The sequence below is a fragment of the Ahaetulla prasina genome, chromosome 1 (assembly GCF_028640845.1).
Source record: "Ahaetulla prasina isolate Xishuangbanna chromosome 1, ASM2864084v1, whole genome shotgun sequence".
NCBI classification, from domain to species: Eukaryota; Metazoa; Chordata; class Lepidosauria; order Squamata; family Colubridae; genus Ahaetulla; species Ahaetulla prasina.
Window position 1 is genome coordinate 40,855,597 of NC_080539.1, and position 205,917 is coordinate 41,061,513.

The following is a 205,917-nucleotide window of genomic DNA, read 5'->3' on the forward strand; positions in this document are numbered from 1 at the left end:
TGTACTTTTCCACCCCGGACCACCCCAACGAAGCAGTCGAAGTGCTGTCCCGGTGTCTGGAAGCTGTACGGGTCTGGATGGGGAGAAACAGACTCAAGCTCAATCCCTCCAAGACGGAGTGGCTGTGGATGCCGGCATCCCGGTACAGTCAGCTGCATCCACAGCTGACTGTTGGGGGCGAGTTAGTGGCCCCAAAGGAGGTGGTTCGCAACTTGGTCGTCCTCCTGGATGGACGGCTGTCTTTTGATGAACACCTGGCGGCCGTCGCCAGGAGGGCCTTTTACCAAGTTCGTTTGGTTCGCCAGTTGCGTCCCTTCCTTGACCGGGATGCCTTATGCACGGTCACTCACGCTCTGGTTACGTCTAGGCTGGATTATTGCAATGCTCTCTACATGGGGCTGCCCTTGAGGTGCACCCGGAGGCTCCAGTTAGTCCAGAATGCGGCTGCGCGAGTAGTAACGGGAGCCGCTCATGGCTCCCACGTGACATCGCTGCTCCGTAGCTTGCACTGGCTTCCTGTGGTCTTTCGGGTGCGCTTCAAGTTTTTGGTAACTATCTTTAAAGCGCTCCATGGCTTAGGACCTTACGAGACTGCCTGCTGTTACCCTTTGCCTCCCACCGACCCGTACGCTCTCACAGAGAAGGTCTCCTCAGGGTGCCGTCCGCCAAACAGTGTCGGCTGGCGGCCCCCAGGAGTAGGGCCTTCTCTGTGGGGGCAGTGACTTCCCCCTGGCCTGCGTCAAGTGCCTGATCTTCGGACCTTCCATCGTGAGCTCAAAACATATTTATTCATTAAAGCAGGACTGGCATAATTAGTGATGAATTTTAATTGGGTATTCTTAATATTTTAAAATTTTTAAATCTAAATTTTAATAATCAGCCTTTAAAATTTGCTCTTTTTAAATGTTGTTTTAAATTGTATATATTTTGTTTTTATTTCTGGCTGTACACCGCCCTGAGTCCTTTGGGAGAAGGGCGGTATAAAAATTTAATAAATAAATAAAAAATAAATAAAATTTCCAATATAGTACCAAATATACAAAGTGTGAACTTTTTTAATCCAAGAAAGTTAACGTATTACCAGTGACTTGGTTCTTGGGACCAAAAGTTGCCAAGAACCCTGAACATAACCATCATAACTGCAGAAGCATTACCTTTCATGGAGACATGCTTGGGCATGTTCAGTTGATTAACTACAAATTCTTCAGGGGCAATGAAGTTACAATTTGCATGGATCTTATTTTTGAGTAAACAGGTATTTGCGGTGCAATAAGTATATACACATTGTATTTCCAAGTCAACTTTCCAGTTTCAAAATCATTGTCAGTGTATTCAAAAGAAATTTAGTTAGGTTAATGAATTAACTTCAGCACAATTGTATTCAGATGGATGCAGTTTTATATGCTTGTTAGATGAGCCAATATTTTATTACTATAATGATTTGTTGTGATCTGATTTCATAAGACTTTTGGCATGGATATAAGAGGTTCGGAAATTAAATATATAGTTCTGATGAATTTCCACATTAGCCTTCTAAATTAGGAGGTGAATCTGCCAGATTTCTGTAATGTGAGAATTAAAGGCCTGATCTCTCACCCTTTCCCCAATATTAAGGTCCCAATATCTGTGCTGCAAAAATCCAAATGACTAGATTGCAATTCAGAGTTGCTGTATCTTTGCTACATTTAGTGGTGATCAGGAGTTTGCAATCCAGGTATGGGAACCCTGTTCCATACAGATCTTATGGTAAAACCTTTTGAGATTGTTCTTGGTTGCCAAGGTTACATTTTCTATAAACAGCAACAGACCTTTTGAAGCAATGTTGCTTTGTCTTTACAATTTTTTTTCTGTTTTGGTAATGCTCCAGAATAACAGTGGGAGATACACAATACAAAAAGTGTTGCTATTTATTCAGTGTTTATTATTAGTCAATGATTATGGGTAGGAATGTGAAACTGTTACATCTTTTTCTGTGAAAGCAATCAGTAATCTGACAGTTTGTTTATCTAATACTAGCTGATCTGTAAAAATCAAGTAGTTCTTTTACCAGAGAATGAAGTATTTAGTCTCTGTGAGGAGTATTTGGCTTTGAAAAATATTTTTATGGTTCTGTTGGAAGTTAAAACCACCCCTCTCCTAGAAAAGTGAAATATTTTCGGATATACTAAAAAGGCAGAATATTTCCCCTAAAAGAGAAGTAGAAACTCAGTCCCCCAACTTTGTTAATGGGCCATTAAGACCTGGGCCAGTCTATTCTAGGTAACAAAGATTTACCTCCTCCAGGCAGAGCCATTTAATTGCCCTTCATTGCACCACCCACCAAGTTTCAACCAAACGTGGCACACAGACAACATAAAAGAGTAGCTATGACCTCTGGCAGCAACCAATCAGGATACTCTTCCTGTGCTCCAGGAAGTTCAAAACCAGAAAGGGTATAAAATGCTGAGGGACCCTCAGCATCTCATCCCTCCTTTTCTTCACCCAATATCTTCAAGGCATGTGATCCATTAAAACCATCTTTCCAAACAGCCACTATGTTTCCAGTGTTTTTTTCCCCACTTGGAACTGAACCCAGAAGGACATTTTTTCCAACAGTTCCATGAGCACTTCTTTGGGGGCTTTAGGGTTTAATATTGTCATGTGCTAACAAATTTGGCAGAAACTCAAATTCTGCACTGATATAGTTTTGCTGATAGAAGGGGTGAAAAGAGCTGCTGTCAAATCTGTGGCCAAGAAGACCAAAATTAATCGGAGTACCAGATACTCTGTCACAACTCTTTGCTTCTGCACCACTGTAACTTCTAAAAATCTAAATAGGTGTAGGAAGTTAGCACCCACCCCTCTCCTAGAAGTATGAAATATTTTAGGAAATATTAAAATGGCAGCCCGTATTTCCCTGGATGAGAAATGGAGAAACGTGTTTTAAAGACAAAGCAGCTCTCACCTTCCTGCCCCTCCCCACTTTGTTGCTGGACCATCATCTGCAACACAATAGGACCCATCTAGCAACCCATCTAGAAACTACCTGGCACCTGGGAAGATTACATCAGCCAGCAAGGCTAGCTAAGACCCCCTCCCCTGGGAGTCTGACAACCAATCAGGATACTCTTCCTGTGTCCCAGGAAGTTCAAAGCTCAAAGAGGGCATAAAACCAAGGCACACTCAGCATCTCAGCCCGTTTCTACTCAGGAACTCAAACCATGGCCTCCTGTCCACCATTAAACCATCTTTCCAAGCAGTCTCCATGTTTCCAGTGTCTTTTTCTCCACTTGGAACTGAACCCAGATGGACATTTCTTCCAACATAGGAAAAAAGGCATTTCTAATAAATCTAATCAGCCATCACTTCTCCATACCCAGCCTCTATTCCTGCAATGCAGTGTAAATTCCATCACTGCAACTAACTAATATATAAATCTCTGAGAAGAAATCACATTAGTCACCAATAAGGCACACAAAAAAAATCTTTTCCCCATGTCAGATAAACTATATGGTATGTTAAATGTTCAGTATTTTTGGTTAGCCAATGATAACTGCCAACAGGGAAGATGATGAACTAGATCAGAATCATAGTGAATGTGGAAGGATGTTTTATCTCTCTCTTCCTTTTTGGTTCAGACAAATTTTATGTTCCCACTTCCCTACTACTTGCAATCTGTCTCAGAAGGAATTGTTATTGCCTGCAGTATAACATCTGTTCCTTAGAATCTCCAAGTCCAATATGGTCTTGGAGAAAAATAATGGGGCTTCCAAGCACGCTGCTGCAAATATTTGATTTCCCTCCACTCTACTATCAGAAATGGAAGCAGTGACTAAGTTTACACTTCAACATAAGACATATAGTTTCTTTAACCACAAGTTACTAAGTTTCAATTGCCTTTGTTTACCAAAGGCACAAAACACCATCAGTCTACAAACTACAGTGGCTGAATTCACAGTGTTACAGTAGATATTGTATACATGGTATACTAATTTGTTTATACCTTATTTGTAGTTCAGTGTATTGCATGATCTGAGTAGGCTCAGATAACATTTGGAATATAGCAGAATTTTAGACTAGATTGGGAAGTTGGGGAAAAAAAATATTGAAGAAAGCAATGGCAAGCCACTCACTTATGTGGCTATAATGCTTTGAAGTTGATTTAAAAGTCTTCCCTTTATGTTGTGTAAATTATCTTGGCTGAGCTGTATTGATAAAAAGTTTTGATTCCTTAGCAGTTATTATTAAACTTATTATTTTACTAATAATAATAGTGTAAATTTAGACTCCCATACTAAAGTTAGGCTTCTCCAGTGCAGAGTGATAGCTTTAAGCAAGTATATACTCTATTAGTGCAGAGTCCCCCAACCTTTTGAGCACCAGGCACCGGTTCCATGGAGAAAGGTTTTTTCATGGACCAGAAGGGGTGTGGTTTTGTGTGCTACTGCATCCCATGGATGGGGCTTTGTTTGTGTGGTCCGGTTGCTAGCATGTCATGGACTTGTGTCCATCCATCGATTGGGACTTGGGAACCCCTGTGTTAGTGAACACCTGTCATCGTGATATGGCCACTAATCTTGCTGGCAATAGAGGAATTTTACTGCACCTCTTACAAGGAGAAGAGTATTTCCCAATCTTTACAGTGAAATATCAACCTAGCAGATCTCAATGCAGTAAATTCCAGACAGCAGGCTACCCTTCTGTAACATTTTATATAATTCATGTAATGATACAAATGATTTGTCATTTTGTATAATTTTTGTGTCAGTCCTATTTGTATAATGTATCATGGCATTTGTATAATGATATCACACAAATGAAAGAAATTGAGCAATGAGTGTTTGTTTTATGGAGAACTGTGGATACCATACCCATTTCCCCCAATTAGTCAATTAAAATACCTAACTGGAGATGCAAATCCAAAATCAAGTTTGCAGGAAAAGAGGCATGGGTAGCAGCACTTATTCATAATATCCGAGTACCTATAATCAGAAACTAGTTTGCTGGTGACATTGCTTATGAGTGTTTCTCCAACACATGCAGTAGAAAGATGCTTTGGAGGTGAAAGGTACTTTCAAATGTTACTGTACTTGCATAGTAAAGCCTCCAATAGTTACAGCAAGCAGGAAGATCCTTTCAGTTGTCACCTGTAAAACACAGGGGGACTTTGTAGCATGCCAGCAGCAGCTGTGTCCAAAGGCTTTGAATCAGACATAATATACAGTTACACACATCATGGGAAGGGGATGTGTTGGTTAGCAATTCAGTTATGATTAGAGGAATTTTTGTGCAGTTTTCAAGGACATGTATGGAAGCCTTTTGCTGATGCTATCAATCTGCTATTGTTTTTACTGCTCTTCAATAAAACAATCAATGTTTATTTACTGTTGTTGTGTTTTAGTTTAGCAGTTAGGGATCCTTGCCTTGTAGCTGACTTCAACATTAGACTTTCCCGTCGGGAGGGGAAACTAGGAACCTCAATGATAGTACTATCTGTGCAACTTTTTGAGATTTTGGCAACTTAAGCTGTTGGAAAGCCTAAATATAAAATAATAAAAAAATAAAATAAAATATAAAATAAGTAAAAAAGATACCAGGCATTCAGGAAAGTGAGCAAGTGATTCACAAGTCAGAGTGAGTCAACAGCAGCTCAGGACCCTTGCAAAAGGACTAGTGCAAGCAGATATCAAAAAGTTACTTCTTCATTCTGAAGATGGTATTATTGATAGTACAATTTATTTTTCAAAGAACAAGAAAAAAAACCTGCATATATCTGTTAGTTTTAAAAGCATTTAATGACATAGCATATATTTAACAGATAGGGTAAAAGTCTAGAGGTACAGTTCCATATAACCGAAAGCCAGTTCCAGTACTATCCTGTCTACAGGCCCAGTCATTGAGAATTCATTCCTATTAAATGTATTTTTTTCCGATTGTGCAGTAAGATGAAAATTGTTCATTACAATAGTTACAGGTGACAGAGAAATGCACACTATGTATCAAAGAGCAAAGGTAATGGAGCAAAATTATAACACAGTGCAGCAGCTGACAAGCAAGTTAACCATTGGAATAACATTACTTTTCCCAGTAAATGCTTTAATTCCACTTTTACACTTAGTCAATGATTTTAAAAGGGTTTTTTTTAATTATACATCTAGTCTTATTATACTTTTACTAGAATTATCTGAAACGTACAATATAATGTATTTCAGCAAAAAAAAATAAAAAATAAAAATTACAGATTATTTAAAACCATTATCAGTATGCGAAGTCCTTCTGGTTCAACATTCTTAACTGTCATTGCCAGATGCGGGTGGGGAGGTGGGGGGGCAAGGAAGCGTCACAATCGTGTTAATAATAGCCAGATGCCTGTATACAAATGGTATTGTCTGGTAAGTTAATGCCAAGCTGCACTCTATTAGGGTAAAGAGAATACACTACCATTAGATTCGCAGTGGGAAGAATCAAGGAGTGAAGACTCAGCACAACCGTCTCAGATGGAAGTGAAAACTAAAATCGGCAAATTGTCTCCAAGGGGCAAGTGAACTTTATTAGCTCTGCTGCCTTGCATACCAATAACACAAAGTAGGGGTGTTATTTTTTCTGAAGACAGCCTCAAAAAATTGAGGAACAGTTTCAATACTAAAGCCTAATCTATATTAACTTCACCTTTTAAAAAAAAAGGGGGGGGGGGAAATGTGGTTCTCTTTTACTCAACAGTTGCCCAATGCGCCTCAGGTATTTATAACTTTAGAATTTTTTGAGTATGTTTTTTTTAAAAAATGCTGTATAAATAAAAAAAAATTAAATCATATTGAGGAACATTAGGCACGGAGAGTAATGTATTGGTTCTGAGCTTGCATGCTGGAATTCCACTGGAACGATCAGAGAAGTGCAGCGTGGACAAATAAGCAAGGAGTTCACTTCTTTTTTCCAAAAAGGCTGAATCTCTTCTCTTTGTCTTTCTCCCGTTTGCCAGGACTAGACTCACTGGTTACTGTCACGCTGGCTGGCAAGGTCTGGGCACGGTTTGAAGCTGGGGTGCTCTGTGTGCTTGTGGACAACTCAATTTTGTCTGACGAGATGGCAGATGTGATGGCCTGGATCCATGTGTTCATTTCCTCCTTAAAATAAATGTTAAGGTTAACAGGTTTTCTAGGAATCTTAACTCAGCTTGCAGAGCGCTGGCCTTAACTGCTTCCCAGCCCCCATAAGATCCCTGGCCTTTGTTTTTGGTACAACCAGAAATAGCAAACACATCTTTCCTGGTAGCTCTATTGCAGAATTGCATCACTGATGTTACTATGATGCATCCACCTTCTCCTAAATAGTTTTCCTCTTTTGCATCCTGAATCACTGCTTCCTTTCTCCACTACCTTTTGTTCCCAGGCCAGCCTAATGGCTTCCCTCTGGGCTGCTGGCAAGGCAAACTGAAAAACTAATTCTGCTGAGCAAAGCTCAGGCTCAGAAAGAATTCCCCATCTCAGGATCTGAGCTGCAGCCAAGACAGCTTGGTTTGGAGTTCTCCTCTGCCAAGTCAAAGGGAGCCTGGCAGACAGCTGACTTCCCCTCTCAGATGCTACATCTAACTGGCTATAGTTTATTCTCTGAATTCCCACACTGGATTTACTGTATATGCCTCCATTGTTGGTGGAGAAGGAACTGAAGTTAACACCACTCTGAGGTAGTCTCCAGCTTGAGTACAAAGCCTCTCATAATTTCAAAGCTACTAGCACAGCTGGGAGCTTGTTCAATAGAGAATCTGCAATTAACTTGATCATGGGCTTTGCCTTCTGCAGCCATGTGGTACAGTTTTTCACACATGCTCCTTTTTCTAGCTTCTGAACATGTCATGTCAAGCAGATAGCTTATATCTACAACTGGGATGAACTAAAAGCCCAGAGGCACTGCTCAAGATGGCAGAGCAGTCATCCCTAGAGGCTTGTACTTCCTTTAACTTAACACAGGATAGCTTTTGCATGTAGGGACAGCATTGGGATGATCTGATGTATAACTTGCTTACCTTCCTGGACAAGAGCAATTCATGGCTGCTCAGTTCTGTAAAAAGCCCGGGCTCTAACTTGATGAGCACTGTCCATCTTCCTCAGCTAAGGTTCCCAGATTTGTCCAGGCAGAGTAGGACTTATTTCAGGCAATAATTTGGCTTTGCATGTAGGATTGCAAATTTTAAAATGCCTGCATAAACTGAGAGGCTTGCCAATGACCCCAGACTGCTTGAAACTGGTTTGTCTGGGCAGAGCAGGACTAAATTCTCACTAAATCTGGATTTCTCTGGGCTTTCCCATGACAAACTTTGTGTCTTCCTGGTCACAACGCTCAGGAGAAATGAACCAACAGTTTGAGAATACCGGCATAGAGAAACAAAATATTAGCTACACCTTTATTTCAGAACAAAAAGAATGAATGAAAGGAAAATACTTACTTCATCTTTGGCTTGGAAAAGGTACTCATTGCCATCAGTTAACCTGTAATTCAGAATAAATTCACATTTGAATTGAGCAAATGTTTCTGTTACCAAAGCAAAAGTTATATGAGATGTAGACCTTGTTCTTGTTATCAATACAGTCTAGCTTATTGATATGTACCATCTGCAATATTCACAGTCTACACAACATATACAATATATTCTTGCTATTGTATGATGGAGGAATCTCTAGCATCCCGATCTGAGATATACACACTGGATAAGTAGAATTTACTTGAGGAAAGCAACTCTAAAAATATGTAGTGTCAAATGACGTCAACCAGGATTCACAAAATGTTCAATTCATCTTCAGATGATATAATTTCAGTTTCCTCTGAGTAGCTTCATGAAATATTAGCTATGTTAATGGTGGAAAGATGGGAGAAATCCAAAATGCATAATTAGGTAATATCTTTACTTAGGACAGACCTAGTATCACAAAGGGTGTTCAAACTTTCATCTCTTCATTAGGTCAAATAATGTGGGAGGGAAGGTAGCTCTACGGACAAATTATGAGATCCTGTTTTGGAACAATGAATATCATAACGTTCAGTTTAACCAAAGTGCATTAAACTTTGGAAGATAAAAGATTGTTAGACTGAATGTATGAATGTATGCTGGAAGTTACTGCTCCGCCTAATCTTTTGCCATAAAAATAAAGATTTTTACCTTAACTTGAATACATGCTTCTTCTTCTTGTACTCTACTGCCACTTCACATACTGCTTCTTTCAGGCTAACAGGGACCTCACTGTGGTATGGAATGCCTGAGGAAGCTGCCTTTGCATCTTTGTAGAAACCCATTTCTTGGTTGTTAATAACACAGTAAACATTATGCCATGATCTTGAGACACAAAAAAAACAGCAAAACAAGCATTAAAGTCATTGTCACGAGCAAGCCCAACTTTCCTCTGTCTTTCTATAATTAAAGGCATTGAGTTATAGGTGTTTAGCAGAGAAAAAGGTGGTTTCGTGTCTAGAAACTATGGGCAACATAATTGGGACAAATAGTAATTCTACAGTTTTCCAATATTTTGGCAGGCATGCTTTTGGAATGCAATTGTCATGCATCTCAGAATTTAAAACTTTAAAACATGTTTTATTTGAAACACCGAATCTTGGGGTTTGGTCACCCAAGTAAATGTAACAGTACAGTTAAAAAAACTGTCCTATTGAACCTTTCAGATTTTCAGTTCAAATGCTATAAGTGATTAAAAGAGAAAGCATATCAAGAGTTAAAACCCACTTATCATAAGACAGTACATCAGCTGGTTGTCTACCAATTTTAATGAATAAAAAATGCCTTCATTAGTGTAATGGCAAACAGAAAGAGTGGCAGCATATAGGATTGTTTTTTGGGGGCATATGAACATCTGCACAAGAGTGTGTGAAATTATGCTACATGAATGACATCGCACAATAATGAAGGGCTGCAAATAACTAATAACAGCAATTGCATAATACGCACAAGCCATTATTTTGATGTCATTATGGTTTGCCTCAGATAGTGCTGCTTGGACAATGAAAAGGTGCTTCTCCAATATAATGACTTAAAGAGTTCTTAAACCAAATTAATATTTAGAATGTAGATGTTTACTTGCAAGATTGGGGGAACCTTTCTATTCTTTTAATAAGGTCTATGGGATCTGAAATCAGCTATATACAATATATGATCAATGAATAACCTGTGATTTAAGGCCAACATGCAGCCTATTTGGTGATCAGGACAGGGGAAGCAAAAGGACATAAGTAGCAATCATTTTAATAAGCTCTGCATAATTTGCAGAAAACTGATGTTACTGAAAATGATTATAAATTTTTGTTTTGATTGCCTTTTGTTTTAATTCCAGCAATCTTTATTAAAGTTAGTCTACTTTTTATTCTGACCTAAACTTCAATTGAAGGCTCTGTTTGTTATCAGAACCAAGAAAACATGATGTAACAAAGGTTTTTCTCCTGAAAGGAGGGAATTGTTGGCACAGAATCATAAATGATATCACTATATTCCTGAGCAGGTAAGTGAAAAGCTTGGTAAACATCTGAAATTGATAAACTTATTGCCATCAGGAAAATGTATCTTCTCTTCCTCCTGTCCGGCAATTAATCAGGAGATCTAAACAAATTATAAACCAGAATTGCATGTCTTCCTCTTTTATTAACATTCAACCGCTTTCTGAGGAAGTCACAGCAATGTTAGAAATCAACCTGCAACATGCCACCATAAGCCATGTTGGCACTAAATAAGGACCCCACTTGGAGGTCAATGTGGCTCCTTTGACACCCCCCACCCCCATTTCTGCTGCTTTCCGAAAGAAATTATCACGTTCCTGTCTTTTCTTGCCTCATTCTGATACCTTGTCTGCATGACACATATTGTGTGTGTGTGTGTGTGTGTGTGTGTGTTGTGTTATGCTATTTAACAATTTTGCTCACCAAAGTCTTATTATTTTAGAAGAAATATTACCTGAGATATGAAAAAGAGGATCACAAAGCTTGCGCATATATCTTAAAAATAGTTAAATAACCAAATGAACTCTAATAATAATTGCCTTTAATTACATTTTTACATTTTTTACATTCCCCTGTTTAATCTTTTTATGTAGCCATCTCCTTTTACAGTGCAGTCCCAAATGGGTCATTCGAAGGTATAGACTTTAGTCTAACAAAAACTGGGCGTCAATTATGCTGGATTTTACATTGTATTACCAATTTTGACTCGCAATAGTCTAGTTCAGATTTGCTACAACTTTTAAATGTTGACGTCAAGGATTGAAGCTGGCACCTTAGCTATGAAAAGCAAGTGCTCAATGCTGCCATTTTTGAAGTAATTGCACCTGTTGATTCTTTCACATGCTTAACTAGTCAGTTATCAATTTTGTGTCAGGAAAATGCTGTTGTTTCCGTGAAGCTCATGGCAGTTTGACAAACAGTGATCTTGAAGAAGGCTGCTGGGAGGACGACAACAAATACTTTCCTGCTATTAGAAGTGGAAGCAGGATTCCTGGGCGAGAGAGGGAAGCCTTACAGAAAAGGAGTGAATGCATCTATGTCGTATGTGCATATGTGCGAGTGTGCTGTGTGTTGTGCCCAACTCTTGCACCACACAAAATTACAGGGCCAAATAATCTACCTACATATATATTCCCATATGGAGAGTGCCTGATTTGAGATGCTTGGTCAAAATAAAATCCAAGATGTTTAAAATTTTTCTGTTAATTGCAATACAATACCTGTTTGAGGCCTTCTTGCTGTGTGATTCCCATTCATGCTTACGATTTAAGAAGCCCTCCATCTGGGCGGAAGGTATTTCTTGCGTTTTGGCTGGAAGAGTGGCAGCGGTTTGAGCCTGGAGGCTAGTCTTGGCTTTGCGATCGGCTGTTGGTGAAGGAACTGGACTTGTCTCTTTGGAACTTGTCCTCTGGTCTGCTGCCCCATTGACCATTTCATTGGTTTCTCTTGCTTCTCCCATCTAAGAAACAAGAGTGAGACTATAACTGCTGCTCAATAAGAAGATATCACAAAACAGTTTCTTTTTTAAAAAAAGCCTTAAATGTTCAGTTGCAAAACTTGCACACTTGGTGTCCCAAAGCCTAGATTGCTCAATAAAACTGTTCTCACATTCAGCTGGAGCAACAAGAGGCCAAAGGAATTAGAAGGTATCAATAGATTAGTACCCAATTGGTAGAAGTGAAGCAATGAAGAATGAGAGGGGGAGAACCCATCCGTGAGAGTTTTACTGCACTTGGCACTACTGATCAGATCCTTTAGTTTGATCCAGCAAATGTAAACTGTAATCCAACAAGGATTTCTTCACTACTGACTACAGAGAATATTCTTTGCCATCCCCAGCTGGTAATGAGAGATAACTGGTAAATGTGTCATTCCCTGAATTGTTGCCACTTCGTTTAATATTTTTACTTCTTTGAAACAGTAAGAATCTCACTTTTTTGAAGTTGGGAGAGAGCAGAAGAAACAGAAGCTCAAACTGATTTGCATCAGCTGTTTTTCACGCATTAATAAAAGTTCTGTAGCTGAATCTGTGCAGTAACTCTTATATTAAGCCAGTGAAGTAATACAGTCAGCAACATTGATTAAAAAAATACCTTGATTTGGCATTGAACTCTCTCTTAGTTTCTGCATATGAGCCACCCGCTCTCTACTACTATTTCAGTCTTCCCCAAGACAGTATCTGCTATATATATTGGGGTTCCAACTCCCATAGGTCCCAACTATTATTTCTAATCATGTTTAGAAAATCTGGAGACCATCAGTTTAAAGAATGCTGTCCTACCCCATCCCCAAATTGCCAACATAATCAGAAAGCAACATGCAGAAATTGGGAAGAGGATAGCATGCATTTTCATTATGTCCACCATTCTAAGGAACTTGGATTTTCAAAGATAGACAAGCTTAAAGGAAGGAAGGTGGAATGCAATCAGTCAAAAGTTACAATGTTAATTTTTTTCAAAGTCACAATCGCTGGACTTTGGAATTGGGTGGATTGGGTGCTAAAGGAGCCAGAAAAAAACACTACAATCACTCAACATCACACTTCTATTTACCCCCAAACAAAGACAGAACCAAGGCTGTGGCCATCACTCGCTTTGTCGGTCATGTTGCCCGTTGTGTTGCAATTGAGTTGCCTAGGAGGGGCCAGCTCTGACTGGTCACTTCTTGAGGTCTTCATCAGCCATTTCATTCCCCTAAATCATTTATACCGGAATCCTGAAAGCTTTAATCTTTCACAGTGGTGGTTTGGTTCCAGTTGGGATAAATAACATTTATTGAGGTTTAGGGATTTTCAGTTCTGTGCCACAAAAAAGCCATTGGTAGCAGCCCAAAAAGGATTACAATACTGCAATGTGGGGATAATTATTAGCAAGTTAAAGCCTAGCACTGCTCAATGCTCTAGTAGTAGATTATGAACACTCTGTGTCATTTGTATATTGGAAACAAGCAAAGAATCATAAAGGGCATAATTACTACAAACAATTTTGCTGCTTTAGCCAGGCCTGGGATAATACAGAAGCAGTGGAATCATTAGGCAGCAAGCTATACATTTGCCAGTTTAGCTACAATTGTTTGATTAGATTTTTGTAAAAGGTGGTTATCAACCTGTAAATTCTATCATGGTTTATTTTCTAGTTACAAAGATTCACCTAACACAAGAATTGAATGGCTTCAATTCTTTCCTCTCAGCCTTTATCTGTACGGTAAAATTATGTTCTATATAAGGGTGTCTTAGTCTATCTGATCCCCCCTACTACTGGCTTAAGCAAATTAGTTGCTTTTAAAACCCTGTATTTAAACTTAACTTACGACCCTAATTGAGCCCAAAATGTATGTTAAGTGAAAAATTTGTTAAAGTGAGTTTTGATCCATTTTGCAACTTTTTTTTGCCACATTTGTTAATCACTGCAGCTGTTAAATTAATAACATGGTTTTAAGTAAATCTGGTTTTCCCATTGACTTTACTTGTCAGAAGGTTGCAAAAGGAGATCACAAGTCTCTGGGACACTGCAGCCATCATAAATGTGATTAGTTGTCTGGCATCTGAATGTAAATCACGATCATGGGGTTGCTAGAATGGTCATAAGTGTGAAATATGGTCATAAATCACCTTTTTTTTAGTGTTGTTGTAACTTCCAACAGTCACTAAATGAACTGTTGTATGTCAAGGACTACCTGTATTTCTATACTTTTGATCCATTTGGGGGACCCTCTATTTATTTAAATATTGCATCTCTTTTCATCCCAATACCAACATCTACTGTTTTCAATCAGAAAACATACTGGTTCCAATACAGTTTGCAAATTATACTGGGTTGTATTACTTTAGTTTTAGAACTTGGCAACCCATGTGTTCTTTTCAAAAGCCTTGAAACTTTTATGTTAAATACAAACACAAATGGTCTAATTTGAAAAGGCCAACTAGGCTCCCATCTGATTCAGCTGTGCTATCTTAGCTGTAAATTCTCTCTCCATATTTGTACATCTCATAAAGCTCCATTAGAAACAATGGATCCTCGTTTGGAGCATAGATGTATAGAATAATATAAAGTTGTCATTTTCCCAAGATTACATTTACACCCTGTTGGGATAAACACTACTGAATGACATGTTTGTTCAGGATTGCATTGTAAACCGTTTTGAAGCCCTTTACACCTAGCTTTTATCAAAGATCTTTTCCCAAAAGCTTCCAAATTCATAAATAGAGCAACTTATTGGTTTTAAACAGAACTCTCAATTCTGAAACTCAGCCAGGCTCCAATACTGAATTTTATCTCTAAAATATTAAATCTTCCCTTAAAAGAGCTTTTTACATGTAATCTATAATCCATCTATTGAACTAAACAAAAATAAGGATAAATATGAATGCTTTTTAATATATGGTTATTCTCCCATATTTATTTATGTGTATTTCTCAGAATGTGAGAAAGAGGCTTTTTTTTTTTTTGAAGAATTAGGAAAACTTACTATGAATTTTCCTAGCATTAAGGAATGGAACAGATGCTCTCTTGAGAATATGAGACTATTTAATTTACTTGCTTACAGATTTTGAATAAAATTAAGTGTCAATTAAATCAGAGCAGGCAATAAAAGCAGAGAAAATTATAGAAACTATCCCAATTAGATCCCATAAAGTGGTAAAAGTTAAAATGTTTGTAAAAGAAAGAAAAGAAAATGCTTCTTCTTTTATCATAGTACTGTTAGCCTCTTAACCCTGTATCTACATCAAAGGCAGTGAAACTGTATGCAAAACTGGGAGCTGTTGCATGCCTGTTAAATCAACAGCTGCTCCCCAGTTTGTGACAGTTCTGCCATTTAAATGATCATCCCTATAGATCTTACTCTTGAGCTATAGTTGCTGGCAAAGTAGCTTGATTGTCTGGGCAGTCATATCCCAAGGCAGTGAAGAAATCATCTTGGGGTAGATGAGGCTACTGCAGGAATGCCTTGAAGTCTTGAGGCATTGAAAAAGCTTTCTAACTGCTTTTTGATGACAAATATTTTTATGGTCTAATTTTTTTTTATTAAATGCTTTAAAGCAGGGATCTCCAACCTTCGCAACTTTAAGCCTGGCAGACTTCAACTCCCAGAATTCCCCAGCCAGCAAAGCAAAGCTGGCTGGGGAACTCTGGGAGTTAAAGTCCGCCAGGGTTGAAGATCCCTGCTTTAAACCATAAACAGAATACCCCCCTCCCCAAACAAATAAACATGTAGGCAAACTATGGATAACAACAAAAAGGTGGAGGGTAAAGAATGGAGCTAAACAAACTTTTAATTAAAACATGCTCGGAGCATGCAAAGACAATACCATGGGTGCTAAGGGTTAACAACAATGAAACAGATAGGACATAGGCATGTTATGAATACACATTTTCATCACTAGAAGGTTAATCGCAAGTCAATTTAGTGATCAGCTTCTTCTTCAGGTTTGCAAATTCTGACTATAAGATGCAGTGGGAGGGGGAGAGTGATATCCCTCCCTTGCTTTCAAAGTGCATGAATAAATATTGCATTGTCTTTTTCTTCCTGAGCCTGTCTCATTAGATGATGAATAATGAAGAGATTTGTGGTAATGAAAGATAACCCATACATTCTTACAATCAACATAATTTTGAATGTAGTTTTTTTTTAAAAAAAAAACACACCAAATTATAACCCATGATTAATTGAGAGAACTGCAGCATCTCTCGCCGAGATTAAAATCAGATATACTTTGTATTAATTTTCTGTTGAATATATAGCCAATTATTTTGAAGCTAAACGCCTCTTAGACACTTATGACTAGAATGCACTTCTAGTTACTGCATTCTTTAATGCACTTTGAGGGGCAGAGACCGAACAGTAAGTATAACAAAAGACCAAAATATTAAAAAAAACATCAAATTACATAAAAAATTAAGAAACTTTATGCCGATATCCTGATAAGAGAAAAGAAGAGATGTGCATGATAATAAAAACAAAAGTGTATTAAAGTATACATCCAAGCTTTCTTGCTTTTCACAAATTCTGCCAGATATTATTTTAATCCTACCATATGACAAAAGAAAAGCAGATTTACTAACTGTAGTTTTTTAAAGATAATTGTTGGAAACTACTCTATAGTTGTAAAGTTTACAAATTAAATGCTTCCTGAAATAAAGGCGACTGAAAGGGAATACATTATGACAATCTTTCTTAATTTTCCAACTATCATCTATCTATAGAAACCGTTTGTCTACTATGCCATAATCTGGTTTACAAAATGAAATATTTTAATACATAATTTGCACATTATTTAATAAGCATTAACTATCTTTAGCTAATTTTGTTAACTGTTTGCAGCCCTGTCATTAAGGATAGTGGAACAAATACCTCTAAGAGAAGATTTAGAAGTCATCAAAATATAGCAAATTGAAAATCATTCATATTATTATTTTATTTCAATACAGTGGATGGAGAATAGAGTAATTTTTTCAGCCTCACATGCCAAAATAACGTGGTTGGGTTTGGCTACTATATACTTTGAATTGAGAAGGAAGTTGCTCTATCACAGGCAGCAAAATGTTTTTGACTGGCTTTCAGTAAAATCAGTTGTGTTCACTAAGAAAATGAAACACAGTTTAAACAAAATAAATAGATGAATAAAACAAATAGAATTACTTTGCATTTTCAGCATGTGTATGTAGTTTTCTGATGTTAATTTAAAGCAATAATTGGATTCCAGTGGGACCTTCTACTGCAGGTTTCACAAACAAATGGATGGGACTACTATCATTAAGTCCAAGTTTTTGAAGTAGCATTATACAGCAATATAATAGTCATACTGTACACATACATTATTTCATTGCTTCTTTTTAAAATAATTTAGGGACACTTGGAGAGGTTACCTAAAATTTTTGGTTGCTGTTTAAGAACATTGCCTCACTCTCTCTAATGCTGGAGCCAGCTCCAAATTATTTTTTTCTTCCCCAATTTCACCATGGGGGTCTCACATAAATTCAACAGTATAAAATTTCATCCTCTACACATCCTACTTCCTCCCTCTATTCTTCATATTAGTCTTCTTATATGTCACACTTTTTGTGTAGAGGAATATGGATTAAGAGTTAAAGTGTCAATCTTATTCTTGTCTCTTCTCCCTTCCATAAGAATATGACCATGGATATAGCCAAGACCTCCTTCAATTAAAAACCCAAGTTGGGCATCAAGGATTGCTATTTCATATGAACATATGAAAAGAAATGTCATGTTCTTTCCCTTGGCCTAACTTATGTGGCACAAGGAGAAATAAAAACCGAGTGCAGAAATATAAAGATACATGCAGCTAAACATTGAAAAAAGGATAATTTTAAATGTTAAATTTTTATAGTTGCACAAAGCATCAATCTCAAAAGACCAATCGCTATACTTGTTTTCTCAGATAAAGGTCCTGCTTTCACTGAGATTTATTCCTTCATGATGTGTGCTCATGATTTCAGCTTGAAAGACCTCTTGCGGTAAGACTTGATCTGAGTGATAAGGCATAAGCAGCTCTGGTTTTCCTGGTAGTAGTCACTGATCTCAGTCAAAACTTTTGATTTAATCACTTCTGATATACACTAGTGTAACATGATCACCTACATTTTGAGAATGCATAAAAGTTAAGCCATAAACAAAGATAGGTTTAATCACATCCAATCCTGAGATGGTCAGAGAATGCAAACAAGATTTGTAAACCAGCTTTTAATCAGGGATGTTTAGCCAACAAGTCCTAGCTGATGGTGGTATCTAGTTTGGTATAAAACATGTACAAGAAAAGCACCAAGCCCAGGGAACATCAAGGACACCACAAATCCTAGCCTTACAGATGCATATAAGCATGATCTCAGGTTTAGATGTTATAAAACCTTTCTTTCCTGGTCTCTATATGCAGCAGGTCATTCATATGATGGTTCATTAAGCTGGATGTTTGGTCTGAAAATAAAATGTGAAAGTAGCCCCTGGCTGTTACACTGTAATCTGCATGCCCATTTTTTCTTGAATATAGGCCCATATTCAAGTAATGAGAAAGAAATATTTTGTGTAATCTCACTGACTGTAATAAGGACCTAGATGCTAACAGAATTTAGGATCAAGTCTGACATTTCTATAGCTCCAAGCTTAATTCCATTTCTATATAAGGTGAACTGAAGCATTCATATCTCAAGGAATCCTTGCAGAGGTAATGTGAAATCAGAATCAATTCAGTTGTTAGATAATTAGTTAAATTCAGAGCAATCTGTTATTTAGCATGTATTGTTGATTCATAATATCATTTGCTTGGAATGTCAATTGATATTAACCTCTAGACCATGGGTGTCAAACTCGTGGCATCGTGTTGCTCGTCACGTGCTGTTTTGTGATGTTTTTCCCCTTCACGGAGTTGGGGAAGGCGTGGCCTGCATGTGGTGCCAGTTTGCAACCCCTGCTTTAGATAGTATACCCATAACCAGGTGCTTCTACCTTGTTTAATTCCCCCTCTTGTCTCCTCTGCAGTATGTACACTCATATTGTTTGGGGACAATGCTGTTGTTTTGCCAGCATTTGGCTCTCAAATCTGTTAGTATAGCTAGAAGCATCATACCTGTCAGATTCTACTTCTTGTCTTCCATTTTGATGAGATTTCATTACATTTCAATTACTCACATAAAGAAGTGGCTTGAACTGCAAAAATTCTCAAGGCTATTAACAAAGTGAAAATCTCACAATAAGAGATAATGAAACAAAAACAATGAAGCAATGCAACCAAATATCTGACAGCATCTAAAATATTAAATTCAAGGAATGAATGAATATATATGTATGCATATATTCAGTATATATGGTGGCTATTGGTTAAATAAAGCTTGGTAGCTTGAAGATATGGGAGAGAGAGGCAATGAAAGGAACTTGAAAGTAAATAAAACAAGGAGAAACAGAAGAAAAAGCAACCAATGGTCTTTCGCAAACTGCTTTGCACCTCAGAGTCCAGATTGTGGTTGGTCGCTAGCTGTCCATCTACTATTAAAGTTTTTGTACTTTTGGTAGGTTTGGGAACGGTAACTAACCCGGGGAGATTCCTGGTCTGGTGGCAAACCATTCTGGGCAACCTGGTCTCCTTTTGTGCCATCCCTATAGAAAAGATAAAGAAAGCAAGAGCGAAAGGTAATACAAAAGACAAGTTAGTTTCAATTAACCAAGATATCTGCTTAAATCTGTCAAGAGCTCAAAATGTAATGTAACACACTCTGATTACCACTTTATTAAATCTTTGGAAGGTGAATTTTTACTTTGAATTGTCTTTCATCTTGATCTTCCAGACAGATTTTATTTTATTCCCTTTTTTACTTTCCTTTTTCATATACTCATTTGTGCAGTATATAGAAAGCAGAATATAGTATTTTCAGAGAAGAACTTGCCTTCCCGAGAACAACCATTGTGAAGACCTGAATTGTCTTTTCCTGAATGGCTAATGCATCACATACAAACTTCCCGTTTCAATATCTTTCATACACATTCTGTAGTAGTCCTATCAAGTATAAATTTCTAGCACCAAACACAGATTCATCCAAAGGTTTTAACTTTCAATAGATCGATATTATTTCTATGCTAATGCAAGGTAAGAATAGCTATTTACTGTTCCAATGACCTTCAAAAAAGACTGAGAATGAACTACATCTGTACTTAAATTCACCTAAAATTTTTTCCCCCTTCTTTTGGGTTTGTATGGCCTACACTGAAATTAAGCCACCATGGAAACACAAAAGAGAGTGTGCTTCAGTGGTGGGTTGCTACCAGTTCGCCCCAGATCAGGTGAATTGGTAGCGGCAGTGGCGGGAGGCTCCGCCCACCCACCCGGATGTTTCTGCGCATGTACACCCATGAGCAAAGCGGTAGCGATGGGTTTTGAAACCCAACCCCTGGTGTGCTTGCTATATCACACGTGGCTTTTAATTCTTTTTTGTAGCATTCAAAAAGAATGCACTCATTGAACATAATTACTGAGAACCAATATAAGTTTACTTTTATTCTGATATGAGAAGTATATGAAAATTGTAGTGCAGATACTAAAGTAGGTCTTCACTGTGGAAAATAACCCCACAGGGAATTCCCTACTAAGATGTATGATATTGAACCATCAACTTTGTTGCCTTCAGCTCTCCTGATTAGTAGGGCTCTTGGTCACCTGAAGATTGCTTAACTCTGCATCAAAGTATTTTCCTAGTGATTAAACTGCATATAGCTCTAATAAATTAATAAATATATATTAAAAATATTCACTTACAGCTGGCTATCAGAAAAAATCTTAACTGAGCTTTTATATAAGGTTTTAGGTTCACCTTTGTGTTACATCATATCCTTTTCCAGATACTCACCATTGAGACTCCTCCCCAGTTCTGGGGCTTGGCTCTGGAGAAGGAGGCTGTCTCTTCCGCTCCTCTTCCTCTTGCTGTCTACGTACTTCCAACAATTCCAACTGGAGGGGAGAGAAGGGTATGAGATTGCAGGAACAGAGAAGATTCAAGAAAGCAATATATTAGGGTTCTTTCACTGACAAATTTAACTTCTTATCCTATTAAGCCCAGGTAGTGGAGGGAGAGCCTCCTCATCTCCCATATTATACGTAATAGCTAGGCTGTAGTAGGCTATTCCCAGCTGCAAGATAGAAAAAATTCAGTTGTATTCCAAATGAATAATTCAATTTCTGTAACTTTAATCCCCTGGATCAGGGCTGTCAAACTCCTGGCCCATGGACTGGATGCGTCATGCGCTGACCATGCCACGCCAGGTTTAGTGAAGGGGAGAAAAAGTCCCAATATATCATGTGACGCCGCCATGACGTGAATTTGACATCCCTGCCCTAGATACTTCAAGTAGGGGAAACTACACTTCCCACAAACCATTAGACCGTATTTCCTGACATTTAAAGTACCCTAGAGCCTTTTTTTTCTCTTTTCTCCTCAGGAAAAGATCACTGGAAGAAATTGAATGGGATGGAAGAAAGATGAAGCACTCTGCATAGGAAGGACAGCCACTACTATTGCTTTCATACCTCCAGCTGAGGTTTTAATCTGAGGTAGAACAACATTAGAAACCTCATTGCTTTTTTGGCAGTGTGACAAGAGGCAAAGATTATGAGCCACCCAAGCTTATTTACCCAATCTTTGCAATCTATTTGGTCTTGACAGTGCCATCATTCCAACATCAGGTTCAAGCTTATTGATTTAGCAAGACATTTTAAAGTTTCAAAGCTGGTTTAAATCTTAATCTTTTAAAAAAATATGCAATTGATTTGTATTAATGATGAAGTTCCACTGTTTATAGTATTGTATTAATAATGTGTCTCAGTCTTTTCATAACTCTTATATACCCTAGGATGAATTAGGATGAAGGCTATTTATTGCAGTATAAAAGATATACTGTAAAAAGTAAAAATTTACCCACAGTTGTGCTAATTTAAAATCAATGCAATTTCAGTATCTTAATTAATATTTATAAACTTTTTAAAAAGCTGTAATTAGCAAGAATATTTTAAACAGGGTATTACTAATTTTTTATTTTCACACAAGAAGGAATGCTTATTTTAATTTACAGGTGACTTGTAACCTTGACTTACAATAGTTCATTTAGTGACCGTTCAGTTACAGCAGCATTGAAATAAGTGACTTCTGACTGTTTTTCACTTACAACCGTTGTAGCATCCCCATGGTCATGTGATCAAAATTCAGATGCATGGCAACGGACTCATACTTATGACAGTTGCTGTGTCTCAGGGTCATGTGATCCCCTTTTGTAACCTTTTGACAAGCAAAGTCAATGGGGAAGCCAGAGTCACTTAACAACAGTGCTACTAACTTAATTGCAGTGATTCACTTAACAACAGTAGGAAGAAAAGTCATAAAATGGGGCAAAGTTCACATAACAACTGTCTCACTTAACGACAGACATTTTGGGCTCAATTGTGGTTTTAGGTTGAGGACTACCTATAGTCTTCAACTATAGTACTGGCAGAAATCTTAAGTAATTGCCAAATGTCAGGATCTCTTATTTTATTTATTTTATTTATTATATTTACTTTCTCCCGAAGGACTCAGGGCGGTTCACAGCCAGTAAAAAACACAATACATACAATACAAATTAAAAACTATATAAAAAACTGATTCAATAATGGCCTAAAAATTTTAAATACAGTTTAAAACCCCGTTTAAAACCCTGATTAAAACCCTAAATTAAAACTATGTTCAAGCTAGTGCTGCACGTCGAAACAACAGCATCTTCAGCTCGCAGCGGAAGGTCTGGAGGTCGGGGAGTTGACGAAGCCCCGGAGGCAGCTTGTTCCAGAGGTGGCAGCCCCGGAGGCAGCTGCCCTGGAGGCAGCTCGCTCCAGAGCTCTTCCTTAAAACTATTATGAGCTTGCCTGCAATAACACTGCAATAATTACACTACCATTTTGCAAGATTCCAGCCATTTTAACTTGAGTTTATATAAAGATTAGGATTCTATGGGTGCCATTTTGGGGATTTGGGTCTTGTGACCTACCGTAGTAAGTCTTTCAAGTGCTGAAAATCTTTCATCCCAAGTTGCGGCTGATTTTTCAAAGGCTTCGTGCCTCTTGATGAGCTTCTCCACTTCATCCACGCTTTGCCCTATTTCACGACTTGATAAATACGGTTCCTGTCCCAACAACCAGGCCTCGGCAACACTGGCATCCCTTGAAAACTGGTGTACTTCCAGAACTAAGTTAAAGTCAGAAACATATCATCTTCAGAGCTAGCACTTGTTTTATAATTTATACTATTGTATAGGGAAGGGGAAACCTGTTATCTTCCACATACTGCTGAATTATAACCCCCAGCGTTCTTGGACAACACGGTCAATCCCAAGGGTAGATTATTTAAAACAGGGGTCACCAACCTTTTTGACCTCAGGGACCATTAAATTCATAATTTTAAATCCCGCGGACCACTATTATGATCTGCCTAATGACCAACTGGGGGGGTGGGTGACTAGGTGATCATGTGACTGGGTGGGTGGAGCCAACTTATGTCACTCACATCAAGGGGTGCTTCGCCAGCCTCTACTCACCCCTCCCCTCCCAGCCACTCCTCGCCTGCCCACCTGGGCTCCTTAAGGCCCCAACAGGAAGCAGTTGTTGGACCTAAGCATCCACCATGAGAAAGGGTTGGCAAAACAGCTGGCTCAGTTCAAATTGGATGTGACTGAGAAGGAGACTCGGCAGAAGCACCTCACTCAGGACTAGGGGCATAGGCTTTTCAAGCTGAGGGAAGACTTTTAGGAGTGCAAGGCCAGGTACCAGTGCCTGGAAGTTCAGCGGGCTAAGATGGTCAGCCAGTTCCAGGCCAGGATGCAGTCCCACTGGAACAAGGTCCTCTTCTCTTTGCCACTAGCGCCGCTTCCCTCCAGCCCTTGCCCAAAGCCCTGCACCAGGAGGCTGAAGCAGACCCCATCAGAATTTCTCCCCCCTCCCCTGACCTGCACAAAAAAGACCCCAAAGGGGGAGACTCTCTGCAGCAACACAAATGTTCATTGCACATATCTGTCCCAGGGGCTGTAGTTTGAGGACCCGATTTAGTGCAATATAAAAAATGAAAATATTTTTTCTGTGGACCACCAAAATTTTCTTGTGGACCACCAGTGACCACTGATTTAAAACTCTTGCTGTGATATGACATGAGCATATCTCTTTTCTCTTTCAGGACCTTTGGTCTGACTGCCACAAAAATTAAAGCAAACATGAAAATATTTGGACAATCTTTCCTTTGTCCTATATTAATGCTTTTTAGTCTTGTTTTAATATATGTATTTACTTACATATACTATGAATGTTTTTCTACTGTTTATCCTTCAATCTGCTGAAGTAGGCTCTGGCTAACAGGAACATCTGCTACAATACTTTTTTAATCATCAGCTTTCCAACATTAATAAATATTTTTACGGCAGGGAGGGAGGGAAGGAGGGAGGAAGGAAGGAAGGAGGGATTGGAACAAACACTTGTAACCGTGCAATCTGAAATACATTTCAAGGAAACTACAATTCTTTAAAAAAAGAGAGAGATCATGCCATTATAAAAAGGCAGATATGGGATTCTTACTCAATCTCAGCCATTCCCATCTGTCTTCCCACTTGTCAATCATTTCTTTTCTTTTTTCTGTCAATTGCAGTAACTTCTCTTTTATCTAAAAGAAATGTTTAAAATGGAAATCAGTATCACGTACAGGCTTTGTAACTACTTATAACACAGTTCCTAACCACCATAATAAATTAGCCAGCATTACTGCCACAGCACTCTTGTGATAATATTTAGAACCCAGAGCCAAGAATAATGACCAATACATTTAATAAATGAATAAATAAAATAATGAATCAGCCTTTCTTTTAACAGTAGCAAGTGGGAAAATGGTCTTCGACATACATTTGTACATTTTGGAAATATCCTTCCATGTGGAACTTCACTTAACAACCTTCTAGCAATAAAGCTTAAAATGTTTTATTTCACCAGGTTAACTCTGTGGATTGGATTATATTTCAATTCTGTTACATTTTATAACAGCAACAGGGATTGAAATGTTTGTTGCTAAGCAGTGCAGTCATAAATTGTGACCATATTAACTATTGCTGTTAACTGAATCCCATAGCCGTAAGGTGAGACAATTTTTTGCTGGCTTCCAACAACCAAATTCAGTGGGGAAGCTAGCAGAAAATTGCAAGTCCTAGACTGGCAGGCAGGTATGTGGCTGTTGCTAGGTGGGGGAGGAAGCAAAGGGGTGCATGGGATGGGAGGGTCAAGGAGATTGTGCAAGGAAGTGAGGGAAGGTCATGGACAGTATATGAAGTTGCAGAGTGTGAGCAGGTACATGAGAGTATGGAATGAGTTAAGAAGGGTTGACACACAGCCACATAGTCAGAGGGAAGTGTACAGAGGTGGGAGGGTCAAGGAGAGATTTGGCATGGGGAAAGTGTGCCAGGATGCAAGGGTGTGCACTAGAAGAGTGGCACAAGTCACGGAGGGTACATGAGAGGTGTGACATGGGTTGGGGAGCATGCACCAGTGGCTGGTGCAGCACAAACTCGGTGCACAGGTGGGGGAGGACTTGGTTTTGTGGGAAAACTGGGAGGAAAGGTTGAATGGCAATCATATGATCACAGGGCACTGCAACTGGTTGTAGGTGTGACCCAACTCCCAAACACTCAGATCATGATCATATGATTGCAGAGGATGGTGGGATGGGCAGAACTCTGAGGACCTCTCATAACTCTCATTCATTTGGCACGGTCATAGTTTCAAATGGTCACTATAACAGGCTGAGGACTACCTGTATTCTAAAGGTATAGGGACATACTGTATTTTACTTGTACTTCAGCACTAGTTCCTAATTAAGTGTGAGCACAATTCAAACTACAGGTAATCCTTGCTTAAAGAATACCCAGTTAAAGTTACAACAGTGCTGAAAAAGTAACTTTATAAATGGTTCTCCCGTTTACAACGATTGTAGCATCTCTGCAGTCTGTGACTGAGATTTGGAACTTTGCAACCAGCAGGCGTTTGACAGTTGCAGCATCCCAAGTCACAAGAGCACCATTTGCATTCTTCACAGCCAGCTTCTGATAATCAGAGTCAATCAAGAAACAATAAAGAAAAGATCGCAACACACTCGTGAGATGTCTCACTTAATGACTGCATTGCTTAGTGATGGACTTGTCAATCCCAGTTGTTGTTGTTAAGTAAGGGCTACTGGTAATTTAAAAATTCTGCAAGTTTAAAAATTCACCTATTCCTAGATAGATAGATAGATGATAAGATATGGAAGGACGGAAGGACGGATGATAATGTCTTAGCAACTAAACATTATTTTACTTTGGTAAAATCTGGTTTGAAGCACCTTGTGCTGCTGCTGTTGCTAGATTGTTATGTTATTACTGGGTTTGTTATTTTAGATAGTTTTTACTGTTGAGTTTCCATTATTATCTGAAAATATTTTTATTGATGGTTGGGATGAAAACCTCAAAGCTTTTTCCCATAATTTAGTTATTATTTTAAATGTTAATTCTTTGTAAACGAATTTGATAAATTCTGGGAATATGAGATATAAATTCATGGTTAGATGAATTGAGGGACAAATTCAGTACAAGCCTACGTAATGTCAAAGGTGAAGGTGAATGATATAAATAATTAGAGTTTCAATGAGCAAAGGTAGTTCTTGGGTTTGACGTAGCAGTTTTTATGTATTCTTTGCAAAGTTGTCTCTCCGTAGTCAGAAAGAAGACAGTACCTCTTCTGAAGCATAGTGTTTTCTTGCCAGCAATGATTTACCAAGCTCAATGCAGGTTGTAAAGCTATCATTTCGGGCATCTATTTCTGCTTTGATCCCTTGGTGGTTATTCATCAGCAGTTCTACAGAAGAAACATCCCTAAAATAAAATATTGGTAATTTTAAATCCAAATACCAAATTTGTTTAAAAACCTATAAAAAGTCTGTACAGGAGCTAATCCATATAGGAGACCTCATTCTTTCTTTCAGATAACAGCAATCCATTTTCTGAATTATGCGTGCTTGGCTCTATTTAATCCTATTTTGCTTTAACAGCCATATATGTTAAAAGTTAACTAGCTCATCTTAAATGTGGAACTCACTGTTGCACAATTTCGCACCCTCCCTCTACTTTATTCAATATTCATCCAGAACTGGCACAACAATCCTAATGATGTCAACAGGGACTGTCGGAATTGCTGGTGCTAAGCAACGCAATCATTGACATTGTGCTCTATGATTGCATTGCTTAGCGATGAGAAATTCCAGTCCCAACTGCTATCGCTGAGTGAGGATTACCTGCAGTCCTAACTCTGATTCTTTATCCTGCAGTTAAATTAGAAAAACTATGAAAGAACCAAATCTATTCTAGTTTGTCCAAGTCAAATAGAAAAAGAGCAATTATTATTGAAGCAACAGGCAAAATTGTGAACCAAGAAATCTTGTTGGCCTCTTATAGCTGTGAAAGCACTTGTTTGTCTGTGTGAAAAAACTGTACAATCTTTGATTTTATGGCTCACTGTTATCAGAGAGACCAATTTCATCCTGAGGAGGTATATTTTTTGTCTTAATTGTCACTTTACAAATAGAAACCTAGTGCTATGAGCCATGTTTCGCTATCTGACTCTGATCTTGACTTCTACAATGTTGCTTCAGTTGAGCCTGTGGATTGCCAATTTCAGGACTGCCAGCCTCACGAATCATTAAGCCAGAATTAATTTGAGGCTGAGCAGCTACAGCTGGAGTAATTAATGACAAAGCATGACCCCTAAGCCCCAGGTCTAGCGGGGAGCAGAACAACACTCCTCAATGAGGCTCGTTGCTAGTCAAAGGGTGAGGCATAAGTATTTGTAGTTACTTGTCTATGAACAGATTTAGATAGATTTTGCCTTTAATCTTCATTTGTGATTCTTGTTCCTGCTTCTTGTTCATCATTCTATGACTCTTTGATTGGTTTACTACCTAATTTCACATTTTGTGACTCTTGCTTCTTAGGCTGTAATTGGCACTTTTTACCCAAGCGTGCTCTGTAGGGATTTGAATTACAATTCTGACTCCCTAAACTGTGGTAAATACTTCAGTTCTTTAGAACTATGCCGACATGTGCACACCTGCAACCTTAAAACAGAACCCCTAGATCCATGATGGCGAACCTATGGCACGCGTGCCAGAGGTGACATGCAGAGTCCTCTCTGTAGGCACATGCACCTTTGCCAGCTGCTCTTCTGTGCGCGCATGCGCACCAGCCAGCTGGTCTTCTGGTTTCCGTCACTCTGTCTTGCGCATTCCAGTTTGGCCACTCTGTGCAGAAAAGGTTCACCATCACTGCCCTAGATCAATAAGTGCTCCATTATGTTCATTAAATTTGGATTTGAATTTACCTAATTACACCTGACTACTAACGATTTCAGAATGCAAGATAGATGTCATCTATATTGCTATGAAACACCTATGGCCTCTGCATGTTAGTCCTGCTTACCTTGGCTTTTCTTGGGCTTCAATTTGACGAATTACATCTTCCATCCAAAGCATAAGGTCACGGACCATACTGAAGAAACGGAATTTGTCACCAGTATCCACTAGCCTGACCCTGCGTCCTTCGCAGGCATCTAGCAAGGTTTTCCATGCCTCCAAAACCTCATTTTCCCGCTTCTGGATATCATCAGCTTTGTCCCCGGCATAGGCAGACTGAAGGCGGGCAGCATCCTCTTGGAGTTGTCTCACCTGATGTGAAAAAATGGAAACAAATCAGCCAAAACAATTAGGTAGGCAAATACTTAGGATTATTTATACCTCTTTCATCAACATGCTTTGCTGCAATAGATTCATAACTGGGGCATTATTTATGCTGCAACTACTGAGGACACAGGGAAGCTGGAGAATCTATTAATTAAATCTCCTTTTATTTAAAAAAAACAAGACTTGAATCTAAACACCAAGTTTCATTTATATTTTGAAATTACCCAGCCACATTGGCAATATATAAATTAAAACTTGGATGGTACACTGAACTGATGATTTCTAATGCCTGAGTGCAAAGTTGTTATGTCCCCATTCAGCGAAAATAGGTAAATGTGCTAGATTCAACAATTCATGAAATTATATGAGTTGAGTTCCTCTGAGCAGTACAGTAATCCAATTTCCTTGACATTGTGCTTTGGGGTTTAAAGGAATGTTTCCACTATACTGTTTAATTATGTACAAATAAATACATTCTGGTCCCATTTAGAAATTGTACTGACAGAGGCAGAACTAAAAGTCTCCTTCTATAAGTTCTGAAACACCATCATCACTGCCACTATTACCAAACCTTGGTCCCCCATGCCAAACCTGCATCCATGAATGGGAGGATCAAATTTTTAACTTCTTAGATATTTTAGGAAAATGTTTGGAGGAAGATATCGGAGTTCTTCCCTCCCTCCTATCTATAGTTATTGTCTCTTTTTAAAAATTAAAATCCTCAACCAAAAAGCAGCTTAAAATCATATAGGGTTCTTTTATAATTTTTGATAGTCATAACGGTATGTTAAAGAAAATAAGTTTTTTTGAAAAATCAAGGAAAGTTGTAGAGAATGCCCAGCCACTTTATGAAAGTTACAATTGACAATCCCCATTGAAGAATTTCATGGAATTTATTTTCTATAGAAGAGCTTTTTTCACCATCCATCAACAAATCAAGTCCCTATTCTAGCATGAACATTTTCCATGTGCCAAAAAAGATACCAAATAGGTAAATTATGGTGTTTGCTACCATCAAAATAGGCCTAGACCAGGGGTCTGCAAACTTGGCTCTTTTAAGACTTGTGGACTTCAACTCCCAGAGTTCCTCAGCCAGCTTTGGAGGAACTCTGGGAGTTGAAGTCCACAAGTCTTAAAAGAGCCAAGTTTGCAGACCCCTGGCCTAGACAAATGCATGAATTATGGTTCTATCAGTGGCTGCTAGTTTTAATAGCTTTGTATTACCTGCCAAAATGTAAGTAGGATACCTTACATATTAATTGCTGGGAAGCAAAGGTAGAAGTGGCCTAATAATCTTCTTATGTTTGTGAGCCTCCCAAATGCATCCATAGACCACTGAGGGATACAAAATACTTGATAATGTGCGTTTTTGCTCTAATTCAGCAGGGATCCTCTTATGTACTTTAAGCCGCCCAGAGTCACTTTGGATGGAGAGATGGAAGGCATAGAAGATAAATAGATAAATAAATCTAAATATAATAGAAACTAATGCCTCCCCAGTGTGTTTCTTTATTAATATTTTGTAATTCTTATCGTTTCTAATTGCTTGCAAATGTACCAGAGTCATTGAAGAGTGGGTAGCCTTAGGAATCAACCAAATAATATACATAAAATAATAAGACTGAGTCTATCCAAAAGTCCATTGATTCCAAGCATTTATAAAGACTGTTTAAATGAATTCCTTCATGCTGCCACAGAGTTTGAAAATAACTGTTATTTCTAACTATTTCTCTTTAGCAGTTGGTATTTATTTGAATTTTCTAAATGGATCAATTTAAATATTAGGCTGATCAACCTGTCTGTTCTCTGTTACTGATCACTTGATAATCACTGTCATATCCTTTGACAGTGAGTTCTCTGATAATAAATATACAAAGAAACTAAGATTATTTTTATTATTATTATAAGGGTTTGAACTGCAGAAAAACACATGGAGGATGTAAAAATCAAGAATAGAAAATAATGAAGAGAACTTTTGACAAATTTGAAAAACCCAAACTCTCCTTTCCTGAATCCAAAGTCATGCAAGCTACAGGCTCTTCATACCTGCGTTCCTAAGGCCTGAATGTCATGTTCAAATGTTGTATGCATCCTTTGCAAGGTTTCTACTGTGTTTTGATCCCGCCCAAGTTCCTCAGGAAGCTTCTTATGTTTATCCTGTATTCGTCCAAAGATCTCCTTGGCATCATGGTAAAATTTGTGTAGTTCATAAGAGGCTGCAAGGATCTGTGTTCTTGTGTCAATGAGTTCCAAGAGGTCAGCCCAGGCCTCATTGAGACCATCTTTCCATTCAGCAATAGTAGCAGCATCAGAATGTCCAGAATTAATGAGTTCATCAGCCATGCGATTGACGGTATCAACACGTTCCTGTCCAATATTCCCAGTGTCTCGGGCAAATTCACGAAATCTCTCTTGCAACATCTGGGAGAAAAAAGATGCTTATGTAAATAAGCCTTGGATCAAAATGATAAACTGGAGGAAGATGTAGCATGAACACACAAAGCTTACTGCCCAACTAATAATATACTGGATAAAGTTATATTCAAAGGGAAATGGACATCAATAAAGCAAAACTGTTGGCAACACTGAAGCTTCAAAATGGCTCTGGTCAGGTGAGTTGGAACCCTGACAACTGCATCATATGTAATATATATTCTGATTCCTAAATTAATTTCTGTGGCTCAAAAATACCCAGTATATTTTTCTGCTTTTCATTACATATGATATTCAAAGCAATTAACAACAATAGAATGCAAGTTGAAATATACAAATTTATCCTACATATTAGTTAACACATTCTGTTTGCTGTATTGGGCAAGACTGCATCATGCCTAGCTAGTTCCATCTCTGATATTCTTCTTGTGGAAAGCAAATATAGTCTTAGATAGGCTTTGGGCCAGTGGTGAAATCCAATTTTTTTTACTACCGGTTCTGTGAGCATGACTTGGTGGGCGTGGTGTGGCTTGGTGGGCGTGGCGGGGAAGGATACTGCAAAATCTCCATTCCCACCCCACTCCAGGGGAAGGATACTGCCAAATCCCCATTCTCTCCATTCCTGGGGGAAGGATATTGCAAAATCTCCATTCTCATCCCACTCTGGGGCCAGCCAGAGGTGGTATTTGCTGGTTCTCCGAACTACTCAAAATTTCCACTACCAGTTCTCCGAACTGCTCAAAATTTCCACTACTGGTTATCCAGAACCTGTCAGAACCTGCTGGATTTCACCCCTGCTTTGGGCATTAGTGCTGGAAAACTGTTTTCAATTTATCAGAGTGCTTTAATATTTTATATATTTATATATTTAGCATTTTTACTGCATTTATGTTTTGATTACAATTTTTTATTGCATTTATGTTTTGATTACAATTTTGTATATATCAACTATATTTTCCAATCTTGCACATTACCATACAGTGAATAAAAGAAAGGAACTAAGAATCCAGGCTACTTACTGTCACATGCTCATAATCTTGTCCCAGTTCATGAGATCCAGCCACCACTTCCCTTTCTGCTATCCACTGCTCCAAGTCATCCACCTCACGGTTCAACTGGAATAGCCGGTGTCTCTCGTCCAACTTGCCCCTCCTCTCCTCAGAAAGGTCTTTCAGGCCTGCATATAGCTTATCCACTTTCGATTGCCTCATGCTGATACGTTCACTGTGGAGACAAAAGATGAAAAACAAACTCCATCTAGACCTAGTTTAAATAAGTCCATATAAATATAGTTAATTATATAGTAACAACCCCCAAATTCTGCTGGATCAGAATTAACCCCCAAATTCTGCTGGATCAGAATTAAGATCAAATAATAATCTTATAGCCCAAAGCACATATTCCAGTGGAGAGAAATTCCCTGAAGATGGGCTCCATGAGTCCGAAAGCTTGGAAGGGTAAATCTCTGGTCCCAGTGACCAACCCAGATTCGATCTTGCAAGACCAATATAATGTAATACTCTGCTGCCACTGTGACCAACCAAATGCATAATTTTTCTTTTTTATTTAAGAAGATATTTACTTAGCAAAAGGAAAACATCGAAGCCTCTCTTAAAGAGATACGTTTTGCATTGAGAGTTGGGCAACATACGAATTTAATTTATTATTGTTGTTGTTATTGTAGTTGGTTGCAGTCAGCCAGACGTTTAGACTGGACTTGACATTTTTATCCACCCAGCCAGTCCTTGCTAAGAACCTGGGATAGGGAGATATTGTTTAAATGTGTTAAAGATATTATTGCAGCAGGTATTATTATTATATACCAAACAATGAGCAATCACAGCTGCCAGCTCTTCGACTGCTGTTGTTATTATTGTTATTATTATTTCTTCCATTGCTTTTACTTGAGAAATTGAGAGAGTTTTATCTTTTATTATTTTTGTTGAAAATCAGCATCTAAGCATTAATAGCACTTTTTAATGTTCCTGGCAATTCAGGCTGTAGCTTTGTAAAAAAAATATAGTAACAATTGGTATGCATGTATGGATGGGTGATGTACTTAATGGAATTTCTGGGCTGCCCCACTTTACCAATACAACACACCAGCTCTCATTAATGCATCTGGGAGCACCCAGTTCCAATCTCTGCCTCGGGAGCCAAATCAGAATTGCAAGCAATTAATTAACTTATCTCATTAGCTCCAGCAGAATGGGGCGCCTATACTTTTAAGTTAACTTGTAATACAGCTCCTGGCTGTGGAAAAATAGTCACAAATAACACACAGTCTCATAGCTTCATATTCTGTTTTGCTAAAAGACAAGTATGAGAGAGAATGTTAAGATACATTCCAGATCTAGCAATCTAATCCTATGACTTTTCACATGACCTAGAGGAAGGATATGAACTTGGCTTGGACTGCTTGGATTTCTGCCAGTGCTGAATGCTACTGATAAACAAATGGTCCACATTAATAAAAGGCACCTCCCAGCTTGTGACTTTAAAATTTCCAGAGGAAACTAATCAGATTCCATTAGATGGATAATTTCTTTCCCAACCAATGAACAACAATTGGAAGCATATACAGATGGGGAATGTGCCAGAATTCAGACAGTATGAAGAATTACAGAGAAAATTAAAACTGTTCTATTTCTCTGCTAGATTTCTCCACTTTTCTCTGGCCCACTTGTCCTATGTGAATACCAACAAGTTCTGTTAAATATATATACCCATGAATTATACAATACACAATTTCTTTTATTTTATTTGACCTTTCTATTATATACTTGGCATTTGATTTTCCAATTCCAATTGCCTTTTTCAGAAGGAGTAATTTTTGAATGCTGAATAATTCTGCAGTTTGAGATTCTGATAAAGAAAATTGTAGTTTTGAAGAAGAAATCAGTTATTTACATCTTACTCTGCTTGGGAAACTTTAAACATCTACCTGACAGGCCAGTATACAATGTCAAGAAGTAATAATTTATTTTATACATACACACATCTCCAAAAGGAGTTTTGTTGTGGTGCCATTCAATTATAAAATGAGAGTACAATTTTAATAGCATTTAGAAAAAGACAGTAAGTATTGAGCAATTTTTCTCTCTCAGCTATCAACAGCAGCAGATGTTCCATCACATGAAGAGAAATGAAGAAAGCCCATTACATCAGTTCTTCTCTCTCTGATATTATGTATATAAAAAAGTAAGCAATAATGTTTAATTACATCACAGTATGATATCTATAAGGGATGCAGTGGCTTAGTGGGTAAAATGCTGAGCTTGTCGATTGAAAGGTTGGCAGTTCAGCGGTTCGAATCCCTAGTGCTGCATAATGGAATGAGCTCTTGTTGTCCCAGCTTCGAACCTAGCAGTTCGAAAGCATGTAAAAAATGCAAGTAGAAAAATAGGGACCACCTCTGGTGGGAAGGTAACAGCATTCCGTGTGCCTTTAGCGTTTAGTCATGCCAGCCACATGACCACGGAGATGTCTTTGGACAGTGCTGGTTCTTGGGCTTGGAAACGGAGAGGAGTACCACCCCCTAGAGTGGGGAACAACTAGCATGACTAGAGTGTGAGGGGAAACTTTACCTTATGATATCTATATTGCACTGTTAGAGAAACTGTAGATTAAGAATCCATGCCTGATTTTTTTCTTGCTTTCTTTTCTTTCCCCATTCCATCTCCTATTATTATCATCACTTCTTTTTAGAACAAGATTTTTATTTTTTGTTTTTATTGGTCTCTATTCCTGGCAGCCTGTCCTACTGAAGAACGTGATATTTTCTTGAGTGGAGGAATAAATAATTTTGCCAGAAGGATTCAGATGAATGATGTACTGGTAGTCCCTAATTTATGACTATAATTGAGCCTGGAATTATGCTTACAAGTCTTATCAGTTAAGCAGGTTATCATGTGACCATGACCAATTTTACTACCTTGCTTGCAGCAGTCAAGTGAAGCACCATGGTTGTTAAGCAAATATAATATTAAATTAATTCTGGTTTCTGGCAAAATTACAATCACATGACTGTAGAACACTGCAAACGGCTGTAAAGGTGGGATGGTTGCTGAGCACCCAAAATGAGATCACATGATTGGGAAGGGATGGGCAACCAGCACTTTGAATCTGTTCAAGTAACCCTGCGGAGGTCTTTTGTAATTTGAATGGACATAAGTTGAGGACTACATCTAGTAACCTGTGCTAACTTGTTCATAGACAGGAGTAAACAATGAGGGAATTGCTATATAATGAAGAAATAAACATAGTTTCCTGGCTTGTAATAAACTACAGCTCAAAATTCCTTGAATACAGTTATCATGCAACACCATGGTTTATTGAAAACTGAAAGCACAAGCTTTCTAAGTCTCCCTCTGAATCCAAAAAGGAAGGAGCGAGGAAGTAACTAAATGGAATATTTGAGCAGAACAGGAAATCTGCAGCTTGTTAGATCTAAATCAGGCTATGAGCTAATCTTACTGTTTGTTTTTTTACCCAGAATAATTGTAAATTTAGAAGATCTCAGAAACGGAAAGGATGCTAATTTTAATGAACCACTCATCAGATCCAGCACAGCAGTTCTTACAAGGCCTAAGAAAAAAAGCAAATTATAAAGGCAGAACAGTAGGAGCCACCTCTCTGGATGATTATCTGCTACCAAAGTTCTGCTGGTCTTGGAAAGCTGGTGGACTGTCTCAGCATAGTCTTCTACAGCTTGTTCCAAAATCTGGTGTTTTTTCAACATAGAAACCGCACTTTGTTCATCCTAAAGTTTCAAGAGAGAACAAATCATGTTTATTAAATGGCAAATTATCCTAATTTGCGAATATAATAAAGCCTTTTCCTGACCGTTTGGTAAGAGGGTCGTCCACTATTTGTGTTACTTGCAATGATGTAATTCATGACTTGTCATTTGTGTTATTGTGTCATTAAGCAAATTAAGCAAATTATATAATTTGTGGCAATTTTGACATGCATTTTATAATTTGTTCAACTTGCATAATAACTTTGTTATTCAAATTACCTAAGTCATTATGAATTATATAAAATAAATGTAATTGCCTTGCCCACATTACTTGCACTAGACGTGCCTATCATATGAGGATGATGTCAGGACATCTAGAAATATGTTTCTAAAGTCTGCTAAATGGAAAATTGTTAACTCAAGGTTTACAGTTCCCAATGCTGCTACTGTTACCTATGGAAAGTCACATCAAAAGTGCTGGATTATAGAGGACAGAGAATACATTCCCTAATCCTGTTCACATCATTCAATGTCGTTTAGCTGTAAGAAAACTGACTAGTTATCTGTTTTGTAAATGAAAGGAATGACTTAAAATACAGCTGTAGTACACCACAGCATTTCTAATGAAAGTAAGTCAACTGAATGATCTAACTATAATGATGGGTCACAATATGGCACAGGTGTGATGGGGCATAAACTACAAGCCAGTGACATGCCACAATAGGATGTATGTCAGGCCTGTTGCTTTTTACCCCTGTGCTGCTTTTTGATTTCAAGTTCAATGATTTTAAAATATTTTTGTTGCTTTAAATCTGGGTTATTCAAATCCAAATTACAAGAATCCTATCCTGAGTTTATGAAATCTGAAACAGAATAGGTCTTTTCTAGAAACATGTATGTGTCCTTCATCAAAAAAGAAATAAAACACAGTGAACTGAACTCAAGTCAAAAGATAGCAAGGTCAGGACTTCTACCTACCTGTCTTTAATTCTATATTTAACATCCATACAGTCTTTAGGAACGAAAGTAAAGTGTTTATACATTATATGCGTGACAGTTTTAATATCAAGCTGGTTGGGGAATTCTGGGAGTTGAAGTCCACACATCTTAAAAGTTGCTGAGGTGGAAAAACACTGATTTAGCTCAGTGACTGCAGATGAGCTCAGGTTCCTGTATAGCAGGAAGCTGCCTTACCTTGGCCTTCTCTTCTGACATCATGTAGAGCTCCTGTTCACTCATCCAGGCTTCAGCTTCTGCAGCATCAAAATAATATTGTTGGGCTTTGTGGGATTCCTCAAGGCGCTTGTGGCGTTTCTCTGTCTCCTCAATCAGGAGGTTCCACAGCTGCTGCAAATCCGTGAGCCGCTGCTGGATTGCTTCGGCATTAAGGCTGCTGTCTTTAAGGATGTTTTGGCTCCTCTCAAAAATGTCATCGATACGAGGCTGGTGTCCATGGATTTCTTTCTGAAGTGTCTAAAGGGGGTAGGGGGAATTTAATACTCATACTAGGAGTAGTTTAACAAATGCTTAAAAGAAAAGATAATGAGAAGTCCGTTTCTAGGCCAGCATTCTAATCATTACACAAAATTGCTCTCATCTTGAGAACAAGAGATTGGGTAAAGATTAATTCATTGGATAAGTCAACATATACTTATGATTTAAACAAGTAATGCCCAAAGCACCTCTGATATCCATGTCAGAAGATTTTGTTGCAGAAAATCATGATGTGTGCAAAATGGGAGACTCAATCAGACATAAGAAATAAACCAGCTCACTGTGGTAAGTGGAGTAGATTCAAACAACTGTGCCATTTATTATCTCTGCAGTGGTCATAAAATAGCCTTAGTTTCTATCACAGAAACTAAGGTAGATTAGTTTCTATCAGTTGCATATAAAATCTAGGAGCCCCTTAAACTTACACAGATGATTAGAATACCATTGCGTGAATGATGCTTTTCATTCATTAAAAAGTTAATGTAAAAAATATGCCAGTGGAAAGGAAAAGGAAAAAAACAAGAACATTCATCCACAAACTTCATCCATGATATTTGTTAAGGAAAGAATCTAAATTTTGAATATTTTGCCTATCTGAAGGTTGCTAACAGGCTCTAGGCTCTTACCTGATTTTTCTTAATTAACAACTGAACAGTCTGAAGGTTGTGTCCATGATCTGTGGATGTGGCAATAGGCATCCTCTCTCCAACCCACAACTAGACAGATAAAATATACTGATCAATATGGAAAACAGACATGGGAAGGAAGTATAACAAGAATTAAGAGACTGGATAATAGCATTGTGTGCTAGCCAGAAAATTTATAAAATAAGTCAAGCCGTAACTGAGAATAACTTTTAAACTCACAATTTCATCCTCCACATCCCGGTTGAACTGATGGATCTCCTTAGAGGCCAGCAGGTGAGCCTTCCTTTCATTCAAGGGCTCCAGCAATTCTGTGAATTTCTTCTCCACTGTGTAGCGTTTACCATCAACTTCATCAGTACTCTTGCCTTCCTGACTCAGTGCCTGGGCTTGACTCTGCAGCTCCTCAACCTCTTTCTTACGGACATCCATTTGATTCTCAAGCATCTATAATGCAAATGAAAATGTAGATATTCAACCATTACTAAAGTGGTATTACCGTCTAAGGAACATCAGCAAGACCACAAAACAAAAAGATTCAGCCACTAATTGCTACTTATTTTTATATTATCCAGTGAGATTACAGCTCACTTCTATTTGGGTCATTTTACTGTTTTTAAACAACTTCCCTTTTTATATAAGGAATGTATACAGTCCGTTTTTTCATTGCTGTGCATTCTCAAATTTTAGTCTCCCAAACTTGTATTATTGGAAAGGTTTGTCTTTCCCAATGTTGTGTTACATTGGTTCTTGCTGCTGTCAGTCATCTCTTAATAAATTGTGGTACTTTTCATTTATATTCTTTGGGGTCCTGCCCAATACAAATATTTGCAGTTTAAATTCGAGTTTTATTTTCAGAATTTTCTGGATTTTCTGTGTAATTCTTTCCAGTATTTCTTAGACTTTTTGCAAAGGTTCAATCTTTCTGTGACATAGTTTTCTGTGATTCAGAGCAATGTATGAGGTGAGAAATTCATCAATAGCTTGGATGTTCATTTTGTCAAGCTCTTTTAGTCAAATCATTCAAAACACAATTTTGCAAAAAGAAAAGAAAAGAAAAGAAAAGAAAAGAATACACAAGTTTATCAAGGTTAAATATGAACCAGTGCCTATTTCAATTCTTGTTGTGAAAATCAATTCCAATTAATACCTTACATATTTGACAGACAAATCTCTAGAATACGAAGAAAACCTATAGCAATGAATCAGCCAAGGACAACTGTGTTATTTCTGTCCTCATCAAATGGACATGGTGTACAAAAGATATTTTATAGACTTTTAGAGACTGCCATGAACTGTTGACAAATGAACCCTCAGATATTTTTTTTCTCCTTGCTTTACACAGCAGATGAAGAGATTTGTATCCAGATTATATCTGGGAAACAAAGATTGCTAAATGCTATGGCTATGCAGGTTATAGATCTGCAAGCATAAATAATAGTTTGGAACGGGTATGGGTATGTATGTAGCATCTGGCTGCAACTGCAGAGGGCAGCCCAACGAATTCTGGGGAAAAACACAGCCGCTTTAAATTGCCAGATGCATTCATTCGTTGAACATTATGAAGCATTTCTGAATTCAAAGCACTGCACTGCCCCACTAAATACCACTCAGCTTAGTAATATTTGATATATTTCACATGATACATTTGCTTTTCTTAACAGAAGTATCCCAAATACCTAAAAATGATATAATAATGGAACACTGTAGTCAGCTTGAATTCTATCCAACTGGAAAGGCATTCAGATGAATTTTTATCAATAAAAATGAATAAATAGATAAATAAACTCATATATATTTCACCATTTTTGCTCCTCTTTCTGTCCATTACCAAAGTGGCAAAGTTTACTACTCCAAAGGCTTTACCTGCTGTTTTTTCAGCAAAATGTTGACACTTGTGAGGTCTTTGCCATAATCGTCTGATTGTATCTGGCTCTCCAGGCCATTCAGCCATTTATCTAAGTCAGCACAGCTTTGGGTGAACAGCTCAGCCTTATTGGCATCAAAAAGCCGCTGAGCTTTTGTTTGGGTAGTGCTTTCCAGTTCTTGCCACATTTGGTGTAGGCTTGTCAACTTCTCTTTCACAATTGCTTCAGTTTCAGGCTTTTCGGCAATCAACTGCATCCCTTCCTAAAATTAAACAAAATGATCAACCAAGAACAGTTAATTCAGTTTGCCATAACCTGGTAATTCCATATGCGTAGGACTAATTCAGATGATTCTATGCTAGCATGTTCCTGAAGGGACATGACAAGTAAACCCAAATGCCTTTCCCAATCCACCATTCCCGTGCTCCATACCTTTTGGATTTTGTCAAGCCACTCTTTGTTGGAGCCAAGCTCAGCCATGAAAGCTTGGTGTTTCAGCCACTTGCTGTGAAGGTTCCGTGCTTCATCATAAGACATATCTTGTGCTGTAAGCATCTTCTCGTTAATCCAGAGAGATAGCTGAAAAATTATGGAAATGTTTAACTTTAAGTAGGCCGCAGCCATAAAAAACTTTCTGACAATTTCAATCAGCTGACTAAGTCCAGATGCTAGTACTCGCATAATGGAAATACTGGTCTCCAATAGGATCTTTTCTAAACTAGCTCCAGGACCAAAGGACATTATTCTGAGGAAAGCTTATATGTCTCATTTGTTATTATAAACAGATAAAAAACTCCTTCTACTCTGAAATGTCTCTAAGAGTTGATTCTATCCCATCATGCTTTTCTTACCTATTTTAATAGTTTTGTAATGATTATATTTTAGGGGAATTTTTTTATACTTATCATCATAAAAACTGTAAACTATTTTGAAAATTGAAATTATGCCATATGCTTTGCAAAAGAAATGATTCTCTAAAATCCCTTAAATCATAACATTCATAATTCTAGGACTGGAAGGTAAGGAAGAAAGCAAAAGACATTGGTTTTGAAAATGTCCAAAGTGAAGATATTTAAAATACGAGTTCAACGTTAACTTACAGAGATCTATATTTTCAAACACCAATGTGGTCTTAGTTTCAACAGGAAAGCAGAACTGCTTGCTGCTTTCTCCTGCCAAAATTTCTCCCTCAGGCCATTTCACTTATGTATACCTTTATTTCATAACTCATGAAAAATAGTAAGGGGAAGATTTCCAAAAGACAAGATGGAAATGGGAGTGAATTTAGGTCTCCCATTTGTTACTTCTCAGCATGAAGTTACCCTCAGCCACTTTGCAGCTGGCTGGACCCTCTCATATCCAAAGCTGTGCTGGTGCCACAATGTCTAGCTTAGCCTAAAAGCACATTTATAAGATTGAAATATAGTCACACATGGATTAAAAAAAGGCACAGACAGCTTAACTCAGTGTCAGAAACAGAAAAATCCTTGAAGGCCCTATGCAAATTTTTCAGATACAATTCTGGTGGAACAATGTAGCTCAATGATAGAGCATTACCTTTCATATAAAAAATCACAACCTAAATTCCTGATATGCAGTGTGTGTGTGTGTGTGTGTGTGTGTGTGTGTGTGGACACACACACACACACACACACACACACACACACACACACACACGCACGAGTTTAAGACCTTATGTCAACCTGACTAGAAAAAAAAACTTTTGCAAAAATCTTTGTTATGCAGAACTGTGGGGAGGACTGTAATGAGAATGGAACTCTTGCTTATTCAATGGTTGGACAAAAAAGAGTTTGACACGAAAGCCCTTCCTACTGAAATTCCCACCATTAATAACCTGCTTTTCATATGGACATCATTATCAGAAGAGACAACACTGGATAGAGTACAGTGGTCTGTGCACATTCAATTGTCAACACAGTGCCCTTATGCTAGCTGGACTTTAGAATGTTAACAGTGGCACAGCTTTTTTCTCTGTCTGAGACTATAATCAAAGGCTTCATCTAACACTATGGGAATGGAATTCTGTAAATTCCATACAATAGGAAGTTGCCTTGCCTTCTCCTTTCTGAATTCTCTGAACCTCTGGAACAAATTTGGGAGTATATGTAAAAGAGACCTATCACTTCTCTTCTACAGGCAAACAAAGAGGACTGGCTACCAGTTCAACCTCATGTTATTAACAAGAGACTTCTCCCAAGTAACCATATCCAAATCTTGCTAACTCTTTTTCTGTAAGGTTAAGAAAATGTAGTACATTTTGAAGCTGCACATTCTGCATTTTTCCAGCCAACCACCCCCAAGAGGAAAACATGTCAACAGATCTGATTCATAGCTTACAACAAATCTCTCCCACATATAAAGTCTTATCCAAGCAAAGGGAGTGGAGCAGAATGGGACAGCTCGGCCAGCCACCCTCTATTTTTGGTTGACAAAGACCATTTTTCATTCATTCATGAACATTTCCAAAGGTCACTTCATAAAAGGCTCGTTAAAGATGGAAATAAAAGGAAAATCTGCAATTGCGGGAATTAGAAGAATCTGCCTTTCAAAGGGACATAACAAAGAGGTCGTTCATGGCTTTGGGAAGGGTTCTTTTTGAGCCTTCAACTGGACAATAGCTGGTCTGCTCCCAAAGCAGCACCAAGTTCACTTTGAAGCTATATTATCCTGACTTACTGAAAGAGATGTTCTCAGGGTCCAAGAGTGGCAAAACATAGGATGAGATGTGGGGGGAAGAGCAAAACTTTTATAGCAAAGGAAGAGCCAGGAAGGTAGACAGAATGGTTCCTGCTAGAGGCTACTCATATTATGAGAAGCTAGGCTTTGCTGTGCTTGGTGCGAGCATTGTTTACTTCAACCTCACACACTCAATCAAAACACAGAGATATGAGGCACTTCTTTTATGTCCATTGCTTGTGACTATTAAGTTCCATTTTTATCAATAGTTCTTGATCATGAATAATACTCTTGAGCTTTGTTTAGCATGCTCTCTGCCTCAGGTCCTTGGTTCTCAGAAGCTGAAATCTAAAGATTTCATTTAACTCGTTTATATCTCTAACATCTAAATTGAATAAGAGCATACAAAATTCCCTTAAATCTTATCAAGCCACAAGTCCAATAGTCCAGAACTATTTATCTTGACTTGAGGCAGCTCTCTGATGTCCCAAGAAAATGAGTTTTTTTCACAAGAGATTAATGTGTGGAGAGAATGGGTTCTCTTTTACAGGGCTGCCTTCTTTTAATTTTCATTATTATTTTTCTGTAGGAAAAATATTGTGGCTGTATCTGACTGCAAAATGTATGTAATTGTTAAGCAATGGAGACAAGAAGAATCTAGGAACTTATGATTAGGCATTTTAGTTTAAGTGATGTATGTATGTATGTATGTATGTATCTACCTACCTACCTACCTACCTACCTACCTACCTAACTTTTTAACTGCCCATTTCCCCTCACAGAGGGGCTCTAGAGAAAGGAAAACATTGTTGTTACATTAGAACAGACCTTTCTAGAAGGCTTTTGGTTTGTTAAATAAAATGGTACACTATTGCTGGTTTAGCAAAACAAAAACAGGAATAATGAAAGCTATTAAGGACTGTCTGCCATTAATCAATTGGTCTAGAGGTAATAGTTATCATCTGTTATTAATTAATGTGTCGGACCTAAAAGACAAACTGAGATACACACAAACAGAAGTACCTTCTGTTGAAGGGGAACAGAGGAATCATTTTCGCAATGGGTTAAGAAAACATACCTCTTGGCAATCTTGAAGAAACTTTTGAAGATCTCTGTTGTCTTTTAATCTCATCAGAAGTTCACTGGCCACTTCACGATTCTTTTTATGTCTGTATAAAAACAAAGAAGATATTTTTCAGTGCTGGAACTTTTAGCAAATTGAACAGTCAAAATAGAAACGGCACTTTTTGTTATTTTCTAATGTTTAGTTGCTAGACTTTTTCTAAACAAGCCCCAAACCCCTTGAAATACGGGACACAATGACAACCCTTAAAATTTCCCTACACACAAAAGAATAACATGAAACACCTTCATAATCATTTGTACAATCATGATGATGCTGGGGATTTAAAAAGAGAATATGAATAACTTATGAATATTTATGAATAATAAACCACACGTCTGAGATGAGTGGCTTAAAAATATGAAATTTTAACAAACAAACAAATGTATGAATTAATTCAGATATACTGTTGGATCGCAGTTCCCATTATGGGGCTAATCTCACCCAATGGGCCAGTGCCACAGCAGAAAAGGTTTGCCTCCTGGTTCTGTCAGATGGAACTCCCTATCTCCGTGATGGCGAACCTATGGCACATGTGCCACAGGTGGCGTGCAGAGCCCTCTCTGCAGGCACGCGAGCCGTCGACCCAGCTCAGCCACGCATGCGCGTGCATCTTCCACCGGCCATCTGGTTTTTGGGTCTCTGCCGCGCATTCGCGGTGAGTGGGGCGCATCCGGAAGATGGGTGTGCATGCACGGTGGGGTTGGGCACATGCGGGAGGGTCACATGTGCTTGCAGGGGGGCATGCGGGGGGGTCACGCACGCATTGCGTTATGAGTGTGTACGCTTTGTGTGCGCACGCACACACTTTTGGCACTTGGTGCCGAAAAGGTTAGCCATCACTGCCCTAGCTGATGGGACCTATAACATGCCTCTACCGCTGGACTTGATGGGATGGAGAGAGATGGTCTTTCAGATAATCTGATCTCATGCCATATAGGGCTTTAAAGGTAAAATCCAACATCTTGAATTGGATCCAGAATCAAAATGGTAACTATGCAGCATATGGAGCAGAGGTGTAGCCTGCCTCCTTTTAGGGGTACATATAAATTATCCATGCCGCTAAATTTTGCACCAGGTGAAGCTACCAGACACCCATCAAGGACAGGCTACATGGAGCATGTTACAGTAGCACATTCAAGCTGACCAGAAGAGGTGGACAGTTCAAGAAACCCTGGTGAGCTACATGTAATTAGTTTTAAAAAATAATTTTGTATTACACAATTTCTAAAGAATGAGTTTGAATGCACAGGAATACAGACGTTTTACAGAAATGTTTTTTCAGTCTTCACTGGCTTCATAATATTTATTTCATAACAAATTAATATTATGAATATTAATCATTCTTAATTTAGATCTCCCCCCCTCCCCCCATACGTATCAAACAGGCAAGCAGAGGGTGGCTCACTTAAAATCATCTTTTGAATTCAGAAACACTGGGGGGGGGGGCAGGACGACTCTGAACCAGACACATTATATGTTTTAGCTCAGTGTTGGCTAACCTTTACCGGACCGAGTGCCCAAAGCGTGTGTACCTGAAGCCTTAAAATTTAATGCGCACGTGCCCCGCCCATGTGCACATGCCCTGCCATGCGTGCTTCCCCCCACATACACATGTAGCCCCATAAATCCCCCCTCGCATGTGCAGCGGAGACCCGAAGACCAGCTGGCTGGTGGGAGGCTCGCGCGCATGTACAGCAGAGCTGAACTTGGGTGATTGCTCGCGTGCCATCAAAGATGGCACTGCGTGCCACCTCTGGCACACGTGCCATAGGTTCACCATCACGGCTTTATCTGATTATTGTAGCAAATGTATAACGTCAGTATATAACATCAGCTAGGAAAGGAAAAAATATCTTGCCAAAGACTCTTAATGAGAAAGAACCAACTGAAAAGCTATCCAATCTGGATGGCAAAATTCCATTGGGGGCAGCAAACAAAGAAAGGGCCTCTGGTGGCTCAGCAGACTAAGTCTGTCTGTTATTAACACAGCTGCTTGCAATTACTGCAAGTTCAAGTTCCATCAGGCCCAAGGTTGACTCAGCCTTCCATCCTTTATAAGGTAGGTAAAACGAGGACCCAGATTGTTGGGGGCAATAAAGCTGACTTTGTATATAATATACAAATGGATGAAGACTATTGCTTAATACAGTGTAAGCCGCCCTGAGTCTTCGGAGAAGGGTGGGATATAAATTCAAAAAGAAAAGAAAAGAAAGAAAACTACTGCTTTCTAGTGATTATCCAGATTTCTGAAGTGCAAATAATGGTATGGATAGTTTTATGCTGTTCACTGAATAGAGGAGAAATGAAAAAAATATTTAAAATAACATTACCATAGTAGCCTTTGTTTTTTAAAAATAAAATATTTTTGTGGTGGTAGCTCTTAATAGCTTTGACATCAAAACTCATATAGAATGTCAATTTAAAATGATACTGGTTACATTTTTATTTCCTGTAAAAATTAGTAACAGAAAGTGGACCAATTTTTTTCCACTCAGCAATGAGAATTTCTTTGTCACTATAAAGGGCAAAACTTGTCCACTTTTTCCCAAAAAACTGCATGAAAATTAAAATGCTTTGACAAAATGTTCTGTTAATAATTCAATTGCATATTACGAATTTTTCTCACGCAAGGCATAGTTCCTCAAAAGCTCTTTAATAAGCCTTGGCTTTGAGTCAATATTCTATAAACCAACTCTTACAAATCAAGCTGGTGGTTTTCATAATCCTTAAATAAAGTAACAGGCTTAAGATAACTCTGCAAGTGATTGTACCTATGTATTCAAGAAAAAGGAAATTGTGGTATGTACTTCTAAGGGTTCCCTAATTATAAGCAAGTTTTGTTTTTAAAAGAGATGATTGCAGAATTAAACAAAAACAATTCAGATTGCTGAACATTAAAAAGAAATAACGAAGGCATCAAATATCAGTGATTCTTTAAGACTATACTGGATTTAGACTCAAAAGAAAATGAGAAACAGCAACTCAGTTTTTAAAAGGTTTGGTTATTATATCTTGGTTCAATAAATTGAAATATGAACAACATTTTTAAAGCTATAAACACAATCTCTTCATGGTGAACAAGAAAATTAACCAGAACATTTTCACTATGTTTTCTCTATCATGCAAAGTGGGAAACTACTACTAAGTTCCCTAACTGTGCTACAAACATGATGTCTTTTGTATGTTACCCTTTGCTTGTCTGAATTTAGTCAATAGGTTCCATTATTAGGATGTGCAAATTATGGAAACTATAACCATGTAACAACCCAAGATTCAAAAAAGTGTCGATCCAGGCTACAGTTAATACCTTTAAAACATCTAAGATTAAATGGGGGTTGGTTTTAATGTTCCATTTATGCCCTAAAACTCTATACATTCACACATACATATCCGTACATACACATAGACAGATACATACTGTTGTTTATTAATGGCTATTCTTAAATAGCTGAAAGTTTCTAACTGGAGATACAACTGAACCTGGGACTGTCTATATTTAAACTACGTACTATTTTCACCCAGCTATGAGCACTGACAGCTAGCTAGAACTTGGAAAAGCACATTGCCTCAGCCAAAGTGCCAGTACAAAATCTTCAATCTGATGCGCCACTCACTCAGCAGAGTTAACAGTTAGTGAAGTGGCTGGGTGAGTATACATGTAAGTTATAGCTGGCACTTAAGCTTAGACAGACTTGGCAAGGAAGATGATACAAGAAATGTGTTAGGTACCCTTATAAGCTGGTGCTGATAGAGGATGTCGTCACTTTCCTTTATTATTAACAACCTTAAAGCCATATATGAGCTGGGAAGGTCTACTGAACTTGGAATTGTGTGACAGCCCCTCAATAACTACTCTTCTGAAAGCCCATGCAAAGAATTTTTACACCCCTGGCACTGGAGAAGAGATGATGCCATCATCGTGGTGCCTAAATTCCACTACTGAAGTCTATCCTGGATCCCCCTTTCAACTTATTTTTCTAACTTGGTGCTTGCTTCTAATGTAGAACATTATTCTACATCATTGAGGGCAATTAGAAATGCAATTTTGTTGTGGTATTACAGCCTGGTAAGCCCAACATAGGAAGCTAAAAAAGGGAATACCAGCCAGCAAAGTACTAAAGTTAGAGCCAGCCTAAACTGGCATAACTTAAAGTCAAAGTAAATTTACAGGAGGTCCATGTTCAATACAGAGCAAGAACAATAGATTCTGACATTCAACTAAATTTGTTCTGAATACTGGTCAAGTCATAAAAAATGTCAGAAAACAACTTTTGACATGTGAACATTCTCACTTGGAAACAAAGCGCATTTTATGCTCTAATGCCACCTTCCCTAATCTCAACAGGTGTGTTAGACAAATAGTCAGGAACCATCAACCAGCATATTCAGTTCTCAGAAATCCCAGCTACACATCACTTCTACTCTGGTAGCTTCATAATACAATTTATAAACCTGGACAACTTATGGAAAATGCTTAGATGGAAAGAATAGACCTGGTACATTAATTCACATAGCCCTCATAGCATGATTCTAGTCATATGAGGGATCACAGTGCTTGAACTCAATTGCTGTTTTTTTTCTCCTCGTGTGTTGGACCCAGTTATATGAATCTAGCAGCTTACAATAGTCTTACATTACATCCATATAATCACGCTCAGCTTAAAACATTAAATAATTTTCCTTGCTGTCCTCAATTAACATCTTACTCAATGAATATTCTGCTAGAACATCCAAATGTCAAATGTATTTGACTGTAGCTTAATGTATTGTGTGAATCCAGTCAACTGTAACTTATTCATGAAATTGTGCAATTGGCAAGTACACAGCTCTCTCGAATATTATTAATGAATATACCTGTCATCAATGGAGTCCACTTTCTCTTGGATTTTGTCTGAATTGATATTGCCATCACTAACCAGTCTTCTTCCCGTCTCTACAACTGCGTTGATCTTCTCCTCGTTGGCATCCATTGTGTTCATGAAATCCTCCTGTTTTTTGATTGCAGCTTCTGCTCCTTCCAAAGTGGTGGGCATTTCAGTATGTGCCAAAACATATTCCTGTAATTAAAAAAGAGATAGAGTAAGATATAACTTATTCTACAACTCATGGCTGTTTAGTCTACGATTAACATTATCTACGTTAATATAATACATTCAACCAGAGCAGTAGACTGATTTGCATATGTCTGGTGCAAATGGCCTCTGTTGACCCAAACATAATCCCCGTGAATTTTTAAACATGTTTCCATATCTAAACAAACTGATTTCTAGATACTTGTTAATCTTGTTGAGCCAAAAGCGAATCTTCACAAAGGTAGAACTATTGGACCATTTGCAAGACTATGCCACACATTTATAATCACCTTCAATAGATATAGATAAATATAGATCCCAACATCATGATTTGGAGGACTGTGAATGAGTGGCAAGCTCAACAAGATGACTTCCTGATTTCTCTTCAACTGTGGCTTGACGCATTCTTCCAATACAGGATTATAAAGGTTTGAGAAAACCAGAAAGCCTTTTATTCAGGTACCCAATAAATGAGGGAGGGGAGGGGGGAACCAGAGCAAGATATGCAAGATGAACATGAGCTTGTCACTCCTTCTTGATCCATCAGGTATGTGTTACCTGACTACAGTCAATATATCAACTTGGGTAGCTTATTATCATAGCTTCCTTATACAAAAACTTTTTCAAAAGACTTTTTGTCTGTTCAGAAAATGGTTTCTTGAGAATAAGGATCACTACCCCACAGGCAAATATCTCAAATTAATTAATTTGAGATTAATTTGAGATTAATTTGAGATCAAATTAATTTTCTATCAATACAAATATGTGCTTAAATTTTCATGTGGCTGGCTAAAATGCTACCAATGTGTCTCTGAAGTTATCCTCCAAAAAGACAGTCAGTTTAATCTCATTATTTTGGCATTTTTAAAGCAAGAATGGGCATTGTGTGACTCCCCCCCCACCCCGTCCCCGGATGTTGTTGAACTCCAGTTCAACAGAGGGGGATGCTATTCATAACATTTGGAGAATCACAAGTTGCCCGAACCCACTTTCTGAGCATTCAAGCATCCTTGTCATGATAATTGCTCACCTGGTTGTTAAGAAATGCCTCTGCTTGCTTTGTGTCTCTAAGAAATAGCTGGTAGGCATGGGACTGGGAAAGAAGATTCTGCCGATTTTCCCACATTTTGTGAAGCTCATTCCATCCAGTGTCCAAGGCCTGCAGACGCTGGTGCAAGAACATGTACTGAGCATCAGTCTGACCCTGGGTCACCATCTCACCAATATCTCTCATTTTCTGATAGTCTTCCTCATAATTATTGATTTCATTCTTAATATTTTCATGCTGTGTAAGCAGCTTTTCTGCTTCCATCAATGTATTGGGCATGTCTTCTGAGGCAATGGCTGTTTGGGTCCGGGAAAGCCAGGACTGGAAATCATCTAAGTCACGCAAAAACTGCTGCAGTTTGCTTGCCTCTCCCAAGGACTCTTCACGGTTCTTCAAAGTTGTTTTCATTTCTTCCCAAACATCATTGATTTCAGCAAGCCTAGACAGAATGGCTCGAGCCTGGTCAGGATGCTCCGATTCTAACTTTTCAGCCTCTTTCTGGAGATCAGTGAGCTTGGCTTCAATAGCTACCAAGTCACGTTCCATTCCAGTTAGCTTCCTCTGAAGAGCTATAACGCCAGCCAAGTCATTGCCAAGCTCTTGGGTGGATTCAATAACTTTAGTCTTCTCCCTGATCCAAGATTTGGTTTCATTACATTCAAGATGATAGTTCTGGATACTGAGAGCTGAGATAAGAGCATCTTTCTTTATGTCCACCAGTTCCCTGAATTGGCTCCACCTAAAGCAAAGATGCAGAGAGGGGAAAAAAACAGTGAACTTCACCTTTTCATCATTGCTTCTCTATTCCACATTTCAAAACATATGCTTTTTGCCTCTTTATTTGTAATTCTCAATATAATACTTTAAAATTGAACGACTATATTACTCTATTACATTCTATAGTACTTGAGCATTCCAAAAGATCTATAAGAAGCGGGTGCAAATAACATCATTTGTTTAATTGATATTGGCAAATAATTAGAAACTCTGAATAAAGAAAGTAGGCAAACCTAATTAGGGTAGAGAGGCCAGTTTGGCTGACAAAAATAAATTCCAATTGATGATTATTATTTTTCAGGAGCAAATGCATCTATTCTATTTTGAATGGACAATGATACTGTCTGGCCCTAGATAAAAGATGCATTTAAAGCTTAAAAAATTAGACAAAATGAGACCAGATTACCTTGTATTGAGCTTATCTTGCTGTGCCTTGATCTCTTTTTCATTTGGATGGCCATTGTGTATCAGCTGCCTAGCTATCTGATTGACCACAGCAACACGTGATGCTTGACTATTCATTTCTTGTTCTAAACTTTCAAATCTAGAAAAGGGAAAAAGAAAAAAAAGACCCAACACGCATTAATGATTAAGCCCACAGCTCAATGAATATGGAATTGAAAAAAGCTACAAGACCTCTTACCTGTGCTGTATCACTTCCAGATCTTCCAGTTTCTCAGGTATCTCCATGTTATTCAGCCATTGTTCCTTCTCATCAATCCAAAGTTCACAAGCATCTGCTTCACTGAACATCTTATACAAAGCCAAGGTGTCTTGCAATGCCTGCTTACGAAGCCGGGTGAGTTCTGCAACCTCTTTATACCTTTCCTCTATTCCAGACAATCTGCTCTGTACATCTATGGACTCTGCATACTCCTGTGGTAAGGCTTTAGCTTGTTCGTGCAAAGAATCGATTATTGACCTGTAGCTCGCAATCTCTTCAGCCACATCTTTGTGTTTCTTAACCAAGGATTGAGTTGAATATTCATCATGGCCAACATCACTGCTTGAGACAATTTTGAGGATATCCAACATCCATGTGTCAATGTCATCAGCATCAGCCTGAAACTGGTGAAGTAGGGAAGCTTCTTCCAGTCGTTTCTTCCGTATGGAAGAGAGCTGCTCCAAATTAGCCCACTGATTCTGGATATCTGAAATCCTCTCTCTGATCTTCTCAGACCCAAAGTGATTCTCAGCTATCATATCTTCCCCTTCTTTGACTGCTTGTTGGAAGTGACCACTCCGACCACTCATCTCATCTTCAAATGCCTTGTGTTTGCTAAGAAGCCGGACAATGCTGGTTAAGTCTTTTCCATAATCATCTGATGACAAGATCTGTTCTTTTTCTCTCATCCATCCCTCCTCTTCAGCCATTTCCCAGAAGAACTTCCAAAGACGGCGTGACTCTTCCAAGCGAGCACGACGTAGGGCTGACAGCTGACACAGCTCTTGGTAACAGAACTCCATGTGAGCCACACGGTCCCGAATAACTTGTGGATCGCAGGGTTTGTAACCTTTCCACAGGCAGAAAGAGGACATGAAAAATTAATCACAAGAGAATATTACATTATGTACACCAACAGATTTTATAGCCACCTAGTCAATTGTGCTTTAGCAGAGAAGTACAATTCAAAAGAAAAGAAAAAAAGAATCACCCTACACCATTTGTCAGAAATGGTGTAGGGTCTCCTGCTTGAGTAGGGGGTTGGACTAGACGACCTATAAGGTACCTTCCAACTGCTGTTAATCGGTTAGACATAGAGAATGCTAGTTCCTTAAAATCTGGTCATAGATTTTTCAATCTAAATGATTTCAATTTAATACATGCAAACTTCAGAGACATCTCCTAGCATAAGCTAAAGCAACTCTCTGGTGGAACTTCAGACATCACTCTTCATTTCTCCAGCACCACTTCCCAAAATGCAAACAGACAGCCCAAGTTCTATGCATCCAATAGAGGGAGTAAAATAGTCTGTTCTTCTAAAAGGTCCTTTAACATTTCCTTCTGTGATGTGATGAAATAACATGAGCAAACTGTAGGAAATTCTGAAGAAACCCCAGGTAGAGTACATCATTATCCTCAACAGATTTTTCTTATATAAACCCGTCACATCCTGTGGTCAGATTTGGCTGGCTTTTTGTTTTTATTACATCTGGAATAATGGCTAGCTACATTAAGCCAGAAAGAAGGAATGGAAAGGAAAATTTGTGAAAAATGCTGGAACTGGGGCTGCGTCACCATAATTATTAAATCTTTTTTTAACGCATATTTTACTGGCCAAGAAATTAAACGTATACTGCTATATAACCAGTGGTGCCAACTTTGATCAAATACATATGGTTTCATGACTGTACACTTCTTATCTACATGTGTTGTTTCTACAGATGAACATCTTATTTAAATATTGTGCTCGAAGCACAGATATAAGATGGAATAGGCATATCCAGAGAATCTGGGTGTGTATGTTCCCTTCCACTTGACAGTTTACTTTTATGTACTCACTGGTCTAATTTATGTGGCTGCCCAACTCACAAAAGGTAACTTTGGGTGGTTACAATAAAGTAATAATTAGTATCTTCTATCTCTTTGAATACCTAACATACATGGGGTTAGAACTGGCATCTACCAGCAGGTCAAGTACACATCTAAGAATGAACCCAAGTATCTTACCTTCCCCATCTGTAGCAAATTTCTGGGCAGATGCATTGACCCCTCTCACTCGCTCAGCCTGTATGGCAATGTCAGCTTCCACAAGAGCATGTTTCTGCAACAGGTCTTCTACCCCCAAGAGATGTTTGCCATAATCTTGAGACACTAGCAACACCTGTTCGTATATAATCAATTGGGGAAAGCATAAATTCCTAATTGTTTATTTTTTAAAAAATTGAATGATATTTTTCTGACTACTGTTTCATAAATATCCCTTCTTAGATCTTTTGCACTTGCCCATCATTTCCCATAAAACACAAATACTTTTGCAAATACAGAACTCAGCACTTCTTTCTCACCTGTCTGATTTTATACACTAATTCATACTTCACAATTGACTAAGTGTCTATTTTGTACTATTCTGTAAAAGAAAAGTGGGAATAAGTTCTTAACACAATGGACAACACAACACTTTAAAAAACAACAACCCTGAGCAGGTACTGGCAGCAGCTTGGTTCTTGAAAGATCCAAAGCAACAAAATTATTACAATTTGATATACAGCTAGTCCTTGACTTACAACTATTTGTTTAATGACCATTCACAGTGATGAAAGTGCTAAAAAAAAGACTTATGATCAGGCTGTAAAATAGGGCACAAGTCACTTAACAATTTCACTGCTTAGCAATATGAGTTTTGATCCCAATTGAGTACATAAATCAAGGATTAGCTTTAGGCCCAAAGATTTATCCAAATCTACTTTACTTTTTCAGAATATATTCTAGCCTCCTTGTTAACTCAAGAGTTGAAATAAGTCATAATGGGAACAGTTATAACCACAGAATCTGCATATCTTTTGTGTATACTTTTATCTCATTGGAAAATGTGAGCAGCTGCCTAATAAATGTATAATGAAAGCTTGCTTATTTTTCTGAATACAGTTGGCATACAGTTCTGCCATTTACCTTCATCTCATCCATCCAATCCATAATATAGAGCATTTCTTGGAAGATCTTTTGCAGACCAAGGTTCATCTCTAGTCGTTGCCTGCGTGCCCTTAGTAACTCCAGGAGATATTCCCATAGGCGAATCACATTATCCTTCCTTGCAGTGATGCGTTTAATATCATGATAGTTTTCTGCTTCAAGTTCTCTGGCAACAGCAACCACTGCCTGGACTCTTTCTTCATAGGCTGCAATATCTGTTTCAATAGCTTCATGTTTCTTTGTTGCAGCCTCTACAGCTGGAAGATCAAATCCAAAGTTGTCCTACAAGAGGAAGCATTAAGTAGATTAGTACAATGGTATTGAGATTGTTTACCATAAAGCCTCTTATTACACTTCTGCAGTTGTCACAGGTCTACCACTGGCTTAGGATCAAGTGGCTTTGGGAGGTAGAATCTGACCAGCAACTTGTTTAAAAGATTTGGTTGACCTGGGAAGTTTCCCCCCATCTTGCTCCTCCAATTCTCCAATTGTGGCTTATTCAATGAAGCCTTGGTGAGAAAACATGGCTTAGCCATGGTATGAACCCAGTCAGTGCTGTGCCTATATTCTTGACAGACTACTCAATAAAGTTATATCATATTTTGCATTTGAAAAATGCAAACGCACGTATTCTGATCATGTGGAATGGCGGACTTGCACTCATTTTGACTAGTAAACTTTAGTCCAGTTTCTTAGTCATAATTTCTAACAAGGCATTTACATTTACATTTCTGACATGATGATGCCACCATAGGGTTGTCTCTCTAAATGGTCTATGATGAAGAGTTAGAATTCAGTAAGGATTGCTATTTCTGGTAGAATCTTGCATCAACATAAATTTAGAAATTAAAAAAAAATACAGTCTGCAAAAAAACCTGAGCATGACTTAATTTTCTGTAGACAAACTGCATTCTCTGATTGATACTAGTGCAAGGAAGTCGTTCATAAGTAATTCAGTGTAGGTTTGTTTACAATCCTGAAGGAAATGCAGAGAAACAAGTCCACCCCCCTAATGCAAGTGGGAATTATCCCCGAGTTAGAGCATTTATTTGCCTAAATGCTTTAAAAGTGTCACCTGAGAAACCAGTCGTTGATTTTCACTTAGCCAAGTCTCCCGCATAGCTGCCTTACGGTCAAATCTGCGAGCAAGTTGTTCCAGTTTCTCCTGTCGGATGAGCTCATTACGCAATGCCAGTTCTCTTTCATGTTCAGCTTTTTCCAGTCTTTCCCAGGCCTGAGTAAGTAATTAAAAAATGTGCAGTTTACACAAAGAAAAAAAATTGGGAAATGTAAATGTTAATTTCAGCACTTGAAACAATATTACATAATAATTTAATAAGACAGTTTTGGATTGCTGGTATTATTTAGGAAACCTCAGAGGCAAAGCCCTTAATGAGTGACATTAAGGGCTGATCAAAGCATTAGAAGTATTAGTATTTACACTCCTATAAAATAGAATAAAATCTTATTGTTTTACCTGGGAGTTTTCCTCTCTGTGGTTCATTTGAAGGGTTCTAGATTCTGCATAGCAATAGTCAGATGCTGAATGACAAAACCTTATGGCTGACTCAGAAAAGATAGGTTTCACTTTATAAAAGGAAACCTGTCAAGGACTCTGGGCTACAGTGAAAAATCTGAAAAACTGCTAAGGGAGAAAAAATTGGATAGGACTTCCTTTAGTCAGGATGCTATTCTTATCTTAGCAACAAATGTACTTTCCCAAGAAATGAAGAAATGCATCTTGAAAACTTTTGCAAGCACAATTAAAGCAGCAAAAGCCATCATAGCAATACTGCAATAAAGTGAATTAATCTAGCACGGAAAAAACAGGACATCACATCACAAATTCCCTGTGCAGTTAATGCTCAGCACCCTTTAATCCAAAATGTTTGGTCAGATGTCTGTTTGAAGGAAAGGCCATATAATATATTGCATGTTTTAATGTAAACAAGGGAGCCAGTCCATTTATTGGATCTTCCTTATAAAAGAAATAAACAATTCTCAATTCCTAATCGGCCATCTTGTATTCAATCTTCAGATGTCCTGCTGTTTCGAACCTAAGGATATTTAAGAACTTACAAGCAATTTCACACATGAAGAATTTACTGCTGCAATTACGCATGAAAGCAACAGCTGCCCTGAGAATTGCACCCAGGATGAAAAGGAAATTATATAGTGTTATCCTTCTAAAAGTACATTATCTCTACTAGATCTTGTCAAACTAGTTGCTGTTCATCTGGTTGAACCAGTAAAGCGATTGTCTTCTTTTCTAGCATCTTTGTTGCAGGCAATAAGTTTCAGTAGTTTCATTATATACTTCTCTCCCTTTGAACATCCTCTCTTGTTCCTACTTGAATAGGGAGTTTGCCTGGGCAAGGGAAGTTATGTAGCAACATATTCTTTCTATTCATCCCAACACTCTTTTTCTTCCTGAAAACTATTCTCCGTAGCAGGCCTATTTTTATTTTTAGATTATAAATGGCTTCATTTTGGTAAAGCTAAACGCGCATAGACTCAAGGAAACCAAATGATAATTTTAAAATAATGCATATTCAATGTCCTGCTCTTTATAGACTAGAGTACATGATAATATCCAGAAGCAAGGCCAGGACAAGTCACAGAAACACTCCTATAGTGCACAAAAAGTGACTTGCATTTTGTGGTTAGGTTCTTGCATTCTGCATAAAAATCTAAGTCAAAAATTTACTCCCTAGTGGCCTGTGTACCACATACATCTTCTAGGGGACCGTTTTGCAACCTCAGCTGCTTTAAGATGTGTGGACTTCAATTCCTAGAATAGCAATAGCACTTAGACTTATATACCACTTTACAGCCCTCTCTAAGAGGTTTACAGAGTCAGCATATTGCCCCCAGCAATCTGGGTCCTCATTTTACTCATCTTGGAAGCATGGATGGCTGAGTCAACCTTGAGCCAGGTGAGATTTGAACTGTCAAATTGCAGGCAGCTGGCAGTCAGTAAAAACAGCCTGCAGTACTGCACTCTTAACCACTGCACCACTGTGGCTCAATTCCCCAGATAGCATGAGGAATTCTGGGAGTTTAATTCCACATATCTTAAAGCTGCTCAGGTCGAGAACCACTGTTCTAGGGACTATCTTTTCTTTCTTCCATATTTAGTAAGAACACTGGGAAACTCAGTAGGGAGGAATGAGTGAAGAAGCAGAAATTAATCAGGACAGCTAATCCTGATAGTGGTTGCTAGAAAAGTCACTTTGAAAAGAAGAGTCCAGGGTTGGGCTATCTCCTTATATTGATCCCCAAAAAATGTGGAATGAGAACTGAGAGTTTCATGATACCACTCTTCTATTTTTGGTTTTGTTTGCCTACCACTATGTCTGGCTCCATTTTGTCTCAGAAAAAAAATCCTTTCGGCATGCACTTACGCTTGGCTTTGCATTATTTTAAAAAAAACTGCCTTTGCAATTGGATACTTTATTTCTTATTCCTCTTTTAGATAGCTACCAAGATCTCTCTCTTGATCTCTCTCCACCGTATTTTTCGGCGTATAAAACACACTGGAGTATACGATGCGCCTTAGTTTTTGGGGTGAAAAATAAGAAAAAAACTGATTGGCAGGTGGATTAGCCTCCCAGAATACCCTCAATCAGCTGTTCCCAGAGATGAATTTTAGCAACAGGTTCCTTGGTTGTGAGCTCTGTGCCTTGCTTTTTTTTGCTTTTTTTTTTCTGACTCTGAAACTTCTGAAATGGTGCTCTCTAAGGACTTTTGATAGTTTAAGTCCAAACCATTTGGAAGTCACAATGTTGTTGCATTATATACTAGAAATCCTATCCAGGACTATTGTTAAGTCTTCAAAATCCTGATCATCCCACAGTTCAGTTAGTAGCATTGGGTGAACAAATCAATTAGAAATTTATATAGATATTTACCTTGTTGATATCTGAGATGAGTTTTCCTTCTCTGGGCATGTACACTTTTTGATTGTTAGCCCTCATTTTACTCTGGATGGTGAAAAGCAGTACTTCCAGATTTCCCTTTTCTGTGAATCTGAAAAGAAAGCAGTGTGGGTAAAATCCAGAGGCAAATATTAACTTTGCAAAGGAACAATAGGGTATTTCCATCTATATATGTGGATGCTTCAGATGAACACAGTTATTGTAGCCATATTTATCTATGCAGGCAAAATAAATAAACAAGGAATCTGGTAACAAGGCACATGACACATACTAACAGCTAGTTCAAATGACACTTGACACATTTAGCTACCTGCTCTTGAAAGAAGCAAACCAAATTCTTTTTATATTTACTTGCAACACTGCAATTTTTAATATTTTTTCTCTTTGTTTTCTACAGAATCAGGTACTTTAAGCATTTCAAAAAGTGCACAATAGATTATTGATGGCTACAGAGTTTATAAATTATTATTGTCCACAGAAAATGTTCAGCACAAGAGAAATATGTTGCCAAGATGATTTATTGCTACTGTATGAATTATTTTAGATTAGATTACATACATTTTTATATTCCTTCCTACAATTGGCAGTCGCTTTTGGTTGCACATCTGCTTGTAGCCTGTGTTTCTTATACATTACAATAAAGGCAAACACCCTTATGTCTAAAATAAAATCATGCATGCTCATGGCTCAGACCGCTTACAGCCCTGGGGTCTTATCTGCAGCCATACTAAGTGGATAGAGAAGGACTTTTACATTTAGCTAACCACAAAGTGAGCAAAATACTTAGTTTAATGTAATTCTTCCCAAAAGAACACAAAAAAAGACAGTGGTACAGGGTTAAGGCATTGGATTAGAAACCGAGAGACTTAGTTCACCCTTAGCTAGGGAAACTCACTGGGTGACTTTGGCCCAAGTCACTCTCTCTCAGCCCAATCCCACTCATGGGTTGTTGCTGTGGGAAAAATAGGAGGGAGCACTAAGTATATCACCTTGAGTTCCTGGATGAACGGTATAAATCTAGTGTTTTACCAGGAAAACATCACTAGATTCTAATCATCTAAGATTAACACATGCAAATTGCCAGATGATTCCTCTTGTTTATTACACTGGGATTAATTCTTCTCTCCCATCCCAAAAGATAATGATATGATGAATAAATCGTACTTGGGCGGTTTTTCCACTGTGCGGTAGGTATTGAATGCTTGTAGCTGTTGCTGCACACCAATCAGTGAGTTAGCAAACTTGCGATTGTTCAGAATGATAATGGTTTGTTCAATCCACTCAAGGAGATCAGAGGCAAGAGACTCATATTTCTCAATCATCTTCTCGGTTTCAATTGCATTGTCAAGCACCTGTAACAAGCAGTTCAAGGCAGAGTTAAGGGTCAGACTTCTTCAGATAAAAATTGTGGCAATGTGAAGATGGTGTTCATGTCTATGAGTTTGTATGTTCACGCAATGTATTTCATGGCAACCCAAAACAAGTGGGCAAATGAAATTGGGACTGCTGAGATAATGGATTAAAAAAAATGCACATGCCCAAATAAAATATTAGCATTCCTAAGGGTATTTAAAAGGGAATTACTAAATTGTGAATTAATTCACTCTTAATAGTTCATGCCAAATCCACATTGAGATAAAAAAGTGTTATTGCAGTGGCATTAAAATTTGCATATGATGAAAGTGAGTAAGTCTGCAAGAAAAACAGATAAACATGCTACATTCCATATTTAAATGTTTAAGCTGGGTACCTTTCCAATTCGCTTTCCTTCAACAGCTAAGGCTTTCATCTTAGAAAAATAGTGGTAATATGTCACCACATAGGTGATAATAGACTTTTCATCTGGATGGTCAACACTTATATCTGAAAAGAAAACAAGAATCGTTTTAATGCAGAGCTGGATAGTCATAGAATCGTGTTGAAGATTCACTGAAGCAAGGGTCAGGAATTCAATCAGATAAGGCACTGGGAATAAGTCAATACAGAGTTTCATACAACCCATTTTCATACTGCAATGTCACAATTTTAAAACTGATCATATACTGATTTTGCTCCCATGGTTTTCTCACTCATATTTTATATTCACAAGCATATAAGATTGGCGAGACAGAAAAAGTGAGAAGATTCATGACTTGGAATACAAACACCACACTTCCCAATTCAGACTCTTAAGCACCATTAAGTGTGTTTTCATGCCCTTCTCCAAAGTATTAATTGCAGAAGATAAATGTAGGGAAACACAAATTACAGTGTTATCACAAAACAAAATGTATTTTTACAGGTATGATGGGCTGAGAGTTTGAGCTAAACTTAAACTACTGACTTTGGAAGGTGCAACATGTTTGGTATGTTCTGTTTTAGCTTTCATTATAGTGCTTTAAAATTAAATCCAGACTGATTCTCTGGTTTGATATTTACTTGGACTCTATGATTTGCCTGAAAAAGCAGTTGATCATCTTACACACAGATAACAGAATAAAAGGCAGAGACTTCCATTAGGATGTAGGCAATCCTCAACTCACGACCTTTCAGTTAACAGTCAAAATTATAACGCCTTGGAAAAAGGGACTCATGATCTGTACTCACACTATCACACCATTTCTGATCTCACATGATCTCAATTCAGGTACTTGCATTTAGGACTGGTTGCAATGTCCTATGATCACAGGACCACTATTTGCTGCTTTCCAGCAAAAATATGACACCAGGGAAGCTAGATTTGCTAATTAGCTTAATGACTATGGTGATTCACTTAACAACTACCATAAAAATTGTTATATAATCAGATTAGATTCAACATATGATCGCAATGATTTGCAGTGAAAATTCTGGTCCCAGTTGTAGTTATGAAGATTACTAGTAAGGCAATCTGTGTAACTCAGTGAATATAACAGAAAAATGGATTTGTTATCTGCTTCTAAAAATTACATTATCCTCCAATGAGCCTTCCCTCCGATTTTTATCACATTTTGTTTAACACATTGGTTTAAAGATTAAAGAATTTGGAAAGGAGGTTTTGGCTGGCAACAAATGAAGCAGTGGATACAGGAAAACTAACAGAAGAAGAGAAATTTGTGTTACTGTCAAGAGTTCTTACCTTCAGGATCCAGGAGTTTAGTAAGGCCAAGGTGTTGCTCTGCCAGGTTAAAAGCATTCTGTAGATTGTAGTGTGCATTTGATTTCTTCAGCTTATCAAAATCAATTAAATCTGGCCTAAGAATGTAAAATATATTTACCTAAGTTTGTCCTGTATTATGCAGGAATATTAGCAAAGGAATCAGACAGATAAAGAATCAAAGTCAGTAAGAAATGAGACACGGAATGCACTTTTAAACAGAGGCAGACTCATCTATATCAACTCTGTGGCAGAGAAAAGTACCCCAATACATACTAATTAAGGAGAATAATTCCGCAAATGGAGAGGATGGGGGACATGATACTGTGACATGAGACAAAAATGGCTCGTGAAAGATAAAATGCATTCATGTATGGGCTGGAGCATGCATCTGAAGCAAACGAGCAAGAATGAAGTCTAAAATCAATCATTTGCCTCTGAACTGTCTTGGGAGCCGACAGCAAAAGAGTTTTATATATGCAATTTCCCAGACAAATTACTGATTGCAGTGTTTTAGCGTTATTTCAATCATATTGTTTTTGTTTTTAAATAATTACCTTATTATACAGGCCAAAACTGAACACAGCAAATAAGAAATGATGATGTACAGACTGCTATTACATGAGAATCAAAAGCACCAAAAGGGCACCCCTACAACATGCAGTAGATCCTAGAGATGGGTACTGACTCTTTTATGCTTGCATGAACATGTGATCATAAGGGTATCAATCAACTGCTATTACTATTAATATTTTCTGAACGTGTTTCTTTTTGTTGTGATGCTACTTGATAAAAAACAATATTTAAAGAAGTTTTAAAATTATTTCTTATATATGGAAGCAAGTATGAGTTCTTCATTGTTCCAACTACTATTTGCCTAAAGAGACAAATTTCTCTCCAAATAGAATTGTAACTTTTTTGTCAGCAGAAGAAGCTGCTATTAGGGACAATAAATGATATCCTAGGCTAATGCATACATCATTGTAATCTTGCTCAAGCTGTTGCAAGGTTGAAGATCTGGGACCTCATCTATCAAACAGAGTCTGGGTGTACAAAAAATAGCTCTGCTGTTTTTGGGGTAGCAGACTGCTAATTACTGGTGCATCACCTGTTTTCCAGGACGGAATTGCAGCTATTACAGAATTGCTGTTATGTGGAAAAAGGATTCAGACTCCCACAACCCATGTTGTTTTTACTGATAAATTCTGGTAAGAGAGAAAGACTGTAAAAAGTCTATAGCCATCTCCTGGTAAAGTACATATCTATGGGAATTTTTGCTTCTCCCCTTTTGAGAGAGAGAGATCAACATCACAATTAGATAAATAAAATCTAAGTTCATTCTTTTAAAAAGAGAAAAATGTATTTTTAAAAATTAGCCTTATGTAGTCATAAGCTAAACTTTCAATGATAAAGATTTGAAAATATAATGGTTCAAATCTCAAACAGCATCTTAAAAGGCAATCTCCTATGAAAAAAAGTACAGGAGAATATAAGCTTCTGGAGCAGGGGTCCTCAAACTACAGCCTGCCGAATCCATTAATCCGGCCTGTGTGAGACCATGAGGCTGCCCTGCCCATATCGCCCCACCTACCCGCCGGCCCCCACCCGTCTTCTGGAGGCCGAGGCCAAAAACGGGACACACGGAGGCCAAAAATGCACCAGATTTGGGCAGCAGAGTTGTACTGGAGACCAAGGAGGCCAAAAACAGGACGCATTGAGGCCTTGGGAGGTCAAAAATGGGCCCGTTTTTGGCCTCCAGAGGGAGGGAGGAAGACACACACACAATACACACACACAAACAGAAGTCCCTCACACACACCCTAAGGCAGCCATATCCCTTCACTAACCTGCTTTCCATCCCCAGGAGCATAACAAATTAAAGTTTAATTTGTGTGTATTGTTTAATGAACTGCTAAATTGGCCTAGGCCACCCAGCCACATGACCACCTAGCCATGCTCACCCAGCTGGTCCAGCCTCCTCAACAATCTGAGGGACAGTGAATTGGCCCCCTGTTTAAAAAGTTTGAGAACCCCTGCTCTGGAGTAAATGTTGGTCTGCTAGTAATTTAGAGGCAAATTTGTTCTAATCAGGTTTCAAGTTGCAGAAAACAAACAATTCCTGGGCATTTACAGAGAAAATAAATATCAGGATAGAATATTCAACTTTAAAGAAAAAATAAAAATTAATTTTATGAATTATTTTTAGCTAAGGGGTTTTTATCTAAGCTGTCAAAGATGGCAATTTTCCTGAAAAAGATTTTTCTCTATCTCAATTAGTCCTGAAGTTCTTTTTCAACTCCTTGAGGAGTCCACAACTGATTCTGATGTTTTTGGGGAGATATAATGAACCTTATTTCTCTTCTCAGCCTGTTTCCAATTTCTGCCTTTTTTTTTTTAAAAAAAAAGAGAAATCGTTTTTCTCTTCAGCAGAAAGGGAGGTGTGTGTGTGTGTGTGTGTTAATTTCTCTCTATATATGTCTAGCCCTGTCTCCTTCAGACTTCAGTATGCTTAAAGGTATTTCAATACTCAGGGGCTGCTGGCTATCAAAGAATGTAAGGTGAACACTTGCTTACCCATACAATGTATATTGATTTCATATGTTTTACAGAGTAGCTTCATCAAAAACACACAGTGCATCTTCAAATAAGACCAAGGGAAAAGGACAGAAGTGCAAAATTGCAGCAGTGTCGTGTCCCACTCCTCCGCTGACGGCCGGGTCAGGGAAATCCGAATCAGGCTTGCCTCTGCAGCTCTGCCCAAAGTCCTAGCAAAGTCCTCAGAGCAGGCAGGAGACCAGAAAGTGACTTCAGCAAGATAAGTTCGACTTTGCCTGACTCAGAGACTGCCAGAAAGCAGATCCTTTATATAGGCCATGGGGTGTGGCTCCATGACTCAGCACTCATTAAGGCCTGCCCCTCCCTTCCTTCTGTTGCCTCCGCCTATCTAGTCTTCTGATGCGAGGGTCACTCCAATCAGCAGCTGTTGGAAATAAACCCTCCTCAGGCTCACATGCTGTGGAGGAGGGGGAGGGGTCTAGCTGCTCCGTTTGCCTGGGCATGGAGCCAGGGCTGGGGCCGGGGGGTGCTCCCTCCTCTGCAGCCTGCTTGGGCATGGAGCCAGGGCTGGGGCCGGGAGATGCTCCCTCCTCAGCCTGTCTGGGCATGGAGCCAGGGCTGGGGCCGGGAGGACATTCTTCAGCGTTCGGAAGCAGATAAGCAGACCCCGGCTGCGGTGAGAGCGGGCAAGACACAACAGCAGATGTCTCAGAAAGGAGATCTAGAACGTTCAGTTTACATAAAATAGAATTCTGCATCCATTGGTTCAGTGCTTAAAACTCTCACAAACGTTTCATCAAATGCCCACCTGTGTTTATGGATTAGTGCGTTGAAAGCCATGCCGTCCCTCCAGCTGGTGGTGAAGTTGTGAATGTTGACGTTGGGATAGCTGACACAAAAAAGGACCAAAGGAAAAACAAAAGAAAACTCAATCAATATAGGTTTAATGCTTGGAGATATGAAAAATGATAATAACCAGCTGCTTAAGGTACCAGATGTTCTGCTCAAGCACCCCCAAAGTATCTGCAGTCATTTTCAAGTCAAGTCCTAAAAATTTGTCCTCCTGATAATGTCCAAGCCATCCTGTTTAAATATATCAATAAAAGATAGGGAGCTGAATTTATTATGAACTTATTGACCACAAAGAAAATTGGATTATCATGAACCAGGAAATCCTCTGAAGCCCTGATATAGTTGTATATGAAAAGAGGATGAGCAGAGGATTATTGAAGCTTGCAGGAGCATGAGGAACCAGGTGAGAAAGGAGGCCCCACAGATAGGGATGCAAACAAATGCCAGGACTAACACCATAAGTCTTTAGTGAGCTGCCAACTTGTGCAGCCTAGCTAAGATGACTGATTCATGCCAAACTAGAAGCAAGAGGCTGGAACAAGGTTCTAGAAGAAAACCAAGAGAAGTGAGTGCAGTAACTTTTCCTAAAGCTGCCCATGTAGTGATCATCTGAAAACAAAGGTCATCCCGTCCCGTGGTTACCATACTGCAAGCATTGGTCTAATTGGTCCCAATTGCCTTTAATATTGGCCATATTAAAGGCAATTGGAACTACAGAAGACAGGTCTCATTCCAATTAGTGTATCAAGCCCCTCATAAGAAACCTGTGCTTCCAAAATTGCAAAATGTGACAAGCAACTATCTAAATTTTGTACCTCATAATTGTTGCTTGAGCGGTAGCAGTAGCATTAACCACAGTACCTACGAAGTATCGTGGGTCAGTTCATATTGTTGGCAAAACATCACAAGACATGACATTCCATTGGATCATAATGCATTATTATAAAAATATCAGCACATCCTTCACTTTTAAGTGGAGTGCTCTCCTTAATCAGCTCACTCTTTTCCAGCGCGCGCGCGTGCTCGCACACACACACACTCACCCATTCACTCCTCCATTACTACAGAATGCTGTATGGAAAATCTAGATGATCATTCAGTTCAAACTCACCCAGCTGTCTTCATCTGGCACCACAGGAGTAGGGCATCTTTAGCAGATTTCTTTTCTTTGTTATCTTCTGTTTCAACACTGATGTCCTGAATCTGTAAAGTCACAGAACAGTTATGACAGTGATGAAAAAGTAATTTTGCAATAACCAATCTCCACAGGTCTTTAATGAAAAGTAAAGCTGAATTAAGACCATAAGCACAGTTGCAGTTTCATTTAATGACCACATCTCTTAACAACGTTGCCTGCTATGGTAGATAAATGAGGACTACCCCAGGGGGCAACAAGATATATCTTCTTGCAAGCAAGATCTATTAAATATTAAACGCCACGTGTTTATGTTGTTTGGACTGACCTGACAAACTGAGATTTGTCAAAAACTGAAACAACAGTTTCTGAATTCTTCCTCACAGTTGCTGAAGGGAAGGAGTGTTACACAAGAAGGTAGACAACATTAGCTCATTTTTATCACAACTGAAGCAATATTTCATCCAAAGACTTTTGTGAGACTTTTGACTGAGAATGATTCAGTTACCATGGAAATACCATTGATTTCCATGTGGTCTCATTTGATTTAAGATGCTGAATTTTGTTCAGGTGGTACCAATGCATTTCCAACAGGTTTAAACCCTTGACCTGATTTACATAACTCTGAAGTAAAATGGCAAGAATAAACATGCCTGATCTTAATCCAAAAGGAGATGACAAAAATGTTCAAAACAGAAAGGTAAATAACTAAATATAAACACTGTACATTGTAAAAAGTGATACATCAGAGGTTTGTATGTGAAAAAGTAGCTGGAAAAAAAACACAAGCCAAATGCCATTACAGTATAGATGATTCTGCATTTACCTGGAATCTCAATATAATTGTCCAAATAAGTCCAAGGGTTAGCCTGTGATTTCCATCCACAATATCATGAGATCCCATGTTTTCAAGATGCACTCGCTGTTCTTTCAGAAACTGGAGAGCTTTGTCAACGTTTTCCAAGCAATGGATTCGCATCCTTCCCTTTGTTGGTTTGGGCTACATGGGATATTTTTAAATATGAGGAAAAGAAAAAATAATGAAAAGGTAGTAAAAGCTTCATTATTTTAAGGAGATGTTATTATCAAGTGTATCTCCCAGGGATTTCCAGACTTCGCAATTTTAAGATGTATAGACTTCAATTCCCAGAATTCCTCAACCAGCACGCTGTGATTTAGCAGGCTTCCCTATTCACTATTACAGATAGAACCATTTAGTTGCTGGTCACCAGAACAAGGGCCTCCTCAGTATCGGCATCCCAGCTGGCCACACCCTTCCTGAAGAGACTAACCTGAACTATAATTTTCAGCAGCAGGTGAAGCATTGTTCATTCTACGTTAATGTACGTTAATATAACGTACATCCAGTTAATGTACACAGTTCAAAAATTGTTCTGAAAAATTACAAAGAATTGCTAAGAATTTCAGTGTTATCATTGCTAATTTTGTCAACTATTTAGCTGGCTGTGCAGGACAGAGAATAAATATTAGTTCATTCAAGGGATCATGTTTTATTATATTAAATTTTGTTAAATAACTAAACCATAATGCTGAATAGATAAAACTTCAGCTCCCAAAAATATAAATAATGCCAAATCAAACTTTTTGTTCTGTGGGCTCACCAAACACTGAATGGGTGCATATGATGCTGGTTACGTTTAAGGGAAACATCCTGTTTTTATGTTTCTGTACTCACATTCCTTACAGTGGTGAGAAAGTGCTAAACAAGCAAATAGAGCTTTGCATGCATGCGGTAATGAGAACTGGTAAGAGTCCAAGGAACACTGTCTGCCAAAATGTAAACTCTTTTTTAAAAAGGCCAATCAGAGCTGCCGCCATGACTGATTGAGGAGACCTCAGGATTAAGAAACTTTACAATTTCTTTTGGAGTCTTTATAAAAATAAGACAGATGTTAGGAAGAAGAAATTAGTTCCAGCTCACTTCCATAAAGGAACACAAAGGAGCAAGCAATGCTCCAGGAAGATATTTAAGAGAAAATGTAAATTGTGCACAACCACCTTAAGAGCATATGTCAAGTTGTTGCATTAAGAGGCTCTTATGTAGCTCATAAAAAGAAAAGGGGGATGATTCACTTACAATGCAGTAAAAACTACAATTCACAATACTGCAGTTAATTAAAATGACTAACAAGAGTTCATCTCGAACAGGGGTGTCAAACAAAAGCAAAGAGGGGGAAAGTCATGATATGTCATGTGACAATGCCGTAACGATGCAAGTTTGACATCCCTGATCTACAACAACTCTTCAAATGAGGCAGGGTTATTTCTAGCCACTCCTTTCCTTTATACAGACAGATAAGCCAATAGTTCTCAATTCTTCTGCTAGATGACAGCATGGAAAGGTGATTGAAAACCATAAACTTCTCAACTGTTCTAGTGACAGCAAATTATTTGGATCAATTTCAAACAGACTTAAATCTGATGGAGCCAAGATTAGCATGGTTGGCCTGATAAATCAATCCTCTGTCTGTAGACAGACCGTTGGTTTTTGATGGCCCAGTTGCTTTCAATATCTTCAAACATGGCATCTTCTGCATCCACTGTATCCTTTTGAGAGATATGGGAATACAGTGGTACCTTGGTACTCATTAATTGGTTCCAGGAGGCACAACGAATAATAAAAATGGGATAAAGCGATAAGAAGATGAAACAGAATCCCAACAAGACAAGAGATGCTCATTTTGAGGGAGTATAATTCCAGAAAGGCAATAAATTTTCCTATTCTGAATGAGATAACACTCTCCTAGAAGGATCAAATATGTTTCTATTTCCGTTGTTTCTCAAATCATATAAATAGCCAAGAATACTTACGCCAATTGTTCCTCCTTTCTGGAAAATAATGCCTTTAAGACTATAGTGTACATACACTGACAACCTACATGCTTAACCACAATAACGTGCTCTATTTGGAGCTATCTTTGTGTCTACTCCAGAACTTTTAACTAGTACAAATCTCAGCAGCCAGTTTAGTTTTATAAAGAATAAAAAGAAATTGTATTACAACTCTACTTACAATACTGTGCTGGCTATACATTTCCAGGCAAAATAGGAAGTGCTGGTCATTACCACTGAAGCCCAGGCTATTGGAGAGAATAGCTTAGTAACAAAACTCTTAACTGAAGTGTTTTGCACAGTTATCACATGTTCATTTAAGTTGCCATCACAGCTTTATGGAACATACTTTGGACAGAGATGACATCGTTATTAGCTTTGAAAAAGACCCTTAAAAACACAACCTTTTGCTCAGGCTTTTACACGGGACAAATTTTCTAAGTTTCAAGTTTAATTATATGTGCAACTTGTTTTGTTTAACTTATATTTCAACTGTTCTTCGTGTTTTTATTTTATGTTTGTTTTTAGTGTAAATTATTGAGAAACTAATTGTGATTTATCAATTTATAGATCCCTATCTGCTCAGTCCTACTTACTTCGAGGGCTGGGGAGGGCTGCTGAATTCCTGCCATTCTTTTTAAGAGAACATCTTTGTCCACGTGAGGTGAGAACATTACCAAGTAAGATTAGTCAGCATTTAGTATAAAAGAATCGTATCCTAAATGCAGAGCTACTGAGCAAAAACCCTAATATAGGCAATTAAAATAAGCTATTGACACAGACACATCCGATAATTCTTCAAGGTGTAAGGAATTAGTGTAGGTGAATGAACAAAGCAAGGAGATAGAGAAAGGCTTTGGTGCTCAGTGTTGTCCACTACTCACTTAGTAAACTAGTGGATTTTTTTAAAAAAAAAATCTGATACTTGTGGGGCTATTTATGTAAGAACACATGAAATTACTTTGTATCTATAATATTTGTTCCAAGATTTTTGTCTTTAGCAATAAAATGAAATATTTTTGGTAGCAGTTTGACTGTGGGTAAATTATGTATTCATGCAGAACGGAGTGAAGCTATTAGTCTGGTGGAAAGACAGGATGACCCTGGACTTGGAAAAGTAACATTCAATTCCTAGTCCGAAAAATAGTCAGGCAAGTAGTAATACATAAATTTCAATCCCTGAAGTCAGATTATGAAACCAGTAACCTGGGATAAGGAAGCTAGGTGGCAAGGAATGAAAACATCCTTCTTGATCCACTGTTTTTATGTTTGTTTAAGATTTTCAGTTAGGAACTGGGCACACATAAGCAAGGCAACTAAATGCTTTTTAATCTCCACACCACACACATACTCTTCATGCTGCAAAGGGTAAAATTCATCAAAGAGATTCTGTTTGTGTGAGCTGACCTTTGGGCTCACACAAATTATAAAGCAATTATTGTTAAAGGTTCAGTCATTTTTATGCAACAGCTCATTGTGTGTTGGAGTATGTGGTTGGAAAGGAAAATGCTGCAGTCATTTTACATTCACAGAGTATTTTTACATTTTATATTCATTTCTTTTCAGATTTGTCTTTTGATCCAATGACTTTATTAGCTGGATTTCTAATTTAAAACGTGCTTATTTCTGCAATTCATCCTTCCCCCTCAGGCCTCCCCTGCTGCACTGAGGTAATGATATTGGCCTGGCTGTCTGGAAATGCTTGGAAGTATAATCCTAACTGATCTGAGTGACACTAGTTTGGGGAAGGTTGGCCCAATGACTTTATTAGGTACTTTATTAAGTGAAAATAATATATCTCATTTCTCTGTTCTCTTATAAAACTCTGGATTGAGTGTACTCCCAATAATGGAGTTGGGAAGGGATCTTCTAGTCCAACCCCCTGGTTAAGCAGGAAATCCTATACCATCCATTTCAGACAAATGGTGGTCCTCCTTAAAACCTCCAGTACTGGAGAATCCACAACTTCTGAAGGCAAGTCGTTCTATGCCATGAAATGCCTTATAGGAATAATTATATTTATCCAAAGATTTAAAAAGTAACAGATCTTAAACAAATGAAATTAAAATTGAACACGAAGATGAACACTTTACTTGGGAATCTATTTGTCTAAATGAAATATTAGACATATGTAATTTATTTATTGGATTTGTATGCTACCACATCTGTCCAAACTCCTGGAAATGAACAATAGTAATCATCCTGATTATAAAATGATCACATAATAAAAAATAAAAAATCTGCACAACAAAAAAGTAATATCATCATTGGAATTGTTCAATAACATGACATAAAAATGATGGGCCCACTGGGTAGGTACAACTTGCTGAGCACCAGACAACTAGACTTTGAACCAACTTCAATTTTTGGGTGGTCTTCAAAATCAGCTCCATGTAGAAGCATTGCATACTCTTACTGTGTGATGAGTAGAATATGAGTCTGTCTATTAAGGTCTCCTGTGCTCCAGGTAGGTCCACAAGTGGCATACGAGTTGCAGGCAGTCAAAGGATCTTCTGGATATATCACCTGAGGACTAGTCTTGAGACTAGGAGAGCACCAAGTCATGGACCTACTTCCTCAGGGATTGTGCTTTGCCTTCAAGATCGTATACTGGAACCAATAGAGGGCTGTGATGGGTAAAAAACTCCATCTTGTTAGGGTTCAATTTTAGTCTGCTTTGTTCCATTCAAATCCCAGTGACTTTCAGAATTTACCCTCAAAATGGATGATTATAATATTTGCATTCATTTATTCCAGGATTCTGAAGCCTTGAGACATATTTCCAAAAAAGCAAGGAGATGCAATATTGGAAATAGTTCTTAGTGAGAGCTTATCTAAATTATAGATTGCAAAATGGAGAAGCCCTTAGTTCCAAACATTCTTATATGTGTTATTACCTGTATACATAATACAAAATAAATATTAGCATAAGGAAAAAAATAAGCAGAAAAGTTTCAAAAACTGAGTTTTGAAACAGAAAAATGTTAGCAAACTGCTTTATTTTGATGTTTATTTGTAGCCGAAGGTATGTTATATTTTTAAAGAATGGATTATTTAAAGGAATTGTGCTGAAAAAGACTTGCTGTATAAATTCTTATGTAGATTCTAAAGAGATTTGCTCTTTCATCCTTGAATGAAAATATGCTCACATTTTATCAGAGGGTTGTTATTTTAAAGTACATCTGTGCTATTTGGTATTGATGTTTGTTAATTGTAGACTTTTAAAATGTTTATCATGAATGTTTTAGGATGAAGTGCTTTATAAACTACTTAGAGCCTGTTGACAGTAATATAAACAACACACAATTAAATCAATAATAAGCTAGACTGCGTGTAGTATGTATTTATTTGATTCATACCCCACCAAAATGGTTATCAATAAATAAAAAAATTGCAAAAATAGGAAATATAGATGAAAATCAGTGTTAAAAATTATTTAACAGCTGTTAAATGCATTCCATAGCCAGGAAACAATGCAGAAATCTTCATATGAGCCCAGGAAACAGATATCTAAGAAAAGAGGTGTTTTTCTATTTTATTTTATTGCAATTTGGCTATTTTTTTAAAGTTCAATATGCTAAATCTTCTGATAAAAGGTAGCTTATAAATATTTACATAACTAAGTATTTAAGTTACTCAGCACAGTAAAAGCCATATAGTAAGCAAATAGCTGACAACATTACTAAGTACAATCAAAATCATCACTATAAAATAAAATTGTTGCAAGTTGAGAAAACAATTGCCTCACCAACAAATTAAAGATTCTTGGTTCACATCACAAAAAAATATTGTTTTATTGTACCAAATTCTTGAGCCTATCTAGACCAGCGGTCACCAACTGGTGGTCCACGAGAAAATTTTGGTGGTCCACAGAAAAATTATTTGCATTTTTTATATTGTACTAAATCAGGGGTCCTCAAACTATGGCCCCTGCGCCGGATACATGCAATGAATCAGTGTTGCTGCTGCTCTCCCCTTTGGGGTCTTTTTGTGTGGGTTGGAGGGGGACAGAAATTCCAATTTGGGGTCTGCTTCAGCTTCCTGGTGCATGGTTTTGGACAAAGGCTAGAGGGAAGCGCCGCTGTGGCAAAGAGCCGGAGGGCCTTGTTCCAGTGGGACTGCATCATGGCCTGGAACTGCCTAATCATCTCAGCTTGCTGAGCTTCCAGGCGCCGGTACTTGGCCTTGCACTCCCACAGGTCTTCCCTCTGCTTGGAAAGCCTATGCTTGTAGTCCTCAGTGAGGTGCTTCTGCTGAGCCTCCTTCTCGGCCAGATCCAATTTGAACTGAGCGAGCTGTTTTGCCAACTCTTTCTCATGGTGGCTGCTTAGCTCTAACAACTGTTCCTGTTGGTGCCCTAAGGAGCCCGGGAGGGCAGGTGAGGAGTGGCTGGGAGGGGAGGTGTGAATAGAGGCCGGTGAGGCAGTCCTCGATGCGAGTGACATTGAGCTGGCCACACCCACCCAGTCACATGCCAGTCATTAGGCAGATCATATTAGTGGTCCGCGGGATTTAAAATTATGAATTTAGTGGTCCCTGAGGTCTGAAAAGTTGGTGACCCGTGATCTAGACAAGTCCCTGCAATTTTTTAAACGTGGTTTGTCATTCTTAGGGCTGAGAGAAAGTGAGTGGCCCAAGGTGGCTTTATGCCTAAAGCAGGACTAGAATTCAATCTCCCGGTTTTTAGCATGTTGCCTTAAGCATTACATCAAATTGGTTTTCAAGAAAGGACTTAATCTGGAATAAAAGAATGTTTAGTTGGTTTTTTGCCTTGAATATGGGATAGCTCCAAGGCAAAAACAGATTTCACACTATGTAGCTACCATTTTATTGCATGTTGCAAAATGGCTGTTACTGAGTTTTTATGGCTATGAGTTTGGCCACTTCTGTTGTGAGCCCATGACCTTACTGATTAAGGCATATGGTTAATGCCTCTTTGCATGAAAGGGTGGTACGCTCTTCTAAGAGGCCATCCTTGGATCTAACCAAGTTAGAAAATTTTTGCTCAGTCTCTTCTTTTGGAGGAAGGTTGTTAAGGTGGAGGTTGGCATTCAGAGGACCCTGGATGAAGTGGATTATTTAGATCCTTTCTAGCACTTAGACTTATATACTGCTTTACAGTACTTTATAGCCCTCTCTTAAGCAGTTTACAGAGTCAGCATATTGCCCCCAACAATTTGGGTCTTCATTTTACCAACCTTGGAAGGATGGAAGGTTGAGTCAACACTGAGCCTGGTGAGATTTGATCTGCCAAATTGCAGGCAGCCAGCAGTCAGCAGAAGTAGCCTGCAGTACTGCAATTCTACCGCAGGGGTCTCCAACCAAGTTTTGCTGGCTGAGGAACTCTGGAAGTTGAAGTCCACAACTCTTAAAGTTGCCAAGGTTGGAGACCCCTGTTCTACTGCACTCTAACCACTCTGCCACTGTGGCTCAGTGGTTAGACTCAGTGGCTTTTAGTCTAGGTTCAGGTCATAGTACTGAGATGTGCATGATGATGCCCTTTGAACAGTTTGGTATGTGATGCTACAACTATCCTGGATCTCTCAATGGCTTTCAACACTATCATCCACTGTATCCCTCTGGACTAGTTTAGGGGGTTGGGACTGAGAAGCACAGTTTTGGAGAGGTTTTCCTCCTTTTCCATTGCTGTTTCCAATCAATACTGGGGTGGGGGGAGAGAGAAATCAGTGCAGGAAAAAGGGAAAGAGGTAAAAGAAGCTTACGGAAGGCATATATAACATTCCTCTTTTTCTTCACAATAGCCACCTGTGAAGCAGGTTGGGCTGGAAAATAATGTCTGGCCCCGGGGGCTAAGGGTGGGCTAGTTCTTGGCTCTCCCCACTTCTAGTCCAATACCTGAACCACTACCCTACAGTGGCTGTTCCACAATGGATTGAAAATATAGAGAGCTGCACATGCATTATGACACGTTTAGGAATTGATTTTTGCCTATAGCAAATCTCTTATTTTATTTCTTGCTGTAGATATTTTTCTCAGATGCTGATGACAACAGATAGGAAAAAATGCACTTTCTCTTGGCAAATATATAAAATAGTTTGGCAGTTTTGAAGAATTTCAACATACCTATTGTTATGCCACTTTTTATTATACTTCTGCAATAAACATATTTTATTGGATCCCTCTAAACATATTTTACTGGATTTAAAAAATGGGAAATGCATTTACTATATCATGAAGACAGCAGGTTAGGAGAAATTACTGAAGATTCAAAGAACTTTCTTCAATTTTGCATAATTTTATAACTTCTTATTTCTAGTGTGGGACCTAGGTTATGAAACATTCTATTGAAATGAAACTAGTCTCCCTAAGAACAGTTTGGAAGGGGTTCAAGGATATTTATTCATCCAACTATTTTAGCATTCAAATATTTTAATGTTTAAAGTTTCAGGTTTTTAATTGCAGTTTTATGCTTATGACTGATGGGATTTACATAGGTCGTCCAGAACTGTTAACACTTTTTTCTAAAAAAATCTAAAAATAAATAGAGGCTCCCTTAAAAACATCATAGGCCACTGAACATGGCTCAGAAAATATGAAAATATTGTCAAATATTTCAACCAGTTATAAGCAGTGTAATAAAAACTTTTAAAAGGAGTGGTCTACATATCTAAATTAACCCATAAAATATATTTAGTAAAATATTTCAATTTTGTACTTTAGTTTATGAAAGGAAATTGCAAAAGGCTTAAGAGAACCAAGAGTTGGCATTGTAATATCTGGAACAGAAACTTACAAGTCTCTCGCCTGAAAGAACTTCCAAAAGTTTGATAAGCATTCGTCCATCACGAAGATCCGTGTATAAGTCTGTAATTCTACAGGATACACGTGCCAAGTGAGAGTTAACCCACTTAGTGAATGTCTTTTTCTGTACTGCCTCTCGTTCATCTAGTGAAGAAGAAAATATACAGTAAGGCTTATTCATAAGAAACTATATTTAAAACACAAACAGTATCTGGACAAAATCCATGTCTGATCATATTTCATGGCCTATACTGAGTTATGCTACTCATTCAGGTAGCTCAGTACCTTCAATTTCAACTGGAAGCAATTATCCAACAGTGCTTCCCAGGTTCTGATTTCTAAATTTTGATTTAGTTAAAGATATAATGATTTGACTCTTGATGATCTGTATGCATGTGTTGTCACTTATCCGTTACCCTATAATTCTTAAACAAATTTCCAGGCTCCAGAGGCAAAGATTTATCACAGATCCTGATAAAAGCACCAAGATGAATACAGTAGGTGGTTCATCTCTCTCCTACAACCCAAAATTAACCTCCTATATTGTTAAAACCTTCTCCAATTTGCTACCCTCAAGATGTGCTGGGTAAGGATTGGGAAGGTGGTAAGCTTTGATCTAGTTCAGTGGTTCTCAACCTTTATAGTGCTGCGACCCCTTTAATACAATTCCCCACGATGTGGCGACCCCAACCGACCTCAGCGCGCCTCAACAGCCGCAGAAGGGGGGGGAAAGCGGCAAACTGTTTTTTTGAATTTATCGTGCCTGAAGCCGTATTGGCTAGCGATCTGAACTGCTTGCGATTGCCTTGAGGACGGAGGCATTAAAGCGGAGATTCCTCCCCCATTAAGTTTATCGCGCCTGAAGCCAGATTAGGCTAGCGATTGGGAGTGATTGCAGCTGGCTTGAGAGGGAGACATCGGATCAAAGATTTCTCTCTTTTTTTAATTCATCGCGCCTGAAGCCGAATTCGGCTAGCGATTTGAAAAGCCTGCAGCTGGCTTGTGGAATCAACCATTGGAGCGCGATTCTTCGACTTGCAAGTATACTTCCCATATTTCCGATGGTCTTAGGCGACCCCTGGCAAATCGTCATTCGACCACCAACGGGGTCGCGACCCACAGGTTGAGAACCGCTGATCTAGTTACTTTCTCTCAGTCCAAGTCATATAGGCAAATGTGTGGCTGAGTGAGATTTGTTCAGAATAAGTTTTAGTTTGGCTACTTCAATCACTTACATGTCCAATATACAATGTTGTTGGCTCTGCGCAAGCAGCAGCAAAGAGCAAAACTTTTTCATTAATATTGCCGGGTACTTAAGTGTGGTGTGATGCTATAAAACTTCAGACTACTGTCACAACATATTCAAATAATATATGAGAGACACATCGATCAGCCCCACAATCTATTATCCGCAACTGCACACTCACTATATTTTTCAGTTGTGTATATAATAAGTGGCCATATTCCAATAAACAGATGGAGGTCTTTTTATACCAGGAACAATTCTGGGTCAATACAAGTAGTCCTCAATTTACAACCATTTGTTTAGTGATCATTCAAAGTTATGACATTGTTGGAACAAATGATTTAAACTCAACAGTCATAGCATCCCTGCAGTTGCATTACTGTGATCTGGGTGCTTGGTAGCACCTGTGCATTTATGACAGTCACATGATCACATGTGACTTCCCAGCTAGCTTTTGAGAAGCAAAGTCAATGGGGAAGCCAGCAGGGAAGTTTGCAAGTCATGGCCATGTGATGTCTTGCTTAACAACTGTAGCAAAAAGGTCATAAAACTGAATACAATCAAGTGATGCCACACTTAATAACTGCACTACTTAGTAATAAATTTTCTGTTCCCTATTGCGGCTATAAGCAAAGCAGTACCTATAAAGATGCTATTGTCAACCCTATAATTTATACCAGACTAAGAAACAAATGCCATATGTGTACTGCACACAATTATTTTAATTAGTGCTGCTATAGTAAGAGAATCTTGCAGATTTGAATGTATCTCCCTCTTCTATCACTATCTTTGTGGGAATTCGTGAGGGACCTTTCTGGGGCATTTTCTTAAGGTTGTTTTTTGAATAGCTTTAGTGGGCTCTGATTGTTGCTTTAGTAATGATTTTTCCACTGTCCGTCAAGGCAGTAATTCTATGCCCTCTACACCATTCTTCAATCTTAGGAACTTTATTTATTATTATTATTTTATTTTGTCACAACAGTATACACAAGCATCAACAAAAATCAACAAAATATCATATAGGCATATATATGAGCAAAAGTATGTAATAATTGTATTAATTTGATATAATGAAAGGAAACATTAGGACAGAAACGGTAGGCACTTTTGTGCTCTTATGCACGCCCCTTATAGTCCTCTTAGGAATGGGGTGAGGTTAATGGTAGACAGTTTTTGGTTAAAGCTTTTGGGAGTTTGAGAAGAGACCACAGAGTCAGGCAGTGTTCTGTCTCCGTCCTCACTTTGGAGTAACGAGCTGGCCTACAGCCAGTGGGTTCATGGCTCCTATCAGTCCTGGCCGAGAAAACACAGCTGCCTGCCAAAAAGTTCAAACAGATTAAGACTTCAGCTCACTTCGACACGGTTCAGCTAATTTGCTTCCCGTGGAACTGAGAGCAGTCCCAAAGCTCCTTATATATCCTTTCCTTTTGATGATGCCGCCTCTCTAATCTTCTGAAGCGCAGGTCGATCCAGGCTTGATTAGTATGATTATCAGCTGCATCTGAAGGTGTAGCCTGAGGAAGGGAGGAATCAGGGGATGTAAGCCTCATTACGTCTTCCGACTGGCCTGGTTCTGGCTCCTGGAGCCGGGCCAAAGGAATCGGTGCTTCTGAGGTAAGCCTTACCGGCCCTTCCCCCTCACTCTCGGAGTCACTTTCGGGCATGGGGCCAGGTTCGGGGGCTGGAGCCCCAACAGGCAGTGTGTTCCAAGCGTTAACAACTCTGTTACAAAAATCATATTTTCTGCAATCAAGATTGAAGCGGTTAACATTAAGTTTGAATCTATTGTTTGCTCTTGTATTATTGCGATTGAAGCTGAAGTAGTCTTTAACAGGAAGGACATTGCAATAGATGATTCTGTGTGTTAAACACAGGTCTTGTCAGAGTCGGTGGAGTTCTAAGTTTTCTAATCCCAGGATTTCAAGTCTGGTGGTATAAGGTATTTTGTTGTTTTCAGAGGAGCGGAGAACTCTTCTTGTAAAATATTTCTGGACACGTTCAATTGTATTAATGTCAGAGATGTGGTATGGTACAGATACTTCAAGATATGTGGACTTCATATCCCAGAATTCCCTAGCCAGCCAGCATACTAATTCTTAGCCTTCAACTCCTAGTACCCCAAATATAATTCAGGATGAGTCAAGAGTCACTTCCAGATTCACTTCTTCCCAAGCCTTCCAGTCCATGCACGAAAATAAGACCGGTTGAGTAGAATTTGATGAGCAGGAACACATAAGGCAGGAGAAAATGCTATAGCAGCCAGAAGTCTCAGCTTCATAACAACCAGTCCCTTGACCTGACTCCACTCCCAATTCCCAGCCCTTTTCAACTGCATCACAGGTTTCTGTTTTAATAGCTTTTCACTTGAAAAGTGACGCAACAAAGAGTTGGCTGACATTGGTTACTTGCAAATTATTACTGAATAGTTTCTGTGCTGTTTATTTTAACCTATATTATAATTTGCTACTTCTTTTATATGTTTACTTGATTTTACATTTCCCTTCATGCTACTCTGAATTATAGGCTGGAGAACATCAAATACCAGTACTTGATAATGTCTTCCATCTTCTATGGACTGTTTGTAACTCTTATGTTGACCAAAACACAGTTCATGTTTTTATCTTAACAGATATTCTATTTGAATTCAGAGTGATTCTAAAAGTAGGCTTGCTTTTCAAAAGAAAGCTGGCAAGCAATTTTACCCCATAGTCAGTCCAGTTAGTCATAGTCAGTCCAGTCCAGAAGAGGGCCGTGAAAATATTTACAGATCCCTCACATCCTGGACATAAACTGTTTCAACTCCTACCATCAAAACGACGCTATAGAGCACTGCACACCAGAACAACTAGACACAAGAACAGTTTTTTTCCCGAAGGCCATCACTCTGCTAAACAAATAATTCCATCAACACTGTCAGACTATTTACTGAATCTGCACTACTATTAATCGTTTCATAGTTCCCATCACCAATCTCTTTCCACTTATGACTGTATGACTATAACTTGTTGCTGGCAATCCTTATGATTTATATTGATATATTGTCCATCAATTGTGTTGTAAATGTTGTACCTTGATGAACGTATCTTTTCTTTTATGTACACTGAAAGCATATGCACCAAGACAAATTCCTTGTGTGTCCAATCACACTTGGCCAATAAATTCTATTCTATTTTATTCTTCTATTAAACAACAACAACAAAAATGCTAGTAAATCGGTATATGATAACTACCGTACTAATAACACTTGAAAGAATTTTGCTTTTGGGAAATTTAGCTCAAAAAAGCTAAGAGGGGTAAAAGAAAACTAAGCAATGGGTGTGAATTGTTTCCATAACTGTACCAGACTTGAAATTAATCAAATTTAACAGAAAGCTAAAAACAAGCAGAATCCACTTAATTTTCAGGAATATTTTCATGACTGCTCAGCCAACTTAACAATTATAATTGAGCTCCAACACCAGACAGGTCCGTCATCTGATCATTTAATGTCTTTTATTTTACACACAATGGCATACATTGTACATGGTGATAAAAGTATTTTGAAGTAGCTTCTAGGAAGGTTTTGAAATTATGTTCTCTGTGAGCCCTTTTTCAGGTATATTTAATACCCTTTCAGAGCTTTTTATTACACTGTCATTATATCTGGAGGGAACTGTTTTGAAGGCACAGTTACCTTGTGGCAACAGGCAGAGTGATTAAATTTCTAATCTCTTTGTTCTTTCCAGTTTAAATATTTAATTGCTCTCCTCTAATGCAGATTGCTACAACATCTTGGGCAGGTAACAGTCTAGGTCAAAGAAATGTAACCTGTGGCACTCCGAGTATTACAAAATTACAATACCTGCACTCCCAAGGAGCATTCTGATGGGAGAATGATACTCAGAATTTTACTTCAGCAATATTTGGAGGGCCACAGGGCAGTGTGTCCCTCTAATCAACATAATGCCTCCAAGTAAATCAGGGTAGCAATTCTTGACACAACTATAAGCCACAGGGAAAGGATAACTACTAACTTCTTTTTTTTTTACCTTCTCCATAACCTTTATTACAGGTGGAAGCCAATTCTATATGTTACCTTCCATATATAGATAGTTCTCTCTTATTTCCCAATTTTTTTAAATCTTGGGAACCAGACCAGGGTAAATGTTCCTCTGCAAACAATCACTGTCCACACCATAAAGTGATGTTGCTTATGATATAATTCACAGGCTGAAGAAGGAAGTACTTCATTACCAAGTGGAAACCACATTGCTAGCACTACCTTATTGAGAAATACACATGAACTGATTCATGAAAATTGAGATGCTCTTCACTAAGTTCAGTATAATCCCGTAACACTGGAAAATAGGAACAAATTCTTTTCTACATTTACATAAAATAGAATTATATTTCACTACTGGAGAATATTAATAGATATTTTCCTATGCATAATGACTTAATAATTATAACTCTGTTTGGTGGCTAGTAACAAATCAACATCAACAAATCAATAGATATACTTTATAAATATATTAGCTAATTATTATGATGTTATATTGTGAGCTGCCCCAAATTGTTTGGAATCAGGAAGGACCTAAATTGAATAAATAAATACTTCAAAAAGATTATTTTTTAACTGCTCAGTAATTATTCTACCATATTGTAGAAATCTAAAAAATACTGCATATGAAAGTCTACGTTATTTAGTATTTTTATAGCCCACTTGGATGCCTCTACATTAAAGTATATCTAAACCTGTTTAACTTCAGCAAAATGGTTACATCAGACACTGGCATACAAGTAATCATGCACAAATGACCCAAATTATGTAACTTGTATCATTTCAATAAAGATATCTTGGCATATTATTATTTTCCCTTGCTTTCCTTGCATATCTCCATAATGTTAGAGCATGTTCTGCAATCAACATAACTTCCAATATCCATAGAGATTAGCCTTTCACAATCTGGCACCCTTTATATTGGATTATAACATCCAATATTAAGTTATGTATTTTCCCATTTCTTTTGCAAAATATTAACTGTATGATTTTTTTAAACATGATGATTTCCATACAGTATGCTTTATTTCTCTGTCACCTGATCTTAATTTCTGGTGAAATTATCAGTCCTGCTTTCTGGGAATATTTTATGAATTTTCCCAAGAAAAACTGTTCCATGCATGTGCAGTGTGTCCCAATTTAGTCCAATAAAATGGAGACTCCCGTGGCTGTGTTTCACATATTGAATATACATCATATTCTAAGGCAGGGTAGTCAATCTTTTTATACCTACCGCCGACTTTTGTATCTCTGTTAGTAGTAAAATTTTCTAACCACCTACTGGTACCACAGTAATGCGCCGTGTATCATCATCTGCGCATGCCTCTCGCGCATCGTGGATTGGGTTGGGAGGGGGGGCACCGGCTACTAGCTCTGTTTGTCTGTTACAGTGGGTGGTGTGGGGGGAGATGCACGAGCTATTTTGGGACGAGGCTCTTTTGTTTGCAGTTGCACTATAGCGCCATTTAGTTTCACATACGTAACATGAACTAAACTTATGTGCGGGCGATACAAATAGTATATTTTCAGCAATTTATTTATTTATTTATTTATTATTTATTTATTCATATTTTTATACCGCCCTTCTCCGAAGACTCAGGGCGGTGTACAGCCAATAAAACGACAAGAATCCCAACAAATTTAAAATACAATATCAAATTTAAAAAACTGATTCAATCGCTGTAACTTAAAATATTAGCTAAAATTTATCAAAACTAAAACCTTAGTAAAAACCCTATTAAAACCCACTAAAACCTCCATACTAAAATCAATCAGGCCAGCCCCGCTTGGTGAAAAAAGAAAGTCTTGAGCTCGCGCTTAAAGGTCCGGAGATCAGGGAGGAGACGGAGTCCCACCGGCAGCTCATTCCATAAAGCCGGGGCCCCCACAGAGAACGCCCTTCCCCTGGGGGCCGCCAGCCGACATTGACTAGCCGACGGCACCCTAAGAAGACCCTCCCTGTGGGCGCGCACTGGATGTATCGGACAATGGGAGGTAACTGTTGGCAGCAGGCGGTCCCGTAAATATCCCGGTCCAATACCATGGAGCGCTTTAAAGGTGATAACTAACACCTTGAAGCGCACCCGGAAGACCACCGGCAACCAATGCAGCCTGCGCAGGAGAGGTGTTACATGGGAGCTACGAGGAGCTCCCTCAATCCCCCGCGCGGCCGCATTCTGCACCAGTTGGAGCCTCCGGGTGCTCCTCAAGGGGAGCCCCATGTAGAGAGCATTGCAGTAATCCAGACGGGAAGTGACGAGGGCATGAGTGACCGTGCATAACGCGTCCCGGTCCAGGAAATGGCGCAATTGGCAAATCAGGCGAACCAGATGAAAAGCTCCCCTGGCGACGGCTGTCAAATGGTCTTCTAAAGACAGCCGTGCATCCAGGAGAATGCCTAAATTGCGCACCGATTCCCTGGGGGCTAACGATTCGCCCCCCACAGTCAGCGATGGAGTAAGCTGACTGTGCCGGGACGCCGGCATCCACAGCCACTCCGTCTTGGATGGGATGAGTCGGAGCCTGTTTGTCCCCATCCAGACCCGAACGGCCTCAAGACATTGAGTCATCACATCGATGGCTTCATTGGGGTGGTTCGGGGTGGAGATGTACAATTGAGTGTCGTCAGCATACAGCTGACAGCTCACCCCGAAACCACGGATGATCTCTCCCAGCGGCTTCATACAGATGTTGAACAAGAGGGGTGAGAGAATCGACCCCTGCGGCACCCCACAAGTGAGTTGCCTAGGGGTCAATCTCTGCCCCCCTGTCAACACCATCTGCGAGCGGTCGGAGAGATAGGAGGAGAACCACCGTAATACGGTGCCTCCCACCCCCAAGCCCTCCAACCGCCGCAGCAGGATACCATGGTCAAACGCCGCTGATAGATCTAACAGGACAAGAACAGAGGAACAACCTCTGTCCCATGCCCTCCAGAGATCATTAACCAACACGACCAAAGCCGTCTCTGTGCTGTACCCAGGCCTGAAGCCGGACTGGCACAGGTCTAGATAAACAGTTTCCTCCAGGTACTGGGGGAGTTGCCAAGCCACCACACTCTCTACAACCTTCGCCAGAAAGCGAAGGTTGGAGACTGGATGATAATTAGCTAAAATAGCTGGGTCCAGGGAAGGCTTCTTAAGGAGGGGCCTCACCACCGCCGCTTTCAAGGTGGCTGGGAAGACACCCTCCCTCAGAGAAGCGCTGATAATTCCCTGGAGCCAGCCTCGTGTAACCTCCCGGGTGGCCAATACCAACCAGGAGGGACACGGGTCCAATAAACATATGGTGGCATTCAACCTCCCCAGTATCCTGTCCATGTCATTGGGAGTCACAGGATCAAACTCAGCCCAAACAATGTTCTCAAGACATGCCCGCGTCATCCCGTCTGGATCTACCCAATCTGTGTCCAACCCATCCCGGATCTGAGCGATTTTATCGTGCAGATAACTTCCAAATTCCTCAGCCCGACCTTGCAAGGGGTCCTCCCGAGCCCCCTGAAACAGAAGGGAGCGGGTCGCTCTAAGCAAGGCGGCTGGGCAGTTATCTGCCAATGCTATAAGGGCGGCCAAGTATACTTGCTTTACTGTCCTTATTGCCACTAGATAGGTCTGAATATGTGACCATACTAGTGTTCGGTCAGATTCGGAGCGGCTGGCCCTCCAGACGCTCTCTAGGCGTCTTCTCCGGCGCTTCATCTCTCTCAGCTCCTCAGTAAACCAAGGAGCCGGTTGAGAGCAGCACCTGGTCAGAGGCCGCATCGGCACGACGCGATCCAAAGCCCCCGTCGCCGCCCTTTCCCAGGCGGTAGCAAGTTCCTTGGCCAAGCCGTGGGCCAGCTCCTCAGGAAATGGCCCAAGCTCCGTCAGGAACCTACTCGGGTCCATCAGGCGCCTGGGACGGAACCAACGAACTGGCTCCGTCTCCCTGCAGTGAGGGTCTGCGGTCTGAAAGTCCAGGTGAAGGAGAGAATGATCTGTCCACGGCAGGGGAGTAATGACTAAATCCCCCACATCCAGATCATTCAGCCACTGTCCTGAGACAAAAATCAAGTTTAAATTGTCATGGGGAATTTTATGAAAGCCTAATGAAAATGTTTTTAAATAATGCTATGAATTTTTTTTAAAAAGTCAATTAAATTTAAAAAAAGGAAAGTGCTTCAGTATTGGACAAAACCCCCACTGCCCACCATGAAAGCTGGAATGCCCACTAGTGGGCGATAGAGACCAGGTTGATTCCCACTATTCTAAGGTGTAGAACTAGCATGGCAGAAACATTTGCCCGTTTTGAGAGTGGGCACTCTGAGAATTGTTAATTGCAAAAAATATTTTTAAAATAGCTGTTTTGGCTTGCTGTCTAATAAAACACCTGTTGATCATTTCAGTTAGGCATTTTATAACCAACCCTCAGCTTCTTTATACATGGGTTTCTTGCCATTTTTAACTTGAAAATGAAACTTTTCCCCTTCTAGCTACTAAGATTTAAAGCTATACCAAGACTAACTGAATGTGGCAGTCTTCTTAGATTGTTGCTTTAATTAATTAATTAATTAATTAATTGAGAATGCTGTTCTTTCAAAGCCACATTTTTTTTATTAAAAAGGTTTTACAAAAAAATGTACCACTTAATTCCCCCCATCCCCCGCACCCTCCTCCCTCTCCCCTTCCTTCTCCCCCACCTTCCCCGCCCCAGGACTTCCCACAGCAGAATACAGGTTATTGCATCTATCAATCATAAGCAAAATTACACCAACAAACCATAATCCATAATCTCTCCTCTCCCTTTAAAACCTTAACTCCCCTTTTCCTTATAAACAAATATATTAATACAATACAATTCTTACAATCACTCTTAAACTATTTAACACTTCAATCTAAAATTTGGCTTAAATGTAGTCAATCAAATTTTTCATTCCAGTATATATCTTCCTTGTAGATTTTTTGAATACAATAAAGTTTCTGTTTTCTTTATTAAATCCATTAAAATCCAATCTTCAAATCCATTAAGTCCATTAAAATTAGTCCAATCTTCAAATATAAGCAGTGCTACATCTTCCAATATATCAGTAACAATAGTCCAACTACAAATATTGGATTTAAAGTCAATTTAGTCCTTATTATTCTTCAAAATAATGTCTTTTATGATCCACCAAAGTTTATAATTCTGTCACACCTGTTAACAAATATCATTTTTCAATCCTTAATACTCCATTTCATTCTATTTTTCTCATTACCTTATTTAATCAAGTTTTATCCTAAATAATTTTTATAAATTCAAACGATACCATTTAATTTTAATCCAGATTCTTCCCCATACTTACATCACTTTATGTCAAACCTTAAAATTATTAATTCAAACAATACCATTTACATTTAATCCTAATTATTTCCCCTATTTCCATCACTATAAATTACCAGGTATTTTATAACCATTTTTCATACATTCCCTAATAAAATATTTCTTTCTATTTTTATCAAGACTCTCCCAAATCAAATAATACACTTATTAACAATTCAACCATATATAAACCAATAGCCTCACATTACAAGTTCAAACAAATATATATAAATTTTTAACAATTATCCAATAACTATCCTTACAAAAACCATATATAACTTAACCTTTCTTCTTATATTATATTCAATTTCAATTATAATTTATCCTTTCCCATTTTGTGGCAACGTGAGAGCTGATACACACTGGCATTTCTTCCTTGTTTTGTCCAGCTGAAAAGAAGATTCTCCCAGTTTAAGAACACCATGAATAGACAAGATAGATGTAAAGTCTTTGGTCAGAGAAAAGCTATATGTATGTAGGTTTTCTTTTGTAACCGGTAATTTTGAGATCTTTCTGCAATCAGGGTGAACTGATGCAACTGTACAGGAAATCTGATCATCTCACAACCATGCAACTGATTGAACATGAACAAGAGGCTGATGAATTATTCTAAGAGGCAGTGATTGTATAGACATATTGACCTTTGATTGGAGAGGCATATTGAATTGTTCAGTGCCTAAATTTCTTCATTTTCCTCATTCCTCCTCATTTTTCTTCCTTCAATGTGTCTTTTAGGTTGGGCAAGGCTAGAGATTTGTTTTAATTATGTATGTCATTCTGGAAGTATGCTAGATATATTCAAGATAACCAATAATAATAACTGATGTGAGATCACTGCACAAATGGACAAAAGTATCATACGGAATAGGTGTGGCAGAATACTATAAATGAGAATTTCTGAAGATTTCTAATTAAAGCCACAGGATATGGGTGGTGCACCAAATATCTAGTACTTTGCAATAACATTTATCTCCCTGAATACGCACATATTGTGCAGAGAAAGAAAAGGGAAGGAGACAATATGTGCATCATGCAAAGCGCACACAGCAGGAAAAGGGAAGTAGCTCTCAAAAGTTTACAGTGATAACACAAACTTATCTCCAAGCAACACTAAGGACAGACATTTCCGCTGGACGGAAATCCCGAAGGACATTTAGTTGTCCAAATAAAGGATTGGTACTTGAGATTTCTGGTCGAGGTTTGAAGAATGGAGGGAGAGGTCTCTTTAATGGATGTTTGATAACAAGTATTCCATATCTAAACCAATTGAGATCCAATATAGTGCAGACCAATGGTCTCCAGGCTGGCTGTGGGAATTCTGGGAGTTGAAGTCCACAAGTCTTAAAGTCACTTATGTTGGACCCCCCCAGTCCAGTTTATAAGCTAGTAGAAGGTTTTTGACTGCTAATACTTTTGCGCAAGTAAAACTGAAAATGGGAAAGCAAACAAGAAAAATCTCTAAGCTTTAGTATTTGTCATCTGTAAAATAGAAGTGTTGGCTGTACCTGAAAAGATATTTGACAGGTTCTAACTGAAAATTTTAAGACAGACTTCTCATAGTACTCTAAAATATGGCTTGCTAATTAACTAAATTAGGACATACTTAGAATTTTGAGAATTTTTGTGTGCTCTCACAAAATTGTTTCTGGTTGGCTTGCCCATTCACAACATAGTTGCCAAGTGGGACATAACCTCCAATTCCCTTCCCCCTTTCCTCATTGCAAAACACTTTCTATTGCCCCAATTTATTTTATTTCTTTATATTTTCTAGGTAGGTAGCATCTTTGGGGAGGGTATTGTTTACACAATTTAAAGAGTGCCACTTTGAGGCCACATGGTCTTCTCAATGGTGGCTCCTGATCTATGAAATTATCTTCCATGTGGAATATGTCACTGCTGCTCCACTGCTGCTGTGCTCAGACATATTTTAAAAGTCCAGGTTGTATTATCAGTTGTTCCTGGATGTTTTAATGGGTTATTTTTATTCTGGCTTCAAATTTGAAATATTATTTCATAATAAAAGAAATTACAGGATTGTTTATACTGTCGAATGATACCGAAATATTCAATGCTATTGGTTTTGAAGAATATATTGTTATACCTCTGTGCTGGGATGATTAAGCCTCTCACACTGGCTGCAGAACAATAATACTTCAGAGGTTTCTCTCTGTCTCTTATTTGGGAGCAGTTGGCTAATGTGAGAAACAGAAAGCTGGACTAAGACAGGCCCTGGGCTCAGGGGTGAAATGCTCCCGGTTCGGACCGGCTTGCGATGGCGGATGGCGGTTCAGAGGACCAGTAGCAAAAATCCCTGCCCCCCCCCACCTCTGCTGAGCCAAGCCATGAGGTTGTTGTTTTTTTACTTTTAAAAGCAGTTTTTCTTCAGCCGAAAACATGCCTTTAAAAGTAAAAAAAAAGCCTTTGAGGATCCCGCGGCTCAGCTGAGATCAGTACAACCCGTTAAAAGTTTTTTTTTTTAACAAGCTCTTCAGTCGAAGATGTTGGAAAAAAATGTTTTAAAAGGTTCCTCTGGCGATCCCAGATGAGTTCCTTATCACCAGAACCTTTAAAAACATGTTTTCTACAAGCTCTTCAGCTGAAGAGCTTGTTAAAACAATTATTTTAAGAGGTTCTGGGCTGCTATGAGGGAACTTCAGCTGAGATCGTCAGAGGAGCTTTTAAAATCTTTTTTTCCTCTGGCGATCCCAGATGAGTTTCCTGATCCTCACAGGCTTTTAAAATAATTTTTAACAGCCCCCACTAACAAGAGCCCCCACCCATGCCCACCCAGTGCCCCCTCCTCACTTACCTATAATTACTGCTCCGTTTGGGCTGGCAAAGCCAATGCTTTACTTCAACTACTGTAATCAGTTGCATCAGCTTGCAACTGACTATGCCTGCCTAAAATCCATCTCCTGTGAGCAACTCAATCTGCCTGCTTTGCTGGCTGAGGAACTCTGGGAGTTGAAGTCCACAAACCTTGAAGTTACTAAGGTTGGAGACCCCTGATCTAAATAAATAAATAAATAAAATAATAAAATAAAATATCTGTGCAGCTTTGTGAGATTTGGTGTGTTTCTGTAGCGTTTCACTCTAACTACACAAACACACAAAATCTCACAAAGCTGTATATGGCATTTTATGTGTGTGTGTGTGTGTGTGTGTGTGTGTGTGTGTATGTGAGAGAGAGAGAGAGAGAGAGTCAGTTGTGTTGTGTGTGTGTAAAGTATGAAAGTGTGAGGTTCCTGCTTGTTGCAGGGGCCATTTTGCGTGAAGTGCAGCTGCTTTTACATTGTGTGTGAGTCAGTTGTGTTGTGTATTGTGTGTTTAAAGTTGGTTTTTGGTACCTCTTATTGTTTTGTATACTTTGTTAATTATTTTTATTTATTATTATTGGCTACGCCCACCCAGTCATCTGACCACCAAACCACGGCCACCAATTAAGCCACGGCCACAGAACCAGTAGGGAAAATTTTTAGATTTCACCCCTGATTAGGCTGATCTATTGTTCTGAATGTGTGTTTTGTGTTGGGATGTAAAAAGTGAGCCAAGTTTTAATGAGTTGTGGATAATTAAATGCTTGCAGCTGTTGGTGGACTTTAGTCCCATTTTATTTGAGTATTGTAATTTCCATCTGTTATCAAGAAAGGGCTTATACTTTAACCTGCTTTGAAACATCTTCTAAAATAATTGAATTGGCACAGAAGATACAATTATTTTATCATGATGACTCAAGCCAACACATTTCCCAACTATTCAATTATCAGTTACCTGGCATTTTTATTGAGTTTTATAACTCCTTCTCTTAGGTTCCCATAACCACAATAGGGTGAAGGTCACACTTTTATTCTAGAGGTAATGGATGATGCCAGCATTGACTTGCTCGTATCTGTTCAATGATCTCAGAGCTGAGGGAGAAGTTGAGCTAAAGACCTAATCTGCTTCTCTGGTGAAATTTATGTGCTCATATTACAGATTAATACACACAGAAGTCCTTGCATATGCAATTTCTTCTCAATACATCTTGGTAAGCCCAGAGGCAATTGATTGAAACCACATTTTGAAGCTGAATTATAACCCTGAATTGTTCAGAAACTAAGAATCATAATTTCCTGTTTTAAATTTTAAAAAGACATCAATTGATTGACAGCATACAGAGTATTTGGGCAGATAATGGGCAGATGAGAGAAAGATCTATCTATATTCAACTGATGTGTTTTACAGGCCTCTATTTCTTAAGATAGACCTTGCTAGCCAAGTCTAAAAGCAGGTTTCTGAAATCTTACTTTGTGGGAAAGGTTTGAATTAAATCAGCTTATGTTTGCATAAATCAAACCTTCATCCTGACCATCAAAGAAAGCAGGATTACATCAATGAGTACTATAGCCACTGACTCACCATGCTCACCTGATAAAAACTGAGGTCAGCATTGTAAGAGAAGAATGAAGATAGGGCAAGCAACTAATTAGTTTTGAAGCAGCAGAATATTCCTTGCAGGTGCCGTTTTTTCTCAAGAAGTGGAAGTATCCCTTCCATAAATTCCAGCAATTCCTGAAGTTTTTCTTTACAAGAATGCTGCCCTGCAAGGGTCAACAGCTTCTGTTGCACCTTTTCAAGTGGCTATGTAACAACCGTACCATATAAAGTTTTTATATGAAAACCAGTGTAACTGCTGGCTGAGCTAGCAAATAGTCCCACTATTTATAAAACCCAAAGTAAGCCAAAGTTACTGTATTTTTTATTATTAGGAAAGTCCAGCTTTAAAAATAAAGGGAGCTCTCTGAACAGCTATGATTTAAGCATCATTATACATAGCCACAGTGCGGTTAGTTATAGTTTGGTAAGCACAATAAGTGAATCAGACTCTGTGGTTTTTTTAAAAAAGCCATAGTTTATGCTTAAACAAATTTTATGAAATTGGCCCAGAAGGAATTATTCAATAAATTTTGGTTAAATAATTAGTATGATTACTAAATTTGATTATTGATATCTCAAAATGTGGCATTACACATATCAGGGGCAGACATTTTTTCTATAAGTAGTTGCTTGTTGTTATGTACAATATTATTATTTTTGCATTGAGGGCTTTAGACATCATTATGATATGAAGTAGGCAGTATCAGCAGTGCAGGAATTTTCCATTTATTTTGCTTTTTTGCATATAACCTTTCTCATTGCTTCATTTGATTCTGATTTATACTATGGCAAATTGCCATCAATTTTAATGGAAAACCAACAAATGTGGTGGAACCATCAGAAGATCTGTGAGCTTGCAGAAACAGTCTGGAGTCCATATATAATTAATACAATGTGGACTGCCCACTTTTGGTCACATTCTGAGGTGTGAGAAGTTAACTTTTCCATCCTATCTTCCAATGGTGAAATGTAAAATTTGTTACTACTGGTTCTGTGGGGGTGGCTTAGGGGAGTTAATTGACTGGGTGGGTGTGGCCAACTTTTTTTTTAAAACTTTTAAAAGCATTTTTTCTACAACCTCTTCGGCTGAAGAAGTTGTAGAAAAAATGCTTTTAAAGGGTTCTGACGATCCCAGCTGAGCTGTGCGATCATCAGAGGCTTTTGTTTTTACTTTTAAAAGCATTTTTTCGGCCGAAGAAAAAATGGTTTTAAAAGTTGTTTTTTTAAAAAAACCCTCTGATGATCGCACAGCTCAGCTGGGCATGGGTGGGGCAGGGATTTTTGCTACCGGTTCTCGAACCACCTGCCGCCACCGCTACCGGATTGGGTGATCCGGTCCTAACCGGGAGCATTTCACCCCTGCTATCTTCCCAATTTCCAATCCCAAGTTTTACATCACATAAGATATTTTGCCCTTGATCTCCAGTTTTCCTAAAAGTTCCTAGATTAATTTCCCCCTGACATTAAAAACTTCAGGACTGCAATCCAAACTGATTTGATTCAAGGAAGGCTTTACTAGCTAGTTCTGCTGATACTACAAAATAACTTACGGTTACTACTCATCAATTGGAAAACAAAAGGCAGCTGAAAGCAAAACTGAGAACTAAAAATTTACCTAAACCAAACTTCCTCAACATAATGAGTTTTCAATACTACTATTCTCATAATCCCCATCCAGTTTTTAACCAAGGCTAATTGAAGATTATTGTGGTTAAATTCAATGCATTTCCAAACTGTTTGGAAGATTGTTTGGTCTGATTTAGACATCAGAGTATTTATAGTACAAGCCATGTACCACCCTTCCTGAATGCTCTCTCCACAAAGGATACACGGATTAATGCCACCCATATTGCATGGCCAGGAGAGAGGAAGTTTGCCAACTTTGTTTATTCAAAAAACACAACACAAAGTCAAACTTTAGTCTGGGAGCAGCATCACAAGAAAACAACACAGAATGATTTGCCATGAGCTACAATCTGGGGAATGCTAAATTACAGGGTAGATTTTCAAAGGGTATTCAAAGGGTATTCAAAAGATTTTCAAAGGATACCCATATGTTAACAACAGCTATAAAATAGAGCCTTTTAATAACTGGTAATATATGTGATTTAAAATCATAGTTTATATCGCCCCTGTTCTCCACAAGGATAATCAGACCCAAATTCTGTGCCTATGACAAATGAATTGAAATAATTACAGAACACTTTTGTAAAAAGTTTTGGAAATGACTGAATATTCAAATATTCAATAACATTTTTAAAGTCACTGTGATTGATTCATGCACAGACCTGGGCCCTGACATGAGCAGAAATATAAGAATGCCCCAGAGCTACTTCCTTGAAGATTACAGCCTCTAAAATCATGATTGCAAAATTACAAGATACACATTTGTATTGCAATCCATTTTTTAATTTGTGAATGTGGAGAAACAATGGGGAAAAAATGTTTCCTCCAGATTAATTTATTGAGACAAACAGAGGAGTTCGCGTACACCTTTTGGTCCTGACCAAACTGGCCCTTAAAGAGAAATTTTAAAATTTAATCAGTGCCCAAAACAACTGGGTTATAGGTAGTATTCAAATAATGACTGGAATTGGGACTGGAATTTCCATTGTAAGTTACTGTGGTCATGAATAAACTACCTATATTTTTGTTCTGATTCCTCTAAAGCTTTATGTAACAATGACAAAAACATTAGTAATGGCTCATACTTTTTTTCTTTTAGAAAAGAATGACTTTTTTCTGCCTAAGGCTAATTGATGCGTAATACTTGGGTATGAGAAAATCACTCATCTGGGAAAGACACTGAGGCCCTCACATATCAGTACACAAAACAAAAAAGGCGTTTGTCCTAACATAAAAATATTGCAGCATTTTAATTTTTTTAAAGAAGGGGGATACATCAGATTTCTAAGCAGCGGAGCACCAAAATTGTTTTTAAGAGTTTCTTCATACTTTTAAATTGTTCAATAATTTTTAACTTTTAAATTGTTCAATAAGATCACTAAAAATTTATTTGTGTTACGGTGGCAAGCAATGCTGCATAAGAGGTTATTCACCGCCTGTTAGCAAGCATAGGAAATCACGAAAATTAATTGTGCAGGGTATAAATTCTTCTTCTCAATGGTGAGAGCAGTTGGATAGCAGAACCAATTCCTTGGGGAAGTGGTTGTCTCATGATTGTTTGATGTGTTCAAATAGAGGCAAGACATATATTTACCAGCAATAAATTTTGATTCCTATTAAAAAACAAGGAAGTGAAGCCCAATCTTATACATGTTATTTATAAGTAATTCAAAAGAATTTCAATCTTTGATAAGGCCACAATCTAGCGTGTTTGCTTTCCTGGGAGTATTGTTGTGCTTTTATTTCTCTGGAAAAATGCCAGGATTTCATTACAATTGAAATAACTGAAAATGTTGCTTGATTCTACTTTCATTATTTGCCGTAGGAATGATTCTATATGATGAGATATGTCAAGTATGCCCCCACAAATTGACCTGGGATAGACTGTACCACTTTCTCATTTGAGCTTTAGTAGTACTACCTTGGAAAAAATAAATTCTTTTCCATGTTTCATTTTCTCCATACAACAAATTAAACACATATTTTGTCCTATCTGTTTATATCTTTAACTACAAATGTTCTTTATTACCTGGGGTTAATAACACAAATCAAGAGGAATAAATGGAAAACATCACTGCAACTGCCATAAATTGCAAAAATGTCTGCTTTATGCCAAAAGGAGAGATCGTAAGGTTGCCTACTTGCACTCCGGACAACGACTCCTTTTTCAACCAAGCTCAAAGTCATAATTGCAGCCTATTATAAGGACACAAAGTTCAGCCAAATCTCATTTCTTAATCATTTTTGGATATAATTAATTTAAAAAGAGATTTTCTAAGCAGCAGAATAAAATTCCACCTGGTGAGTTGCAATTCTTTTTGGATTACAGATAGTTCTCAATTCATCACCATTTGTTATAATAGCGCTGAAAAAAGTGACTTATGACCATTTTTCACACATGACTATTGTGGCATCCCCATGGTCATGTGATCAAAATTCAGATGCTTGGCAAATGGCATGTATTTAATACAAGTGTAGTGTCCTGAGGTCATGTGATCACCTTTATGAACTCCTGATAAGCAAAGTCAAGGAGAAGCCAGATTCACTTAACAGTTGTGTTACTAACTTAACTAATGCAGTGATTCACTTAAAAACTGTGGCAAAAATGTCGTAAAATGATTTTAAACCAGAGGTGTTTCTTCTAGGAATGATTGATAAGAAAACTGAAAAAAGTCTGTACTATATAACATTGCACATATTAATAGCGGTCAGAATTGCTCTGGTGCAAATGTGGAAACAGATTAACACACCACCGGAAGAAATAGTAATTAAAAAAATCCTCGAATATGCTACAATGGATAAAATGACAATGGAAATTAAAGAAAAAGATGATTCGGATTACTACAAAGTATGGAACAGATTCTATGGGTGGCTAGAAAACAGAAATCAAAATGAGCGATAAGAATGTAAACTTTGACTAGCTGAAATCTAAGAGTATTGAATATTGGTAAGGATAAAATACTGACTATGTCAATATACAGGATGTAAGTATATAACAAAATTGTATGTAAGAATGCTCAATATGGTTATACAAGAATAAGGGATTATTTAGAAAGACTGAATTTAATAGCAAGGAAACTGTTAATGCAGAAAGTTATAATACATAATGTTGTTATATTTGTTTTGTATTTTATATTTTAATGTTTGATGTATGTGTATGTCTTCTTTCCTTTTTTTTCTTTTTTTTCTTCCCCCTCCTTTTTTTGTCTTTTTTCATTATGTTTTTGGTTTTAAAAATGTAATACTCAATAAAAACTATTTTTAAAAAAAGAAAATCAAACCAAATTGATGGGTTCTAAGATTGGGAAGAAGGTAAAATATTTGGATATCTGTCTGACAAATATGAATTGTATGTTATTTCAAAACAACCGTGTTAAGGTATGGAGTGAAGTTTGAGAAGATATGTTAAATTGCAAGAAACTACAACTGTAATTGCTGAGAATTGCTGTGATTAAAAAATGTCTTACCTAGATTGGTTTTCTTTCAGTCGATACCTGTTCTAACAACTGATGCACTATTTAAATAGTGGCAGAAATATATCTACATTTGTATGGCAGTGCAAAAAACAATAAATTAAATATAAGGGGCTACAAGATGCAAAGGAAAGAGGATTAGGTTTCCCCAATTTGAAACTGTACTTTGAAGTTTTCTGTTTGGATGAAAGAGTGGATGCTGCTGAGAAACAGAAAGCTTTGGGAGTTAAAAAGGGATGACGTGGATACTGTACAATGGCATCACATCAGTCACACTACATCTGGAAGACCAGACAAAGTGGACCATTTTAAGTCCCAACATTGACTGGAAAAGAGGTAACTGAACACCTTCCTGGAATAGACGTCTACTACTATTTTTTTACCCGTTTCCTCCTTATATAAAGATTACTTTCAGACTGGATTTAATACGTTTGTGCAAAACACAGTTGGATGATTTGACATACAGTGTGCTATACAAACCCAATATATGTTTATAGTTCTTTGTGCGCACAACCCTAAAAACAACAGAGGTAATTGCTTAAACTGTGAGTTAGCATACTGGGAGGGCAATACTTAGTTTTACAGGACTAAATATAGCCTGGAGTAATTTGGGAATCTTGGAATAGGAAAAACCAAGAGGAGGGCTAAGAACAAGTCGGAATCCAAACATAATAATAGTTGCATACTTGTTATACAAGAAAGGTTTTGTGTACTTCTTCATGCCCACAAGAAGAATCCAATGATGACCTTGATTCCAAGTCAGGACAAGTTTGGAAGAAATTCAGTGAGAAGTTGTCACTTGCAGTTCAGTGCTTCATCACATGGAGCAGTTACAGTTCCAGCAATTTATGATACAGTTGTTGGATCAAGCAGATTAAGAAATAGTTTAACTAGGATAGAGATGAGAAGAAGACTAGAAAGAGAAATTCAGCTTTTTCATCCTGTTTTTCATGAGAGAATCAGTACAGCTTTCTTGCTTGCTTATTTATATTAAATTTATGTGCAACTCCTCTCACCAATAACATGACTCTGGGCAGCTGTTATGTTGTTGTTACATGTGGCCGCACTCAATGCTACATTAACAGACAAAAGACTTTATTATGGTCTTATAATAGTATCAATAGAACAATAAAAACAACGGACCTAAGTTGGAGTTAAATGGTGCTAAAAATGCAGGCCTATATGTTAATCATGGACTTAAACACAAATAATAGAAAACATCCAGAAATGGATAATCTGTAACAGTAAAAAAGGAATGAAACTAAAATTACTATAGTAACGTAAGAAAGAAGTAAGCATCAAATCAATACATTTAAGTAGTGTTACATTCAGTATATGTTTGCTGAATTTTGCAAGCAGCTATGGGAACCCTGCAACCCCAGGAATGATCAACCTCTAATACAAATTGAACCTAGGCTGAGTCTGGTGTATGAAGGTATCTCCAATCAAGGCAAAAATAAGTTTAGACCATATAGAGCAGACAATTTAGGATGACATTCCTGAGTTTCTATTTCTCCCATGTCATGAGGATAAAACCTTTTAGGCATTGGATCCTTTTTATACTCGTCCTCCAATACAACAGAGGGTAGTCCTTGGCCACTTTCCAGGGTAAAAACATTTCTGTGGCTTGATGTTTCTGTGAGAGGAATCCTGCAGGAGCCACTAAGAATTTGACCCTAATAAACCAAGTACCTTCATGTATTTTTTTGATGTTCTATCACAATGATTTGTTGTTTAATGGCTATTGTGGTCCACCACTAGGAGAAGGCCATGAGATTTAATTCACCAAAGGACATTATTCATGTATGTACAGCAGAAAAAGTACCATAGTTGTTGATGAATAAAAGCTCAATTTCATTCCTAATTGCATCATTTCAAAGTTTTATTGTAATTTTATTTTTGCAGTAATGCTAGTAGTATTGCAAGACCTCTCACATGCCACATCCACTATATGCTTATTGTAAAATACCTTGAAGACTTTTAATTCAGCATTATCTTTTTTAAAAATCTCTTTTAAGAGTGAGGGAGAACAGTAGTGTATTCAGAGTGTTTGTAGAGGGAGACTGTTTAGTATTACTTTAGCTACAGTAATTTTCTTTCATAAAGAATGCTCTCAACTTGGGGCTATCCTTATGTTGGGGACTGGACAAGGCCCTTTGTGCTAGCATAGGTTTTGTCCACTATTATGACTTCAGTTTCTACTTCAAAAATCAGAAGCATGAGCAATAATCTTCCACATACGACAACAAGGGGAAAAAAGAGCATTTTGCATTGTCTTTTTTGGCAGAAGTGATAATATTTCTAAAATACTTCTTGATTTATAGATATCTTATAATCTTCTCCCCAACTTTTTCTCGCAGGTCCATGGTTCATTTTTTAGGTCAACAAATGCCATTCCATGAAGTCAAACACAGCAATTGGGCCCAACTGGATAATCTTCATGTTCATGTCAATTGTGTCATGTCAGCTTTGCTTTGATCTTCTGTATGGGTGTCTTCTGTATGGGTTAAAGTGGTAGCAGTGCAGGTGGTGTGGAATGCTGCTCATACCACCATGGGCATTTCTCATGCATTTTCTCTGTTATAAATGCAACCATGTTTTAGAGTGTTCAAAGTATTTTCAATTTTAGTGAATGTTAATAGGTCTTTTTAATTTTCCAAGGACTCCAGAAGACCAGCCAAAAATGTTTCTAAATGAATGTTACTTCTGAACTTTTATAAAAGTTAGGGAGGTAAGCACAGCAAAATATATGCACTAATTTATCTCCATCTTTTTGTGTCTAATTCTACAGAAAGCAAGAGTTAATAAGATCAGCATATCAAGAAATCATTGGCCCTGTGTAAGATGCTCACACAAGCTGGGCCCATTGACACATCTGGGTTACATCAAAGACTGCAGGCTATACAACAGAAGTACCGTATATACTCGAATATAAGCCGATCCGAGTATAAGCCGAGGTCCCCAATTTTACCCCAAAAAACTGGGGTAAACTGGGGACTCGAGTATAAGCCGAGGGAGGGAAATGAGGCAGCTACCGGTCAGGGAAAGCCTCCCTCCCTCAGCCGAGAAGGCTGGCGGCTCCCCCGCCCCGCCCTCTCACTGCACCGGCAGGGCTTCCCCGCGCTAATGCAAAAGCCCGCCAAGTTTGCACCATCCGGTATAATGTGAAAAAAAGAAGAAAAAAAAAAACCTCGAGTATAAGCCGTATATACTCGAGTATAAGCCGAGGGGACGTTTTTCAGCACAAAAAACGTGCTGAAAAACTCGGCTTATACTCGAGTATATACGGTAATCCATGTTACGCCCTCCAGAATATAGTTTACAGTTCCAGTAAGTCCCATTCATATATCCAGAGGTCAGAGACAATGGATGCATTACACTATAGATCAACCTTTGCACAGAGCAGCACAAACACTCACAGCTTTTGACTTCTCCCTTTCTCTTATGCATATAAACAGAACAGCCAATATCAAATACTCAGTTGTTTAAATATGGACACAGATAACAAACAACACACACTGGGCACAAAGCACCTGCTGCTCAGGTAAGCAGTATCTGTGAGTGAGCCTTACCCAACATCCAAATCAAGGCCTGCATCTTGTGTTGATGAATACTGTAATGCTTTTTTCCGACACTTTGACAGTTGTGCAATGAAAAAAGACTCAGCTACTACACAAATACCTGTTTCTTATTCTGCTCACTACTGGCCAACATCAACCTTGATTTAATATGTATCCTTGAACAGGAATATAATTTTTCTCCTTTTGAGATCCAGGTTATCTTTTGGAGTTAATAAACTAGTTTATTGTTTGTGATGTTTTACCATAGATTTTTAGGTTTCCCTAGTGCATTGTTTAATGTTGCTTCCTCATTTAAACACACATTCTTTGTATTTTTCTTCCTGGTTTCACTTCACTTCCGTGTCTTCCCTACCTGGAATTATCCTCATCCTCCACTTTACATTTAACCAATACAGAATCGTCGTTTTCACCTGGCACAAACTGCTTTAGTATCAGAGTTGGATCCAGGCCTACTGTAAAAGTAGGAATTCTTAAACTCAAGGATATGATTCTTGAGCTTAATTAAGACTAAAAGCAAAATGTTACAAGCGAGGGAGGGACAAGTGGGAGCTTAACAATGTAGCATAGCATGTTCCTATTCTATTTTGTAGCTACAATTTTCAACTGGGAATAAATTACAAACTGAATTTCTTCTCTATCCCACTTTTCATTTGGCCATATCTATTTCACACTGCTGATCTTTCTGCATCTCCAAAGTCATCAGATCACATTTGCTCTCAACATTTTGGCTTGATTGTATGTGAGTATTGTGCTAAGGCATGTTGCTAAATCTGTTTCATCCGACTCCTCCCACCAAAGCCAGGAACAAAACAAACCATACAAGCTCCTTCTATGTTTTGATTTATATCATGCCCATCTAGGGTTTGTATCCCCAAACAAATCAGTATGAGAAAAATTAATACAGGCTCTTGGCTCATTAAGAAAACTAGACAGAGCTCCTTATTTGGAGATCAGGCTTAAAAACAAACCAGGAATCAAACCAAAGACAGAGTTCCATGATTTGTTTATATGCTCTTGTAGAGAAAGAGTTTGTTTGATGAGAAAATTTGTTTGATAAGAAGAGAGAGAAAGTTTGGTGAGTGGTTAAAACATCATGCCAAAGGTGACTCTGATTTCCAGTTCCGCCTTGGGTATTAAGGCTGCTGGATGACTTGGGCCAGTCATTTTCTCTCAGCCCTGAGAAGGAGGCAAACCACTTCTAAAAAAATCTTGCCAAGAAAAACTGCAGGGAATTATCCAAGAATCGTACATGATTGAACAGGAAAAAAAGAAGCACCAACAAAGAGAATTTGTGAAGAATCTGCTGCTCATTCATGAATGAGCACGTACACATTTTGATTTAATACAATATAAAGTTGTCTGCTATTTTTGCCCTTATTGGTTACAGAGAGGTCTATTAACAGAAGTTCATGCTCAGTGGAATAACAACAGTGTAAACCTCAGTCCCTGCACTTGCCCTCTGGAACCACATCTCGAGAATTCCACAGCTCCACCCTTGCCTGCCTCCAACAAAGTGTTGAGGACTTGGCTTGAGTAGGCAACTGTAGAATTAAAAAGCAATTATTTAATTTGCAAGCAAGCAAGCTTCTATGATGCTGCTGATTATTGTTGTTGTTACTGTTTTCCGTTTTCAAATTCAAACCTGCCTGTACACTTGCCAAGAAATCTTAGCATCTCAAACTCCTATTGACATGAAAGGGCTTCAGATAAATAGTTAAGCTTTAAAAACTCATTAATCAATATGAGTATTTTTCTACTAGGAAGAAAATGAGATTTGTCGTTTAGTTTAAAATTATTTGCTTTGAACCTGTCAAAATACCTTGATCTTTGTCTCAATGCAAAGGCACTCTGCAACCAGTTTACTTTTATAATCAATTCTTAACTAAAGTTGTCAGTGGACTATTTAAAAGATTCTGGATCTGATAGGACAGTACTGGAAGAAAAAAGAATTACCTACAATAGAAGAATGGATATTGAAAGTTGCCAATTTGGCTGAGATGGCAAAAATCTCAGCCTTTTTGAAAGACAATATGCAAGAAAGATACTTAAATGAATGGAAAAAATGGATTGACTATATTCAAAACAGATATCAGATGAAGAGATAGCAGACTGCCTTTGAATGATTAGGATGTATTATTTCTGATTGCATTGGGGGAGGTTAGGATTTGATGAGAAATGCAGGAGTATATTTGAGTTAGGAGGAAATTTTTTTAACATATGTTTGTTTTATTTTTAACTATACCTTGTGTTTGTTCCGGGACGTCGGGGGGGGGGGAATGGGGGGGGAAGCTTTTTTTTTGTAAAAACTTTTTCAATAAAAAAAAAAAGATTCCGGTTCTGCTCCAATGAACGTACTATCAGTTTTAAAATTATAATTTACAGTATCTTGAAACCCCTTTTAAAAAAAAAATGGAGTACCTGTATGGGACTAGGAAGACTATGGTGGAGGATGTGCCAGTTTTTAACTCTGTGTGTCATGATAACCATGATGAAAAGTTAAAGGGTTACATTATTTTCTCCTCTTTATTCTAATTTTAATTCACCAATGTTTCCTTTCCTTTCCTCCTCGAAGTAGCTCCAATAAAAGGGATGCTAATATACCAGTACCAAAATGACCACATCTTTTTCATCAAATTTAATACCATTTTCTCATCATTGTAGCATTTTATGTTATATGTGATTTTTACATTAATATCCTTTATTTCAGTTTGATTTCATCTTTAATTTGTAACGTGTTACAAATGTATTTCCTTTGCCTCCGTAACACAGAAGCTTGGAGTTACAGTTGTGGGGTGCAAAAGTCCAGACATGGAAGGCGGCAGAACAGAGATCAGTAAACCCAAACATACTGATATAACGCGATACCGAGCATGAGGTACAGCAAATATTATTTTGCAATACTGGAAAACTCATTTACAGTTGAACTGATAGTGTGCGTTCACAGTGTGCCTCTGAACAAGCTACTGTTGTAAGAAAAAAAGTATATTGCAACATATTTAAAAACAGGGGTGTTATATATATATAATGTTGGGGGAGGTCCTCATTTTTTATCTTTCTGGCTTTTTCTGTTTATTGTTATTGTTTTTGATAAATCAAAACAAGTTAACTAACTCCTTGATCCCAAGTAGAGGTCTATCTGGATTTTTACAGATGAAATCATACAGCTCTCTGCAACTTTTTGGAGAAGCTCCTTCTATCAGCTTCCAATGATGGAGAAAGCTGGGGGGTTTTGTCTTTGCTTTTTTCTCTTACCCCATTTTATGTCCTTTCTTTGTTTTTATTTGCTCAGTTGAAAGAAAGTGGACATTTCTAGGGCATATCACTCTTCCTCACCAATGGCACTAGAAATGAGAAATTACGGCACTTATGGCAGGATTCCCTAAATCCATGAGGGCGAACCTATGGCACGTGTGCCACAGGTGGCACGTGTAGCCATATCAGTGGGCACACGAGCTCAGATCCTCCAGCTGATTTTCAGGCCTTCTGGGCCCACCAGAAGTAGGGAAACAGGCTGTTTCCTTTCTCTAGAGGGTCTGGATGGTGGTGGTGAAGGCCCATTTTTCTCTCTCACATGGCTCCAGAGCCTCTCTAGGAGTCTCTGGAGGCTGAGGACAGCAAAAAATGTCACTTCCTGTCCAATCGGAAGTTGGTAAACGAGCCGTTTCTGGCCTCCGGAGGACCTTCGGTGGGGGGGAGGCAGTTTTCCTCTTCCAAGACTTATAGAGAAGCTCTGGAGCCAAGTGAGAGAAAAACGGGCCTACTGGGCCATCGCGTGGTAGGAGCGGGGAGTGGGGAGGCGCGTGTGCAAGGTGCATAGAATTATGGGTGTGGGCACGCATCCACGTGACTCCCCCCAGCCTCCCCTCCTGGCACGCAAGGGCAAAAAAGGTTAGCCAACACTGCCCTAAATAATAGCAAACTTTGTAGCTTTTGAGTTGAAAGTAACATTGAGAAGACACATCACCTAGCACAAGCACTAGGTGGCCATTACCACTACTTTCTTCTTCCCTCCCTCCCTTCCGTGCTGGGGCGGGAGGGGGGAGGGAAAAGAGGTCTGGAAATAACTGAAATGGTGACAGAATTATCAAAAGCAGCTTTCCTTCTCCTCTTCATGATTGACAACATGACAGCCAATTGTTAATAACTGAATCTATGAAAGATGGGGTGATGCCCTCAGGATGAAGTCAGAAAATATCATTGGGAAATATGGCAAAAGCAGTGATGGATACCACCAAAAATCAGCCGCAAGAAAAAGAGGATTACAGCCATTGCAAAGACTTCAGTTAAGATCAAGGGACAAGTGTATAGTACTTATCTGTGATACAACTTGTAGTAGTGAGGATATAAGAGGAAACTGGTACCTTTATAAGAATGATTCTGGTCAGAACTCTGGGATTTCTACAGTGAATGTCCAGGATTTAAGACCATAGTGTTTTCCAACTCTTCCAGGAGATACTGAACCTCAGATCTTTTGCACAAAACTCTCTCCTGCTAAGCTACACCTTTTCTATTGAATCATAAAAATCAAAATTCGGAAATAATTATGTTAATGTTTTCATATAAAGGAAAAGCTATCTGAAATGAATTTACTCTAGTAAATAGCTTTAATTTCCCCTTTATTCAGCACAGTGGGATTTTCTGATACAGTCTAGTTACATTAGGAGCAAAAACATTATTTTAACTGTTTTGTATGCTTTAAGGAGGGAAGGGTTAGAGATAGGCAGAGATGCTCCTATTCTTTTTAAGCCAACTTTTTAGAGCAATATTAGATGACTGGGCTCCTTTATTTTGCTATAACTGTGTTAACATCCTATGCTGAAACTGAATAACAGACATTTAATCCTTTCCAATTCAATTTTAAATGGGAACCAAAGGGTGATGGAGATGGAAACAAAAGGCTTTTGAAGGAAGTACAGTAATTAAATACCTATGCCAGAATCTTGTTCAGATTTGGCTGAGGGCAACAGCAGGACAAAGGTATACCATGAATACATTTGCAGATTCAGGCCACAGTATCTGGGCAAAGAAATACACAAGTAAATCTAATAAACTGGCCAATGTCAAAAAAAGCAAACTAGATAGAAAGGAAGGAATTTCTGTAAATCCATTTTTTTCTGTAAAAACATTTTTTTGTTTCGTAACACCTCTTCAGTATTTTCAATAAGGATATTTCAATACAGTATTTTCAATAAGGATATTTTTTAAAGGTGATCAGGATATAAATCCCAGGATTAAACAATGGTTAATAATAAAAATGATATACACACATATAAGATAAACCTTTCAACATTATTTGTGCAAAGCTACTGAAAGGTTTGGAATGCTATTAAAAAAACAGGTTGACTGAAAGATGCACATAGCTTTAAATGTTATAGATACTAACACTTTTTTGTAATACTTTCATAATATGCTACACCAGGTGTAGACCAATCCTGTGTGTGCTGTGCTTTAGAAGTGATAAACTATAACTTCCATTATTCATGGACAGCATGGGAATTGTGCTGGAATACATTTGTAAGGATAATGTTGGAAAACTTGGTAGAGAATAATAGCCAGCTTTCAGCCAGTTTTTGCAGAGCAAATTATCCATAAATGGAGGTTATATGGAAATGTTTCATATATTTGGACTGCTAAGAAGTTACATATGTGCTGTTTCTGTAAATGTGTGTTTACAACAAGACTGATCTCCTTCTAACTTAGGGAAGATCTTTATAGAACTCCATATCTTAAATGTTCCACAACCTATAATGTGCCACAAGCATTTGTAAAATAATTGTATGCTTCATCTCAGTCCACCAAAAACTATTACTGTGTGTGTCAGACTGTGCAAATCTTTTTCAAAATATTCATCAAGGTGAATATGTTCTGTTTCTTTGAAAACAGAATTACTTAATTATTTATTTATAGTTGTATATTCCCAAGTGTTAGTCCTTATGTTCCCATGCTAGCATTAAAAAAAAAAAGTCAGTTAAAAGTTCTAGGAAACCTATGGCCCTTCTGAAGTAACGAAGTAGAACAACAATTTTTTGGAACTTGGAAAAGGAACAGGCAAGAGGCCAAAACAAACCATGAACTTGTGAGGACACTGGCTGGCAAACAAATGCTGGTGTGAGGAAACCGATTAAAAATGGAGTAGAGAAATGGAAGGGAATGCTTGGAATATTGAACTGGAATAGGTCCTGTAGCTCGTCCCATTTCTTTATTATAGTCTTTTTTCTTTTTGCCAAGAAACATTTAAGCAACTTCACAACACGGTATAGTATCAAAAGGTGGTTAACGTGAAATAAAACATGTTAAAAATTTAGATGAAGCAACAAACCAATAATTCAGAGAATTTCAACAGACAATTACTGTGCTTTGTGGAACTGTGTTTCTTTTACAAAACAGAAACAAAATTTTACTGTTTTTCTGAAACTTCCAAGCAGCTACTTCTTGCTGAAAATTTGACCTTAAAAGCTCTAGTACATTCTGGAAAAACCAACCAGATTAGGGGCATTCTGACAGGATTGGGGTTCCCCTGTTCTAAAGGTAGGCACAGCTGCAGAACCAAGGAATCTGATCGCTTAAGGACTCCCCATAAAGGTCTTAGTACCAGTGGTGGGATTCAAAATTTTTTACTACCGGTTCTGTGGGTGTGGCTTGGTGGGCCTGGCATGGCTTGGTGGGCGTGACTTGGTGGGAATGGCAGGAAAAGGATAGTGTAAAATCTCCATTCCCACCCCACTCCAGGGGAAGGATACTGAAAAATCTACATTCCCTCCCCAATCCAGGGGAAGGTTACTGCAAAATCCCCATTTCTCCCGATCAGCTAGGACTTGGGAGGCAGAGAATAGATGGGGGTGGGGCCAGTCAGAATTTTTACTACTGGTTCTCTGAACTACTCAAAATTTCTGCTACCGGTTCTCCAAAACTGGTCAGAACCTGCTGAAACCCACCTCTGTTTAGTACCCAAGAGGTGATCTGGAAGAATTCAAATTCTGAAGTACTTTAGTCAAAATGTAAGATACGAGACATCATTTCCACTAAAATATTTTAGGCTCCTAAGGCAGTTCAAGATCACTTTGTACTTATACTTCTTCCTACGGCAGTCGGATGTTGCTATGAAGCCAATAAGAGGCAGTATGATGCTCAACTTGAGACACCATTTGCCTTTTTTCACCCATTTGAAATAAAGGAAAACCAATGAGTTCCGCTTTCAAAATTAGATGTAATTATGAGCTCTGATGCTCATACAATATACAATCCTCGACTTACAATAGTTCATTTAGTGATTGTTCAATTACAATGCACTGAAAAAAGTGACTTATGACCATTTTGGGCACTTACAACCTTGGCAGCAGCCCCATGATCATGTGATCAAAATTCAGATGCTTGGCAACTGGTCCAGACTTATGACCATTGCTGTGTCCGGCGGACATGAGATCACCTTTTGCAACCTTCTGACAAGCAAAAATCAATTAGGAAGCCAGATTCACTTAACAACCACGTTAGCAACGTATCAACTGCAGTGATTCACTTAACAACTGTGGGAAGCAAAATCATAAAATGCTGCAAACTAATTTCTCACCTAACAACAGAAATTTTGGACTTAATTATGGTCATAAATTGAAGACTACAGTATTTTTAAGAGTGTAAGACGCACTGGAGTATAAGATCCACCTTAGTTTTTGGGGAGGGAATTCTGTCTACCAGGTATTCATCTGGCTAGCGTCCTTAGTCTGGTCAGCTTCAGCACATTAGTTCGTTAGTTTTAAGTGCATGCGGGTTGGGGATAAAAAACAGCTTCTAAAGCACAGCTGATAATCGGAGCAGCAATGAGAAAAGCAGGCGACCGGCTGAAGATCGCTTCACTTACTAGCACCTCATGAGGGCTGAAAAAAAGCTTCCAAAAAGCTACATTCTGAGTATAAGACCACCCAAATTTTCAGCCTCTTTTGGGGTGGAGTGTGTCTTATACTCCAAAAAATACGGTACATGTAAATGGACTACATCATTTTCTCAGAATAAAATCCCCAAATTAGATTCCTGCAGCAAATATCTTTCTTTCAAACGTGTTTTCTTTAAATGAGTTGCTGTGTCAATATTGTAAAGCACCTCATAATAGCATCTCATAATACCAATACCAATGTTGTCAACATTTTGTCAAGCAGACCTCCTGAACCTTCTAAACACGGTCCTTTCCATATCTGTGGAACTAAAAAACCAAAAATGGAAAAAGGGACCCTAAACTATAACTCAAAATCAGAATTTGGTGTTCACCAATTTATTTTCATTAATAAATTAATTTTTTTCTTAAATGAACTACTGAATATAATATGTTTATGTAAATGTATTACTGAAAAAACACTTATCACCGAGAGTAACTATGGATATTGACTTTTCATGGAATATATCACATTTCAAAAAAACTCCCAATCTCTACTCATCTTCAACCAAACCAAGATTATGGCAAATAGATTTTCAAATAAATGTCAAATGATCTCCTCCAAGAAAGCCCCAGAGAATAAAAATGTTTATAGGGGAGGAAAGAGACAGAAATGAAAACTAAAATCTTTGCAACTAGGAAAAGAAAGTACTGTATATAGGGCCATTGAAAAAGTACTGGTGTGAAGAAAACAACTTGACCATATTGAAGATTTTTTTAAAAGGAACTGCGTTTTAAAGCAATTTTAACAAATCATGTGCTTCCTGAGTACACAGTATGCATCTATCTCAACTGAAGAATATCATGAGACTATATACTGCCTTCACATTGCTAGGAAAATTCCTCTTGACTGCACATGATATTGCAAAACATTGCTATTGAGAAACAAATAATATACTTTAAGCTGTATTATACATATGCTCTCAAAACAGTTTCAAATTCAATGCTTTCCACAAAATATTATGAAATATGATGCAGACATCAACATTTATAGGGTGCGTCTAACGTTTTAGTATGGGGAGTCGGTTATTTTATGTTTTGTTAGGTTCTTTTATGCAATCCATTTTAAAAAGCTTTCTTAGGGCTGCAAAATCAATATAAATAGGATTGTGTGAATAAAAGTAAGATTCATATTCAAGTTTTGGTAATTCAAAGAGTTTGTTATTTTATCTTCACTTCACAATAAAGGTTAGTGAGTGTTTGGTAGGGAGTTAATTGGAGCTTTCTGCTAAGAACTGGAGTTGCTAAGGAAACAACTAGCAGCTAAGACATGTCTTATAATTACTTGATAGAGGTTGCCTTTTTTCAGGGCCATCAAACGTTAAAATTAGCAGAATGTATTTAAGTGAATGGATTCACTTAAGAAAACAACAGCCTTCAGAACCTGGGAGATCTGGGGTACAAGTTGGGATGAGTTTTCAAAACACATTTTTGAACTTATGCACAAAATTAAGTTGATGGAGAGGGGGAGGGTTTCAACTCTTCCTTCAGATAGAAACAGTTAGTATGTAGTGTGTTGGGGTAGTCATTCCCTCAACATAACATATTCATAGAAATATATGAATTTGAAAATACAGTTGAAATCCCCCCACTGCCACGTCCAACATAGGCTTTCTAACAAAGATTAGTACAAATGTTTTGTAAAGTACAGAAATTATTTGCCAACCTACATTAGTCTATTAGCTAGGAATAAGGGGGGAAAAAACCCGGAAAGGTTCAAATTAATAGCAGTTTAGCCTTCATGCTGCTCCAGAGCATTAACATACAGGTGGTTTTCCACCAGGTGGGGCTGAGAGTTTAAAAAGAAAAAAAGCAAGCATCTTCCCACTTCCTGAGATCTAAAAGTTCAGGATAAGAATTTAAACCAGGAGTCCCCAACCCCTATGGACCAGCACCAGTCGTGGCATGCCAGAAACTAGGCCATGCAAACAAGCAAAGCCCCATCTGTGGAATGCAGGCAGCACATGAAACCATGCCCTCTCTGGTCCATAGAAAAACTCTCCCCACAGAACTGGTTCCTGGTGCCCAAAAGGTTGGGGGCAGCTGATTTAAATTAAAGAGGATTCTTTTGCTCAAAATTCATTAAATTGTGAAAGGCAGACATCTCCTAATTCTCCCCAACTTGTCCAAATTAATGGAACAAATTGTTCTTCAGATGTTTGGAAGCCAAGCAATACTCATTTCCAAATTCTTTGTACATCTAAGAAAAAAAAGAATATATCATTGCTTTTCACTTTAATTATAATCAGATATCAGAGAGAGTCAACAGCAGAAATATAATTAAATAATCGGTTGGGAAGCTAAAATTTAGCCCTTGATTGACTGGCTCTACTCTAAGAACAGTCCTATTCAGCCATGAAGTTCAATGGTGCTGCTGAGAAAATAATTTTATTATTGTCCTAACGGACAGGATAGTTGTTACAATAAGAGAACAATCTGGAATCTGGAACAATCTAAAGAAAAATAAATATGAGGGCTATAAATGAAATAAACTTGTTCAAGCAATGTTATATACAATTAGCAGAACATAAACTAAAGCTTAAAAGTATAATCTAGTATTGTAAATTAAATTTGTAATCAGAAACTAGGATCTTAATGCAGTTATCAATTTGTTCATAGATGAAGAACCATAGAGTTTAGCTGTAGGACTAGTTTTCCATTTTTCAGTTGAAGGATATTAGTTTTCCGTTTTTATACAAAATAAATGACTAGAGGAAGTGTTCTCCTTTCTGAGCAATTTATCCAATTAAACAAGTTCCAAACAATGTACTGTAGGCTTTGGAAAGCTTGATAGTTGTCAGTAGTGACTTTGCAAAAGTATACTATAATTTATTCTAACCTTTGGTATGATGTGCATTCTTCAAAGATTTCCTGTATTTAAATCCTACCCCAAACATAATCTTTCAGCACCATTCCCCCCACATTCCAAAATCCTCCACTGAAGTATGAAGAAACAATGATTAACCCTTCTTTTCCCTACTAAATTGTATTGCATTTGCAGATGAAATAACCTTCAATACTTTTCACAAAGCAAGAATTACAGAGAATTTGCAGTTTAATTTTGCTAGATAAACTGATACTCAGGAGTATAATTTAAATACATGGGTAACCAACTCCTTATTAAAAACACAAATCACACATTCTTGAACCATAACATAATTGAAAATAGATAAATCTGATTTTAGGGCCACTTAGGAAGTGATATCCTGACCACTTTTTAAACCAGATTTTTTACACTGTGTCTGTTGGTCCCGATTAGCCAAATCTCTATCAATTCTGGCCAGCAAAGCTAATCAAATATTAAGGAACTGAAATCCAAAATTCTTGGAGAGCAGTAATTGGGGAAGGCTGATTTATGTCAAAATTTCAGTACTCCTTTCAGTATCAGGTTCAAAGCCATAGTACAAGTTAGTGAGAAATTAAAACAAGTTCCATGTGGTTGTGGTTGTGGATGTGGTTCATTTTCTAAACAGACTTCCCCCTTCCCCTCCCCTTCCCACAGCCTCAATATGACAGACTGCATAGTTTTCTAATTGGATGAACTTTCAAAATTTGAGTTGTGTTCTGGAATGGAAGCCTTTTCCTACAAAGCATGGGGAATGGGAGTAAAAGGGGAGGGATGACCTTGGGATTGCCACAAATCTTAATAAGCAGTTATTTCAACTCTTGTCATTTCTTGGTATTTCAATTTTTCAAGCAGAAACAGGAATCCTAACTACGAGAAAGAAGAAAATCTGCTTCACTTCTCTCCTATTTTTTTCACCTAACACGCTAACGATTGGAATATTTACACAACATACTAAATATCATTTCTGAATTAAGATGTTCTGGTTCCATTCAAATGCACTGAATCATTGATTCTGTAATGAATCTAGTACTGTAGAATAGGTTTATGTAAAGCATTAAGTCACAAACTAGCCTAGATTACAACTGACCATCCTTAGCATGTTGCAGAAATGCAGCTCATTGCTCTTGAATTACTAAATATGTTGTGGGGGAGCCAGTCCTTTGGAAGAAACTATATATCATTAAAATATAGAAAACCACTCTTGTTTTATACTGGGGTCAGGCAGCTTTTTTAAAAACATCCAAAGGCTGCTTATATTGCTGGCTAGACAGCAATATTTTGAAGAGACTGGAGAGAAGGAAGGTACATTTTCTCCACTTGATTTTGTTGGGGAAAGAGGCTACATTTAAAGGTCTGTAGAGATTACTTACTGTATCAGCTTCATTTCTCAAAATTGTGGAAAATCATATTACCATCTAGTATTTTGCAACAAATTTCAGCAGCTTTGGAGATGACATGGGAAATGCTATACACATATATACAGTACAAGCTGCACCTCCATATAGTAACAATCCACCTCATTTTCCATATAGGGATCCTTTGGTAGCCAAAAGGCACCATCATTGCACATTTTCAAAATAACCTCACTGAGTATGGGGTGAACTAAGACACAAATTTAAAAAGCTTATGTTCCATGATCACAGAATACAGCATTGACTAATTAGCAAAGAGAAAATAAAAAATGAGGGACAGGAAAGAACTGAATTGATGTATCTCAGCACAAAACAATATTTTGTTGATATACTTGTATTTATCGAATTCCTACAGCATAAAAACTTGAAACCAGTCTTTTTTACATTTATCTCAATCTCCACTTCTTTTATAATATTTAACTTTCGAACAATTTTATCAATTTGCATCTGGCGTTGCAGTTATTTTTACAAACCTTTGCACAAGGATCAACTCAATACAGCGAATAAGAATACTAAAACAAATACCAATATAGAATCATAACAATGTAATTCTATAACAAACCCAGAGTTGGCTTTTTTTTTTAGTTCCTTTCCGTTTCTGAAGGAAACCACAGTTCCCTGTCTGTGGGATGGTAGAGATTAAAAATAAGAAATATATTCTGTGTGGTTTGAACCTTTGACTTCCTTGGATAGATTTGTGATTCCAGAAACAATGAGTGTATCTGTGAAGGAGCTACTGTCATTTGGAGCTAAGGCAGATCTTACATTAAGTTGAGATTCCATCAAGGGTTTTATTGGTAACTAGAATTCTCCCCCCATCCCTACCATATTAATACAGAAACCAGACTCCATTGCTTCCAATATACTAAGGATTCAACTGTAAAATGGTCAAAAACAAGGTCTAATCAATCATGTAGAATTCCATTCCAGAACTGCAAAATTTCTTCCTGTCACTGTGTCACTTTGAATGGGAAAAAAAATAATGAGCACTGGGAAAGATCCTTTCCTGGTCTGGCTCCAAGATATAAGCTTTAATCCCAAATAGATGTATTGTTGACTGCAACTCCCAATACTGCTAATCAGAATGGGTCAGTTTTAGGAGCTGCCCTGGAGCTGGAGGGCATTCGATTGAGGAAGACTGCCATAATCAATGGAATGCTAAGAATGGGATTACCCAAGTAGGAAGATGTCTTGGAACCCTGCATAAATGGATCCCAATGGTATTTTGAGGGCTTGGAAGGATAGATACTGATAGGTGTACATATTATTTAAGCACAATCAGAGAGGAATCTTCTGATTAGTACCTGAAGGCTGTAAATCGCCAGAAGGGATTCAGACAAAAAGACCACTCCCTCTTCCCCATTTCCCTTGTCCTATTGTTCTAGATGGCAAGGTCCGAGTTAGCCCTTATCATGTTTCGAAGGTTGAACCATGAACAGCTTACAATACCAGAAGACAGGAAAACAAGGAAATCAGCTTCAATTAAAAAAAATACAATCCAATATCTATTATTTTCCAACCGATGGTTCTTCCGTTTTATCAGCCTTCATAATAAGGAGTATCAAAAATCACCCCATCGTATTATTGAGCTACATTTCATAGCAACGCCCCTTACGAGAGAAAGAGAGAGAGAGAGAGAGATGGCGCTTACCTTGCAACTGCTTGAATCTTCCTTCTAATTGATTATAATTATATGGCACTGAAGCAGTGTAACCAGGGGACATGGATCCGGGCATGCTAGCTGGGTTCTGTAATTCCATTTAGAAGGGACGTGGTAGGATATTAAAATTCCAGCATACAAATAAATAAGCTTTGGTGTCTGTTAAAAATCGGGTGTAGATGCTTTAATACAAAATCTAAGCCGATCCCAGTTTTTTTTTTTAAAAAACACGTTTTATTTGTCCAGCTTGAATTATCACATTCAAATTAAAAGTAATCCACGAGCAGATGGTTTATCAAGGCATGCAGTTTGAAACGAGCACGGTGTTCAGATTGCAGTCTCGCCACCCGCAATCTTAAGGCTTCAAACTGACTTCGTTGCCAACCTTAATGAAATTAACAATTTTTTAAAAAAGCCAAACAAAAAATTCCAGGTCTCCCCTTCCTAGTTTCCAAATCGGAATCAAAGCCAACGTACAGATAGCATGGAGCCATCGGCGGCCCTTCCTCCCTCCTGCCTGCCTAACGCTTCCAGTAGCTCACACACCTCAGACCTTCCTGCTCGTTTGTAATTTCTAGTAGCCACTCACTGTGTATTTAGTGATGATGTCACGTATTAGCATAAAGCATTGTAGAGAGGAAAGGAAACCAAGACTGTACCAAAGACTGAAGGCGGTGGGTGGAGAACTGGGCGGGATTATTAAGGAGGCACAAAGTTCCTGGAAACCAAAACCTCGCTGCAAAAGGGACACGTTCCCACGTCCAAACCGGAGGCTAGGAGCATCGAATGAGCATGCCCTTCCTGGCCAATCTGAAGACTTGGGGGAAAAAATGAATCACCTATGAAAGTGTACACGGTAAAGAGGCAATGGTAGCTCCCCACACAACGCTGGTGGAATTACATCTTTTGTTAACAGTTTATTGTAACAGAAAAGTCTCGGATTACTATCGTTTCGAAAAGAGGACGCGGTTCCTCCCCTGCACTAGAAGGAAAGTGAAATAAAACACAAAAAGCTAATTCTTTGGAATGCTGTTCAGTATTTAGCATCATACACGAGAAGAGAAAGAACTGCTAGAAATGTAGACGTTGCAAGACTTAAGTGGCATTTGAGAGAAAGAAGAATAAGAGTCTTCTTCACCTTGACGTGTACCTTTGATTTAATTGAGGATGCTAAATTTTTTGACATTTGAAACGGGAGATGTATCTTGGTGCAGTTGCATGCATGAATGCATGCATGCATTTTCATTAGAAAAGCAAAGCTTTGACAAAATGCATTTGGAATATAATAGTGCTTGTCCTGGTGTATTTATCAGGATGGCAACTTCCAAAATTCCAGACTGCCAAAGACAATCCTGATACATTCAGAGTGGAGGGAGGGAGGGAAGGAAGGAAGGAGCTAAAAAATTTGTCAATACAGAGCAGGAATTTCTTGTCAAAGTTCTTATTTCTTTTTAAATGCATGTTCTAATTAGCAGGGTTGATTTTATTAATTTGTGTTTTGAACCTGCATTTTCAGCGTTTAAGAGTTATCTTACAGAATTAGAATGTAAAGATTTCAAATTATCTCGTAACTATGTTGCTTGTGTGTGTGGTTAATAAAGTACTGCCATTGGGAAAAATGCATTCCTGGGCTGAACAGCAGAATATAGCAGCAGTTTATAGTTTTCCCACCAGCAGATAGGGATGGGGAGGTGGAATAATAATATATTTGGATATTATAAAAAAAAGTGGAAGAAACCTTTCTTCCCTGAAGACTATACGAATATGGCAAAATGTCTTATGTTCCAATATTGGAGAGAGACAGAGCCAAATATGGACGAGGTAGAATCAAAACTTTTACAGTAATAGAACTCTAGTTACATTATACAGGAGGGAAACCAAAACAACGTACAATGGCCTAGCAGTATCTTCTGAAGTCCATGTAAAATAAAGACAAGGTTTGCATCAGAACTTCAGCCCCCAGATTTTTCAAGATTGATGTATAACAAATGAGAAATAATTTTGAAACATTGTCTTGTATGGGATCAGTTTACTATACATTACTAGGTTAAATGTTTCCTTATACTGGGTTAAGCTATTTGCCTATGTAGTTCATTTCTCTATTGTAATTGATAAGTGTTTCCAAAGGCAGATGACTTTCATCATTCTATTGTCTATTTGTTGAAAATAAAAGAAATTAAATCTTGAATGTCTATTATAATGTGCATATGTTCCACCACTAGACTTTTATTTAATGTTATTTCAGTACATTTATGCCAAATTTTTCTATGCAGTATAATAACATCACAGTTGTAAATTAGAATTCAATCAGTAATGAAGTGCTTGTGATATCTAAACTGGGATAATTTATTCCCAATTTTGGATCCTAGAACTAAAGACAATAATTATTTTATCTTGGATTACTTCCTGTTGCACAAATATCCAGGCTTAAATTTGCCTCTTATCACAAACTTTGCATGTACTGTTTTCACTAGTATTCATTTTTTGCAAACCCAAATTGCTTTTGTTTTAATCAAGACTGTTGCCTAGACTCAGCCTCTTTCCTATGCATGCAAAATGTTGTCTTTGTTTCCTGCAATGCTACCATTTTTAAATAATACATTAAATGTGTAACTGCTTTGACAGATTGGCATGCAACATTGGGCACTTGGAATCAGGAGTACCATATTTAATTGGCTTAAAGCCAATTGACTTAAAGCCAATCATAAGCATTTTTTCTGAGAAAATAGGCAGGTTCATACGGTGTGTCAAGCCATAAACTGATGTATTTTTGGATTAGCATGTTATGATTTATACAACATGTTATAAAGCTCAAAATGTGCCAACCTAACCAATTGTAATTGGGTACATTATCTAATGGTCATAGGCATCTGTTAGGAATGAGTGGTGGGTGAGAGGGAATATAAATTGCATGCCTCTTTGTTAAGAGAGGGGTAATTTCCTTACCAGATTCCTCAATGCTTTCAACAATGGCAAAGCTTCTAGTGTACTTCCTGCACTGGAAAAGTTCTTAAAAATCTAGGAAGATATTCAAAAATGTACCTGTCTTGAAACAACCCATGTTGAACTGTACAGCACATTCAAACATGAGTTGACCACAGGAAATATTTTATGACATTTTGTATTATGTCACAAAATGCTTTATTGTGATTTTATATCATAAGATGCTTTATAAAATTCACCAAATTTCAATTCCACTGAAGTCATGGATTTTGGATTTTAAATGCATTCTGTAAGCTAGCCCATTTTAGATACCTTGACTGAAAAACCCAAAGGTGCTTTTTCAAAAGGCAACTAGCCTTTCAGAAAAGCACCTTTGGGACAACCATGACCCTGGATGATTGAGAAGCTCCAAAGGCATTTGGTTGAAAAAGTGTTGCTCTATGATATACTTTCATTCAGTTAAAGGTTGCAGACATAAAAGTTTTAGTAGTATATAGGTAACAGTTTGATCTGGGGGAGGAGTAATCCAAGTCTTTGATAGTCATTGGAGAGCCTTGCATAAAAGGCTGAAAACTATTGCTTCAAGCTATAGTTTAGTATCATGAGAATGAGCCACAGCAAATATCCAGGTAGCACCAACCCATTGTCTTTTTGATTCTCCAATGAAACTGAAAGGAGGATTTCAATAGGCAGAGCCTGGAGCTTTTTCTAAACCCTAAATGTAGTTAATGTTAACAAGATTTGTATGGTATAAGATAGTTTCATAAACCAGGGCATAAAATTGTTTATCTAATGTAAGAAATGATGAATCTAAACTGAGAGCAAAAATCTCTCTCCTATGGCCAAAGTATCCGTTATGTGGTTGCTGTTTCAATGCTCAGATGAGCCTTTCATTTTATCAAAGCTAACAACCATGAACAGAGCTCTCATCCATGAATTTGGGCCGTTTTAGAATAGAATAGAATAGAATAGAATAGAATAGAATAGAATAGAATAGAATAGAATAGAATTTTATTGGCCAAGTGTGATTGGACACACAAGGAATTTGTCTTGGTGCATATGCTCTCAGTGTACATAAAAGAAAAGATACGTTCATCAAGGTACAACATTTACAACACAATTGATGGTCAATATATCAATATAAATCATAAGGATTTTAAAGCCATTGTCACATCTTGAGGCAGTAAATTTCACAGATGGCTTCTGCAATGGGTAAGGAAATACATTCCTTGGTGTTCTGGATTTACAACCCATTTTATTCTTCTATGGTAAGAGAATAGAGCTTAGGTTTCTCCTGTACAGTTTCTCTTTTGTCCTCTTTATCTAGGTGGATATTTTTTTTGCATTGTGGTTTAAGCAGAAAGTCAGGAAAATCTAGCTAGCACATGCAATGATTCTTTTGCTAGACTTGAAATTGTAGTGAAAATGACTGGTTCTTTTGATCATCTCTGTATATCTGTATTTCCAGGCTGTTCAGTTGTAGTAGCTGCTACTTTTTTTTTTAACTATACTCAGTCAACGTTTCTACAGGACCCAGCAGCACATAACACCTGCAGGTATATTCATTGAAATGCCACTGCCCCACCCTTCACAAACAGGTGTTGCTATGCACCTTCCAACCGCAAAACACTAAGTGCCAGTGAATATGCAGAGAGATGAATTAGGCTTAGAACTTCTATCAGGACTCAAATTGCTGTTCTTTAATGGGTAGTTATGCCCTTGGCTAGATGCATAAAATAAATATCTGAAAGATTTGCTTATAAAGAAGTTGGGTAATAGCTTAAAATAAGGAGAACAGGTTGGAAAGTGGTTGAGTTCCAGATTCTCTTCACATATTGTTATAAGAAGGCAGAAAAAGGCCTCCAACACTTGAAAAATTCTGTTAGCAAAACTGCCAGAGATGGGCAGATGGTTTGCTCAGCTTTAGATGACAACTTGATATGAGAGTAAGAAAAGAGTTCTTCATTGTTTGATAGACACAACTACACTGCTATCTTGGTAAAAGTGCAATAGTGGATTGCCATTATCTTCTTCCAGAATTTCTTTCCAATCTGGAGATGGCCAATGAAATAATAAGAATATACTGTCTTTGGCATTTTCAAGATCAATCAGGAATGGTTAGGTACTGTCACCTCTGATATGATATAAGAGGTAGCACTGGCAGTCTGCATGCTGTATCTATGCCACATAAATGAGCTACTGCATGGCAACCAGAAAGAACTATGTTCTCTGGAGAGCATGAAACCATGATATGAACGTAATTCACAACTGAAACCTTTGCCAATTTACATTCAGAGGAAGGATCCAAACAGTTGATGGGGGAACATGTTCCAGCAAAGTTCATTCAGTTCAAAATTTCTGCAATGCACAATTGTACATACACACACATTCTTTTTCAGCAGTGTCTTGAAATAATCATGAGATGCTCATGTGGCCTTCTTTTTCTTGGACTTTTCTGAAAAATGTACATTCAGCTGCAATTAAGTTAATTGATAACTTATATTTCCTCAACTTAAAAAACCTCTTAGCATAATACTAGGCCTTGAGGGTTCTAGAAATAGCACACATGGTTCCCCTTACTCCCATTTTATTATATCTTCACAAGAAAGCTGTTAGGTAACTAAACAGAGAGACTGGGAGAGATCTACTAAGTCATCTACTAAGTTCAGTGCCTGGATGAATTGGGATTTGAAATTGGAATTCTATTAGGCTACCCATCGGTGTCACATACAGGCTCACTCAGAATGGAAGAGTTGAAAGGGACTTTATAGATCACCTAGTTCACTTCCCAACCAAGGCCATAATGCCATGTCAACTATTCTCTAAAAGAACTAGTATTAATTCATAGTGTAGGTGAAAGCACTTGTGGTATTATAATGTATTTTGCTAAAGTTGGGAGAATCTATTTTTCTGAATTCTAAAGAGTACATAAACATCCATAAAAGGAGACTACTGATTTCACATGGACTCATCATGAAAATAGAAAAAAAGAGGAGGTGATTAATATAAGCAGCTGATAATGTGCAAACCAGCCATTTCTGGTGGTATAATAGTGCAACTATATTGTGGCTTCAGATTGCTTTCCAGTAATATTTCCAATTCTCAAAAATAAATTACAGGTAGTCCTTGACTTATGACCACAGTTGAGCCCCAAATTTTTATTGTTAAGTGAGAAAGTTGTTAAGTGAATTTTGCCCAATTTTATGACCTTTCTTGCCACAGTTGTTAACTGAATAAGTGCAATTGTTAAGTTAGTAACACAGGTGTTAAGTGAATCCAGCTTCCCCATTGACTTTGCTTGTCAGAAGGCCACAAAAGGGGATCATATGACCCTGGGACATGACAACCATCATAAATTGCAAAGTGTCTGAATTTTGATCATGTGATTGAGGAGATGATGCAATGGTTGTAAGTGTGAAAAATGGTCATAAGTCAGTGTCATTGTAACTTTGAATGGTCACTAAATGAACTGTTTAAGTGGAGGACTACTTCTATTTGTTAATATATTTTCAACAACAATTTATCACTGAGATATTATAACACAGATACTTTCTGAGAATATTATGAAAAAGTTCATCAACAGAGCACTCCACTAAGAGTTCCAAGAAAACCAATAGAACCCAGCCTTCTGTTGGAAGTCAAAACTGCTAAGATTGGAAATTATACCGTAAATTTGCAACAACACAACACTTAATGCTGGTGAACAAAGAGACCAATTAAAAGAAAGAATAATCTGATGTATTTGAACATTTATAATCCCAAATGTAATGTATTCCCTTCTGAAACAAATAAAACATGTATTTCCTAAATATTTCAATCCGTCCACACAATTTCATATATTTGCATTTGGGGTATTGTCTGTAATGTAGGTATAATGCTGAAATATTTGATGAAATATGACACACACATTGTACAAATTGAAGAGCTGGAAAAACTCCCAGGTAAATTGTTAGCTAGAGACAGAAATATTTCAGCATAGCTTCCTCCCCCCAATTTCTTTTTATTTTTCGCACAGGAGAATATGATTTCAGCTTTTAAAAAGGCAGAATATTGCCCAGTACTGGGACATTAAATTATTGTTTTTATAGCAGTAAAAATGTAAAATAGGAAGCCACTTTAAGAAATGTATAAATATGAATGATACACAATTTGAAGACTTTGTTTTATACATCCAATATATGAAGTTCAGTTAGGCAGCCTTCTAAATGAAAAATACATTTCTGTTTTGAAGTAATATTCTTTTTCCAACCATATTAAGGATTGTTGGAGGAGAAACAAATAAGGATTGTGAGTGGATTGACAAAAAGACCACCTAGTAGACTCAATGGTAGGATTAAACCCTTGCTTCACAGTTTTATTTTCCTCACCATTACCACAACATCAGTTAATCTCTTGCAAAAAAGCAGGTCTGGAAGTAAGAAAAAGGAAGCACTTTTCTAATTTGAGTTTGGAACAAGCTCAGCTACCAATTACACTCTCTTGATACAGTATCCAAGCAACAGGCAAGAGGTTGAAAGGAAGTGGAATTCAAAGAACAACTTTTTGCTCAATAAAAACAAAAGGTAAAACACACAGAAAAATGTTGTAGGACAATCCCTTTTGGAAATACGCCCATTGCATATTTCATTTATGTAAAAATGTCTGAAAAAGCTGCCCACTGGCAATAACATAAAAAGGATAATTTGGCCTTTAAATAAAACCTGGCAAAGGCAAGGAAAATCAGCTTTTTAAAATGATAAAAGTGAAAGGGCATTTTTCACCAAGAAAGCGATTCTTTGAATTTTTGTTCTATAGATAGATCCTCTCATCCTTGTTTGCTTTTCATTGGCATCCAATTGATCACTTTAAGAGGACTAGATCAGATGGGGCAATGATCTGCTCCAGCAGACTCTATCTATATATGAGTGTGCAATAACCTATTAGCTTTTTCAAGAAAGTAAGTTAATAAAAAGCCTCCTTAAACTACTTACTCATCAGCTATAAAAGTACCCAGTGAAGTATTTGCTAAACTAAATGTCATTTTTCACATTTTCCATTATCTATTAAAGAACACACTAATATCAAAACAGTAGTTTAGCTTATTGTGCTCACTGGTACCCATGTCTTCCAATCATATAGCTGAGGTGACAACAGTGAACCTCAAAATTAGAACAATGCATATGCAGTCCTGCTTAGATAAGCAAATTGAGACACTCAAGCAGAAATACAAAAAATAATCAGCAATTGTACAATTAGTAATATTTGTATTTCTTAGCTCATTCTGATTGTTTAAAATTGCCTCCTCAGTCCAAATCAGCCAAATATTGATTGATTACTTATAAAACTGAAGAATATTTGCACCTTAAATAGGCCTCAAGAGTTTAAAAGATCCCCCTTTGCCTTCTCTGAATGAAAATCCTTTCTCCAGCCTTCAGCTCTCCATAGTTGCTAATAACCCATTTCAAAGATAAGCATGCCTACTCTTATATCACCACTATAGTAAGTGCTTTTCCTCTCTCCTGAGCAGCAGAGCTGGGCTAAGGTTAATGGTCTCCTTTTGAAGCAGACACTGCTTTTCTCCTGTTCAGCTGGTGTTCAAGCAGATATAAAATGCCCCATCCACTCAGTTTGACAAACATCAACCAGACTAATACTACCATACACTACTCTCTTCAAATGCCAAGGGATGCACAGATGTAGACTTAAATAATATTCATCAGACTGATGGATCTTGTAGCCCTGGCTTTCCTTTTTCCCTTGATAAAAAGCTTCACTAATGCAAAAAAGGAGTGTGTGTGTGTGTGTGTGTGTGTGTATGTGAAATCTAGAATAGAATAGAATAGAATAGAATAGAATAGAATAGAATAGAATAGAATAGAATAGAATAGAATAGAATAGAATTTTTTATTGGCCAAGTGTGATTGGACACACAAGGAATTTGTCTTGGTGCATATGCTCTCAGTGTACATAAAATAAAAGATATGTTCATCAAGGTACAACATTTACAACACAATTGATGATCAATATATCAATATAAATCATAAGGATTGCCAGCAACAAGTTATAGTCATACAGTCATAAGTGGAAAGAGATTGGCGATGGGAACTATGAAACGATTAATAGTAGTGCAGATTCAGTAAATAGTCTGACAGTGTTGAGGGAATTATTTGTTTAGCAGAGTGATGGCCTTCGGGAAAAAACTGTTCTTGTGTCTAATTGTTCTGGTGTGCAGTGCTCTATAGCGTCGTTTTGAGGGTAGGAGTTGAAACAGTTTATGTCCAGGATGCGAGGGATCTGCAAATATTTTCACGGCCCTCTTCTTGATTCGTGCAGTATACAGGTCCTCAATGGAAGGCAAGCTGGTAGCAATTATTTTTTCTGCAGTTCTAATTATCCTCTGAAGTCTGTGTTTTTCTTGTTGGGTTGCAGAACCGAACAAGTTGTTTGCAGTTGCATCAGCTTTTGTGATTTCAAAATAGGCACGTGGATAAAATTAATAGTGATGTTTTGCGTTCCCTCCTCCCCTATTCAACGTTTAGTTTCAACTTGAGGTCATTTGATTTCATATTTTCATAGTTTTGCCAATTACAATTTATGATATGAGATTAAAAACATTAGAATAAAACTTTAATTGTACTAGAGATGCAAAATGGTACAAGTCTGGGACTGCCTATATGTATTTTGTCAGTATTTGTGTTATATGTCTGGCGAAAAATATGGCCTCTAATTTGTTTTTTTTTTTTTGAGGGTGTGTGTTTTTATATGGCTAATTGAGGTTGTAAGGTTATGAGTGCCTAAGGTATTATTTTCACGCCATAAAACCCCTTCCCAAAATCCCAAAGGTGCCTTTCAAAAGGCAACTGGACAGTTTTTGTTTTTTCCTTGAAGATGTTTCATTTCTCGTCCAAGAAGCTTCTTCAAATACATGTCATGATACACTGAATTTTAAAGAACAACATTCAACTGAAACCACAATTTTTCTTGATGGGATTAATGCATGGGTGTCAAACTCAATCGCGTCACATGACATATTGCAATATATCATGACTTTTTTTTTCCTTTGCGGAGCTGGAGTGGATGTGGCCCATGCATGATGCATCTGGCCCACAGGCCGCCAGTTTGACACTCTTGGATCATTAATGTATAATCAATTAGAAAAGAGCCAAGGAAGGTTGTTTTTTATACTGCTTGGAGACTATTACTATGTATGTGAAGAATGGGACATACAGAAATAACCACATTGGAGAATTGGTTGGTGAAGATAACAAAACTATCAGAAATGAACTTGTTTGATTAGACAAAAATTCAATAGCTACATTTATTAGTGATTGGAAACCCCTTATGGAATTTTGCTGGAAAAAAAGAGAAAAATTAATTTGTAATTTATGGGTTTGAAAGGATAGCTTATGGAAAGAAAGAAAGAATGTTGTAAACTTAGAGACACAGAGTAAAATGTAAACGTATTTATCAAGATCAGAACCTGCTTCTTTAGTATCTTTTTATTTTAAACTATTTCTTTTTCTATATTTCTTTTTCATTTTTATTACTTGTCTTTATTCTTCCTCAATTCAAAATGTGTACTGTGTTTAACTTCAATAAAAAATATTTTAAAAAAGAAAACAGCATATTTACTCAATATTATCCAATAGTGGAGCAAGAGAGAAACAATTCATTTTCCAAACTAGAAATTCCCAATAATGATTTTAAAAAATGGGGGGGGGGGAAATGTAACCCTTTTATTATTGGCAACCTCTTCTGTATTGTCATGGTTCTCCCACTTACAACTCATTCACTTTGTTCCTACCAATCTTAAGCAAGCCAAAACATAAAGAATAGTTCTTTAATGTTTCCAGAGTTAATAGCCAGCTACATCTGCATATTTCATTTGAATGAATTCAAGTATCTATTCTCCTAATTCCATTTATCAAATCCTGGGCAAATTATTTATATGCTTCTGCTTATTTATTTGTTCAGTAATCAATCAGCTCTTTTTCATGCATTTGGTGTTTTTTTTAAACAACTTTCTCCATTCAAATAGGCATTCTGAAAGCTGAACAAGCTGGTAAATGTAGCTCTCTTCTCTTGCACATACATTTCACGTGCATACATACAAACCAATCACTATATCTTATTAGATGGCAGGTATGTTAGCATGTACAGCGGTGCTTAAACGTTTGTGAACCCTTCTGAATTGTTAATATTTCTGCATAAATACAACTTGTGATCTGTTCTCCACACATCATATAAAATTAGATAAGGAGAATCCACTTAAACAAATGAGTTAAAAACATTACACTTGTTTGTGTATTTATTAAAATGCTCCAAAGTCAATTCCCTCAGGATCCTTTCCTTCCTCCTTTCTCAACTTCCTAGCTCCCTTCATCCTAGCTATTTGTTCCTTTCAGACACTTTTAAAAAAAGTTTTGGCTACAATACTCATTTCTATATCTGTTTTCGTCTATCTTATTCTTATTCTAAAATCTTTCCTTTTAGCATGAGATCATCTGTAAAGGTACAGAGATAAATGTAAAATGTATTCCCAAACTCCTCTTGTCTTTGTTATATTCATGCTAAATGCTCAAGCACTAAGGTAAATGTTATTTACTAAGGTTAGATACCATTTTATCAGAGCCCCAGTTCATTTACTAATCTACTGAGGATTTTCTCTTTTCTTTAGAAGGAATTGTTCCAATTGGATAATGAACCTATTTTCCCCTATTAAATCTTGGAAATATGGATTGTTGTGTGTGGTGTAGTGCTGGCAAGTGACTGGGAGTAAAATAAAATAAAATTGAACAGGCCATTTTTCAAATTCCTTTGAGCCAACTGGCAGAATTTCCACAAAACTCCGAAATTTAGGCCAGTTTCAGAAAGCTCAAGAGTAAAATGGAATTTCTTGACTAATAAAAAGCAGCAAACTTCATTTGGATACATATTAAGACTTGTCAAAGGGATGCGGTGGCTCAGGGGCTAGGACGTTGAGCTTGTCGATCGAAAGGTCGGCAGCTCAGCGGTTCGAATCCCTAGTGCTGTGGTGTAATGGGGTGAGCTCCCATTACTTGTCCCAGCTTCTGCCAACCTAGCAGTTTAGAAAGCACGTAAAAATGCAAGTAGAAAAAATAGGGACCACATTTGATGGGAAGGTAACAGCGTTCCGTGCGCCTTTGGCATTGAGTCATGCCGGCCACATGACCACGGAGACGTCTTCGGACAACGCTGGCTCTTCAGCTTTGAAACAGAGATGAGCACCGCCCCCTAGAGTCGGCAACGACTAGCATGTATGTGCGAGGGGAACCTTTACCTTTACCTAAGACTTGTCAAACGAAATACCAATTCACAATAAACGTGAATATTCACATGTGTAGTTGTTTTTTTTTCACCTAGATTTTACTATGAACTCAAAACTACTCCAGAGAGTAGTTTATCTGGAGAGATTTTTAAAATGTTTTTTTTTATGTCTTCTGATCAAAATGGCTGTAATATAGTTTCACCTTGAAGAAGCCAGCTGTTCCTAGGATACCAGCCCTCGATTAAACAAGAAAAAATCTCAATCAGGCACTTTTCATTTTATGTTTCCATCTGCTACTAAGCAATTCCTTCAAATGCCCTTTGCATAACTTAACTCTGGTCATCTCTACTGCCTCTGCAGTCTTCTAAACTTTTATAGTACAAATATTACCAGTATTTAATTTAGCCTTGCAGATGTTTCACAACATTTATATAAGAAAGTGCTGGAAACGTCATGTCCCAGAACAACATGCTATAAAATGGGAAGAAAATTATAGCATAGTAAAACACTAAGGCTTTGCTGGCAGAAGGCTCAAATTTCAAACTTAACTCTTGAACCAAAAGATAGGCAAAATGATCTTTGTCAGACCTTCAAATAGTTCATTCAAATATTTGAAGCGAAAGATCCAAAATGGTTTCTTCTGATACTTGGATACAATCAGGGATATCCCATATGACAGGGATGGCTAACCTTTTTGCCATCGTGTGCCAGGAGGGGGGGCGGGAGGGTTGCGTGTGCACGTGCCACACCCATAATTCTATGTGCCCTGTCCCCATGAATGCACGTGCAACTCCTCCCCTACTCCTGGCACGCGATGGCCTGGTAGGCCTGTTTTTCTCTCTCACCTGGCTCCAGAGCCTCTCTATGAGTCTTGGGAGGGCGAAAACTGCCTTTCCCATTCCCTGGAGGCCCTCCAGAGGCCAGAAACAGCCCGTTTACCAACTTCCAATTGGATAGGAAGTGATGTTTTTTGCTGTCCTCAGCCTCCAGAGACTCCTAGAGAGGCTTTGGAGGCTGAGGACAGCAAAAAATGTCACTTCCTGTCTAACTGGAAGTTGGTAAACAGGCCACTTCTGGCCTCCGGGGTGTGTGTATGGGAAAGGTAGTTTTCATCCTTCCAAGATTCCGAGAGGCTCTGGAGCCAGGTGAGAGAGGAAAATGGGCCTTCCCCAACACTACCGAGGCCTTCTAGAGGCAGGAAACAGTTTGTTTCCCTATTTCTGGTGGTCTGAGCTGGAGCTGAGCTTGCGTGCCAACTGATATGGCTACGTTCACCATCACGGCCATATGATTTGGCAGCTACAACAGTGATCCGGCCGCCAGAGGGACAAAGAATCTAACCTCAATTCAATAATGATTGCTAAAATTCTTAACTACTACTAACGTACCTCTCCTCTTAGACATTCTCAAGCAGAAGCTAAACACAGATTCTTAATTTTGATTTCTATGCTAGGCATGGGGTTGAACTTGCTAGTCCAAATATTTTTTTCTTAATTAGGATTCTATTATTCTATCTTGGAAAATACAAATGATCATAAAGTAGGATACAATTAAATTGAAATTGATATGTTGGAACTTTCTATCAAAGTCAAGTTCCTTTCAAATGCTCATCACAAAACATTACTTCTTCATTCCAAGCTAGGAAGCAAGGAGGAGACAAAGCATAAAGTTCCTTTTTATTCCCTTTGGATTAGCCCCAGGTGACAGCATTCATAACTACTAATCACATGTAAGGCTGTTATATTTACAGTAAAAGCAGGAGAGTACAGAATTTCATTTGTTGCTAAGAACAGCTGTCCTGGAGGAATATGTAGGATCTCCAAATGAAATATGGAAGATGTGTATAGGTAGTCCTTGACTTACAGCAGTTCATTAGTGATCACTCAAAGTTGCAACGGTACTGAAAAAAGTGACTTATGACTGTTGCAGCATCCCTGAGGTCACATGGTCAAAATTTAGATGATTGGCAACTGCCTCGTGTCCCAGGATCATTTGATCCCCTTTTGTGACCTTCTGACAAGCAAAGTCAGTGGGGAAGCCAGATTCTCTTAATAAACCATGTTAACTTAACAACTGCAGTGATTCACTTAACAACTATGGCAAGAAAGGTTATAAAATGGAGCAAAACTGACTTAACAACTGTCTTGCTTAGCAACATAAATTGTGGGCTCGATTGTGGTCATACCTCAAGGACCACCTGTATTTCCAATCTCTTTAGTTTCAGGACTTCTCTGAATAATAAAGAAGCTTATTTATCATATGTGAATGAAACTTGCATACTTCCCAATACGTCCCCAAATATGGGTAAGAACCAAGTAGTCACTTAGTCTGGAAGCGAGCAACTCCATTCTTTGGACATATGGAAAAGGAAATGCTTTCAGCTTCTCCTCCTAGTTTTTAGGAACATTTCTCAAGAAGAGTGTTTTTTAATTGCTTCATATACATTCTAAGGTTTCATGTCACTCTCAGCTCCCCTCCAATGTCCTTTACTGTTACTTGAAATCATTTAAGTAGGAAAAGGCAAGGAAACAATCATTTCCTATTTCTTTTAATGAACAAATGCTGAAAGAATTGTGTGGGATTTTTTCTGAACAAATAGTCTAATGCCTTTATACTTTATATCTTTGCTATCTCCTGCTGTTGAGAGTACAACTAAATATTAAAAATAATTCTAGTACGTTAAATATACTTCAGACATATGGTAAGACATTCCTTGTGAAATGATTGCCTATTGTATCTACTCTATAAATGCACGCATACCAAATACATGAAAAGGAGTACATATTTTTATAGAAGCATGAAGCAGTTCTAAATTTAGCATTATTTCACATCTACAGAAAACTTCTTAAAGCAATTAAAAGATGCTTCTTTTAGACAAGCTAAATAATTGAATAATCCATATTATATTATATGTCCTGCAAGTGATTACTTTGTATATATTATTTACTGCTCAACCAGAGTGTGAAGTAAACAATTAAAATCAATCAAGATACTTAGGTGATGGAATGTCTGTGAGCTTCCAGTGTTACTAACCTGATGCCATCCAACTGCAGTTCTAAAATATTTGGAGAGCATTACTCTGATGAAAGATTAATATGACCTATTTGACCTAGGCTTTGTATAGTCCTAATCCATGCTGGACATAGGCTGGGTTACACTTTGTGGCAAGCTATGTTGTGTTTTGGTTTATTTGCCACCGTATTTTGAGAAGCTTAGTCAGTGTCTCTTATAAATCATGATGTATAGCTTAGTATGTTGTACAAATCTACCCAGTTGTTTATTTTTTATTTATTTATTTTTGTTTATTTATTTTGTCACAACGGTATATATAAGCATAAGCATAAAATAACTATACAACATATAAGCATATATTTAAGTATAAGCATGAAATAATTATACGAGTTGGATACGATCAAGGGGAACATTAGGACAGGAACGGTAGGCACACTGGTGCTCTTATGAACGCCCCTTACAGACCTCTTAGGAATGGGGTGAGGTCAATAGTAGATAGTTTTTAGTTAAAGCTTTGGGGATTTGGGGAAAAGGCCACAGAATCTGGTAGTGCATTCCAGGCATTAAGAACTCTGTTACTGAAGTCATATTTTCTGCAATCAAGATTGGAGCGGTTCACATTAAGCTTAAATCTGTTGTGTGCTCGTGTATCGTTGCGATTGAAGCTGAAGTAGTCTTCAACAGGAAGGACATTGTAACAGATGATTCTATGAGTTAAGCTCAGGTCATGCCAAAGGCGGCGGAGTTCTAAATTTTCTAAGCCCAGGATTTCAAGTCTGGTGGCATAAGGTATTTTGTTGTATTCAGAGGAGTAGAGAGCTCTTCTTGTAAAATATTTCTGGACACGCTCAATTGTATTAATGTCCAAAATGTGGTGTGGATTCCAGACAGGCAAGCTGTATTCAAAAATTGGTCTTACAAATGTTTTGTATGCTCTGGTTAGTAGTGTAATATTTCTGGAGAAGAAGTACATAAGATTAAGTTTACAACTCTTAAAGCCTTTTTTGCAATGTAGTTGCAGTGGGCTTTGGCACTTAAATCATTTGATTTGAAAATTCCAAGGTCTTTAATGGGGTGAGGATCATCTACAAGGTAATGTCCATCAAGCTTGTATTTAGTGTTCTGATTCTTTTTTCCAATGTGTAAGACAGAGCATTTGCTGGTTGAGATTTGGAGTTGCCATATTTTTGATCATTCCGACACAAAGTCAAGGTCTTTTTGAAGGGTAGCCGTATTGTTGGTAGTGTTAAATAGTTTAACATCATCGGCGAAGAGAACACAATTACTTATAATATGGTTTTATTCAATAAATTAAGGGGTGAATAACACATGGTTGTTCATATGTGAATTAAGTGTTAGATGTGAATTACGTAAGTGCTTTGATTAGTTTACTCAGGTCCTGGGGCCAATTTTTTTTAGGGCTTGGGTAGCAGCCTGCTCCTTAGCCATTCCATAGAATATTTTCCTCTCATTCCCCATGAGCTCTTTAATTTGCTTCACCAATCTCTCTCTCTCTCTCTCTCTATCTCCCTCCCTCCCTCCCTCCCCTTCCCTCCCTCCCACCCACCCTCTTCCAGAGGGAGAAGGGGAAGGAGAAAAAAATAACTTGGAGATTATGGCTGGCCATTTTGTGTTGCAAGCACGCAAGAAAAAATTCCAGCATCTTCCCAACTGGCATGGCCCCACCTTGCAGTATGTCTCATGCTGCTGAGGCATTTTGTTCAGAGGTCAGGAATGTTGGCAAGCTACCATGGGGTTTAGGAAATCATTTACAGAGTGTGTTGAAATGACTATGCAGGGCATTGCCCCAAAAAGTCAGAGGAACCTCACGTCACAATGACCCAGTACTCCTCACGTATTCCAATCTGTACTCCAACTATACAAAAACCCTTGAATCATGTGTGGACTCTCCCATATCAGATGACTTTAATATATCAAGGGCAGCAATTTGTATGGAGGTGACAATCAGCTTAGAGCACTGCAAACTTCTTGACTTTTAGAAAGCAACCCTGAAAGCTTGAGACTTTAGTTTCTATTGTCTTTCTTTAAGAACTGAGTAATAATCACCAAGATAAAAGATTAGTATAGAGAGGACATTATACTGCCCTCTAGCTTTAGTAGGATTCACGACTACTAATTGGCACTGTAGTTAGATACCTATATCCAAATGATACAAAATGACTGGACTGTTGTAGACATTGGTTCTAGCCTGTGATAGCTGATTTATGCATCTGAAGAAGTGTTCTAAGTGTACATCTATATACAGGTCAAATCAGCATTTTAAACTCAAGCCAGTGTGTTTACCAATACACTGAGTTTTTCAATTGTTATAAAATGTCTGTAAATATTGATTCTTTTAGGATTATACTCTCTGGACCAAATTAGAATTCTTTCCATTATGGTTTAAGAGTGTTGTTAAACCAATTGGCTTCCAACTTAGATTTAGATTGTTTTGAAACATGATCTCTTATGATGATGATACTTCCAATATCAAAGTGCCTCAAATAATTTTTCAATAAAACATCAATTAAATACATGCAAGATGCATTAAACAACGTAAAATAAAAATAGTGGGATAAGGATTTTTTCTTATCACCCACTTTTTATGAATATGGTTTTCTGCAACCGTTATATACATTACATTTAAGACAAATCCGTTTTTTGCCTGCCGAAAGTGAGACTGTCTCCTGTTCTTTTGAACAGCTATATATTTCAAAGAGAGGGTTTAGGCAACTGTTTTTCAGTTTTAATACAAATATTCCCAATAGCTTCATTTTTCTCTTTTGACAAGCCAAATTAAACCAGGAGCTCTTCAATTATCTACGATTTCTTAATGGTTCTGGAATAAGGCAAAATGTTAAACTTAGATTTTGCCCCCTTCCCCCTATATTCAGAGGCAATAATGTGTCATTCATGCCTTCCTTCATCCCTGCCAAGGTCCCTACCTAAACAATTATTTAAAGATTCTTTTAATTAAGAAAATGAAAGAGAAGCTAGTATGATACAAAGCAAAGACCATGTTCCCAGGTCTCCTATAGATCTAAAGGCATTAATACAAATCAAGAGTTGGTTGCTACTCAGTTCTTTTCTTTCTGACTATAGCAACCATTTTGTGAGAGTATGTATATTTCACTCTCAATACTTCTTACTGACCTCAAAAGATTAAGGAGCCCAACCTACATTTCTCTTAAACTGAAACCATATAACTGCAAAGTGTAGCTGTAAATAGGTAAAAGATAATCCTGACCATCTTCTGCTTTATTCTGATTCTATGCTTGATCATAGCTGTTCAATACCTGAAAAGCATTTGCTGAAATCAACAGGTTGGAAACAGGCCATGAAAATCATGTATAGTAATGTTCATGTCAGAGATGTTATAACAATAAGAGCTTTACTGTGAGAAGCAGGATTAACTATATCATTTATTTGGTGAAATAAGTAACAGCTTCAAGCACTGTAATGAATGGAATATAAATTGGAGCCAAACCAATGAAAGTGGTTTAAGTATTGGGTTAGAACTGGGAGAACCAGGTTCATGTCCAGCCTTAAACATGAAAATTCGCTAAGAGTCTTGAGTTAGCCACCGACTCTCAATTCAACAAAGTTGCTTCTTGTGAGGACAACATAAATAGGAGCCTCATATTGCACCTCTCAAAAAAAGATGGGATCTAAATCCCATTTACTTCCTTTCTTCATGTTTATGTTTATATCTATATTTATCTTGTACGTTTGACAAACAAATAAAATAAAAATAAATAAATAAATAAATCTAACAATCATTTGTCTTTTTTTTTTCCATTCACTTGTGTCCAATTCTCAGAGACTGCCTGACAAATCCCTGCAATTTTCTTGGCAAGGTTTTTCAGAAGTGATTTGCCATTGCTTCCTTCCTAGGACTGAGATCACCCAACTGGCTTTGTGCCTAAGGCTGTACCAGAACCAAGGGTGAAATCCAGCAGGTTCTGACAGGTTCTGGAGAACCGGTAGCAGAAATTTTGAGCAGTTCGGAGAACCGGCAAATATCACCTCTGGCTGGTCCCAGAGTGGGGTGGGAATGGAGATTTTGCAATATCCGTCCCCCAGGAGTGGGGAGGGAATGGAAATTTTGCAGTATCCTTCTCTTACCACATCCGCCAAGCCACACCACAGAACTGGTAGTAAAAAAATTTGGATTTCAATACTGACCAGAACTCATGATTTCCCAGTTTCTAACTTGATGCCTTAACCACTACATCATACTGGCTCATATAACATATAATATTCATATAACCACTCACTATCCATGCCATTTGCTGCCAGCATTATAATGTCTTTGAGTTATTCCCAGTGATGTTTATAGAGTGACCAGCAATGTAATTGGCTATTGAGTGAGTGAGGCTGTGATTTTGGCTCTAAAGAGGAGATCCATATAAAGATCAGCTATGGGAAAAGCAGCTAAAACAGTGCATCTTTTTCTCATCTCAGTCAGCAGGTTATTAAGCCACTGTGGTGGGGGAAAAAACTTTAATCTCCATTTAATTATTTGAAAATAGATTACATCTCCTAAAGAGTTCAAGGTCATCTCTTCTGGTTCAAATTGATCTTTATCTTCTTTGTTGACGCATGACAGCAGTGAGTTAGCTGGTATTAGGATATAATTGCTGCTGATATCAGAATTATGTCCATTTATTCTTTTGTAGTTTTTCCAATGCAAATTGCCATAAGGGACAACAGATCCAGGTTTGCATTACATGGGAAGATGGGCAGGTATATATATCCCTGATTTGGAGGTTATTGTTCCCATTAAAGTCACCCACAGCATCGGGAATTAATATTTCTAAAAATGTTGCCACGTGATGACTCTTTCCCCTTACTGTTACAAATGCCTGAATGTGCAAAGTGAGAACAGTACTTTTATCACAGATACAAGATAAATTCTCTGAAATTAGCATTTCATTATTCTTTCTCGATTGAAACGTGTAAAGAATGTATTGCAATACAAATACTTACACTGTGTTTTCCTATTATTTATAAATTGCACAGCACACTAAATTATATCCTGCTATATACATTATAATTATTTAATTCAGTTTTCCCCAAATTCATTAAAGTAGCTTAAAATTAAGTATCTCTGATTGCATTTTTTTTTCATTTGGTTTTAACACCAAATCATATTGCAGGTTACAAGGCATCAGGCTTTCAGGTCATGATTTGGGCCCTAAAAAAACCCAGTTCATTAAACCAGGATGTTTAAACCATGGTTTAAGTCATAAGGGACAGATTCAAATATTGCCCCAAGCCAAGTGTAAACAAGCAGGCCATTTGGTGTTTATTTCATAAACTAAGACCATATAAGCCTAAAAATGAGGTATTTTTAAAAGATCGTTCTCGATCAAGAGTATTTGATCCACTTCCAGAAAGTTGTCCTTGGGGTTGAAATGTGCAATAATCAAAGATATTTATAATCAATCTCAGGCTGCACAATTAACCCACTGCAGCAATAGCAATCACAGCAAAATTCCTACCTGCTAAGGCTTTAATGCGAGACCTCTCAAACAGCCGAGCAGAACTATTCTCATTGTCCCACTCATCCACATCCCAGCGGTTATTAACATCGCTATATTGCTGTTGGATTTCAATGTTGTCATAGTCTGTTGCTACTGTTGTCGTCATCTTGAATCTTCTCAAGCTGGTCTCAGCATCAGCTACTCCTTAGGAAATCTGCAATAAGGAAAGGTGGGGGGCGGTTTGAGGGTAAATAATTATTGAAATCATTTGGAAGCCTTTAAAAAGAGATAAATGCTTCATAAATAATATCAGCACTATCACTGTACAGTAAAAGATCAGAATCCTCAGTGCCTTCATGGCTGTGCATTTCCAAAGCAGCATTTGGCTGGGGCAGTTCACTGCTGTGTTCCCAAACAGAGTGTGCAACATGGAGCTTTGACTTCTAGTGGTAATTCTCCAGCTGCAAGTTTGGAAGCAAGCAGCTGGTTTTCACGTCCTTAATATTGAAGATGATATTGGTTTTCTCTTCTCCCTTGACAGTATCAATACCAGATAATAGCTATAAAGAATTCAGTAACATTAAGGACTGATATCTGAGTTTATTTCCCTCTTGCTTCCCCATCCTTAAGGAAGAATAAAGAAGAGGAAGAGCAGCAAAGCAATTAAGGCTGTTGACTGAACAGGGCAATTCTAAAATTCTTTATTAATTCCACATAGCTAGATGAGACTTAGTCATTGCAAGCAGCCTCCATAAAAGTAGGGTTTGGGCCTGTGCAAGTGAGAAGACGAGAGAGAAAAAGGCAACCTAAAGTGTCCTGAGCAGAACACTTATAAACACTGCTGACAGATTAACAGAGTTGGAAAAGACCTTATAGGTCATCCAGTCCAATACCACAACCACCCCATTCAAGCAGGAGACCCTACACCATTTCTGACAAATGGCAGTCCAATCTTTTCTTGAAAGTCTGAAGTGATGAAGCTCCCACAACTTCTGAAAGCAAGCTGTTCCATTGGCTGACACAGCAAATAAAAGTGATAAAGTAGAATGGTGGCAAGAGTGGATAGGTGAGTGCATTCCAAGTTCTCCCCCATCCCACAAAAACCATACAAATCTCTGCAGAACTCTAAGAGTTCTATGCAACCCAGTTTGAAAACCCCCAGTATAGAGATTATTAGGATTACTGTGGTTTTGGCAGAATCTGTCACTCTTATCTCAGCTTGCATTCACTACACTTCTACAATAGACTCCATTTTTATCATCCATTTTTAAATTGATCTTTCAAAATGCTAAGAACTCTTAAGAGTTTTCTGCATCTTTTATTTTTAGCGATCATCCAGATTTTTGCAGTCCTAATCTTCATCTTCATACTGCAGGTGCTTACATTTTCTGTATTACTATTACAGCCATATTAGCAGGGGGAGTAACTTAGGATCGCCTATCATTCTTAGCCATTTTTTGACTGAGAAATGTCCCCACAGCATTAGTCATTTGGTCAAAAAATCCTTCCTATAATTCTATTTTCAATCTGCAGGCCTAAAAGCTTATGTAGCCAACATTTCCCCACAGCCAACATTTCTCATGAGATGTTGCATCTGTTCTCATGCAGATGTTCTCTGCATGAAAAATATCAGCAAATGTAGAAAAACACCAAAGGTTGCAGTTGTACAAATATCATCATGTTCTGTAGCTACAGAATAGCAACTATTTATGCAGATTAACACAAAACTAGATGAAGGAATGAAGTTCCTTGCATAAGGGCATGACTCATGACTGGCAGTTCAAAGTATTGAACAGAAACTTTCTGTGATGCAAGTTTTTATTGCAAGTATCATGTTTTCATATTAAGACTGTTACATAATTTGAGGACCTTTCAATTTTCTGACAGTACTTTAAATGTACATTAGAATAAATTGTTCATGCAGCAAGCAGAAAAGAAAGGCTTTAGATTTCTTCTTGTTCACTAATTAAGTATTTTCCTTTAGGGAAAAGGCCCAAATCAAAATGCAGTCAAGTGCAAAACAAGTGTATTTCAAGATATTTTAAAGAAGCAAGTCCACTCAAGAAATGTACATTAGAACATGTTAGGGTTAGGGTTTTGTTTTGGCAAGGTGAGATGGGGATTTTCCTGATAATTTCAGATTGAGATTTCATTTTCAAATGCATATCTTGTGTAAGAGGGGGGAAAAAATCCAAAAATCTAAAGGAATAAACAAAACTCAGCTCTCCGTTAGTAGTGGAAAGAATAGATTTTCCCCTAATGCAAGAACTTTATAAATAGAATATACATAAATATAATAAATCTAATTTTATTTCTGCAATACTTCTAATTTAATTGGGAAGAAGAACTTCAGAACACAAATTCAGAATGCAAAAATTATAACTGCTGCAATTTGTTAATAGTCATATGATTTTTCAAGATTATAGCGCTGCTGTGAGCACTGAATCCTGAAAACAGATGCAGCTACTTTAATGAGTTCCAGAAGGTACTGAGTTTATACTCTCCTGAACTTCAAATCATTTCCCCCAAAAAATCTGAAGTATTGCACTGCTCACTGTCCTTTCTAGCACCATATTTTATTCTATTTACAGAACCAGCCTGGGTATTTGGTTACTTCTCCTTTCTGTTTCCTGAAATGGTCAACATGTATCAGGAAGATTAGGAAAACCTTCATTGTCTAGAGTGCAATAGTGAAATATTGACCATAAAAACAACAAAACCAAACTGTTGTTGAGTAATCCAGTTGTGAAGTATAACAGCTGTAGCCAACGTGGTTCTGAATTACCAAATGTCCTTTTTTTTCCTGACACAATCAGAAATATTAGTTTAGTTTCCTGACTAGAAAGCTCTCTCTCTTTTTAAATGAGCAGGGAGTTTTCAGGCTTTATGACCTTGGAGAGAGAGAAAAAATTCTAAATATAGGGTACTCCTGTCTCTTGCCCTTTGCTGCAGAGAGCACTTCTCTTTCTAAATTAAAGCAGTGCTTGACAGTTCACTCAATTTTTTTAAAAAAAATTTTTATTTGCATTTATATCCCGCCCTTCTCCAAAGACTCAGGGCGGCTTACACTATGTCAAGCAATAGTCTTCATCCATTTGTATATTATATACAAAGTCAACTTATTGCCCCCAACAATCTGGGTCCTCATTTTACCTACCTTATAAAGGATGGAAGGCTGAGTCAACCTTGGGCCTGGTGGGGCTTGAACCTGCAGTAATTGCAAGCAGCTGCTGTTAATAACAGACTGTCTTACCAGTCTGAGCCACAGAGGCCCCTAGTTTTATCAAGTTACTCCAACTCAGTGCTGCACCTCCATTAAATCCCCCATCAAATCATCCCTAGCGATTGTCCCAAAGGTGCTTTTTCAAAAGCAACTGGACATTTTTTGTTTTGTTTGAAGATATTTCACTTCTCCTTCTTCTCCTCCCCCTTCCCCCCCTCCTCCAGAACCGAAGAAGATTTCGTGAATGAGAAGCAAAATATCTTCAAGCAAAATGGAGAAAGTCCACTTGCCTTTTGAAAAAGCACCTTTGGGACAACCATGACCTGGATGACTGAGAAACTCTCTAGAACAGGAGTGTTAAACCCGCGTCGTCACCGCAGCATCACCTGATGTATCAGGGCTTTCCCCCCCTTCGCTTAGCCGGGCAGGGGTGGGGCCAGCGTGTGACACATCCAGCCTTCTGAATCAGTCATGTTCAGTGGCAGGTCCCTTCTGACTATGGTACAGTCTCTCTAGAATTCTCTTCCCACCAGTGATCTCCTTTTGGCACAAACTAAATATGTTTTTGGTTTTTTAAGACCTTTTATGACCTTGTGCCATAATATTCCCAAGCAACAACTACGCTAGTAGGGGATTCTGGGACTTTCAGCTCCAACATTCCAGCAGTCTACCAGGTTCAGGAAGGTTAGAGCATTCTGTTCTGCTCTGATTTGTTTGATTTGATTTTATTGTTTCATTTGACTGATACTCCAGAGAGCTTTGGCAGCAAAAAAGCAATTCAAGCAAAACCATGTCAATAGGAATCCTTTTATTTTAATACCACACTTGCCTGTTCAGAACATTCAAGATTTGTCATGAGTGCTGCAATGTGCAAGCTGGCAAATCTAAACTCTTTCTTTTTTTGCTCTAGCTAACCAATGCCATCTACTGACAACTGGATTGTGTCACACCAGAAAGCAGGTACAATTTGCCTAGGGAAAAAACTCTTATGGAAGGTCAAGTGAGGTGGATCAAGAAATATTCCTAGATTTTACTGAATTTTTATGCAGAAGAAAAATGTTAATTGCTGCTATATCTTATTTTTTACTTTCTTCTGTTGCTATTTTATATCTCAAGTAAAAAATAAGAAGAAAAAGATAATTCTCAGTTCATTTGCTTGCCAGATTTTTTTTTTTTTGCTTGCATTCATTTATGATACGAACTCCTACCTAGCATAACATTCTTCAGGAGATAGTGACGTCTAGCTAAACTAGGCCAACATGCAAAGCTGGGTCTGGTGTAGCTACCATTCAGATAGAATGGAATACCTAACCTGGGTTGTAGATCAGACTGGGAAGTTGAAAAATAATAGTTTCTGTTGTTGCCAAGAAAATCTCATGGACACGTTTGTGTATTCACTATGAATTGAATTTAATAATCTGAAATGTAAAAATGCTTAAAATTCCTTGTACTGTATTCCAGTTTTATCTGATCTGGAAATTTCTAAGGTAGCACCTTGTTCTTTCCTCTGAAATGCATATTTGCTTTAAACTGCAATTTTACACTACAGGATTGAAGTTTCCCACAGAAACTACTTCACTGTCAGTGTCTTCAGCCTGTATGTTGTTCTTTGGCTGGGAAAGAGAAGGCAACAATGGGAGAGGATTATGTAATTGCGATTAAGCCACCTGATAAGAAGGTTGCTGAGCAACCCGGGCGATTCAACTGTTTGCCTAGGGCCTTATGCAAAGCCGATTGCATCAGTGGCACTTCCCTGGACTGCACTGAATCTCCAGCAAGGAATTTCATGAATTAAAAACAAAACTCAAAGTGACTGTCTTTGACCTGTTACTCAGACAATGTTACTTGTATAATATGAATAAAAGCCGTATCTTAGTTTAACTCAAAGGAACAGTTAGCTGCACCAGTTTAACACATTCTGATCAAACTGCACATCCCACAGTGTTCACTATGGTGTTTTCAGGACCAATCCTTACCTCACAATATTAAGTATTCAGTTTCTGCCCTGGCCTTCCTGCTCATATAACGCTCAAGAAGGACAGAAGGCACATTTGCCAACATTCCATGTTGGCATCGTTTGAATTTCACATTGCCTAGTAACCAGCTTGTCCTACCGTTAGATGGCATGAGGCAGTTGTCTCAAGCAGCTGTGACTGGGAAATAACTGGCAAGGAGCAGCTAACTCCCCTATGCAAACTTGCTACTCTCCAGTAGGGTGGAAAAAGCTGTTCCATCCCCATGCCATAATTCAACTGTTAGTCTGATTTCAAAGCAGGCCAGATCTTGGCACTCTTCCAGATGGGTAGGGAACACAGCTCTCTGGAATGTAAACCAAAAACTCCTTGTGTTGGCTGAGAGTGTGGTCTCAGGACATCTAGAGGGCTGCAGGAGAAGGTCATTTTAAGTAGCTTCTACATAAAGTTTGGATCAGTTTAGCCTACGGCCACCATATTGTGCTTTATTTCAGAAAGCAAAATATCTGAATCATCTTCTCTCCCTTTATTTCTCCGTTTTTGGATGAAAGGGTCATATTTACTGTGATTGATGCATAATTCCACATGCTGTATGATTGAAAATAAAGCAATTTGCTATGCAACGATTTACCAGTTGTTCATTAAAGAAAAAAAAAAGGCAGTTTGGGAGGGATCCAAGGGTTAACTGCATGTCAGTCATATCTAGTTTGTTCTCTGGAATGAGATAAACCCGAAGAGCCCTATAGAAGTATTTTTCCCCCCAAGTCAGCCATAATTTTATTTCACTTGCAGTTTTTATAGCCTACCCAACTCAGAAGACTACATGCCATAATAAATTACATTTGGTTGAGGGAGGGACATTGAAAGAAGGGAAAAACAGTGTCCTTTAAAAAAAAAAGTAAACCAACCATTTCAGAATATTTTGTTCAGGTAAATATCATATACATTTCTCTTGAGGAATGTTTTCACTGTATGTCTAGCTTTCACAGCAGACATAGTGGCAAACCCATTTCAGCACTGTAGCATAACGATACGTAACTGTTTCTGCACCTAAAAGAATCCATGCACAGAGAACAACAAATAGCAGGGAGGAAATGGTTTGTCCAGCCTGCTATCTGAAATGCTGAATTTTCCATCTGCTATCATTCACTGGACTATTTTTTCAATGGAAAAGAAAATGTATTTCAAATAAATAGCAGCACTAAATGTGTTAATTCCAATTTTGAATCCTGAAGCACCACCAAATAGCAAACCTATTCTTTTGGAGGCAGACTGATTAAATACTGTAGGTGAGTCCATGTAGGTGAGGCATGTTTTTCCTACTCATCCAGTTTCCTCAACATCAATAATTGCCTTCTTCAGAACAGATTCCATAGCATGAGTGTGTGTGTAAGTACATTTCAATATCTGTAGTTTCCCTAATCAGTACTATATATTTCAAAAATAGCGGCAGTGATTTAAAGTTGCTTGCTTTAAAAACATTTTTTGTCTGACATTTGTTTTCTGTTGGATAATTTTATTCTCATTCAGTGGGTGCTGTGTTTGCATATAACAACAGGAATTTGACAAACCCTGGAATGCTACATAAAGGCATGGAATTGTGCATGCAGTTCATTTGGGCTTGCTTTACTCTTTCCTTCACATTAGAAAAACAAAACAAATAAAGCAGGATCATAAACCAGGAATATACCAGGGATGATCATTGGCTTATATATGGGGTTTACAGCCAAACTAAATGAATTTAATTTGTAGTTCAGTTAGTAAACAGCGAGATGGGCATTATATAAATTTAATAAATACATAAATAATAAATAATTCTGCAATCTATGTGACTGTCTAATACTTATTCAATGTCCTACGTTTAATTCATTTATTTGGACTCATATTATTTACAGATAGAGATCTGTTTAGGGAATTCTACTGATTCTGAATTAGAAATGAAACTATTTTCACTTATTTTTTTTAATAAAACCATCTCATTAATAGCAATATTAAACAGTACTGGGCAGACAAATTTTCTGTGGAATGTTACACTTCTTTTGCAAGATAATTAAATTTTCTATTCTTGGGAGATTTATCAATTCAGACAAATTTCAAAGATGGAGGGGTTATCGATCTTATCATATGGCTTTCAGGTCCACTTAGCTAAAATGTGATGGCATTTTAAAACAAATATAACATTCAACTTATCTAGAACCTTAACAGACATCCATCGCTTTCTACACTTGGTGTTTATGCAACTGGGCTTGCTAAGTAGTGCAAGAAACTAGAAAAAAACTAAAAACAATCTATGCCTTCTTCCATGGAAATCTTGTCCAGCATTTCCTGCTGTTTTTATGTTATTAGGTGTTCCTCTCACACTTTCAAACTTTCCAATTTAAGGACTAGATAATTACTTTTTCTAAAAGAATATGAAAAATAATTGTGATAAAGAAATGGAAAAGCAATTAAGGGTAGAAAAATGGCAACTGAAACCTGGGAAAGAAGGAAGGGTAATAAAGAAACTCAAAATAACCCTGCCTTGATTCTATTTGGCATAAAATGTGACAGAAGAAACTCTGAAAAGCTTTCAAGATTAATATCAGCTCTTTGAGATAGGGCTAGGTCAGGAGACAGACACCATAAGGATTATAGGAAAGCTACCTTATGATTGTGGGGTATAACAACAGAATTTTGGATGAACCGTCCATTCCTTTTTCAAGGTAGTAATCCCCTAAATTTGAATTACAGGGGCTGAACTAAGTATTTAATTCATTATATACCTCATTAGTGTGCTTTCACAAAAACAAAGGCATACATATAAAGATTTTCCTTGATATGGATAGACACAGTAGTATGGACATATGGAAGCAATGGATCATTGGCACCAAGTCCGTATCTTAGTTGTTTATTTAGTTGTTCAGTGCCCAACCTGCTGATTTCAGCAAGTGCTTTGTAGTAACTGGTCAGCTCTGATCAAACATAGCATCAGAGATCAGAGATCAGCATCTGCCTAGAGATGCACTTTCCAGATATGTTAAGAGAACCTATTTCTGGGGTGGTGGGGGAGGCTTTAACTGCACTACGTGGTAAACTATTGCCTTACACACTGTAAGCCGCCCTGAGTCTTCGGAGAAGGGCGAGATATAAATATAAACAAACAAACAAAAACATTTTTTCCTGCATTTACACCAGATTATATACAGTAAATATGGAAACCATTATGTTCTTCTTTAGCTTACTTCTTTTCTAGGTGTTCATTATTACCCCCATTTTACAGTGAGAGGATGGAGTGAAGCACAAACTCATTCATATACCTGAAGTACCTAGTAAACCCACTGGCAGAAGCCTACAGCTTCAGAGGCATTTATTTTTAGCCTGATTAGCCTGAGAGGATTTAAAATCCCACCTAACTGTCAAGTAGATATTACAGTTGTAATGGGCCTGTCACCAAAAGCAGCATCTTTATGTCAAGCAAACTCCATAAGAGGCTCTGTAGCTGCAAGCTTTTACTGTGTGACCAATTTTCTTCTGTTGCAGGCCTCTGAGACCATGATAGCAACTATGGGAGAGGAATTCTGGAGAAAGATCATTCCAGAGTAAGAAATGTTTGTCAGTTAAGACTGACAGCTGTGGATTCAAGGTAATTTTTTTCCCAATGATGATGCAATACTGTGGATCACTTTCTCCTAAATCTGCTCTAGGCCTCCTCAAGTATAAAGTTTAGATGCCTCCTGAAGATTTACATTAGTTCTGTGGTTATACTGCATTAATTTACTGTGCCCAGATTATTATTTACTTCTTCAGTTTTAATCTGCTACAGTTTTATGCTTAAAATTGTTTCTAGTATTTCCTCTGTCATCTTTTTTAAAAAAGGCTTACAGGTCTTTTATCAACAATATTCTCCTCCTCAGTCTCCTGAGTCCAGTGGATATTGATTTAAGAGAGGTAACTGAGTGAACAGGAAACATTTGCTTTACAGACATCTTCCTGATTTGTATTTTCTTAAATATACACATAATTATCACAAATGCTGATTCATAGCTTCCAGTTCTGAAAATAGTAATTTTATATCTTCCAGAAGAGAATAATGGAATAGGGATGTCTGCAGGTGTGGCTAAAAAGCACTGGATGGTGTGCAGATCCCTGAAATCGACCCTGATGGCTTTGAATAAATAGTGTTGATTATAATTAATATGCAATTCACTTTCTATTCTCAGGCTCAGCTGGTCTTATCTGTCCAATGCTAGGCTTGTAAGTACAGTATTAACTGTGATGACATGGAAAGAAGCTATAGAGTGCGAATCCCATAGCATTAAACAAAGGCACATATACATGCTGAGATTGTCACTGAATTGTAATTTTTAAAGTGACAGAGGATAAATTTCTAAAATACATGAGGGCAATTATCAGTTTACTAATATTAATATTAGTAATATAATATGAATATTAATTAAGAAGTAATTTTGTTTTATTTTTGTCCAGATTCTGCCAACCTTTTGGAGTGTGCCATTCAAAGACAGACTGTGGTCCTTATCTTGAAAACAATGGTGTACAATGACCTGAGGGATTTCCACATGGGTGTCTATCCAGGCATGGGTCAAGCTGTAGTTAAACAAAAGTAATGATCTGTTACAAAATAATAAATGAAACAAATCAGTAATGAAATTGTTCCATTTCTTTGCTTCTGCCATAATCAGCATTGGCTAAATGCTGCACTTTGAGATACTTTGTGACACGAGAAGAGAAAGGTCATAAGAAAGACATTTCTAAACCCATATACTTCAAAGTCTGTGTCAAATAAGGAAACAGTCTCCTTTCTTTTGGCATCTCCTCAAAACAAAATGAGAGAGAGAATAAATAAATTATAAGAAGTGATTGAGAGCAATGCTTTTTTCACACAGCTTTCAAAGGCTATTCCCAAAGGGTGGGACATGTGTTTACTTCCACAAATAAGCCAAACTTTAGTGAATTTTATCTGATAAAAAAATAAGCAATTTAATCTAAACCATCTGAGAGTATGTTGAAGAAAAACACACACATGAATACTCAAAACTTTCACTAGATAACTTTGGTAAATCAAGCAGCTGGTGTTTCAAAAGGAAAAGGTTATAGTTGCCGTAATCCAGTCTCAACCACATCTGGATTTATTTCACAATGCTCATACTAGCAGGGATTATCAATGTTGAAGGAGACAATGGGGCAGCCAAGTAGCTACTGAGTATCAAAACTAAAAGACTTGAGTTCTATATAAATTATGTTTCTTAATGAATCTACCACTCAGCCAACTGCACTTTCTTGAGTTGTGGAATAGATAATATACAGACATCAGAGGACAAAGGAGCTTCCATCTAACTACAAACAGCTACAGTTAAAAAAAGAGCAAAGGATCCCTGTGTTCTAAATTAAAGATATAACAGTGTAATATAATCCATTGTCCAGTGTTATCCATTGGAATTAATTGGTGTTGCCCCAGAGGACACAACCAAAATCAATAGCTTTCTACCCAAGATGTTAGGTTCAGCAAAATATTAGGTAGATATCATGACTGTACAAGCTGTCAGCTAGTGAAACAGCTGCACATGAAGAGGTGATTTTCCTTTCATTGGAAATCTTCAGGGTTTACACAAAGATGACATGGATCTTTTCCTGGGCAGAAGGAAGTTGGACTAGATCACTTCTATCATATCTGCGATTCTATGACTGGCTTTAGTAGTCTATCTTCTAAGTATTATGTAAATTTATGTGGACTTACCTTACTTAGTAGGAAAATGTCAGCCTATCACTTGTTATTAGGCAAACCAATATGTACCAATTAATTGGTTCAATCTTTCCTGAAATGTATTCTACAAATACGTTGAGATTTAAATTCCTAGGAATTCCTTTGAGGATGCTTGCCTGTGTTCTAATTCCAATTAGGAAAGTTGAAGTCTGAATAAATCTGGAGGGGAGGCATGCTAGGTTTGCGAAAGGTTGGTTAGAGAAACTGATTTTTATAAATAAAGAAAAAAATAAATATGTGCTGGAGTATAAGGAACTTGCTAAATTCCATTCTGCTGCGATTCCTCAAGTCTCTGAAACTCTCCTGAAGAACTGGAAGAAATCTCAGAAATTGAGAAGGAAATGGAACTGGAAGATTCACTAATGGGAGAAGAGAATGGCCTATGTGTCGCTAGGAGTCAACGCCAGGTATGTTATAATCATTCAATATTGAGGTAGCAATAAATAAATAAAGGAATAGATAATACAATAGTATTAATTATTTAAGAAGTAGAGGGAAAGAAATTAAAAGAAGATAAGCCTAACTGACAATAATAATAGCAATTAAAAATGTCCTAGGATGAGATTAGTTGACTTTAAGAATTTCAGATCTGCTAAATATTACCTCCTTCCTGTAGTGACACTGCCAAACAAACAGGCCAAGAATGTGTATACTTCTAATGAATCTGGCTCCCACTCTTAAATTCTCACTCTTTTTCCAGCCTAATCTTGTTAGGAGGTTTTCTTCCAAATTCTTCTTTAAGGGTTAGTAATAATGGACAGCAGCTGTGTTCCTGAAGTTGTGATGAGAAATGGAAATACAGAATGAAGCTATCTATATAAAAAGCAGATTTGCTACAAATTGAGAATTACGTTAGTCTGCAATATTACAGTAAGTAATCTGGGAAATGATAAAGAGATTTTAGTAATATAAAATTTTCTCCCCCAGAAATAATGTGAATACAGCTTTAGGAAATAAAATAGCCTTCCCAAGCAATTGCTCCCAGTCCCTGGTCATCTTTAATGCCCTTCTCTAAACATGTTCCGATTTCCTTGAATCTCTTTTAAGGGTGCCAAAAGCTAGACCTGGTGTTCTAGGTAAGATCTGACCAAAGCAGAATGGATTGGAACAATTACTTCTGATGACTTGGAAGTATAAAGTGGTATTGGCCTTTTTTTGCAGCCCCATCACAGTGCTGGTTCATACTCAGTTTGTAATTAAAACTATTCTAAGAAGTATTTCTTTATGGAAATGAGCCACTTTATTATATTTTATAACTTTCTTTTTTAAATAATTTTTATTAAAAAGTTTGTCTTTAAAAAACAACACAGAAAACAACCACACATACATAAAAAAAACACATCGAAACATGTATTGAATATTACATACCGTTAATGATCATTTTATAACATTCCATATGAACATACGTATTTTGCTTTTGTAGTTCTCTATTTTATTTTATTTTATAACTTTCTATTGCATTTTATTTCCTAAATAAATATTATTACCGATTCATGTATGGATTGGTCCTATGCTTCTACATCTGACTTGTGTTGGCTTAGATCTTTATTTTTCTTAAATTTATTTTATAATAATAATAATAGAATTGGAAGGGACCTTGGAAGTCTTCTAGTCCAACTCCCTGCCCAGGCAGGAAACCCTACACCATTTCAGACAAATGGTTATCCAATATTTCCTTAAAAATTTCCAGTGTTGGAGCATTCACAACTTCTGCAGGCAAGTTGTTCCACTGATTAATTGTTCTAACTGTCAGGAAACTTCTCCTTAGTTCTAAATTGCTTCTCTCCTTGATTAGTTTCCACCTATTGCTTCTTGTTCTACCCTCAGGTGCTTTAGAGAATAGTTTGATTCCCTCTTCTTTGTGGCAACCCCTGAGATATTGGAACACTGCTATCATGTCTCCCCTAGTCCTTCTTTTCATTAAACTAGACATACCGAATTCCTGCAACCATTCTTCATATGTTTTAGCCTCCAGTCCCCTAATCATCTTTGTTGGTGACTTATATTTTGGTTACTTATAGCTCATTTTCCAGCTTATCAAGATCATTTTGTCTTCTAAGACATTAATTATTGCACAATTTTATATCATCTGCAAATCTGAAAAGCATTATCTGACCTCCCAGGTAACAGTTTCTGATTGGTCTGCAGTTTGTTGGATTTTCTTTTCCCCCATTTTTGAATGTACATAATTTTGTCTCTTCTACTCATCTGGCATTTCACCAGTTTTGCAGGATTTTTAAAAGATATTATGTAGCAGTTCAGTGAGCCCATCATCCAGTTCCATTGGAACCCTAAATAATCTGACCCTGGAAATTTAATCTTATTCAAAGTAATATGGCAACAATCTCAATTTTGCTCCTTCATTCTGCCCTTCACAATTTTATACTATATGTAGGAAATATATAGTAGGAAATACCATGTATATATATCTCCTCTTTCCTGCTCCCACCTGTATGGCTCACATTTCTTTCCAGCCAGCTCCCATTAAAATTATTAACAACCTCTCTCCACCTTCCACTTTCCCTTGGAGGCAAAAATATTGCAGGCTATACCAGTTAAAGAAATCCCATTCACAAATTTCACATTCTATAATGCCACCATCTTTCTTACTAGATGGCTCGCTATTATGGCTCAGGGTCCAATTATTTGAGAGACTAATTATGTCCTATAACATCTGCCTGGCCAATTCAATTCTGCAGAGTTGGCATGCTCTGGGTTCATTCAATTAAGCAATGTCATCCATTGGGATATGGAAGTGTACCTTTTCAGCCTGCGTTCTACAACAAGCCACCCTCCCTCCACTCAGATCCAGTTGACCCTCGCTCTTCTGTGAAGACCTGGCTCCTCACCCAGACTTTTGGCAAGGAAGAGTGAAATTCTTCCCTTCATTGTCCTTGCTATCTTATCTTTTGTTTTATTGATTTTATTATAATTTCTTTGACTGTCATGAGCTCACCAGAACTGTTGAGGATAGGGAAGCATAAAAACCTAAACTATAAGAATACATCTAAGGCAAGTCAGCATATAGTAATTCTGTACCTAATCTGACAAATCTCAAAGGGCCTGACTTCTAATCATTTAAAAACTACAAGTCAAATACCAAAGGGTTGCAATGAACTAAAGAACAATCATGTTGGATCAAGGCAAGGCCCATCACAGCTTAGCATTTTATTTCTCATAATGGCCACCCAGATGCTCTGGGCTGTTTAAAAGCAGAATATATACAGGTCATTCTTCTGTCATTGTTGCATTGCAATTATATTTGGAGATTTGCTGGCCTTAATCGAGAGGTTCAAGATTAATAACCCTTGATAGATCTGTCCTCCATGAATACACCTGTTTCCCATTTAAAGATCATGTAATGAATACCACAGCTTAACTGTTCATCATTTTAAATACATGTCTATGGAAATTCTCTATCACCTAGGTCATGGTTGCCCCAAAGATGTTTTTTCCAAAAGGCAATTGAGCTTCCTCAGTGTTTTCTTTTAAAACGTTTCACTTCTCATCCAAAAAGCTTCTTCAATTCTTCAAGGAAATTCAGATGCTTTTTGGAAACAGCACCTTTGGGATGTCTTAAATACAATACTTGCTTTTGCTTGTTCTAAATCTTCCAATCAGCTTCACTGGATGGCAAAGCCCTTTTTTTTTTTTTGAAAAATGGAAGAAAATGATTTCCTGTCCACTTTTTCCATGACATGCAGAATTTTATGTCCCTTGATCTTATCCTCCTTCAGTGGATCCTCCTTTTTACCAGGTCCTTGACACCCTAAATTTTTGAGGTAAGAAATGCATTATTTTTTCCATAACAATTCTGGCTGTACCACACTGCACATGGTTGACCTTATACTAGTTACCATTCTGCCAGTGATGTTAAATTTGAACCTATATTTCTGATAATGTGATTTATTGTTGCCATAATGATTGGAAATTTAATGAAAGTGAGGTTGCTGAGATACTGGTGAACTTCATCTGGATCATACTTCACTAGAGTTGGAAGTTCTCAGCAGGTTGCAATGTCTGATCTATCTTGTTTATGCCTAAAAGGCAAATAAAGTTAGTCCTGCTTAATGCTTGGTTGAAAGATTAGCAGGGTATATTAGGGCCATAGCTAGACTGAGAAATCAACAAAGATCCTGGAAGAAAACAATGGTAAACCAGTTCCATATTGTTGGAAGTGCAGTCATCTGAAGTTAATTAAAGTTTGAAGCAGACATTTACTTTATGACTGGAATAAAAAATTAACCAATCCAAGTTTCTATTCCAATTTACTCAGTTTTCAACTTCTACATGTATCTAGAACTGGAATGAATTTTTATGAAAATATCTACATTTTGCAGAATATTGTGGCACAATTTGCAACTTAAAGAATGGGCACAAAAATGTATTGTTTATGTCTCGAGGCACAAACAATACACTTAGTGTGAACTGAAATGAACAGATGCATTTCTGAGATGCAAAATATCTGCTTTTTTCTGATTTAAAGAAAGGATATTTGGGGGGTGAGCAATGATATCCTTTATTGGAAGGTATCCAATTCAACAGCTGCATTACTTTGTGTCTTCTACAAACATGCTTGGAGTTAGCCAAAATGTCTATTTATGCTGGCTGACATCCAAGGTTTTATTATTATGTACTCTTAGTTCATAGTGAGAAATGTGAGCCAAGAAGAAAAATACACCCACTGAAGTTTCATAATTGAGGACATATGTTATGGTTTCTGTAGCTTTATCCACCAGCCAGGTTATCACATATCATTTCAATCACCTGTTTGCATTTCAAGGACTTTTTTCCCCTTTAATAACTGAGCTATGTCAGCTATGCTCTGCAAACATTCTAGACTGCCTCATTCAATAGATAAAGCAACAACTTATTTTCCCTCCACAGGCCTGATTTTCCATTAGATTCAGACTGAAACTCTAATAAAAGCCCCTTTCCTAGCTAAATGGTCAGCTAAAACAGTGAAGAAATGTTCATCAGAAAATAGTTTAGGTCAGAACTACTTCAGAAAATGTTCTCTCTCCATTGTAAAGTGGAGAAGGAGGAAGAGAAGGGGGGAAGAGTACAGGTTAGACTGATCTGGCCAGCACGCAAACCTGTCAGTTGTCAAAAACCTGATTTTGAATGGTCCAGAAATGGATTGAGTGAAGAGCAACTGCCAAAGATGTCTCTGTCAGACGACTGAGTCAAAAACTGGGGCCTGGAGAGACGTGGAGGAGTGGCCAAAAAAGTATAATTCAGTCTCCAGGTAGATTAGACTGTATCAACCCTATTCCTGAATCATTCCGCAGCCTATTAGGAGAATAATAATTTTTCATGAAGAACACAGCTATAAAAGGGCACTGTAGGATGAAAATGTATTATTAAAGAACCTAACGCAAAAGGGCTCTCAATATCGATTGTTGAAGGAATAAAAGTAGGAGGTAGAAATTATGCTCATTTATTGCTTACAGACTTCCCATGGACATCTGTGGCAACAAAGTGCTGCAGGAAATATATGTTTAGTATCATACAATCTGGCTCTTATGTCATCTTAATAGCAATATCACTAGATGGACAACCAGCACATACTTATACAGTGAAACAATGCAACAGCCTCTAGTATTCACTAACATTAATGAAAGCAACTACATAATACATAATATAAAATATCCCCAAACCTAATCACTGCAGCTCCAGAATCTCTAATTCCCAAGAGCCCAATGGGACAAGACCATTTTATTACCTTCCTAACTCGGTAGGGAGAAATTGATAAAGTGTCTTACTTTTTACTTACAGTAGTTTTCTTACAATTACAATTACTAAAAACTGTAGTTCAACTTTTCTCTCCTCCCTCCTCCCAATTTGATCAGAAATATAACTGATGGGAGAATAGATCAGAAAAGCTTTAACATCTTTTCCCTGTGTCAAAGCCTCATGCATATTCTTTAGTTTTTAAATGGGTTTTCTGCAACTGCCAACTGCAACTCATCTAGTATGGTTAGCCTCTTAGTGTTCTATGTTGTGTTACAATGACATCATGGAAACCTCCTTTCCTTTAAGTAAAACAAGGTTAATAATAATAATAATAATAATAATAATAATAATAATAATAATGATGATGATGATGATGATGATGATGATGATGATGATGATGTTTTAATTTGTATACCGCCCTTCTCCGGAAGGACTCAGGGCGGTGAACAGGCCAATAAAATACAAACAGAAACATACACCATAATTAAAACAACCCTTAAAAAACTGATTCGATATGCCAGAGAATTTAAAATACCATTACACCCCATAAAAATGACAGGAATTTAAAACCCACAATTAAAATATTTAAAATTTAAAATCAGGCCAGTCCAGCCATATGAAATAAATAAGTTTTAAGTTCGCGGCGAAAGGTCCTAAGGTCAGGTAGTTGTCGAAGCCCGGGGGGAAGCTCGTTCCACAGGGTAAGAGCCCCCACAGAGAAGGCTCTCCCCCTGGGGGCCGCCAGTCGACATTGTTTGGCTGACGGCACCCTGAGGAGTCCCTCTCTGTGGGAACGCACCGGACGCTGGGAGATAGAGGCCGGCAGTAGGCGGTCCCGTAAGTAGCCTGGTCCTAAGCCATGGAGCACTTTAAAGGTGGTAACCAATACCTTGAAGCGCACCCGGAAAACAACAGGTAGCCAGTGCAGTCTGCGCAGGATAGGTGTTACGTGGGAGCTCCGAACCGCTCCCTCAATAACCCGCGCAGCCGCATTCTGGACTAGCTGAAGTCTCCGGGTGCTCTTCAAGGGGAGCCCCATGTAGAGAGCATTGCAGTAGTCCTGACGAGAGGTAACGAGAGCATGAGTGACCGTGCATAGGGCATCCCGGTCCAGGAAGGGACGCAACTGGTGGATCAGGCGAACCTGATAAAAAGCTCTCCTGAAGACGGTTGCCAAATGATCTTCAAAGGACAACCGACCATCCAGGAGCACGGCCGAGTTGCGTACCTTCTCCATCGGGGCCAACAACTCACCCCCAATAGACAGCCGCATCTGCAGCTGACTGTACCGAGATGCCGGCATCCACAGCCACTCCGTCTTGGAGGGATTAAGTTTGAGCCTGTTCCTCCCCATCCAGACCCGTATGGCTTCACAATGCTTAACAATGGAGATTCAAACATATCCACAGTACCTATAGTAAATATTTCTATTTATATGACAATCAGTTCCTTCTGCATTTGTTCAATTTTAGAAATTTGATTAATAAAAAAGTCGTTGTAAGCCATGCATCAGAGACCTTGCTATGGGTACAGTCCTGGAAAATCATGAAGATGCAGTTTACTCTGCACAAGGAGAAAAAAAATCAATTTCTGAATATTTCAGCACAGTTGGAAGATGCAATTCTGAACTATTTTCCAGCAGATTCCAATTAGCTTCAGTGCACTTTCACATTTCTGGCAGGGGCTCCTCTCTTCCTCCTACACACACCACTCCCAGAAAGTTGTCAGGATGAAAAAAAAAACTCAAGGGACTGGATGTTTTATTAGCAGCCTTTTTAAGGATTTGAGTTTTATATTGATTTCCTGGATCAACACTCCTGCACTCCCAAAAAGAGTAATGGAAGTATCAAATAAGTCAGAGTTCTCCAAGCCCCACAGCTCTCTGACCCCAAGATCAACTTCCTCCCTCTGCTCACACTCAAATGCAAAGTCAGAAACAGATTTAGAGATATAAGCCAATCTCAAAAAGTCAAGCCTTCACCTGTGACTTCCAAATCAAGAGACCTCCAGTTGGGGTGAAATCCAGCAGGTTCTGACAGGTTCTGGAGAACTGGTATTGGAAATTTTGAGTAGTTCAGAGAACCAGCAAATATCACCTCTGGCTGGCCCCAAAGTGGGGTGGAAATGGAGATTTTGCAATATCCTTCCCCCCGGAGTGGGGAGGGAATGGGGATTTTGCATTATCCTTCCCCTGTCACACCACCAAGCCATGCCCACAGAACCGGTAGTAAAAAAAATTGGATTTCAACACTGCCTCCAGTGTCAGGATTTATACTGCAAATCACACTGTACACTTAAACATGCATACTTACCCAATTATGATATGGTCATTTTGTATGCACAACACTAAAAAACAGCATGAAAAAGAAATTAAATATTAAATATTAAGAAATAAGAAAAAGAAAAGGATAAGCAATTTGTACATTTCTCCATACCTTCCTTATTATGCAAACTATCCTTATCTCCATCATATCCAACTGCCGTTTCATAATTTTCCTTTTGTTCTTTAAATTTCTCACTCCTTTTTTTTCATGATCTAATCAACTCTACCCTACCCAAACTTTCTCAGTCTTCTTAACAATGTAATAATGCCATAGTGTTAAATGATACTACTGCAATGAAAACACCTAAACAATACAAAATCCAAATTTCATTTGTATATTTGTTTTGCAATTCAGTCCTCATTCATTCTCGCTATATGACCAAGCCACCACATACTGTTTCCATACTCTTGACTCACTTTTATATTCAGTCCCCATTCATTTAGCATCTAGGCACTCTTCACTCTTTTTATTCTTGTTTTAATGCACATACTTCTTAAGTAACCATTCCTGGTGTATTTGATTGACTTTGGGTTTTCTTGACATATCCCACTCTTACTTCTATTTAACAAAATAGCCAGAAGTATATTCTTATGCAGTCATCTTTATTTCTTTCAAAATTCATTCAAACCTTACAACAAAATAGGCCACATGCTAGCCACCTTCCTACAAACATTTATATACCTTAAAACTTCTCTATCCATTTTCCTATCTGTAGTAAACATTCTACCAAACAGAATCTGATCTAGTTGGAGTGTGTCCGTGCATTTATTATTTCTTTTTCATCAATTTGTTCTTGGAAATTAACATTTAAAGCATTCATTCCAATTTAATTTCTTAAAATACCACTATACTACCCACCCACATCTCTAAAATATTCCTTCAAACATTTTAGTTTCATCCCAAATGATTTCCTCAGTCAAACTGCATTAGATTCTTTTTTAATCCTTTTCACCCACTTGCAAAATATTTTATGTTTATCAAAAATGCTGCCTCTTTTAACTTTAATGGTTCTTTCTTAACAAATCAATTCCTTGTACCTGTTTTTTTCTCTACATTATGCAATATTTTTCATCATTTGTAAACATTCCATCTCTCAAATGCTTGTCTCCCCCAGATATTTTTTCATTTCAACATTTCAACCATCCTTTTTGTATTACCCCAGCCACACTCATTAATCTATGCAGGCCAGGCTCTCTTAACTGGACATTGCGTTGGAAACCAACAAACTCTTGACCATATTGCACAAACCATTATATATGTACACAATATGGTTCCATATACTTAAGATGCAAATAATTTAATATGACTGCTAATTTCCAATATTTTATTACAGTACTGTGTGGCTGGATTTACATACAGTACTATGTTAATTACGGTTTCTTGACTAATAGCAATGGCCTAGTTTACTATCAGCTCAGCCATAAACTATGCTTTGAAACCACAATAGCACTATTCACACAGCATACCAACCAAAACCAGAGAAATCACATAATGGTTTAATATGTTGTGTGAACCAGACTGACTCTCTATGGTTATTAGAGTATAGGAAAAAGAAAGTTGTATACCTTATTACCAAATTTCAATCCCAGTCCATTTTGAACAACAACAACAAAAATTTCAGGAAACAGTGAAAACATTATTAAAAAAAGGAGTTTTTTTCCCCTTAAAATGAGGCACAATTGAAATTGGGTAATAAAATATATGTTTATTATACAACTGACTTTTTTATTTTCTTGGTGTGTGTTCTTCTGTTATCTCCCGTTTTAGATACAATACAAAAAGTTTCCCCTCCTATGGAAATACTGACCTATGAGCATCAACAAGAACAAACAAAATCCTAAATTAAGGTCAAAGTCATATTTAATTTCAAACTCTGCTCTTATATTGGACAGCTCGATGACTTCAAAAAGCCCACAGACAGGATATGAGCATAAACACTTCCCACTCAAGGGTCCAAGCATCTCTTCTAGTTGCTTGATTTCAGAATACCATGATTACTCATACAGATAATCATGCCATTCATATATTTGTTTAACTTTCATTTAAGTCATCCTAGTGGACATTCTTTGCTGCAGTTACCATTGCAAATTCTACAGATCTATCTAACCACAGAAAATCCACGATTGAGCCCAAAATTTCTGTGCTAAGCAAGAGAATTCAGAACTCATTGTCAAGTGAATTTTGCTCCATTGTATGAGCAAACACAGTTGTTAAGTGAATCACTGCAATTGTTAAGTTAGTAACACAGTTGTTAAATGAATCTGGCTTCCCCACTGAATTTGCTTGTCAGAAAATTGCAAAAGGTGAGAGCACATAACCCAGGACACCGCAACCATCATAAATGCATGCCAGTTACCAAACATCCAAATTTTGATCATGTGACTGCAGGAATGCTATAACAGCTGTAAGTGTCAAAAAGTCATAAATCACTTTTTTTCAGTGCTGCTGCAACTTTATGACCCACTTGAAAATAATATGTATCTATTTCTCCATATCCAGGCACTGGCAGTCTACAGGCAAGGAGTTAGGATTTCTATCACCTCCCCTACTTGGTCCAAGATGGGCACCATCTGCATATTGATACTTCACTTTGAATAATCAGAGATATATTGTGGGTTGAACAGCTTTAATTGTATGTAATCATAGAGTCATAGAGTATATTTCCTCCCCCCCCCCCAAAAAAAATTGGTTCTATTTATTTTTATGGACAAAAAAAATTCTTTAGAACTTTGCACGAAAGTCAAATCCAATGGTAGAAGTTCAACGCAATTTGTACCTGTCAAAATAAATGTGAACATTAAAGTGCCAACCTGTCTACAGCTTCCAAGAGACCATTTAAGGTACGAGATCATCCTCTTGGATGATCCATCTCCAATTCTATATGTGCTAATCAATACTATACAGCATCAGTACAACTGAACCAAGGCCATTTGGCAATTTATCAGGAATAAAAAGGCTGTCTCAAAAACCCTGTAGATAAGTGCACTACTTTAAAATCAATAAACAAAACATAGCATCATGATTTATCATCCACAACCTCATAAATGACCTGAGAGTTGCAGAGGCATATACAAGACCAGCATATCTTGATATTAAGATGAATGTCCAGCTTTTATACCCATGTTTATATTGTACATTATGATGTACATTCTATTTGGCATGATAGTGCTAATTCCATTTCCATTTCGCTCTGCTTTTTTCAGCACATTTGCATTCAGTCATATACAAACACAGAACAGTCTGACTAAAACTAGTTTGTCACAGTTTCTTAAGACAGCCTCTTGTCTAATGACAAATAAATTGTATATGACTCTCCCAAATGTAAGTTCAATTCTTGATTCATTGTACTAAACTAAGGTTTGTTGCTTTGGCAACAATAATTTAGCAAGGGAATTTAAAAAAAATAAAATTATTTTTAAAATGAGCTATTCCTTTTTTTGTCCTCCAGAACTGTACTACTTTACAACATAAATGGGACTGCACAGAACTAAGGCCTCCTGCCTGTAAAAACAAACCATGGCATGTACAATATACGAAAGCAAAACCCGTATTTCAGAAATAAGAAAACAGTAATGAAGGCTGGAACTTCACAAATGCAGAAGGCTTTATGTCTGCACCACCTAATAAAGTGAATATTCCATTTGGATACGTGATTGTCCATCACTGAATAAAAAACATGTCTGAAAAATATTTGAAAGGTTTTAATTCTGGTAATTTCTACATAATCGTTCATCTTTCCCAAGGTTCGAGACATGTGAACTTCAACTTCCAGAATTCTCAGCAATAGGCAAGCTGGGTGAAGAATTCTGGAAGTTGAAATCCACACATCTGGAGGACCCCCAGGTAGGTGAACTCTAAAGTACAAGATTGCAGTCTATGATTGCTTCCAGTTGAGAATCACCTGCACTAGCAATGAAAACTGTATTTTTCTTTCCTTAATATATTTTTTCTGAAAAGAAAAATGTGGAAGACATGGTGAGAAAAGGCAAGAAAATAACAAAACGGGATGGTGTCTGAATCCCATTAAAGTTCTGGAACAAGGCAGGGGCTTCATAATACAGCCTCATCTGAAAGGACCTTATGTTAATTAATTCACAGTAATATTAGTAACTGTCATCTCTGAAGGAATGTTCCTCAGCCTCTGAAATGTAGCAGAGCATGTCTCATCTCCAAGGGTCTTGGTGGAACTTTTAGACACATTAAATTGTTGGGCTAGTTAAACAAGGGTCATCTTTTTAATCTACTGTGATTTGTGAAAAATCAAGCTATCTGGTCAATTAAATGTCACAGCTCTGATCATACCCATCCAATTTAACGGCATTACTCTAGTTCAGAATTAGATTACTATATTGAAAAAAATAGGATTGTGCTTATTTTAGACTGTACAATACACGTTTGGATTCCCCCCCCCCCACCGCACGGGTCATATCTAGCTCAACCCCTGTGGATGTAAGGAAAATGATTAAGGCTTGGCTTTTCAGGAAGCCTTTGAGGAGCAAATGCAGATGGCCCCTGTTAGAGGAGTACTTTGGACCTATGAAAGTCCTGTCCTAGCTGAGCCAACGAGAATCTATATTTGAGTGGAATGTAATCTCTTTGCAGACTTGGCCAGCAAATCATCTTTTCTAGTGATCATGATGGATACTGAACTTAATGAATGATACGATGAATACTCAGACTAAAGAAGTATATATGCAATCCACCTGAACACACAGGTGCTCACAACAGCATGCTAGGGTGAACTAAAACAGTGAACTGCCAAGGACCAGGAGAAGATCAAAGTATGACTGATGGATAAAATAGTCAGGACATGAACTTCTATGATCATTAACTTCTCAAAAACAGCGAGTCTCTTCCCAAATTGACATCTAAGATTGAAACAATATTCTATGACATGATTGAAGAAAACCAACTTCAGTTTATGAAATAGGAAATGAAGAGGACCTTAGAGGGTAATATGGGAGAAACATGTGGAACACATAAGGGTGTGTGAATAGTTTGTGAGCGCTTTTTCAGTCAATAACTTGCTGATTTATATGCTGTTTTTTGTCTGTTGCTTCTTGTGCTGCTTTCTTCATACTGGGAAATTTTTCTGAAATCTACTAGCTACAAAACAACTTTTGTTAATTAACTAATTAATAATTTAGAGAGCTTCTCTGCTTACATAAAATGGGGAAATTGTGTTGATCAGTGATCTGCACTTCTCATTAGTTGTGCTAGAACTGTGAAATTAAAAGGACTACTGTATTCAAACTTCAGTTCAATAAACCAATGCAATCACTGCATTGTGTACTATTGTATCTTGTGGTGATTATGCCCACTGTTGACAAAGATCCTGAGAGGGAATGAAACAACTTCTTTTCCCCAACCCTTTCCAAGACCTCTCTACTGGTGAGACTTATTTTACTGGAAGAGAGTTTTCTTGTTACATCAAGATGTGGACTATTTACATGAATATGAAAATTTATCACTTAAAGTTGGCTATGATTTAAGCAGACTACATACATAAGTAGGGCCGTGAAAATATTTACAGACCCCTCGCATCCTGGACATAAACTGTTTCAACTCCTACCCTCAAAACGACGCTATAGAGCACTGCACACCAGAACAACTAGACACAAGAACAGTTTTTTCCCGAAGGCCATCACTCTGCTAAACAAATAATTCCATCAACACTGTCAAACTATTTACTGAATCTGCACTACTATTAATCTTCCCATAGTTCCCATCACCAACCTCTTTCCATTTATGACTGTATGACTATAACTTGTTGCTGGCAATCCTTATGATATATATTGATATATTGACCATCAATTGTGTTGTAAATGTTGTACCTTGATGAACGTATCTTTTCTTTTATGTACACTGAGAGCATATGCACCAAGACAAATTCCTTGTGTGTCCAATCACACTTGGCCAATAAAAATTCTATTCTATTCTATTCTATTCTAGTTATTTTTATTTTGTACCAGCATTAGTGCATGCTAATTTGTAGGGTGACTGGTTTGTTTCCATAGTTTGGAAATGAAAGCTTTAGGATTTCCTTGTTACCTCTCTGCCTTTAAAAAAAATTCTTGTCCTGCAAAGTTTCACCAATGTTCAGGAAAGCATGCATGCATACAGCTAAAAGAAGCTGTTTGGAGCTAAAGATAACATATTATTTCAATATGGGTTTCTAAAGAGTTACACAATTGATAGAAATCCCAGGCACAGATATAAGGATTTACAGGTTACAGAAAGAACAACAGAAAAGAAGCTTCAGGAAATATCTGGATTTCTACAGTTCTTTTCAATCTATTGTCTCAATTATGCTGACAAGATTTTTTCTCCCCACTGTCCATTGCCCTGTTTCACCCAGCACTAGGCTCATTGTTGCAAAGGTGCCGTAAGAAAGCAGCTCAGTTAAACAAAACTTTGACTTCAACAGATGTGTACTTGCTTCAAAAGAAATGTATGTGTTAGACAATTTTCTGACAACGAAATGGGGAGAGAAATCAAGACCTTTAAAACCGTCCAGCTTGATCCACCCAAAAAAACCTTGCCAAGAAAAAATGGAATGGTAGGAAATAAACAATATTCTGGAGATGAAATATAGTTCATACACAGATGTTTCACTGGCATGGAGTTCTTGTGTAAGAAGACACAAGGCAAATAATATCCATGAATCACAGCATTATTTCTTTAAATCATCCAGAGTTATACTAAATATAAAAATAATACAAAAGTTAATGCCATGCTATGCTTATTTGCGTAAGAGAGTTGAAGTAAAAAGTGAACTAGAAAATATGGAATAGCTCCAGGGCACAAAAATCCTAGGGTTTGCACAGGAGTGATCTAATTTGTGAAGAGGAAATTTAAATAGATTGGAGATATTTACTCATTTAAGAGCAAGAAACTAATTGGGAAGAGGATCACAGTTACAATAAAATTAAGAAAACATGCATGAGGAAAAGGGAAGACAGACAGATAGAACTGAGAGGTATGAGAGCCAAAATGATAATTGGAGTGAGAGTTGAATACCGTACAGCTGTAGTATATTTGGGATGAAACTGTAAGGATAACTAAAGGATAAGGCAGTAGAATCTATAGTTGATACCAGAGACTTTCCTTTTGGGGTTAATGGAAAAACAGGTTGGAGGATCTTACAGAACTTTATTTTTGTACATAGTAGCAGCAAGACTCTTATATGGACAAAAGTGAAAGCATTCACAAATACCTACAATGGAAGAATGGATGGTGAAGCTGATGGAATTTGGAGAAATGGTGAAATTGACAGCTTAAGTTGAAGACTTTGACCAATTTTATTTCTACCTGGAAACCATCTTGAACTTTTTGTGAGAAATAAAATAAATGAAATTATTTTGAGATTTGATAATAAGAATTACATGGGATTATAGAAATAATGTGAGCTTTAGTTAATTTTAGAATAAGAGTTTGATGCATTTTTTAAATCTATATCAGTACCAAAGAAAGTCAAAAGTCATTCTTTTTATTTAGCTTCCTTTTTTCTCTTTACTTGTCTATTTTTCAACCTTGTTTTTTTAAAAATAAAGAAGCCAGTAGAGAGAATGCTATGTACCAAGTGACACAATAGAGTGTGGGTGGTTGAGTAATAGTAATATTTGACCACATTGAGCATATTTATGTTCTTCAGTTTCAGATGAATTCAAGTCATGGATTACTAATTTCCCATTAAAATAAAAAAGAATAAAGGCCTTTTCAACCTTAACTTACACACTTTTTAGATTTTTCTGTTTGAATGTAATGTTGGGTTCTATTACCAATGAATAAGAATACTTCAGTATTTTTTAACTGATGGAATATCTAGAATATTGAGTAAATAGTCCCTTAATGGTCATGCCAAACGTTTAGACCTGTCATTTACTGCTTTAACGGTAATAATTGTGACTGGGTTACAATTGGACTAATGGAGAGAGATGGTTGGAAGTCATTGGTCATATCTATTTATATACTCTTTGAATTCACAAAGAACGTATGGTTTTTTCCAGCCTTTTTGAAGCATAGAGAGCTATTAGAAGAAGAATGGAGAATTAATAAATCTGGGGGAATGAATACAGAGTTCCGGTTTTTATTTTCTTCTATTCCTTGATGGCATCAGTTTTTCCAACCAACTGCTACTGACTACTACCTCTGAAACATTTAGCTTAAAAGAATGAAAGGGTTGTACACCTTTCTCCCATCACCATTCTTAGAAAGAGGTAATAGAGATCAGATGGAAAGGGACAGGAAAAAATAGAATAGAGAGAAATAGAAGAAAAGTCTAAATTAAAGAAAGATAAAGAAGGGGGAGAGGAGCTGGAAAGTAAGGGTTCAGAGTTACTCTGATGATCCAGAGAAAGCACAATTTGAGTTACAAAGAGTGACTACTTGTACTTTAAAAAAAACCTCACAGTGGCTACACATTCATCATGAGTGATTTTCAGCTAATGATAGTTCTAACCACCTAATCTCTCTCAGGATAGCTACTGGGAGCATTCTTTCTCTTCTAAACCACGTAGGGTCAACAGATTCTACTCAAAGCAGATGGTCTCATAGGTAACAACAGACCAAGCCATAAAGGGTTACACTGGTAATCACCAGGACCTTGAACTGGGCACAGAAACCCATTGGCAACTTCTACAAAATAGCACTTGATCCCAGAAAGGGTATACCTGATCGATTTGTCCAACAGATAGAAATTACTAGGTAGTAGGTAACAACAGATGGATACCAATGTTTAGTGATGGATATGAGTTTCAATGCAGCCAGACACTAGTCTGGTCATGACACAAGTTATTAACTTCAGATCAGATATTGTTTCCAAATGAAAACCACATCCAATGGTTATTTGGGAGAAACTTATGATTGTCACAGCAGCCATAACTCCCAAGCTCTCTTGGTCCCCACCTCCAAGATACAGAAGTTGAAATATTCCAGCTCACAAATTACTATACCAACTGGCTCTTTTTCAATTATGGAATTGGTGTCACACGTCTGGAAAGCATTAAGTTTGGGGAGGCTAGGCTAAATAGTTTGGATTTTCTCTCCATTATAGTCATTTTCTGAAACCATTTGTCACAAAATATTTGTATAACTGCATTGCCTTCTTTCTGCACTGAATTTCATGGCTTGAAAGCACAAATATTCCAGCTTTTTAGCAGAGCAGTAACTCATTACTGTCCTTCAAAAAAAAACTTTGAACATTTCAGATATAACATTATATTTCATATACAGTACAATGTAAAGTATAAGGCCAGGCTTTGCAAATAAACCTGCTGAAATCCTCACAATGAATGCCACAGGCCCCTCCATTCGTAAACCCTGTTTTATTTAAGACTTAAAGTAGAAGCAGCTGCACCAAGCAATGCAGAAAAAAATTGCTCGCCAGTTGGAAGAAGTACAAGTCTAGGTCAAGTGTTGGCACCAGACCACCTGGAGAGATAGAACTGAGTCCTCTAGCAAGGAGTGCCGACGTATGTCATATTAAGCTAGGATTTAAACCTTGGTTGAATAAGCCATGGAATCTACTTTGCATATAACATCATGCCACAGTTGCTAGGACACATTTCATGCTAAACTAAAAACAATCAAATGATTTATCACCATGAACCTATCCACTGAACCCATTGCTAAACAAATGGAAGCATCTCCCTTAAGGATCATGTTACAGATGTAACATTCCCAAATCTCTTGGAGTAAATGGGGAAAAGCATTTGCCCTTTGTTTAGTAGAAAAATATATATATTAAGAGTGGGGAGCATACTTCTTCTTAGACTCCTTTGTTGACATAAGGTCAATTTGTTATTTTATAATGTATATTACATATAATTTGTTTTACTCCTAAAATAATGTTGGTAATATCAACCTGAAATATGTAATTTACTGAGATAATAATTAAACTAAGTTACTAAATTGCTGTTATTGCAAATGGATTTGAAGCTGCTGAGGTTTAAGCATTGACATTTCATTTTTCCTACTTTTGGGGGGCTTCTTTGTTATCAACCATTTCTATTTCTTCTGATTCTTTTTTAATATTTTCACCTTTATGAACTTGTGATTGTTGCTCTGCCCTTTCACATATTATTTTTGATATGTGAATTTCTTGATATAAATCAATGTATGTATTTTTTACAATTCTGCATATCATTTAAAAATCTTTTGAAAATCTTTTCTATCTTTTGTTTACTTTTCTAGGAAACAAACAAACAAATGTATAAGAGAGGGATTATTATTTTTTTCTTCAGATCATGCAATATAATTCCCTAGGTTCTTCTTGAGAATAAATTGCTCATTCAGTGCTCATCCACTGTAAACCATTGTTATCATCAGTGATGATAAGCAACCAAAAATATGGGTAACCCGTTGAATGTCAACCATGTTACTGACTTAATCTGAGCAAAAATGTTATGTTAATAAGCAATGCTATAGTAAAAGAAGAATGGATGAAATTACAATTAAAACAAGACAGCAGTAGAAATAATACTTATGCTGCAGTTAATTGGTATTCTGAAAAGAAAAAGTGAGCATAGCCAGGTGGTTTGATTTGGCAACTTCTTGTAGATTGCTCAGTAATGGAGAATAATAGTCTTTATTAGTGTTAGGTGGGTAGACAAACCAGCTTGATCTTCGACTCCACCCAAATGAATTGCAATCCAGCTAAAATCAGAGGTCTTCAAACTTGGCAGCTTTAAGACTTGTGGACTTCAACTCCCAGAATTCTCCAGCCAGCATAGCTAGGCTGGCTGGAGAATTCTAGGAGTTGAAGTCCACAAGTCTTAAAGTTGCCAAGGTTGAAGACCTCTGGGCTAAATAGTTGATTCCTAACCCATTTGAAAGTATTGTCACCAAATTTTAATTTTATCTGGAGAAAAATGGCTTCTCTTCTAGAACACACACACAAATAAAACAGAAATATTACCAAAAATCCAGATGATCTCCAGATGGTAGCAAAAAGATACAATTCTTTGCAATCAAGTGTCATGCATGTGGTCAAGGTTTAATCTGCTACTTTAAAATTGAATTTATATATGTCTACATGTGCGTGTGTGAATGTGTTTCCTCTCTCTTTAGCTTTTGTTATATTTCATAAGCAGTAATTTTTTAAAAAAATGTAGCGGTCAAAACTTCCACAGCCCAGATGTGGAAAGACCTTACAGACTTTCCAAACGTATCTGGCTAACTCTGACAGAAGCAAATGTTTGTCTCAAAGACAAAACCACTTGTGCTAAGTTCACACAGACATTATAGAGAAACTGCAAAAGACATACATGTTTCCTTTCTCAGATATCTTTATAAATTCCGTGCTCTCTCCAGATTACAAGGAGTTGAATGTAGTTCCACTATGTTTTGCTTGGATTTCTGTCTGTGCACCATGCCACAATAATATTTTGAAAACAAAATTCTGTTCTACATCAGAAAAGCCTTGGACTGGAGTAATAAGGAGAGTTGTGAAAATCAAATATCTGTTGTACATCAGAAAAACTCTGCTTTGCACAAATAACCCTCTTTTGGAAATATAGTCCTGTCAACATTTCTGTAGTATAGTACAATTGGGGCATTTTTCAGGGATGGGAAGGGAGATCCATTATGCCAGTGATGGCTAACTTTTTTGTCATCAGGTGTCAGGAGGGAGGGGGCCAGGGGGGTCACGCGTGTACCCACACCCATAATTCTATGCACTCCTCCCCCACGCATATGTGCATGACACACACACCCCCGCCGCCCCCGCTCCTGGCACGTTATGGCCTGATAGGCCTGTTTTTCTCTCACCTGGCTCCAGAGCCTTTCTAGGAGTCTGGGGGGGCTGAAAACGGTCTCCGCCCCCCCTGGAGGTCCTCTGGATGCCAGAAATGGCCCATTTGCCAACTTCTGGTGGGATCGGAAGTTGGCAAACAGGCAGTTTTTGGCCTCTGGAGGACCTCTGGGAGGGTGGGGAAGACTGTTTTCACCCCCCGATTCCTAGAGAGGATCTGGAGCCATGTGAGAGAGAAAAATGGGCCTTCCCCACAACCCCACAAGGCCCTCCAGAGGCAGGTATCAGCCTGTTTCCCTACTTCTGGTGGGCCCAGAAGGCTTGGAAATCAGCTGGCGTGCACTGGAGCTGAGCTCGCATGCCCACTGATATGGCTATGCATGCCACAGTTTCACCATCAAGGCATTATGCAGTGTTTTTCCATGCTTAAAAAAAATGCAGTAACCCAAAAGCATGGTACACAAACTCTTTCATGGGTTACTTTTCTTCTTGCAGGCCACCTGCAGTCTGAAGTAAGCCTTTTGCAGCATGACATTTATCGTAACCAATTCATTGTGTTGCATTAAGTAGACTGGCTTAAAAGGTGGAAAGATGATTGCAAAAGCTCAACCCCTCCAAGACTGAGTGGCTGTGGATGCCGGCATCCCGGTACAGCCAGCTGCAACCACGACTGACTGTTGGAGGCAAATTATTGGCCCCAATGGAGAGGGTGCGCAATCTGGGTGTTCTCCTGGATGAACGGTTGTCCTTTGAAGATCATTTGGCGACCGTCTCCAGGAGAGCCTTTTACCAGGTTCGCCTGGTCCGTCAGTTGCGCCCCTTTCTAGATCGGGATGCCTTATGCATGGTCACTCACGCCCTCGTCACTTCTCGCCTGGACTACTGCAATGCTCTCTACATGGGGCTCCCCTTGAGGAGCACCCGGAGGCTTCAGTTGGTCCAGAATGCAGCCGCGCGGGTGATAGAGGGAGCCACTCGTGGCTCCCATATAACACCAATCCTGCGCAGGCTGCACTGGCTACCTGTGGTCTTCCGGGTGCACTTCAAGGTGTTGGTTATCACCTTTAAAGCGCTCCATGGCATAGGACCGGGATATCTTCGGGACCGCCTTCTGCTACCACATGCCTCCCACCGACCGGTACGCTCCCATAGAGAGGGTCTCCTCAGGGTGCCGTCAGCCAAACAGTGTCGGCTGGTGACCCCCAGGGGGAGAGCCTTCTCTGTGGGGGCACCTACCCTCTGGAATGAGCTTCCCCCAGGACTTCGACAACTTCCTGACCTCCGGACTTTTCACCGCAAGCTGAAGACGTACCTATTCTTCCGAGCAGGACTGGCTTGATAAGGGTTTTTAATTTGTTTTAAATGGGGTTTATTTTATATTTTATATTATGTATTTTATATTTAAATTTAGGCCACATTGAATAAGCTTTTTAAATAGCTTTTATTGTAATATATTGTACTGTTTTTACTTGGCTGTTCACCGCCCTGAGTCCTTCGGGAGAAGGGCGGTATAAAAATTAAAATATTATTATTATTATTATTATTATTATTATTATTATTATTATTATTATTATTATTATTATTATTATTAACAGGTTGCTAGGTGAGATCTAGTCCTAAAATGATTGGAATGAATGCGAATATACACTCCTGTTCCCATCCCATTGGTCAGGTTTACTTTAGTCTAAGTCAGGGCTTTACTGAAAATGAACCCTGTCAACCCACCAGGAAATAACTGTGAACAATATACTCTATCTGGATTCTTCCCCTTTGCAAAATGACCTCGGGAAAGGACCATCTGCAGTGCAAAATGCAGGGGGGAAGGGAGAGAGGAAAATGCCTATTTGACCCTTTCCTCTCCAGATGGTTTTCCCTATTCAATTCTTAAACTAGGCAAAGGAGGTAAACCTAAGTCCACAGCAGTGTGTTGTGTTTCAGAGAAAAACTGCTGGTGGGGAGGAAAGGTTTAAGATCCATCCTCATCCTTTTTAGATGTGAACAGCCCAATTCTAAAAGTCCTTTTTAAGAATTAGGAGAACCCAATTAAATTACACAGGTAGCAGCAATTTGCCCAGTATGCTTGAAAAGGATTTCTCCAACAGACTATGCTGGCCCCTTTCAATCTTATTTCCTATGTATGTGTTGGCCTACAACCCCCACCATCTCCAGTCAAGACCTGTAAGTCCTACATAATAGCATACAGTGAGGCAAGGGTGCGCTACATATTGTATGATATCGTAGAACAAGCATTGTAGAACAAGAAAACACTTCAACTAGAGTCTGGCTAACCTCACTGGATCAGGGTGTGGATTACGGAAAGTGAAGGAAATCCAAAAGTTGGAGGAAATTACTTAGTAACATAAATATGCATAAGAATTCCTTTACAAAGAACTGCCAAGCAACATTGCAATTGTCTATTATGTCCAATAGGTTAGATAATGGGAACTAAGTTTGTAAAACTACTAGAGACAATGTGACTTGTCCTTTTCCACTTTATTTTGTTCATTTATACATCAAATTTATATAGTCGTCCATCTTATGAAAAGTGACTCTGGGCAGCATGCATACACACAGACACATCAAAAGCAGTCAAATATTATTATTTTTTAAAAAAGCATAAAACACACAAGAAACTGGATCAGCAAGGGAGCCACTTCAAGATTTCAATAGTTCCCTGAAATTCCCAGGCCAGAAGATACAGCCAGTTCTTGAGGGATTTCCAGAAAATAAGTAGGATGAAGATGATCTCACTTTGGGGGGTGGGGAAAGAATGTTCCATAGGCCACAGCAGAGAAGTCCACCCTCCTGGGGCCCACCTAGGTCCCTAACAGATGGGGCCTATAGCATACCTCTTTTGCCAGATCTGATGGGACAGGCAGATGTAATAAGGGACAGGCTGTCCCACAAATAACTTTTAGGGATTTATCTCCAAGAAAATCTTGGATGACATTTAAGCTGTCTAAAGGGAAAAGAATTAAGTTGTTCATAGCAAAAAACCAAAAAAGGAGAACTCAATATGACATATTTATGAAGGTACACCTAGAATAGAATAGAATAGAATAGAATTTTATTGGCCAAGTGTGATTGGACACACAAGGAATTTGTCTTGGTGCATATGCTCTCAGTGTACATAAAAGAAAAGATACGTTCATCAAGGTACAACATTTACAACACAATTGATGATCAATATATCAATATAAATCATAAGGATTGCCAGCAACAAGTTATAGTCATACAGTCATAAGTGGAAAGATATTGGTGATGGGAACTATGAAACGATTAATAGTAGTGCAGATTCAGTAAATAGTCTGACAGTGTTGAGGGAATTATTTGTTTAGCAGAGTGATGGCCTTCGGGAAAAAACTGTTCTTGTGTCTAGTTGTTCTGGTGTGCAGTGCTCTATAGCGTCGTTTTGAGGGTAGGAGTTGAAACAGTTTATGTCCAGGATGCGAGGGATCTGCAAATATTTTCACGGCCCTCTTCATGATTCGTGCAGTATACAGGTCCTCAATGGAAGGCAAGTTGGTAGCAATTATTTTTTCTGCAGTTCTAATTATCCTCTGAAGTCTGTGTTTTTCTTGTTGGGTTGCAGAACCGAACCAGACAGTTATAGAGGTGCAAATGACAGACTCAATAATTCCTCTGTAGAATTGGATCAGCAGCTCCTTGGGCAGTTTGAGCTTACTGAGTTGGCGCAGAAAGAACATTCTTTGTTGTCCTTTTTTAATGATGTTTTTGATGTTAGCTGTCCATTTGAGATCTTGCGATATGATAGAACCCAGAAATTTGAAGGTTTCTACTGTCTTCCTTACAAACCAAGTTCATTAGAGTAGACTCACTTGCCAATTTTATTTATACTGTAAAATAATTTCTTTTGAAGACATTTTATTGTGGAATCTGTGAGAAACTGGGGCTCCAGGAAAAGTCAGATATTTAAGCTCATGAACCAAAACCAAGTGAGCAACATGTATGTGGTTTTTTTTTTACTTAAACCTCTCATTTCATTGGTTTGACACTTTTCTACAGGCTACTCAATCAGATCCAAAAATGAGAAACAAGGCAGCAAGTGTCCATATTCCTTTAGTAAGATAAAATGGCTAGTTTTTGTGCCCTTTACCTAGAACCCTTCTTCCCCACACTATCATTTTTCCTCCTTGCTCAAATATTAAAGTCAGCAGAAAAGACAGAAAATGGAGTGGAAAAATAAGTGAGAATTGTCTCTTCATATCTCTTTATACCCCTTCCTTTGATGGAAAGAGTAGCCTGCACCTTATTCATTATCCACAGGAACTGGGAGAAGCATGGATTAAAAAAAACCCTGACTGCTGTCATCCCACATAGCTTGACTCTCAAACATCTCACATTTTTTAGCTGGTGCACATTTCAGAATGAATAAGTTTGAGAATCTAAGTGTTGATGAACGAAGATATCATCTCTTACCCCCGAAAAGAAGTGTGAAAATCCTCATAAGAAATATTATTCTATTAAACATTTGACACAAGCAGTCTGTAAGAAATTTTCTTTAAAAAACCCCGCGTTAGAGATACTTGTTCTTACGAAGTTCAGCTGGAATACCAATTTCAACATCAGCTTCTAGCCAATTTAAAAGAAAATGAAAATCAACAATAGCAACTTTTATATATTTTTAAAAGTCCAAAGTCTATACTGAATTTGTTAGGAAAATTGAATTTGCAAGCTTTTAAATTCCATTCATTCTTCATCTTTTGGTCTCATCCAGTTATTCATTTCAACTGAAGTGAAATAGTTACAATAACATATTGTTAGTGATATAAAAAAAAGCTGTGTCTGAACCTATAGATTTAATTAGACCTTTCAAGCATCCTTTTTGTGTATATTTGTATCGTACCACAGGTGCTTTATTTCTGCTTGTACAGCATTACATCATCCAAGTAGGAAGCAGTCAATGTGGTGTCCGTACTGGAGTGTAGTATATAATATTTCCTATCAAAACAGGAAGCATATGTTACATTGCAATTTCTTTTTTTTCCTGCCTAAAAAAGTCTTAAAATCCGATTCATTTATCCTATATCGTTTTATAAATCAAAGTGGCTAATAACAAAGGACAATGGAACAACACGATCATTAAAATTCCCAAATGGTATAGAAATATAATATTCCAAGGCAGAAGTGAGTGGAATTTGCTTTTATGGGATCAACCTAGCTTATTTCAACCTAGAGAGAGCTTGAAAAGGATTCAATGGATGAGAATCCTCAGGGGGAAAACAACTCAAGAAGCTTGGGAAATTTTGAAAAGTGAGATTATAAAAGCACAGTCTAACACAATACCAATGAAGAAGAAAAATAGTAGATCACAAAAGAAACCAGCATGGATGCATAAAGAACTATCTGACCAATTGAAAGACAAAAAGGACAAATATAAAAAGTGGAAAGAGGGGCAAATAACTAAGGCAGAATATCAGCAAATAGCCCGAGCCTGTAAAGATGAAGTGAGGAAAGCTAAGGCTCACAATGAACAAAGGCTAGCGACAAAAGTAAAAAATAACAAAAAGCTTCTTCCAACATGTTAAAAACAAGAAAAAGTCAAGGAAACAATTGGCCCATTGCTGGGAGAAAGTGGCAAGAAGATGACAAGCAACAGGGAGAAAGCAGATCTACTGAACTCATATTTTGCATCTGTCTTTACACAAAAGGAAAAACAATCCAACCTATCAAAACAGCACTACAAAAACAGATTAGAAACACAAGTTAAAATAGGGAAGAAAATGGTAAGTGAACACCTGTCTACCCTAGACGAGTTCAAATCACCAGGACCGGATGGATTACACCCCAAGGTTCTGAAGGAACTGGCAGACGTGATCTCAGAACCACTGAACTATATCTTTCAAAGATCCTGGAGCACAGGGAGCTGCCAGAGGACTGGAAAAGAGCTGATGTAGTTCCCATCTTCAAAAAGGAAAAACAGATCCAGGAAACTACAGACCTATCAGTCTGACCTCAATACCGGGGAAGATTCTGGAAAAGATAATCAAGCAACGAATCACCGAACACCTAGAAGCAAACAAAGTAATAACCAAAAGCCAACATGGGTTTGTCAAAACAGATCATGCCAGACTAATCTTATCGCATTCTTTGACAAAATGACAAAATTAGTAGACCAGAGGAATGCTGTTGATATAATTTACTTGGACTTCAGTAAAGCATTTGATAAAGTAGACCATAACCTACTACTAGATAAAGTAGAAAATGTGGGTTAGACAGCACCACCACCAGATGGATTCAGAACTGGCTGACCAACCGCACTCAACGTGTAGTCCTCAACGGAACTACATCCACATGGAGGAAGTATGCAGTGGAGTACCCCAAGGCTCTGTTTTAGGCCCAGTACTCTTCAACATCTTCATCAATGACTTGGACGAGGGATAGATGGGGAACTCATCAAATTTGCAGATGACACCAAGCTGGCAGGAATAGCCAACACTCCAGAAGATAGGCTCAAGTTACAGAAAGATCTTGACAGACTTGAACATTGGGCGCTATCTAACAAAATGAAATTCAACAGTGAAAAAGTAAGGTTCTACATTTAGGCCAAAAACAAAATGCACCAGTACCGTATATGTGGTACCTTGCTCAATAGAAGTACCTGTGAGAGGGATCTTGGAGTCCTAGTGGATAACCATCTAGATATGAGCCAGCAGTGTGCAGCAGCTGTTAAAAAAGCCAACACAGTTCTGGGCTGCATAAACAGAGGGATAGAATCAAGATCACGTGAAGTGCTAGTACCACTTTATAATGCCTTGGTAAGGCCACACTTGGAATATTGCATCCAGTTTTGGTCGCCACGATGTAAAAAAGATGTTGAGACTCTAGAAAGAGTGCAGAGAAGAGCAACAAAGATGATTAGGGGACTGGAGGATAAAACATATGAAGAACGGTTGCAGGAACTGGGCATGTCTAGTTTAACAAAAAGGACTAGGGGAGACATGATAGCTGTGTTCCAATATCTCAGGGGCTGCCACAAAGAAGAGGGAGTCGGGCTGTTCTCCAAAGCACCTGAGGGTAGAACAAGAAGCAATGGGTGGAAACTGATCAAAGAAAGAAGCAACTTAGAACTAAGGAGAAATTTCCTGACAGTTAGAACAATTAATAAGTGGAACGACTTGCCTTCAGAAGTTGTGAATGCTCCAACACTGGAAATTTTTAAGAAAATGTTGGATAACCATCTGACTGAGATGGTGTAGGGTTTCCTGCCTGGGCAGGGGGTTGGACTAGAAGGCCTCCAAGGTCCCTTCCAACTCTGATGTTATGTTATGTTATGTTATGTTATGTTATTTTTAACTAGTGTCTAAAATCTACCAAAAGAATCACTTGGAGAATACAAGCAGGATACAAACAAGAGAGGACAATTGCTTAAAAATTAGAGAATGCATGCTTTCCTTAAAACAATACAGGGCAGGGGTGTCAAACTTGCAGCCCACAGGTCAGATGCCTCACGTGCTAGCCCCGCCCCCACCCGGTTTAGCAAAGGGGGGGGAAAGTCCCATGACATCACGTGACACTGCCATGACAACGCGAGTTTGACACTCTTGCTCTTAGGGATTAATATCTGCATAGAAGGGGTAATCACATACACACAAACACACTCACACAAGGTAATGGCAATACTGTTGCCAAGAAAAATGCATGGATATATTGATAAAGTCACCAAAAATCAAGTATATATACCAAAGGAAACTATTTTTTATTTTCATATTACACTAGAATCATTGAACATCAGGACTGAATGGTTCCTTGGAGATCATCCACTACTTTAGCATTTTTGACTGATGACTATTCAGTCATGCATCTGCAGTCAGTATGGGAATAGCAGGCTGCCTATTTTTTACAAGTTAGTAAAATAATGAAAGATCAATCTAGTAATATTTGGGAGCTGATTAGCAAGGCTATAGCAGAATCCAAATCATATTATACAGACTCACAGAATAACTCACACTGTAAGATTCCTATATTAATATAAAGCACTAAAATACTATTTTATTATACTACTCTTTTAATCTACTAGAGAAATTTTAGCATTTACTCCACTCAAATGTTTAAGGTTAATATATATTGGTTTTATCAAATTCTTCAGTATGATTATAAGTCAACGCTACTAAATTCACTGATATAATAAAAATCCTAAAATATCTTTATCTAAGTTGGATGATCTTTTGGGATCTCAGTGTTTGGCATGTTGTTACCCAGAATTTTGTTCCTTGTCATGTAAATGTTGGGTATTTACATACATACCACACGGAGTATCCAGAATGATTTGCATCAAGGGTGCTAGCATGTGTGACAAGCATCTGTATACAGGTGACGACCAGAAGAACATGGACAAGCATTTTCCCATTCTCCATCCTGGCAAGGGAAAAGTATTTTCCCTTCTTCTACCTGCAGTCAGCAATTACTGATGGGAAGATATCAAAGTGGGCAACAAAAAGTCTCCAATACTTTGGGAGAACAAGTTATTTAAGACAATGTGTAGTTTGCGGGTGAGCACTCAGTTGCTAGCAACTACCTTTGCAGAAATTCTGCTTTGATCTTTCTATCTGCCCATTTCAATTATTCTCCATTTCAGAGTATCTTGATGTGGTCACATCCGATTCCCAAGAACCCATATCATGCCGTTTTCTGCTCTATCCTAACATCCAAGTGTACATGATAAAAGTCTGTCAACATCAGCAGGGCCCAGCCTTTTGGCAGAAATTTCAACCTTAGCTAGCATTACATATCATTACTCAAGCTCTGGTAGCAACTGTAGGTAGCCCTATCTCAACAGAATGCATTGGATACAGATTGTGCCATGTAGAAGATTTATAATCTTGTTCTGGATAAATGCTCAAGCGGGGATGGCTGACTTTCTAGCACTAATTCCACTCCACTCCATAAAGAGATGGGCTAGAGATCTGGCCATAAAATGCTTAATGGCAGCAAGAAAAATGAAACAATTACTGCACTGTTTGAGCCTTTTGGAAGGCCCTTATATAAGAAGAAAGAATTCCAATATCTAAGTAGCTATCACAAAGAAGAGGGAGTCAACCTATAATATCAACCTAGAATTAAGAAGAAATTCCCTGACAGAGAATTAATCAGTAGAATGACTTGCCTCCAGAAGTTGTGCGTGCTCCAACATTGGAGGTTTTTAAGAAAATATTGGACAACCATTGGTCTGAAACATTATAGGGTTTTCTGCTTGGGCAGGGGGTTGGATTAGAAGACCTCCAAGGTTCTTTCCGGTGCTGTTATTCTGTAAGCTCTTCCTTTTAATTGAAAAATAAGTCATTTCAAGGAAGTTAAAATTGGTCACCGTATCAAATTATTGTCCAATTATAGTCTAGTTTATGCTATTTCGGAACATTATAGTCTGTTTAGTTGTAGTTCAATGGTACCTAATGATCCAAACAGAAATGGGGCAGAGAATAAAAAGGCCCTCTTTTAGTTCTTGGGGACATGATAAAATCCACAGTCATTCACAGAGCAGGGCTGCTTTCTGTCTACCTATGATGTCACATGGAAGTGTCAGAAACTGGTGGTGAAATTAATATAAAAGTGAATAACGGGGCAAGCTTGTTTGATCTCTCTCCTAGAGAGGATACACTCAGAAACTTGTCCTGCTGCTACATCTTATCTTCAGCTTGATACTTTTATGCATTTTATAGATCAGGATAAGCAACTGTAAATTCTTCTCATAGTTTATTTCTGGAATTACAACTGAAGGCCTGCTTGAAATTAATAAATGTGACATGTAAGGTAGCGTGGCAATGGCTAGAATGCACTCTTGCAGGCTAATTCTGCCAACAGCTCAAGGCAGTGGTGGGCTTCTGGCAGTTCAGACCAGTTCGGGCAAACCAGTAGTTCTGACAATCAATTGGCCCCGCCGCCCCGCCCCTGCCCTATCATGTCCTATAGTTCTTTATTTCTGGCTCAGCTGATTCACACGGCACAGCTGATTTCTGCACCTCCACTGTTCTACTTACTGGGGCTGCCTTAGAAGGTAAGGAGTTGAGCTTCAAATTGCTGTATTTTGAATGCTGCACGCAAGCTCATAGAACCAGTTTTTAAACTGGTTGCAGCCCACCACTGGCTCAAAGTTGACTCAGCCTTCCATCTTTCCAAGGTCAGTAAAATGAGGACCCAAATTATTGGGGCAATATGCTAATTCTGTAAACCGCTTAGAGAAGGCTGTAAAGCACTATGAAGCGGTATATAATTCTAAGTGCTATTGCTACTTGCTAGTGCTATCTTGGGTGTTACAATGTATTTATCAAGTGGGTGTCCCAATACCAGTTCCACTTACAAGAACAAGAGTATTTTTATCTCCATTCAAGCTTTACAGTATAAATGTTTCACATACAGTTTGTGCATAACACTGAATAAACTGTTTAAAAAGTTCAGGTGGACCTTCTTAAAGATTGGCACTATTATGGACAAACTCATTCCATGAACTCTGTTTTTGAATTTTTTGGTCAATATAGCTAAATACTTATTGCTAACTTCATAACAAATTCTCATTTTTATTATATTCGGTAGTTCTCAATAAACTTTGTCAATGTAATTTATTATTTTTAAAGGATTTGCAAGATGCTAATAATATATTATGTATGCATTTCCTCATCCTTTACATTTTACAACAAATTTTTTAATCGTCATGGTAAGCATTACTCTATCGTAGATTAAATTTTAATCTTAAATAATAATTTCATGGCTTATTTAAACCAGTAGTGAAGAAACTTATAATTTAAAATATTTCTAATGTTTTTACTATTAAAATAAGTAAGACTCATTTTTAATCTGTATGCTATCTATCTATAGTCAGTGCTAAATTTGATGACCTTTTAAATCTAAATTAATAAAATCCCTAATGACAGCTTCTTAATACTATTAATTATGCAAGTTTTAAGAACTGATGGGCTTGTAGCAAAGGTAAAACAGTACATTTTAGCACCTTGTCATCACTATGTAATAAAAATAATATTTGCAGTTTTGTTTTATATATTTTAATTAAATTAAGTAATTATGCAATTCAGTTATTCAAATTAAAATTCCAAAGCCCCCAAACATTTTTACAGTGTTGAAAATAAGATATTCCTTGGTATACTTGTGTAAAATTACTTTCTACCCCAAATTCCGTCTCTGACCCTGGGACTGACTTTCTCTCTCTTCTGAAAGTTTTAAATGTATAACAGTTGTATGACCTTGAATATTTGAATAACATGGAAGAAAAGAAAAACATGGTTCCTCCTCCAAATTGCCCACTGGGTGACAAGCAAGGAAACTGAGACTATTGTATCTGCATTTACTTATTATGTGTTGATGAAAGTGCAATTCCCTTTCATTTATATTTGATCTGATAAGGTAATGTACCTCCAAGCGAGTTGCCTGATGGGTTGACCAAGGAATATAAGGAACCTTTGTGGCAACACCCTGACAAAAGTTGCCTGTAGTTACACAAGAACAGCTGAAGGAACAGGAAAAGTGTGGGAGAAACATATTTGATAAATCCAGGGAGTGGGCTTCTAAAACCAAAGAATGGAGAGTGAAAGTAGGATGATTTATCTTCTGCAATTCCAAGAATGCATATTCAGTTTCAAGACACTCTAATTTCTTATTGTGAGTCCTTGGCATGTCTGTGTGTAGACCTACCCACCCCAACATTCCAGTCTTCATGGTCTCAAGTATATCTTTCAAAGCATGCAATAAATGCCTTTCAAAGTTTCTGATTTTAGCTTCTGTATATAGCATTTAGCTAGTTTTGCCCATGCTAAAAAAAGATAGGCAGTGTCAGAGCTGGATAGGAGACCAACAAGAAATTCCCTGACTATGGATTAGGCTGGGCAAATGAAACAGAAACATTAAACACTATTTTAAAGATGAACTGCAAAAAATAAGAACGATAAAGAAACCTATGTAAAAGTACTTATTGCATTATGTTCATCCTCCAATTACAATTATTGAATAAATTATAACCAGTTCACAGAATACACTAAGCCATAAAACCTGATTTACAAAGAAAGTGGGTCAATCACCAATAACTGAGTTTAAACATGCTTGGGATAAACACATTCCATCATCCAACAAAAATAAAAAATACATAAATTAAAAAGAAAATAAAAAACAAAAACACAAAGGGCAGGTTCGGTCTTTTTCTGCCACCAATTTTCTAAATTTCTATGTTTCTATTTATCAGATAATCTGGTAGTGCTCTTCCTTGTTTCAGTTTTTCCCCAACACTAGTACTTCCACTACATGGAAGCCACTTATATACAAGATTCAGGCTCTTAAATAAGCACCAATAGAATGTGCAATTGGCTATGGATAAGAACTAGAATGAATTGGATAATTGATGCAATTAATATAGACATAGTTTTTAAAACTTCACACAGTTGTGCAATAATGTCCTAAATGTCTGTTTTATGAATAATTACACAATACACATTTCTGCCTATAATTTTATAACTCTTTATTTGGAGTCATTGGTGCTCTCTGGGCTGGGTTGTTTGCTGCAGATACAGTATTTCTTTAGATGTTTCATTACTTGACTAGGTAACATCATCAGTGCTGATGAAGTTACCTAGGTAGATAATGAAACATCTGCAAGCAATCAAGCTCAGATTTTTATTGGAATAACTATTTTTTATTGGAATAACTATTTATTCCAATGACTAATGTTTTTTCCTATCAAGTGAAAAAATATTACCTTTAACAAGGTGCAATATTCACAAGTCCTGGGAAAAGAGGCTAAACACATTTATGACACTTGTTAAAATGGCCTAAAACAGGCATTTGCAACTAGTACAGGAGAGAAAAACAGCTTCAGGCCATCTAATCGCTTGTCAAAAAATAATCTGTGCTAGAAGAAAGACAGTTGTCCAATTATTTTGCCAACCTGACAAGTCACTATTTTAAGACGAAGCAGCACTGCATTGGTGTCCTCCTCTAAGGCTCCTAGAGAAAATATGGCACATTTTAGTTAGTCATTAATGCATAGTTTGGGGGGATTAGGTCCTACAGATCACCAAGATGTGCACACACACAAGCTCGCACGCACACATACCGTGGCTTTCTCACATTTTCACATACTGTGGGTTTCTCACCTTTCCATAACGTAAGATCATAGTGTAGAAATCCCTACTTAAAAAGTGAGAAAAACATTTGGAACCTGCTCCTTTGAGAATATAGGTCACAAAGAGAGCAATTAAGTAAGTTCACATCAAATAAATAAACAATTCCCATTATTAGTGCCAAGGCGCGAAAAAATGATGGGCTGTTTTTTGAACTGGCATAAATCAGTAAGCCATTTTTATCAGCACTGCTAAGGTTATGAGACTTCATACATAAGAGGGAAAATAATACGGAACAGGTTGCCATGGTAGACTCAGAAGATTTGTTTTCAACTTATCTTTGGCAATTGAATTTAGCATCCCTAGAATTGAGGCAGATGTTCATGCCAAAAGAACCAATCCACCAAAAAAGAAATGAGAAAAGAGCCAAGTGCTTTTTAAGGAGGTTCCCTCCCTAAGTCACTTTTGAAAAATCTTTCTATTTGCCCCTCTATTCATACCCCTCTAATCTTTCATTAGAGCACGAGGAAGCCGAGTTGGAAACTCTTACCTGTAAAGAAAATAATCATGATTCAACTTCGTATTCTTAACGTATTAGCTATACATACAATCTGAAGCTCCAAGGCCACAAAACCTTGAAAATGGCCCTTATAAAACTCCTGAGATGTAAAGAATAATAGTTTTACTTAAGTGGCTCTATCCAATCAAAATATTAGGGCACATTTTACTAGCAACTGCTTGTAAAAAACTGTTTTAAATTTTGTAACAGTAATTTTGATTATTCCAGTAGTATTCCAAACCCCAAACACTACTTCCCTGAGTTTAAAATATCTGTTTTGAATTTGAAACAGGGTTGTTTCAAGCTGACTGGAACATCTCCTAGAACATCAAAACATTTTGATCACAACTATTTTAAGCTTCTACAACTATAATTTGAAATGTTTGCATACCCCTAATAAAGATTATATTATGCAAAAACAAATACACGGGCATTCCCTTCCACACATCAAAAAAGAAGTCCAGTTAGATCTGAATATGTTCAACAAGCAATGAATGTTGAGTGCAGGAGAGAAAGAAGTGGACAGGTGACAGGAGAATGGCTTTCTAGAGAAGGTTAATTTTACACAGCAGATGCCTTATCTGCAGGCTCTTATTAAAGTATAAAATGACATAAAAATACTTTGTTGCCACTCTTGCCAGCAAGACCTATCATTAGATCAACTTAATGAACCTGGGGAGATGGGCCAGCGTTCCTAGAACTAGGATTTACTGTTCTCTCTCCAGTTTTGGGGAGAAGGGCTTGTGCTTGGTGGTCACCCAGGAATAAAATGTTGAAACAGCAGTTGCCTCTGCAAGTCCTAGGGACAGGTACAATGTCACTGGAAATGTTATGGTAAGAAGTACTATACCAGTGAATTGATGGGCTGGAGGTAAGCAACTGATGAAGTGACAAGCCTTATTTTCCATTAAAAGAATTCCTTCACTGGAGAAGCTCACAGCTTTCTACAGAAAGAAAGACAAAGGTAAAGACACCCTTCAAACTTCATCAGATTTCAAGGACATCTTATGTTCTTGTTGCACAAAGAAACCAGGCCTTCTAAACTCAGGCTGCATTCCATTGGCACTATAAATGCAGTGCTTAATTAGAAGGGTTGATTCCTGTCCACTCCACATAGTTACTCTGAATTCCTTCTGCCAAGAATGGCAACAAATCCTCTTCAAATGCTTTAATTAGATAGCTAGGTATTGGCAAAAAAAGTCAAGAAAAAGTGGGCGGAGGAAGAAGGGGGTGTGTGCCACAGTAAGTGTTCATTTTTAAGATTCCATGAAGATAGTAGCTCAGCAATCACTGGGTTCACACACTAAGTGTTAATCTAAGTTGATTTAAATTTATTGTGCCAGCTACTCTTGTTTGTAAATCATGGTTTAAACCACTGAATTCAATCAGTGATTTATTTCTGAACACTTAACAAAAGCTACATCTTTAACTTTGTTAAAGCCAACCTCTTTGTTATTAAAGAAGGGGAGGGCTTCTTTGGCGTTAGTGGCAAAATTCATACAAAATCTGTCTAGTATTAACGTAATATTTTGCAGCTAAAAAACAGCACCATTCATTAAATTATATTTCTCATCCTGTGTTAACGGCTGGCCCAAAGTGTCCAGTCCACTTGTACAGTATGGAATGAATATATTCGTATTCATCCTTTCACCTTAAAGGATTCAAGATGACATCTGGGGTTTTCTTCAAAACATGTCACCCGTGCCCAGTGCTATTTCTTCTGTCAAAAATCTCTCCTAGCACTAGAGGTTAGAGAAGACAAGATAGATAACTCTTTTGCCTTCATTTCATACATACAAGCAGTGTTTCTCAATCTTGACAGAGTGGACTTCAATTCCCAGAATTCCCCAGCCACACATCTTCAAGCTGCCAAGCTTGAGATACAGGCTTCTTAGGGACATCTGCTTGCCAAGTATGGAAAATACTGTGCTGGCCCATATAAGCTAACCCAGCAGGAATCTTCTCTTATTGGCAAAACTGACTTTAGGCATATACAGATGACATGGCATGTCTCAAATTAATAAACCAGGACACAACTGCTTAAATACAGCTAACAGGAATTTGTGAGATTTATATCAATGAAGATATAGATGAGATTATCAGTACCTCACTTTCCTTATTATTGACACTGACATTATTCTCAGGAATCGACACTTGATTAATTCTGTTACTTTAATTGCTCTAAAACAAACTACTTCTCCTATTGCTACTGCTAGCAGCAGAAGCAACCATTCTATTTCTGGCAGTTAACATAGAAAAGTTAGGGCTGTTTAATTGGCAACAAGCTGCGGGGACAATTCTATTTATTGGCGGTAAAATTTAAAGGTATACTTACTATATCTCTATTCTTCAATGCATTATAATTGGTAATGAAATAGCTATTTAAAGCCAGACTAGTTTAAGACATTTACACAATAACCACATAAAAAAATCAAAATTTTCTAAACAGTGAAAAGTTTCACCTGCCAATTTCTGTACAGGTTGCTACAAAAACTGAAAAAAATAAAAGGAAAACCCAAACTATTGACTCATTTCTCATTGTTCTTATCTCCCTCTTTGTAGGGTTAACTTTGTAAGAAACAAAATTCAATTTGGTATTTAATCCCAGCGCATAAAGGCTAAAAAACATGCTTATAAAAATGTTTCATAAATGTAATAGCCTATGAGACTACAATGCATTCTTCATCTTCTCTATTGCCAAATAAATAAACCAAAGTATATTTTTAAAAAATAAAAAAATGGTAACTATGCTAAATGTTAAGATGTTGCATACCATTTTGAAATATTTAAAGAAATTTGCAAATTAATATTTCAAGTTTGTACTGCCATGTATAAATGAATTAATTACAATCAACCTAAGCATGCTTATTTAGAAGCAAAACCTCTGTAAACTGACTACCCATATTGTACAAAGTTATTATTCTCCCTAGCTATGGTTATGGAATAAATCATATTGGCTAGATCTGTCCAACTTACTAAGCCAATAAACCACAAATAACACACCACAGTGGCCAGATAGCAACTTAGCCTTACAGCTTGAATTACCTATTAGAAACCAGATCTGTTAAATTATCTAATCTTTTAAAAAAAAGATTAGGCTGACAGCTCTTCAATTTGTTTGTTCTATTAGTGGAATTGGCTAGTCAATCAAATGAGAATTTAACATTCTAGCAATATTAGTCATCAAATACATCTGGATGTTCTTCACAATAACTGAATGCCAGTGGTTTCTAAAGAAATTGTTCGGATATAATCTGCATCCATTAAAAATCTCCAGAGGATTCTGTCTTGCCTCCCTCAAGCATGTCCGCTGTTTAGTTTCTTGGTTCTTTCCCCTCATACCTAACCAAAATCTATTTACTACAGTTTAAGATCTCTCCCTCCTCAGTTTTACAGCAGTATTTTTATACTGCCGCCAAACCACTTTCTATTGTATTTTTAATAAATGAATTTTTTGTATGCATGTATCAATTTCTTCATACATGCAATGATAATCACATTATAAACAATGCCATGAAATTTTAGTCACAAGACCATGAAAGCACGAACGTTCTGACTCTACCTTCTTTTATGCCAAATAAAATATAATGCTTTGGAACTAATATTGGAACACAAAGAATTGGGTAAATTCTAATGTATTGAAGGTTCAATTGAACTGTAGGTTCAATTGTATTTTGAGGTATCTTGACTTATCTTTAATAAACTTGGTTTTCCATACGAATGTCCGGAAGAAATTATGTCATTGAAAGGAATACAGTATTCTTCTTGTTTGGAAAATCAAGGGCACTGATTAAAAAAGCAGATGTTGTTTTTTGAAACGGAATAGATAATAGATCCTAGGGAGTGCAGAAAGCAGCCCTCTCTGACTTTGCTATGGTTTGGGTAGGACAGCACTCTAGAGGGTCAACGTCATTGCCCAGAAGATCATTGGTTGCCCTCTCCCCTCTTTGGAAGAGCTTTATAGCTCCCGCTGCCTTAAAAAAGTTCAAAACATTCTTAAAGATCCATCTCATCCTGGGCACCCTTTTTTTGAACTATTACCATCTGGCAGACAGTACAGGGTAATAAAAACAAGGACTAATAAGCTCTGTCCCAGAGCAGTAACTATATTAAGTTCAACTGTATAGTGCAATACTAATGCAATATCGGTTTTTCAATTCAATTGTATAGAATGTGAAGGATGTGTGTTTGTGTTTTATTTTTAGTTATAATGTACACTGAAGATGACATTTAATTTTGTTGTACAAGGTGCAATGACAATAAAGTAAACTTAACTTATAATGGACTGAAGTTGAATATAAGAAAACAGAAGAGATGAATTCTTCCTCCAATTATAGATGGCACTTAGATCCCAAAAAATTATCATGTATGTATCCTAATATCCAAGCGAAATGTTGGAGGTGTGATTGTGATGACGCTACATATTTTCATATTTGGTGGACTTGCAAGAAAATTAAGGTCTATTGGATAAGAATTTGGTGGATTATTCAAAATGTACTGAAGAAGAAGATAAAGTTCCTGCCACAATTTTTCCTTTTGGGAATTATAACGGATTGTACAGGGATTGAGACTAAACTGATTCTGAATTTAATAACAGCAGCAAGACTGTTGATTGGACAATATTGGAAGAAAGAAGAGGTACCTACAATAGAAGAATGGATACTGAAAGTCATTAATTTGGCTGAGATGGCTAAAATCTCAGCCTTTTTAAAAGACAATACGCAGGAAAGATATTTAATTGAATGGAAAAAATGGATTGATTATCTACAAAATAGATATCAGATTAAGAAATACCAGATTGCCTTTGAATAATTAGAAAGTTATTTTATGTAATGGGGAGGGGGTTGGGAGATGAAAAGCTTTGGATGTGGTTATCTGGATTGGAAGGGAAAATTTTATTCTATGTTTGGTTTATGTATAACAATACCTTGTGATTGACCGGGAAGCCGGGGGAGGAGGGGAAGGGGTTTTTTTGGGAGGGAGGGGGGAAAAAAGGGGGAAAAATGTTTTTGTTTTTTAAAACTCTTTCAATTAAAAAAAAAAAAAGAATTCTTCCTCCAGGAGCATTTCACGTTAAACAGGTGCAGTCATTGCCCTAAAGAACATCAGTGACTGAAGCAAGCTTGTACACCAATGTTGTTTTCTGACAATCCTAAATTACTCTCTTCTGGTTCTCTCAAAGGTGCTTTTTTTTCAAAAGGCAACTGGACTGGTTTTTCTGAGGAAGAAGAAGTAGTTTCACTTCTCATCCAAGAAGCTTCATCTCTTCTGGTTTATACACATTACTAAACCACGGTGATATATCCTCATATTACACAAAGCCTAAAATAAGCATTATGATTTAGGATTTTTTTTCTTTCATAATAATGTCTTGCCTATTTAAAATAGTTTTTATTTTCCAGGATTTCTATGGTAACTTACATAAATTAAAACAAAATCAGGGACTATTATAACAATAACAACGCAAAGATAATGACACAAAAATATGGGAAAAAAATGGAATATTTTAAAATACATAATGTAACATATTATCAAGCAGTGAATGAAGATAGATCTAATCAAAAATAAAGTCTATCAATTTATGTAATTTATTCAATAAATATTCAATAAAATCTGTTAAATGGTTGGATAAATGAACTGGGGGAGTGCAAGCCATTTTCACAAAATAATTTTTCCTGGATCATTTTTAGACTGGATCACTTTCAGGATTTTTTTCTTCAAATTGATTCACTTTTTTTCTGCAGGATTAGTAACTGCTGATCATGACAGCTATTTATAACCTCTAAGATAAAGGCAGCCCTCCTCTAAATACTCCTTGTTGAAACAATAATAGGAAATGCTTTCTGATTTGTAGAACTTTCCATAGTCAGGTCACTCACAATGAAATAAATCAGAATTCTGGGAAATGAAATACATCAGTGGTGGGTTTAAAATTTTTTTTACTACCGGTTCTGTGGGCGTTGCTTGGTGGGCATGACAGGGGAAGGTTACTGCAAAATCCCCATTTCCTCCCCATCACCTGGGACTCAGGAGGCAGAGAATAGATGGGGGCAGGGCCAATTAGAGGTGGTATTTACCAGTTCTCTGAACTACTCAAAATTTCCGCTACTGGTTCTCCAGAACTTGTCAGAACCTGCGGAATACCACCTCTGAAGTACTTACATCTTCAAGTTATCCAGGTTTAGAAACACTGAATTAAACAAACCTTTGCCCTAATCCAAACGAGTCTTCTTTAAATACATAAGAATATTGATTTGCCCAGGTCCCAGTTTCTACATTGTACATTGTAACATTCGGGAAATAGCTTTGTGTAACTTAAGATTGCTTAACATAGTGTAAGCCGCCCTGAGTCTTCTGAGAAGGGCGGGGTATAAATGTAAATAAATAAATAAATAAATAAATAAGAACCCATGGCTCATGGGCCCATGGCTCAAAAATGCCTCCAACCTTAGTTTGCCCTTGGAAAGACTGAGTTGTAATTGCCTAGGCTATAAGTGGCTAGCAATAACTTTTTCATAATTAAAACTCAAAGTATGAGTCACTTCCATCATCACCAGTCAGAACTCTCACAATTTCCAACATGCTCCCCCCCCCTAAGCTTTACACAAAGGAATTATGTCATTCTTGTCCAATTCAAGACTGAACTCTTGATTTACAGCACAGATGCTTACCTTAATGGGTAGACCTTTCAGGAAACCAGCAAACACACCTTCTGGAAGACCTGCTGTTGTACAGGTGGTTATTCCATGCTCCAGAAGCACCACTACAAAATCTCTCCACTTTGACCAACTTAGCTTCTAATGACTGCATGTAAAACTGTACAATAACCTTGGGCTTTCTGGCTGCCAAAGAGGCTTTCCACAAAGCATTCAAATAACTCGATGTGGAGCTACTTCAGGTAGTAGCACTTGGCTCACCTGGTCCAAACTTAGAAAGTAGGGGTTAGCCCTGGGATGGGAAGTCACCCAAGAAAGCCAGGGTTGTGGGCTACAATGGAAAATTTCAAAAAATTCCAGGAGTGAGTGGTAAAATGGTTCCATATTCCTGCCAAGAAAATTGTATAGATATAGCCATGAAATCATTAAAACATAAACTTGTCTCAGAGGAGATTTTATATTCCATTTGTTCAGAAAGAGTATTAAGCAATTACTCAAACAATTCAAGATTGAACTCCTGATTTACAGCACACAGATTCTTACCTTAAGCGGTAGGCCTTTCAGGAAACCAGCAAACATTTGCAGCTGCTGGAAGACCTGCTGTTGTACAGTTGGTTATTTCACATTACAGAAGCACCACTGAAAAATCTCTCCACCAGGACCAATTTAACTTCTAATGACTGCATGTAAAACTGTACAATGAGCTTGGCATGTAGTTTCCAAACTATCATAATTTCAGATCTAAGTGGAAATTAGGTAGGAAATGCTTCAAATTCCATTACCAACAGGTGATTTGGAGTCTATGAGAACATGCATGTAGCAGTGGTGGGTTTCACTTACCTTTGTTACCGGTTTGCTCGCACGCGCGCACTTGCTTCACTTATGCACATGCGACTTCTGCACATGCACAGAAGCTTTTGCACATGTGCAGAGGGTATTTGATGATGTCTGGGCAGTTGGGCAGAGCCTCCCACTGCCGCTACTACTGGTTCGCAAGAACTGGTGCGAACCACTAGCAAACGCACCACTGGCATGTAGCATGTAGCATGCATGTCTAATGCTAGGTCAGGCAGCAGTATATTTTCCTGGAATCATATGGCAAAACCTGGAAAAGAGATGGATGCTTTAAAAATTACAAAGGGATGATATTGTTTCTTCTCTCATGTGCTCCAAAGCATGCTTTTGGAATCAAATCAAATCAAATCACTGAAGAGCCTTATTGATAAATGGATAGATCTCTGTTCCTGTCATTAAATTTAATGAGACTGAAAATAACCGAATCAAAATTTACAGCTTATAACATAAGTACTTCCCAAATATAATTTATATATTTCACTTTCTGCCATAATATTCACTTTTTTAAATTTTTCATCTCTACTTAATATTTAATTTATAATCAATATTACCATCCGCCCTAACCTCCAATCTTAATCTTATTTCTTTTCATTATCTTATTTCTTCATTTATCACATACATTTCTCAAAATCACATTTGTAAAATATCATCTATTCGTTTCCTCTTATTTCCTTTTTTCTATTGAAACCCTTTAATTTAAACATAGTAATTTTCATCCTTAGTTTCTATTTTTTTTATTATTATAGCTTGATATTTCACATTTATCTCTTAATGTCAATTATTTTCTATGGTGGACCAATTTATCATTTCTTATTTTCCTATTAATCATTTTACCATTTTACCAAAAACAATATATTTCTTCAGTTTTGTTTTTCACACCACCTTTTTCAAATACAAACATTATCTTAATCTCTTAATCATCTTCTTTTTATTAATTTCTATTAATATCTCATTCAATTTCAATTTCATTTGAAGTTCCATATCTTAACCCCTTCTAAATACATAACATCATATTAACCCTTCTATCATTCCTTTTGTATTTCACCATTTATGTCATAATTCAATTTTTACAATATTGATATTAATACAATTCATTTAATTCTATAAGTATATAACGTATTCTCCTTTCCCTTGTTTTTCGCCATTCTACCATTCATATTACACAGTATAAGTGAAATACAGTTCACTTATAACTATAGGTATATATCATATTACCCTTCCTTCTTTCCATTAATTATTCCTTTTAACCATTTTCTCTTGGTCCATCCAGCAATCCACCTTTTAAAATTTTCCTCCCTTTATCCCTTTATCCCATTCTCTCATTTTCTTTTTTTTCTTTTTATAATTATTACATCTTTTCTTCTGTATCCTTCCTTTGACTTTTAAATCCTTTACTCGTCTAGTTTGCCCTAAGTTCCCATCTGATTTATTCCTCTTACTTTTCTTATTTCACCACTGTTGATCTCAGTGTAATTATTAAACTTTTTGTGCCTAATCCTTCCCCTTTTCTTTTCTCTTTTGCTTCATCCTATCCTCTCTATTTTTGCCACTGTTAATCCCAGTGTAATCATTAAAATATTTTCCTCTAGCCTTTTCCCTTTCCTTTTCTTCCTTAGTTTGCTTCTTTCTGTAGGTTGTTTCCTCCTATCCCTTCTTTTTCATTATCTTATTTCTCCATTTATCACATACATTTCTCAAAATCACATTTGTAAAATATCATCTATTCGTTTCCTCTTATTTCCTTTTTCTATTGAAACCCTTTAATTTAAACATAGTCATTTCATCCTTAGTTTCTATTTTTTTATTATTATAGCTTGATATTTCACATTTATCTCTTAATGTCAATTATTTTCTATGGTGGACCAATTTATCATTTCTTATTTCCTATTAATCATTTTACCATTTTACCAAAACAATATATTTCTTCAGTTTTGTTTTCACACCACCTTTTCAAATACAAACATTATCTTAATCTCTTAATCATCTTCTTTTTATTAATTTCTATTAATATCTTATTCAATTTCAATTTCATTTGAAGTTCCATATCTTAACCCTTCTAAATACATAACATCATATTAACCTTCTATCATTCCTTTTGTATTTCACCATTTATGTCATAATTCAATTTTTACAATATTGATATTAATACAATTCATTTAATTCTATAAGTATATAACGTATTCTCCTTTCCTTGTTTTTCGCCATTCTACCATTCATATTACACAGTATAAGTGAAATACAGTTCACTTATAACTATAGGTATATATCATATTACCCTTCCTTCTTTCCATTAATTATTCCTTTTAACCATTTTCTCTTGGTCCATCCAGCAATCCACCTTTTAAAATTTTCCTCCCTTTATCCCTTTATCCCATTCTCTCATTTTCTTTTTTTTCTTTTTATAATTATTACATCTTTTCTTCTGTATCCTTCCTTTGACTTTTAAATCCTTTACTCGTCTAGTTTGCCCTAAGTTCCCATCTGATTTATTCCTCTTACTTTTCTTATTTCACCACTGTTGATCTCAGTGTAATCATTAAACTTTTTTGTGCCTAATCCCTTCCCCTTTTCTTTTCTCTTTTGCTTCATCCTATCCTCTCTATTTTTGCCACTGTTAATCCCAGTGTAATCATTAAAAATATTTTCCTCTAGCCTTTTCCCCTTTCCTTTTCTTCCCTTAGTTTGCTTCTTTCTGTAGGTTGTTTCCTCCTATCCCTTCTTTTTTCATTATTACTCCCAATGTAATCATTTAATTTTTCATCAGCAATGTCTTTATCTTCAGTACTGTTTTCTTGTTCCTCATTCTTAGCCACTTTATCCAATTGAATATGTTCTGACACAGTTTCTTGTTTTCTATCAAGATTAAATGATACACACATCATTTTAACCATCTCAATTAGCTCCTGCCACATTTTGACGTTCTGGTTTGTTTTTAACTCTAATTTACAGTTTTATTATTTTCTACCTCCTTTGGTTGTCAGGATCAAACAGCTTAAAAGAAAATAAATCCTCCTTCAAACTTCTCACAGCTCTTGTAGCTCAAGGTCACTGTAATTTTTTCCAGATATCAAATTGTTCACTGTAGTGCTTTTTTTCCTGCCAGCAGATGTCTCTCTCCAGTCCACAAGTTTCAAATCAACAAAGTCGCAAAATATCCAATTTGTGTATTAAATCCGATTATCAAATATTTTTCAAGTTTGTTCTTTCTCTTCATAATTTTAAATATCCCAATTTCCCATTTCAAATCCAATTTCAAATCCAATTGAAAAATTTCCTTTACAAGGCTTTTCTATTTTGAATTTTTCTTTATTCTTCCTTCAAAGTTCAAAACTTTTAAGATTATGTTCAAATTTGTTCAGAAAATATTTTCTTTCAGGTTTTGTTTTCTTATAATAATTTTAATATCTCCAAATCCAATTTCCAATCCAAATAACAAGCTCCGTTCTGGGCTGTAGTGCTTTAGCTTCCATTTTGTTCTTCTCCCTTCATTAACATTCCCCAACACCAATTAGCTGCTTTTTCCTCACCATGACTTCTTTTAATTTTTTTTAAAATACTTCTTTTTTACCTGTAAGTTGGCCAATCACTTGGTACCAATACTCCGTCCAAAACACTGCACCTGCACAAATCTTATTCTGGTTGCCTCAGATCCATGACGGTCATAATGGCTGCCGCCTCCACCACCAGATTAAAGAGTTTCCTCCAACCTCTGAGAAACTTGCCTGTTCCTCTTGGTTGTCCAAGGTGCCTCTCCTTCTTCACCACCCCTAAAGATGGATCTGGTCCGAAGACCCCCCAACAGCGGTTTGTCTGGCTGGATTTTTGCAAGGCTCATTGGAGCCTGCTACTTTCCAGCCAGTCTCGCTGCGATGCTTCCAGTTCCTCAGATCTGGGGGCCGTAGTTTGAGGACCCCTGATTTAGTGCAACATAAAAATGCAAATAATTTTTCTGCGGACCACCAAAATTTTCCCACGGACCACCTGTTGGTGACCACTGCTATAAGACAGCCATGGCTTAAGAATTCTGGGAGTTGAAATTTACAGATTATAAAAGGGTCACAGTTCCCTATCCCTGTAATAAGGACTAGAGGTAATTTACTAGGGTTATGTAAAATCAATAGGGATGCAAATAAAATATATTAAGTAAAATATTTTAAATATTTATTACATTTTAAAAAATAAAACAAAAATATTTTTTAAATATTTGTCACAATCCACTGGCCATCAAGATTTTTGAAACTCTCATATGGGTTATGTAAGTCTTGGGGGAGGGGGTAGTTTGTGAGAAATAATATATATAGTAGGCCCCTTGTTATTTTACCATTTCAAAATTAAAAATAAATTTCCATTGGCTATTTTGCAGCAAAAGTGGAATGAAGATTGGCAGATCACACCCTGCAGCCCTGAGGACGTTTTCACAAGGAAAACTGATTGAGAAATATTGTTCTGCACTGAACTGTCTTGTGGAATGAGTTTCATGTGCATCTAACTCACTGAATTGCTATGCCAGTGAGTTGTGGGACATATTGTAAAACACAGAACACTCATGAATAACCTGCAGTTTATAGTATAGAGTAGCTGATTGAAGCGCTGTTATTATATAGCCACGCTGTAATTTCACTGTCACAAACAAATGTTTTGCAGGTTTTATATAAAGAATATGATGTAAACACGAGTTTGGGTGTTCTTGAATTAAATTTTAAGAAAGAGTAAGCTACAAATATGGCTCTCCTAAAGTAAGCGGAAGCATTTTTGAGAGCTTGCCTTAGTGGTATATTCTTTGTGGGTCTGCCTGAGATTTCTGCTAATTAAATCCCTGGCATCTCCAGGGAACAAGTGATGCGAAGTTTTCTGCCCAAGTCTCCAGAGAATCTACTGTGTATCAGCGTAGATTTGCTTTGTCTGAAACCATGACTAAGGTCAGTATTTCTCAGTCTTAGGAATTTTAAGATACCTTGGACCAATTTGTAGCCAGCAGAGTTGAAGTTGAAGTCCACACATCTTAAAGTTCTTGAAGTTAAGAAAGACAGACCAAGGTGTTATAGTCCCACACATCTAAGAAGATGATAAAATAAGAAAAATGGCATAAGGCAGCTTGCTAGGTTCTATTAGGATGTAGATGTATGTAGATAAAATTAGGTGGTTAAATTAAGAGCAAAAAAAAATTCCTATTTCATCCCATAACTATTATTTTCCTTCCCATTCCAAGCGATTTTGAAACTTTTACTATGATATGAAAAAACTGTCTTTCATTTGTTTCATGGTGTCATATTCTGATTGTCTATACCATTGCCTTTGAAAATGGAAATTCATTTCCATTTAACTAACAGCACCTGGAACTGCCATAAAATCTTCTGTGGAATTATGTAACAAGGGAAAAATATTCTGGCTTTCACAATATCACTTGATATGCTGGATTAAGTGTCCTATTCAGACCCAGATTAAATTTCATTTTGGCAAACTGCATCATTTCCTGACCTATGAATGTGAATAAGAGTTATTCAAGAGCAAGCATTCTGACAGTAAAGAATATTACACAGAAATATGTAAGAGAAGAAGGAATTTAGGACCATGGAGCAAATCAGTGGTTTTCTACCCTGCTTCCTGATATAACCTTAAGGTTTCTAAATGATTCCATTGATGACTTTGGGTCAGTCACACTCTCTCTCAGCCCAACCCACCTCAGAGGATTGTTACTGACGGGAAAATAAAAAGAAGTTATATTGGATATGTTCATCCCTTGAGTTATTTGTAAAAATAATAAAGGAGGCATACAAATAAATTAAATATCCCACATTTCACCAATGAATTCTTGATCCAATTCTACAGAGGAATTATTGATCCAATTCTACAGAGGAATTTGATCCAATTCTACAGAGGAATTATTGAGTCTGTCATTTGCACCTCTATAACTGTCTGGTTTGGTTCTGCAACCCAACAAGAAAAACACAGACTTCAGAGGATAATTAGAACTGCAGAAAAAATAATTGCTACCAACTTGCCTTCCATTGAGGACCTGTATACTGCACGAATCAAGAAGAGGGCCGTGAAAATATTTGCAGATCCCTCGCATCCTGGACATAAACTGTTTCAACTCCTACCCTCAAAACGACGCTATAGAGCACTGCACACCAGAACAACTAGACACAAGAACAGTTTTTTCCCGAAGGCCATCACTCTGCTAAACAAATAATTCCCTCAACACTGTCAGACTATTTACTGAATCTGCACTACTATTAATCGTTTCATAGTTCCCATCACCAATATCTTTCCACTTATGACTGTATGACTATAACTTGTTGCTGGCAATCCTTATGATTTATATTGATATATTGATCATCAATTGTGTTGTAAATGTTGTACCTTGATGAACGTATCTTTTCTTTTATGTACACTGAGAGCATATGCACCAAGACAAATTCCTTGTGTGTCCAATCACACTTGGCCAATAAAATTCTATTCTATTCTATTCTATTCTATTAAGGAATTCTATTCCATAGGTAGACATATGTTACGGTAGATGCAGACAAAAGTCTTTGTAGATCAACTTTCCACATCCTAGTGCAATCCATGTTAACTGCGGTTACAGAACTCTGAAAGTTGAAGTCTCAGTATACCTCAAGGGCTTCAAGTTGCTGATATGGATGTTGAAATACACCACATGGCAATCTCCATAATTTGGATTGTGGATTATTTTGAGATTAATTTTTTCTGATTAGAACTGGGGATTTTTTTCAACAATTTTGTCACTTTAAACAAATCCTTCTACAATAAGAGTAGAGAATTTAAGCTCTAAAGAATCATTAGATTATTCCTCCTAAAAGTGCAAAGGCTGGTCACCAAGGAGGGGTAGATATTTGAATGAATGTCTGTGTTGTAAATCTTAATTCTTCTCTGTGCCTGTGGGAAAGAGAATGAGATAAAGTATGTATGCTGTGTCACTCCTGGGTCTTCCGCTGAATTTTCCATAACCTCATTAAGCGATTTTCCAAACAAATCAGCAAGGGAAAGTGGCTTTCTCATAAGGTTCCCAGAAGAAAACAGTCAATGATTACCAAATCCTCCTGATCCTGAAATCACAATATCATTTGCAGATCATATGAACATTCAGTTTACTGGTTGCAATCAAGCAATAAATGAAGTTGGAGACTTTTGTTGAACACAATGTTGATTTTCACTAATTGGAGGCTGTGCCTTTTCATAGGGTAGTTTGTTTGGGGCCGAAGGCTACAGTGAGTGAATTCATTCCATCAAAACATTTGAAAGTATTTAAAACATAATTTTTTAAAAATTCAAATTTTCAAAGTACCAAAAAGTACTGAAATGATTAGGTCTGTATCCTAAAAGTAGATGGGATCAGGATTTTCTGTTTTCCCAAGTTGTTTATTTGTTTTCTTCTGTGGGAGACTAGGTTAGTTTTTATATTTAAAGTCTTTTCTTTATGATAATCACCCAAAGGAACAAAAAATTGTGCAGCCAATCTTCAGCATAATGCTAAATTTCAACAGTTATTTCAAATGTTAACTGCTCCAATCTTGATTGCAGAAAATATGACTTCAGTAACAGAGTTGTTAATACTTGGAACACACTACCTGATTCTGTGGTCTCTTCCCAAAATCCCCAAAGCTTTAACCAAAAACTATCTACTATTGACCTCACCCCATTCCTAAGAGGTCTGCAAGGGGCGTGCATAAGAGCACAAGTGGGCCTACCGTTCCTGTCCTATTGTTTCCCTCTATTATATCCAATTACTATAGTTATTGAATACTTACGTTTATATATATGCTTATATATTGTATAGTTATTTCATGCTTATGCTTATATATACTGTTGTGACAAATAAAATAAATAAATAAATAAAAGGGTAGCCATAAAATAAAGCTATTTTAAAACTGTATATGGTCTGCAAGTTTGCCCAACATAGTTCAGTATTTTAATTTCATACATTCATCAAAAAAAGAAAAAATTTAAATACACATTTCCAGCTACTACCAAAAATAAGTGAAAATAAATTGCACATTTTAATAAATGCATAAAAGTTTAGAGGCATTTGCAAAGCTATGTCTATTATAGGGATTATAACAACAAGCTCTATATTACAATGTCCCTCCTTCAAAACTTCCTTGCTGTTAACAAGGCTGTCACTGATTCAATAGTTGTCATTTTAAATTTCTCTAACACTTCGGAACGTGCTCTCCTGTAGCACTGTAGGCAATTAAAATGGTCTACTTGCCATTGCAAATCCCGGTAATGTAGGATCTAGTGAAGTCTGGAAGGAAAACAAATCAAGTAGCCCTCTAGTGCCAGATAGCAATCCTATGGGAAAGCAAGCTTGCACTTGGAACTATGGTTAAATCTTTTTGCATTGCAGAAAGGCATTAAAAAGGCTGGTTTGCTTTACAGGGTGGTTGTAAAAATGACTGAGATAAGATGTGTGAAGTGACAGTACTTCATTCCCCAAACTTAGAAAAATTATTTCTCTGAACATGAACTCCAAACAGAGTTACTATACTAGATTCAGATTCCAAAGTTAAAAGAATATGTGATCAACTCAAAATTATGCCATTTCATCAAGAAGGTGCCCAAGATTGCAAATTTGCAAGCTGAATGTCATCTATTTTTATCACAAAGACCATTTTTGCAATCTTGGCCCTTAGCTCCTGATTGTTTCGTTGATGTTGGACCCAGTGAATACATGCAACCCAATTAAGCAAAATTAAATAATGTAAGTTTCTTGGCTCATACCACTTTAAGCCAGCTAATAAATAACACAGGAATAAAAGGGTAAGGCTTCAACTGCACAGTTGCAGTCACCATCTTGACCTTCTTTACACTCCCTTGTGGATCCCCTTTTGTGTGTGCATTTATATATTTGTTTGAAACAAATATGTCAGAAATTAGTTCAAATCAGCTTTTCTTCTGCTTAAAGCACAACAAAGCTTGCAAAATGCAATTTTTCCATCTGAAATGGAACAGCACAGGAAAAGCTTTGTGACTATGTTCTGCTCTACTTATTAATTCTCCAATCTTTTTTTTCTTAAGGCAAACACTGACAATCCTTGGTAACTGCTACTGACACCACAGGGTTGGCTCTCTCACCCTTGAGGCATCACAGTAGATACAAGTGTTTTTCTCAGGTGGGAATTTGCACCTTAAACATTTCTTAAACAAAATGTTTGATATACCCAATGATACAGTAATGTTGAAGCCATTCCTTAAATTAAAATCACACATCACATCTCAACCTAAGCCATTTTTAAATCTATGTAGCCTTTATTTCCGAGATCCATATGAGATCACATGATATACTGTGCTAACAAAAAACTAATTAAGAGCACCAGAACTGTAATCTGATGTTTTGTATCAACTTTTAATAGAGAAACCATGACCACTGCATATCAAGAAAGGACTGCCACACTGAGCAAGATAACAAATCAATACAGCACAGGGTTTTATCTACCGCAGTGACCAAAAGCCCTTACAAAGTTCAGGGAAAAGACATAATGGAGGTAGGTCACTTCTTCCTGCTTCAGGAAATAGGTATCTCCTCAGACTCATTGATTCCAACAATCACAGCATTCAATCAATGATAGCCATTACTACCTCTCAGTCTTTTAAGGATTATCTATGTCAAATATCAAAAAAAAAAAAAATCATAAGTGGCTACTCTTTGTTTTTCCCATTTCCTGAACTGTCTTGTGCATTTATTATTTATGATACTGAACAATCTCACAATAAAAACAAAACATGCATGTTTAATCCACAAAAATGCAGGCGTCCTCATTTGAACATATTCCAAACAATCAAATTTAAGAGTTTTTTCCATCTATAGCATATCTAAAATAACCTTCTCCAACCTGGTGTCATTTATTTGTATTTCGGTTGCCATAACTTCCATCCAGTATTGATCATAATGTCTGGAATTGATGATAATGTTATGTATAAACAGAGTTAAGCTGAAGAAGAGCTAAAACACCAAACTTACTAACTCTTGGAATAAGGGATATTTTAAATAAGGATGAGGAAATTCTGGGAGTTAATTTCTAACTTATTTGAAAAGCATCACATTTGAAGGCTATTATTTGAAAGCTAAATTCAATGACTATTTCAGTTATATAGAATTTTCTCCTCTCCCTAGTCCACAGAATGGCTATGAAAAATAATAGACAAAGTCATTCCTCCAATGATATTTTAAATGCTAAAATGCACTGTGTAATTTTTTTCATAAATTTTGATCCTTATTTAATGTGAAGTTATCATATACATGTAAAAAATGCAAAACATATCATTGTAAGTTTGAAAGCAACTGTCATCACAAACTATTTACAAATAATAAACTGAAAAAAAATAAGGAAGCACATGGAAATATTTATGCAAGATATTAAAATGACTATCAAGTTGGAATTTTTCAACAGGTGAAAAATTAATGCTGGACAAGGCAAAAGATGGTTGCATACTAGATGGGTTCCCACCCTGTGCAAAGTCATAACGTGATTTATTTGGGTTTGGCATAACATCATGTACAAATCCAGCCATTGCAGTTTGTAACCCACCGTTTATGATTTAACTTGATAACCCAACTGTCATTTATTCAACAAACTATGATTAAAACAAGTTTATTTTAGGACGATATCAGAGGTAATATGCCAGTTGTTAAGGTACATGAGCCAGAGAGCTATTGCCCTTATATTGTGGTTGTGGTGAGTTATTTAGGCAACTGATCAGCAAAATGAGGATCTAGATGGGCTTTTAGCTGGTCCAGCAAAACTCTTTTCGGTCATATTTATGAAAATGTCATTTAAAAATCATAAAGCCATTCACCATTTGGCATTTTCTATTGAAAGAAATAGCGCTGTGACAAGTAAATAACAGAGCAAAGTTAACCAGACACCTCCTTTCCAATATAGAAGACTTTTACCCATGACAACCAGCTTTAATTTTATTTCTCCTTCAGCTTTGGATCTAGCAGGCTAGAGAACCACCCAGTCCAGTTGAAACGTGTCGCACCATTTCTCATCATCTCTCCCTACTATCCCTAAAGGAACTCCTCCCAATGCCCACTACTTTTGTAGTTATCTGATTAATGTGTTCTCGCTGTAGTCTGGACTCCACCTAACTGCATTAGAGCTGCAGGACCGCAATCCCATTATTCCCCTCTGCCAAGGGGGTGGGGGTGGGAAATATAGGAAATCAAGGGAGGGGGAAAAAGTGAACATTCCAAGGGTCCCTATCGAGATATCTGCATTGGGGAGGGGGTTGGAAGAGGTTTCCAATAATAAAGCATTGCTCAGCCTGTCCTTGCTGGCCAAGAAAAGAGGTAGGAAAAATTGGACAGGCTTCCTTAGGGTGGGGCTGTGATAAAGCGCAAGGGACACCGATTCATGCAAAATGTATTCTGGAAAGCAAAGCAAAGAGTTATCAGTGTTTCCTGCATTGTGCTGCATCATTCTGCCCTGGACAGAAAGGGAGGGAGGGAGGGTGGATGGATGAAAAAAATAACATGAAAACAGTAAAATAATTTCCAGCCCCACTGATTCCCACATACATATTCTCCTCCTCCTGATGTACCCTCATACTTCTGAGAATAATAAACAGTCTCCAAAGGGAGAAGAAGCCAACAGTGAAGAAGGTGGGGGAGAGTATCTTCAAATAATATGTCGCCGTAGAATTAAATAAATCCAATTATTAAAAGAGAAGAGGGTCTGGGAAGGTGACTGTTCAGTGTTTATGATTATTACCGCTGTCTGTCACTATATTATTCTCACCATGACCAAAAGGAACCAAGGGGGTTAGTATTAATCTCTTTTCAAATAGAGCATTTCCATTTACAGAAACCTGTTGATGTATTAATAGGAAGGGGGGGGAGAGTAGACAGGAGGAGAGAGAGTGTCTCCTCCAAAGCACTTGGTGCGAAGAGATGGAGGACAGCAAAGAGGTTGGAAAGGGGGAGACCGGCGAAGACTGACCACGCCTGTTTTTGCAACCCACCGACGGTTAGAACATCTGATCTGAGCCCTCCAGGTTACTTGTAGTTGCCATTTCACGTCATTTTATTTCTTGCTTAGTATCTCTGCCGCCCGCCCGCCCACCCGATCCTCATAGGAGTTCAGTCAGGAACCCTTTAGAAAACAAGATTTCAGTTTCAATGATCGCGGCGTGGGGGACAGGGGAGGGGGACGACGACGATGGGACGGGCAATCCTCATCTTGCAGCTATGCGATGGTGGAACGGCTTTCTTTGTAGAGAAAAAATTCCCCAGCACGATGGCACTGGCTAAGGGGAGGGCAAGCTCCCGGATCTCTGCCCGGGTCCCTGCAGAAAAGAATCCATCTATTTACTAACGCCGCAGTGCCGCCACTACCAGCCCCTCGGGCCAGTTTTCCTCTCCCGCAGCTCCATCAAACCCTGGCACAAGCAACAACGCCAAGCGCCTCGTTCCCTGATCTCCGGCGCCCGTTCTCCCCCCCCCCCCGCAACCCTCCACCGAAGGGATCAGGTCGAGACGAAATCCGCACGCGCCCCCTCCGCACCGCCCCCCCCCCACAAAAGATCCTCCGATCTCTCCCCCCCACCCCCGAAGCGAAATAGCTACCTCGTCTGGAGTGATGGCGGGGGTGGCTGGGTGGAGGGTAGGATCCGCTCTCCTTCGCCCTTGTATGCAATGCGGTGCGCTCCCTTTCTCAGCAGTGACGGAGGAAGAGGAGGAGGAGGTGGGGATGGGTGCGTGACGATGCAGCAGCAGAAGCAGCGGTAATCTCGGTAGCTGCAGCTGGGAAACGGAATGGGGGGGAGGCGGACCGACCGAGTTAGAGGAGAAGCAGCTGCACTGGCGGTGGGGACGGGGAGCAGCTCCGCAGCAGACGAGAGCAGGCAAGGGATGGAAGCGGAGACAGGGAGTGGACCTCGGCGAGCCGCAGCCAGTCAGCCGGCCTGCCCCCTCCGATAACCGCCCGCACAGCAACAGCTGCACTGACGGAGGGGAGGGGGGAGGAGGAGAGAGTGAGGAGGGCGGGGATAGAGCGTTCGTACACCCGCGCGCCCGCGCCCGCGCGGATCCCTCGCAGACAAAAACACGCACGCCAAGCGCGCGGAGGCGCGCGCGCGCGCTGTTGCACAGCGCAAGGGCCCTCGAGGGCAGGCAGTCCAGCGCAGGGAAGGCAGGGAGAACGGAAAGAGGGTTGGTCGGAGGCGTCCGCGATGGCAGAAGATTATCCTCCGCCGCTTTTCTGATCTGTCCTCTGCATTGGACAGAGACACACACCCCCGCCCCAAATCGTGACATCCGGGTGACTTGGGCCTGCATCAACGCCAGTCGCCCCAAAAGCTCACCGGCCGGTGCTCTCTCACGTATATACATAGTTGCCCTTTTCTCCTGTCTGTCCTATCTAAACGGGACAGATTTGCGGCGATGCGGTATAAGATGGACGTTTTTGAACTTTGGTGTTGGAAAAAGATTCCTGAGAATACTGTGGACAGACATTCAAGTAAACAAACGGATGGATCCCTCAAACAAATCGCCTCAGAGTTCTCACTTGATGAAATAGCCAGGTTCATATTACCCTGCTTCAGAGAGCCAGCGCTCTGGAAAAGGCTCTAATGCTGGGAAAGGTGGAAGGAAAGAGTAGAGGAGACAACCAGCAGCAGGGTGGATAGAGTCAATAACAATAGTGATGTAAGAAGAACTGAAGAAGCAGGTTAGGGACAGAATATATGGTCACTAGGAGTCAACAACTCCTCGATGGCATGTAATCATCATCATTCTCATCATCAAGGGGTCTTATGTGATCACTGGTGGACTCCATGAAATCTCTGAGCTATATTAGATATCTTACATTTTTATTAGATTATACCTCATTTGTTTCTCTAGAAATGAATACTGATCGGACAATGATTTGATTTCATGTAAGGCAGCTTTCAATTCCTAATCCACTGCAAATGTATGTGAAAGCAAGCCTTGCTAAATTCAACAGGTTTGATTGACATCTCCATGCCTTTCATCTTTCTTCTGAAAACTGCAACTGGTCTCCTAGTTATAATTGGCACTTCTTTTTCCTTTAATTGTTAAGAGTAAATTAAGGAAGGAATGAAGCAGATAGGAGGAAAATTAATAGGACTTTGAAATGCTTTGGATTCAATTCTACAAAGGTGCATCACAGCATTTAGGTGGCAGCCTTACAATTCCAGGAAGATGCAGTTGCTTTAAAGAATGGCAGACAGAAACTATATTCTCTGGCTCTCTCACACACATATACATGCTCGCTGTACTCTGACTACCCATACAACTTTAGACATTAACTGAAGATATGTAAAACCTGCTCACAGTTATGTTATTGATGGATGACTCAAGATGTTCTAAATTGTTGGAGCAATAATGATGGTCTAGCATGACATAGCATGAAGTCGGATGATGCTAAAGATTTTCTGATGCAATGTGCAAAGTTTGCTGGAGAAACTGCAGTTGGCTGAGTTTAAACAATGTATTATATCATGAACTCTGTTTTTCTAATATAAATTTATTTATTTTAATAAATATTCCCCATAAATAAGCAAAGCCATCTCTTACTGAATCAGAAACAACTTGTGGATAGAACATTAAGCATTTTTATAATCACTGTGCAGTCATCTTTCTCTCCTCGTGGAACAGAGAATTTATAAAAAAAAACCTAATAGAGAAGCTGCTGACTGCCTTTGTATACCACCTGTGGAGAGCTTTTATGATTCACTGCTGCTTATAAGTAGTGTGTGTCTCCCTCAGGGTTCCTCCCTCCACCATGAAACTGCTTATAGATGCTGCCTCTTCCTCTCAGATTTCAAAGCATTTGCCATCTTGACAGGTTTACATTCTTCGTTCAGGTCCTTTTCTGACAGGATCTGTAGTGTGCTGTGCATCATCAAGTCAAAAATATTGCATTTTCAGATACACACACACACACACACACACACACACACACACACACACACACCATCTGTAGATGGTACATAGCCTAGAAATTGGATATTCACTTATGCAATGCACAGATTCGTCTTCGGACATAATGAGAGTGACATAAATAAAAATGCCAAACATTTCACATGCATTCTGTCACTTTCTTTCTTTTTTTTTTATAAAAAGTTTTATTTTTACAATCATATCAAATAATTCATCCAATGTACAGTTATATACAATTAGTCGGGCTTGCCCAGTCACCACCACCCTTTTTAACACTCTTCCCTCTTCTACCTTCTTTTACTTTCCAAACCTTCCTCTCCTTCTCTTATCTACATCCGCTCCTCCCTCCACCCTACACCTTCCTTCTCCCTCTACTATCCCTCTTCCTTCCTCTTCTCCTCTTTCCTACCTCCTACTCTCTCTTTTCTCCCTCCTCACCGTTCTAAAATGGTAACTATGCAGACCCGACCCTACATTAATTATATTTCTTCAATAATCCCTGTACATTAACCATCACTCCATCTCTACCAAACCCCCAATTCCCTCCCCCTTACACCCCACCCCGACTTCCCAGAACAAAATGCAGGGTAACAAAACTAACAATCATAATCCAAAATAATTCCTAAATTATAATCTCTAGTCACACTACACTTAGTCACACTCTCAATTCCCCTCTCCTTCAAAAATATATCTAATACAAAATATTTCCTAAATTTACTCATATGCTATTCAATATTTTTTTTATCTGATACTTATAATCAATCCACATTTTCCATTCTAAAATATATTTTTCTAGTATATAGTCTTTCAAGTAAGCGGAGATTTTTGTCATCTCTGCCAGATTTGATACTTTGAGTGTCCATTCTTCGATTGTAGGTAATTCTTCTTTCTTCCAATACTGAGCAATCAAAAGTCTTGCGACTGTTATTAAGTTCAAAATCAATTTAGTCTCTATAGCTGTATAGTCCATAATTATTCCTAGTAGAAAGAACTGCAGAGTAAACTTAATCTTCTTTTTCAAAATATTCTGCATGATCCACCATACTTTAATACAAATGGTAATAAGTAGCATCTTCACAATCGCATCTCCAACATTTAGCAAGATCTAATATGTGTTTCTTGTAAACAGGTAATGTCATTTTTAAATTGTTTCAAATAATGAAATACTTTCCTTCTCTTCTGCGGTGAATTCAGGCCATTAACATTCCAAGATAATAGTTTAATTGCCATTATCGCCGAAGGAAACTTTTGGAACACCAGCCGCAGATCACATTTTACTTTAGGCCTTGCTCCTCCCACTGTTTCCGTTGTAGTAGTTGCCAGTTGTTGTTGTGCCTTCATCTCTTGTTCCTTGCGTTTAGCAGCAGCTCTTGTCAGCCTTTGTTCTTTTGAATCTAAACCCGTCGTAGGTATTTCCAACACTTGTAATAAATCTTCTTCCATCACAATCTGTTCTTGTACCTGCTTCACTTCTCTTTCCTTCACTTCAGCCTCCCTTCTTCTAGCTTCCAATGGGGGAAGACTTCCAACTTTTAATACCTCAACATAAAATTCTCTTGCTTTTCCAACCGTATTGAAACGATGTACTTTCCCTGCATAATATACTATTATACCAGTTGGAATATCCCATCTATATTCAATCTGATGTTTTTTAAGTTCATTCACCAGGAAGGCAAATTCCTTCCTAGCCCTTAACATTTTTGGTGGGATTCTGTCACTTTCTTGAAGGACACCATCAAGATCCCTGTTCCGTTCCTTTGATACTTTTATTTTCAGATATATAACAATGTTCCAGATTGTACTCTAAAAGAGGACATAGAAACATAGAAAAAAAATATGTTGCTGCCTTATCAAGGAAGCTATATATATGTTTCCACTTTTCTTTAGGTTTATTATCATGACCAGAATAATCCAATCCGCATAATGTGATCACCAGTTTACAGCCTGAAGACTACAGCTAAGACTCTCATACGACTGTAAAGTTGTCTGATTATTGCAGAGATAGGCAAGCAAGGTAGATCATAGGACATATACAAGATCTGGACAATCAATAGGATGCACATTGTGTTGCAATCAAAAGGAGCAATTTGATCCTCTATTGTTGACTTCTATATCTGAGGAGATGTGGTATGAAATCTGAATACAAAGGCTGAAATTCACACATAAAACTGATGCTTGGTTTGGTTTTGGCTTAATCTACACCAAAAATTCAGTCTAACAGCTTATTCATGACAAATAATGATTTAAGATAAAAAATTCAATATATGTGAGTGCAGCTCTTAGATGAATTTTAGATGATTCTCAGATCACATTCAATCAAGAGTTTTAACCACTAAATAAACCATAGTGGTCTTATTCACTTAACATACTAAGCAAGCCAAACAACCATAATGCAAATGTGAACTCAGATGTAATGCATGGTAACTTAACATAGTTAGGTGTTACTCTACTTTTTGTTTTGCCATGCAAAACTCAGACAATAAATTGTCTGGATACTGTATTTGATGCTACAAATGAGAATACAGCTACTAAGAATTGTCCTATCTGTAACAAAACTAAGCATTAACCCAGTTGCTACATGCAGCACAGTTATTCCTTGACATTTTTTCTACGTATCTTTATGCTGACAATAACAACAAAACATTAAAAAATCAAATATAGGACATCTTTTATATGTCATCCAAGGAAAGATAGAGTTGTGGTTATTGTGTATAATAGCATGATATTTCATGAAATTTATTCCAGTTGTGGTTCAGATGTTATCCAGAAGTAGTTATGAAACAATGAATTGTTTCTCTGGGATATAATAACCATAGCATTTTCTTGTAAAATTTCTTGATATAACTCTACTTCTTAGAGCATGTTAGCAGCATGTATCTTCTTATCTATCTCATAATGCTGAACTGCACACTGGTATCTTAGAATTATTAGTTCCAAACTATTCATAATCTTTTCTATTAAAATTCTATTAAATATGCTGAATTTTTAGACATACAGTACAACTTCTCATTTTTCTTCTTTTCAGTTCTATAAATATTAGACTTGTTTTTATAACTTTGGTTTATTTGGCTGGATAGCTGTTGTAAAAAGTATTGGATTTCATTGCTAATAAAATTCAAATTGTTATTTGAAATCCAAAAAACCAGATAAGGCAAAAGAGTTACATTGTTTGTTGGACAGTATTTCAAATGAGATTCTTCTCTTTTTTAAAAAAGATTTTTTTTTTTTAAAAACAAAACACATAAACATAAAAACAATTTCAATCCAATTCTCTATTTATAATGCAACTGTTATAACCATAATGTATGCAATGTTGGGATTTTTCAGTCTTGGTTGATAGTTTCTTAAGAAAAAAGTGTTTAGCAAAATTTTATAAAGATGAATATTTTATAAAGATGAATATTTTTGCCTCTAAAAAGTGTTATAATTCTCAGCATATTATTTTTACGTATTAGAAGTGATGCTAATTATATATATATGAAATCCTTCCCTAAAATAAATATACACACACACACACACACATATACATACATACATACATACATACATACATACATACATACATACATACATATATATATATATATATATATATATATTTCATCCATTTCCTAAATAAGCATTTCATTCAGGATATCTGATTTCTGAACCTGCCAATGCTGTAGAAAATTCAGATTTTTCTAGAAAAAACAAAATATTTTCTAGCACGGCATAATTAAAATACTTTAGTCACGACAGCTTTACAACAAATGAGAACCACATGCCTACTTCTTGAGCAATGTCCTGTTAAAGCACAATATATATAAAGTATAACAGCACTCATTTAAGTACATGAGAGAGCATTACACAAAAGAAGATAAAAGAGTGAGGAAGGTGCGTGGAAGAAACATTTGAAATATAAATAAATAAAAATATGTGTTCTTTAGTTTCTCAAAATGTTTGATATGAAATAATGAATTTAAGTTACAACAAAAGCAATACTGGTTGAAAGTTAGGAAAAACTTCCTAATATTAACAGCAGTGGAACCAATACCAAAAGAAGAGATGGTTGCCCCAAAAGTGCTTCTTTAAAAGGCAACTGGACTTTGTTTTTCCTTAAAGACATTTTGCTTCACATCTGTTTTTACCATTAGAGTGCTAACAACCAGATGACTGCAAGAAATATAAATCCTTCCATCCTCCACCGTTCAGTCAGAACTGAAGAAGCTTCTTGGATGAGAAGCAAAACATCTTCAAGGAAAGCCAAAGTTCAGTTGCTTTTTGAAAAAGCACTTTTGGGGCAACCATAATCTGGATGACTGAGAATCTCCATAGACATAAGAGATGGTAAATGCTAGATGGTGCTTTGTTAAATATGCTTTAGCCTGAATTCCTGCACTGAATATGAAGTTGGCTTAAATGATGCTTATAAATCTATATGATTGCCAGCCGGAAATCTGAACAGCCTGCCTAAACCCATTCAGCAAGAAAACTTGCTAATATAAGCCAGACTTTGTCATGTCTGATTTCTGATACTTATCACAAACTTTCTCAGTGGCCTAGACCTGAGAGTAATAGTATGCAAGAACACTTTCTCCCATTGCCTTGCTGCCATTAGGGTCAAAGGAGGTTCCTTCGGTGCAAATTGGCAATGCTAATTTTTTATATACAGTACATAAAACATGACTGTTGAAACAAAAAGCTACCAGGGGAATATATGGTAATATTGTTCAATAATGTTATAAACAGTTCTAGGGGAATGTTGATATTCTAAATGGTTATGCTTTTACTCTACAGGAACCTGTGCTTCATCAGGATGTAGATGTATAAATAATCTGTTATTTAAAATTGCCATGCATGTTGTTTTGAAACAGGAACAGTCAGAGAAAAGGCAATTCTCAGTCCTTATGAAATGCTTAAGTTATCCTACTTATTATTTCTGTAGTAACGATAAGGTGGTCAAATAAGAGTCAGACTGATGAGGAAAGGCTATATTCCTATATACAATTGTTACTGATCAAGGTTTGCTCTTTGTTAAAAAGTTTGTCCACACAGAACTCTTACCTCCCTGCACTTAAATTCATGTCTAACATAGCTTCTCATCTTTCCTGGCAGTTGGGATAGTCCTCAGGAAAGTAAGGAGAAAGAGGTTTCTATTGTATCAAGAAATAAATGTAGAAAATTGGAGTGCAAAAATGCATTTGGTCATTTGATAAGTAATTAATGAAAGCTTTGCTTTACAGATCAGTTTTAATTGGTGTCAGGAGAATTTTAAGCAATGCTTTGGGAGTTCAACATGCATTGCTTTATTTTCGAGATCAGTTTTCTAATAC

The 205,917-nt window shown here is 37.6% G+C and overlaps 1 protein-coding gene and 1 long non-coding RNA gene across 3 annotated transcripts; one reads left to right on the forward strand and one right to left on the reverse strand.

Annotated features, from left to right (window-relative positions):
• Positions 1-5,755: 5,755 nt before the first annotated feature.
• On the reverse strand, positions 5,756-198,641 carry SPTBN1 (spectrin beta, non-erythrocytic 1). Of its 2 annotated transcripts, XM_058164940.1 has the most exons (36): positions 198,269-198,641; positions 133,774-133,969; positions 75,477-75,628; positions 66,696-66,869; positions 65,846-65,937; positions 64,691-64,771; positions 61,309-61,424; positions 59,962-60,074; positions 59,376-59,563; positions 58,185-58,302; positions 55,349-55,507; positions 54,253-54,555; positions 53,311-53,464; positions 51,283-52,153; positions 51,046-51,183; positions 49,845-50,601; positions 48,597-48,799; positions 43,695-43,785; positions 40,352-40,498; positions 39,918-40,181; positions 38,274-38,498; positions 38,034-38,123; positions 37,108-37,386; positions 35,804-35,934; positions 32,192-32,396; positions 30,786-31,160; positions 28,480-28,724; positions 26,742-26,880; positions 24,563-24,647; positions 22,990-23,186; positions 20,826-20,926; positions 19,518-19,581; positions 11,694-11,932; positions 9,134-9,307; positions 8,423-8,465; positions 5,756-7,103 (listed from the first exon to the last, which is right to left on the reverse strand). In XM_058164940.1, the coding sequence occupies exons 2-36, from the start codon at positions 133,919-133,921 to the stop codon at positions 6,900-6,902; spliced, it is 7,065 nt and encodes a 2,354-aa protein (XP_058020923.1). In that variant the 5' UTR covers positions 133,922-133,969; positions 198,269-198,641; the 3' UTR covers positions 5,756-6,899. The 2 variants fall into 2 exon arrangements, with proteins under 2 accessions (XP_058020923.1, XP_058020924.1); XM_058164941.1 differs by lacking the exons at positions 133,774-133,969; positions 198,269-198,641 and adding an exon at positions 113,038-113,421.
• On the forward strand, positions 113,701-143,506 carry LOC131189096 (uncharacterized). The gene is made up of 3 exons (XR_009152908.1): positions 113,701-113,902; positions 142,471-142,573; positions 143,416-143,506. It is a non-coding gene; the product is annotated as an uncharacterized LOC131189096 (long non-coding RNA).
• Positions 198,642-205,917: the final 7,276 nt, after the last annotated feature.

Coding starts and splice junctions, on each gene's coding strand:
- SPTBN1 (XM_058164940.1), bottom strand. CDS start 133,921: ATGACGACAACAGTAGCAACAGACTATGACAACATTGAAATCCAACAG. Junction 43,786..48,596: donor GTGGACTCCATTGATGACAG/GTATATTCATTA, acceptor GTTTTTATACAG/ACATAAAAAGAATCGTGAAG. Junction 11,933..19,517: donor CAGACCAGGAATCTCCCCGG/GTTAGTTACCGT, acceptor CTTGTTTCTTAG/ATGGGAGAAGCAAGAGAAAC.